The sequence below is a fragment of the Cervus canadensis genome, chromosome 24, assembly GCF_019320065.1.
Source record: "Cervus canadensis isolate Bull #8, Minnesota chromosome 24, ASM1932006v1, whole genome shotgun sequence".
Taxonomy (NCBI): Eukaryota; Metazoa; Chordata; class Mammalia; order Artiodactyla; family Cervidae; genus Cervus; species Cervus canadensis.
In genome coordinates, this window is record NC_057409.1 from 8,055,744 (window position 1) to 8,344,101 (window position 288,358).

Consider the following 288,358-nt stretch of genomic DNA (forward strand, 5'->3'; position numbering starts at 1 on the left):
GCCCTATGGGGGGTTCTCTGCGCAGTCCAGCTCATACCAGCTCGGACCTCGAAAGGTCTGAAACATCCAAGAGCCATTCAAGATTGTGTCCTTGAAGGATATTTAAGGATTTGGAAAAGGCTTCCAAAGATTCCTGAGTGATAAGCACAGAGTAGGAAGTTATATAGGTGGCAGGATGCCAGTATTGTCATAGGTAGAAAGAATGATACCAACCAGAGTTCTTGACCTTCTCCAATCAATAGAAATTGACTAGAGACCAGACAAGAAATTAAGGCAAGACTTTATTGGGGCTTCTGGGCCAGCTGCAGGAAGGAGCGAAAACAAGAAACTTGTTTCTTTGCTGGCTCTCAGGGCAGTGGGGCGTGGGGGTGAGAGTGGGGTTTGCTGGTTCCTCATATGGGTTGAGGATAGGGGTATGTCCAGGGACGAGAGGAGTGGCTTAGGTGGTTTGCCCACCCCTTTGCAGTGGGGACATGTTCAGTACCCTGCTTTGCTCCCAATACCCCAGTTTCTTTGCTCCTAGCTCTTCAGAAATGGCAGTTGGGTGTTTTTTTGTCTTTGTATCTTTTGGTCCAGAATTTGCTTCAACTGTGCATGCAAACAGTTAATTTTAGTCCCATATAGTTTCTTTGTATTTTGTAGCTCCAGTAGAGGTATGTCCAGGTGCAAGTTTTGCAGGCCGGCTGCAAAGGGTTCCAGGACCCAGCCTGCCTCAAAAAGACTAATGCCATCCACCAAAACATTATTAGCACCAGCTTTCCTGGAGTATGGGATGATGGGGGTGGGGAGAGGTTGGGGGGACTGCAGGAGAAGGTCTTTTCATCATTACATTTCTAATATTTAGGAAATTTCTACCATGAACATTCAAAACCCATAGAAATACTATTTATATGCTATTTTAAATATTTTTACATTATATACATTATAGAGAAGTTCTTCTTGTTGTTCAGTCTCCCAGTCATGTCTGACTCTTTGCGACCCAATGGACTTTAGCATGCCACGCCACCCTGTCCCTCACCATCTCCCGGAGTTTGCCCAAGTTCATGTCCGTGTGATGCCATCCAGTCATCTCTGATGCCCTCTTCTACTTCTGCCCTCAGTCTTTCCCAGCATCAAGGACTTGTCCAATGACTCGTCTGTTCACATCAGATGACCAAAATACAGGAGCTTCAGCTTCAGCTTCAATCCTTCCAGTGAGTATTCAGGGTTGATCTCCCTTAAGATTGACTGGTTTGATCTTGCTATCCAAGGGACTTTCAGGAATCTTCTCCAGCATCACAGCTCAAAGGCATCAATTCTTTGGCGTTCTGCCTTCTTTACAGTCCAGCTCACAACCATATGTGACCACTGGGAAGACCATAGCCTTAACTATATGGACCCTTGTCGGCAGAGAAATGTCTCTGCTTTTCAATACACTGTCTAGGTTTGTCATCACTTTCTTGCTAAGAAGCAATCATCTGATTTCATGGCTGCAGTCACCATATGCAGTGATTTTGGAGCCCAAGAAGAGGAAATCTGACACTACTTCCACATTTTCCCCTTCTATTTGCCATGCAGTAATGGGGCAGGATGCCATGATCTTAGTTTTTTTAATGTTTAGTGTTAAGTGGCTCTTTCACTCTCCTCCTTCACCCTCATCAAGAGGCTCTTTAGTTCCTCTTCGCTTTCTGCCATTAAAGTAGTATCATTTGCATATCTGAGGTTGTTGATATTTCTCCTACCTATCTTAATTCCAGCTTATAATTCATCCAGGCTGGCATTTCGCATGATGTGCTCAGCATATAGGTTAAACAAACAGGGTGACAGCAGACAGCCCTGTCGTACTCCTTTCTCTTGAACCAATCAGTTGTTGCATACAGGGTTCTAACAGTTGCTTTTTGACCCACATACAGTTTCTCAGGAGACAGGTAAGATGGACTGGTATTCCTACTCTCTAAGAGCTTTCCACAGTTTGTCATGATCCACACAGTCAAAGGCCTTAGCATAAGTGGTAAAACAGAGATGGATGCTTTTGCTGAAATTCCCTTGCTTTCTCTCTAATCCAGCGAATGTTGGCAATTTGATCTTTAGCTCCTCTTCCATTTCTAAACCCAGCTTGGACATCTGGAAGTTCTTGGTTTGCATAACGCTGAAGCCTAGCATGTGAGATTTTAAGCATGACCTTACTAGCATGGGAGATGAGTGCAATTGTCCAATGGTTAGCACATTCCTTGGTACTACCCTTCTTTGGAATTGGGATGAGGCTTGACCTTTTCCAACCCTGTGGTCACTGCTGGATCTTCCAAATTTGCTGACATAATGAATGCAGCACCCTGATGGCATCATCCTTTAGGGATTTGAATAGTTCTGCTAGAATTTCATCACATCCACTAGCTTTATTAATAGCAGTGCTTCTTAAGGTCCACTTGACTTTGCCCTCCAGAATTTCTGGCTCTGGGTAACTAACCACTCCATCATAGTAATCCTGTTCATTAAGATCTTTCTTATATAGTTCTTCCGTGTATTCTTTCCATCTCATTTTGATCTCTTCAGCCTCTACTAGGTCTTTATCATTTTTATCCTTTATTGTGCCCATCTTTGGGCGAAATGTTCCCTTGATGTTTCCAATTTTCCTGAAGAGATCTCTAGTCTTTCCCCTTTTGTTGTTTTCTTCTATTATTCTGCACTGTTCATTGAAGAAGGCCTTCTTGTCTCCTCTAGCTATTCTTTGGAACTCTGCTTTTAATTGGATGCATCTTTCCCTCTCTCCCTTGCTTTTAGCTTACTTTTAAAAACTTTTCAACAGGATTATTGAGGGCAGAGGAGTTTATTTCCTTTTATTTGTGCATTCAGCTAGTATTACTCTGGTTACTACAGGAGGTACAGGGGTGCGAATTACCCAGGCTGGACCCTCAGGAAGGTTGACAGTCTAAGCAAGGAAACACAAGTGTTCACATCCAGGGAACCAGCTAGCCTCACATCAAGGACAGATTTGGCTTCCAACACGGTTGCTATGCAGGGTGCATTTTCCAGAAGTAAGTGACAACAACAGCTCCACAACCTCAAGATACCTCTCTGGATGCTACTAATTCCTTCTTCCTGGTTGCTTTCCACATCCAACAACAGATTTGTGTGATACAAATGACTATGGAGGTCCCGGAAAAGAGGTTTCATCTGCTCAGTCCTTCCTGTATCTCAGAAATCTAAGCTCTCATCATGAGTTAACCTAAACTATCACACATATTCTTCCTAAGAAAACTAACAATGGCTTCTACTTACATATCCCTCCACACGTGTGAGAAAGTGCCCTCTCTCCAACAGTGCCCTCTCTGGGCATAACAAAGAGCATAATGTTTAAAGACAAAGGCTTTGTAGCCAGATAGACCTAACCCCTTCTTACTAGCTGTCTGACTTTGTAACTTATGTAATTATGTAATTACAAATTATAAACTTATGTAATTTTTCTGTACCTCATGTAATTATGTAACTTATGTAATTTTTCTGTGCCTTCTTTTCCTAATCTATAAAACAATTGTTTACAACCCACAGGGTTGTGATGAGGATTAAATTAAATAATGTATATAAGGACTTCCCCAGTGGTCCAGTGGCTAGGACTCCACACTCCCAATATAGGGCACCCGAGTTCTCTCCATGGTCAGAGAACTAGATCGTGGAAGACTTGACTAAGACCTTGAATGCTGTACCTAAGAGTTCACATACCACAACTAAGAAGACCATGTACAGTCAAATAAACAAATAAATAATTTAAAAAACAAAGTGCTTAGCACAGTACTGTAAGTTCAAGTTACTGAACTGTGAGCCTCATGAGAGTAGGCAGGGGTGGAGTCTGCCCTCTCCACCTGAATCCCCAGGACCTAATGAAAAGCCTGTCCTTTAATAGAGGCTTGTAAAAATGATGAGTGAATGAATGAATAAACATACTAGCCCACATTAAAGATTCAATAAAGTGATTACTACATCTGACCGTGTCTTCTGCTTGTGTGTCCAAAAACAATATCATATTAGAAGAAAAAACCACCCAGAAGCTAATTTCACAGGTTTTCACTAAAAAATTGCTAACAGGGGAAATGAGGGTCTTGTGTTTCCAGCAGGATGCTGCACTAAAACACTCTTTAGACTCTCCAACCAAAACTAACCAAACTTGCCAGCTAGGAAAAAAAAATAACTGCATCAACTAAAGTCTCCAGAAGTTGATGCCTATCAGAACCAAAAACTAAGTGAACAGTGGAACTCAGAGAGGGTAATGTTATTCCAAAGCTACATGGGGTACAGATGGGAGACAAAACTCAGAGCCCACCCAAAGTGAGAACTCTAAGGAAAAAAAAAACCCTCAGCATAAAGCCCAAAAAGTTTATACATTGGTGTCAAGGTGGCCTAGTCCAAAACCACCCTGCCCTCTACTCTCTGGGGATTACAGGCAAATTGCTTATACTGAACACTGGCAATGAGTGGCAGAAGGGGGGAAAAAGTCTGTCTCAGAATTTGTAACTACAAGCCAACCCTAATAAGAGGCTTTGCCATCTAAATTCACTCTACTTGGGTGGTCCAAAAATACCAAGCCAAGAGCTTAGTTTAAAGTGGTCTCAAGCCGGTAATAACCACAGGCTCCTGGCAGAAGTTAATGCACATCCCTTGTAGAAATCGACCTCCAACACTGTCTCAAAAATTACCCAAAGGTAAAGTTCTGATATATGAGCTCATGGTCACTATCACAAAACACGCAAGGAAACCAGGCATCCAGAGCAAGAGTCAGCAGAAACAACAGGTAGTAGACTCAGACCCACAAAGACCTCAAACACTAGGATTATCAGACATGCCATTTAAAATAATGTTAACATATTAATGATATTTTAAAGGAGCATTTGAAAATATAAGTAACGAGTGAGCGTCTATAAAAATGACTTAATGGATTTAAAAAAGGAACTTTTAAAAATGAAAAACATGAAGACTGAACTTTAAAACTCAGTAAATGACTTTAACAGTGAATTAGAACCAACTGAAGAAGAATAAAACAGAAATCATAGAAGTAGAAAATATCAGAGAGATTAAGATACATGGAGCATAGTATGAAAAGTTGTAACATATATCTAATCATGGTTACAGAAGGTGGGAGGAGAAAGAATATGGCAGAGATAATATTTGAAGAGATAATGACTGTTGAATCAACTCTCATCTTTGAGAAATATCTGTAAATAATGAAGGTAAATAGCCATAGATTTAAGAATCTAAAAAAGACTAAGCAGGGTAAATAAAGAAATGAACACCCAATAATGTTACCAGGTTGAGCAAATAAAACTACAAGATTCCTAGTTAAGTATGAATTTCAGATAAAGAATGACTTTTTTCTAGTAAAAGCATGTTCCATGCAATATTTGGAACATATTATACTAAAAATATAATTGGTTATCTAAAATTTTAATTTAACTGGGCATCCTGTATTTTTTTTTTTTTTTTGGCAACTCTAACACCTAAACATGTTATAAAGAAACTGCAAAACACCAAAGAGAAGAGAAGGTCCAAAAAGCAGCCGGAGAAATAAGATAAGACAGACTGCCTCCAAGTCAATGACAATTAGACTGACAGCTGACTTCTCAACAGCAACAAGAGATGCCAAAACTCAGTGGAGTAATGTCTTCAATTCCCTGGTAGCTCATCTGGTAAAGAATCTGCCTGCAATGCAGGAGACCCCAGTTCGATTCCTGGGTGGGGAAGATCTGCTGAAGAAGGGATAAACTACCCATTCCAGTATCCTTGGGCTTTCCTGGTGACTCAGCTGGTGAAGAATCCACCTGCAATGCAGGAGACCTGAGTTCAGTCCCTGGGTTGGGAAGATCCCCTGGAGAAGGGAATGCTACCCACTCCAGTATTCTGACCTGGAGAATTCCACAGACTGTATAGTCCATGGGGTCACAAAGAGTTGGTCACGACTGAACAACTTTCACTTTCAATGTCTTCAATGTATTGAAACAAATGTAATTAGAATTTTATATCTAGAGAAAGTACCTTTAAAAATGAGACCAAAATAAAGACAGTTTTAAACAAATGAAAACCAAACAAGTTTACTATAAACAGATCCTTACATATTTGTAATGATAAAGGATTTCTTCAGTCAGGAGAAAATTAATACTAGATGGAAGCTTAGAAACCCAAGGAATGGAAAGCAAGGAAGATGGTGAATATGTGAGTATTTCTAAGCAATATAGATTGACCAAACCATTAATACCATGCAAGATTTAAAAACCAAAGTAAAATTAAAATATTGTGATAACAATAGAATTGAAGTGTGGTAATGGAGTTCTGGCTTACATTTGGGTGAAAAGAATAATGGTAATTAATTTTAGTATTTGCTTATGTAAATGGTATGTTAACATTTCCAGAATACTGAAAGCAAGTTGCAGAAGAATACAAGGTTCCATTTTTTATAAGGCTTAAAAACGTGAAAAGTAGACAATATTCATTCTTCAAAACACATTCATCTTGTTAAAACTACTGAGGAGTGAGGTGAGGGGTTAAGGTTGAGAGTGTGGCACACAAAGGACTTTAAAAACAATGGTAAAGTCGTTTTTCTTAAACTGGGTAGTAGGTGACAGGGAGGAGTTCATTGAGTGGGGTGGTCCCCATGGAAAGGAGGGGAGAGGGATCACATGGTCCCTTCCCTAAGTGTGTTGGGAGGCAGAGATGAGGAAAAGTGGGAAAGATACTGAAAGGAAGTAAGAGAGATAGGAGAGTCTGGGAGCAATGAAAAGTATGGAAGTCATGTTGTAGGCAGGGGGACTGGAAAGGTCAGTGTTAACTTACCCATTAGAGTCATTAACAAGTATCAGTTCAGCTCTTAATGATACCACGAGAGAAGTATTATACCCATTTTACAGATAAGGCAAATGATGTACTCAGGCTACTTTGCTGACTCCTATCCCGACTCTTAAATACCCTCCAAGGCTCCTCTCTTAGATCTCTTCTCTACCTATGCTGAAAATGCAGATCTATTTATAATTGCCAAAACCTGGAAGCAAAGGAAATGTCCTTCAGTAGGATAAATAGACTGTGGTATATTCAGACAATGGAATATTATTTGGCACTGAAAAGAGGTGAACCATCAAGTCATGAAAAGACTTGGAGGCACTTTAAATGCACATCACGATGTAAAAGAAGTCAATCTGAGAAGGCCACATACTATGCAATTCCAACTATAGGACATCATGGAAAAGGTAAAAGAATGAAGACAGAAAAAAAATCAATGTTTTTTTTCTTCCTCAGGAGGTGATGGGAAGCAGATGAATAGACAGAGTATGAGTATTTTAAGGCAGTGAAAATATTTTGTATGCTATTATAGTATCGGATATATACCATTATACCTTTGTCCAAGCCCACAGAATAGACAACACCAAGAGTGAATCCTAAAGCAAACTTTGAACCATGGGTAATTATTATGTCAATTAGGTTTATCTTTGGCTAAAAAAATGTGCCATTATAGTGAGTGATGTTGATATTGAGAGAAGCCATACATGTGTGGGGGCAGGGTGTATATAGGAGATCTCTGTACCTTCCTTTTAATTTTATTGTAAATGTGAAACTATCCTAAAAATGTGTCTTAAACAAAAAACTCCTGGAACTAATAAGCAATTATTTTAAAAATGCAGGATATAAGGTTAATATACTAAATTCAATCACTTTCTCATCTACCAGCAACAAATAAGTGAAATTTGAAATGAAAAGCGATATAAAGGTCTTACCTGGTAATCCAGTGGTTAAGACTCCAAACTTTCACTATAGGTTTCACAGGTTCGATCTCTGATTGAGGAACTAAGATCCACAGGCTGCACAGCACGGCCAAGAAAATAGAAAAATAAATGAATAAAAGCAATATACCATTAATATTAGCATCATTCCCCAAAATGAAATAGGTTAAATATACCAAAATATAAGCAGTATCTATGTAAAGAAAACTACAAAGCTCTGATGAAAGGCATCAAAGAACTAAATAGAGAGATATTATTTGTTCATAGGTAGTAAGACTCAATATTGTCAAGATACCAATTTTTCCCAACTTGATCTATAGAGTCAATGTAATCCCAAGATCCTAGCAAGTTATTTTGAAGATATTGACAAAGTGACCCTAAAGTTTATATGGAAATGTGAAAGACTCAAAACAGCCAACATAATATTGAAGGAGAACAAAGTTGGAGGACTGACACTCCCAGACCTCAAGACTTGCTGTAAAGCTACATTAATCAAGACGCAGTGTGATACTGGCAAACGAATAGACAAATAGATCCATGGAACAGAATGTAGAGCCCAGAGATAATCCCGCATAAGCATAGTCATGGGGGCTTCCCAGGTGGCGCTAGTGGTAAAGAATCCACCTGCCAATGCAGAAGACATGGGTTTGATCCCTGGGTTGGGAAGATCCACTGGAGAAGAAAATGGCAATCCACTCCAATACTCTTGCCTGAGAAAGTACGTGGATATAGGAGCCTGGCGGGCTACATTCCATAGGACTACAAAGAGTCAGACACGACTAAAGTGACTTAGCAGCATGCAAACATAGTCAAGTTGACAAAGGGGCAAAGGCAATTTGATGGAACAAAGTCTTTTCAACAAACAGGGCTGGAACAACTGAACATCCACCTGCAAAAAAATTAATCTAGACATAAACCTTACACTTGTTATAAAAAATTAACTCAAAATGCATCATGGACTTAAATGTAAAATGCAAAACTATAAAATTCCTAGAAGATAACATAGAAGAAAATATAATCGACCTTGGCATGGCATGATCCGTGAAAGAAATAATTGACAAACTGAAACTCATTAAAATTAAAAACTTCTGCTCTGGAAAAGACTATCAAGAGAATAAGACTAGCCACATATTGAGAGAAAGTATTTGCAAAAGACACATCTCATAAAGGACTGTTACTCAAAATATACAAAGAATTACTGAAACCCAATAATAAGAAAACAATTTTAAAATGGACAGATGACCTAAAGAAATTACTTTAGCAAAGAAGTTTTATCTACAGCAAATAAGCACATGGAAAACTGCTCAACGTCATATACCATTAGAGAAACGCAAATTAAAACAACAAGTTACCACTACACACCTATTCAAATGGTCAAAACCTAAAATACTAATACGACCAAATACCGGCAAGAATGTGGAGCTGTAGGAACCCTCATTCATTACTGGTAGGAATACAAAATGGTGCGGCCACTTAGGAAGACAGTTCGGCAATTTCTTACAAAACTAAACATACTCTTACCATACAATTCAGCAATCACACTCCTTTGTATTTACTCAAATGAACTGAACACTTATATTCACACAAAAACCTGAACAGAGATGTTTATAGCAGCTTTATGCATAGTTGTGCAAACTTGGAAGCAACCAAGAAGTTCTTCAGTAAGAGAAAGGCTCGACAAACTGTGGTACAGCCAGACAAGGGACTATTACACAGCACCAACAAAAATGATCAACCCATGAAAAGACATAGAGAAAACTTATGTTAGTATTACTACCTGAAAGAAGCCAATCTGAGAAGGCTTCACACTGTATGATACCAAATATAGGACATTATGGAAAAGGCAAAACTTTATAGAGAGTCAAAGGATCGGTGGTTTCCAAGGCTTAGCAGGGAGAGGGGGATAAATAGGTTTAATACAGAAAATTTTTAGGATAGTGATAGTCTGTCTATATGATACTACAGTAGTTGGTATATTCTACATTTGTTGAAACCGTAGACTGCACAACACCAATAATGAATCTCAACGTAAACTATGGACTTTGAGTAATAATAATGTTGGTATAGATTCATCTACTGTAACAAATGCACCACTGTGGTGCAAGATGTTAACAGTTGGAAAGGCTGTATATGGGAACAGGAAGCACATGGGAAATCTCTCTACTTGCCACTCAGTTTTGCCATGAACTTAAAAGTGCTCTAAAAATGCGTGCCTGCTCAGTCACTCAGTCCTGTCTGACTCTGCGACCCCATGGGCTGTATAGCCTGCCAGGCTCCTCTGTCTTTGGGATTTCCCAGGCAAGAATACCAGAGTGGGTTGCCATTCCCTTCTCCAGGGGTTCTTCCCAACCCAAGAATCAAACCTTCATCTCCTGTATCTCCTGCATTGCTATTAAAGTCTATTAAAAAATAAAAACAGATTATGACCCAGCAAATAAAATAGGAAATAGTAATATATATTAATAAGTGAATAAATTGAGTTTGATAAGAATCAGGATATTTAAAGTTTCCTCCCTCATAAAATTCATATTAATTACACAGAGAAAAAGAGTAACTTGACAGTGGATAAGTGGCAGACACTGCCTGAATCAAGGTCTCAAAGAGAACTTCGACGGTGATGGGGAAAAAACAAAATCACACCACCTGAGAGGATACACGAAGAACAACCCCAGGGTCCCTTCTGTGATATTCCTGTTGAAGATGCAAAACCTGAGTCTGATCTTGAAGAAACACCAGACAAAGTCAAACTGAGCTGCGGCCTACAAAGTAACTGACCTGCAGTCTTCAAAAGTGCCAAGATCACTGAAAATTAGGGAAAGACTGAGAAATTGTTCCAGACTGAAGGGAAAAAAAAAAGCAGGATAACTAAATGATTCTGAATTGCATCCTTTACTATAAAAGATATTGTTGGGACAACTGGGCAAACTTCAGGGGAGTCTGAAGATTAGACAGTACTAATGAATGAATATGGAGATGGAAATGGCAACCCACTCCAGTACTCTTGCCTGGAAAATCCCATGGATGGAGGAGCCTGGTAGGCTGCAGTCCATGGGGTCGCTAAGAGTCTGACACGACTGAGCGACTTCACTTTCACTTTTCACTTTCATGCATTGGAGAAGGAAATGGCAACCCACTCCAGTGTTCTTGCCTGGAGAATCCCGGGGACGGAGGAGCCTGGTAGGCTGCCGTCTACGGGGTTGCACAGAGTCAGACATGACTGAAGCGACTTAGCAGCAGCAGCAGCAGCAATGAATGAATAAGTTTTGGAGACCTGATGTAAACATTGTGACTCTAGTTTATAACACTGTGCTGTGTCATTGAAATTTGCTCAGACAGTAGGTATTAACCATTTTCACCAAAAATAAACAAATAAGGTGGATGGATTAATTACCTAGATGGGAAGAAATTCCTTCACAATTTATACGTGTATCAAATCACTATGATGTACATTTCTAATACCTCACAATTATACATGTCAGTTATACCTCAATGAAGCTGAAATAAGTGAATAAATAAAGGTCTATTTTAACCTTCTCACATTTCCCTGGGGGAAAAAAGATGAAGAAGATATACAAAAGGCCAATAAGCACACGACAAGACGCTCAACATCACAAATCATTAGGGAAATGCAACCCCAAACCACACTGAGATACCACTTCATACCCACTAGGATGGCTCTGTGTTTTTTTTAATGAAAATAACAAGTGAAGGCAAGGATGTGGAGAAATTGGAAACCTCATGCAACGCTGGTGGGAATGTATCAATAAAATGGCACAGCCATTTTGGGAAACAGTTTGGCAGCTCCTCAAAATGACCCATTGATTCCATCCAAAAGAACTGCAAGCAAATACACATATATGCATGTTTATAGCAGTGTTATTCACAAGAGCCAAAGGACATATGGAAAACAACCTGATGTCCAGCAAAGAATGAATGGGTAAACAAATTGTGGTACATACAAACAAAGGCATATTATCCCATTGTAAAAGGCAATGAAGCACATTGTAGCGTGGGGGGCCACAAAAACATTATACTAAGTGAAAAGACATAAAAGGCCACATTCTCTACACTTTCATTTATGTGAAAAATCCATAGAGACAGAAGACAAGCTGGTGGTTTCCAGGGCATAGAAGGAAGGGGAATGAAGAGTGCCTGTTTAATAGGCATGAGATTTCCTTGGGGGGATGATGAAAATGCTGTGGAACTAGGCAGAAGTGATGCTTGCATAACATTGTAAATGTACTAAATGCCACCAAATTGTTCACTCTTAAATTATTAGTTTTATAATACGTGAATTTTGCCTTCATTTAAAAGAAAAAAATTACTAACTTCCTTCCCTGAATCTCATCTTCTTCTGATCCTATAAGAATAAGAGTTCCTATAAATTTTTTATTATAACTTATAGTATAAAATTAATATCCATGTGTCCATGCTGATACTAATAAGTGATTGGATTGAAAATTAATAAATGGGAGAAGAGATGCATCTCCCACGTACAAAAATGCCAAAGAATTCATGTAGATGCTCACTCATCCCAAAGAGGTGGAGCTCAACTCCCCTGCCCTCAAGTGTGAGCTACACATCACAAATTCCTTCCAAAGAATAGAATGTTGAAAGGGGTCAGAGGGAGCAACTTTACAGTGGAGACATTTGGAAACATGGCCTTAACCTAAGGGTCAAGAGAATGTCATGGTGAGAAGTCATGTTGATAACATGTGACCCCCCCCCACCCCCGCTCAGTGTGAAGTAACAAGAAAGCAACTTCATCTAACCAATGAATACTCCTCAAGACTGTCAAGGTCATCAGAAACAAGGAGTCTGAGAAACTGTCACCGACTCGAGGAGGCCAAAGAGACAAGATAACCGCACACAGTGGGGTGTCTGGGATGGCAGGTGAGAACAGGAAATGGACCTTAGGGGGAAACTAGTGACCTTAGAATCAACCATGGAGTTTAGTTTGTAGAAGTGTATCAGGGCTGGTTCCTCTCTAATGAAACATGGACCATATTAATGCAAGCTGTTAACACTGGGGGAAACTGGATGGAAGGTATACAGGAGCTTTTTGCACTATCTTTGCAAGCTTTCTATAAAGCTAAAACTACTCTAAAATACAAGCTTTATTTCAAAAAAGGCAACGAACACATGTACACCCATAGCTGATTCATGTGAATGTATGGCAAAAACCACTACAATATTGTAAAGTAATTAGCCTCCAATTAAAATTTAAAAAAATAAATAAATAACAACAAAAAAATAAAGGCAACAGACAGAACAGTAAATATTAGTGCTTTCATATACACATATATGTGCTCAGTCACTCAGTCGTATCCAACTCATTGCAACCTTGTGGTCCGTCCGTAGCCCAGCAGGCTCTTCTGTCCATGGGATTTTCCAGGCAAGAATACTGGAGCGGGTTGCTATTTCCTCCTCCAGGGGATCTTCCCGATCCAGGGATCAAACCCGTGTCTTCTGTGTTTCCTCCATTGGCAGTCAGATTTTTTACCACTGTACCACCTGGGAAGCCCCACGCATTCCTATGCATGTGTAGTAGACAGATGTACACATGCCCTGAATATCTCAGAAAGCATATTCTAGAAACTGACAACACCAGAGGCCTCTGTGAGGAACAAGGTGCTTGAAGGACAGGGAAAGGAGGATAGGGTATAAGTTTTCATAGCTTTTGAATTTTGAATACAAATTATTAGAAACTTCCCTCGTGGTCTAGTGGTTAAGAATCTGTCTGCCAACACAGGGGACGTGGGTTCGATCCCTGGTCTGGGAAGATCTCACAGGCCATGGAGCGGCTAAGCCCTCGAGCTGCATTGCTGAAGCCTGCATGTCTGTGTCACCCCACAACAAGAGAAGTCACTGCAATGGGGAGCCTGCACCCCACAGCTAGAGAGTAGACCCCCTCGCTGCAACTAGAGGAAACCTGTGCACAGCAACGAAGACTCAGGGCAACTGAAAATAAATACATAAATAAAAGCAAAACAAGTGTCCTGGGAATTCCTTGGCAGTCCAGTGGTTGGGACTCAGCGCTTTCACTGCCGTGGGCCCAGGTCCAATCCTTGGTCAGAGAACTAAGATCCCAAAAGTCATGCGGCAGGGCCACGCCCCACACACACACACACACAAAGTGCAAAAACGAAAAACAAAACAAAACGAGTGCTTCGTGCTGGCTACAGCACAGACTAAAATTAGAATGATATAGAGAAGATGGACTTGGCCCCCCATGCAAGGACAATACACAAGCTGGAGAACTGTCCCATATTCTTCACGGTTTTTTTCTTTTTGGGTACACCATGCAGCATGCATGATCTTCCCTGACCAAGGAGTGAACCTATGCCCCCTGCATTGGGAGCATAGAGTCTTAACCCCTGGACTGGCAGGTAAATCCTTCTTCAGTGTTTAGTGGCTACAGTGTTTCAATTTTATAAGTTGAAAAAGTTCTAGCGATCGATTGTTCAGTAATGTAAATATACTACTGAACTGTACCATTCAAAATGGTTAAGAAGGCAAAAGTAATGTTATGTGGGTTTATTACAGTAAATAAAAGAGAGAGAGTTCTGAAGCAAAAGTGTCAAAATGTTAATATCAATTCAGAGATGGGTATCCAGTTTATCTGCTTAATCATGTTCTGTAATTTTCTGCATATTTGAAATTTTCAAATCTCAGGGCAGAGATGTGCATGTGCAAAGGCCCTGAGGCCAGATGGAGCATAGCCACTGTGGGCCAGAGAGCAGGGAGCAAAGAACAGGGTGGCACAGGATGAAAGAAGTAGGTGGGGACTCGATCACACAGCCAACGGAGACAACGCCCTTCCCTCACATTCCAGAGCCTCGCATCCCTGCCAGCATTGAAGACAGTTCCGTTCCCAAGCACTGACAGGGCTCCTGAGTCTGCTTCCCAAATCACATAGCGCTGTCCCCAACCTGACTGTGCTCTTAACAAGACAAGCTCATTGTTCCCCTTCCCCTCGAGGCTGCTTCTCCCCGCAAGAGGCGGCTCTGAGTCAACAGGTTTCTGTGGGCGGATGCCCCACGGGCAGGGTTCACAAAGACGTGACTGTCTCAGGCACCATCCTGGCCCCACGGAGCAGGATCCTCGCCTGATCCTCCAGCCTCCACATCAAAGACCACACATCAAAACCCCCACCAGGTGCCCACAATCCTCAGCCCAGCCTTGGTCCCGGGGTGGCTCTCTTGGGGCACATTTCACCCTGTGGAGACGACAAGAGAGGTGGAAGTAGGACAGGAGCTGGTTGGCACTGCTGTGCCTGGGAAGAGAGTCAAGTCACGGGGTGGCAGCATCTTCCACGCGCATCGCACTTTACCATGCTCAGAGCTCCAAGGAGGCAGGGTGGGTGCTGCTCTCGACAGGTAAGGAAAAGGAATCTGAGAGTGCCCAAGCCACAGCTAGCCAGAGGGCGCAGACCCTCCGACTCCCAGCAGCATGGGCGGTCTCCAGTCCAGGAGAGGACCCAGGGCGAGGCCTCCCAAAGGCGCCACTTAGCAGCTGGGATCTTGGGCTGACCTCCTGCTCATGACCTTCCTGGGGTGCCAAGTGCAGTGTCTGGTACATGGTAAATATTCAACAGCAGGTGGCTCTTCTAACCATGATGCCCTAGAAATAACCCACTAGAGAGCTGTCACTAACAGCCCACTCACCTACTCCAGAGGTCATCACATGGGCTGAAATAGGAGGAGGGCTGAGGGCAGGAAGGGGGCAGAGCACACACCAGACAGACTCCCCCACCCTGCCCCCAGGCTCCCCAGCTCTGCCCTGATTAAACGCAGTCGGGGCCACAGAAGAGGCAGTGGGAGCCGGGACACCTGGGGATACCATCCCCACACTGACCCCAATGTGCTATGTTACTCTTGGGGAGTCACTTCTTCCCTGAGTTTCCTGACTTTTTCATCGGTAAAATGAAGAGTCTGGACATCACAAAATGCCCTTCAAAGCTAAGGTCCTATGAATGTATGTTATTCCCAATTTTTTTCTAAACTGAATAGATAGGTAGAGAGATAGAGATAGAAGGATGGGTGGGTAGATGGGGGGATAGAAGAATGATAGATAAAAACTGGTTGGTTATCTTCTTTTTTAGAAAATTTAAGTAAAGTTGATATACAATATCATACAAGTGACAGGTATATAATATAGTGATTTGCAATTTTTAAATTTATAGTTTATAGTTACAAAAAATTTATAGTTATTATAAAATATCTGCTATATTCCCCGTGTTGCACAGTATATCCTTGTAGCTTACTTTGTACCTAACAGTTTGTACATCTTACTCCCTACCCCTCACCCCCTGGTAACCACTAGCTTGTTCTCTGTATCTAGGAGTCTACTTCCTCTTTGTCATATTCACTAGCTTGTTGTATTGGTTGTTATCTTCATTTAAGGTTGAGGGAAAAAGAGAAAGTGGTGACGGAAACTAGCTACTGCCCCCTGGGCACTCCCACGTGCCATGATTTGCTCAAAGTACTTGCATAGGTCTCTCCTGCCCCTTCAAGATGGCAGCAAGTGAAGAAGACTGTTCAGAAATGATGAAGAGAAAAGGTCCAAAAATTACTGCCAGAAACCATCTGTATCCATTGAGGTTCTCCAGAGAAACAGAACCAATAGGATGGATGGGTGGATGGATAGGTAGGTTGATGGATGAGTGGATGGGTAAGTGGATGGATGGATGGATGAATAGGTAGGTGGATGGATGGTTGGATAGGTGGATGGGTGAGTGAATGGATGAATGGATTTATCTTAAGGTATTGGCTAACACAGTTGTGAAGACCAGCATGTCCAGAATCTTATAAGGCAGCAGGTTGGAATCTTCCAGTGACTGAAAAGTCAGGCATGAGGTGATACAACCGTCTTGCAGCAGAATTTCTTCTCTAGGAAATAATCTCTGGTTTTGCTCCTAAGACCTTCAGTTGATTGATGATATTACACTATCAAAGGTAACATCCTTCACTTGAAAGGCAACCAATTGTACATCTACAGAATTCCTTCTGTAGGGATTCGCCAGCAATACCTAGATCCGTGTGTAATTAAATAACTGGATATTATAGACTGGCCAAGCATAGACACACAGAACTGGCCCCCAACCTAGCTGATCCAGCCTCACTTGTGCTTCCCTTAACCTCTCTCCCATTTCCCCAACCCAGCCAAACCCACTCCCCACCCTTATCTCAAAGAATTAACCTCCAGACAGGGGCATTTCCATAGTCAAGATCTCCAGGAACCTCACCCAGTGGGGTTCTGAATGGGGATGCGAGCCAAACAGAACCAGAAAGATATTTCTATTAGGAACTTGGAACAAGAGACCTGGACTTGGCCAAATCGGCCACAAAAACCTGAACAAGAAAAGAAAAACCAGGTTCGCAGTTTGTTTCTGCTTCATGGATTCCTGGGTATTCGCTGTCTCTCATAAACTTATTTCTGTGATATATACTGTAAATCTGCTTCATTTGAAATTCACAGTTAATGACCTATTCCCTCGGATTCAGGAAACAGAGTAAGGTTCCGGCTTTTAAAGGCCAGGAGTTTACTAGCCAGAATATGACAAGTATTACAAAGTATAGGCCTGCTCTAAAAGCACTTAAGAAACAGTCTCCATCAGAAATTTCAAGAATATCTTCAAATAACATCATTTATCTGCCAAAGGCCAAGGAGAATGGGGAGGGGTGGTGGGTGGGGAGTAAATGAGTATTTGATCACATCTGTACTTTCAACTCCCTGAGGAGTGGGGATAAATATTTACTAATCCTTCTTACTCCAGAGAGGTTTGTGTGTGCACTCATGTGGGCAGGGGGATCTGCATGCGGGCTGACAGGTCCACACGTGGTACCAAAGGCCCTTCCTTCCACCAGCCCTCGCGGCTGATGCAACAAACACCACCATCATCTGAACTCCATGACAAAGAGGTAATTTAATAAAACGAGCGTCCCCGTTTTCGGGCCGGCCCACTTAACTGAAATCCAAAGCCAGCTCTGGAGTAAATTGGGCTGCGGACGCATTGATCGGGCCCATCCGCACTTTCTCATTTTCAATAGAGTCGGGGCTAACCAGGTTAGTTTTTGTTAAACACATTACCCAGGTACTCTCCTCTTACCAGCCCAATGATTTTGTGTCGGGCCTGAAGGATTGTAATTGCAATCCAGGGAGACGCGGACTCAACAAAGTCATTTACCAAGGGCCGTGGAGCCCGGGCCGGCCTCCTACCTGCTGGCCGCTGGGTGGAAACTTTCTTCCCTGAAATCTCGTCATGATTTACGGCCGAGGGCCCCGCAATGAGGCATCACATGCGAGGCTATCCCTGCGGAGAACAAGATGTTCCTTATTTTGGACACTGTGCTTCTCTCTAAGCCTGGGGCGGGGAAGGGGGAAGGCACATGGGGTTAAGGCAGGAGGACTGGAGGGCCTCTTTGTTCCAGGGGACAGGAACTGGGGAGGGGCTGGGCCTCCGGAACCAGCCGTTCCCTGGGGGCATGTGATACAGGGAAAGTTCCCAGCCTTACCTTCCAATCTCTCTGAACCTGTCAGCGAGACAGGCCTGGTCCTCCCACCACGGACCCCAGCGGCTACTCCCAGCATCTCGCTGTGCTGTCTTTGGGCCCGACTCCCACGTCCACCCATCCTGCTAGGAGATCACTTCACCCGTGGCCTGAGCAGCTCAATCTGGGCTGGGACGAGGACACCCGCACAGAGGGTCATGGGGACAAAGCCTGGGGAGTTGGAGCCTGCCCCATGCACATGGTGAGCCTTCCATCAAGCTCAAGCGCAGTCATTTCCTTTAAGAAGAGAAGCTGGAAAAAGGATGGACAAGAACCAGCGCTGGTGAGGAAGTGGGGAAATCGGAGCCCTCTCTTTGCTGATGGGAATGTGAAGCGGTCCAGCCCCTGTGGAAGCAGATGGCAGTCTCTTCTAAAGTTAAATGTGCTCCTATCATGCGACCCCACCATGTTCATGCCTAGGTATTGACCCGAGAGAAATGAACACAGGTGTCCACACCAAGACTTGTGCACAAAGGATCACAGCAGCTTCATCCTTAATACTGCAAAACTGGGAATGACCCAGATGCCCACCAGCAGATGAATGGATCAACAGAGTGCGGTCTGTCCACACAGCAAAGTGTTATTCAGCCATAAAAAGGAATGAAGAACTGATAACCTGCTACGGCATGGATAATCCACAAAATCGTCATACCAAGTGAAAGAAAGTAGACGTAAAAGACCACAGAATGTATGATTCCACACTTAACGAAATGTCCCAAAAAGGCAAATCTATAGAGACAGAAATTAGGTTAGTGGTTGCCTGGAGCTCAGAAATAGAGCAAGGATTAACTATAAATGGGCACTAGGGATCTTATTGAGGTGGCAAAAATGTCTAGAGCTTGATTGTGGTGATGGATGCCTGACTCGATAATTTTACTAGAAAGCATTGAACTGTACACTTAAAATGGGCAGATTTTATGGAATGTAAATTATGCCAAAGTCATTTAAAAAGAGAGGATGAGGGAGGTTGAAATCTGCCACTTGTAACGAAAGCTGCTATCTTAGTTGAATTTGGGTTGGTTTGTTCTTTTTGTTTTGCTGAAGGAAGTTACCATGCTTCTGTTGGAGCTGAAAAAGCTCATGAATATGTCGTTATATGAGATAATGGTGTAAATTTCCTAGTGCAAAGCCCAGCACAATGTTGGAAATGAAAGCAGGCTTCTTTTATAATGTTAGTTCTCTTTAGTTGGTTAGGTCTCCTGGAAGAGGAAAGATTTAAGAGGGATATGATTGACCTTTAATAGTCACTACCTGCCCTCTGGATGTTCAGCACATGAGATGCCTACAAAAGTCCACTGTCCATGGGAACCAATTAGAAATTCAGCCCTGCATTGGGCTTTCCCTGGTGGACCAGTGGTTAAGAGTCTGCCTTACAATGCAGAGGATGCTGGTTCAATCTTTGGCCCAGGAAGATCCCACATGCGTCAGGGCAACTAAACCTGTGTGTCACAACTGCTGAAGCCCAGACGCCTAAAGCCTGTGCTCTGTGACAACAGAAGCCACCGCAATGAGAAGCCCACACACCACAACTAGAGAGTGGCCCCTGCTCCCCGCAGCTAGAGAAAACCTGTGAGCAGCAGCAAAGACCCAGGGCAGGCAAAAATAAAAGAAAGTCAGCCATGCATACACTGCTTATTGGGAATCCTCCACGTGCACAAGTTACTGAATCTGAGCCTCGGTTTTTTCATCTATAAAATGGGACAAAAGGTTTGATGTAATAGGTTGGCTTGAGTTAATACAAGGAAAGCACTTGGGCACACAGCAAGTGTCAGCTATGACGGTTACTTTGTAAACCAGGACCTTCTCCCAGGCTTAGCTTCAAGATCAGCCTGGCTAATCGTGGCTGCTGCTTCTTACTGCCATACTGTGCACCTCACCCCTCTGGGAGCAGAGAACAAGGTGGGACCTCTCTCAGCTGTCCCCACACCTGTCCTTTGCCACAGCGCTGGCCGCATCTGTGACGTCACTGCCCTTGTAGCATTATCTAAGCAACGGCTCCCCCCGTCACTGCAATGTAAGCTTCATCGGGGCAGGGATCAAGCCAGTTTCTGCTTATTGTTATGTCCCCATCTGCCTGATATAGGAGCTAACAAGCTCATAACAATTATTTATGGAAGGAATTATAAAGGAAGGTGAAGAGGGGAAGGAGGAAGGAGTCACTAGCATTTTCCAGAACAGTCCTCACAAGATAAATGTTATTGTCGCCAAGTGAACCTTCAGTCCTAGCCCGGAGTCTTCCAGTCCAGTGCCTGGAAGCATAGGAGGGTAGGAACTTCCATTATAATGGGGGAACGGTCCATACATGGGTGCCATATCGCTCTGTCTGTCGGCTTTCTGGAGTCCAGTAGCACTATGGTGTTAAAAGCACAGAAAGTATCATCCCTGTTATGCATTCCTCTGAAAACTGCCAGGTCTTACTCTGAGAATGGATGCTTGTTATTTAATCCTCTCAACAACCCTCTGCAGCAGGTACTACTACTATCCCATTTAACATATGAGAAGACTGAGGTGCAAAGAGTTTTAGTAACTAGCCTAAAGCCACACAGCTAAGTGGCAGAGCCAGTTTTGGACTCATAAAACTTGACTCTGGAAACTGCCCTGAACTCCTCCTACATGATGCTCCCAGAAGAGGGAGAGGTGTTTAAGGAATTAATGAGCAGCATTTCTTTTCTGACACTATGGAACTTGGGACTCACCATGAAAAAAGGGCCATCCTCAAAGATTAATGCTGCCAGATCCCTCACAGACCCCCACTCACTCAGTAAGTGTTTACTGAGCATCTTAGCCTCTGTTTCCTCATCTGTAAAGTGGGAATAATAGTAATAGACTGTGTCTTGTGGGATAGACACTCAGAACACAGCTTCATACATAGGGGCTCAATCAGTTCAGTTCAGTTCACTTGCTCAGTAGTGCCAGACTCTTTGCGACCCCATGGACTGCAGCACGCCAGGCTTCCCTGTCCTTCAGTATCTCCTGGAGTTTGCTCAAATTCATGTCCATTGAGTCAGTGATGCCAGCCAACCATCTCATCCTCTGTCGTGCCCTTCTCCTCCTACCCTCAATCTTTCCCACCATCAGGGTCTTTCCAATGAGTTGGCTCTTCAGATCTGGTGGCCAAGGTATTAGAGTCTCAGCTTCAGCATCAGTCCTTCCAATGAATATTCAGGATTGATTTCCTTTAGGATTGACTGGTTTAATCTTCTCGGTGTCCAAGGGACTCTCAAGAGTCTTCTCCAGCACTGTAGTTCAAAAGCATCAATTCTTTGGCACTCAGCCTTCTCTGTGGTCCAACTCTCATATCTGTACATGACTACTGGAAAAACCACAGCTTTGACTAAAGGGATCTTTGTCTGCAAAGTGATAGGTGCTCAGTAAGTGTTTGTCACATTGTTACCTACTTGAGGCATGCCCTCACTGAGCTATGGGAACATAAAGATGCAGAGGACACAGGCTTTCCCCAAAAGAACCTGTTGACTATTCGGAGAAACACACCAATAAACCATCACAACCCAGTCATTCTTTAGAAAATGGAAGGGCACCTCCTTGACCAATAAAATCTTGACATTATTTATAATATAAAATTCTAATCAAGTTAAATACAAACAACACAAATGAGTGCGTGTAATACTAGTGACATCTGAATAAGGTCGATGAATTGTATTAGTATTAATTTTCAATGGATTGTATCAGTGTTAATTTCCTACTTATGATATTGTACTATAGTTATGCAGGCTTCCCTGGTGACTCAGCTGGTAAAAAGAAAAATCTGCCTGCAATGTGGGAGACATGGGATCAATTCCTGAGCTGGTAAGATGCCCTGGAGAAGAGAAACGTTACCCACTCCAGTATTCTGGCCTGGAGAATTCCAAGGACTGCATAGTCCATGGGGTCACAAAGAGTCAGACACGACTGAGTGACTTTCACTTTGACTTTCACTGTAGTTATGCAAGGTGTTACACTTGGAGCGAACTGGGTGAGGAGGCTATGAGATCTTTCTGTATTATTTCCTGCAATTGCATGTGAATCTATAATTATCACATAATAGAAATCTTTTTAAATAAGCCTTTTGGTCTTTCAAAAGAAATTGATCTGTCATGTAATCCCGTATAGAACTTTCAAGTCCATTAATATATACATATACATGCTATTATGAGTGTTTATATGAAGTGATACATGTTAACTAAATTTATCATGGTCATTATTTCACATTATATGTAAGTCAAGTCATTCAAGTCATTATGTTGTACACTTTAAATGTGTACAGTGTTGTATGTTAATTACCCCTCAATCAAGCTGAAAAGGGGGAAAAAATGCTGTTATGAACTTCTGGTTTGCCTGGAAAAAAAAATATTGATAGTACCATTATTAGGTGCCAAGTGGACGTTGTCTCCAGTCTTCACAATAGCAAGATGCTATTTTTCATCTCTAAATTCTATTGAGCATTGAAAATTGTCCAGAATGTGGGGAAACTGTGGCCTGGCTTTGCATCTGCTCAGAGGTTGTCCAGTGAGCGTTGCAGCTAAGAACCAGGAGCGTGATGAACCACTTTCTCCATCTGGAACCCACCCTTCAAAAAGTATAAAGAAGGCAAGATGGAAAGATGGCTTGTGGTGGACAGGGAAGATGAAAGGGCTGGTAGGGCTGGAGATGTCCAGAGAATAGCAGCTTTCTGAAAGTCAGGAAAATCAAAAGTTTGCAAGAGGAAAAAAACAAAAGATTCTCATGAAGGTGACCAAACACCCAAGAAAAGCAGGTTTTCCTTTGGTTCAGGGATCCGACTGGCCAAAAAGCAGCAGCGTTACTTGTCACTTGCTGTATAAAAGCAACTAATAGGGTAAATCACTGGTGTAATATAAGATCTAGCCGGATGTACGTGGTCCTCTCCTTTCAAATCAGGATTCAGTTGAACACTTCAACATCAAGAAGAGAGTCAGTCCTGTTCATCCTAGGAAAGCCTTTCTGAGCCTGGAATATTTAGAAACATTAGAAATAAAATTTAGAAATATTTAGAAACTATAGTTTTCTAAATTATATTTACAATATAATACCTAATCATTTGGGGGCCCCACTTGGCCATAAAAGTCATTTGAGCAAAGAAAGCCATCATGACATCATTCCTGTTCTTTGGTAACTGTGCAGGAAAAAGGCGGGTGACGGATGACTAATACATGCAGGGACCCGGAGCTCTCCGAAGCAGATACAGACTTGGTCCCAGGCAGGAGCTGTGTTTCTGGTGACTGAGTCATCTGCAGGGACTCGAATGCTCTATAGCTTGCATCTGGACCCACCGCAGCGTTCCGCTGGGGCAGCTTCCTTCCTGGTCTCGGGAAGTTCTAGAACAGATTTGTTTTTCCCAGTCTGCAGCATAAGAGCGTGAACCACAGGGGAGTGTCTATTGAAGATGCGCCATGCATAGAAAGGTATGGGTGGGAGCAGTATATTTTTTTAAGCACGGCTGAGATCAACCCACCATCTCATGGTGTAAAATATGGCTGGCTGCCCACCCTTCCTTCTGCAAGCCGAGCTCACTGGCAAAGGAGACAGGACTCAGGCCCCCATTGAGTTTCCAGGACATGGTAGACTGTGCCATCTCATGAAAATGGGATATGGGAAAGATAGGTAAACCGTGACAGAAGCCAAAGAGCCAATTCCAGCTGATTCTCCATCTCCTGCCTTCCTTTAAAAAAAAAAAAAAACAGGAGTCTTTTTCCTCCCTCTCCACTTCCCAGGGAGACAGAAGCACAGTGGCTAAGCACAGTGCTCATGAGCGCAGGCTCCCTGGGCAAGCTTCCTGTGCCTCCGTTTCCTCATGTGTAAAACGCAGATGACGGTAATCGTATGCATCGTCCCGGGCTGTTGTGAGAACTCAAAGAGATTACCCAGGTTGGGGCTTCTTGGTGGGGGTTCTTGGCGGGGGTTCTTGGCTCATGGCAAAGGGTCCATACACAGGACTTATTTGTAGTGAATTCACCCATTCCAAGGTACCGCAGAAGCCTTGGCCTTCACTCTTTGATTAAACCATCATGACACCAAAGGAAGTAGGGATTTTATTTTCCCATTTTATAGAATAGGAAACTGAGGCCCAGTCAGGCAAGATGGCTCTGGCCACAGTCACAAGCCTCAAAGCCTGGTGGGCCCCTAAGGGTCACAAAAGCAGCTCTATTGGTGGCAACTTCCAGGCTAGGGTCCCCCCCCACCACCACAAGGGGTCTTCGTGTGAGCAGGGCTCCCCCAGCCAGAGCCACTGCTCGGCCTCCTGCTCTAGCCCAGGCTGGGCTCTGCGTCTCTGCCCGTGGATGGAGGCTCTGCTGAACCTCTTCTCTCCTGTAACCCAGCTACTAATTACCGCCCCTGCCAACCTGCTGCCAGCATTTCAGAACGAACCAGCAAATAAAAGGCTTTTCACTTTTGATCAGCCTCTTAGGACTTCTCAGCCACGTTCCCTCACCTGTCAGGTTCATTTACGGAGGCAGACCCCAGAATGGAACCACTCACCTCCGCTGACGACGCTGTTAGAATTGTGTTTCATGGAGACCAGGAAGAAGGGAAATGAGTGTGTGTGTATGGGAGTGTGTGTGTGTAGGTGTGAGTATGTGAGTGTGTGTGAGTACATGGGATTGTGTGTGTGTAGGTGTGTGTGAGCGTGTGTAAGCATGTGAGTGTGTGTGAGTACATGAGAGTGTGTGTGTGTGGGTGTGAGTATGTGAGCATGTGTAAGCATGTGAGTGTGTATGAGTACATGGGAGTGTGTGTGTGTAGGTGTGAGTATGTGAGCGTGTGTAAGCATGTGAGTTTGTGTGAGTACATGGGAGTGTGTGTGTATAGGTGTGAGTATGTGAGCGTGTGTAAGTACATGGGAGTGTGTGTAGGTGTGAGTATGTGAGTGTGGGTAAGCATGTGAGTGTGTGTGAGTGCATGGGAGTGTGTGTGTGTAGGTGTGAGTATGTGAGTGTGGGTAAGCATGTGAGTGTGTGTGAGTGCATGGGAGTGTGTGTGTGTAGGTGTGAGTATGTGAGTGTGGGTAAGCATGTGAGTGTGTGTGAGTGCATGGGAGTGTGTGTGTGTAGGTGTGAGTATGTGAGTGTGGGTAAGCATGTGAGTGTGTGTGAGTGCATGGGAGTGTGTGGGGGGAGTGTAGGGAACGGGTGTGTGTGCGTGTGTTTTCCAAGGCCTCCTGGTGCTGTGTGTGCCCAGATGAATTGAGCTGAGGGATACTGTGGGGATGGGCAGGGGCCCCTGCCACGACTTACTGCTTCTGGAAGGGTCCAGGGTCGCCTGAGAGACCCCAAAGCTGAAAGCCTCTGCCCTCCCACCTGAGCAGACAGCGGAGCGGGGTGGACTGCTGTCTTCACTGAGCAAATGGAGAAACTGCGGGAAGGTGTGTGGACGGACATCCTGGCCTCTCTCCCACGCCCAGCGCTCTGGAGGCCCCCCACGCCATCCCCCACTTCTGGGTGCCGTGGACTGACTGCCTGTCCCAGCCCGGGGGCGGCCGTGCTCCGCGCCCTGGAGCAAAGCGCTCAGCCTCCCCATCCTCAGTGACAAGTAACAACTGCCTGGGCACCAGGCATGTTATCCTTCTGGCGGCCCTCTGCGGGGGGAGACTGAGAACCGAGCATCCCCCCGGTACAGATCAAGGAACTGAGGCCCCAAGAGAGCAACTGAACTTTTACACGCATCTATGACTGCCTCCTTAGACACAGTCTTGGAAGATGTGGAAAGGCTGGGCTGAAGGGCAGACAAAACGAAGGCTTCTAAGGCATCTTGCCGATGACCCTCCAGAAATCTGGTACCAATGCATACTCCCACCATCCAATTTCCTTCTTTGAATATCTCATTTCTATCATTCTGGGGGCCCCATCTGCTTGCACTTCCAAAGTCAATCTCTTCATCAATTCTGCCAGAGGTCTCAGGAGTCCCAAGAGACACCCTATGATCAGCCAAGGTGTCCCAAGCTCCCCAGGTGGTAGACAGGTCACCCCTTCCCCCACACATACACGCACCCACACACATACACACGGAAGGTGCACCTCAGTGTGTAGACACCGGCACATGTGTAATCAATGAGTTCTGTCAAGTCTGCTCAACAGGTTAGGGAGGCAGGCTCCTCACAGAACATTTCCAACTCGGTTAAGAAAGTCGAACTGAAACACCAATAAACAGGCTCTGACATAGACACCAAACATCCTGGAGATGGGGTTGCAGGGGTGCCCTCTGAGGGATAGACCGGTCAGGGTTTGGATCAAGCAAGAGGAGGTTCTCCAGGTAGGAGGGAGCTGAGCGCTCCATCAGATCTACGTTGCAAAATATTTCCTCAAATTGCAAAGCTAAGCACGATGCCACTAGTCCCTGGAGAGCCTTCTGAGCTGAAACAGCTCTGTGAAAACATTTTCCAAACTCATTAGCCCTGCAGAAGTCCAGCTTTGCTTTTGAACTTTCTCCTGGCCCTATCCACACTCTGAACAACTGCTCCCCTTTTCATTCCATCCCCTAGGATCTCTCCAACCTCTTCCCACGTCACCTGGCAAGAGGAAGTCTAAAATATTTGCTGCACACAGCAAAGAACTTGAACTTGGGTTTGGACATGGTGTGAGAGGTAACAAGCAGGGAACAACCTTGCTTGTTAGCAGATGTCCTTGCCCCCAGCCCTCCACTGTCCCCCGCCTGACCTTCATTGGCCAGCTTCTGTTCTCTCTTAGACCCATACCTGGGACGGTTTTCACGTCTACAGCCAGGAAGTGCTCTGCCTGGCCCTGTATTCCACCTACATCCCAGCCCCCAGAGCAAACACAGAGCCGACAGCTGCCCAAAGCAGCTGCCTTGATTTACTGTCAAGCATAAGCCCTGCAAACTTCTATTTCCCCAGAAACACATGAAAAATTTGGCTCTTTCATTTGCTGACACAAATCTTTTTTTTCCCCCATTATTCCTTCCTCCCTAGCACTCTCCCTCACCTCCCACCTCTGCCGCAGTTTCCAGCACATAAATGAGAAACTGCAGTTGCAGAGGCAGGGAGATTGGACAAACTGATGCATCTTGAACATCAGCTTCCTTCTGAATCTGCAAGTCCTCTAGAATCCGCATCTGTTATCCCACGTCAAGGGGAGGAGGGGGCGTTCATGGGCCGTGGCTTGTTTGCTAGGCACCCATAGGCACCCAGAGGGGCCGCGCACAGCACGGGTTCAGCCAAGCTGGAGAATCTTTAGCCCCTACTCCAGCCCCGGGGGCGCTGGAACTGTGCGGGGGGAGTTCCTTCAACCAGCCTGCCCACAGAATCCTCCCCATCTCCCCATCCTGTCCCAACCCATTCTCCTGAAACCTCACCACGTCAGTCCCAGTCAGATGTATTTGTGCGTGCTAAGTCGCTTCAGTCATGTCTGACTTTTTGCAGCTCCATGGACTGTAGCCCACCCGGCTCCTCTGTCCATAGTATTTTCCAGGCAAGAATACTGGGGTGGGTTGCCATTTCCCTCTCCAGAGGATCTTCCTGACCCAGGGATCAAACCCATGTCTCTTAAGTTTCCCGCATTGGCCGGTGGGTTCTTTACCACTAGCGCCACCCAGGAAGCCCATTTGGTCACACCAAATAATAAAGTCCCCTTGACAGTCCCACTCCCACAACACACACACACACACACACAACCTTACCATCACACACAGCATGGAAGTGTCAGTCCTACAAGGTCTCAGATCAAAGCCACAAACCTGCATCATCCTTCCAGGCCCTCTGCAAGTGTCCCTGCTAACCAAGTCATCTGGATATTAAGAGTTTGTTAGGCTGGGTGGGGGTAAGCTTCATCATTTAATGTTGCCTTTGATCAGAGGACAAGGTTCCCCAGCTGACTTGTGGGCTATAGATCTGATTAGGGCACTTCACACATCATAGGAGGATCCCAGCACCTTGACCAAAGACTTCTCAGTGGGCAGCTCACAGGCCTGTCATCTGTGACAGCGTCGGAACTGCCCAGAGGCTAGGGAAAGGGTTGAGCAGTGTCGAATTTAGTAGGAACCTAATGTGTCCCCCATCCCAACCCAGCATCCCCTTCAGGTCCACAGGGGAGAGGAGCAATCTAATTAAAGAGCTCTGAGAGTTTGATGATGGTGGAAATAATAAGACTCTGGCTGTCTCAGGCTCACTTTTCTTCCCAAGAGTCCTAAGCATTTTCATCAAGACAGTTTTGTCTGTCCTAAAGATTTGTGTGAAGGTAGAAATGAACAGGAACTACATCATCGAGGTCCATGGCAAAGTTGAAGCCCAGAGAGGTTAAGTCACCTGCCCAAGGTCACACAGCGTGATAAACAGACTGAAACTGGCAGTTTCTTAAAAGTTAAGCAGGACTTCCCTGGTGGTCCAGTGGTTAAGAATCTGCCTGCCAATGCAGGGGACATGGGTTTGACCCCTGGTTCAGGAAGATTCCACATGCCACTGGGCAGCTAAGCCCCACAACAACTGAGCCCGCACACCTAGGGCCTATGCCCTGCAACAAGAGAAGCCACTGCAATGAGAAGCCCGAGCGCCATCACTAGGGAACAGCCCCCGCTCACTGCAACTAGAGAAAGCCCGCATGCGGCAATGAAAACCCAGTGCAGCCAAAAATAAACAAATAAAATTAAAATAGATGATTAAAAAAAGAAAGTTGGTAAAAAAAATTTTTTTTAAGTTCAGCAGAGATTTAACATACAACCCTACCATTCTACTTCTAGATATTTACCCAAGAAAAATGAAAGCATACGGACATGAAAAGATTTTTAAACAAATATTTATAGTAGCTTTATTCATAATAGTTCCAAAGTGGAAACAACTCAAATGTCTGTCAGCAGGTAAATGGGTAAACCAAGAGGGGTATATCCCTACAATGGAGTATTACTCAGCAATAAAGAGCAACAAACTACTGGTACATGAGCAATGTAGATAAATCTCAAAAACATTATTCTAAGTGAAAGAAGTCAGACTCGGAGGGAAGAAAAGTACGTGTTATAGCTTCCATTTATTCAAAATTCTGAAACAATCAGCAGTAATTGAAAACAAGTCAGGGGTAATCTGGAGAATGGGAGGGACGGATTCCCAAGGGCATGAGGGAAATTTCAGAGGTGAATATGATCAGTATCTTGATTGTGGTGATGCTTTAATAGATGCATTCATATGTTAAAACTCAAATTGCACACGTCAAATATGTGTGTCTTACTCTATGTCAATTATACTGCAACAAAATTGTAAAAAAAAAAATGTACATATATAGGATTTCCCTGATGGTCCAGAGGCTAAAACTCAGTTCTCTCAATGCAGAGGGCCCGGGTATGATCCTGGTCAGGGAACTAGATCCCAGATGCCACAACTAAGAGTTTACATGCCACAACGAAAGACCGTGTGCCAAAAATAAGACCCAGTGCAGCCAGATAGTTATATACATACATATTTCTTCAATTTACATGTAAAACAGGAGAAGGGGAGACATTGCAAAAATGAAATACAAGTAGGAAAATACAAAATGCTAGAACTGAAATCAGTGTGCAGAATATAAGGCATGCTGCCTTCTACAGGACCAACTCAAATTTATTTCTAAGTTTTCCAATAATGAAAGAAAAGAGGGGGAAATTATTTTATTACAATAAAACAGTGTCCAGGAAGCTAGAAATGAAAATGTCTGGCTAAAGCCCAACAGGTTCTGAATACTGAGCCCTTCTCTGGAGCCTAGTCATCCACCCCCACTGTCGATAAGATTCGGAAAGCCTAAATTTCTGTTTGTACAGGCAGAAGCGGGCTTCCCTTGAGACTCAGGGGTAAAGAATGCACTTGCCAATGCAGGAGACGTGGGCTCCAGCCCTGGGTCAGGAAGATCCCCTAAAGAAGGAAATGGCAACCCACTCCAGTATTCTTGCCTGGGAAATCCCATGGACTTAGGAGCCTGCCGGGCTACAGTCCATGGGGTCACAAAGAGTCGGACATGACTTAGGGACTAAACAACAATAGCAATAGGCAGAAACAGTAGTGTGCTGCCAAGTAATTAACAACTGGCTCCTGGGGTGGGGTCTTCCTGACTGCAGCATTCCCCGATTTCTGGGATGTAAGTACTCTCACCACAGTCAACGTCAAACTACTATTGTGAAGTCTTTGTAGCATTATATATTGCTTCCACTACAGATACAATGGCTGTAAATAACCCCCAAGACCATAGATAAAAGTGAAATATAGGGAAATAATTAGGAAGTGGTGGGTTTTGAAGACTTCTTGCCCTTGTTTTTAATATAATTTAATTGTAAGCTTATAAATGTAATTTATAATGATGACTGGCTCATAAAAATTCCTGATGGTTTAAGGCGTGGATCTCAATCTAGTATCCACCAGCTCTAGCACACCATTAGGCAGAAGTGGAGCCCCTGAAGACAAAGTCCCCATGTGACCCAAGGCCCCGTGGTTGGATGTGGGACCAGAGGCCCCCACCAGAGGGTGAATGGAGCCATCTATCAGTCACCGATACAGGTGGCCAGGCAGGTGGTGCTAAGGCAGGGATCCCTAACAAGGAACTTGTCTGCTACGCCCTGGAGGCTTTGGAGGGACTGATCAGCACCTCTGAATATTAAGTAAAAGGGGCTTCCGGCTGAGCACACACTTCAAAAACGCCCTCATGCCCTGAGGGTCTGGCCACAGACCCATAGAATCCAGGGCTGGAAGCCCAGTGGGTCCCTAGTGTGTGTGTGGCGTCTTTGGGAGCTCTTTCCTTGAAGACTTCTGTCATCAGGAAACTCATACTTCCCATCACTCATTCATCAAAGACCGACCGAGCACAGCTCTGTGCGGGACCCTTGGAAGGTGCTGACCACACAGACCTGAACAGGACGGCCATGATCCTTGATAAGATAACGCTTAAAGTCTGCTCTACCGACTCATTGCAAAATGACGTGGGAGGCTTTGGAGTCAGACTAACCTGGGCCTCCCTCAGCTCTGCATCATCCTAGCTTTGTGACCTTGGGAAGTTGTTCGCCCTCTGAGACTCGGATTCCTCTCCCAGGGACTGAGAGCCCCCTGCAAGATAAGGTACAGAATTGTCTGATATAGAACCTGGCTCACAGCATGTATGCATGTGGACTTTGTCTCCCAGAGCCACACAGGGAATGTCTGGATCCTTCTGCTCATGGGATGACTCTGGAAAAGTATGGAAGGAGCCCCCAAAAGAATAATAATAATAACTAGGACTTCCCTGGTGGCTCAGTGGTAAAGAATCTGCCTGCCAACGCAGAGGAAGCAGGTTCAAGCCCTGGTCCGGGAAGATTCCACATGCCACCGGGAAACTAAGCCCGTGTTCCACAACTACTGTGCCCCGGAGCCCTGGAGCCTATGTTCTGCAACAAGAGAAGCCACTGCAATGAGAAGCCCAAGCACCGCAACTAGATAGTAGCCCCTGCTGGCCACAGCTAGAGAAGGCCCACACGCAGCACTGAAGACCCAGCGCTGCCAAAAAGAAAATTAATGAATCCTTTTTAAAAACATAATAAATAACACCAATTGAATTCTGTGCCTCAGGGACTATTCTGAGGCTCTCTGTGTATTAATTCATCGAATCCTTTCAACAACCACGGAAGATGGGTACTGTTGTTAAGCACATGAAAAAAAAAAATGGAGGCCCAGAGAGGTTGAGTTAGTTCTCAAAGCCACACAGCAAGTAAGTCCTGGCACCAACGCTTGAGCGGGGGTGGTTCAACACACGCACAAGCTGGACACCCCTGCCCCCCGAGGTGGTTTCAGATATCACACCCTCTGGTTCCTCCACCCGCTACTTCCCACAGCCGCAGACCTGGACTCCCTGCTACACACAGGTCCCGGCTCCCACCGTGGAAGCCGCAGGGCTGGTGGTCTCTCCACGTTGCTATGCACACCCACCCGTGGTTTCAACCCCTGGGCCCCAGAGCACTGCCGCCGCCCACTCTCTGCTCTCCTGCCCTTTTACTGGTCCAAGTTTAACCATGTTCTAGGAAAGTCACTAACTGTCCTTTCTTGGAAAATACTGTTCTTTAACCTGAGACGTGTCACTTCCCTTTTTTCAAATGTCCTTCCTTTTATGATATGATAGCGATGGTCTACTTTTGGCCACAGTTTTAACACCTTCAACTGGCAAAAAAAAGAGAAGTTTGTCACCCCTAGTGGTCCCAAGACCGAGAGAGAGGTGGACTTTACTAATTCTCAGGACCCAAAGACTAGGGGGCTCGGCTGCCCCCTTGCAGCCAGACAGCCCTTGCAAGACCCCTGTGTCCTGCTGTCCTGAGGCTCCGCCTGCACGGCCCGGTGGGACGGCCTCACGGAAGATGCCTGTCTCTCCCGTGTCTACTTGGAGGTGGCCCCCAATGCATTCCAGAGAGAAGCCCCCACCCTCAGCCTGACCCACTTGCCAAACAATCTGGTGGCCTCACGCACTCACTAGCAGACTCAGAGCAGAGGTGAGAGTTGGCTGTAAGGAGCCCCTGTGGGGGGCACGGGGAGGAACAGCTGTAACCCTTCATCCCTAGAGGGGGCAGAAGGGACGGTCCTGAGAGCTGGCGTGAAAACCCAGGTCGGGAGGAGGGGACGAAGGGAGCACCACTGCCTGGAGAGGAGGCGACTCTGGGGACCTGCAGGAAACCAGGGGTGAAACCCGAGAGAGGGCCTCTCTGGGCCCAGCTCCCAACTGAGGGCTCTGACCAATCTCCCCTCCTCCCTCTCACACCCTCACACATGCACGCTCACACACACTCACATACTTTATCACACACCTCACGTGCACAAACCCAGTGAGTGAGTGTCGCTCAGTCGTGTCCGACTCTTTGCGACCCCATGGACTATAAAGTCCATGGAATTCTCCAGGCCAGAACACTGGAGTGGACAGCCTTTCCCTTCTCTAGGGGATCTTTTCAACGCAGGGATCGAACCCAGGTCTCCAGCATTGCGGGCAGATTCTTTACCAGCTGAGCCACCAGGGAAGCCCAAGAATACTGGAATGGGCAGCCTATCCCTTCTCCAGCGGATCTTCCCGACCCAGGAATTGAACCGGGGTCTCCTTTATTGCAGGCGGATCCTTGACCAACGCACAAACATAGAGCCATACCCTTATACACGCACACCAACGCATTCACTAAAGGACACTCACATACTCCCTAAAGCATATTCACAGCTTCTCACACACTCACACACACGCACACCCTCTCACACACACTCATACAAACACCCTCACACACACGCACCCTCTCACACGGCCCCACGCCTGAGGGTGGTCCCAGGGTCCGTCTTTGAGCACCCCCAGGCACAGCGCCTGCACCAGCCCCGATCTAATCTGGATTGGGGAACCAGCCTTCAGTTCCGCAGGTGCAAACCCTGCTAGGAGGATTTGTCTGTGTAATCATTCCCAGCGTCTGGCCTTGAGGTGGGGAGTGGGGGTGAACAAAGGGCAGTGCCCAGGGAACAGAGCAGCGGCTGCCAGGCCCCGACCGTCCAATCCTGTGTGGCCCTCGAGCTGCAGGGCCCATGAGCACCACGGTTCAAGGCAGCTCCTCCCACAGGTGACAGACGAAAGGCCACTGGGGGAAGCGTCAAGGCCTCTGTTTCTTTGGGGTCTTCAGGCCATAGCATCTCAGAACAAATGCCGGCCTCCATGGGAGAATTTAAACTTGTGGCTAGAGCTCTCAAGAAACACCGCCGTCCTGGCCTCCATTCTATCTGCTCTCCTGGGGGGCTGGGGGCTCATTCCTTCCTGGCTGCAGCCCAGCATCTCACTTAGGAACCGAGTGAAGAATTAAGTCACCACAGAGTTAGCTACGTCATCCCACTGGCTGCAGCCCCAAGGATACCCATTTTGCAGATGAGCAAATTGAGTCTCTGTGACATCCGATTACTTGTCCAGTGATCAGCCTGTGAGTGGTAGAAACCCAAAGAGGAACCCGGGCCAGCTGCCTCCAAGCCTGAGCTTCTGAACACCATGCCATGAATGAAATAGTAGACACCTCTGGTGTGATAATTTTTTTAAAGTTCCCTGGGAAATCCTGATGAACAAGTGAGTTTGGAAGCATCCATCTCAGATACAAATGCTCCCACCCAAACTCCTGGGGAATTCTGGACTTTTCCCCAAATTGTGTCCCTTTCATGCTTCCTGATAAAATAGGATTATGCATGGAGAGCTTGGGCTTCCCAGGTGGCACTGGTGGTAAAGAATCCGCCTACCGATGCAGGAGATGTGGGTTCAATCCCCAGGTCAGGAAGGTATCCTCGAGTGGGGAATGGCAACCCGCTTCAGTATGCTCGCCTGGGAAATTCCAGGACAGAGGAGCCTGGCTGGTTACAGTCCATGGAGTTGCAAAGAGTCGGACATAACTGAGCGTGCACACACACACACACACACACAGCTTATTCTCCGCCAGGCACATTTCCAGGGACTTGACATGAATGGACTCATTGAATGAATGCCCCCTTCCAGTCCTGTGATGTCGGAATTGTTATCCCCATTAGACAGATGAGGAAACAGGCACGAAGCCATCAGGAGGCAAAGATTTAGAGCCAGGCAGGGCAGCTCCGCCTCCGCCCTGGGCGGCGACCCCGAGCACTGCCCCTGGCACACGGCTGGGCTGCCAGGGGGGCTGGAGTGGTGGCATTGTCAAGAACTGCGATTTTATCTTGACAAGTGGTCCTTTCACAATTGCTGTTTCCCCTCCGCAGCCCAAAGCGGAAATGAGAAAGGGGAAAAAAGAAACAGGACGACAGCCGGGCCTGATGGATGTGCCCGGCTGGATCACACCTTGAAACCAAAAATCCATTCCCTTTGTCTACACCAACAATGTGTGTAGAGAGGCGGCAGGAAGCCCAGGCGGCCCACCCACCCCTCTGGGGGAGCTTGGCACAGCTCCGGGCCATGCAGGCAAGCCCTGCCTGGGAGGAGGGGGACGCAGGAAGGGCAGGTGTACACAGGGTCTGATGGTGCAATCACGGAGGTGGGGAGCCGGCAGCGTGACAACCCGGGAGACCAGCTCCAGCGGGCCCCAGAGCACCCAGAACAGTCTGGAGAGAAGCCTTTCAGGTCGCCGTGCCCTCCCCCTATAAATGGCCCTGGAAACATTATCAGGACAGAGGTTTCCTAGGTGGCCTCAAGTCCCCCGAGAAGCCGGTATCAACACACTTCCCAAGCTACGAGACTCGGGGACTCAGCCCCGCCTGGGTCAGTCTGTGATGGAGGGTTGTCTGCAGTTCCTCCGATACCCAGGGATGGGGGGACCTGCCTAGGATTACAGAGGTGTGATCCAGACTGCGAGGGGCTTCCAGGAATGAGACAAACACACTCGAAGTGCCATGAGGCAGGTGGTCTGTCTGTCTCACCACTGGACCCGGCAGGTGTGTGTTGGATGAGTTTGTGATGAGATTATCAGTAAAAACTAACATTTATCCACCATCATGGAGAAGGAAATGGCAATCCACTCCAGTATTTGTGCCTGGAGAATCACATGGACAAAGAAACCTGGTGGGCTACAGTCCATGGGTTCACACAGAGTCATACACGACTGAAACGACTTAGCATGCATGCATGCATCAGCCATCAACTGAGGGTCAAGCATATGCAGGGATTAGCTTTTTTTTTAAAGATTATTCAATGTGGACTATTTTTGAAGACTTTATTGAATTTGTTACAACAATTCTTCTGTTTTATGGTTTGTTTGTTTGTTTTTGACCCGGCGGAGGTATGGAATCTTAGCTCCTCAAACGGGGATCGAACCCACACTCCCCACATTGGAAGGCAAAGTCATAACCATTGGGCCACCAGGGAAGTCCTGAGATTATTTGTTATCCTCCCAACAACCCTACAGTGAAAGCTCTGTGAATTCAGAGGACTGGAGATGGGGACCAGTCAGCGGGCACCGGGAATGTTTGTACAGAGCAGGAGGGCCCTGGGTGGGTGGAGAGGAGGCAATGCCCTGCCCTCGCCCGTGACCTGCCTGTCAGCAACCCTAAGCATCCATATCTGTGTTGATACAACCAGCCCCGGTGGCTCTAAACGGACAAAGCCAGCCCAAGTTGGAGCGAAGGCAGTCCAGAAGGTAAAGCGGGACAGGACCCTTGTGAGTGGTGAGGATCCACCCGCCTTGCTGGGGAGAAGCAGGCCTGGGGTCAGGCTGAGGCAGAATCCTGGCTCGGCCTCCAGCCTGGAAGGGCCGAGGGCAGGAAAACAAGAGTGCCTCCATAACCGTCAGCGTCCACTGGGCCCATTAATGAATCACGCCAACAAAGCGTCTCTCTATTGGAGCCACCAGCGTTGGGCACGTTTTTCTGCTGCCTTGGGCGGGTGAGTCAGCATCCTCCGACGTCTCCATTGGTCACCTGTGGCTCCCGGTAACTCAGCCATAAATCCTCACCCCCACACCGCTTAGATGTCAGCCGGCCCCTGGGAAACCCTGCTGGATTTACGAGCTCGCAAGTCCAGATTCACTGGCTAGGGAAAACGGGATCGTGTTGCCCACGGGGGACCTGGTGCTCAGAAGCCATAAACCATGCTGGTGACAGCGGGCCTGACGGGTTGAGGGCCCTCCCGGGTCATTTGCGCTCGGCTTAATGGCCACGATGATGAGGCAGGCGCTGTTTGGGAACTCCTGGAGGGCCACTACTGAAGCTTTAAATCTGTCACAGGGGGTTGAGGGAGGGGCTGCCCCTTTTCATCTTCTTGGGGCGCCTGATCACAGCCCTTTGGCTTTTTTCCCCCCTGTTCCTCCTCGTCTGTCCTACCTTGCCCCCACAAGATGGCCCCGACGTTTCGAACACACACGTCGAATTCTGACTTGGGAGCACTGGAGAGTGACAGCCACTGCATTTCCCAATCATTTTTTATTGTCTTTGGAACAATAGTCCACTGTGTTCCAGAGCACACAGGCTCATCTTGCGTGGGGCAGCAGGAGGAATGGGGGGTTGCTGTGGGGGCCAGGGGGGCGGGGCGTCCAAGGCAGCAGCGGCAGAGAGCGGGCCATGGGGCAACGAGGGTCTGGAGGCCACCCTCGGCCCTGCCAGCCCCAGCCTGGTCTGAGCCACCTCCCCTGGACGCCTCTTCTCTCCCTGGACTCAGCCGCAAGCCCATTAAGGAGCCACTGCAAGAAGCTGGTTCCAGGTCTCTTGCCTTGTGCTGGGGCAAAAAGTATTCAGGTCTTATCCAGTGAGTGACCTCAAATTATCAAAAACCAATGCGTTTATTTGATCTAAGACTCCGTGTGTGTGTGTGAGAGAGAGAGAGAGAAAGAAGAGGAAAAGATTAAAGGCAAAAGAGGGTATTATATGAACTTCTCCTTTGGCAGAAGGAAAGAAAGACATAGCATCTCTGGCTGGCTGTGAATGCTCTTTAATTAAGTAATAAATTTGGAAACAGGGAAATGAGCCCCAGTAAAGACACACTCTATTTAATTACCCATTCATCTGCTTGGCTCTGCCAGGGCACTTCTGCCAAGACACGCCGGCACATGGGCACTCAGGACAGAGGCTGCCCAAGCCCACATTCCAATTTGGTTGCAGCTGATGCCGTGTTGAGAGGGCAAGAGACACAGAGGCCCAGAGGCCGGGAGAGACAGAGATGGGGAGCCAGCGACGGCGCAGAGTAACAGCTCTGATTCCATCAAAGGGCTCTGGTGACACTGTAAACCACCAGACACATTCAGAGTGGTTTGTCACCAGAGCCCCAGTGGAATTGACTCAGAAGGCATTGTTGCAGATTTTTTCAACACAAAGCCAAAATAAAGAGGCCGTGTGTGTGTGTGTGTGTGTGTGTGTGTGTGTGTGTGTGTGTGAAATACTGTTCCCCGTTGTCTCCAGTCCCACCCTGCTGCAGAGGAGCAATCCCAGGGTTTGGATCCCAAGTTCAACTCCAAGCGATTGCCCTGAGCAGAGTGGCCGGATGACACCTGGCTTGCTCTTTTCACCGAGGACTGAGCCAGGAGGAAAGCGAGGCTGGATCCCGGGGGACAGCTGGACCCCGAGAATCAAAGGCTTTGGGATTCTATTTCTGTGTCTTTGCAGGGCCTGGAGCTCTGGGCCTAATTCCAGAGCTCAGACTCCTGGGTCAGCTCCACCAAAACCAATCACAGGACCCCTACCCCCACCCCCACCAAAGGCCGGGGGCCAGGATACTGGGAAGAACTGGGGAAGGAGGGATGGATGGGGGAAGAGGCTGATCAGGGTGAAACCAAGGCCCAGCTGCTCATTGTGTGGCACACCTCTGGGAGTCTGTGGTTTGGGTACTGGAGCATTTCTAGAATCCAAGAGCAAAGTAAGGAGGATTTAGGGCAGCAGAAAGTGTCCTTCGGGTCACTATGGTGCCCCAAGGGTGTCTGAAGAGGCCCCTCCCACCTCCATCAGGGATCCCAAACCTGTCACTTGTTTCCAGAATCTTCTCTCCATGTGGAAGAATATTTATGAATTGCTGGAGGAATATGTATTATTATGGACCAAATCTTTCCTGCTTTGGCCACTGATCCCTAAAATCTGCTCCTATAAACAGCCCTCGCTCACCAGACAGCCTCGTGATGTGTCAAGAGTAAGTAAACCTGAAACTGCAGAGGAGATGGCCTTCAAAAGACTCCCAACTTTCAAGGCGAAGAAAGCATTTGGCATAGGACATTTCAGGACTGGCCAGATTCAGGGCTTTGCAAAAATATCTTGGGACATTTCACTAACGCCAGAGTGAAGCGGCCAGGGCCTGGCTCTGGTCATTATAGGTTATTTGCAGCTTGTTTCTTTCCAAAGCAATTTTCTCCTATCTGCGAGCTGAGGTCTTCTGACTCAGCCTGATTGCTGCAGCTGGTGCACACAACTCCCGCCTTCACCAGCTGACAGGCGTTTGGAGACAGCTCTGGAAAGCGGCAGGAATGTGAGGGCCCCCGCTCCAGTCCCGGCCCCCAGAAGACCCTGGCTGGCTCTCTGCATGCTCCAGAGGCATCCAGGGCACTGCCAAGGGGGCGGCAGGCACGTGGGACACAGCAAGTCAGAGTTCCCCTCCTCCCCGGGTGGGGCTCATCCAGGCGAAGTTGTGCCCATCAGAAGGTCGGTACCATGTGGCACCTGAGCTCTGATGGGCAGGAACTCAAGGAGAAGGGAGATGGAGCCTGGGACTCTGCGGGGAGCCTCAGCACACAAGTCAAACTGTCAAGATGTGTGGCTGGCGGTTGGGCCTTTAAGCACACCACCCACTTGGGGGGGCTTCACACGCACTAAGGGAGCTACTGTGTGGGATGTTTCCTTGATGTGGAATAGATCTTTAGGCCCCTTCTGATACCCTCCATCTTTTTTTAATATCGATTTATTTTATTTGTTTTCATGGCTGCACTGGGTCTTAGCTGCAGCACACAGGGTCCTGGACCTTCGCTGCGCGTGCAGATTCTTTTAACTGCAGCATGCAAACTCTTGATTGCGACTTACGGGATCTAGTTCGCCAACCAGGGATTGAACCCAGGCCCCCTGCATTGGGAATGCCGAGTCTAAGCCACTGGACCACCAGGGAAGTCCCTCTCCATTTTTTAAAAATTTCGTGATCTTCCTATCCTCCTCAGTCCATCCTCTGTTAAAGCTGTGTCCCTGTTGGCTGCTCTCTTGCAACACACTCGGTCCCCCTGGACCTGCCCAGCCAGCAGACAACCTCTGCAACCCCTCAGCCCCTCAAGGTCATCCGCTTTCATGTTCACCTCTCACCCCTACGGGTTGGAGGTCACCTGTTGAGGATAAGTCCTCTGGAGTCTTCCAAGAGATCAGTTTCACAGGTAAATAAATCTCCGGGGAATGTGTCCTCAAGGCTGACTCCCTCCAGGTGATGTGATTGTAAAGTCCATGTCTCCCACCTGTGTCCTGCAACAGTGTGGCCAGACTGGGAAGGAAGGGGAAGGTTTGAGGCCGTGAAAGCATCTAACTACCAATACCTTATGCCACATAAGCCAAGACCTTACTCCACCTTCAGCATCTCCTGCAAAAAGTAAGGGTGAAGGGGACTTCCTTGGCGGTTCAGTGGTTAAAACTCTGCCTTCCAATGCAGGAGACTCAGGTTTGATCCCTGGGCAAGGAACTAAGATCCCACATGCCAAGGGGCAAAGAAGCCCACACATTGCAACGAGAGAAGCCCACATGCCACAATAAGGCCTGATGCAGCCAAAAATAAATAAAAATGTAAAATAATAAGTTAATTTAAAAATAGTTAATTAATTATTTTATTTTTTAATTAATTAATTAATTTTTAAAAGTAAGGAGACCGAGACCTTCAGAGCAAGCATTTCTCCAAGGGCACCCACACTTGTTTCTGATCTGTATACCTGTCAACACTTCCCCAGACCACAAACAAAACACCAAGGAATAAAAGAGCAACGTGCACCCTGGCGTGTCTCTTAATATTTCCAGATGCCCTTATAGGATTTTCTGCTCACTAAGAGGGCCTCCACCAGCTACCCACGTCAGTCTGAGAATGGAGATCAGGGGCCCTTGCTAGGCTCAGGTAATTTGTTCTTCCACAGGCCAATACCTAGAACTGGGTCTAACGAATGATCCTGGCCCAAAGAGCTTGGTTTTGTCAGATCCCCTCTCTATACCCAATGGTGGCCAGTGGCTGGTGCCTCTGTTCTGAATATCAGCCTTTTGCCTTGATGCCTCTGGCCTGAGACTCTGAAATGTTTAATCAAAGCCATCCCTGAGACTGCCCCCTTCACACAAGGCTTCTAGCTCCTCTCTCTAAAGACCTCAGTTTAACTTAATGGACAAAACAGAGAATGATTTCTATATGATTAATTAATTAGAGTCTTCCTAGGAAGGGTAATAATATAATAACTTAAATAGGACTGCAAGGCCTAGCTGCCAGTTTATAAAAAGAACACCAAGAATAGCACAATTAGAAAGACCTTCCAGATGGAGGGAATGAGGAACAGTGCACCCAGTTCTGATTAAGAGCACACTTGGTTCCAGGGGTTTCAAGGCCAGGGTCTGCCTGTTCCATCTAAGAGTTACCTGCCTTCTCTGAGTGGTTTCTTTGCTTGATAAATGGAAGAATAGAGGTGTACTTTTCAGTGCTGTTGTAGAAATCCAATAGATGCTATGTCTGAAAACTTCTCAGGAAACAGGCTTAAAACACATGGAAAAATGCTCAAGAAATTCCAGCCTAATAGCTGATACTAAGAATGGAAATAAGTGGAAAGAAGCCTGACGAACGTGATCCATTCTGTTTTATCAGCAAAGATCTTATTTTTCTCTGCACTAGGAACCTGCATGCCCACTCTAAGTCCTTTGAAAGTAAGTGGATGAAAAGTCCCCGCAAGAAACATCTTAGTTGATTATAGATGACTAAACAGTTTTTATTTGCAGGTGAGTCAAGGTGATGCTAGTTCGTAGACTTGCTGGTTGGTATGTAGATTTGGAGCACTAGTAGCTTGCCAGGCTTTCCCTTGAGGCTCAGCTAGTAAAGAATCCGCCTGCACTGCGGGAGACCTGGGTTCGATCCCTGGGTTGGGAAGATCCCCTGGAGAAGAAAAAGGCTACCCACTCCAGGATTCTGGCCTGGAGAATCTAACTGGACTGTATGCAGTCCATGGGGTCACAAAGAGTCGGACACAACTGAGTGGCTTTCACTTCATGGTAGCATGTCAGTGTCCTGCCAGCCTTCACCCAGGCCCCTCATCTCCCCCATACGGTCTCTCCTCACTGCCACGCTGGTGCCCAAACGACTACTCCAGGTCTCCCACCTTGGGAGAATCTGAATAGTTCTTTGGTAATAGGGGATTAGAATGGTTAATACATTGATTCTAGAGGCTCACTTCCTTCTGGAGCTTTTTATACTTTAATCCTAAATCACGATCAATGGGGAACAATTTAGACACTGGGAAAAGTCAGGATAAAAGACACGTGTGGCTTCTCTGAATCAGCACCTGTGGCTAAAGCCCACCAGACTTCGTCGCCGGTAATTGCTGGCACTTTCAGATCACAGAAAGACCTAAACTGAATTAGAGCAGTGGCTCTTAAGTTTGAGAGTACGACAAAATCACCCAGAGGGCCTGTTAAAGCACAGATTACTGGGCCCCACTCCAAAACCTTCTGATTCAGAAGGTCTGAGGTGGAGCCAAGGGATTCACATTTCTAACAAATTCCCAGCCAATGCAGAGGCTGCTGTTCAGGGACCATGGCTTGAGAACCCTGGTGATACACATTAAAAACCTAAAGGCATACTACCACCTAGTGGAGAGTTCTTAGTAGTACCCAATGCCAACTATTCTTTGATTTTTAAAATGTACTGAAAATTACACATCTTTTGCCATGGAAAAGAATCAAATTCACAAAGCAAACTTGTCATTTGTATACTTGGGAATCCACAGCCATATTCAAAGCTTCTTTAAAGAGATGAGGTGTCACATTATTTATGATAACATGGCTGCAATTTTAAATCAACTTAAACCAAAAACAGATTATTTTCCACCAGGGGAAAAACACTTTAAATACCTAAATAGCATAAAAACCACTGCTGGCTCTGTTCTCTGGCCACTCTCCCATCACAAGATGCACATCTCTCTCCTGAAAGGAAAAATCCACACACCCCAGCTCTCCAACCCACTCTTGATAAACCACTTCAACCTGGTGTAACTGACAAACTTCAGCAGGAGACTGGCCAGAATGAGCCTGTTTCAGACCCTGAACTTTGTGACCTTTACACACACAGAACAGTAGCAGTGGTTAAGGATCCTGTGAACAGGTAATTGACATGCTGACAATGCAATTACCCACTCCCACCTACTCATCCCAGTCAGTCCTACCTAACTCCACCCGGCGCGAAATGAAGGGACACTGCAATTGCCGATAGCAGATGACTTGGGACTCCACGCTTGGAGGGCTGCTGGATCGTCGTCAGCATGGAGAAACACATTGAGGCCGTGCTACAAAAGATGGCGTGGTACCAGGAGAACGGAAATGACAGGGACCGGAACGGTTTTTTATGCCAACAGTTTATATTTGATCTCCAGATGCAATACAGCTGACAGCTAATTAGTTTGACTTAGATCTACACAGATCTTCGCTTTTTTTTTTTTCCACACATGCTGTGGGCATGCTAGTGTGAAAATGTGTCTGCCTGGGGTTGCTCTTTGATTGAGAATTCTCTGGAATGAACACACTTGGAATCCCCGAGAAGTCTGGAGCCCCAGCACGTGGACCATCTGGTGAAGACAGTCTTTCTCTCTCCAGCTTGGCCTGAGAGCAGGTAATGCAAGAGCTGTCTTTTTATTCAAGTGGCCAATTCCAGCCTAACAAAGCTGGAGTAGATCATTCAGTTTCATGTTTCTGAGTATGAGGCCACCATTAACTGCAAACCTCAGTGGTCAAGAGCTACTGGATGGGAATTCTGTGGCTACTAAGGAAAAAGAAACTGCAGAGCATTAGCTGGTGAGCTGTTTGGAAGGAATGAGAAAGACGTGCAGAGCTACAGTTTCGGGGACAGCTGGAGCAGCAAGATCCTCCCCTCCCCTGGCCCCAGAGGATCAGAGCTACATTTATACAGCCCTACTGTGTGCCGATAAGGGCTTCCTCCGTGGCTCAGTGGTAAAGAATCTACCTGCCAATGCACGAGATGTGGGTTCGATCTCTGGGTCGGTAAGATCCTCTGGAGGAGGAAATGGCAACACACTCCAGTATTCTTGCCTGGAAAATCCCCTGGACAGAGGAGCCTGGCGGGCTATAGGGGTTGCAAAAGAGTCAGACAAGACTTAGAGACTAAACAACACTGTGTGCTAAGCGTTTTTAGAAGCACTTGTGGTCTTCACAACAGGTGCTATTATTCCCCTCATTTTACAGACGAGGACTCTGAGTCATGAAACTGATTGCCTTAGGTCAGACAGCTGGTAGATAGAGAAGCTGGAATTGGATCCTCTATGTCCTTCTCCATGCTTCCCTGGTGGCTCAGACAATAAAGAATCTGCCTGCGATGCAGGAGACCCAGGTTGAACCCCTGGGTCGGGAAGATTCCCTAGAGGAGGGAATGGTTACCCAGTCCAGTATTCTTGCCTGGAGAATTCCACCGACAAAGGATAGACCATGCTCTTCACCACTACACCTTAAGACTTCATGAGTCGGGCTTGGTCTAAGCCATCCATGGCAATCCGGGCCCCGCTGACTGGCCTAGGAAAGGTAGGTGTGGCCTGCACGCCCCAGAAGCAGGAGTATACCTCACCCCTGCCGTGACCTCATATTGGACTGAGTGGCTCTCCCTGTCCCCTGACTTTGGGCTTAGCCGTGTGACTTGCTTCAGCCAAGGGGATGTCTCACCATGTGGTTCAGGCTGGGGCTTGAAATGAGCTTGTGCCATTGGTGTACCCCCTTGTCCTCATGGGTCCCAGAAGGAGATTCATGGTGCCAACCAGTTTGGCCGAAAACCCAGAGCCAGTCCCAACTGCACCCAGCCTTAATCAGCAAACCATGGCCACCTCACTGGCTGTGTACATCTTGCACTGATACAGCTCATGATCATGTTCCAGTCGATGATACTGGGAAAGGTTTCCAGAATACATCGAACCTCCAGAGGAGAAAAATTTTTGGACTTTACCCCTCTCTTCCTCCCTGGGCACTGGTAAGAGGACATGGTACCCAGTGCTGGGCACCATCTGGTGACCACAGGTAACAAACACAAAGACAAAAGGCCAATACACTGAGAAGCCAGAGTAGGAAAAAAAGGACTGATCCTAGGTTCTTGGTGATCTTTCAAGTCACTGATCAACTCCCCACCTCTACATTTTTTCAGAAAAACAATATCCTCTTTGTTCAAGCCAGCACTGTTGGGATTTCTATTATTTATAGCCAAAGCCATTCTTAACTGCTACTGACTCTCTTAAGTATGGGCTTAAAAAAAAAAAAAAAACTGTTTCAAAGGCTGTATCTTCACATCTCCTTTTTTCTTGAAGTGGGTCAAATCTCTCCAAAAAATAGCAGGAGGGAAGTCACAAATCCTTGCTATCAATCAATAATACCTGCTGCTACTTTTCCTGGAGTGATTTCCTGGAGTTTAGAAGTACCTTCTGCTTCCCAGGTGGCACTAATGGTAAAGAACCTGCCTACCAACACAGGAGACATAAGAGACACAGGTTCAATCCTTGGGTCAGAAAGATCCCCTGGAGAAGGAAATGGCAACCCACCCCAGCATTCTTGCCTGGACAATCTCATGGACAGAGGAAACTGGTGGGCTACAGTCCATAGGATCACACGGAGTCAGACATGACTGAAGTGACTTAGCACACACGAATGCTTATGAGAAGCAGCGTGACTAAAATCAGTCCTTAAATTTTATTTGTTGACATAGTCAAGTTTCTAGAACACTCCCTAACATATTGTAGGTGCTCAATATAGCTTTTTAAATGAAATTTCTAACTGAGTTGTTGATATTTCTCTGGATGGGCCTTCACATGTGTCTTTGGGAATCCAAGAGTCTGATTTGACTACTTTGTTTTCTTAAGAGGCCTCCTGGAAATCACACCAAAGCGAATGTTGTGAAGCCTGCACATGAAACAGACCTTCCAAATTCAATGGAAGTCTTGTCATGATGTGATTACAATCAGAAATGATACTAGCTTATTGGGATATAATTCTCATACCATAAAATTCACTTTTTAAAGGGCACAGTTTAGTGGGTTTTGGCATACTCACAGGACTGTGCAACCATCAACCATAATATAATTTTAGAACATTTTCATCATCCCAAAAGGAGACTCATAACCATCAGCAGTCATTCCCCAACACTCCCTCTCCCATCCACCCAGCCCCTGGCAAAACCACTAACCTACTTTCTGGCTTTATGGATTTGCCTGTTCTGGACATTTCATATAAATGGAGTCATATAACGTGTATGGTCTTTTGTGTCTGACTTGTGTCAGTTAGCAAATGTTTTCAAGATTCACCCATGTTGCAGCTGGTATCAGTATTTCATTACTTTTTAAAATTTTTGTTTATTAATAGTTATTATTTTTGACTGTGCTGGGTCTTCATAGCTGCACAGGCTACTCTTTCGTTGTGGTACACGGGCTTCTCATTGCAGTGGCTTCTCTTGTTGTGGAGCATGGGTTCTAGGGTACTCAGGCTTCAGTAGTTGTGGCACATGGGCTTGGTTGCTCTGTGGCATGTGGGATCTTCCCAGATCAGGGATCAAACCTGTGTCTCCTGCATTGACAGGTGAATTCTTTACCACTGAGCCACCAGGGAAGCCCTTCGTGCCTTTGTATTGCTGAATAATATTCCATTGTGTGGACACGCCACATTTTCTTTATACATTCATCATTTGATTGCTTCCACTTTGGGGCTAGTATAAAGAATGCAGCTACAAACATTTGCTTACAAGTTTTTGTGTGGCAAGATATCTTCATTTCTTTGGGGTACATACTCAGGGGTAAGAATTGTTGGGTCATATGGTAGCTCTCTGTTTAACCTTTTGAGGAACTTCCAGACTGTTTCCCAAAGCAGCTGCCCCATTTTATATTCCTGCCAGTATGTGATGTGTGGAGAGTTCCAATTTCTCCATGTCCTCACCAAAACTTGTCATTATCTGTCTTTCTGATTATAGCTAGTGACTGTGAAGTATATTTCATTGTAGTTTACTTCGCATTTCCCTGAGGGCTAATGGTGTTGAACATCTTTTCTGTGTGTTTATTGGCCATTGGTACAGCCCCTTTAGAAAAATGTACAGACATAAATTTGATCTTATTTATATAGGCTAATTTTGCTCAGGGTCTTCCCTGATAGCTCATTTGGTAAAGAATCCACCTGCAAGGCTAGAGACCCCGGTTCGATTCCTGGGTCAGGAAGATCCACTGGAGAAGGGATAGGCTACCAATTCCAGTATTCTTGGGCTTCCTTTGTGGCTCAATGGGTAAAAATTTTGCTGAAAATTTTTGTAGGCCTGGATTATGGAACCAAAATTCTTTTTTCCCTAATAATAAACAAAGTATTACAAAAAACTGATCAACTCACATGCCGTTGATATAGAATACCTGAATCTACAACAAAGGAAAAGATCATTGTTTTCTCAGCCACTAAAATCCCATCTCTTAGTATGTCTGGCAAAAACAAAAAGAGAGCGAGAAAATCAGTCTAGTAGAGCAAAATTACAATCAGAATTAGTGAAATGTTTAAATTCAAAATGGCTTTTAAAATTCCCTTTTCTTCTTTTAATTACATGTATTAACAGAAACTAGCTTACTGAGTACTTTAAAATTACAACTTTTCCCACTTTTTAATTTATCTACTAATAAGTTCATTCTACGAACAAAGCTAGTGGAGGTGATGGAATTCCAGTTGAGCTATTTCAAATCCTAAAAGATGATGCTGTGAAAGTGCTGCACTCAATATGCCAACAAATTTGGAAAACTCAGCAGTGGCCACAGGACTGGAAAAGGTCAGTTTTCATTCCAATCCCAAGAAAGGCAATGCCAAAGAATGCTCAAACTACTGCACAGTTGCATTCATTTCACACAGTAGTAAAATAATGCTCAAAATTCTCCAAGCCAGGCTTCAACAATACGTGAACCAAGAACTTCCAGATTTTCGAGCTGGTTTTAGAAAAGGCAGAGGAACCAGAGATCAAATTGCCAACATCCACTGGATCATCGAAAAAGTAAGAGAGTTCCAGAAAAACATCTATTTCTGCTTTATTGACTATGCCAAAGCCTTTGACTGTGTGGATCACAATAAACTGGAAAATTCTGAAGGAGATGGGAATACCAGACCACCTGACCTGCCTCTTAAGAAATCTGTAATAAAATGCAAAAAAAAAAAAAAGAAAGAAATCTGTATGCAGGTCAGGAAGCAACAGTTAGAACTGGACATGGAACAACAGACTGGTTCCAAATATGAAAAGGAGTACGTCAAGACTGTATATTGTCACCCGGCTTATTTAACTTATATGCAGAGTACATCAGGAGAAACGCTGGACTGGAGGAAGCACAAGCTGGAATCAAGATTGCCAGGAGAAATATCAATAACCTCAGATATACAGATGACACCACCCTTATGGCAGAAAGTGAAGAAGAACTAAAGAGTCTCTTGATGAAAGTGAAAGAGGAGAGTGAAAAAGTTAGCTTAAAGCTCAACATTCAGAAAACTAAGATCATGGCATCTGGTCCCATCACTTCATGGCAAATAGACAGGGAAACAGTGGAAACAGTGGCAGACTTTATTTGGGGGGGCTCCAAAATCACTGGAGATGGTGATTACAGTCATGAAATTAAAAGACGCTTGCTCCTTGGAAGGAAAGTTATGACCAACCTAGACAGCATATTAAAAAGCAGAGACATTACTTTGCCAACAAAGGTCCATCTAGTCAAGGCTATGGTTTTTCAGTAGTCACGTGTGGATGTGAGAGTTGGACTAAAGAAAGCTGAGCGCCAAAGAATTGATGCTTTTGAACTGTGGTGTTGGAGAAGACTCTTGAGAGTCTCTTGGACTGCAAGGATCAACCAGTCTATCCTAAAGGAGATCAGTCCTGAGTGATTTTGAAGCTGAAACTCCAATGCTTTGGCCACCTGATGCAAAGAGCTGACTCATTTGAAAAGACCCTGATGCTGGGAACAATTGAAGGTGGGAGAAGAAGGGGACGACAGAGGATGAGATGGTTGGATGGCATCACCAACTCAATGGACATGAGTTTGAGTAAACTCCGGGAGTTGGTGATGGACAGGGAGGCCTGGCGTGCTGCAATCCATTAGGTCGCAAAGAGTTGGACATGACTGAGTAGCTGTACTGAACTGAAGCTGCTGTATGTCAAGCATTACACTTGTTCATTTAAACTTCACCAGAACCCTATGAGGTAAGTAGCATGTATTAGATAGCTATTCAGTTCAGTTCACTTGCTCAGTCATGTTTGACTCTTTGTGACCCATGGACTGCAGCATGCCAGGCCTCCCTGTCCATCACCAACTCCCAGAGCTTCCTCAACTCATGTCCATCGAGTCGGTGATGCCATCCAACCATCTCATCCTCTGTCATCCCCTTCTCCTCCTGCCTTCAACATTTCCCAGCATCAGGGTTTTTTCTAATGAGTCAGTTCTTTGCATCAGGTGGCCAAAGTATTGGAGCTTCAGCTTCAGCATTAGTTAGCTATGCTGTGTAACAAATCATCCTAAAACTTAGTGGCTTAAAACACAGCCACAATTAATTATCTCTCACAGTTTCTGTGGATAAGACATGGGCAGGGTGGCTTGACTCTGCTATACAACATCTGGGCCTCAATGGGAAGACTCGAAGGCTGGGGATTGAAACAGCAAATATCACTCAAATGTCTGGCAATTGATGCTGGCTATAGATTAAGACCTTCACCAGGCCTATGCATGTTCTTCTAGACATGGTGGCTAGATTCCTGAGAGAGAACCAGGTGGAAGCCATATTGCCTCTGTGACTGAACCTCTGAAGTCACTCAGTTCCATCACAGTTACAAAGACCCACCCAAGTTCAAGGAGAAGAAACACAGTCCCTCCTGGTTATGGATTGCAGTATACACCGTGATGCTTTCTTTCATGTGTCGGTTGGACTGGTCCACTTTCTTTCTAAGTGTGTCTGTGAGGATGTTTCCAGATGAGATTCATGTTTGAATCAGTGGACTCAGTAAAGCAGATTGCCCTCCTCAGTGCGGGTAGGATCATGCAGCCTGCAATCTGCTGGAGGCCTGAATAGAACAGAAAGAGAAGGAAGGGAGGATCCGTCCTCTTCCATCCTGCCTGTTGAACTGGGACATCAGTCTCTTCTTGCTCTTAGACTAGAACTCACACCTTCGGCTCCCCTGGTTCCCAGGCCTTCAGACTCAGACTGAATTTTACCACTGACCTTCCTGGGTCTCCAGCTTGCAGATGGAAGATCGTGGGACTTCTCAGTCTCCAAATTCATGTGAGCCAGTTTCTCATAACACATCCGTCTATATGGAGAAATTTATATAGAGATTGTATACATGTGCATAAAACTACATATACAAGTTGGCTCTGTTTCTCTAATACATATACCCCAGCAAAATTCATGTGTGGAAGTCTTAATCCCCATGCCTCAGCCTATGACCTTATTTGGAAATGGGGTCTTTACAGAGCTAGTCAAATTGAAATGAAGTCATTAAGGTGGGCCCTTTTTCTTTTTTTTTTGTTTTGTTTTGTTTTGTTTTGTTTTTGTTTGTTTGTTTTTTTCAAAAATATGGAACGCTTCACGAATTTGCGTGTCATCCTTGCGCAGGGGCCATGCTAATCTTCTCCGTATCGTTCCAATTTTAGTATATGTGCTGCCGAAGCGAGCACTGGGTGGGCCCTTTTTCAAACAAGTGGTATCCTTATAAATTGGGGAAATTTGAAGACAGTTAACTCACACCAGGAGAACACCACATGAAGATGAAGAAATCAGAGTGATGTTGCTACATGCCAAGACATGCCAAAGAGTGCCAGAAAACCCCTCAGAGCTAGCAAAGAGACAGGGAGGAGATTCTCCTCCACAGACCTCAGATGGCAACAAGCCTGCCAACCCGTGGGTCTCAGACATCCAGCCTCCAGAACTGAGAGACCATAAGGGTCTGTGGTTCAAGTCACCCGGTTTGTGGTACTGTCAGCCCATATCCTCGGATGGAGAATGCACAGATATGGAGGGCCAAGTCTGGGACTTGAGAATATCCTCGAATTTTGGTATCATGGAGGCTCCTAAAATCAATCCCCTGCAGATACCCAAGGGCAACTGTACTTTATCAGAGCAGAGCTAGGAAACTAACCTCCGCCTGATGATGAAGGATCAACAACATCAAATTGTAGGAAGAGCACACAGAAGGGGTAGTTAGGGGTATGGCCATCTTTGGAAATTGCAACCTGCCACAGCCCATCCCCTCACCAACAAAAATTCACCTCCTTCCCACATGCAAAATGTACTGGTCCCCTCCTACAAACCACCAAACCTCATCCCATTACAGCACCAGCTTAAAGTCCAGGAACTGATCATCTAAATCAGATTCAGAAGGAACCGAGGCTTCTGGAGTATAGTCAAGGAGCACAGCTCTTTTGGATCTGAAGAGTCATCAATTAAAGAGACCAGTTATCTACCCGCCCCCAGGGGCCACATGCAGTGGGGGAACAGCTCACGGACATCTTCTCTTTTTAAAGTCATCCCCATTCTCCGAAGAGCCTGAAACCATCAGCTCTAAAACACCATCAGAGATCTCGCTTAAGGGACTTCCCTGGTGAGCCAATGGTTAAGAATCCTCCTCCCAATGCAGGGGATGTGGGTTAGATCCCTGATCGGGGAAACTGAGATCTCACATGCTGCGGAGCAACTAAGCTGGTGAGCCACAACTAGAGAGTCCGTGTGCAGCAACAGAAGGCCCGGAGTGGTGCATGGAAGATACCACATGCCGCAGCTAAGATCCGACACAGCCAATAAATCGATATTTTAAAAAGATTTCTCTCACACTGTTTTCTTCCCTTGTAGAATTAGATGATCTCAGAGTTGGAAGGGGATGTAAAGTTTAAGCCAGCCCTGCACGCAGCCTGGACAAATCTCATTCTAGGCACGATGTTGGCCTAAGAGAGTCAGACCCTGAAAACTAGATACTGTATGATTCCGTCTGTGGGAAGCTCAAAACTGGCAAACTAACCGGAGGAAATATAGGACAGAATAACGGTTAACTTTGGCGGATGGCTTGACAGTGAGAGATCATGAAGGATCCCTCTAGGCTTGATCTGTTTAGTGGTTACACAGGTTTTTAAGTGCGTAAAAATACATGATATAGCTCAGTTTTTTTTAAAAGATATTTAAGTTAGTTCTGTGGCTTCCATAATCAGGGATTTCATAAACTAATCAAATTCCATACTTCCCTCTGAGCCTTCCAATTGGAATAACGGGAGAATTTAATTTTCTAAATTACTATGGATTAATGTTCTATCTAGGGAAAGGCTGGATGTTTTTCTTGGGTTTAAAAAAAAATACGTAAATCCATGGCTGATTCATATCAATGTATGACAAAACCCACTGGAAAAAATAATAATAATAAAAAAAAAAAAATACGACTGATTTTGAAGCTATGTTCCTCAAATCCCACAAGAGGGCGCTAAACAGTGGCCTTTACCTCTCCAAAAGGCTGTTTAATGGTCCCTGCTTTCCTTCCCCACCACTTCCTGTCGTCTGACTCTGTCCCTTAAGGCCCCACACAAGCGCCTAAGCAACAGGTGAGAGCGAGACCGCTCCTTCTTTGAGGGCTTCTATTATATAAATAAGAATGAGAAATGCCGAAGCAGGATTTTGTAAAAATGGTGATATATTTTAGGTGTTTTACTTTTACATACATGTGGTGAGTGATATTTTAGAACACTCCACACATTGTAGAGCATTTCTGAGATTGTTAGTTATTTTCTGCATCTTTCCCAAAGGGTCACTTCCAGCCAAAGAAACGCACACCTGCCCCTCCCAGCACAAACCATGCACATACACACCAGGCACTAGCACGAACACATACAGGTTTCAGCCACCTGAGATGTTGTATCTCCCAGTTTTTCATGGTCCCTCCAGTCTGTTGAGCTCCCAACAGCCTGGAGATTTCTAAACGAAAATCCGACAACCTCATCCACAGAAACAGGACTGGATCCAAAGCTAAACTATTCATTCAAAACATGAACATTTTATAGATATGGAATTTTTTTTGTTTTTATTTTAATGATTTGATCTTAAGTGCTGGTTCCACTGGGGCTTCCCAGGTGGCGCTAGTGGTAAAGAACCTGCCTGCCAATGCAGGAGACATAAGATATGTAGGTTCGATCCCTGGGTTGAGGAGATCCCCTGGAGGAGGAGGGCATGGCAACCCACTCCAGTCTTCCTGCCTGGAGAATCCCATGGACAGAGGAGCTTGGTTGGCTACAGTCCACGGGGTCGCAAAGAGTCAGACATGACTTAAGCGACTTAGCATACGCTGGTTCTAACCACAGCAAAAATCCAGGTGAGACCTCATGGCAACCCACTCCAATCTTCCTGCCTGGAGAATCCCATGGACAGAGGAGCCTGGTGGGCTACAGTCCATGGGGTCGCAAAGAGTCGGACATGACTTAAGTGACTTAGCATACGCTGGTTCTAACCACAGCAAAAATCCAGGTGAGACCTCTTGTTCTCAGATTTCTGGGCTCTGCAAGTGGTTGTCATTTGTCAGAGACCAGACTTTGAGTCTAACTGCCTTGGATTGGAGAAGCAGCCCTGGGGAGCATGAGGTTAATCCCGGATAAGCAGTGAGCTCTGGAGAGAGCTTTGCTGAAGGAGGAAGGCCACTGCTGCAGCACCTCTCGGTGCTGGGGGGAAGGGGGACATCAAAGCTCCTGGGTTTCCCATCTCTTCAAAGCTTCAGATCAGCAGAAAGAGGAAGTCTCTGCTGGTCCTAAAAAAAAAAAAAAAATCTAGACTTTTGGGGGCAGGGAGCAAAATCACACAGAAATCCTACCTCCCTTAAAAATTTCTGAACGTTCAACTTGGCATTATTGGGACTTCCCTGATGGCCCAGTGGTTAACACTCTGTGCTTCCAATACAGGGGGTGCAGGTTCAAGCTCTGGTCTGGGAACTAAGATCCCACACGCCATGTAACATAGCCAAATCATAATAATAAATTGGCATTATCTTGATTTGGAAGAGTATAGGAAATCTGCATAGGGACAGTACTTATTCATTTTGTTATTATTATTATAACTCACATGGTATCTGCTATAAACCAGACGCGTCTAAGTGCATTACACTCATTAAATCCTCTCAACAGTCCTCAGAAGTAGGCATTATTAACACATTTTAGAGCTGGACAAACTGAAGCACAAAGTAGCTGACTTATATTATGGACTGAATCATGTCACCCCAAATTCATATGCTGAAACCCTAACCCCCCATATGACTAGATTTGGAGATGGGGCCTTTAAAGTGGTCATTAAGGTTAAATGAGGTCATAAGGGTGGGGCCCTAATCCAATAGAATCAGTGTCTCTATAAGAAGAGGAAGAGATACCAGGAATACACATGCACAAAGAAAAGGACATGTTAGCACAGCAAGAAGGCTAACACAGAGTAAGTAAGTAAGGTTAGCACAGTAGCCATTTGCAAGCCAAGGAGTGGGCCCTTGTCAGAAACCAACCCTGCTGGCACCTTGAGCCTGGACTTGTAGCCTCCAAAACTTTGAACAAGGAAATTTTTACAGTTTAAGCCACCTAGTCTATAGTATTCTGTTAGGGAAGCCCTAGTGAACAGTACAGGTGACTTGCCCAAGAATTTTTGCCTGATAAATGGAAGAACTGAGATTTGAATCTAGATTGTTTGACCCTGAGTCTGCTTTCTTTATTCCTGGCCACACCATGTGGCTTGCAGAATCTCAGTTCTGTGACCAGGGATTGAACCCGGGACACAGCAGTGAAGCACCAAATCCACACTGGACCACCAGGAAACTCCCCTGAATCTGTGCTTTTAATGGCTAATGCACAGGGTCTCTTGCCATGAAAAAGGAGAGAGGAGAGTCCTGTCTGGGAACATGAGGCTGACCACAGGAACTGCCAAGAGGCAGGAGCGTTTACTCTGCACACTTTATGTCAAGGAGAAGAGGGAAAAGTGGAAGCAGTAACAGATTTTGTTTTTTCGGGCTCCAAAATCCATGTGGATGGTACAGCCATGAAATTAAAAGACACCTGTTCCTTGGAAGAAAAGCTATGACAAATCTAGACCACATATTAAAAAGCAGAGACATCATCTTGCCAACAAAGGTCCATCTAGTCAAAGCTATGGTTTTTCCAGAAGTCATGTACAGATGTGAGAGCTGGACCATAAAGAAGGCTGAGCACCAAAGAACTGATGCTTTCAAATTGTGGTGCTGGAGAAAACTCTTCAGAGTCCCTTGGACTACAAGGAGATCAAACCAGTCAATCCTAAAGAAAATCAACTGTGAATATTCATTGGGAGGACTGATGCTGAAGCTGAAGCTCCAGTACTTTGGCCACCTGATGCAAAAACCTGACTCCTTGGAAAAGACCCTGATGCTGGGAAAGACTGAAGGCAAACAGAGAAAGGGGGCAGCAGAGGATGAGATGGTTAGATAGCATTACCAATTCAATAGACATGAATCTGAGCCAACTCCAGGACATAGTTTTAGACAGGGGAGCCTGGAGTGCTATAGTCCATGGGGTTGCAAAGAGTCAGACACGACTTCAGTCAGACACTGAACAACAACAACAGCAAAGCCCATGGCACTAAGAGCTTTGCATGGATTATCCTTTTAATACCAACAACCATCCTGTGAGGTTATTTGTAGTAGCCAACCCCCCCCGATTTCACCAAGGCCTTAAGAAGAAGCCAACAGGGGCAAACTCACCCCAGACCAGCTGGGAACACTGTGCTAAATACAACTAGTTGTAACTATGAGAGATCATTTTGTTGTGAGCAGCTTCACCACCTGGCCCAAAACTGTTCAACCAGCCTCCCAAATGGGAGAACAGTTGAATCAAGTGAGAATTAAGCCTCCACTTCTCTGGGAAGGCCTCTGAAATCAATGAGCCAGTGAGGAAGGTGTCCCCACTGAGATGTCACAGTGTTGAAGAAAAGGGTCAGTGGGGAGCAGCAGGAAGGAAGACTGTCAGAGGGACTTACCCAGACAAGACTGCTGTGAGTGGGTGGGGGAGTGCAAATTAAACAGGACCGCTGCCCCCTCCCTCTTAGAATAAGTCATGGCTAATGGGCTTCCCTGGTGGCTCAGTCGGTAAAGACCCTGCCTACAATGCAGGAGACCCAGGTTTGATCCCTGGGTTTGGAAGATCCCCTGGAGAAGGAAATGGCAACCCATTCTAGTATTCTTGCCTGGGAAATCCCATAGACAGAGCAGCCTGGTGGGCTATAGGCCATGGGGTCTCATGACTAGACCACCAATGGGGCCTCAGCAGAGGTCAGGTTGATGTCAAAGGGGGCTTGCTAACATTGCCTCCGTTTCCAGCCGCATCCTCTATGTCCCCCCAAATAGACCTCACTTCCTTTTCTAGGCACTCAGTTTCATCAGACCCATGGACGTGTTCGGAAAGACTGACATAAATCATCTCCATGCTCCCTGCACAGCATTTTCCGGACAAGATGTGTTTCGAAGGTAAGCACACCTTTGTGGCTAAAGTCAAGGAAGAGACCTCAGCTTGGTGCTAATATGTCTTTCATGACATTTCTCATATTTTCTTGTCTTTCGACAAAGAAAGACTAGACTTCAGATTCAGAGCCTTTTATGGGCAGCAGTGTCTTCCCTCCTACCTCCTGGAAATTCCAAATTACACATACAGGGTCCCCTAATTCACTGATATCCTGCTTATTATTTAATTCTTTTACTTTCTATCTTGCCTTTTGAAGGGTTTCTGTTGCTATGTCTTCAAGTCCACTACTTTCTGCTGTGATGTCTAATCTACAGTTAAGCCCATTCAGTGTATTTTTCATCTTAGACATGTAATTTTCATGTCAAGAAGTTCAATGTAGGCCTTTTCATGTCTCTTCTTAACTTTTTGAACATGTGAAGTACAGTTATAGTAACTGACTTATCTCTTATTTCAAACATCTGTGTCACTTCTTGGTAAGTTCAGGTTGATTTACTTTTCTTCTCATTATGAGTCCTATTTTCCTGTTTCTCTGAAGATGCTAGACACTGTGAACTTGATTTTTTAGGTACTGAATAATTCTGTGTTTATTATAATGATTCTTAATCGTTGTCCTGGGATATAGTTAAATTATTTGAAAGCAGTTTGATTCTTTCTTTAGATTTTTTAAATTAATTTATTTTTCATTGGGGGATAATTGCTTTACAATATTGTGTTGGTTTCTGCCATATGTTAAGGTGAATCAGCCATAGATATGCACGTGTCCCCTCCCTCTTTACCTCCCTCCCACCTCCCACCCTATCCCCCCCTCTATGTTGTCAGGAGCACCAGTCTGAGCTTCCAGAGTCATAAAGCAGACTCCCACTAGCTAGCTATTTGACATGTGGTGAGACATATGTTTCCATGCTATTCGCTTCATTCATGCCTCCCTCCCTTTCCCCCACTGTGTCCACAAGCCTGCTCTGCAAGTCTGAGGGAAACCATTTGATTCTTTTAGGTCTGAACTTCTAAGATTTTTAGGCAAGACCCAAGCAGTGTTTAGTCTCGGGCTAATTAATCTCCACCACTGAGGCAAAACCTCAGCCATGAATTACGAAGTTTTCCAGCTCAGCTGGTGGGACCCACTCTTCCTGGCCGTGCGTGGGTGCCAGGCGCTGTTCTCCCATCAGCCTCCGGTCATGTCCTCACACACATATCCTGCCTTATGCTTGCTGAGACCTCTGCGGACTTTCCCAGTTCTGCCTGCAGCTCCCTTCTCCCCAGCACTCTGTACTGCGAGCTTTGCCACGGAGGTGTCCCCAGACTTTCGGCTCTGTCTCTTCAACCAAGGACACCTCCGGGCTCTGCCTGGCTTCTCCCACCATGCGCCATAGCCTGGACATTCTTTAAACACAATGAGCTCATTGATCGTAGGGCTACCCTTGTTTCCTCTCTTAGGAACCACCGGCCCTCCTGGTTTTATTTCCAGGATCTTGAAAACCGCTGGGACTTCCCCAGTGATCCGGTGGTTAAGAATCCGCCTTGTAATGCAGGGGATGTGTGTTAGATCCCTAGTCCAGGAACTAAGATCCCACGTGCTGCAGGGCAACTGTGCCCACAGCTACTGAGCCAGAGTGCCACAAGAAGAGAGTCCAGCCTCTGAGACCAAAGATACACGTGACGCAGTGCAGATTCCGCGTGCCGCAGCTAAGACTCAACGCAGTGAAAGAAAGAGAGAAAACTGCTGTTTCACATAAGCTTTTTTTGTTTGTTTTTGCTTCAAGTGGCAAGGCAAATCCATCTCCCATCCCTCCATCTTGACTGAAAGTTGAAGTCTCATGTTAACTCTTTCAGTTAGATTTTAGAATTTTCTTCACATAGGTCCTGTGCCTTCTCACTTAACCCAGGCGGCTCAGTGTCTGAAGAATCCTCCTGCAAGTGCAGGAGACACGGGTTTGATTCCTGGGTCGGGAAGATCCACTGGAGAAGGAAATGGCAACCCACTCCAGTATTCTTGCCTGGGAAATCCCACGGACAGAAGAGCTGGCAGGCTACAGTCCATGGGGTCACAAAGAGTCAGATACAACTTAGCAACTAAACAACAACACATTTTTTTTTCAGTTAATTAATTTGTTTTGATTGGAGCATAATTACTTTACAATACTGTGATGGCTTTTGCCACACGTCAACATGAATCAGCCACAGGTATACATGTGTCCGCCCATCCTGAACCCCCCTCCCACCTCCTTCCCCACCCCATCCCTCTGGGTTGTCCCAGAGCACCCTCTTTGGGTGTCCTGCTTCATGCATCGAACTTGCACTGGTCATCTATTTTACATATGGTAATATACATGTTTCAATGCTATTCTCTCAAATCCTCCCACCCTTGCCTTCTCCCACTGAGTCCAAAAGTCTGTTCTTAACATCTGTGTCTCTTTTGCTACCCTGCATGTAGGATCATTGGTATCATCTTTCTAAATTCCATACATACATATATATATATATATATATATATATATATGTGTGTGTGTGTGTTAATATACAGTATTTGTCTTTTTCTTTCTGACTTACTTCACTCTGTGTAATAGGCTTCAGGTTCATCCACCTCATTAGAACTGACTCAAATACATTCCTTTTTATATCTGAGTAATATTCCATTGTGTATATGTACCACACTTCCGTATCCATGCATCTGCTGACGGACATCTATACCTACACTGAGGCCAAACTCCACCCAAGAGCCAGCAAGCTCCAGTGCGAGAGACTCCATGCTAATCCTCCAGCAAAACAGGAACACAACCCTGAACATTAGAAGACAGGCTGCCCGAAGCCATACCAAACCCACATGCGTGCTTTTCTACACGTCGCTTCAATCATGTCCGACTCTGTGCAATTCTATGGACCATAGCCCACTAGGCTCTTCTGTCCATGGGATTCTCCAAGCGAGATTACTGGAGTGAGTTCCATTCCCCTCTCCAGGGGATCCTCTCAACCCAGGGATTGCACCTGCATCTCTTGTGTCTCCTGCATTGGCAGGTGGGTTCTTTACCACTAGTGTCACCTGGAAAGCCCATGGACACCCAGAACTCACTACTAGACACTGAATTGCCCTCCAGAGAGGATCCAGCTCCATCCGCCAGAACACAGACACAAGTTCCCCCAACCAGGAAACCCTCACAAGCCACTGGTCCAACCCCACCCACAGGGAGCAGACTCCACAACAAATATATTCTAGAGACTTCCCTGGTAGTCCGATGGTTAAGACTCTTTGTCCCCGATTCAGGGGGCATGGATTCACTCCTGGTCGGGGAACTTATATCCCACATGCCACAGGCTTGGCCAATATATATAAATATATATGCATATGTATATACATATACTAATTTTTATTGTATTGTAACTATTTCCTCTCATCTCCATTTCTAGGTATTTATTTCTAGAGTGGAGAAAAACTACTGATCTTTGTATATTTCACATTTGTCCTGAAATCGAACCATGAATTGTTCATACATTTATTCAGCAGCAGGTAACAGGAAGATGAGAGGCAGGCATCTAGGGCTGGTGCAGCTGCTCAGTGCTGCCAACAGGAATGCAAGCTCCACTCTCCTCAGCACATTAAGTTTGTCCTTGTGCTTGTTAACTCATGGCACAAAAAGGCTGCTAATAGAACTCCAGCCCCCTCATGTATGATCCAAGCAGGAAGAAGAAAGGGGGAAGCAGGAAGTGGCTCCCTTTGGAGGAAAGCAAAAGATTTCTCAGATTAGATTGTGTCATCTTAGCCAGAACTGTAACATTTGGCAACTGGAATAGCAGGTCAGTCTGGGGAAACAAACGTTTAGCTGGAAATTTTACCACAAATTCGCCCCAAAAATCAGGGTTTGGTTGGTTATGAAGAGAATTGATGTTGGACAGACAATTAACAGGCCTTCAAGCTACTCTTGCATTCTTAGAATAAACCCTGCTGGCTCATATATTCTTGTAAATACCTTGCCAGATTCTATTTGACAATGTGTTTTGATGTGTTTTTTGTTTAAGGCTATTGCAATACTCAGGATTAAAGACCTGAACTAAGGTAGTGGAAATGGAAGATGAAATATATTTATTTTCGGGAGCTTCCTGTTCAAGATAGTGGTGTAAAAGGATGTGCACTCATCTCCTGCGAGAGCACCAAAATTGCAACTAACTGTTGAACAACCATCAATAGGAGGATGCTGGGACCCACCAAAAAAGATACCCCACATCCAAAGACAAAGAAGAAGCAATATGGTAGAAGGGGCATAATCACCATAAAATCAAATCCCATACCTGTTTGTGGGTAGGTGACCCACAAACTGGAGAACAGTAATACCAGAGAAGTTCTCCACTGTTGTGAAGGTTCTGGACCACACCTCAGGCTTCCCAGCCTGGGGATCTGACAAAGGGACTGGGAATCCCCAGGGAATCTGGCCTTGAAGGTCAGCGGGATTTGATTACAGGACTTCCACAGGACTGGGGGAAACAGAGACTCCAGACTTGGAAGGCATGAACAAAACCTTGCACACACTAAGACCCAGAGGAAAGGAGCAGTGACCCAACAGAAGGCTGAACCAAAACTACCTGCTAGTGTTGAAGGGTCTCCTGTGGAGGCGTGGGTGGGCAGGGGCTCACCACAGGGGCGGGGGTACTGGCAGCATCAGGCTGGGAAGGTCCACCTTGGCCTAAACCCTCTTGGAGTTTGCCATTAACCCCACCGTAGAGCCTGTAGTCCCCAGGGCTGGGTCACCTCAGGACAAAAAGCTACCAGGAAGTTCAACCCCACCTATCAGCAGATAATTGGATTAAAGTGTTACTGAGCAAGGCCCTGCCCACCACAGCAAGACCCAGTTTTTCCCATCACCAGCTCCTCCCATCAGGAAGCTTACTCAAGCCTCTTAGCCTCCTCCAGCAGAGGGCAGACAGAAGCCAAGAACCACAGTCCCACAGCGGCTAAAGCAAAATCATCATCCATGATGATGAAAAAGCAGAAAGTTATGGCCCAGAGTCCCAGATGAAGGGACAGCATGTTGTTGCTCAGTCACCCAGTAGTGTCCGACACTTTGTGACCCTATGGACTGCAGCATGCCAGGCCTTTCTGTCCCTCAACCATCTCCTGAAGTTTGCCCAAGTTCATATTCATGGCATCAGTGATGCCATCCAGCCATCTCATCCTCTGACGCCCTCTTCTCCTTCTGCCCTCAATCTTTCCCAGCATTAGGGACTTTTCCAATGGGTCAGCTGTTCACATCAAATGAACAAGATATTAGAGTTTCAGCATCAGTCCTTCCAATGAGTATTCAGGGTTGATTTCTCTAAAGATTGACTGGTTTGATCTCCTTGCTGTCCAAGGGACCTTCAGGTGTCTTCTCCAACACCACAGTTCAAAGGCATCAATTCTTTGGCACTCTGCCTTCTTTACAGTCCAGCTCTCACAACCATATTATGACCACTGGGAAAACCATAGCCTTGACTATACAGACCTTTGTTGGCAGAGTAATGTCTCTGCTTTTCAACACACTGTCTAGGTTTGTCATTGCTTTCCTGCCAAGAAGCAATTGTCTTCTGATTTCATGGCTGCAGTCATCATCCACAGTGATTTTAGAGCCAAGAAGAGGAAATCTGTCACTACTCTGAACTTTTCCCCTTCTATTTGCCATGAAGTAATGGGGCCAGATGCCATGATCTTAGTTTTTTAATGTTGAGCTTTAAGCCTGCTCTTTCACTCTCCTGCTTCACCCTCATCAAGAGGCTCTTTACTTCCTCTTCACTTTCTGCCATTAGAATGGTATCATCCACATATTTTGAGATTGTTGATGTTTCTCCCCCATCTTGATTCCAGCCCGGCATTTCTCATGATGTGCTCAGCATATAGGTTAAACAAACAGGGTGACAGCAGACAGCCCTGTCATGCTCATTTCTCTATCTTGAACCAATCAGTTGTTTCATACAGAGTTGTAAATGTTGCTTCTTGACCCACATACAGGTTTCTCAGGAGACAGGTAAGATGGTCTGGTACTCCCATCTCTTCAAGAGCTTTCCACAGTTTGTCATGATCCACACAGTCAAAGGCTTTAGTGTAGTTGATGAAACAGAGGTAGATGTTTTTCTGGAATTCCCTTGCTTTCTCTGTGGTGTTGGAGAAGACTCTTGAGAGTCTCTTGGACTGCAAGGATATCCAACCAGTCCATCCTAAAGGGAATCAGTCCTGAATATTCATTGGAAGGACTGATGCTGAAGCTGAAACTCCAATACTTTGACCACCTGATGCAAAGAATTGACTCATTTGATAAGACCCTGATGCTGGGAAAGATTGAAGGTGGGAGGAGAAGGGGACGACAGCAGATGAGATAGTTGGATGGCATCACCAACTCAATGGACATGAGTTTGAGTAAACTCCGGGAGTTTGTGATGGACAGGGAGGCCTGGCGTGCTGCAGTCCATGGGGTTGCAAAGAGTCGAATACGACTGAGTGACTGAACTGAGGACTGACTGAGCAACTGAACTGAACCTGTGACCCAGTGAATGTTGGCAATTTGATCTCTGGTTCCTCCACCTTTTCTAAATCCAGCTTGGACATCTGGAAGTTCTTGGTGTGCATAAGGCTGAAGCCTAGCATGCAAGATTTTAAACATGGCCTTACTAGCATGGGAAAGACGTGAAGTCGCTCTGTCGTGTCCGACTCTTTGCAACCCCATGGGCTGTAGCCCACCAGGCTCCTCTGTCCATGGGATTTTCCAGGAAAGAGTACTGGAGTGGGTTGCTATTTCCTTCTCCGGGAGATCTTCCCAACCCAGGGATTGAACCCAGGTCTCCCTCATTGCAGGCAGACACTACCATCTGAGCCACCAGGGAAGCCCTAGCATGGGAGATGAGTGCAACACAAAACCTCAGAAAAACACTAAATGAAGTGGAGATAGGCAACCTTACAGAAAAAAAAAAAAAATCAGAATAATGATAGTGAAGATAATCCAGGATCTTGGGAAAACAATGGAGAAGATACAAGACATGTTTACCAAAGACCTAGAAGAACTAAAGAACAAACAGAGGTGAATACACTAGAAGGAATCAATAGCAGAATAACTGAGGAAGAAGAACAGATAAATAACCTGGAGGACAGAATGGTGAAAACCACTGCCGTGGAACAGAATATAGAAAAAAAAAGGAAAAAAAAGGAAGACAGCCTAAGAGACCTCTGCACCAACATTAAATGCACCAACATTCACATTATAGGGGGTCCCAGAAGGAGAAAAGAGAAAGGACTTGAGAAAATATTTGAAGAGGTAATAACTAAAAACTTCCCTACATGGGAAAGAAAATAGTCAACCAAGTCCAGGAAGCACAGAGAATCCCAGGCAGGATAAACCCAAGAAGGAACACACCAAGACACACAGTAATCAGACTGACAAAAATTAAAGACAAAGATAAAAAATTAAAAACAAGGGAAAAACAAATAACATACAAGGGAACTCCCATCAGGCTATTAGCTGATTTCTCAACATAAACTCCACAAGCCAGGAGGGAATGGCATGATATATTTAAAGTGATGAAAGGGAAGAACCTACAACCAAGAATACTCTACCCAACAAGGCTCTCATCCAGATTTGAAGAAATCAAAAAGTTTTCCAGACAAGAAAAAGTTAAGAGAATTCAGCACCACCAAACCAGCTTTACATCAAATGCTAAAGGAACTTCTATAGACAGGAAACCCAAGAGAAGAAAAGACCTACAAAAAATAAACTCAAAACAATTAAGAAAACAGTAATAGGATTATACATATCGATAATTGCCTTAAGAGTAAATAGATTTAAGTGCACCAACCATGAAGACTGGCTGGGCAAATGAAAATAGGTACACATATGCACTTTCACTTATCACTCTGCTTGACCCTCCAAATTGTATGTAATTATTTTATATTGTTAATTGTGTTCTCATTATGGCTTGCAATTTTAATTCGTGTGGCTATTGATTGTGTAAACTGATAAATATTCTTCACTAATGTGATTATGTAGCTATTAACTGTTTTAACACCATTGTATCATGATTGGTCAACAGAAAAATAGAACTCTGTATCACCTTCTATGATTTAATAGGAAAACCTGTAATCACTTTTTAAAATCCAGATGCATATCAGAATTATCTTGAAATTTGTTTTTGAAAAATACAAATAGCCAGGTATTGCTTTTTTTTTCCTCCAGAGCGCCAGATGTTTCTAATGAGCAGTCATGTTTAAAAACAACTGGACTATATGATGATCTTTTAGTTTGTTTCACCTATTTCATATTCAGTACTACCTTTTCATTTAGTTTTCCAATTTCTCCATCTTTTTTTTTTTTATATTTTTTTCTCAAGCCTTTCTTAAGCATAGTAGAAAAGCTTTTGTATACGTATCAATAATATATGTATTTAAAAAATAGATATGCAACACGCAACAAAGGTTTACTGTCTAGCGCAAGAATTATAGTATCTTGTAATAACCTATAATGGAAAATAATTTCAAAAATGTGTATAACTCAATCATCTTGCTGTGTATCTGAAACATTGTAAGTCAACTATACTTCAATAAAAAATATACATATTAAGAAAAATATATGTATTTATTTTCAGAGGTAGCATCCAGGCTGTGGTCAGACCTAACTGCACATAGATTAAATGCTAGAAGATAAAATAAGAGCAGAAATACAAAGTACTACATAAATTTTAAAAGGGGATAATCATCGGTGGTTACTAATTATAAATATTAAAGCTGAAGTTTTTATGAAATTTTCTTGAGTTTCAGGTTTTTCTTAATTTGGAATGTCCTATTTAGGTACTTAGCATTTTTATCAACACACAGAAAAAATTATACCAATCTTTCACGCTTTAGTTTTATTAAAATAGGACTATTACTGTGATAATAGCATTGTAGTCTTTTTTTTATCTTTAATACATAGTGAAATATTTATAGATGAAATTATACATTTAGTATTTGCTTCAAAATAACATGAGAGTTATAGAAAGTGGATAGAAATGAAACAAAGATTGACATAAGTTAGTAATTATTAAAGACAGGCACTGAATTATTATAGGACTCATTGTATTATTTTGATCGTGTTTGCAATGGAAGCACGTGTGTGTATATCTGCATTAATATAAATGAATACAAATATTCATTTTATTTATTGACTGTGCTTAAGTCTTTGCTGAGGCATGTGGGTTTCTCTGGTTGCAGGGCATGGGCTTAGTTGCCCCATGGCATATGGGATTTTGGAGAAGGAAATGGCAACCCACTCCAGTGTTCTCGCCTGGAAAATCCCATGGACATGGGAGACTCACAGGCTACAGTCTATATAGAGTCTCAAAGAGTCGGACGACTGAAGTGACTGAGAATATGGGATCTTAGTTCCCCAACCAGGGATTAAACCCAGGAAGGCAGGCTCTTAACCACTGGATCACCAGGGAAGTCCCCAAATACTTATTTTAAATGATAAAATGTTTAGTAGGGATTCTCTTCCACAAGATATCTCCTTTTGAAAAGGGGACTGTACCTGGTCACTGTTTACGGGAGCACAATTCTACTTCGTGAACTTGGTCCTCAGCAGCCCTGCATGGAGACAGCCCGCTCCTGCCCTCCTGTAGCCACTGGCATCTTCCTCATCCCCATCCTCAGCTATGGAGTCTACCGCCCCACATGGTTCCCGAGTCCAGCTGTAGATTTCATCAAAGTCACTGAAATACTCAAAGTAACAACGACGGCATTTACATATGCTACCAGCATTCCTTAAACCCAAAATGCTTCAAAGATTCAAGTCATACACATTTAAAATACATAGAAAAATAATAGAATTTATACAAAGTAGATTTTTACAAAACAAGTACAAGAAATATATCTTATATCCAAGCACAAAAAATGTGGAAATATACATGAAGTATACATTTAAGAAAAAACATTTATTTTTAAATGCTGGGTGGGAGGGCACAAACGGAGTTCTGGTTTACAATATAACTCTGAAGAGAACTTCAATTTGCTAGCAGAAATTTTCACTCTAGTCTCAAGCTTCTAAACAGTTCCTGATGGGATTAGACAGCTGTTCCTCTTTCCAAATTCTGCTTAATTTCAGCTGTGTACTTCCCATAGAATCTTTCTGCCTTCTTGTTGAATTTAGCATTCCTTTCATTAATGTAGTCAATATCTGCATCATCATTATAAGGACGTCTCCGGCTGTATTTGTCTCGTTTTTCAATTCTGGGAGAAGAAAATAAATTTCAAAACTGCCTTCCTTTTTGGTATTAATAAAACATGGCAAAAAATGAAATTAGTACACTTAAACTAGCACACTTTGGGGTGGGGGAGCCCAGTTTTCATCAAGATGAAGTTGAAACTGCCAATTAACAGCACATCCCTGGGTATGAACCATGAAATTCAGTAAATACAAACAAATCTTCAGAATGCTTCTAAAAGAACAATGATACACTGCCAGAACTGGATACATGAAGTAAAGGAAATGATTTATAACAGTAATTATATTAATAATAATTATAATTAATAATTATATTAATAACCACAGCTAATATGAACAAAGTACACAGTATGTACTAGACACTAATCTTAATACTGAAGTGTATGCCCGCCTATAAATTAAATTCATTTTGCTCTGCCTGATCAATATCAGGAAAAACAACCCTATCAGTATTAAGAAACACAAATATATACTTAGGTAAATTTACTAGAACATTTATCTTTCTTTAAATCACAGAGTGCCATGGTTGTTAAAGTAGAAGTAAGAACAATTTCTTTAAAGAGAATAATTATATTTTCAATTATAATAACTCAATTCCATCAATATTTTACATCTTCATTCCAAATCAAATGGACTTAATTCATACTTGCTCTCTGTCCCCAATACCACTAGAGATGCAAGGTCAGAAATGAGCATGTAGAATCTCTATCTTAATTCATTCTAAGCACCTATGTCCATTTTGTCATGAAACATTTAGTGAACTGGCTGCTGCATGGAGTACTCACTGTTTTTCCAGGTCTATGACCATCCTGTCAATTTCCTCCGTGGAAGGCACATGTGTCCCATGAAGAAGACTGTTGGATGTTGGGAAAAACTCTTCTCCACTGAAAAGACAGCAATATGGACTTGAAGTAACACTGCAAGTGTGCCACATTTTCAAACTAAACTACCATTCATGAAGAGAGATAAAATACATAAATATCTTTACTGTGGGATCCTATCTCATCTTTTCTTAAAAAACAAGAGAAAAGAGGATACAGAATTGTAAAGGATGAAAGTTAAGAAATCACCTAGTCCAACACCTTCATTCTACAGATGAAAGAGCCAAGGGTCAGAGGTTAAAGGACTTGCTTCCAGCCTCAGGTTCTCTTTCCACTATAGCAGGCCAGCAAATTCCAGCCTCTTGCTTATGGAAACAGTCTTACTGGGACACAGCCCACCCATTTGTCTGTGACTACTCTATGGCTGCTTTCACACCACAAGGGCAGAGTGAGTAGTTGTGACAGAGCCCAGACAGCCTATAAACCTAAAATATTTACTCTCTGGTCCTTTACAGCAGTTCACCTATCCTGGCACTAAAGCATTCTATGTCCCAAAATATGAGTAACTATGATAATCTCTCAACACCCAGTTGCAGAATGCCCAGGTAGAAAGATAATCATGTGGTTAGCCTAACTGCTGTGGACGAGCAGTAAACAGTGTCATCAAGACCTGAAACTATCCTTACACAGGTGTTGAGGATTTCTCTGGTGGTCCAGTGGTTAAAAATCTACCTGCCAATGCAGGGGACACAGGTTTGATCCCTGGTCCAGGAAGATTCCACATGCCACAGAGCAACTAACTGCATGCCCCGAAACTACTGAAGCCCACATGCTCTAGGGCCTGTGTGCGGCAACTACTAAGCCTGAGTGTTGCAATGAATGAAGCCTGTGCACCTAGAGCCTGTGATCCACAAGAAAAGCCCACGCACCTCAATGGAAAGTAGCTTCAATGGAGAGCAGCTCCCACTTGCTCTAACTAGAGAAAACCCATGTGCAACAAAGACCCGGCACAGCCAAAAAACAGCAACAACAAAAAAAACTGCTACTGATAATCCATACCTAAGCACTACAGTGTGTTTGTACTTATGTATATATGTTTATGTACACACAGAAGTTTTAATACATCAGTATCACTTCAGGATGAAAACAGGACTTGCATTAATCCTGTCAGCTTACTGCTTTTCTCTCAGTCTCTCGTATGTTTCCATGTCTGGTTTGATCTGTTTGGTCAGTCGATGATACTGGCGAAGCTGGGCAGCAGCATAATCTAAAAATAAAACAAGAATTGGAAATGATATACTACCTTATTTGGTCATTACTATTCACAGAAAAATCAAAATTATTAGCATAGCCTCTATCCTGAAGATCCTGCCCAAAGAGGCTTTAATTTTAGCATACTGAATAAAGGTATCCTGCTGATTCAAGTAGAGCCTTTTTCACTTCTACCATATGTGATATATTTGTATTTTTCTTAGGAGTAAGTCTCTTAGGGAATATTCCACGAAGGGGCATATCCTTTCTTAAAGCCAGAAACACTGAAGGCATGCTTATCTCAGAGGCCTGTAAAGGTCAGTCTTACCTGAAAATCCCAGGTCAGGGTTTTTCCTCCTCTTTTTTCTCTCCCATCTTTCTGCATCTTCTGCACTGATTTCTAGCAACTTCACTTTCTCATAGTCTTCCCCTCTTGCTGCACATTCCTAAAAAGAAAGGGAAAAAAGCTAATGCTTGCCCTTATGATACAATTATTTGATCTATTTTAAGTGAATATGAAGCAATATATTTAAAATAACCATTACTATGTAAAGGAGAAATTTGGTTATCTGCTATTGTATATAAGAAGTGAATACATCAATCTAAAAAATAATAATTATTCAACATTTATCCAGTGTCAGACCTGCTTTTAAATGTTCCAAATGCACTGACTCATTTAATTCATAATTAACTCAACTAATTATTACAGATCCCATTTTACAGATGAGAAAACACAATCACAGGGAGATTAAATTAATTGCCCAAAGTGTTGCAGCTGATAAACAGCTTTTTTTACTGTCTCAATACAATAGAATAGACCACTTATGAAGACAACAAAGCAGTTCCTAACCTTTTTCTTTTCTTCTTCCTGTAGTTCCCATTCCAAACGAGCTTTTTTGGCTTCCCAATTTGCAGGTAACTTAAGTCTTTTATCTTCTTCAACAACTTCCTGGTGATTTAATTTACGAGCTTCATTCTAAAACCATAAACACAAAAAGGTTGTTGGCTGAAACATAAAAATAAATCCAAACAAATTTCTTTCACTTTAAAGAAGGCTAAGTAGACACATTAACAAGGGACTCCATTTATCCTAAAAGCAAGAGAACCATCAAAGGATTTTAAGCAAGGTCTTACATTTGTATACAGTCAAGAAATGTGTTGAGCTGTACTGGTGTGCTATTCCAGATGCCTGGGGGTTAATGTCTCACATTATGAAAAAAATATTCTACTTTCAATTCCCTTTTAATCCTGACTAATTCAAGGAAGAAGCCTCAATTTGAGGCTGGCGCTTTAATACCTATCATAGTATCTCTAACCTTTCCAAAGTACTCCTACTCTTTACATATTTTAGCAGTTTACATTATGGTAAATGAAAGGCACTCCCCATTTAAATTACTGAATGAAGAGTAGTCTGTTTTAAAATAAACTTAACTACATAAACCAAAACAAGCACACTATCTCAGGGACAACTTAAGTTAGATGTTTGTTGGGTCACAGGCTGGAGGCAGTTAGTCCAGGAAGATGTGTCTCTTAATATCCAACCCCATGTTCTTTATACAGGCCCTCCAAGTAAATATGTGTGTTTAATTCTGTATCAAATTTTTCTGGGTAAAGAAACAGACTTCTCTCAACGTGTCATTCCTGCCATCCAGACACCAAGAACACACATGTGGTCAAAGCTAAATCTGCTACACTGAAGGAAACAGCAAACCATGGGGAACTGGAGAAACTTTCAGTGAAAAGGTGTTAGGAGGAGCTACTTATAGAATTTGAGTCTGTATCAGGTGACTGGAGGGAGAGGTTCAAGGATGCTCTGGCTTAGGCAGGGTCAGAAAGTCAAGCATACTATGACTGTTTTTATGAACATACTTCAGTTCTTATACAGGAGACAGGAGTAAGGGAGTGAGGCTAGTGCTGCATTTATCACTGGTGTTAGCAGAAGACGGTGCTGTGTGGTCATTTCTGTGGTTTGTACAGCTTTGCTTTTGTCACACTGTGGTAGTCTGAGTGTGGGTGAGGATTTTGTGAAACCACGGCCAAGCTATCAGTCAGGACGCTTTGAGTTGAAACAGTCAAGAGCTGCTTTTTTGTTTCTTGGCTCCAACTGCAGCCAGCTGTTTGCTGGACTCTTATCCCTGATATGAATTCCTTTCCTTTGTATGTGTTCCCTCTGTTTGGAAGAGTTCACTGGAGTCATACTGCAAAGAGGCTGTTGGTGAGAGACCACCACCCCCACCCCCCCACCCCACCCCCGGCAAACTCGAAAAAAGGTTTGGAGAAAGCATGTCCGTTTCCAAATGTGACTCCAATGTGCTGCCAGGTTGAGAACAACCGGGACAGAACTTTCATCCAGCTCTGCCGATCTGTCACACGCACAGGTGCGCCTTCTTCTTCCCTCCACAAACTTGCACGGGCCTGGCCAGGTGACAAGTGTCAGGTGGCCTCCGGGACAACTCACCCGCTTCAGGTGCAGCTCCCGGAATTTGCGCAGTCTCTGTTCGCGCTTCTGGGCGGCCAGCTCCTCGGCTCCTGCGGGAGGCTGGGGCTCCTCTGCTCCACCCACCGGAACCTATATGGCGGAGGAGAGGCTGAAGTAAGGGCCGGTTCGGCTTCTCCCCGGTCAGCCCAGGTGAGCCCCCGCGCGCTGGGCCAGGCGCTCATTGCCGATCCGGGCCCCACATTATCTGCGCCTTCCTGACGCGGCACACAAGCACTTCCTCCACTTTTCGTCCCTGCTGCCCTCAGAACCTTCCCCAACTAAGAACCCTGGGTAGAACCCAACACGTACCTTCTCGGCAAGAGTCGCAGCCGCCATCTCAAGCTTTCCTTGCTCACTTCCGGAAACAACACCCAGCACTTCCGCCGACCTTTGGACTGCCGGGTAATATATAATAATAGCCTACCATAAACCCCGCCTCTTCCGGCAGCCTCAGGAATTTAGGACCAATCCCTGCCCTTTTTGGCAGTGAGACATTTTCAATTGGTCAGAGTATTGCGCAGCCGCAAAAGGCCTAGAGGCGGGAGGCGGGGCTGGAGGGACGCGGCGGGGACGGGCCAGGAGGGTTTCGGTATCCGGTGGGTCGGGGAGCTTGGCCAAGGTAGGGGAACCTTGTGGAAAGTTACCTCAACTGTGTACCTCACCCTTAAGCGGAAAGTGTTTTCCCTGCCGCGCTTAGACTGTGTCACCTCCTCCAAGGCAGGTCTTCCCCTGACTACCTTGTCTCGCGTACACCCTTATACTGTTGTATGGCACCGTTTTCATTCTCTTCAATGTATGTAAGAGATTTTTCAAGTCCGTTTAATTTTTCTTTTCCCCCCAACGGTGTTGTAAATCGATGGGAGGCAGGTCAGGTGGTTTGGTATTCCCATCTTTTTAAGAGTTTTCCAGTTTGTTGTGGTCCACACAATCAAAGGCTTTGGTGTTAGCCAATAAAGCAGAAGTAGGTCTTTTGCTGGAACTCTCTTGCTTTTTTGATGATCCAGCGGATGTTGGCAATTTGATCTCTGGTTCTTCCTCTTGGAGGAGTTTACTATTAACCCCACCAGAGAGCCACCAGAACTTACACAGGACTGGAAAACAGACTCTTGGAGGGCACAAACAAAACCTTGTGTGCACCAGGACCCAGGAGAAAGGAGCAGTGACCCTACGAGAGACTGACCCAGACTTGCCCTTGAGTGTCCAGGGGTCTCTGGCAGAGGCGTGGGTTGGTGATGGCCTGCTGCAGGGTTGGGGGCACTGAGTGCAGCAGTGCCTGCATGGGGCCTTTTGAAGGAGGTCGCCATTATCTTCCTTACTTCCACCATAGTTTGGCCACAGGTCAAAAAACAGGGAGGGAGCACAGCCCCGCCCATCAACAGAAAATTGGATTAAAGATGTACTGAGCATGGCCCTGCCTATCAGAACAAGACCCAGTTTCCCCCTCAGTCAGTCTCTCCCATCAGGAAGCTTCCATAAGCCTCTTATCCTTCTCCATCAGAGGGCAGACAGACTGAAAACCATAATCACAGAAAACTAACCAGTCTGATCACATGGGCCACAGCCTTGTCTAATTCAATGAAACTCTGAGCCATGCCATGTAGGGCCACCCAAGAGGGACGGGTCATGGTGGAGAGTTCTGACAAAATGTGGTCCACTGGAGAAGGGACTGGCAAACCACTTCAGTATTCTTGCCTTGAGAACCCCATGAACAGTATGAAAGGGAGTAGTCAAATCAGTATATTTCTCAGACTTTCTTATTCCCAAATTACTGCTCTTTCCATCTTTACCATGTGGTTCCTTGAAGGCAGTAAAACAATACTTCACAGTATAGGTATGGGTGTTTACCTGATCTCTTCTCCTTACATGAAATCTCCCCATTACACACACACACACACACACACACAATTCTTCTAGGGTGCACACATACACAATTCTCCTGGGGCGCCCCTCCTTTTGGGAAAGAGATGGGAATACCAGACCACCTGACCTGCCTCTTGAGAAACCTATATGCAGGTCAGGAAGCAACAGTTAGAACCGGACATGGAACAACAGACTGGTCCCAAATAGAAAAAGGAGTATGTCAAGGCTGTATATTGTCACCCTGCTTATTTAACTTATATGCAGAGTACATCATGAGAAACGCTAGGCTGGAAGAAGCACTAGCTGGAATCAAGATTGCCAGGAGAAATATCAATAACCTCAGATATGCAGATGACACCACCCTTAAGGCAGAAAGTGAAGAGGAAATAAAAAGCCTCTTGATGAAAGTGAAAGAAGAGAGTGAAAAAGTTGGCTTAAAGCTCAACATTCAGAAAACTAAGATCATGGCATCTGGTTCCATCACTTCATGGGAAATAGGTGGGGAAGCAGTGGAAACAGTGTCAGACTTTATTTTGGGGAGCTCCAAAATCACTGCAGATGGTGATTGCAGCCATGAAATTAAAAGACGCTTACTCCTTGGAAGGAAAGTTATGACCAACCTAGACAGCATAATAAAAAGCAGAGACATTACTTTGCCAACAAAGGTCCATCTGGTCAAGGCCATGGTTTTTCCAGTGGTCATGTATGGATGTGAGAGTTGAAGTGTGAAGAAAGCTGAGCGCCAAAAAATTGATGCTTTTGAACTGTGGTGTTGGAGGAGACTCTTGAGAGTCCCTTGGACTGCAAGGAGATCCAACCAGTCCATCCTAAAGGAGATCAGTCCTGGGTGTTCATTGGAAGGACTGATGCTGAAGCTGAAACTCCAGTACTTTGGCCACCTCATGCGAAAAGTTGACTCATTGGAAAAGATCCTGATGCTGGGAGGGATTGGGGGCAGGAGGAGAAGGGGACGACAGAGGATGAGATGGCTGGATGGCATCACCAACTCGATGGACATGAGTTTGAGTAAACTCCGGGAGTTTGTGATGGACAGGGAGGACTGGCGTGCTGTGATTCATGGGGTCGCAAAGAGTCGGACATGACTGAGTGACTGAACTGAACTGAACCATACAAAAGAGAGGTAACATCTATTTGGATTTGTTTCCATACCTCTGCTGAAAATTTTGTGTCCTGTAGTAGAATGAAGCTTGAAAATTAAATCACCAGGAAGTTGTGGAGGACATAAAAGACTTAAATAACCTGCAAACTGGGAAGTTAAAAAAGTTTGTTTGGAATGGCAGTTGCAGAAAGAAGAAAAGGAAAAACTAAGCGCACTTCTGCCATCTACATTAGCTGCGGATTCAAATATTAGTGCTATGTTGCAGCAGTGTAGAGAATGGTATCATAGTTAAGCATTAAGTATTCCAGCTCTGGTTTCCTCACCTCTACCTCAGAGTTGTTAGAATAAAATATGTAAAACATTTACAACACTGCTGGCACATAGTTAGAGCCACATAATGGATATTGGCAAAAGGTTAAGCTACAGTAACAAAAGCTCCAATGATAAGAAAAGATAAAGCTCAGACTTCCCTGGTGGCTCAGCAGTAAAGAATCCGCCTGCCATTGCAGGAGACTCGGGTTCAACCCCTGGGTTGGGCAGATCCCCTCAAGAAGGAAATGACAACCCACTCCAGTATTCTTGCCTGGAAAGCCCATGGACAGAAGAGACTGGCAGACCACAGTCCACAGGGTCACAAAAGAGTTGGACACGACTTAACAACTAAACAACAACAAAGACAAAGCCCATGAGGCTTTCAGGTATCAGTTCCCAGTTGAGCAGCCTAAGTCACATGGCCTGATCCAGCTGCAAGGGACGTTGAGAACTGGGAGGCCATGAGGTCAGAAAGGAGGAGAAAAAGGATTTTGATGGACACTTAATGTTCCCCCCATAGTTATTTTTGGTGTCAGTGTTATATTACTTCTTTCAGATCATCGCACAGCAAAGTCCACAATTTTTGTAAATTGGCCATTTTACTGGCTTGATAGCAGTCTTCAGGTTTTTCATATGAATCAAGGAAATATAATAGGCAATAAAGTTAATGTTTTTCCCCCTCATTTTAGGAATGTGCAGCAAGAGGGGAAGATTATGAGGAAGTAAAGTTGCTAGAGATCAGTGCAGAAGATGTAGAAAGATGGAAGAGGAAAAAGAGGAGGAAAATCCTGATCTCGGATTTTCAGATAAAAATGACTTTAACTTTACTGATTGGGCCTATTAACAGCCCATTTAAGAAGTCTAATAATATCCAACATCTAAAATAGTCTGCATCCCATTTTCTTCAGATTATGCTGCTGCCCAGTTACACCAGTATCATAGGTTGACTAAACAGATCAGACCTGACATAGAAACATATGAGAGACTTGAGAGAAAAGCAGTAAGTCAATGTGTCTTAAAAGCGTACGTTTTGTATGTTACTGGAAGGCCTTGAATTTAAGAGTACTGATCCTGGAGCTTTGCTTCCTGGCCTTGAGTCGTGTCTCCACCACTTACTAGCTGTGTCACAAGATTTTTCTCTTTCCTCATCTGTATACAGGGAATTACAACAGTGCTCTCTCACTTCATAGGCTGAGCAAAGAGAGATTAAATAAATTATAAAAAATAAATTCATACAACACATTAGATCAGTGCTTGGCATACAGAAGGCACTGTATATGTACTGGCTATTATTTATTATCATGATTATTACTGTTGCTCTTACACATTCCAAAGGCAAGGGACACAGTAATACTTTCTATTATGTGCAGTAAGCAATGCTAAACTGCACTCCTTAATTATGTAAGGCAGGTACTTCTGAGGTGGGTCTAGTGATAAAGAACCTGCCTGCCAAAGCAGGAAATGTAAGAGATGTGAGTTCAATCCCTGGGTTGGAAGATCCCCTGGAGGAAGGCATGGCAACCCACTACAGTATTCTTGCCTGGAGAATCCCACAGAGGCTTCTGGTGGGCTACAGCCCATAGGGTTGCAGAGTTGGACACGACTGAAGCAGCTTAGCACGCATGCACGTGCTGAAGATCAAACCTGTTTTAATAGAGATAGTGCAGTAGAGTGGAGAGGGCTGTAAATTGCGCTAAGCAGAGCATCTTACTCAAGATCTCTCACCATATGAACTTGGTTAAGTCCATTAACCCGTGGTCCTCAGCTAACTCATTTGGGCTCTGGAATAGGAATTTCTTAAGTCTGAATTCTATTTCTTTGAAATCAAATATAATCCCTAAGCTTTCCACTTTTGACCACTGACAACTGTCCAGTTCAAAAGGTATAGGATCTTTTTTAACTTTATTTTGTATTTGAATATAGACAATTAACAAATACGTTGTGATAATTTCAGGTGAACAACGAAAGGATTTTACCATAAATATACATGTAACCATTCTCCCCTAAACTCCTCTCCCATCCAGGCTGCCACATAACATTAAAAAGAGTTCCATGTGCTATGGTACAGAATCTTTTTTCATGTTACTCAGCAATTCACTTTTTCAGTGGAGAGGCATTCCACCCAACTTCTAGTAGGCTTCTTCATAGAACATATGTGCCTTCCACAGAAGAAATTGATAGGATGGTCATAGACTTGGAAAAGCAGCAAGTACTACAAATGTAGCCTGAAGTTTTAGTACTGATTTCATGCCTAATAAAATTAATTGGCTAGAAATCAAAGAACATTTGAATTAAGAAATAACATTTGAATTATTAGTTTGAAGAATTGTCCCATCCTCTACCACATTTATGTGTTTTGAATGGTGTAATTATTAGGCAGAATCTATAGCATATGCATAAAAATTCTAAAATAATGTATCACTGCTCCCATATTTCAACCTGAACCTGGGTTCCCAAATTTCAGATCAGGTCATTTGATGGTTCAGTTCAGTTCACTCGCTCAGTCGTGTCCAACTCTTTGCGACCCCATGAATCACAGCACACCAGGCCTCTCTGTCCATCACCAACTCCTGGAGTTTACTCAAATTCATGTCCATTGAGTCAGTGATGCCATCCAACCATCTCATCCTTTGTCATCCCCTTCTCCTCCTGCCTTCAATCTTTCCCAGCATCAGGGTCTTTTCAAATGAGTCAGCTCTTCACAAGAGGTGGCCAAAGTATTGGAGCTTCAGCTTCAATATCAGTCCTTCCAATGAACACCCAGGACTGATTCCCTTTAGGATGGACTGGTTGGATCTCCTTGCAGTCCAAGGGACTCTCAGGAGTCTTCTCTAACACCACAATTCAAAAGCATCAATTCTTCCATGCTCAGCTTTCTTTATAGTCCAGTTCTCACATTCATACATGACTACTGGAAAAACCATAGCCTTGACTAGATGGGCATTTGTTGGCAAAGTAATGTCTTTGCTTTTTAATATGCTGTCTAGGTTGGTCATAACTTTTCTCCCAAAGAGTAAGTAACTTTTAATTTCATGGCTGCAATTACCATCTGCAATGATTTTGGAGCCCAAAAAATTAAAGTCTGCCAGTGTTTCCACTGTTTCTCCATCTCTTTACCATGAAGTGATGGGACCAGATGTCATGATCTTTGTTTTCTGAATGTTGAGCTTTAAGCCAACTTTTTCACTCTCCTCTTTCACATTTGATGGTACTGTTAACTTAAAGTAAACTGCAAGAACAATGCTCACTGGACCTATATCCTTGCCAGGGTACTTTTCTAAATATATTGCTTTCAGTCTTAACTCAGAACAAAAAAGCAAGCAGCTTTGGATTCTGTATATGTTTCTACAGAACTGAAAAATGAAACAAATATAGCTGGTGAGACATCATTGTACATTAATGAAAGGAATGCTAAATTCAACAAGGCAGAAAGATTCTATGGGAAATACATAGCTGAAATTAACTTAGAAAGAGGGAACAGCTGTCTAATCTCCTTCAGGAACTGTTTTGACTGCCAAATTGTACCAGAAAATCAGAACACTTCCCTTTTATAACTTGTAATAATGTGTTCTACAAATGACTATTCACTTGTTTCAGAAAAATCTGTCTTGCATTTCTGTGTTTTAGGTGTGTACTTAATGTGTGTACTCTGCTAGGCTTAAAATTCTTAGATACAAACCCAAGTCATCATCATGATGAAATTTGTCTTGTTTGACTTGACCTAAAGTTCAACTTAGGAGCTTCAGATGCTAAATTGGCACTAATTCTTCTTGTAAGCTATAGTAGGTAGTGAAAGAAAGGCAATGGAAATTCCTACTGGAAATTCACCTTAACTTTCCCCATCCCCTCATCTGCCCAGAGCAGTCAGTTAACAAGCTCTTGCCTGTCTCATATTCTACCCCATGGCCCAGGTGCATGTATGGGGCAAGCATAGAGGGTAGGAGACTGATTCTCCAATGGCATTTTGTAAATAAACCATCCTTCAAAAAACAAATATTCCTTGGAAGAATGTAAGTTAAAATACTTGGTCAAAGAATTATTAAAATATATATAATACAATCCATTTTTTTAAAGGTTAACTGGAATTCTAACCTTATTTCAACTGGTTTTAGGATATTTGATTTTAGTAGTAATTATACATACACACACATGGGAAACAGAGGACAGAAGACTTAAGTCAGGAGTATCCCATGAAAGTGAAGATTATTTATTCCATGTCATGTGAATAAAAACATTAACTAGGATTGAGATCAGTAAATTGGGCAATGCTTATGGATAAACGAGTAGGAAAATATGATTTAGCTAATGATGGACTTATATAGATGGCTATATAAGTGCTATTAATAAAGGTATATTCAATGTACTGTGAATAGGGAAATTGTAACACTATGGTACATTCATACAATTAAAGAATGAGATAAAAAAAGAATGAGATAGATCTACATTGAAGAGATGCTCTTATCTATATAAAAAGGGGTTTGTCCAGGCATAAAAAAAAATCCAGGATGTACATCATACTATTTACAGTGATTGCCTCTGGAGAATGGGAACAGAAGTCATAATTTTACTTAGACTTATTTTTTAACTTAATTTGACACAAATGCACACCCATGCAGCCCAATCTTATCAAGAGTAATGAAATGACAGTTTTTTGTTCTCCAGTATTTTCAAAGAAACATTTAATACATTTCAATTAAGGGAAAAGGAGGTGAGGAAAAAATTAATAGGTTTCATAGACATGATACTGACCTGGGTTTAAAAGACAAATAGGATTTCTACAGAGGGAAAAAGCACTCCCAATAGCCAACCAAAAATCAGATGTTAGTATGATCTGAAGACTTCTCTTTGAAGGTGACTGGGTGCATGATGAAAGCCACTAATTCAAACAGGCAACACTGTAATAAGCTCAGTATAGGAAAGGTTCGTTTTAAATATATTGGGATAAAAAATGAATTGACCTCTTTAATCTTTTTCATTGAGGCTCTCCTTTATATTGGACAGCACTGAATCTAGTCTCTTAGTACAATTTCTCACTGTCAGCACCTGCTTGCTATTTGTCCACAGGTTATAATGACATGGTTTATCACACCTAGGCAACTGCATACCACTTATGCAATGACAGTCTGGGAATATGCAGTTATCTTTTGTTATAAAACTTAGACTGAACACAGTAGTCATGGCCACACCCAGACAAGGTCAAGTTAAAGACTGACAATTTCATGGGATGATTATGAAAAAATGGAGAAAGTATATTATTTTCAGCATTAGGAGTTAGGAGTATTAGTCACTCAGTAGTGTCTAACTCTTTGTGACCCCATGGACTGTAGCCCACCAGGCTTTTCTGTCCACAGAATTCTCCAAGCAAGAATACTGGAGTGGATAGCCATATCCTTCTCTATGAGATCTTCCCTACCCAGGGATCCAACCCAGGTCTCCTGAATTACAGGAGAATTACCATCTGAGCCACCAGGAAAGCCCTCTTTTCAGCATACTGGATAATAAAAAGAAAATAAACCAAGATATTTGGGTCATGGTGGAGAGTTCTGACAAAATGTGGTCCACTGGAGAAGAGAATGGCAATCCACTTAAGTATTCTTGCCTTGAGAACCCCACAAACAGTATGAAAAGGCAAAAAGATAGCACACTGAAAGATGAACTCCCCAGGTCCAAAAGTGCCCAAGATGCTACTGGAGAAGAGCAGAGAAATAGCTCCAGAAGGAATGAAGAGGCTGAGCCAAAGTGAAAACAATGCCCAGTTGTGGATGGCTCTGGTGGTGGAAGTCAAGTCCGATGTTGTAAAGAACAACATTGCATAGGAACCTGGAATGTTAGGTCCATGAATCAAGGCACATTGGAAGTGGTCAAAAGGAAATGGCAAGAGCGAAGACCAACATTTTAGCCATCAGTGAACTAAAATGGACTGGAATGGGCAAATTTAATTCAGATGATCACTGTATCTATTACTGTGGGCAAGAATCCCTTAAAAGAAATGGAGTAGCCCTCAAAGCAAACAGAAGTCTGAAATGCAGTACTTGGGTACAATCTCAAAAATGACAGAATGATCTCTGTTCATTTCCAAAGCAAACCATTCAATATCACAGTAACCCAAATCTATGGCCCAACCATTAATGCCAAAGAAGCTGAACAGTTCTATGAAGATCTACAAGAACTTCTAGAGCTTCTACAAGACCTTCTAGAACTAGCACCAAACAAACATGTCCTTTTCATCATAGGGAACTAGAATGCAAAAGCAGGAAGTCAAGAAATACCTGGAGTAACAGGCAAGTTTGGCCTCGGAGTACAGAATGAAGCAGGGCAAAGGCTAACAGAGTTTTGCCGAGAGAACACACTGGTCATAGCAAACACACTCTTCCAACAACACAAGAGATGACTCTATACATGGACATCACCAGATAGTCAATACTGAAATCAGATTGATTATATTCTTTGCAGTCGAACATGGAGAAGCTCTGTACAATCAGCAAAAACAAGACCGGGAGCTGACGTAGCTCAGATCATGAACTCTTTATTGCAAAATTCAGACTTAAATTGAAGAAAGTAGGGAAAACCACTAGACCATTCAGGTATGACCTAAATCAAATCCCTCAGATTATATAGTGGAAGTGACAGATAGATTAGATCTGATAGAGTGCCTGAAGAACTATGGACGGAGGTTCATAACATTGTACAGATGGTGGTGATCAAAACCATCCCCAAGAAAAAGAAATGAAAAAAGGCACGATGGTTGTCTGAGGAGGCCTTAAAAATAGTTAAGAAGAGAAGCTAAAGGCAAAGGAGAAAAGGAAAGATATACCCATTTGGATGCAGAGTTCCAAAGAATACCAAGGAGAGACAAGAAAGCCTTCCTAAGTGAACAATACACAGAATACACAGAACTATACAAAAAAGATCTTCATGACCCAGATAACTACGATGGTGTGATCATTCACCTAGAGCCAGACATCCTGGAGTGTAAAGTCAAGTAGGCCTGAAGAAGCGTCATGATGAACAAAGCTAATGGAGCTGATGGAATTCCAGCTGAGCTATTTCGGGTCCTAAAAGATGATGCTGTTAAAGTGCTGTACTCAATATGCCAGCAAATTTGGAAAACTCAGCAGTGGCCACAGGACTGGAAAAGGTCAGTTTTCATTCTAAACCCAAAGAAAGGCAATGCCAAAGATTATTCAAACTACCACACAATTGCACTCATTTCACATGCTAGCAAAGTAACACTTAGAATTCTCCATGCTAAGTACATGAGCCGAGAACTTCCAGGTGTTCAAGCTGGATTTAGAAAAGGCAGAGGAACCAGAGATCAAATGGCCAACATCCAATGGATCATAGAAGCAGCAAAAGAATTCCAAAGATCTATATCTGTTTCATTGGCTAAGCCAAAAAGACTTTGACTGTGTGGATCACAACAAACTGTGGAAAATTCTTAAAAGAGATGGGAATACCATTCTCTGGTATTCCCACCTTACCTGCCTCCTGAGAAATCTGTAGGCAGGTCAAGAAGCATCAAATAGAATCAGACATGGAACAACAGACTGATTGAAAATTGGCAAAGTACTACATCAAGGCTGTATATTGTCACCCTATTTAACTTATATGCAGAGTACATCATGTGAAATGCCAGGGTGGATGAAGCACAAGTTGGAATCAAGATTGCCAGGAGAAATATCAATAACCTCAGATGTGCAAATGACACCATCCTTAAGACAGTGATGAAGAACTAAAGAGCCTCTTGATGAAGGTGAAAGAGTGAAAAAGCTGGCTTAAAATTCAACATTCAAAAACCTAAGATCATGGGTTGGGAAGATCCCCTGAAGGAGGGCATGGCAAGCCACTCCAGTACTCTTGCCTGGATAATCCCATGGACAGAGGGGCCTGGTGGGCGATGGTCCATAGGTCGCAAAGAGTAGGACATGACTGAAGCAGCTGAGCACAGCCCAGGACCATGGCATCCCGTCCCATCACTTCGTGGCAAGCAGGTGGGTGAACAAAGGAAATAGTGACAGACTTTTTCTTGGGCTCCAAAATCACTGCAGATGGTGACTGCAGCCATGAAATTAAGACACTTGCTCCTTGGAAGAAAAGTTGTGACCAACCTAGACAGCATATTAAAAAGCCGAGACATTCCTTTGCCAACAAAGGTCCGTCTAGTCAAAGCTATGGCTTTTCCAGTGGTCATGTATGGATGTGAGGGTTGGGCTATAAAGGCTCAGCACCGAAGAATTGATGCTTTTGAACTGCGGTGTTGGAGAGGACTCTTGAGAGTCCCTTGGACTGCAAGGAGATCCACCCAGTCCATCCTAAAGGAAATCAATTCTGAATATTCATTGGAAGCACTGATGCTGAAGCTGAATCTCCAATAGTGGCCACCTGATGTGAACAACTGACCGGAAAAGACCCTGATGCTGGGAAAGATTGAAGGTAGAAGGGGACAACAGAGGACGAGATAGTTGGATAATATCACCGACTCAATGAACATGAGTTTGAGCAAGTTCTGGGAGATGGTGAAGGACAGGGAAGCCTGGCATGCTGCAGCCCATGGGGTTGCAAAAAGTCGGACATGAATAAGCGACTGAACGAGGCTGAAAGGCAAGATCACTGCAGAAGGGAAACTCAGAAGTGGCACATGTCCATATCAACAGATTTGGCTAATCTGTTATATAGGAGGATTGGTTAAAGAGGTTACATGACTTGTATACTTAGCTATTAAAGGCTGTATTTGAACACAAATCACAAAGCAGGTGCTTTTCTGTCACCAGCTAAGTGAAGGTGAAAATTATCTTAGCATTTTGTCATCAGTTCATTGCCAAAGTCTCCCTTACAAAGAATACCTTGAAGAGTTCTGTAACCTTGCTAAGGATATACCAACAAATTATACTAACAGGATGTTCAAGTTATCCACATTTTCAAAAAATTACAAACCCTAAAACCAATCCTGTTTTCTTGCACTCTGACGTAACTAGGCCAGTCTATCGATATTCTCAGGTCTCCTTAGAATAAAAATGAACCTACTATTTAAACTCTCATGGATTAGAAGCAAACTACCCTCCCAATAACCACTGTTAAACTAAGTGGGAAAAAAATATTTTATTTTATCCAAAAAAACCCTTTCTCCCAGGAAATTCCTTGTTCATATCAAGTGCTGCTAGCTTAAAGGATGAGAATGTGACCATGGTAAAGATAGTAACAAATTTGATGTCCAGGGACATATATACTCAAGTCTTTGCACATTTACATTTTTAATAGGGTCAAATTTAAGAGCAACTCTTATCCAATACAATATTCTGCACAGATGTATTTATTATCTGCACTTTCCAGCAAATGGTTACTTAAAATTCAGTTCTAGGCTTCCGGCTCAAGATGGCAGACTAGGATGTACGCGCATCTCCTTCTGCAAGAACATCAAAATCACAACTAGTTGTTGACCAACCACTGACAGGAGGATGCTGGAACCCACCAAAAAGATACCCCACATCAAAAACAAAGGAGCCACAGCAAGACGGTAGGAGGGGCGCAATCACGATAGAATTCCATACCTGCCAGGTGGTGACCCACAAACTGGAGAACAGTAATACTGAATTAGTTCTCATGGACCACACCTCAGACTTTCCAGGCTGGGGGTCCGACAAACGGACTGAGAATCCCCAGGAAATCTGGCCTTGAAGGCCAGCGGGATTTGATTATAGGATTTCCACAGGACTGGGGGAAACAGACTGCAATCTTGGAGGACACAAACAAAACGTTGCATGCACCAAGACCCAGAGAAAAGGAGCAGTGACCCAAAAGGAGAGCTGAACCAAAACTACCTTTCAAGTGTTGGGAGGGTGTCCTGGGGAGATGCGAGTCAGCAGGGGCTCACCACACAACAGGGGCACTGGCGGCAGCAGTCCAGAAGTTACCCCTCGGCATAAGGCCTCTTGGAGGTCGCCATTCATCCAAAGAGCCCTAACAGGGAGCAAGCCCAACCCCACCCATCAGCCAATAACTGTATTAAAGCTTTCCTGAGCAAGAAGGCCCTGCCCACCACAATAAGACCATTTTTCCCACGCCAGTCCCTCTCATCAGGAAGCTTGTTCAAGCTTCTTCGCCTCCTCCAGCGGGCAGACAGAAGCAAGAACCACAGTTTCACAAGAACCAGAACAAAGCCACATTATTGAAAGCTAGTCAGCATGAAAAAGCACAAAGTTATATCCCAGAGGAAGGGACAAGATAAAACCCTAGAAAAACCACTAAAGTGGACAGGCAACCTTCCAAAAAAAAAAAAAGATTAAGAATAATGATACTGAAGATGACCCAGGATCTCAAGAAAACAATGGAGAAGATGCAAAAATCATTTACCAAGGACCAAAAAGAATTAAAGAACAAACAGATGAATAATATGCTAAAAGGAATCAATAGCAGAATAACTGAGGCAGAAGAACGGATAAATGACCTGGAGGACAGAATGGTGAAAATCACTGACACACAACAGAATATAGAAAAAAAGAATGAAAAAGAATGAAGACAGCCTAAGAGACCTCTGGCAACTTAAATGCACCAACATTTGCATTACAGGGGTTCCAGAAGGAGAGAAAGTACCTGAGAAAATATAACTGAAAACTTCCCAAACAAGGGAAAGGGAATAGTCAACCAAGTCCAGGAAGCACAGAGTCCCAGATAGGATAAACCCGAGGAGGAGCACACCAACACCAAGACATAGTAATCAAATGGACAAAACTTAATGACAGAGATAAAATATTAAAAACAAGGGAAAACAAATAACATACAACGGAACTCCCATCAGGTTATCAGCTGATTTCTCAACAGACACTCTACAAGCCAAAAGGGAATGGCAAGATATATTTATCAAGTAATGAAAGGGTAGAACCTACAACCAAGAATACTTCTACCTGGCAAGACTCTCATTCAGATTTGACGGAGCTTTCCAGGCAAGCAAAAGTTAAGAGAATTCAGAACCACCAAACCATCTTTATAACAAATGCTAAAGGAACTTCTCTAGGCAGCAAACAAAACAAAACAAAAAAAGACTTACAGAAAATAAACCCAAAACAATTAAGAAATTGGTAATTGGATCATATATATCAATAATTACCTTAAATGTAAACAGACTAAACACATGAACCAACACAACTGGCTGGCTCTGGCTGGCTGGATGAAAACACATGTATGCGCTTTCATTTATCTCATCACTTTGACTCCCTCAAACTGTATGTAATTATTTTATATTGTTAATCACGTTACCATTATGGCTTACAATTGTAATTATCTTTTACTTTTTGTCTGGCTATTGATTGTGAAACTGATAAACCTTTTATTATGGTGATTATGTAACTATTATTCTCTAATACATTGTATCACCAAAACTCCATTTAATAGAAAAACCTGTAATCCCTTTTTAAAATCCAGGTGCATATCAGAATTATCCTGGAATTTGAGGCTCACTGTATAGCACAGGAAACTATAGTCAATATAACAACCTATAATGGAAAATAACTCCAAAAATAATATATGTGTATATGTACAACTGAATCAACTTGCTGTGCACCTGAAACATTAACTCAATTGTATTTCAATAAAATATACTTCAAGGAAAAAAATTCAGTTCCTCAGTCATTCTAGCCAACTTCAAAAGCAGTCAAAAGCACACACGGGGCTAGTGGCTCTCTTAGTGGGATGTGCATGTAAAATACTGGATAGCACAGCTTTAGTTAATACAGTATTACATCCCACTTGAGGATCTTCACTATCTTTTTAAGCTGACATCTTACATTTATATTCAAACATTTTATGCAATTAGTCAAATGCTTGGAGAGACCATCTAAAAATGACTTAAATCTTTCTAGTTCTGGTATCCACTACTATATTAACAGGCAAAATTACAAAAGTCTGTGCTGCTAAGTCGCTTCAGTCGTGTCCGACTCTTAGCGACCCCATGGACTGCAGCCTACCAGGCTCCTCCATCCATAGGATTTTCCAGGCAAGAGTACTGGAGAGGGGTGCCATTGCCTTCTCCACAAGTCTGTAGCTAATGTTTAAATCAACTGTCCAGATCTTTAGTGTAACACTCATTTTAAATTTTTTACATGCTTAGTTAAGCCTCTGATTTTCTAGCTCATTGAGCCATTCCACTTCACTCTCTTGAGTTTCCTGCCCTGATGGCTCAGTTCAGGACAACACTATGCTAATACTAAGTCTTCAAGGCCAAACTTCTCAGATTTTAATGAGTATCTTCATCAATGGGGAACACGGTTGTGATTCAGTTTCTAATTCAGATTTGGGGTAGAGACTTGAGGTTCATCATTTCTCATAAACTCCCAGGTAAGGTCACTGAGCCCTATGGTATCAATCCATGGATTTGGATCTGGAAGCAGGAAGGTTTTAAAGGAGATATTGCCCCATTCTTCTTCATTAAATAAAAACACATTATGTAAAATATACACAATCAAGAGAGACTAAAATAATTTTTTTTTTAAATTTATTAAGAAAATATTTACAACATGAACAGTTCAATTACTGTTTGCTTTTAAAAAGTTCACTTCTACATAACAGATCCATATTATATAAAACATTTACCAAGTGTAAATATACAAGAATCCCACCTGTGTGTAACCTGTGGTCCATCTGTGCTATCTCCCATCTGTAAGAGAAATCTAAAACATTATTTAAATTAAGTATTTACATATTTTTGTGTTGTCATTTGTTATTGCACCACCACCACTAAATGGTTCACAAGAATGGAATAATGCTAGAAACACAAACTTGCAAAAAAAAGTGCATTTCAGGCAACCTTAGCTATTGGCTTTTTTTAGACAGGTATCCACAGTCCATATGGACTTTTCTTCTTATCTATTTTTGGGGATCCTGAAGAATTCTCTTCAGCAGTAGCTTTAACTGATTTCTGAAGCATAGGCTTTGCTACAGAATTCTGAAAAAGAACAAATTCTTAAGTCAGCTTCCCAAACACATACATTATAAAAGAATACATTAAATAAAAGACACCAACCAAGTACAAAGCCATGGACCTCACTTGCAACTTGATTCCATCAAACTGTAAAGCCAAGACACTAGTGGGGGAAATTAGATACGTGCAAGGCATACTGCAATACGGAGATATTAAGATAGTTTTGAAATTTTATTAAGCCTTTAGCTGATTATTCTAATCACAGGATACTCTGAGATTTTATTTTAAAATATTGCAACAATCAAAAAGGACAAAGGGAACAGTTAAAAGGGGAAAACACTGAAACTGAGAATGTGCATATTAGAGTAGGAACCTATTGGTCACTTGTGAGGACCACACAAAAAAAGTATTAAAAATTCTATTTAGTGGCTTAGTAGGCCTCATATCATCACAAGTAAGCTAACAAAAATAAAGCCCCCTAACAGAAATACATTCCAAGTCTAGCTTTTGAGTGATCAGTGCTTAGATATACTTACGTTAGAGCTAAAAGCGATGCTTTTTTGCTGATAAGACTTTTCACTGGCATTTTTTATTCCATCTTCTGTTAACTTGTCCAATAGCTAGACAGATAAAAGAAAGTAAATTTTAGAAGTCATACCCTTGTAGGTATAAAAAGTGGTCTAATTGTATTACAAATTTACTTGTAGAGACACAAATCAAGTTTGATCTAACCAGTCAAACTAAAATAACATAGTACTTTTGTTAAGTTTTTCCCATAACAAAATTGATTCAATGATTTAAGACACTATTCTCCATAAAGCAGTATTGTATATATTCCTCTGATATAAATTCAAGTAACTGTGAAAAATCATACCAAAAAATACCTAGCTTCAAAAGAACTAAGACATTTGCCCATCCAGTTGGGTACCTAATCACCTGAAAAATCAACTCTTCTTTGTTCACCACTAATGCTTAGGCAAACCCACATCTGGGTCTGCATGATAGGAGATAACCCATCGTTCCTATGTTAACTGAATGTATCAATCCCTAATTATCTTAAACCTTTAAAGCTATGCATTTTATGCTGCACATTTCTGGAGAATTATAATAAACTTATCTGCAAATGAAGCAGGCCTCTTCTTCTGTAATCTCTCAAAATATCTGGAATATATTGCATATATTATGAAAGGGACATCTGTATCAGACGCCCCACCATTACAAAGTACACTTTCATTTAAAAATTGTCTTTAGTATCTTATCCAAATAGTGCTTGTCCCAAATTCTAGCATGCATCGGAATCTACCAACAAAAAACTAAGCTTTCGGTGTGTCCACATAGACTTCAAATTAGTTTAACCTCTGATGCTTTTGCGCATGTATCAATTACCAACAGACTTTCTTCATCAATGTCTGGAGACCACATTCATGATTTCTATAAGACAGAAATAAAGCAGATAAACTATACTGTATGTTGAGTACAGAATCTGTGGGAACATAACCCTGCAAAGGAAAATTACAGATACTCTGTAAAAAACTAGCTAGAAAAACTTGGTAACTACACAGAAATCACCAAAGTACCAGCTACAATTATGGAAGTAATCACGATTATGTCAACTGAAAATAAAGGTCATTAGTCTCCCACTTTTATGGGAAAGACCCTATCTAATATTGTCAGGTCTGTTATTTTAAATTATATCTAGCTAGCCAGTCCAAGAAACAGTCTAGGGTAAATGAAATAAAAATGGATAATCAGCTCTTTCTGGTAAGTAGTTTTCTGAAGATCTTATTTATTTTAATACTAAGTTTAAAGATGAAGTTTGAAGATTACTATTTTTAAAATAAACTTAAAATACTTACCTCAGACTTTTCACCATTATTCAGTACAGCTGTTTCCTGGTTTCTTTCTTTAGACACAGGAACACTTCTGAGACTAGCTGGCAAGTCAAAGTTGGCTGTTCCTAATGCTTTTGCTGCATTGGCTTTGGCTATTTCTAACAACTCCATTCGATCTACAAAAGGAAACACAAAATGTTCATTTATCCGATAGCATTTCTCCAAAAAAAACTCAAAATCACAAAGTGTTTTTACACTAGTAATATAAAGATATTTAAACAGTATCTCCACGTATAAAATATACTTCTATTTATGGAAAGAGAATTCTACCTCTTTTGTTTAGCAAAGTAAGCATCTCTCAATAATCAAAGCTTGGTCAATAAATCAGTAGCATTTTGAGAGCTGGTCCACCCAGAACTGCCCTCCACCGACCCATTTAACACGCACGGTGTTAAGCCCTAGGGGGGAAAAAAAGTTGTCCATTTTAAAACTGGGCGCCAAAAAAAAAAATAAAACTGGGCGCCAACCATATCGGAGTTTTAACTATTAACCCGCTGGGGTCCTTCCTCTTTCCCCGAAGGCCTCTCCAACGACTCACCTTTCTCGCTCAAACGAAAGGGGGTTGGGCTCCGCGACCTGCTCCGGGATAGCCCCCTCCAGCTTCTGCGCTCCTCGGGGTAGACGGTGCGGCCGAAGCCGTAGTAGCGCCGGCCACGCGCGATGGCGTAGGCCCTCCGGTAATACAAGCGGCCGCGGGAGCGGCTGCGAGACCGGTAGGACCTCCGGGTGGAGCCTGAGTGCCTCTCCCGGTACCGGCGGCTGCGGGAACGCGAGTGGCTCCGCGAGTAGGAGCGCGAGTAGCGCCGGTACCTCCTCTGATGGCGCCTTCGGGAGCGAGACCTGGAGCGGCTCCTCCGCCCGGGCGGGCTGCGGCTCCGGGACCACGACCGGCTCGAGACGCTGGAACGGGACGGAGAGCGGCTCCCGGAGGCCGACGATGGTCGGCTGCACGGGCCCGACCGCAAGGACGAGGGCGAGGCCTTGGGCGGCGAACTCGGCCACAGGTCGTTCACGTAGCTGGACATCTCGGCCGGCAGCTAACCTTTCTAGGAATACCCCTTCCCAGAAACTCAGTTCCTAAAAACAAACGAGAAAAAAAAAACAAAAGTTAAGTTCCGGAAGTGAGTCCCGAAGGCGGCCCCGGGTCGAGGAGAAAACTAGCATCCTGGCTTCCAGGCAGCGGCGCCGCCTGCGGCCGGCCTTCCCGCCCTGCCACCTTCCTTCCCCCACCCGCGGGGCTCACAGAGGCCCGGGTATACACACGTCTTGAGGTACTCGCGGGGGCAACCCGTCACCAGAAGACCCACCACAAGCGGTCGACGACTCACTCAATGAGAGAAAGGCCCAACGCACGCCTTCCTGCAGAAGCTAAGGACGAAGAGGTTTTCACTATTCTTCCCCAAACGAAGACTCACAATCTCCACGTCGGACGTGCTGACACGATTTGAACAGAGCGACAGCAGACGCGTCTAAAACACCATGAGCTGGCGGTCGGCGCCTGCGCAGAGACGTTGCGTGGTGGGCGTGGCTCTTCTCGTCCAACTGCCGCTCTTCTCTCTGCCCCTCCAGCCCCACCCTCCGCCTCGCCCATTGGCCTCTGGGATGGGCATGCGCGCCCAAGCAAGGAAGGCGGGCGCGGACACGCATTCGCTCCATCCGGTTATCAGCCTCTGGCTGTTTGCGTTTTCGGCTGTAAGTGGGGGAAAATGAGGCAGCAACGCGCGGGTTACACTAGTTGCTGGGGCTTTATGCCCGGCCACTGTTGACTGGGACGTGGTCTCCTCTTCTGGGAAGCTGCAGGCTCGGGGTGTGCCTCCCGGGACCCTTATTGGCCACTTCCTCCTGACCGGTGTCCGGAAGGTGGGCCGCCCTCTTGAGACGTCACAGAAAGCGTGTCGTTGCGTGCTTTATATTAGAAAATGTGTCTTGGCTAGGAAAAGTAAGAAAGGTAAAGACAGAATGCAGAGACATTCATCAGTTTAGTTCAGTTCAGTCGCTCAGTCGTGCCCGACTCTGCGGATCGCATAGCTGACCTTTAATTTACTGAAGGTTCAGAATGACGTCTGAGATAATTCAAATTATTATTTTGGTGCTACGGATTAAACACTGATGACTCTTATTTCCAAGGATGTATAAGTAGGATACATGTTAGGCATCAGTTTAGTTCAGTCGCTCAGTCGTATCCGACTTGCAACCCCTTGGATTGCAGCACACCAGGCGTCCCTGTCCATCACTAACTCCTGAAGTCCACTCAAAGTCATTTCCATTCAGTCGGGGATGCCATCCATCCATCTCATCTTCTGTCGTCCCCTTCTCCACCCACCTTCAATCTTTCCCAGTATCAGGGTCTTTTCCAATGAGTCAACTCTTTGCATCAGGTGGCCAAAGTACTGGAGCTTCAGCTTCAGCATTATTGAGGACTGATCTCCTTTAGGGTGGACTGGTTGGGTCTCCTCGCAGTCCAAGGGACTCTCAAGAGTCTCCTCCAACACCGCAGTTCAAAAGCATCAATTCTTTGGCTCTCTGCTTTCTTTATAGTCCAACTCTCGCATACATACATGACTACTAGAAAAACCATAGCTTTGATGAGACGGACCTTTGTTGGCAAAGTAATGTCTCTGCTTTTTACTATGCTGTATAGGTTAGTCATAGCTTTCCTTTCAAGGAGTAAGCATCTTCATTTCATGGCTGCAGTCACCATCTGTGGTGATTTTGGAGCCCCAGAAAATAAAAGTCAGCCACTGTTTCCCCATCTATTTGCCATGAAGTGATGGGACCAGATGCCATGATCTTAGTTTTCTGAATGTTGAGCTTTAAGCCAACTTCTTCACTCTCCTCTTTCACTTTCATCAAGAGGCTCTTTAGTTCTTCTTCACTTTCTGCCATAAGGGTGGTGTCATCTGCATATCTGAGGTTATTGATATTTCTCCTGGCAATCTTGATTCCAGCTTGAGCTTCATCCAGTCCAGCATTTCTCATGATGTACTCTGCATATAAGTTAATTAAGTAGGGTGACAATATACAGCCTTGACATACTCCTTTCCCGATTTGGAACCAGTCTGTTGTTCCATGTCCAGTTCTAACTGTTGCTTCCTGACCTGCATACAGATTTCTCAAGAGGCAGGTTAGGTGGTCTGGTATTCCCATCTGTTTAAGAATTTTCCACAGTTTATTGTGATCCATAGTCAAAGGCTTTAGCATAGTCAATAAAGCAGAAATAGATGTTTTTCTGGAACTCTTGCTTTTTCGATGATCCAACTTATATTGGCAATTTGATCTCTGGTTCCTCTGCCTTTTTGAAAACCGGCTTGAACATCTGGAAGTTCATGGTTCATGTATTGTTGAAACCTGGCTTGGAGAATTTTGAGCATTACTTTACTAGCGCGTGAGATGAGTGCAGTTGTGTGGTAGTTTGAGCATTCTTTGGCATTGGCTTTCTTTGGGATGGAATGAAAACTGACCTTTTCCAGTCCTGTGGCCACTGCTGAGTTTTCCAAATTTGTTGGCATATTGAGTGCAACAGACTGACCCAGACTTGCCTGTGAGTGTCCAGGATTCTACAGTGGAGGCGTGGGTCGGCGATGGCCTCCTGCAGGGTTGGGGGGCACTGAGTGTAGAAGTACATACTCGGGATGTTTTGAAGGAGGTCACCATTATCTTCATTACCTCCACCATAGTTTGACCCCAGGTAAATAGGGAGGGAACACAGCTCTACTCATCAGTGGAAAATTGGATTAAAGTTTTACTGAGCACAGCCCCGCCCATCAGAACAAGACCCAGTTTCCCCCTCAGTCAGTCTCTCCCATCAGGAAGCTTCCATAAGCCTCTTATCCTTCTCCATCAGAGGCCAGACAGACCGAAAACCACAATCACAGAAAACTAACCAGTCTGATCACATGGACCACAGCCTTGTCTAGCTCAATGAAACTATGAGCCATGCCGTGTAGGGCCACCCAAGACGGACAGGTCATGGTAGAGAGTTCTGACAAAATGTGGTCCACTGGAGAAGGGAATGGCAAATCACTTCAGCATTCTTGCCTTGAGAACCCCATGAACAGTATGAAAAGGCAAAAAGATAGGACACTGAAACATGAACTCCCCAGGTTGGTAGGTGCCCAATACGCTACTGGAGATCAGTGGAGAAATAACTCCAGAAAGAATGAAGAGACAGAGCCAAAGCAAAAACGACACCCATTTGTGGATATGACTGGTGATGGAAGCAAGGTCTGATGCTGAAAAGAGCAATATTTCATAGGAACCTGGAATGTTGGGTCCATGAATCAAGGTAAATTGGAAGTGATGAAACAGGAGATAGCAAGAGTGAACGTCGACATTTTAGGAATCAGCGAACTAAAATGAACTGGAATGGGTGAATTTAACTCAGATGACCATTTAAGGCTTACTAATTGTTATTAATAAGGACTTCCCTGTAGCTCAAGTGGTAAAGAAGCTGCCTGCAATGCAGGAGACCAGGGTTCAGTCCCTGGGTCAGGGAGATCCTCTGGAGAAGGGAGTGGCAATCCATTCCAGTATTCTTGCCTGGAGAATTCCATGGACAGGGAAGCCTGGTGGTCTACAGTTCATTGAGTCACAGAGTCAGATACGACTGAGTCACACACACACACGCACGCATGCACGCACGCACGCACGCACACACACACACACGCACCCCAGTATGGGGTCTTAACCACTGGACTGCCAGGAAGTACCAGGAACATTTTATTTTTTTTATTTTTTTGGGTGTCTTAACCACTGGACTGCCAGGAAGTACCAGGAACATTTTATTTTTTTTATTTTTTTACCAGGAACATTTTAGACATGAACAAAGTTCTTAGCAAAATGTTGGAAACAGAATTGCCCATTTTGTAATCTGGGGACAGAAAATAAACCAGCATGTCTAGAGCAGAGAGTTTGTGGTGGGGAATTCCAGAAGATAAAGCTGGAGATATAGATTTAGGGTACATTATGGGGAATCATGAATGTGAAAATTGTCAAGCAACAGGGGCCTAGTTTGTCAGAAACAGGTAGATTGAGGAGGGTCAGAAGATATTAAAGATTTGAAGAGGAAGAAAAAGGTCCAATGCAATCTTTTACGTTGAAATGACTAGATAGAGTAGGACAGCTAGGTATTACTTGAAATTAGTGAACATGAATTCAAAAGGAGACCAGTTAGTATTTATTACTTTTTTTCTCCAACATCTGATCTCTTACCATAGAGGTTTTCAGTATTTAAATGAATGAAAAATAAAGTGAGTTAGTATTGAATTTATGTCGCGTGCCCAAAGAGAAATGCTTTATGCCAGAATTTTTTGGGGGGGCGGAGGGCCGTACCTAGGGGCATGTGGGATCTTAGTTCCCTGACCAGGAATTGAACCCGGCCTCAGCAATGAATGTGACAACTCCTAAACACTGGATGGCCAAGGAATTCCCAAGGCAGATATACTTTTATTTGAACCATTTATTTTAGAGAACTAGGTCCTATGGAGCACTGCATAAAATTAGCATGGATAAAAAAATTAGCATGGATAATGAGAGAATATTATGAAATTTATAAAATAAAAAGCTCAAACATTAATAAGTTTAATAAACTATATAAAGTCTTTCCGGCAGAACTTCTACTTTTTCTTTTTTAACAGTAAATATGTTCTCATAAAGACTGCTTGTCACATCCACAGTTATGTGCTTCATGAAATTTTAGCTAGGATACACTACTAGTCTCAAGACTTTTATACTTCCCTTTTTGAAGTCTATTTGGCGTTTCGGCAGAATTATCAACCCTATAAGCCTGGCAGTGCTTGTGGTCGGACTTTGAGACCGAGGGCAGAACCCTGTAGTCGCTTGATTGCAGGACACAGGTATGGATACTGGGTGGCAGAGTTTAAATGCTCCTCTGTAAGCTAATGCCCCAGCTCTGTGCATTGGCTGCAAATGCACCCCAGCGTTACATTTTTCTTTTCTATTGCTCTGTTTGTCTCATTTTGTTTAGAAAGATGGTCAAAATGAACTCCATTCCTTAATAAAAGCATAAAAAATTTAGTCACTGAATATGGCTGTATATAGGTTATTACTGCAGGGAAACTTGGTTTGGCCAAAGTATTGCTTTTGTGAAAAACTCTGACAGACCAAGGTCTTTAATGTTTCCATAACACTTAAAAAAAATTCAAAACAAATGAGCTACCCAGTTACCAAGATTTCACTTATATTAATGTAGTTGCACATATGAAATTTGAGTGTAAATTTATTTTTCCAAGATTTTTAAATGATGAACATTATTTGAATGAAAGAGAACCAATCTATTGATTATTTACAACTGATAATATAATTTTATTTTATGGATTTTTTTCAGTACATAAAACAATATGAAGCCACCCACAAAACATGGTGGGGGTGTCTTCCTCACTACCCTTCACTTTCTAAGATGATACCACTCATAGTGATTGAAATCAGACTGGGTGGCTTAAACCACAGAAATGTATTTGTTCACAGTTCTGGAGGGTGGGCGTCCAAGATCATGGTGCTAGCTGGATTGGTTTTGTGAGACATCTCTTCCTAGCTTGCAGATTGTTGCCTTCTCACTGTGTATTCACATGGCTTTTTCTCTGTGCACATCTGTCTCTTCCTCTTTTTAATAATGACATCAGTCCTATTAGAGTCCCACTGTTATGACCTCACTTAAACTTAATAATTTCCCTAGAGGCTCTGTTTCCAAATATAGTCATAATGGGGGTTAGGGCTACACAGGGGGTGGGCATAGAGACACAATTCAGTCCATAACAATAGTTATTAACAAACATTATAAAATTTTAATGGATTAGATATCAGTGGACTTCCCCTGATTACAGTGGTTAAGAGTCCACCTGCGAATGCAGGGGACATGAGTTCAACTCCTGGTCCAGGAAGATTCCACATGCCCATGGGGCAACTAAGCATGTGAGCCACAGGTACTGAGCCAGAGTGCTCTAGAACCTGCACACAGCAATGGAGAGTAGCCTCTGCTTGCCACAACTAGAGAAAGCCCTTGCAGAGAAATGAAGATGCAGTGCAGCCAAAAATAAATAAATAAAATCGTATATATTAAAAGATATCTAGGAGTTCAGGAGTCCCAGAATGTGAACCCATCTTACCTAACCTTAACTAACCCACCTTACCTAACATTTAACTTCCTTGTAAAAAAAAAAAGTATTTTATTCAGTAATTAATTTAACCAATGTTTATTGAGTGCTAACTTTGAGCCTTAGATACAGCAATAAACAAACTGTACTATGTGCTTGACCTCATGAAGTTTGTTTTCTAATTGTAGAGACAGACAATAAACATACTAAGATGTAGTTCTAATGAGACGGATGAAACTGGAGCCCATTATACAGAGTGAAGTAAGCCAGAAAGATAAAGACCAATACAGCATACTAACGCATATATATGGGATTTAAAAAGATGGTAACGATAACCCTATATGCAAAACAGAAAAAGAGACACAGATGTACAGGACAGACTTTGGGACTCAGTGGGAGAAGGCAAGGGTGGGATGCTCTGAGAGAATAGCATTGAAACAAGTATACCATCAAGGGTGAAATAGATCACCAGCCCAGGTTGGATGCATGAGACAAGTGCTCAGTGCTGGTGCACTGGGATGACCCAGAGGGATGGGATGAGGAGGGAGGCAGGAGGGGGGATCGGGATGGGGAACACATGTAAATCCATGGCTGATTCATGTCAATGTATGGCAAAAACCACTACAATATTGTAAAGTAACTAGCCTCCAACGAAGAAAAATAAATGGGAAAAAAAAGATGTAGAATATAATGTCAGGTAGTGATACATATTTTGAATTTTAAAAAAAAAAGCAAAGGAAGAAGCAGACAACTTGTGTGTGTAGGGAGGGCTGCTATACAAGACAGGGTAGCGGTAAGGCCTCTCTTAAGGGGAATCATCTGAGCAGAGACTAGAAAGGAGTGAAGGAGTGAGCCTGTGGCTGTGCAGAGGAGGGACATTCTAGGTAAAAGACAGGTCCAAAGGTTCTAGGGCAGTAGGGCAGTGTGTTTCAGGGTGCGCGAGGAAGCCAGTGTAACGGAGTAGAACGAGCTGGGAGCGAGTGATAAGTGATAAGAGCATGAAGGATCTCATAGCATTCTAGTCTACAAGAGAAGAAGCCACTGAAGCCTATGGAGAACAGAAGAAATAGAAACTGATTTATATTTTAAAGCCTCTCTGGCTGCTGTATGGAGAAAAATGAGGGAGTGGAGACCCAATATGGAGCAGAAAGACAACTGGCCCAATGCCCGGCTGGATGAATCACAAGCTGGAATCAAGATCGCTGGGAGAAATATCAACCACCTCAGACATACAGGTTGTGAGGCTGTCATGGCTAACGCCATGGCAGGCAGCCTAGATTAGGAGTAGGCCTGGTTTCCCGGGGTAACATAATAATCAGGCCTCCTGGAGCCAGCCAATCAACATATGCCTAGCCAGAAAAAAGGGAACCTATCAGGGGAAAGCTGAAAGCCCCACGTTGGGCCAACAAAAATTACCTTGCAACTGTGTAACCAATCAGCTTGTGCCAACTACCCACTGTGTAACCAATCCGATTGCGCCAACTACCTGCTGCTTATTTTGACCTAATAAATACCCGAGAGAACTGGGGCTCGGGGCCTTTCATCCTCACACACCTGGTGAGGGCGGGAGGCCCTGGCTTGAGTTAGTAATAAATTCCCCTATTGCGAGTTGCATTGTTTCGAGGTGTCTTCTTTCCCGACTGGGGACTCGGACTACGGGCAGAACACAGATGATACCACTCTAATGGCAGAAAGCGAAGAGAAACTAAAGAGCCTCTTGATGAGAGTGAAGTGAAAGTCATCTCAGTCACGTCCAACTCTTAGTGACTCCATGGACTACACAGTCCACAGATTTCTCCAGGCTAGAATACTGGAGTGGATAGCTGTTTGCTTCTCCAGGGGATCTTCCCAACCCAGGGATCGAACCCAGGTCTCCCACATTGCAGGCAGATTCTTTACCAGCTGAGCCACCAGGGAAGTCCAGAGAGAGTGAAAGAGGAGAACAAAAAAGCTGGCTTGAAACTCAACATCAAAAAAACAAAGATCATGGCAACCAGTCCCATCCCAGAAGAGTGGAAAGTGGAAGCAGTGACACATTTTCTTTCGGGGGGAGCTTCTTTTCTTTTCTTGGGCTTGCGGACAATAACTTAAGCCATGAGGTTAAAAGATGTTTGTTCCTTGGAAGGAAAGACATGACAAACCTAGACAGCATATTAAAAAGTAGAGACACCACTTTGCCGACAGAGATCCGAATAGTCAAAGCTATAGTTTTTCCAGTAGTCATATATGGATGTAAGAGTTGGACCATAAAGAAGGCTGAGTGCCGAAGAATTGATGCTTTTCAATTGTGGTGCTGGAGAAAACACTTGAAAGTCTCTTGGACTGCAAGGAGTACAAGCCAGTCAATCTTAAATCAACCCTGAATATTTATTGGAAAGACTGGTGCTGAAGCTCCAGTACTTTGACTAGCTGATGCAAAAGAGCTGACTCCTTGGAAAAGACCCTGATGCTGGGAAAGATTGAAGGCAAAAAGAGAAGGGGACAGCAGAGGATGAGATGGTTAGATAGCATCACTGATCTAATGGGCATGAATTTTGAGCAAACCCTGGGAGAGAGCAGAGGACAGAGGAGCCTGGAGTGCTGCAGTCCGTGGGGTTGCAGAGAGTCAGACGTGACTGAGTGACTGAGAATACAGGCATGCTGCTGTACATATTTTACTGCAATTAAAAAAAAAAGATGTTTGCCACTTTTGCTTCAATTTTTTTTACTGCTCACAAAGTTTAGAACTAGATGATATGCTCATAGTATTATAGGTTACAGAGCTGATATCTGAGCCTAGATCTGACTGCCTCCAAAGCCCATACCTTAACCACCCTGCTTTACTATCCCTCCATTAGAGTCCCTAGGACCCCCCCGCCCCTTGCATTTCACATATTCCAAGGTCTTATCTTCCTCAGAGAGCTCTTGAGATTACTAGCTCACATTCACTCATTCAACAAATAACCACTGAGCTTTTCCTAGGTACCAGGAACTATGAAAATACCTTTTCCATACTCATGTAAGTCTCATCACAGCCCACAGTGAAAGGGGTAGTGCTTAGACCTGAGAAAACTGCAGCTTGGAGAGGTTACATCATATGTTCAGTAGTACAGGCCTAGTTGGTAACCAAGGCAGGCACTAAATTCAGGTACGCCTAGCTCTGGAGACAAAGCTTTTCATGACCTCTTTTGTTCATTGGAGACAAGAGTATTGTTCTTCTTACTTCTGGCATTGTGTTTACCATGAGGGCAAGGTCACATCCACACTGTTGGTAGCTTGAGTCACCCTTATTCCCTGTCTACACCTGACAGATTACTCTGGTTAAGGTTTCTCCTGTTTATGTCTTTTCTCCCCCAGAAGATCTGAGCTCCATATTCGGGGAATTTCTTTTTTACCTCTGCACCCCAGCATCTGAAGCTAGGAAACTGAATGTTCTTTCCCAAGCCTCTGTCCTCTCAGGAGTTATTTCTCAAATATGAGATCACCCAGCTACTCAGGGGAGCCAGGACTAGAACCCTGTTTATATCGGGGAGGCACGTGATGCTACAGGTCCTCAGTTTAAACGTAGAGGAAAGTTAAGGGAATCGATGGTGTGTGAAAAGGTCCATACGATACCTTTAAATCTCTTCCATTAATCTTTTAATAGAACCATTCGCTCTTTTTTTTGGGGGGGGGGGGGCTGAGTGATACACAAACTCTCATTGTGGCATGACATGTGGGATCTAGTTCCCCGACCAGGGATCAAACCTGGGATCTAACTCTGCATTGGGACTGCAGAGGCTTAGCCAAGTCCCAAGAGGGAGCTCTTTTTAGTCGAAAGATATGAACCCACGATTCAACACTCTAATTTGACTACCATCTGAGAGATTAAAAGAACCTGATGGGGCTCTTCCCATTAAGGTTCAAGTACAGTTTTTGGTTGCTGTCTTTTCTTGAATACTGTCACTGGGTTCCAATGTGTGGGGCAGATTCATCAGGTGGAGGGTCTCTAAAGGTCTCTTTGACCTGCTGGAAATAAGCTTCTAATACTGCACTGGAGTCTTACAGTACGGGGTCATATCAGAGTTCACAAGAGCTGGTTGAGCACGTGTCGTTCTATCATTAAGGGCATGGGTTGCCTGGTAATGATTTCATCAGACATCAACTTCTATTTCCCAAAAGGTGCTGATCTTATTGTCCTGAGTTAAAACGTGACACTTTAGGCCAAGGTAATCCCGTGGTTTCAGTTAGTTTTGCCAATTTTTATTTTAGAATGCCATCAGTACCTTCAACCATTCCTGAAGATTGAGGATGATGGTAGTAGTGCCATTACCCTTTAATAACTCTGTCTAGTTGTTTCATAATTTGTCCAGTAAAGTGAATCCCTCTATCACCTGAAATTAAGTTTGGGATTCCCTGAAGGGGAAAAACATTTTCTAGTCATTTCTTTACTACAGTGGTAGCATCAGCTTTCCAACATAGAAAAGCTTCTACTCATCCAGAAAATAGACATACTGTTATTAAGTACATATTGATGGCCCACAGAAGGAGGCAAAGGAATGAAATCTAAATGCAAATGTTCAAGTGGTCCAGATGGTGAGGCAGAAGTTCTGGAACCCCTTTCCTGAACTCATCCAGGTGCTGGGATTGGCTAGTTAAACATTGTGTTTCACACCATCTTAGAACAGTTACCCCAGCAATATTTTTTCCTAATTTGATTCATTTGGTCAATCCCACAGTGAACAGTTGGAGTGCTTATAATAATAGCAATCTGAGGGATTCAGGAAGCACCAGTTGACCATCCAGGGGCTTCCCAAATCTTCTTTTTATATTAAATTTGCATCTATTCTTGGTGCCACTCTTGTTTCCTAAAACAGATACATTTGCTTGTCTGTTAAATAAGTTATCATGAGCGATTTGGTTTGGATCACCTTTGTGGAGTTCATTCGTTACAGAGTTTTGGTATATTAGGAATCTCATGAGTCACAGCCTTAGTATCAGAATCGTCTATAACATTTCCTTGATATTCACAGTCTGATTTGTATGAGCTTCAACTTTTATGATAGCAACTTACAAAGGCAGTAATAATACAGACAGGCGCTCAGCAATCTGTGGTCCATTTTTTATAGGCATGCCATTGATGTTAGGAATTCCTTCTGTTTCTGTAGTATACCAAAAGCATGGATTACTCCAAAATCATACCTGATTGGTATACTTATTTACAGTTTATCTTTGGTTAACTCACAGGCTTGAGTCAGGGTAACCAATTCTGAAACTTGGGCTGCATTAAGTTGGGAGAGAACTTTCCTTTTTAATTTTGGGTATTATAATTCACTTTGGGCATTAAAAGCATAAGAGTCTGATATTTTCTTGCAGAATTTTTGGCATAGGAACCATCAACATAGAGTATTAATTCTGGATTGGCTGATGGGTTTCCTGTAAACCTAATCTAGGAGTCAAATTTTGAGGAACTAATTTGACACAGTTATATATCTCTCTTTTGTTGGGTAAATGTAGGAGAGTAGTAGGGTTTAAAGAGTTACAGCAAAGAATGCACAGGCTTGACAGAGAGAAGGAACAGAATCTCACAAAATGTTAGTCTCCTGATTGAGAAATTCAGTGAATGCTTGGTTTGTAGTAAGCTTTCCACAGCATGAGGAACCTGTAGATATGAATCATTTCCCTGAAAAAGTTCCGAGGACTCTACAGTTTTAGTGACTGCAGCTGCGAATTTTTTTTCTTAAGACTTCTTTTTTTTTTTTGGATGTGGACCATTTTTATCTTCCCAACACAGCTCAGTTGGTAAAGAATCTGCCTGCAAAGCAGGAGACCTGGGTTCTACTCCTGGGTCAGGAAGATCCCCTGGAGAAGGGAATGGCAATCCACTCCAGTATTCTTGCCTGGAAAATTCCATGGACAGAGGAGCCTGGCAGGCTAGTCCATGGGGTTGCAAGAGTCAGACAGGACTTAGTGGCTAAACCACATTGAATTTGTTACAATATTGCTTGTGTTTTATATTTTGGTTTTGTGGCCACCAGGCATGTGGGATCCCAGCTCCTGGACTAGGGATTAAACTCACACCCTCTGTATTGGAAGGTGAAGTCCCAACCACTGAACCTCCAGGGAAGTCCCTGCAACTACTGCTTTCAAACAGTTTGGGTCTGGCCTGGTTAATGGGCAGGCTATAATAGACTATAGGTCTATTTTTTTCCTTCATGTTCTTGAGGACTCCTAAACCCAATCGTTCCATTCATGGATGAACAATACAAAAGGTCCAGATTATTCAGGGAGCAATAATGTGGGAGGATTTTACAAAGCCCATTTGAATTCAGGAAAGGTTTCTTCAGGCTTTATTTCCCAAGGAAGAGACTTCCAAGTGCTATTTTAGTTCGCAGAGTGGGGAAGCCAATCAAGACATATGAGACTCAGGACCTACAATATCCTGCAAGACAAAGGAATCCTTCCAGGTCTAGGATAATTTTGAATGGTATTTATACTTTCTAAAGACAGAAAGATTCCTTTTGCAGAGAATTCATGACCTAGATAATGAACTACCTCTTTTGAGAACTGAGGCTTATCTTGAGGTCTTACAGCTTTTTATAGGAGCCCCTGGTGGCTCAGCTGGTAAAGAGTCTGCCTGCAGTGCGGGAGACCTGGGTTCTAGCCCTGTGTCAGGAAGATCCCCTGGAGTAGGAAATGGCAACCCACTCCAGTACTCTTGCCTGGAATATTCCGTAGATGGAGGAGCCTGGTAGGCTACAGTCCATGGGGTCGCAAAGAGTCGGACACAACTGAGCGACTTCACTACAGCTTTTATAAGGAATCATTGTAACAGATATGTTGAATTGATTCCTGAGTTCTCCAGGGAAGAGGAACAAAGAAGCACATCATTTACACATCAAATCAAGGCAGAGTCTCTGAGAACTTCCGGAAGAGTATTTAAATCCCGATGTTAAATTTGTGAAAAGTATGAGGGAGCCTCAGTAAACCCCTGATGCACTGCGTCCAGTAAAAGCAAACATTGACTTACTTTGTCCACAAGGATGCTGAGGAAAGCAGAGCATAGGTCTACAACTACTAAAGCATTTGGACTCGGCTAGTACATTTGCCAACAAAGTTATTAGATTTGGTACCCCTAGAAACTTCAGTATCACAATGGCTTTTGCTTATGGCTCTAAGGTCTTATACAAATCTCCATCCAAAACAAAACAAAACAAAATCTCCATCCCAGTCTACAGGGTTTCTTTAAAGGCAAGATAAGAACAGTGCAAGAACTGATACAGGGGATAATAAGCCTCTGACTTAGTACATCTTCTGATATAGAGGTGAACCTGCTTCAGGCTTCAAGGAGTACTGAGGTGAATTAGGAAGTGGTTTAGAAGGATCATTCTGAATTTTAATGAGTTTGGGACTTTTTATTGTTTCCACATCCGTGGAAGAGGCCCATAGAGTATCAGGGATTTCAGAGAGATCTATCAGTTCAGTTCAGTTCAGCCTTTCAGTCCTGTCCAACTCTTTGCAACCCCATGGACTGCAGCATGCCAGGTTTCCCTGTCCATCACCAACTACCAGTGCTTGCTCAAACTCGTGACAATCGAGTCGGTGATGCCTTTCAACCACCTCATCCTCTGTTGTCCCCTTCTTCTCCTGCCTTCAATCTTTCCCAGCATTAGGGTTTTTTCCAACGTGTCAGTTCTTCTCATCAGGTGGCCAAATAGCATCCTTACTTTATGGAATTTAATAGTCTCCCCAGGACAATCAGTTTGGGCTTGGAGAATACATAATGCCTCAGTGTCAGATGAGTCTGGAAATTCTAAGATTATTTCTACCGATGAAAATTTTACTAGGTTTTATAATGCAGAAAGCCGGTCTTCCCTCCACCCAAAACAAACTTTTCATTGAAGTAAAGTTCATTTACAATGTTGTGTTAGTCTCAGGTATACAGCAAAGTGATTCCCTTATAGATTCATACTTTTTCAGATTATTTTCCATTATAGGTTATTGAGTGAAGAGTGAAGTCGCTCAGTTGTGTCTGACTCTTTGCGACCCCATGGACTGTAGCCTACCATGCTCCTTCATCCATGGGATTTTCCAGGCAAGAGTACTGGAGTGGGTTGCCATTTCCTTCTCCAGAGGATCTTCCAGACCTAGGGATCAAACCCGGGTCTCCCTCATTGTAGGCAGACGCTTTACCATCTGAGCCACCAGGGAAGCCCTTTATAGGTTATTACAAGACATTGAATGTAGTTCCCTGTGTCATAGTAGGTCCTATTGTTTATCTATTTGCGTATAGTACTATGTATCACTTAATACCAAATTCCTAAATGATTTCTTCTCTCTTCCTTTCCCCTTCGCTAACCTTAAATTTGTTTTCTGTCTGTGAATCTATTTCTGTTTTGTGAAAGTGAAAATGAAAGTAAAAGTAACTCAGTCATGTCTGACTCTTTGCAACCCCAAGGACTGTCCATGGAATTCTCCAGGCCAGAATACTGGAGTGGGTAGCCTCTCGCTTCTCCAGGGGATCTTCCCAACCCAGGTCTTCCATATTGCAGGCAGATTGTTTATCAGCTGAGCCACAAGAGAAGCCCAAGAACAGTGGAGTAGGTAGCCTATCCTTTCTCCAGGGGATCTTCCTGACCCAGGAATCGAACCGGGGTCTCCTACATTTCAGGTGGATTCTTTACCAACTGACCTATCAGGGAAGCCCATGTCTGTTTTGTAAATAAGTTCATTTGTATCAGTTTTTAAGGTTCCATATATAAGTGATATCATATGATATTTGTCTTTGTCTGACTTACTTCACTGAGTATGATAATCTCTAGGTCCATCCATGTTGCTGCAAATGGCATAATTCCATTCTTCTTTACAGATGAGTAATATTCCATTGGGGTGGGTGCGTTTATGTGCTGTGTGTACACATACCACATCTTTATCCATTCAACTGTTGATGGACATTTAGGTTGCTCCCACATCTTGACTACTGTAAATAGTAAGTAGCTGTATAAATAAATAAATAGTGAATAGCTATATCTAGGAAATTCAGAGGGGTAGTATCATATAATAGCAAAATATCACTTTCAGAGAAAGAGCCAACAGTTATGGGTTCCAATAAAGGAATTATTTGAACTTGACATTACTCCGAGGTAGTTCTTCATGTATCATGTGGCTTTATTTCTTTTTATTTTAATATTTAAAATTTTTTTATTTATGTATTAGCTGTGCTGGGTCTTCACTGCTGCATGGGCTTATCTCTAGTTGTGGCAAGTGGGGGCTACTCTGAGGTTGCAGTTTGTGGGCCTCTCATGGCGGTACAGGCTTCAGTAGTTATGGTTCCCAGGCTCCAGAGCTCAGGCTTAATAGTTGTGGCACATGGGCTTAGCTGCTCTGCAGCATGTGGGATCTTCCTCCCAGACCAGAGATCTAACCCATGTCTTCTGCACTGGCAGGTAGATTCTTTACTGCTGAACCACCAGGGAAGCCCCCATGACAGTTTTAAAGTAAATAGAGTTGGGGCGGGGGGGTGGCGGGAAGGCGCTCCCTGGGGGCCTGGTGGTTAGGATTCCGGGCTTTCACTGCCATGGCCTGGGTTCAGCCCCTCATGGGGAACTGAGATCCCACCAGTCATGTGGAACAGCCAAAAAAATAAAAAGAAAGAAAAGAAATAAGTAAATAGAGCTGCTCTGGTATCTACCAATATGGTAGAAATTCTCTATTTGAGTTTACTTTAATTTTCATTCTTGAGTTAAAGGAATCATTGAAAGTAGCTTACTGGGCAACTTCTTGGAGGCTTATCATTGTTGACAGTCATCACAAGAATCTGGGAGTTGTGGGCTCTCTTACAGGGCAACTGGATTGTTAAAAGTGGGCTAATCTACCACTATCCCTTTTGATTACAAGTATCTCTACCAATAGGGTCAAAATATGAAGTAGGAATGTACCTCTTGAAGTTGGGTCAGGATTGTTACCTTGAATTTATTTGCCTGATAGCCTTTTTCTGTTCTACTGTTCTTTCAAAATGTTCAGCAAAATGTTGAAGCTCTGGGAGGGAAGTGACTTCCAATTCTTATTTATCGGAATAAATAAGAGCTCCATAACAAACCATGGAGCTCTGGGTGAAGCCTATTAACAAAATGGGCACACAAGGGAAAACTAGTCCCCAGATCTTTGAGACCAGAGTATTGTCTCTGTGTGCTAGGTCACTATAGTCGTTTCTGACTCTTTGTAACCCTCTGGATATAGCTCCCCAGGCTCCTCTGTCCAAGGGATTCTCCAGGCAAGAATACTGGGGTGGGTTGCCCTGCCCTCCTCCAGGGGATCTTCCCAACCCAGGGATTGAACTGAAATAGACAATCTTGCTTAGACTTCAAAGACAAAGCAGAGCAGGCCTCTGACCTTGTTTGTTAACCTTCCTGGACTGCCTGAGGTGGGGGCAAGCCTTGTAGCATCATAGATAAAACGGGATGAATCTTGAGATTGTTGAGCCCTCAGAGCGAGTCTGGTAAACCAAGCCCCAGGCTTAACAACATTCCAAGTTTTACATGACAAAACAAACAGCATTAACAAGAAACCACTGCTGCAATTTGCTTACAAATTGATGATAATATCAATTTCTGCCCTGGGATTATAAGTGAGAACTCCAAAATGCAGTTTTTCAAGTCTCACCCCAAGGAGTGCTGCCTAGTACCTTTTCCCAACTGGGACTCCAGATGTGCTGTGTCATGGGACTTCCCAGCACTGTTTAAGTCTGTATGTTGGTCAAAACCTTATTTGGTGATGTATCCTCTATTAGTTCTCTTCTCTTTTAATGTTAGTATACTGAAAGTAAGCTAGGTAATTCTCTAATTAGTATTATCTATTTGTATAGAAAGAGGGGCTTATTTTGTTAACAAATCCTTTGAACTTGAGAGGAAAGTGAAAACTTTCTGCAAAGCAGGGTCTTTTCAATATATTTCTTAAAGCCAATTTTGAGCATTTCCTGGATTCAGTATCATGTTAACAAACTAGCTCAGCAGGTAAAGAATCCACCTGTAATGCAGGAGACCCTGGTTCAATTCCTTGGTCGGGAAGATCCACTGGAGAAGGGATAGGCTACCCACTTCAGTATTCTTGGGCTTCCTTGGTGGCTCAGCTGGTCAAGAATCCACTTGCACTGTGGGAGACCTGGACTCAATCCCTGGATTGGGGAGATCTCCTGGAGAAGGGAACGGCTACCAAAAACGAAGATCATGGGATCCGGTCCCATCACTTCATGGCAAATAGATGTGGAAACAATGGAAACAGTGAAAGACTTTATTTCCTTGGGTTCAAAAATCACTGCAGAAGGTGACCGCAGCCATGAAATTAAAAAATGCTTGCTCCTTGGAAGACAAACCTAGACAGCATGTTAAAAAGCAAAGACATTACTTTGCCGGCAAATGTCTGTATAGCCGAAGCTATGGTTTTTCCAGTAGCCATTTTGGATGTGAGAGTTGAACCATAAAGAAGGCTGGAATCATTCCAAGAATTGATGATTTCCAACTGTGGTGTTGGAGAAGACTCTTGAGAGTCCCTTGGACTGCAAGGAGATCAATCCGGTCAATCGTAAAGGAAGTCAGTCCTGAATATTCATTGGAAGGACTGATGCTGAAGCTCCAATACTTTGGCCACCTGATGCGAAGAAATGACTCACTGGAAAAGACCCTGATGCTGGGAAAGATTGAGGGCAGGAGGAGAAGGGGACGACAGAGAATGAGATGGTTGGATGGCATCACCGACTCGATGGACATGAGTTTGAGTAAGCTCCGGGAGTTGGTGATGGACAGGGAGGCCTGGCGTGCTGCAGTCCATGCGGTCGCAAAGAGTCGGAGACGACTGAGCGACTGAACTGACCTGAACTTACGTGAACAGCTAGCCCGCCCCGGGCGGGCGTGAGCAGACTCGCCGCGCGGTGGGCGTGGCTCTCTCCGGCCCTCCTCCAGCCGGTCCTCCTCTTCTCCCCACGCCCCGCTCTCTCTGTCCGGTCTCCGCATGCGCGACCGAGCCCTGGGGGCGGGGCTGCTCCATCCGGGTATCCAGCGGCCTGTGGGTGTTTTGTTTTCTTGGCTGGAACTTGAGCGGTAGGTAGGAGGCCCGGCCCCGGCGCGACACCGGGATCCGGACATACTGCACCGGCCAGGCTGGACTTAAAACTGTAAGTACCAGGCGGGAGTAGGGGAAGGGGAGGGGCCGTCCGCTGCCGGCCGATTGAGGCTGGAACCGTCTGCCCGGCTGATGCTGCCTGGGTCTTTGCGTCCATCCTCTTGGGGAAGCTGCAGGCTCAAGCCAGCGCCTTGCTGGACCCTTCTTTCCTGCCCACTTACTGCTGACCTTTGTTCGGCCGGGGGCGGGAGAGGGCGACCACCTCCGCGCTCCGGACAGTGCCCTCCCCTGGACGTCGCAGGATCCCTGAAAATCGAAAATCACCATGCTCCTCCCACCCCGCCCCCGCTACTTTAGATCTGGGGAAGCAGGCACCCGGGAAGGAGTTTAAGCCGGCTGGTCCCCTCGGCGAGGGACATGGCCGAGCTAGAAGAGCTAGATCTAGTTCCCACGTCTTCCCAGTCGCTGGCCACCCTCTACACCTCACATCCCCGGAGTCTGGAGGGGCGGAGTTTGGGGTTGAGTGTGCGGGTCGTAAACCAAAGAAAAACGGAGGATTCGGGTTGGCGTCATCGGGGTAGATCGAAAGCAAAAGATACTGGATTGCTATTCCGCCCAGGGAAGAATTTTTTTTTTAAGTTAATTTTCAAAATTGTCCTCAAGGCCTATTAGCACAGCTTTTAATTTAATTTTTAAAAGTGAGTTTCCAACTGGATTCGTTACTTTTGTAACAACCCTGGTTGTCAACTACAGAGGAGCTTCATAGGGTTAAGATTCACTGTAGGAATTTGGATGTTTGCTTATTAACAATTTACACTTAAGGGAGGCTTTTTCATCTTCTGAGACAGAGATAATATGGATGTGTCTTACACTGGGTCTGTATAGCCCAGCTCAAAGGAATGTTTTGTGTAATTGTCTATGGTAATTTATCCGTGGTAATTTAGCAATGGATTCCTTTTTCTTTCTTTCGTTTCTTCCTTCCTTCCGTGTGTGTGTGTGTGCGCGCGCGCGTGCTTAGTCGCTCAGTCGTGTCTGACTCTGCGACCTTTTGGACTGTGTCCCACCAGGCTCCTCTGTCCATGGGATTCTCCAGGCAAGAATCCCGGAGTGGGTTGCAGTGCCCTCCTCCTCCAGGGGATCTTCCCGACCCAGGGCTCCAAGCCGCGTCGCCTGTGGTCTCCCGCATTGCAGGCTGATTCTTTACCCTGCATCGTGAAAGCCCTCCTTCCTGTTCTTTCTTTGTTCCCCTTTTCCTTTTTTAATGGTCTGAATTAATACTGACTTCAATTTTGTGCTTTCTTTTGGCTGGAAAACATGTTAGAATCAGAGGTAGAGATTATTAAAATGAAATGGCTGTTCTTTACATAGAGGGCTTCCCTTATGGTTCAGCTGGTAAAGATTCTGCCTGCAATGCGGGGAGACTTGGGTTTGATCCCTGGGTTGGGAAGATCCCCTGGCGAAGGGAAAGACTACCTACTTGAGTATTCTGGCCTGGAGAATTCCATGGACTGTATAGTCCATGGGGTTTCGAAGAGTCGGAGACGACTGAGCGATTTTCACTTTCGCTTTTACACAGAAATGAAGCCACAAGACAGGCTTGGAAAAAAAATAATGAAGTGAAAGGACTTGATGTGAAGAAACATGTTATAGATAAAATGTGTAAATTGTTAAGAGAAATATTTTTCATCTGAGTCCATACTTTAACTCAGCCAAAATTTTATCGTTTGTCTCTTCACTGTGCTAGTGCTCCTGGACTCTAAATATCTAAAGAACATAGTAACTTCGTTTGGAATTAAAGTTAATAATCATTATAAATTTTTTTTAGTATTTGGACACCCACTTTTGCTTAAAATCATCTTTTAAATTAAAAAAAAAAACAACAACAACTAAATGAGTCCACACTTTGTTTTCCAGAGTTTTGTGGAAATTCATCAAAAGCTGAATCTCAAATGTTCTGAAGTATATGTAGCAAATAAAGTATATATAACTTCATTTTTATTAAATTATTCCTAAACTGATATTTTCTAGAAACGTAAGTCAGATTTGAAGAAATTCACTAGAAGTACTGTATTAAGTTGGTTTTGTTTGTTTGTTTAAGTGACCTGAAAAAATGTCTGGATTTCTGGAAGGCTTGAGGTGCTCAGAGTGCATTGATTGGGGGGAAAAGCGCAATACTATTGCTTCCATTGCTGCCGGTGTTCTAGTAAGTGTCCTTGATCATTTGGGCCTTCCTTAATTTGATGTGTTTGTTTTTATGTATTTTGAATTCTGTGTGATTTCTTTAAGTATGTACTATTTATTTTATCTTTGACCACTGAATTTTTAAAAATAAATGTTGATATTTTTGTTTATGAGAGGATTTATGTATTCCATTTAAAGAGTTGACATTATGGCTTAAAATTTGATATCATTTTTCTTTTACTGCATAAAACATAGTATAGTGAGACAGTATATTTTATATATTTATTTACAACATGGATTATGCCTCCTCTTAGTGAGTACGTGAAGTTACCAAGAACAATGAGGTCAAAACCATTCAAAAGATACGACTGCATTTCTCCATAACTTAACTTTTCAGTGTCATTAGATAAATAAAGAGCTCATTAAAATATATTGTTTAGAAGTAATTTATAGAATAAAATTCTTATTTATATTACAAATCCTCAAGGCATGTGATATTTTTTTGTGCTCTAATGTTGACATATACTCTAAAGAATGAATTTTAAGTAAACAAGCAAAAATCTAAGTTTAAATATGTCTCTTTGCCTAGCCTCTTGACAGTTATAATCTATGAAAAATAATTGTCCTAAATTTTTCCAGAGTAATGTCGAAATATAAAACTACTATAGAAATTCTGCTCTTATATTTAAAAAAAAGCTTTGAATTTTAGTCTCTGAGGAAAATATCTTGAGTATGTTGGGTTCAAAGTGTTTGAAAAAAAAAAAGGCAAAAGAATACTTGTGCTACCCAGTAAAAATGTCATTAATAGAGTATAAATCTGTCTATAACCTGATAAAAATAATTTGATTAACCTAAAATAGTTATTTATAAATAAATAGAGCTAACTAGGTCAAGGTTGGAAGTGGGGATAGAGAAGGGGGTTACTTTCCAAATCTGCTAAACTACATGTCAGAATTTGGTTAATATCATCTTTTGTAAGTGTCTGCTCAAGTGATAAAAAATATTTATGCAGTTTTAATGTCTTTTTTCATTTTATGTTTGTCCTTGATAATGTCCAAAGCCAAATTCAATTAAGATAAATTATAATTTTGTGTTTTAATTGAATGTAGCATCACCCCTGAAACCATCTGTAGACTGCACTGTAGTTCATCAAAAGAGAAAGCAGTACTGCACAGCACATTGTTTATTTCACAGCACCAAGAGACTAGCTAAAGTTCTATCAACAATAATTATTCCCCATATTATTTTGAGTACTGTTTTTTTCATTTTCAATAATATCTTTCTGGAGGCTTTTATCATCAGCAACAGGCCACTCCTCTTGTCAGTTCAAGTCTAAATGACTCTTTTCCTTTCTCCTGCCATGAAATATAATTTATTTCTAGTTCACAAAAATTAGATCACAGACTTTTTAAATGACAGTATAAAAGAATGATTGTAATCATCTTAGAAAAGAAGTTTGTGTTAATAAATAATAGCTGTGGGATTTCAGGGGATCGAATCTTTCATCAGATACTAAGCAAAGTGCTAATTGTATGCAAGAAACTGCTGGAAGATTTAAGAAAATTGTGGACTTTATTAGAAGGGATCTCTTCACTTAGATTCTTTGCTTTTTAGCCAGTAAGACAAGAAATGACCGTCATTTCTCCTCCCGTGGTTTGTTGTAGTTTTTTACAGGCTGGTGGATCATCATAGATGCAGCTGTCATTTACCCCCGCATGGACGAATTCAACCACTCCTACCACGCGTGCGGTGTGATAGCGACCATAGCCTTCTTAATGTAAGTGTCATCGCGAGTGAGGCGACTTGCACAGATTGTCCCAAGAGAAATATGTTTTACGTACAGTTGAGTAGAGTTAAGGTTTTTAAATGTTACCAAATTAACATATGGGTTGTGATTTAAAAGTCAAATCATAGAGAAGGACTTAGGAAGAAAAACAGTGATCCTCTTTTCTGTTCTTCTTATTTTAATATTTATTTATTTGGCTGAGCTGGGTCTTTAGTTGCAGTAAGGGAACTCTAGTTGCAGCATGTGGGATCTAGTTCCCTGACCAGGGATTGAACCCAGCCCCCCCCCCCCGCCCAACACACACACACACACACTGAGAGTGTGGGGCTTAGCCACTGAACCAGCAGGGAAGTCCCCAGGGCAAACTTCTAAAGAAAGCAAGGCTGTCTCAATTTAGAGTGGTATTCTGTGAAGCTCAGTGAAAGACGTTTTCTGTTTGGAACGTGTGTCAAGGATGGACAGAGTCAGATTTTACCGCTTGCATCTCTTCGTGCTGCGTATGTCTGATGGGTACAAAAAGAAAACTAGATAGGACCAAGCTAAAGATCACTCCAATCTTGGCAAGATATAACTCTAAGAATTTCACTCTCAAATTTTAACAAGAATCAGAATCATCTAAAGGATTTGTTCAAATTCAGATTGCTGAGCCATACACCCAGAATTTCTGCTTCAATAAACTTGGGGTAGAACCAGGGAATTCTCATTTTAAAGCATGTCCAGGTGGTATTGATTCTGCTGGTCTGGGGACTATATCCAGTGCTTCACGGGATACTGATTGAGGGGCCTTGCCTATTGTTGTATGAACCCATTACTCAAGACTCCTGAAGACTTAAATTTGCGGAACTCTTATGGTTAGATAGCATCACCAACTCAATGGACGTGAATTTGAGCAAACTCCAGGAGATAGTGAAGGACAGGGAAGCCTGGCATGCTGCAGTCCATTGGGGTGGCAAAGAGTTGGACCTGACTTAGCGACTGAACAATAACAACAACAGCTTGTTGTACCTGGCAGTTTGATGTCATGGATAATTTCCTCGTAGAGTCAGAGACCCTGATCTCTTGGTTTTATTTTGTTCACACAGGATTAATGCAGTATCAAATGGACAAGTCCGAGGTGATAGTTACAGTGAAGGTTGCCTGGGTCAAACAGGTAAATAGATGCAAACAACATCTTACTGTACACTCTTAAAATAAGAATTATACATGTAAGAGCCACTTGTCTGACTTCTTCAGATCGGGAATAGGATGGAGATGTATCTAAGGAGAGGTTGTAGAAAAGTTGCATTTGGTCAATGGTTGCCAAATAGTTCAGAATACAAAGTTTTGAGTATATAACCCTGTCCAATAATAGTCCTATATAGATATAAATGTATACAGTGTATAGTAGAAAACACTATATAATAAAGAATACATTATGCAAAGTGCAAAATAGACTTTCTAGTACTTGAAACTTTACTATATAAATTATTTTCTTCCCTTTTTTCCCAACCTTACTTGATTGAATTAGCATTTTGATACAGCTTAGATTCATAGTTTTTGGGATGTTTCAAAATACACAACATAAAATTTACTATCTTAACTATTCTTAAGTGTACAGTTCAGTAGTAGGTACATTCATTTTTATTGTGCAGCCAGTCTCTAGAACTCTTTTAATCTTGCAAAACTGAATAGGCAATAGAGTTGTAGTGCTATTAGATTCACCCAGGTTAGATTCACCCAGGCCTGCCTCCCACCAAGGAACTCACATCCCCTGGACCCATGGCCATGTGCCCAAGGTAGGCAGGGCACAGGATGTGTGTAGCACAACTTCCTGTAGGGTCCAATTTAGTCAAAGATTTGAGGAGACAGATACTTATTGAGCATTTTAAATGGTAAACTAATATCCATACAAAAATAAACCTGAATATAGGCAAGTTTTAGGTGACTTTTCTCCCCCCGCCCTAATGAAATAAAAAGAACTGCAGTGGTCAATTCTGGTCTGTGTTTTCAGACTCCCTCTGGTTCACTCTCTGTTATCAATAGATGAACTTAAATAGACGCAATACAGATATACTGATATACTGTGACCTTGTAAAATCTAAATGAAGAGATAAATGTTAGCACAGCTCTGGGGGTCCAGAGCTGGTTGTATTTGTGTATCATATCACATCTATAAGTAAGAGCTTATTATTTCAGAACTATTGTTTTATATCTTGGGTATGAAATCAGAAATTTACATATAACATTATTTGCTGTGCTTTATTGAGGAAGGCAGGGTTTTTATTAAAATGCATTTGTGCTAATTAAATAAACTCATCTCAGAATTCACTTTAGGCAAGCTAATGACTGTTTCAATCAGTCAGTTCAGTTGTTCAGTCGTGTCTAACTCTTTGCGACCACATGGACTGCAGCACCCCAGGCTTCCCTGTCCATTACCAACTCCCAGAGCTTACTCAAACTCATGTCCATCGAGTCGGTGATGCCATCCAAGCATCTCATCCTCTGTCATCCCCTCCCCCCCGCCTTCAATCTTTCCCAGAATCGGGATCTTTTCCAGCGACTCAGTTCTTCGGATCAGGTGGCCAAAGTATTGGAGTTTCAGCTTCAATATCAGTCCTTCCAATGAATATTTAGGACTGATTTCCTTTAGGATTGACCGGTTTGAGCTCCTTGCAGTCCAAGGAACTCTTATAAGTCTTCTCCAACACCACAGTTCAAAAGCATCAATTCTTCTGCACTCAGCTTTCTTTATAGTCCAACTCTCACATCCATACATGACTACTGGAAAAACCATAGCTTTGACTAGACGGACCTTTGTGGGTAAAACAACATCTCTGCTTTTTAATATGCTGTCTAGATTGGTCATAGCTTTTCTTCCAGGGAGCAAGCATCTTTTAATTTCATGGGCTGCAGTCACCATCTGCAGAGATTTTGGAGCTCAGGACATAAGGTCTGTCACTGTTTCCATTGTTTCCCCATCTATTTGCCATGAAGTGATGGGACCAGATGCCATGACTCTGTTAGTAAATCTTCATAAATATTATATAAACGTGATTTGTAAGTTGATTATCTTTCCCTGTTAACGTAATTTTAATGCTGTCTAGGCACTTAGAATGTAAAGACAAAAGTCGACAGGGAAACGGCCAGCGTCCATACCAACAATCCTTAGCACAGTTCCCACTATTCTTGCTTTAGACTCTGATGGCAACTGCACATGTTTTTCTCTCTGGGTTTTTGTCTTTTTTTGAAAGGCTAATTGAACTGAGTGCTGCCATATAAGAAACAATTCTCGTAAAATATTATTTCTCTTAAGGTGCTCGCATTTGGCTGTTCATTGGTTTCATGTTGGCCTTTGGCTCTCTGATTGCATCGATGTGGATTCTTTTTGGAGGATATGTTGCTAAAGGTAAGAGAAAACACAGTTTACCTTTTACTTCAATGGAATTTTGAAATTTTGCATTAAAGTTGTTTTTTTTAGAATAAAGTTTTCTTTGTATAGTTCAGCCAACTACTAGCAATGCATTTGTGCCCAGGAACCCCCCTCCCTAATCTGTATTTGTATTTGTTCTGTTTGCTATGTTTTTAGTATTCCTTTCTCCTGTATTTTTTCTTCTCATCTAGAGCCTGGAAGGGATGGGACACAGCTCCATACCTTGTTTCTCTTTAGCTTCCAAAAACCTCAGAAGCAGAACACATATCTTGTCCAGCTATTTGGCAAGTCTTGACTTGCTGAATAACATGCAGGCAAAGATTTAACATCCTAGAATTGAAATTTATTGAGCTCAGCCTCCTTGATAATATATCATCGTCTTCTTTTAGATAAAAAAGCAAATGAACACTTAATGCATATCTGCTATATAAGGCCAGTTTGAGGCAAGCTAGGAAAAGACCTACTCTCAGGTCCCTGGTTGAATCTTTTCCTTGAGGGACCCCAGAAAAATATGAAATTCATTCAGTGTTCTAGGTAAAATTGACTATGCTTATCATAGTAAAAAATAAGATATTAATGATTTGCCAAACTGGACCAGCAGAAATCTAATCTAGCTCATATTTTAACACTTCACTTTGATAGATAAGATGTAATTCTTGGATTAAAATAATTGGTTTCCTGATTTTTTTATTCAAATTGTTTAAATCTTGCAGATAGGAATGATAGGCAGTTTTAAATATTTATAGTTCTTCTTTTATTTATGTAATTTTTTATAAAACCATGTTGCTAAAAATATAGAAAAGAAAGAGAAGAAAAACTAATAATCTTACTGCTCTTAAATATTTTGGTATATTTTCTTTGGTTTCTTTTGTTTCTTAAATAGTTGTAATCATAGTATAAATATAATTTTGAACCTAGCCTCTTGCCTATCATACGAAATTCTCTTGCTGCTACAAAATTTATCACCATCATAATTTAAAAACAAAAATGTTACTTTTTTATCATGTGAATTGCTTATTCATTGTAGAAAACTGAGAATATAAAAGAGCTCAAAGAGGAAAGTAAAATTACTGATAATTCTTCTTTCCTAGATAACAACTATTAAAACAGAGCCCCTTTTTGTAGGAATGTGTTCATCTCATAGACTTTGAAGTTATTTTCCTAAAGGCTTCTGAAGCCAAGTTATGCTTCGAGAATTATTAGCAGCAAATCTGTAATTTTATGAAGTGCCTTTATATAGAATTTTTATGAGTCATTCTAGTGGTAATGGTTATTTAATGTGGCCTTCTAGTACAGAGGGCCTATACAAACCAGCTATTATGGTAGTCAGATTAACTTAAAACTCTTAGGCGGAAAAGTTGCTATTCATCACGCCTCGGTTTGTCAGTGAGTGATCATTGACAGCTCCAATAGTAAACACTTCGAGAATTTCAGCTTCAGTCCAGGACAAAATCGAGACAAGATGGTCCTTTGGCAGTCTTTCCTATCTTAGTGGCTACTTTCTCCATCCAGGTGTTTAGGCCCAAAACATGGATGGTTAAGGCCTGTCAAAGATGACACCTCTTTCTCTTACATCCCACAGCCTAATCCATCCCCAGATTCTGTTGATTCTGCTATTAAAATATATCCTGAATATGACCACTTTTTATCTCCTCTGTTGCTCCCACCCTGGTTCCATCCATGATAGTCTCTGGCCTGATTTCCTAAAATAGCTTGTTTGTGTCCCCTCCCCACCCTCACCCCCCTTTAGTCTACTGTCAGCTCCGGAGCCAGAAGATCCTATTGAAGTGTGTCAGCTCGAGTCACTTTTCTGCTCAAAACCTTCCAGTGATTTTTTCCCTCTCACCCGGATTGAAAATCAGAGTCCTCACCACTACTGTGAGGCTGTGAAGGATCTGCCCTGCACCCCTACCTGCCGCTCGTCCTTCTTTGATCTGTCTCCTGCTTTCCTCTCTTTGGCCCTTGAGACTATTCCTCCACTGTACTAGCATGCTACCACCCCAGGGCTTTTGCACTTGTTCTGCTGCTTCTGCATGGCTTCTGCCCTCACTTTCTTTGTGTCCTTATACTTTTCCTTGCATCACCTTCCCATGAGGTCCTTCTGGCCATCTGTATAGTATGTCATCATTCAGTACACTTCCCATACCTTTCCTGCTTTACTTTTTCTTCTTACTTATTCTCAACAGTGTTTAGCTCCACAAAGGCGAACATTTCCCCTGTTTTGTTTACTGTGTTATCCTCAGCACATTCAACAGTGCTGGTACGCAGTATGTGCTCGGTATTTAGTAAATAAATGAAGGAAGCTACCGTTTACTAAACCAGAACTACACTCTGATATGTACTGTGTCATTTAATACCCACACCAATCATAGTTGCCAGAAAAATCAATTATGTTAGGCAGGAAAACTGACATTCACCAGTTTATCAGAAACTGAATGTTTTGAGATCATGCACCTCTAACTGTTACAATTACTTTTATAGAAAAAGCCGTAGTATACCCTGGGATTGCTGTATTTTTCCAAAATGCCTTCATCTTTTTTGGGTAAGTTTGTTTTGCATTCTTCATCCTATCTTTTTTTTCTTTTTTTAAAGTGATACTTTATTTTATGTCATTGACTATATTTAGTTGCTTAATTTCCTCCTGTCTAATGCCTCTCCCCCATGTTATTGTCATAAAATAAGAATGAGACTGAGACAGATACTTTTAATACATGGGTTGGTTTACTGCCAACCTTGGAAACATACATTGATTTTTTTTAAATGCCACCACCTCTCCTTTAATGAAGAATTGTGATTCATGTAGATTTAGTTATCTGGCACTGGCACTGTTCATTTAAAATTTATGTCTCTAACAGTTGCTTTTAGTGGAAGCCTGCTTAAAACCATTTCTTCTTAAAATTTTGTTTCTGGATGCGTTTTATGGTTCTTTTCTGTCCTTGGTGTCACTAGAATTTATGTGTGATATTTGAGGTGTAAAGCCTTGACCTTTTTTTTATCCTTCTGATGCAATGACAAAAGATTACTTAGACCCTAAACACCTTAATACTTTTATCACTAATCTTTTCTAATGTTCACTCTTTCCTGGACATACAGGGCATGCCCTATCCCCTTTCCCTAGCCTCCCTCTTCACCCCACCTCCCAAAAAAACAACAGAAACTTCTCTTTATCCTATGTATCAGGAGTTCTTAATTCCCATTGCATGGGTAGGCTTCTAAAGACTGGGAACCACCAGACATGTCTGCATGCAAGACACTGGTTTTTCTGTTTATTTCTGGGAAGAGAGCCTATGGCTTTCATCAAATTTTCAAAGATGTCCTCAATCCAGAAAAGGTTTTTTTAAAAAAACAAAACAAAACTGCTGTATATTCTAGGACAGTCTATTCTAGGACTTTCCCTTCCCTTCCTTGTCCTTTCCCACCCACCTCTTGAAACGAAGTAGATAACTCCTGTCTACTTGAACCACTCATGGAATGCTAATAGTTGCCCTTTAACAATAGCCAGCAGTTGGTATTCATACTTTTTCCATTCCACCACAAAGCATTTTTGCAATTTTATAAAATCAGTTTAGAAATAAGAAAAATGTGAATTTACATGTGGCAAGATATACAGCCTCTTTGGGTCATACCTTGCATCTTGAAACTAGTGGGGAAAATCCAAGAGTTTTTTTGTTTTTTCTAATGTTAAGCCATTGATTTGTGTGCAGAAAATAATGCCCGAAGTTTCTTGAGCACTTTTTATGTGCAAGGCACCATTCTTAGTGTGTTACATGTGTGCTCCCAGTTGATTCCTACAACTCTAAAGGTGGCTCCAGTGTTACCATCATTTTATATGTGAGCAATAGGCACAGAGATCATGTTCCAGATTGTGTGGCTAAAATTCAGGCTATCTGACTCTGAAGTTGAGGTTCCAGGAGGATGGAATTTGGAATGAGTTTAATTAGCATTTTCTCCTTTGTTGAGTCTTCAACCAGTTGCTTAATATTAGTTCTGTTTCCTTCCTGCCCGCCCCCCCTCCTTTTTTTAAAGAATGTAACACTGTACTTGATAAAATAGGAAGTGAACCAACCTCACTCCCCAAGTTTTGTAAATTTGGTAAATATGGGTAGATTTGTTATTTTGTAGGGTGGTGTATTATAGCATGTGTTTATTAGAGGGACAGTGTTGATGTTTAGACTTTCTTTTCCTTTCAAGCTATAATGCTGAGGCTTGAACATCTTTAAAGAAGGACCAGGCATCTGAGCTCAGTACTCCAGAATCTCCACAGGGTTAGAGGTGCTCGTGGGAAGTCAGTGTCCCACAACTTCAGCCAATGGAAGGTAGCGTAACAGGATCAGAGGCAAGGGTCAGAAAAGCTTCAGGATGGAGTGGTGGGGAGGGGATTTACCAAGAACCAGCCAGGGAAGGCTAAACAGCAGCCTTCTGGGTTCTAATCATTGTTTACTCTAGCAGAGGTGGAGGATAAAGTAAGTTCCACCTTCAGATGCTGTTTCTGGCAGAGAAGTTCCTCTGTCAGAGCAGGGAGGAGGAGCCAGAGGATTGAGAGATTTGTGGGAAAATTTTATCTTTTTTCAATGAGGGAAGAAACACGTGTGTTCATACAGTAGTTACCACATTTTCACAGAACCTTAAAAACCCATTGCTGACTTGTCTCAAGTTAGTTATAATATGTTATTTTTCCATGCAACAAGTTTGGTTAATTTCTCATGTATTGCTGTTGTACTCATTAAATCCAAAAACTGATTTGGTTTTGTGAAAATACTGTAGGCAAATAGCAGTTAAATCCAACTAATAGACACCATTGTCAGGATAGTTGTAGCAGATTGCCTACCGTTTTTGAATTTATAACAGAACAGTTCTCAGCAGCAAACTTAGAAACTGTTGTTTCAGACATCAAAAACAGAAATCAGTACCAAAGGTAACCATCTGACAATACAAGAGGGACTGGCTTTTGTCTGAGAAACTCTTGAGGTTGCAGTTTGCATCTGGTGATTAGGGTGTAAAGTTAAGCCATGCCTCTTTTAAGCTATCTGTGGAGTAGAGGCTCTGGTTTTTCTTTTTTTGTAGCAGTAGTTTTGAAATTACCTGAAAGAGCACAGATCAATCGCTTTTTGGAGGTTTATGAAATCCTTTATAAAGGAAAATTCCATGAGAGGGTATAGACGACTTCCTGGTTGCATTTTTTTTTTTTTTTTTTCATTAAAAAACACTCAAGTGCTTACCTTTATAAAGGCCCGTGAAACCTATTTTGTTTTGGCTGTGCTGAGCAGCTCACAGGATATTAGTTCCCCAACCAGGGAGCAAACCCAGGCCCCCTGCACTGGAAGTACAGAGTCCTACCCACTGGACCACTAGGAAATTTCCTATGAAACCTTTTAAAATTGACCATTTTGATTGAGGGTATATCTTTGAGTGTACACTGGAAATTAGAAAATAGATGAGAAAACAAATGAAAACCAGCAGATGCCATTGTAGTGTTTACTTTTCACTTCTCCCTTGCCTTAGCCCCCCGACATCCAAGCCCTGATGAGTTTGCTTCTCAGTTGTCTTAACCCTCTTCTCTTTGTGTTCATTTCCTTCGTTAGGTTCGGTCATTCTCATCCCTTCCTGAGCACTTCACACTCTTGACTGATGTCTCTCTTGGGTCCAGTTTTCCTGTATCAGTGTTCCTTCTAAAACACTAGAAAATGGCAGCCCACTCCAGTATTCTTGCCTGGGAAATTCCATGGTCAGAGGAGCCCGGTGGGCTGCAGTCTACTGGGTCACAAAAAGTCTGACGCCGCTGAGTGACTAACACTTTCACAGAAGAGATTGCCACTAGGGGCCATCCAGCAAAATTCAGGACAGTATTGTTTTGTTTTATTGAGCTGACATTTAAAAATGAGGGTATTTTACCTAAAAATCTGAATTCTTGAAAATGTAGAGGATCCGCCAACCCTGGGCCCTGGCTCAGCAACAGTCATCTAGAGCTGAAGTTGTTTCTTTTACTCGGAGATGCATCTCTGCGTAGTCCCAGCTTCTGCGTTGTCTGGGCCCAAGCTGCCTTTAGTAGATCACAGGCTGGTGCCCGCCCGCTTGACTCATCTGAGGCTTCCGAAGGCCCCTGTGGGCAATTTGCCACTCTGGTCAATTGGCTTGCCAAATCCTGACCACTGCCATTTCTCATCCTCCTTGTCTCTTAAACTGTACTCTAGCCATATTGGACTCTCCCCTGCTCTACTACACCACAGGTATTTATATCGAGGTATATATCAATTAGCCAAAAACTTTGTTCAGGTTTTTCCATAAGATCTTACAGGAAAACCCTAACGAACGTGTGTGTGTGTGATCTTATGCATCTGCCCTCTTAAATTGAAGCCTTAAAAGCTGTAGACACTTCCCAAAATAAAACCTAGAGGATAGGCTCTGTGAGGGCATTTCCTGACATGTCCGTCTCTGGGGCTTTGCCTGAGGACCCGTGGTCTTTTTTATTGACCTGTGATCTTTTATTCCTCTTTGCCTTTTTTATTTTTCTCCTCTTTGCCTTTTGATCTGCCATTTCCTCCCCTGAAACATCTTCACCATCGCACCAGCTCCCGCTTCTCCCACCCTGCCATTCAAACTCCTGCTTATCCTTCCACGTTCTTCTAATATCACCACCTCTGTAAGTCCTTTCCTGACACATTCAGGCAAAATAAATCCCCATATGGGACTTCCTAGTGGTCCAGTGGCTAAGACTCTGTGCTTGCAATGCAGAGTTCGACCTGGATTCGATCCCTGGTCTGAGAACTAGATCCCAGATCCCACATCACAGCTAAGACCTGGCACAACCAAATAAATAAATATTAAAAAGAAAAAAAAAAAAATCCCCGTATGTTCTCTGCTCCCTTAACATGTGGTGTATATGCCTCTCCCCACCCCCGGCCCTCTGTCCTTACCACGCGTGTCATCAAGCGCATGAGCAACTTGAAGGTCGGGGCTGTCTCTTTACCTTCATAACCCTAGCTTCTCGCACTGCATCTTTGTCTCTTTACCTTCATAACCCTAGCTTCTCGCACTGCATCTTTGTCTCTTTACCTTCATAACCCTAGCTTCTCGCACTGCATCTTTGTCTCTTTACCTTCATAACCCTAGCTTCTCGCACTGCATCTTTGTCTCTTTACCTTCATAACCCTAGCTTCTCGCACTGCATCTTTGTCTCTTTACCTTCATAACCCTAGCTTCTCGCACTGCATCTTTGTCTCTTTACCTTCATAACCCTAGCTTCTCGCACTGCATCTTTGTCTCTTTACCTTCATAACCCTAGCTTCTCGCACTGCATCTTGACTCAGAAAAGGCATGTTAAGGGAATCAGATAATGTCAGACATATAATGGTTACACACTAAACACTGGTTAACTTCTTAAGAGGGACATACATCTCCAAACTCAGAAGTTCGGGTTGCAGGCTAGCTTGTGGTAAAAAGCAGAGTCGCAGACATTGGCCGAGCTTACTACCCTGGAATGATCAGTTTCTGTTCTGATCCATCCCCTGGGTTTTTTCCATACAGCTCATCAGTTATTCTTTGTCGCTAGTTTCCCACAATTCTAAATCTCTCGTCTTTTTTCCCCAAACTCAGCCAGTCATGTGATATTTCTTGTTCTTTTCACAGAGGACTCGTTTTTAAGTTCGGCCGCACTGAAGACTTATGGCAGTGAAAGCTTCTGGTTCGTTACTGCCCAGCAGCCCTGCATGGGGTTTCTTTTTGTTTGGTTGGTTTTTTTTTTTACTACTCACTCCCAGTCTTTTGTAATGCCATTTTCTAAACTCCTTTCTGAGTATAGTCTCAAATTTGTATAATACTAAAATCATGAGAACTCTCTCTTTAATCAACAACCACAGCAAAATCTATTGTGATATACATTTGATTACATTTGATTAACTTGTAAAATGTTGAAGAAAAGTATTTCACGTGAGAAATTTTTATTACATTTTATCATGTTTATAAAAATAAATCACAAAAGAAGTCATGGAAGCATCTTATATGAGTATTTGTCATATCCAAGGTCCAAAGCTGCAATGAAAATGCTCTGAAGATTTAATGTGTTTATTTAAATGTGGCCTGTTCTGTGTCAAATACTAGATGAAATATAAACACGTTCTTGTTTTTAAAAACTATTCAGTGGTCAGAATTCTTTCTCACTATCCTTTGTGTTTGCTTTATTAATGTATGGTTTTGCCAAAAATTCTGTAAATATTTCAGTGTAAGTAGTTATTGAGGGTCTCCCAAGGGGTGAGTGAATATGTTGAAAGAGAGAAGCCCCGTAATCTAGCCACCAGTTTCCTCAGAAGTGTCCCTTCAGAGCCACTGATGGCGGGAAGGGCAGTGGTGATGACTCGGCTGTGACCCTGGGCCTGGTGGGACGCTGACAGTCACCCCAAGCCACCGTGGAGGGAAAGAGGAAGCGGAGAGGGACTTGGTCTTTACTCCGGTGACTGACTCTCTTGTTGGTTTGATAATAAATTGAATTCCATTTTGTTGTATCTCTACTGAACCACTAAGCTCAAAATAGACCAAGTGAGGTCAGTTATAATGACAAGTGTTCAGCTACTGGGAACTCTTAGTCTATTCCTTTTTGGAATTCTTTTATCCTCCAGGCTCCCCACTTTGACATAATGGGAATTTTTTTACTTTGATGAGCTAGCTAACAATGTGGGTACATGTTCTTCAGAACTAAAGCTTGAAATATTGTCATATTAATAAAGCTTGCAACAATTAGCTATTCGTTAACCACCAAATACCTCTCAGATGATTTAGATTGTGGTACCCTTTCTATGTCAGCCACAGTTTTCTCCCAGTGTGTATGTTTTATTTTGTTTGTTTTTAAATTTTAGTTTTTGGTTACACTGTGTGGCATGTGGGATCTTAGTTCCCTGAACGGGGATCAAACCTGCACCCCCCTGCATTGGAAGCACCGAGTCTTAACCACTGGACCGCCAGGGAAGTCCCTACTGTGTATGTTTTGAATGTTGCCTGGTCATCGGCTACTCAGGGAAATGACTGTATCACTGTCATTTCACCATCAAATCACTGTTTTTTAGATCCACAGGTATGAGAATTGGAGGAGATCTTGGGGATTGAAGTTTACCTTCTCTTTTTACAGATAAGGGAACCCAGACCATGGTGATTTAAATATCCTCAGGGTCATAGGACTAGTTTTTAAATCTTGAGGCAGTCTGTCTCCACGTTGGATCACAGATGTTTTCCCTACAGTTAAATTCAGGATGTGCTCAGGGAATAAGAACTCCTTGTAAAACCACTGGAATAAAAAGCATAATGTCAGCAAGGATTAAATCTGAGTCTTCAGTTTTCCCCTGTTTTATATCAGCTGCTCTGCTGATATAGGTGAGTTAGTGGTGTAGCTTAATACTTTATTAAGCACAAGAAAGAATCTAGGAGTTGTCAATAAAATTGAACCAAAACCTTAATGTCTTCCCTCATAGTTTAATCAGTAAAGAATCTGCCTGCAATGTAGGAGAACTGGGTTCGATTCCTGGGTCGGGAAGATCCTCTGGAGAAAGAAGTGGCAACTCACTCCCGTGTTGTCGCCTGGAGAATCCCATGGATAGATGAGCCTGACAGGCTACAGTCCGTGGGATCGCAGGAGTCGGACATGACTTAGCAACTAAACCACCACCACCATGTGTCTGTACCCAAGACAGTATTGAGAGCATCATCTTTCATGAAACTAAACATAATTATTTAAAATCTTTATAAGATTATTAAGTTTTTAGTCTTTTATTTTTAGTATCAAATCTATCTGACCTGTCTCATTGTACATAAGGAGACTTTGCCTATAACAAGTGGTTGTTGCACACACACACACACACACAAATGGGCAATGGTGAAAAGTTGTCTTGTTTTCAAACAGGCCTTGTTTCTCTTGGATGCTTTCCCTTAATATCCAACAGCCAAACGTGGAAACTGTAAAAGGAAAGCAAACTTTTTTTACTATAGATGAACCCTTACACACTCAATATTGCACACATATTGATTCTGATTTGATCTTTTGAAACTTATGTTGCCCAAAATGTTACTTAGTCACAAAGGCCTTATCACAAATAAAGAACCTTTATCACAAAGTTCTTTCAAAAAATCTGAATTGGAAGACCTCTTAGGTAAATCTCATTTCATACAGCTCTTTACATGGATCATTCATGGTCACCTGGCTTTTGTTTGTATAACTCCAGTGAATGACTCATTACCATTTGAAGTAGTTCTTTCCATAACATCTTATGGAAAAACCTGAATGAACTTAATTGGCCAACCCAATAGTGTCATCTGTCATCCAGGGATGAGATGGGTATCCTTGGGGTTGGTGAGTGTCCCACCCTAGGAAGTGCTGAGCATGGTCTGCGCAATCAGTGATGGAATGTCTAGTAACCTCTAGTAGTCTGCTTCTATGACATACAATAAGGGCATTTCATAATGTTTACGATGTCCTTTTGGATGGTTTTACAAAAAAAAAATCATTCCTGGATTTATCAGCTTGGGAAGTTTATATTCTTGCATTTCAAATGCAAGCTGTAAAGCATTACCCTGCTGAAAAAATGGTTCTACTCAGCTGTAAAAAAAAAAACGAAAAAAAAAAAAGATTTGGGGGAAAATAGCCATTCTCTAGTAGCTGACCATAACACATACACACATACACATATGTGTCTCTGAAGCCAGACAGACAGCGATTCAGCTTCCTCCTGTACCATTTACTAGCTCTGTCATTTTGGATGAGTGACTCTTCTTTAGATGGGGAGACTTATTCTTATGCAGGGTTTTTGTGAGGATAAAGTCAGCTTGAGTAAACTCCGGGAGTTGGTTATGGACAGGGAGGCCTGGCGTGCTGCAATTCATGGGTTCGCAAAGAGTTGGACACGACTGAGCGACTGAACTGAACTTAAAGTCGGATATTGTTGAAAAGCATCCAGCACGGACTCAGAAACAGTAGGCTTGCAATAAGCGATAGCTGTGAGACTTAACACATTCCACTGTGGTTGTGGCAGGAGGGCTCAGTAGTTGCAGCACATGGGCTTAGTTGCCCCGGGACATGTGGGATCTTAGTTCCCTGACCAATGAGTGAACCAGCACGCGCTGCATTGAAAGGTAGATTCTTAACAACTGAATCACCAGGGGAGTACCGATACATATGTTCTACCTTGATGTGGTCATGGTTTCAGGGGTATATAAATATGTTTAAAGATACCAAATTATATACTTAATAATGTGTGCATTTATTTGTCAAGTATACCTCCAGAAAGCTGTTTCAAGAGGAAGAGGAGCACAGAGATAAAGGAAAAGGAGAGGAGGTGGTAGGTTCTCTCCGTTTTGCCCCTACAGACCTGAATACCAAGGTCCGTAATAAGGCTGGTTCTGTGTCCCCCTGGTGGTCAGTGTCTGGGCCTGCTAGGTGGAGAAAGGATTGGCCTGGGACTCAGAAGGCCCACTTTCATTCACAAAGGCATCAGTTGTGCATTAATCTGCCCTCTGTTGGCCCCTGCTTCCCATTTATAACTTGGCCATATGGGTCCCTGCTTGCCTAGCCAACCTCAGCATCAGTTGGAAGATTACCTAACACACACCAGAGTACTTTGTGAACTGCGAGTGCAGGTCAAAGGGAGGAAGGCAGTGGGGTCTCAGGGAATGAGCCCCGACCTTCTCCCTAGCCCAGTCATGACAACAAACCCTACAATGTCACCTAGACTGTCAGTGGCCGCTGAGTTATTTGAGTTTTATATCTCTTGACTCACTGACCCCAGGTCCCTATACTGCACGTTTTCTCGTGTCCGCTAGCTGTAATTTATCCCGCTCTTCCTCTCAGAACTTAGACAGTCATGACTCCACTCAGAAGTCTAGCAAATGCGGGGACGGGACTTGCTGGCCCCTGTTGGCCTTTTGGCTTTTGCACTGCAGGATTCTATCACCTTCATGTTGAACTATTAGCCCACTTCAGTGACTCCAGATGGGGAGGAGACGGGGCCAGTGTCAGTTCTCACATCCCTGACCCTCAGTGATTTTGAAGCATCAGGGAAATGGGAACATCTACTACCTCCCCACCCCCGACCAACACACACACACACACACACACACACACACACATCATGGATTTGCTTTTCCTCCAGTGCTCCTTACTTCATTTTTACTTTACTCTCCATAAACACCAAGTTAACATACATACCCCAGGTATCTTTTTAAGTCCATTCACTCCAAACCTATGACATTAATAGGTTAAAAATCTTACCTTCCAGAAAGATTGGTCGTCAAAATAGTGACTCTTGTGAGTTGATTTCCATATGTTGAGGTTTAAGAGCAAGCCTGTTTAAGTTCATAAATAAATGTTACACATTTACAGGATTGCATTTATCTCAAAGTTAATCAGACTATCATATCTCACCAATGATAACTCAACAGAAATCCTTTTATCTTGCACAACCGGGAGATAGACACACAGAAGCACTGTCCTTCCCAGACCTGTTTAATTAATTCTACAGAGATCTTTTAAAAGGAACTGGTAAGAACAATTATATCCAAAGGATTAGATTACACTGAGAGGTATATGATAGTCATGGATCTAACACGCTTCCCAAGACAGAAGAAGGAGCCTGTTGGACAAAGCCCCACTTAAAGGCTGATTCATTTAAACACAAGAGCTACCATGGAGAGCGACTCAAACAGCCACCCTTGCAGGTTCATCCTCCCCAGTTCTAATAAAGTCCCAGTGACCTCAGCTCCAGATTCCACTGGTTAGGAAAGCAGGTAATAACATGTGCTTCTGTGCTTGTTCTTGTCAGCCATCCCACCTCTGCCCAGAGAGCTAGGGCCCTATGCATTGCCCCAGTTGCTCAAAGTGGAATTTCCAATTAAAAAATCGTGCTTACCTTTCATGTGAAGCACGGAAATGCCACTGATAGACTTATCTGTGTGTTTTTGATGATGATCCATCCCAATGTATTAAATAGTAAGATTAACAAGAGTAGGCGTGTGCTCATTCACACTTGGCTCTCACAGTATGTGCCTTTAACTGATATTGGCATGGCGAGTGTAATCGACACACCTCATTTAGCTAGAATTACTCATAAATGAACCTCTGTTGCCTACATATATTTTTCAGATAGTTGAGGCTTACTCATCACTGATGAAAATCCATCTAAAATATATTTTCTTGCCTTGTGAGACAACACTGAACACATTTAGACTTTAAAAAAAAATTAGAGCTGTTGATAGGAATATCCATTTATCAAAGGTGCTGTATAACGTGGAGAAGGGCCACAGCTGCTGAAAGTTACTGGCCTGTTCTCTGGCAGCCCAAGCTTCTCATGTTCTTGTGTCTGGTTTTAAGAATTTATTTTCTCCTGTTAGGCTCTTTGCTTTCACTGCTGACTTCTACCAGTGTGTCTTACCTCTGGAAATCTACCTCTAATCTGCTATTTTTAATCTGCCTGAACTGGGAAAACCCTTAACCATGCTTGATAAAATTGTTTCTTTTTATTTTCTCTCTCTCTCTCTCTTTTGGTTGTACCACACAGCATGTGAGATCCTACTTCCCTGACCAGGGATGGAACCTGTGCCCCCCTGGAGTGGGGGCACAGAGTCTTAACCGTTGGACCACCAGGGAAGTCACCAAGATTGTTTCTTACCTAAGTGCCTATAGGAGGGCTTCACAGAAAGGGGTCTCTTCATGGGTAAAAATGCTTGATTTTAGGGGGTCAATTTGGTGTCATCTTTGGCTTCCTGGAGGCCTCTTTCCCCTTACATTGTCCAAGTAAATTTTTTTTTTAATTTGGGAAGATATTAGGGAAGGTCTCTGTGGTGCACAGCACATGGAAGGCTGTGTTTCTTTTTCTGTTTTTGGCCAAGTGGCAAGCAGGATCTTAATTCCCCGACCAGGGACTGAACCTGTGATGCTGAAGTGGAAGTGTGGAGTCCTAACCACTGGACCACCAGGGAAATCCCGTCCAAGTACTTTTTAATCACCAGTTTCCTCAAGTAGAAAGCAACACGTAAAGATGAAAGCTCATTGTTCTTAACTCTTAAAGGGATAAAAGGAGTGTCTCTATGCTCTTTCTTGATCTCAGTGAGGCATGGGAAGCCTTCCCAGCTGCTTTACAAGACAGCACAACTCAGTGTCATTTTGTCTACACTGGCGACAGTGGTAAATGGCATGAGAGCCCAGGTGTAAGGCTGCCAAATACAATGCAGGATGCTCAGTTAATTCCGAATTCTGAGTTGGGTGCCTTGTGTTTTCACTTGTTAAATCTGGCAACTCTCTTTAGGGTTGGACTGCGGTCCAACCACCAATAGAATGTAAACTTACGGCAGGAGGCCTTGTTCTCATCTGCATTTAATCAGTCATCTCAGACTCTGTTGAAAGCTGAGGCCCACTGGTACATTAAAGCAATTCTAGCCAATCTCATTCTCGAAAACTCCAGAAAGTACTTTCGGGACTTTCCTGGTAGTCCAATGGTTAAGACTCTGTGCTTCCAACGCACGGGATGTGGCTTCAATCCCTGGTCAGGGAACTAAGCTTCCCCATGCCATTGTTGTTCAGTCACTAAGTTGTGTCTGACTGTTTGTGACCCCACGGACTGCAGTATGCCAGGCTTTCCTCTCCTTCACTATTTCCCGAAGTTTGCCCAAACTCATGTCCATTGAGTCGGTGATGCCATCCAACCATGTCATGCGGCCCAAAAAAGTACTATCACACATGTTTTAGAGCTGAAAGGATGCCAAGTGATTAGTTACTATAATCCATCCTCTTTACAGAAAGCCAGCCAATGCCCAGAAAGAGTGAAGTGACATGGTCATACCATTCACCCAAGGTCACACCATTCTTTAGTGTCTGCTTTGGCCATTTTGTCTCTGATTTGGCATTCACTCCCTGCTTAGAGACACAATATGTGAGAGTCTAACCAATAAAAGGTATTTACCTGTAGAGTAACAGTGAACAATTCTGGGCAGAATGCATGTTTTCCTCTTATGTATAAGTAAGACAGGCAAATTGATGTCTCCCTAAGATTCTTTTGGGAGTTCCCTGGTGGTCCAGTGGCTAAGACTCTGCACTTCCAGTTTGATCCCTGGTCAGGGAACTAGATCCCACATGCCACCGGTGTTTTGGGGGCTTCCCTGGTGGCTCAGATGATAAAGAACCTGCCTGGAATGTGGGAGACCCGGGTTCAATCCCTAGGTCAGGAAGATCCCCTGGAGAAGGGAATGGCAACCCACTCCAGTGTTCTTGCCTGGAGAATTCCATGGACAGAGGAGCCTGGTGGGCTATAGTCCACGGGGTTGCAAAGATTTGGACATGACTGAGCGACTTTCCCACTCACACTCACAAGATTCTCTGCTCTTCTGTCACATTGCAGAAGTAAAAACATACTTCAGTCCTCTGCCTACAGATCTCTAATGGCCTCCCATCTTCAGAATGATCTGGCTCCTTGCTACCACTCTGTCTCCAACCCCTTCCCCTCTCCCATCTCTCCAGCCACATCAGCTACACTGACATCCTTGCTATTCCCCGAACAGGCAAAGGATGCTCCTGCCTCAGTGCCTCTGGCCTTGCTGTTCCTTTTCATGGAAAGTTCTTCTCCCAAATAAATACACGGTATGTCTCCCTCCTTCTTTGCAGTCAAGTCCTTGCTTAAAGGTCAACTTCTTAGTTAGGCCTTCCTTAGCACCCTTCCTAAAGAGCACCCCACCCTCACCGTGACTCTGCATTTCCCTACCCTGATTTATTTATCTTCATAGTGCTTATCACCATCTGATGTACCATATATTTTTCTGTTTATGGTGAAAGCTCCCTCCCCACCTAGAATATCAACTCAGTGTGACCAGGGAATTTAGTTTGTTCACTGCTGTGTCCCTAGTACCTGGTTTATTTGCTGAACAAAATAGCAGTGTAGGTGTGATCAGGGAATAAAAGGTAAGTACTGTAAGCATCAGGGTTTCCTTAGTCTTTGGTACAAAATTCAGTGAAATCACCAGTCCTGGGCTCAAGAGGCTACAGTGTCCAGGTCACCTCTGAGGGCCTTCCCAATTCTGAAATTTTGTGATTCTGTGTTCATTTGTTTTTTTAAATCAAGATCTGAGCCCTTCACCCCATTTGGCTGGAGCTGAGCGGGGTGGGTTCATGGGGAAGGAGATGGGCACATAATGTCCAACCACGGGGCAGGTGCAATCTCGGCCCAGACCCTGTGCCCTGGACAATGGTGGAAGAAGGGTGGTCTCACACTGACCTGTCAAGAGACCAGAGATCACACTCATGACGATGGTGAAGCCCAGCGCCCCGAGGTTGATGAGTCCCTGGTAGTCGAGCCTAGAAATGACAAAGCAGAGGTGGTCACATTTGGGCATCAGGCTACAGAGGTCACTGGGGACCAAAAGGACTACGTGCATCAGTAGTGACGCTGTCAGGAAGGGCCACCAGGAGAACAAACGTCCCCTCCCCAGGCAGCACCTTCCCATCATTCTCCTGCAAAGCTGCTCAGACACGTAGAAGGGGAAGAAGGGATTTCAAGATCCTCTTGGGCTCTAGTTTATGGATAATGAACTAGACCAGAAGTCAGAAAACCCAAGTTCAAGTCCCAGCTCTGTCACTAGCTGTGTGACCTTAGGCACTTAACCTTGGAGTCCTGAGTTTCCTCATTAGGCAATTAAAGATAAAGGTTTTATGTCTATCAGGGCAAGAAAAAGAAAGGTTTTATGTCTATAAGGGCAAGATAGGGTACAACTTGGCCAGCAGACCCATCTCCCCTGCCCACCCACCTTGAACATACTTCCCTGTCTTCTCTCCTCCAAAGCAACCCTGAGGCGTCACTTTAAACTATTAAGCGGTGGGGTGGGGAGGGAGATAGGAGGTGGGTTCGGGATGGTGGGATACATGTACACCCATGGCTGATTCATGTCGATGTATGGCAAAAACCACTGCAGTACTGTAAGGTAATTAGCCTCCAATTAAAATAAATTAATTAATAATAAATAAATAAACTATTAAGCAGCCCTTGGAGGACATCTATGTGACCCTGTAGTAGGCAAAAATTTCTTAAACAGGACACATAAGAACTCAACATAGAGGGAACAATGATACATTGAATAAATACATTGATAATACATTGATAAATAAATACATTGATACATAAAATAAAGAACGTCTGCTCATCAAAAGACGTCATTAAGAAAGTGAAAAATAACCCACAAAATTGGAGAAGTACATATATCTTACAGTACATATATCTGACAAAAGACCTATATCCAGAATATTTAAAGAATTCCTAGAAATTAATAAGAAAAAGTCAGAACATACGACAGAAAAATAGGCAAAAGAAAGTGAACAGACATTTCAAAAGAGGAGGCATTCAAATGTCCAAAAAAGTCCTACGCTTGAGTAGTCATCAAGGAAATGAAAATTAAACAGTACGTTTGACGTCTAAATTATATATTAGGAAAAAATAAATGAATAAATAAATTATATATTAGGTAAAGGAAGCTCTCCACTTCCACTGTATAAACCACAATAGAAAACTGGAAGTATCCACTGAAGCAGATTGTATGAAAACTGTATCATCCAACAGCTCAACTTCTAGGCATATACTCAACAGAAGTGCATTTGTAGGTTCAAAAAAAAGTGCTAGAACATTCATAACAACAATTCTAGCTCCAAACTAGAAACTACCCAAATGCTCATCGATAATGGATAAATTGTGCTGTGTTCATATAATGGAACTCAGTTCTACGTTTTCTTAAATTTTGTATTTGCCACTCATTTATTGCAGGGCCAAACTAAGTGTCCACATTGTTTACCTCCATCTCTCATAGTCAACTTTCATCACAAGCCCCCAGCTGCAAGTTCTAACATTTGTGTTTTCACTTTCAGCCTATAGGGGACATCCCTATGTCCCTCCCCTGCCGCTCTAGTCCTAAAGACATAGTCTCTGCTCCTTCTCTCTCTACTGCCTGGCCCCTGCACGTGTAAGCTTTCACGTGTCCCATGGTGGTATGTCTCATTTCCAGGGCGATCGGAACATTGACGTTTCCGTTCAATGATGTTGAAACTCTCCCTGTCATCGTTCAGTTGCCTTTGTCAATTAAGCCCAAGCACAAATCAATGCTATATTCCAATGAAAATGAACAATCTACAGAGGTGCTCAGCGACATGGATGAACCTCACAACTTCAAAGTTGAGTAGCCAAGAAGCCAAGAAGAACACAAGAGCAGACCTCCTGTATGATTTGTCCTTTAAATGGACAAAAACAGGCAAGACTGCTTGCTGCTCTTAGAAGTCAGGTTAATGGTTGCCCTGAGACAGGACACAGAGTTCTGTGTGCTGGTTATCGGGCGTGTCAGAAGTCATCGAGTGGTACTCCTATGACATATTTTTTTTTTCCTATGACATATTTTTAAAAATTTTTGTTTATTTATTTTGGCTGTGCTGGGGCTTTGGTGCTACGTGGGCTTTTCTCTAGTTGTAGCGAGTGGAGGCTACTCTTCGGTTGCCGTATGAAACCGTGGGCTTCTCATAGCAGTGGCTTCTCTTTTTGTGGAGCACAGGCTTCAGAGCACTGGCTTAATAGCCGTGGAGAACAGGCTTAGTCGTTCTGTGCCATGTGGGATCTTCCCGGACCAGGGATGGAGCCTGTGTTTCCTGCATTGGCAGGTGGATTCTTTACCACTGGACCATCAGGGAAGCCAACCCTTATGATACTTGACTATTCTGGAAGTAGATTTTGTATTACAAGAAAAAAGTTTCTTAAAAAAGTAGTAAGTGGTAGAATAAAAGTGAAACGCGAAAGTCACTCAGTCGTGTCGACTCTTTGCGACCCCATGGAGTAGTCCATGGAATTCTTCAGGCCAGAATACTGGAGTGAGTAGCCATTCCTTTCTCTGGGTGATCTTCCTGACCCAGGAATCGAACCAGGGTCTCCTGCACTGCACCTAGAATAAAGGCTAAACCCAAATCTGCTATTTTCAACCCAAATTCCCTCTCTGCCATCTGAGAGTAGAAATGGATGAGGTAGAAACGGCTGTGTTAACATTCCCCACACGGGGTGGGCTCCTTGTTCCAGGGCTTCAGCCTCTACGGTTTACCTTCTGATTTTAGGTGATCCTCAGAGCAGGCCTGTGAGAAAGTTCCTCTTTCACAAACGGGAGGTGCAGGTTAGGAAAGAGAACCAAGGGTCCCATTGCCGTGTGACTTGGAATGGGTGTTTCTAGGGATTCAAACCAGGCAGTTCTGTCTACCCACAAAAGTGGCCAAATTTCAGTATTGGTGGGCTCCCTTCTCAGATTTGGCCAGATCTGCATTCCAGGGATACTATTATTTATTTGTTTATTTATTTATGGCTGCACTGGGTCTTCATTGCTGAGTGTGGGCTTTATCTAGTTGTGACCAACGGGGGCTACTCTCTAGTTGCAGTATTCAGGCTTCTCATTGCAGTGGCTTCTCTTGTGGCCGAGCACAGGCTCTAGAATGCAAGGCTTCAGCAGTTGTAGCTCCTGGGCTCTAGAGCACAGACTCAGTAGTTTGGCGCTCCGGCTTAGTGACCACCCAGCATGTGGATTTTATCTCCTGCCTTGGAAGGCTGATTCTTTACCCCTGGACTACCAGGGAAGTCCCAGGGATACTATTTTGTTTTTAATATTTTTCTTTAAAGTGAAGTCGTTCAGTCGTGTCCGACTGTTTGCAACCCCATGGACTATAGCCTACCAGGCTCCTCTGTCCATAGGATTTTCCAGGCAAGCGTACTGGAGTGGGTTGCCACTTCCTTCTCCAGGGGATCTTCCCGACCCAGGGATCGAACTTAGGTCTTCCGCGTTGCAGGCAGACGCTTTACCATCTGAGCCACCAGGGAAGCCCATATATTTTTCTTTAAGTAAACTTAAAAAAAAAATTTAAATAAATCTAATTAAAAGGAACTTTGTGTCACTAGCTTAAATGGAAGAGAAATAGGAGGTAACCAAGAGAGAGTGGAAAAAAAAAATATTGCTTTAATCTGCTCTAGATGCAGCAGCCGGGGCAAATCTCAGACTGAGGTTTCCTCTGCTGTTGTTCAAGTTGGAGGTCAGCGAGGGTGGGAAGAGTGTGGAGACACTCAGACCTAAGGGGAGCCTTTTCCCTGATGTAATCAACAGATTTCACGAGAACTGCAAAACGGCACCTGCACTGTGTGATCCGGTGCTCTTTACGTGTATCTTCACGCCACTTAAAATCCCACAGTTTGTGAAAAACGCTCCATCCAGGCTCCAAGCACAGCATCTGACTCATTTACATTCACTCACCCGAACAGGGAAATGGGCAAATACTGTTTGTGGAATAAATGAAAAGTCATTCTTTGGAATGACATGTCTGATGACACAGAGCTACTAAAGCAGTTGATCCACACTTCCTGGGAAGGGCTCTGACAACCAGTTCAGTCCTCTCGCCATCTTTCCAATAAGTCCAGATGCCCTTCTTATGGAGGCAGCAGCATCAGTAACTATCCTAAAGAAAGTGGCCGTGTGTTGAGTGTTTACTACATGCCAAGCACTGTCCTGAGCCCTTTCTTGTAAGAAAGTGAAAGTGTCAGTTGCTCAGTGGTGTCCAACTCTTTGTGACCCCATGGACTGTAGCCCACCAGGCTCCTCTGTCCACGGAACTCTCCAGACAAGAATACTGGAGTGAGTTGCCATTTCCTCCTGGCAATTCACTGGGATTGAACCCAAGTCTTCTACATTGTAGGCAGATTTTTTACTGTCTGAGCCACTAGGGAAGCCTTGAGCCCTTTCTCGTATGTTGCTGAATCTTCACAGCAGCCCTGGGACGTGCATCTTATCACCCTATTTTACAGATAGAAAGCTGAGACTTTAGAAAGAGTTTGAATACCATGCCCAAAGTCACACAACTGTTAAGTGTGACCTTGCTCTATTTGTCCCCGAAGCCTGTGCCTTTACCTCCAGCAGACCAGAAGCCACCCGAGAGAGGTCATTGCTGTCACTGTGCCCTTCTTTTGCTAAGTTCCTGCAGAGGAGGGAAGACTATACTTGGTCCTCAGCTGTCTCATCCTGATGAGACCTGACTCACAGAGGGCGCTGGAGTCAGGCTCACGCGGATGCACAGGACGACAGCTCTCATTTCCTCGCAACTCCATGTGTGGGACTGTCACTTTGGTGGCTTGAAATCGGCCACGGTGAGAGTACTGGCACCAGAGAAATCAGCAAATGCTCTAAGTCAGGGCTTTGTTTCACCAGACAGACAGTGGTTAATCCTTTAGCAGCGGATTGGTGGCTTGTTTCGCTTTGTTTCTATTTTTTGCTACAGGCCAATAGTGCTCAAACTTCAACTTGCAGGAGAAGCACCTATAGGACTTGAGAAAACAGACTGCTGGGTCCCGCTGCCAGGTTTCTAATTATGTGGCTCTGGGGTAGGGGAGGATTTGCATTTTTAACAAGACCCAGGAGATACTGTTGCTGTTGAGAACTACTGTTCTGGGAGAGCCAGAGAATCACAGAATTCGGGGAAGGGGAGGGCAAGTAATCCAGAAGTTCCAGGTCAGCTGCCCACGAGCAGAATTTGGCCTACACATTGTTTCTAATGGGGGCATTTCCCTGTAGCTCAGATGGTAAAGAATCTGCTTGCAATGCAGGAGACCCAGGTTGGATTCCTGGGTCAGGAAGATCCCCTGGAGAAGGAAATGGCAACCCACTCCAGTATCCTTGCCTGGAGAATTTCATGGACAGAGGAGCCTGGCAGGCTATATAGTCCATGGGGTCGCAAAGAGTTGGACACAACTGAAGTGACTTAGCACTCACGTGTTTCTAATGATTTTGAATCTTTTGCCAATCCTTGGGGGAGTAGGTGCATAACTCTGGATTTCTGTCTTCTTTTAAAAAGTCATTAGATCTGGCAATACTGATCCCGAGTCTCTGGATGGTTTAAGTTGCCTGGCACTGAAGAACAAATGCCCATGGTTTCCTCCCCCTGCTGGTCTCATTTTTAACCTTACCTGTCTGGCCCCAGTAGGCATCTGAATGTAGGGCCCTGCTAGATCAACCTGTCATTTTACAGAGGGGGACTCAGGGCCCTGGAGAGAGGAAAGAGATTGCCGACAGTCACACAGTTATTAAAACAGCGGCAGGAACATCTTTGGAGTCCGTTACTGAGATGCCTTGCTTCACATATACCATCCTCTCCTCATCTCCAAATGGGATCCTCCTCATCCCTAAGTAGCTCAAGGATGTGGGTCTCATTTGCTCATAGATGATTCCTATAATTTGGGGCTATGGTTGTCTCTGTTGTTGGAATTTTAAGGGACCTAGCTCTCTATGATTTCTGAGATGCTTCCAAACACAATTTCTCATCACCCACCACTGGTGCTCACCACCTCTACAGCCAGCTTCCAGCCACGTGACTTCAGACAGCTAACTGCCCCAAAGTATCATTTCTTAGGGACAGCTAATGACACCTCACCAGGTAGTTGTGAGGATTAAATAAGATGATGCACCTAATGATTTTAGCTTAATGTCTAGTACTTAGAAAGCAGTCAATAAGTAGTACTGATTGTCATCAGTAATTTTACTGTTGTTATCACTATATGAGTTCATCTGGAAAAATCTATTCCTGTATCATGCCCAAGTCACTCTTTCATTATGTGTGAGCCACATTCAGAAGACAAACAACTTCCAAAAAAAACAAACAAAACAAAACCAGAAAGCGAGAACAAGAAGATAAACAACTTTCAGAAAGCTATGGTCAGAGTTCTGATCATTGCTGTCTATTGCCTGGGGGGCATGGGACCTGAATCTGGTCCAGGGACTCACATTCCCACCTCACAATTGAGACATTAACCACACCCTCTCCCTCTCTGGGTCTCAGGGATGAGCAGTATTCAGCATTTTCCTACATGAACATATCACATATCAAATCCTCTTAACCACGCAGTGCCTAGCTTCCAACACCCCTATGCGGGGAAGTACTGTCATTATCTTCATTTGTCGTGGGGCGACAGAGGCTCAGAGAGGTTAGGTAGCAGGCCCAGGTCAAGAGCTCATGGTTATTTCACCAACGCTTAAACCACCAGGGGCCGAAAAATGGACTCGGTTTGGGCCTGACTGCCTCCTCTGTCTACATTTGGGGAGGCCCCAGGACTACTAGCTTTTCCTCTCACTTAAGCTAACTGCTTTAGAAAGAAGTGACCTGGGCAAGTGATAAGTCCATACAAGGTGGAGGCTGGGCAGAATTTTGGAATAAATTGGCCAACAGATATTCCCTGAGGCCTTCTGACTCCCTGGCCCTGAATGTATGCCCCTCACCCCCAGCCAAGGACTCTGGGCACACTCCTTCCTGAGGTGGATGGGGTGATGGGGGCTGAGCCAAGTGACTCACGTGGGCTTAGTGGTTTCCTCGAGAAGCTCCATCAACACAATGTTGACGATCCCTCCGAGCAGACCCGGCAAGCCGAAGGTGTAGTGCACGCCGTAGGTGTCATGGAGTTGCACCGTTCGCTGAAGACACGCCTGGGGATAAACACCATCAGCAGCAGAGCTACATGTGGGACTGCTACACCTTCCCCACCTTTTCCCAGACCCTTGGCATCCAGGGCATCCAGGGCATCCAGGGGGGTGGGCACTAGGGCTCAACTAAATAAGTGCTTCTCAGATTTGCATGTGTACTCACAGTATCTGGGCAGCTCATCCAAATGCAGGGTTGGATTTAGTAGGTCTGGGGCCTGTGATTCTACATTTCTAACAAAGTCCCGGGTGATACCAGTGCAGCTGGCCATGGTCCACACTGCTCACATTTGGGGCTGTGTTGGGGGAGCTCAGTTGGTAAAGAATCTGCCTGCAATGAAGGAGACCCTGGCTCGATTCCTGGGTCAGGAAGAACCCCTGGAGAAGGCGTAGGCTACCCACTCCAGTATTCTTGGGCTTCCCTTGTGGCTCAGCTGGTAAAGAATCACCTCCAACGCCGGAGACCTAGGTTCGATCCCTGGGTTGGAAAGATCCCCTGGAGAAGGGAATGGCTACCCACTCCAGTGTTCTGGACTGGAGAATTCCGTGGACTGTATAGTCCATGGGGTCGCAAAGAGTCGGTCACGACTGAGCAACTTTCACTTTCACTTTCTTTCACTGGGGGGCCCTCCTGTGCATTATAGGAGGTTTAGCAACATCCCTGGCCTATACCCTCTAGATGCCAGAAGCAGCCCTCTCCCAGGTATATCCACCAAAACTGTCTCCAGACATTGTCCATGTCCCCAGGGGTTGATTGAAACCTACTGGTCCAGCCCAAACTTAACTCCATCCGAGAGACTACATGGCTGATTGAAAGGTAAGAAGCTGACCACTCCACTAGAGTCCCAGTCAGCATTCCTTCCATTTCATCACTTGGCCTCCCAGATGGCCGTGAGCCAACAGATGTGGATGCCAATGCAAATTAAAATATATATGTGTTTATTTGGCTGCGTTGGGTTTTAGTTCCAGCACACAGGATTTTCCATTGTGGCACATGGACATCAGTGGTGTGCAGGTTCAGTAGTGACACACACAGGCTTAGTTGCCCTGCAGCATATGGGATCTTAGTTCTTGAACTCATGACCCGTGCATTGTAAGGTGGAATCTTAACCACTGGACCACCAGGAAAGTCCTCCAATGTAAATTTTATCAGGCTAGTTCCCTCCTCAGAATCCTCATTGTATTCAGATTAACAATTCAGACTCTTCAGCTCCCCCAGGAGGTGTTCCTAAGCATCAGCCATCTCTCAAGGCTCTGGTGAGAGACACACTCCATGATGAACTTCATGCTTCAGCCAAAAGAACATCTTTCTGTTACTTGGTTGGGCCACATGCTCTTCTCACCACTGAGCCTTTGAACACACTGTTTCTTCTGCCTGGAGGACATTTCCCACTTCTTTCCCAGGTGAATATTAGTTCTCTGTCAATGCTTAGCTGGGATATCCTCTGCCCTAGGAAGCATTTCCTGACCCATCTCAGGCCAGCTTAGATGTGCTCTAGTAGCAGTTCTTACACTGTGCTGTGTTTATTTATCCATTTTCTTCACTACACTATAGCTTGGGCCACAGAATGACTGTTAAATGTGTTGAGCAAATGAATGAAAAAAAATCAGTGAATCACCTTTGAATCCTTCCCCTGGTGATAGAATCAAGCTACCTGAGACACAGAGAAAATGACAGACACTGAGCCTGATGATAACTCGTGATACACGATTTTTGGCCACAGCTTATAGCTTGTGGGATCTTAGCTCCCCAACCAGGGATTGAACCAGGCCCTCGGCAGTGAAAGTTCAGAATCTGAACCACTGGACTTCTAGGAAATTCCTGTGATACATGTTTGGCTGTGTACGTCTTACTTTCATCAGAGGGCCTCAAAGTCAGAGGAGATAAAAGATGTGTGTTTCCACTTCAAAGATGAAAAACAGACTGCCCCATCTGTGGTCAGATTGAGTTGTTGGTAAATTCTTCCCTACTTGGGATTGAAACTGTCTCCCTGAATGTCCATGGTTCATTCAAATTCAGCTTCTTGTGTCAACCAAGAATCTATTCCTTCTTCCTCCATCAAGTCTTCAAACCTATGAAGATTTGTTGCTCTTAAATATTTCTCTTAGAAGTGTGTTGTAACAAATGGGCTATGATGGAGCCTTGTGATCTTATCTGTTGAATATTGAAGGAGGATAAATCCATCTGCTTAGAAGAAGAACTAAACAATCAGAAGTGAAGATGACCTGGATAATCAACCCAGCATCCCTCTTTTGGGTGCTGCCTTTCCCACCCCCCTTCACATGGTTCATGGACAAAAGCCATAAATGTATCATGTGCCCTATCTCCCACCCCTGCCAAAGATGGGCACATTATCCAAGTTAGACCAACGAATCCCTTCTCCAAAGAACTTGCAATTTGTACCAAGAAATTTCACCTGGTTGCCTTCTTGAAGAGAAAGATGACATTCCACCATGTGGAGTAGAAGAGGAAGGAAGAGTGAAAAGAAAACAGGTGTTCAGGAAAAGCAAAAAAGGAAGAGCAGGAACTTCTTGGGCTCCCCACAACACTACCATCCCTGGTGCCAGTCATTCCTGGGCTCCCAGCAGCATTCCTGGACTTGGGCTCAGTGGTGTCCCAGTAGCCTTATAACAAATCCCCCTTATTCCTGAGCAAGCTTGAATAAGTTCTGTTACTTGCTCCTCAGATCTTAGCTAAAGCACCATCCAACTTGGACGGGTCCCTCACCCAAGCTCTGAAGCTAAATTGAGAAGCTGCCAACCAGTGCCTAATGCAGCCCATGGCAATACGTGATGACCCACCATGGTCTAGGGACCTGGACCTTGGCATAAGGCCAAAGCAGTAGGTATTAGTTGCCCAGCTCCTTACCTGCACGTATTTGACTCCCCCGATGGAGATCACCCCAGCCACAAATCCCAGCACCATGGCAAGCCAAGGAGAATGGATCAGGTGAGAAGGGGCGCCCACAACCACACCTCCTGCCAGCACTGCATTGTGGATGTGAGTCTGCAAAGGAATAGCTTGTGGGTGAATGAAGTAAGCTAGAGGACAGCATCTCTCTAAGTTACTTGGTAAGGTGATAGCAAGACAACACTATAACATCCTCCCTGCATCTCTGATCCTGAAACCAGCCCCTCCCCTCTGCTGAGAGTTCATCAATGGTCTTATCTCACCCTACATCTCAGGCTCTGGGAGCAGTTACCCTGATCGGGAGTCATTTAGCTTGAAAGCACAGTTACTCAATATCCTAACCATGCTCACACTTAGTTGTGATGTATCCTTGGGTGCTTAGACATTCAGGGCTTTAACTTTGTCACCAGAAGAAGGGGGCTTTGATTGTAACTGTTGTTGTTTAGTTGCTGAGTCATGTCTGACTTTTTTGTGACCCTGTCGACTGTAGCCCACCAGGCTGCTCTGTCCATGTGATTTTCCAGGCAAGAAATACTGGAGTGGGTTGCCATTTCCTTCTCCAAGGGATCTTCCCGACTCAGGGATTGAACCCACATCTCCGGCATTGGCGGACAGATTCTTTACCACTGAGCCACCAGGGAAGCCCTTTGATTGTCCCTACTATTCCTGCTTATTTAACTTATATGCAGAGTACATCATGAGAAACGCTGGGCTGGAAGAAGCACAAGCTGCAATCAAGGTTGCCGGGAGAAATATCAATAACCTCAGATATGCAGATGACACCACACTTAAGGCAAAAAGTGAAGAGAAACTAAAAAGCCTCTTGATGAAAGTGAAAGAGGAGAGTGAAAAAGTTTGCTTAAAGTTCAACATTCAGAAAACTAAGATCATGGCATCTGGTCCCATCACCTCATGGGAAATAGATGGGGAAACAGTGGAAACAGTGTCAGACTTTATTTTTTGGGGCTCCAAAATCACTGCAGATGGTGATTGCAGCCATGAAATTAAAAGACGCTTACTCCTTGGAAGGAAAGTTATGACCAACCTAGATAGCATATTAAAAAGCAGAGACATTACTTTGCCAACAAAGGTCTGTCTGGTCAAGGCTATGGTTTTTCCAGTGGTCATGTATGGATGTGAGTTGGACTGTGAAGAAAGCTGAGTACCAAAAAATTGATGCTTTTGAATTGTGGTGTTGGAGAAGACTCTTGAGAGTCCCTTGAACTGCAAGGAGATCCAACCGTCCATCCTAAAGGAGATCAGTCCTGGGTGTTCATTGGAAGGACTGATGCTGAAGCTGAAACTCCGGTACTTTGGCCATCTCATGTGAAGAGTTGACTTACTGGAAAAGACCCTGATGCTTGGAGGAATTGGGGGCAGGAGGAGAAAGGGACAACAGAGGATGAGATGGCTGGATGGCATCACCGACTTGATGGTCATGAGTTTGAGTAAACTCCGGGAGCTGGTGATGGACAGGGAGGCCTGGCGTGTGTGATTCATGGGGTTGCAAAGAGTCAGACACAACTGAGCAACTGAACTGAACTGTTCGGCTATTGTAAGAATTAAGTGAATTACCATATGTAAAACTCTGAGCCCAATGAACATGAGTAAATGCCCCCCAAAATAGAAGCCAATGAATGACTATGTGTGTCAGGCCTAGAAGACCCAAGTGTTGCCCAAGGGACAGCCCCTCTCCTCACCATATTGATCTTCCCTTGAGGGTGAGCCAAGGATGACATTAAGATGGCGGTCACCATGCTAACTGCCAGGGCGTAGTAGGTGTTTAACACGGCCTTCTTTCTTTCGTCTGCATCTTCCAGCAGAGCAGAATTGAAACTCGGCCAGAATATCCACAAGAAGAGGGTGCCTGTGGACCAGAAAGGGTCAGTGGCCAGAACCAGTATTCCTGCTCCAAAGCCTTAGTCTCCGGAGACTTCAGACAGGAGGCTCCCAGACCTGGCCAGTCTCATCTCTGTCACTTTCTTGCTCACCGACTTTGGGCAAATCAGGTCTCCTCTCTGAATTCTTAAGCTGGGAGGGCCCAGCTAACATACTTTATGGGCAAGAAAAAGTAAGGCCCAGAGAGTTGAAATCACCAAAACCCAAGCTTTCTGTCCCTAGCCTATGATGGCCACATGCCTATTATTTTTTTTTTTTTAATTAATGGAACTCTTCCACTTGGCCCCATGACCTGGTATTCAATTGCCTGCTGGTAGTCTCACTGCCTGATTTCTTCCCTCTAAGCCTCTCTCAACCTTTAAGTTCATCACTTTTACTGAAACTCTTCCAATTAGACATTATTACTTCTCTCTTCCCACTCCCATTCTTTCCTCCACTCCCAAGCCTGGCTTTCTTCATCCATCCAATTCCCTTCTTTAAGTTAAGGACAAAAGGATTGAATAATCTAATCTTATTTATTTATTTTTAAATTTATTTTTGGCTGCATCAGGTCTTAGTTAGGGCATGTGGGATCTTAGTTCCCCAACAAGCAATTGAACCTTCACCCCCCTGCATTGTGAGGCGGATTCTTAACTGCTGGACCACCAAGGAAGTTCCCGGATAACCTCATTTAAACTGAGATGTAACAAGTCTCTCCTCTCCTTTGGGTATCAATGAAGAGAGGTTCCCTGGAGGGGAACGCTTCCTTCAAAGATGTGAATTCATCAAACACTGTTTGAGGAAATGGGTCATCACAAAGGGGCTTCAGACACCCGGGGAAAGTTGGAAAAGCAGAGAGATTTTTCTGCAGAGCCCTTTTGGAGCCTCCTGCTCACCCCAGATCGGAGCCCACCCACATCACCTTGTCCTCACCCAGCATGGTGAACAAACTGGGGCTCGTTGCTGTCTGATCTTTGTCCTCTGATGCACTGGGCAGAGGCTTCTGGAGGCAGCAGACCACAGTCAGCCCAAAATAGGCCGCAAACATGTGGATGTACATCATGCTTACATGTTCCTCCATCTGCAACAAAACCCAGTGGGAGCAGTGAGCGTCAGCAGCCTCTGCTCCCAGGGAAATCCCTGTGTTCCATTTAGGAAGTTCTGCCTTCATGCAAGAGACATGACTTGAAATCAGGAGACTGACCCCACCCCGAAGTCCCCCTTTCAGAGGAGCCCCATGAGTTGCTGTGTATTTATTTATTCCTGGCAGTTTTCTGGTTGGCTTTATTTATTTAACTGGCTGTACCTCTCGGCTTGTGGGATCTTAGTTTCCTGACCAGGGACTGAACCCAGGCCACAGTAGTGAAAGCACTGAGTCATAACCACTGGACCGCCAGGGAACTTCCCTCTGGTTGGCTTTGAATACTTTGGGCCGAAGTCCACTTACCTGGGGAAAAAGCCACATGGACATGTACCCCACTGCTTCTTGCATTTTGGCAGAATTTCAACTCTTTGCATGGAGTATGAGTGCCATAAACTTTGCAACATGAAGCTGCCAGAGATTTTATAATACCAAGCTAAAGTCTTCAGAAAATTCAAGCTATGTGCTAATTTTGCTTTACAAATGTTAGGTAGATATAATAGGAAAAAGGAGTCCAGAATGGTGGTGGCTAAAGACAAAGGGAAAAGCCCCGAAAATAGAACAGAGGAGTGAGGACCTCAGGTAAAACAAACAGCCCTCCTGGCTAGCCCAATTTACATAGGGCAGGCTCAGAGGGAGGAGAAAAAAAACATAAAAAGAGGAGGGAAGGGGCTTCTCTTCTTCTCTTGTCTTTTGGGTTGACCCGCCCTCAAGGATGTATTTTCCTTTGTTTTCTAAATAAAACTGCGCTATAACATGGAGCTGTAACACTGGTCTGTCTGTCGCTTCCAGTTTTTGCTGTGGCAAGACCAAACTGAGGAAATTACATACTCCCCCAGACACAAATATCAAATTTAGTAATCCTTCATAACTCAGTGGGCTACGGTTAAGTCCTGTCCACCGTGCCTTCAAAAAGATATCCAGATTTGGCAGAATTTTTACCACCATGCCCCAACGACCCCCACTTGGTTTAAACCATCTTCAATACTTGCTCAATACTTGTTGTGATAACCTTCTAACTGGTCTCCCTATTTCTACCCTTGTCCCCCAGCTGACTCTTCTCCACATAGCAGCCAGAGCAATACTGTTAAAATCTAAGTCAGCTCATGGCACATTTCTGCTCTGAATCCCCCAGTGGCACCTGTCTCCCCCAGTGTCAAAGTCGGCATTCTTACTATGACCAACAGGACCCTGCGTGACCTGCTCTCCCACAAACCCTCTGACTCCACCTCCTGCTCATTCCCTTGCTCTTCCTTAAACCCACAGCCATGCTCACATGTCAGTACCACTTTGAACCGCCTGTTCTACTGCCTGGAGTACAGAGCAGAGGGAGAGGTCCATTCTGGGCACAGGCAATAAGGGGATGCATTGTCTGTTGAGAATTTAAAACAATAATAAAAGCAACCGAAAGTCCATCTCCTTTTTATTACCATGGAAAGTGAAAGTGTTAGTTGCTCAGTCATGTCTGACTCTTTGTGACCCCATGGACAGTAGCCCACCAGGCTCCTCTGTCCCTGGAATTCTCCAGGCAAGAATACTGGAGTGGGTTGACATTCCCTTCTCCAGGGGAACTTCCTGACCCAGAGATGGAATCTGGGTATCCTGCATTGCAGGCTTATTATCATTAGTTAGTTAGTTCAGTCGCTCAGTCGTGTCTGACTCTGCGACCCCATGAATTGCAGCACGCCAGGCCTCCCTGTCCATCACCAACTCCTGGAGTTTACTCAAACTCATGTCCATCGAGTCGGTGTATATACCATCAATTCTAAACAGTGTATCAGTGGACTTCTCTGATGGTTCAGTGGTTAAGACTCCATGCTTTCACTGTAGGGAACACAGGTTATATTCCCAGTCCCCCTTGCTAGTTCCACATGCCATGATGCAGCCAGAAAAGAATAGTAATAAAATAAAAAATTAAAATGAATAGTGTCACTAATAAGATCCTACTCTTGAAAGATGAAGACCACTCCAACAGCTCTGCCCTTGATCTGCCCCTGTCTTCAGATATCCATGTGACTTGCACACCTGCTGCCTTCAGCTCTTTACTCAAAAATTATTTGCCTGGTGAAGCCTTCCCTGGCCACTCTTCCTAACACCTTATCCCCTCTCCCAACTATTCATATCTTCTACCTTCATTGTATTTTTTCCTCCATAGTACTTATCACTATCTAACATGCTATAGAGCCCTGCTATAGAGCAGACGGCAAAGAATCTGCCTGCAATACAGGAGACATAAGAGATGTGGGTTCAGTCCTTGGGTTGGGAAGTTCCCCTGACCCAGGGAACTTGCAACCCACTCCATTATTCTTGCCTGAAGAATTCCATGGACAGAGAGCCTGGTGGGCTACAGTCTATGGGGTCAAAAGAACTGGACATGACAGCGACTAATACTTTCACTTTCAACATGGTATCTCTTTTGCCTATTTTATTGATTACTGGTAGTCTTTCCCTCTGCCAATAAACAAGGAAGTTCCATGACAGTTACATTTTCCCATTGCCTAGAAGAGTGCCTGGTACAGAACAGGCTCAGAACAAATATTTGTGAAATGAATGAATGAAAAGTAAGGAACACTTAGTCATACGTAAAAATGCAACTCTGTGGAATTCTCTTGTAAGAATGGAAGAGATCTTCCATTTTTAATCTCTTTGAGGTCCCCCAGAAATCTAAAAACCACATTTGGCAACTGTCAACTTGGAATCCTCATTTCTTGAGTTACGTCTACTGAAACAGCTCTGATTTCTGGCTCTGGTTTCCCCTGAGCCCTTCCATGAAAGAAGCCCAGGCTGAAATGAAGTTTTTAAGGAGAAGACGTGAACTCTCAAAATCAATGCTAAACACTTCCCTGGACCACCTAAACTAACACATTGCAGAGAAGAGAAGAGATGGCTTTTATTTAATGCAACTTTCTAAAACAACCACTACGAGAACCATAACAAAGCAGGAGAAGGCTTATAATGTGCTGCCTATGGTGAGGAACTGACCTCTTTCCTTGACAGCAGTGTTTTTATTGTGGGAACACCCTTCCATAGCATTTGAATGTTCAGCAGACACCACACTTTTGCGACCCCATTTTGGCCTGTCTCTAATTTTTTTTTCATCACAGAAGCTTTATCAAATAGAGATGGAGCCCTCCCCTTCCACCTGCTCCTCCCTTATCCCAGACGTCCCTCCTCACATCACCAGGACTCACACTGAGGTAATTCATGCCGACCAGCCTCGTGGCACTGAAGGCTGTCACCTCTATCAGCGTCATAAATACCAGCTGCAGCAGGTTGACCTTCCCCAGGACGACACCCGCGGAGATCAGCACAGATGTAGCGCTCATGGTGGCTTTCTGAATACTGGGGACAGTGGGCAAGACAGGGATGATAGAAAAGTAACGATGTCTCGCATTCATTCATTCATTCAACAAACACTTATTGAGGACCTACTCTCTGCCTGATACTTTTCAAAAAACTGGGGACAGAACAGGAGAGCAAATACACAACATTTCTGCTCTCATGGGGATGTATGCTGCCCAGTCTGGAATCCCCTCCATTCCGTTCCCCCATCAGGGTGGCAGCCATACGCTGAGAGATCGATCTGGACACACTCATCCCAACTAAGGATGCGCTGAGGTTCTCATAGGAACATCTGACTGCTAGGATCCTGTCCTGGGCTTCTCTTCTGCCGTCATCACACACAGATGCTCAATAGAGGGCGCTCTTCACCTGCCATCTCTCCAGTGATGCAGGCACCGGCTCCGGACACGGAAGCCTGACGGTGCTGCAGTCCATGGGGTCCCAGAGAGTTGGACACGACTGAGTGACTGAACTGAATCCTCATCTCTCCCTCTGCTTGTAGTGGAAAAAAGACTGGGTTTGGAAGCAGGACAAGTCTGGCTTCCAGTTCCAGCTTTTCCACTTGAGCAGCTATTTAATCTCACTGAGTGTGCTTCATCTGTAAAATAAGAATGATGGTAATACTTATCTCATGAAAGCGGGGTGAGGGATTAGAAGGAATGGTCGTGCCCGTGTGTGGATCACACCAGGACTGGCACGAAGAACTCAGTGCTATTACTGACTCTTTCCTTCGCTTGACAAGTGAGCAAGCTTAGTGTGGGGATTTGGAAGGAGAGAACAGCTTTTGTTTTCAAGGCACTTACGACTGGCCTGGGGAGACAAAGCAGACATCATGACCCTGTCAATTAAGATGATCTGTGACATCATGCAGCTTCCCAAGTGGCTCAGTGGGTAAAGAATATGCCTGCAATGCAGGAGCTGCAGGAGACTCTCAGGTTCCATCCCAGGGTCGGGAAGATCCCCTGTAGAAGGGCATGGCAACCCACTTCCAGTATTCTTGCCTGGAGAATCCCATGGACAGAGGAGCTTGGCAGGCTACAGTCCATGGGGTCGCAACGAGTCAGACATGGCACGTGATACCACGAGGCAAGAGGGGTTCATTGGAGGAAGAGAGCACTGTGAACTGGACTCATCAGGGAGGGCTTCCTGGGGGAGGTGGCACCGAACTGGACAATTCTTGGTGGTTAAGCCAACCCACCCTCTTCTGGGCACCTTGCTGAGACCACCCTTCCCCCTAGGAGTTGATGATGATGCTACCACCACTGCTGCCATCATCATTATCATCATCTGTTGGATAACAAGACTGTTGGATAACAGTCTTGCAAGTCCATCATCTTATTTAAATTTAAATCCTCCAGGTAATCCTCTGTAAAGCGATGGCGCTAGGTACTATCCAGTACATCCATTTTACAGGACAGCACATTGAGACTAGACGAGGTAACTTTTTTGGTAATGGCCACATAGCTAGTTAATGACAAACACAAGGTTCAAACTGGCCCAGCTGGCCTGGATCCAAAGCCTGGACTCTGAAGTTTGGACACAGCCTTCCCACTGTTTGCTGCCAAAGTAGTATCCTGCTGAAGGCTCAAGGATTTTGGAAGAAGGCCAGAGGAGGGCCAAGGGTATGGGGAAAAAGTCTCAGAGGGACCAGGAATTATTGGAAATAATGGGTCGGTCACTGAGTGTTTCACTGTGGCTGGCCATGTTATCTTTGGGGTGAGCACTCATTTCATTCAGTTCAGTTCAGTCACTCAGTTGTGTCCGACTCTTTGCGATCCCAGGGACTACAGCACGTTAGGCTTCCCGGTCCATCACCAACTCCCAGAGCTCGCTCAAACTCATGTCCATCGAGTCGGTGCTTCCCTTGGCAAAGGGCTAATTCAAGAAGATTCTGTGCCAGTGGCAGGATTTCAGACCCCAGGGGTGGGGGAGGTGTTGAGACAGTGAAGTGCAGTGCTTAGGACAATCTCTCTCCAGGCTGCCAAGGCTGGAGTCCTGACTCAGCCACTTCCTGGCTGTGTGGCCTTGGGAAAATGACTTAACCACACTATGTTTCCATTTCCTCATCTGTAAATGTAGAGGCAAGGCCTTTGGAGCTGTTGGGAGGGCAAAGTGAGTCAAACACAGTCAGGAGGATAGTTATTGCTATGATAGGCCCTCAATGTACAGCATTAAAAATATCACATATTTAGGGTTCTTTTTTATTTTCAGCTTTGTTCCAATAACCAATTACTAAGTCCTTACTATGTGAGGAAAACAAAGGAGGGGAAGACAGGCCCCTGCCCTGAAGGGACTGGTCATCGATGACTCAAGGCAGAACCCATTTAGAGCCAAGTCAGTCTGCACCGGTGGGTGAGGCCCCAGGACCGGGAGAGGGAGAGGGCTGGGCTGGGAGGCAGGCCTGGGCACCGCCCACCACCCCAGTCAGAGCAGGAAAGGTCAGAAAGGAGCCCATTGTTCAACTCTAGGAAGCCGGTCCAGTTGGGGGTCACAGCCAGGAGGACCCAAGTGGTCAGGGTGGGGCAGGGGCGTTCACTCAGGCGGTAAACGGCCTCTTCTTGTCTTTCCAGATTGAATCAAGGGCAAACAGATTCCTGCAGGCAGGACGTCAGAAGAAGGGGGCAGCCTGGAGACGCCTGGAGACTCAGGTGCAGGAGGCCAAAGGCTCGTGTGACTTAAGCCAAGGCTGCAGAAACCCCAGACCAGGACCACCCTGTCAGGGTTCCCCCAGAATGCCCTTTGTCACTTCCCAGGTGGTTACTGGGGTGGGGGTCGGGTTAAAGAATCCCCCTGGATCAGCTCTAAAATGGTTTAAAAGAAAAAATGTGGAGGGGACTTCCCTGGCAGTCCAGGGGTTAAGACTCCGCACTTCCAATGAAGGCAGTGAGGGCTCCATCCCTGGCTGGGGAACTAGGATCCTGCAGGCTGCACATCATGGCCAAAAAATGAAAAATGAAAAAAAAAATTTTTTTAAATAAAAGAAGCCCAAATTAAAAAAGAAAAAAGGTGGAGAGTTCTTTTCAGGGCCAATGGGGAGCTGGCTAGACTGTGTTTCTTATCATGGCCACTTTGCAGTGTGTGAGAAAGGCTACAGAATGAAAATTGAAGCCACTTCTACCACTTAGCTCTGTGACCCTAGGCAAGTGTCTCGTGAGCTCTGAGCATCTCATTCCTTGACGGTACACCCCGTCAGACCCCTCCATGAGAGAGTTAAACAAATAATGTTTGTGAAGTGCCCAGCACAGAGCCTGGCTCATAGAGAGGTGTTTAACAGTAGTGCCCAGAGTTTTAGCAGGGTATCAGAGGGGAGGGTAGAGTGGCCTTGATAGGTGATGGGGTCCCCAGATACTTGAGATAGGATTTACCATCATATGGGCAAGAAAAAGTTTCAGAACTGGATAAAACCAAAAAACAATTAAAAACATTTTTTTACCTTGTTCCTCCTATTGAGTGTGAATGACTTGTTTCTGCAGGCATGTACAACTATATGGATGTGTATATGTGTATATATGGGCTTCCCAGGTGGCTCAGTGGTAGAGAACCCACCTGCCAATGCAGGAGACACACAAGATGTGGGTCCAGTTCCTGGGTCGGGGAAGATCCCCTGGAGGAGGAAATGGCACACCATTCCAGTATCCTTGCCTGGAAAATTCCATGGACAGAGGAGCCTGGCTGGCTATAGCCTATGGGGTCACAAAGAGTCATGACTGAGCATGTACCACCATATGTAGATGCACATGTATACTCTTGTGTAACCATCACCCAGAATACATAGAGAATGTTTTTGTTATTTAGTCACTAAGTCATGTCTGACTCCTTTGTGACCCCATAGACTATAGCCAGCCAGGCTCCTCTGTCCATGGGATTTTCCAGGCAAGAATGCTGGAGTGGGTTGCCATGTCCTTCTCCAGGGGATCTTTCTGACCCAGGGATTGAAACTGCCTCTCCTGCACTGGCAGGCGATTCTTTACCACTGAGCCACCAGGAAAGCCCAAGAGGATGTTTTTTGCATCCCATAAGCTTCTTTGGAGCCTTTTCCTAATCAATAAACACCTCTGCTGCTAAGTCACTTCAGTCGTGTCCGACTCTGTGGGACCCCATGGACTGCAGCCTACCAGGCTCCTCCGTCCATGGGATTTTCCAGGCAAGAGCACTGGAGTGGGGTGCCATCGCCTTCTCCTAATAAACACCTCAGGTAACCATTATTCTGACATCTAGCAACACAGGTTAATTTTGCTAGTTCTTCTAAAGGCATCTATATAGACCAAAGTTAATTTAAAGAAACTAAAGGCATGGCTATTTCTTGTCCACCAGCATTTGAAGACTGAAGGTACTTCCTTCTTTTCAAGAGACTATCTTTCTGAGTGCAAGATTTCTTTCTTTTTGTCTAATCTCTATTATTTTTTTCTTTGAACTAATATTCACTGTATAAGTTTTTAAAATCAATTAAAAAAAAAAAGAAAGGACACAGGGAGGGCTGTAGATCTGGGTCTCGTGATGCCACAAAGGAGGGTTGTCAGATTAAATAGAGGATGCCAGTTAAACATGAATTTTAGACAATGTATAACTTAGTTTAAATAAGTCCTGAATATTGCATAGCATTGGTGCTAGAAAGAGACATCCCAGAACTTCTAGAATCTGCTCTCTTGGACCCCAGAACCCCAAGAACCCAAAAGTGATCCAGCAGCCATCTAGTTACCTGGACATATTGATGGTCATCTTTCTAAGGGAGAGTTGGATCAGTAAGCCATCCAGCAGGACTGCTAGCTGCACCCCAAGGGCCAGCAGGAAGAGATTGAAGGCTACGCTGCTCCAGCAATGTCTCCGCAAAGAAGTATTGAGGAAGCCGAAGCCAAGGGTGGCCATGATGAACACATCCTGGAAGGCTGCTCAGGGGAAAGAGGCCAAGAAGGAGGACGAGAAGCAGACAAAGTGGAAGGTTGTGTTAAGAGTTTTACCAAACGGCAGCTGGAAGGGGCATTAGGGATCACCGAAGAGAGCTTGGTCAAGTTACCTCCCCTCTTTAAGCCTCAGTCTTCTTATCTGAATAATGGGGATAACACTTACAGGGTGGGGGAAGGAATGACTGAGCTAACACAGAGCCTGGCCCACGGTGAGTGTTCAACAAAGGTAGCAATTATTGTTATTATTAAACACAATAATATGAACGTGCGTAAGGAGTCAGGACCCGTCCTTGGCACGTAGCTGACACTCAGAAAAGGTACTGACCTCTTGCTTTTTGAGAATCAAGTTTAACCTCCTGATCATGTGTGAGAGAAAAATAAGGCCACATAGTTTGGTGACTTAGCTCAGGTCATTCAGAAAAGGGAGCAGTAACGGGTCTAGAGGTTCACAGACAAGAACTAAATTATCTTTGCAGAAAACAGCTGTCTCCTTTGGCTCCTGCTGAGGGGGACTTGGGGGGACATTGGAAAGCATCAGGGCCACCTGGGTGACCCTCCCTTTCCCAGCCTCAGACTTTGTGTGGTGGCTGTCATGGTAGATGGGGGAGAGGGACTTAGCTGATGTTCCGGAGGGGACCAGGAAGAGGAAAGGGCGGATGCTTTGAACCGGCTCCAACTTTGCAAAATGGGTAACGGTTTGGGCTCTGGAACTAGATAAGCTTGGGGTTCTATCAGGGCTCTGGCACTGTCCAGCTGTGTGGTTTAATCTCGCTCTTTAACGTCTCTGAGCTTTAATAACCGCCTACATTTATTAAATGTTTGCCAAATGCCAACGCTGTTTAAACCAGTTTACGTAAACTATCTCGTTTAGTTCTCACAAGCATCCTTCATTGTGAGTGCTGTTGTTATCACCATTTTGCAGACGAGAAAACTGAGGCATAGAGGAGTTATCATTTGCTCCAGCCGATAGAGTTGGGATTTCAGCCTACAGGGTCTGCTATAGAGCCTGTGCCTTGAGTTACCACACTATCTGCCCTCTTGGTTTTCTCTTCTATTAAGTGGGAAAAATAATTATACCTCCCTCATCAGGTTGCCAGAATCAAATGGTATAATACACATAATTGCTCCAGAATAGTAAAGACTATTTTATCAACAAACATCAACTAGGTTCACATGTGTGCAAATGCCTGGAGAGAAGTCTTAAAGGAATTCCGCCCCCTCCCTCCCCGCCCCCACGGAGATTATCTCTGGGTTTAGGAGAGTTCCATTTTTAAAAAAAATTTTAGTGTTAAAATTTTCTACAACTGTTATGAAGAGAGTAAGTCATTTTTTCTTAAAGAAAAAAAGCCTGTGCTTTGAGGCTCTATCATTCTCTATTAGGTTAAATCATATTAAATTGCCAATATCTGACCATTTGACCTATAAGAATGGCAATTTGTATGTTTCAGCTTCTTAGCTGCATGACCTTTGGGTTGCTTACTCTCCTCATCAGCTAAATAAGGGCTATTATCCCTGCTCAGAGTGTACTGGGAAATTGTTCAAGAGCTTGGCTCTGTCCCGGGCACATGGACAAAGCTCAATAAATAGAGGCTATTCGCCACCAGCACCATCATCACCTTCACAGCAGTAAGAAGTCACCTGGTCTCCAGGCTTGGGTCTGATAGCAACAAGGAAATTCTTCTTTCCAGAGCTCTCCAAAGCCTCTTCGACTTACATTGAAATTTACTTTCGTTGAAAAATACAGGTAGCTAGGGTCTTGCACACAGGACTTGGGTGGTTAATAATCCCAGGTCAACCGGATTACAGGGGACCCAGGCATCTCCATGGGATCTGGGGACTTTGTGGAGTGGGCGAGAAATGGACCATCAGGAGGATTCAACTTCTTGCACCTTCTTCTCTGACAAAAGGGCGGGGGAGGGGAGGCAATGTTTCAGTCTCCCGCTTGGAATGGGGGTGGAATGGGCACATTTTGTATAGGGGCTCCTCTTGGAACTGTTCGAATCCCTCCAGGGGCTGAGCAGGGAACTATGTAATGAAGGTTACAGCGTATACGGGGGAGTGGTGAGGCCTGTGGCCAATTGGAGACTTCACACCCCACTTTAGATGTGCAAATTCTTTTTTTAAATTAATTAATTTATTTTAGTTGGAGGCTATTACTTTACAATATCACGGTGGTTTTTGCCATACACTGGCATGAATCAGCCACGGGTGTACATGTGTCCCCCATCCTGAACCCCCTCCCACCTCCCTCCCCATCCCATCCCATCCCTCTGGGTTGTCCCAGTGCACCAGCTTTGAGTGCCTTGTTTTTATATATGCAAATTCAATCTTTCCTTTAAAACTGCTGTTAAAAAATAAAAACAAAACAGTTCCCCATTTTGCAGCAATGCTATATGTAAAGGGTCCAGACTTACTGAAGTTTCCATGAATAAGGGAACCCTTCCATTTTCCTCTCATTCTACAGAAGGGATCCAGAGACAGCCTGTGACTTCCTCAAGAGCACCCAGCATGTCTGCAGCAGAGCCAAGCTCTGGACTCCTGGGGCAGTGCCCTCCCCTCAGGGCTAGGCTGTCTCTTGCTCTTGTTTGTCCACACCTCACTAAGGGCCCTAAGGCAAGTCCCTTGCATTCTTTGAGCCTCAGTTTCCCTATCTGTAGCTCATGGGAGTTGGACTTAATACTCTCTAAGGACCTCACTGCTCTGGTGTATTCAGAGGAGGGGGCAGCGTGTGGGAAGGGCAGGGAACCAGGATTAGGCCAGAGGTGGGGCTCTGAAGAGAGCTTCCCTGGGGGTTCAGATGGTAAAGCACCTGTGTGCAATGCAGGAGACCCGGGTTCGATCCCTGGGTTGGGAAGATCCCCTGGAGAAGGAAACGGCAGCCCACTCCAGTACGCTTGCCTGGAAAATCCCATGGATGGAGGAGCCTGGTAGGCTACAGTCCATGGGGCTCTGAAGATAAAAAGTCAGAGACTCTAGGTTGGGGCTTTATCAGGCACAGCTGCCACGCCTGCTGCAGGTACAGGGCTCAGAACCTGCCTCCTACAACCCCACACTGTCCCTGGGGGTTGGGGTGGGATTGGGCTTGTGCTCCAGCCAGGGGGATAAAATTAGGGTGGCAGTGTCTTGGAGCTGTTGACAAAGCTCACTCACCCCAAACTGGTCAGTAAATCACGTCTGAGCTCAGGGCCCCTGTACTCTCACCCCCCCGCATCCTCCCACTTCCTCTCCCAGCCTCGCGGGGCTCTGGCCCACGCCCACTCCTCCCATGTCTCACAGCTGGATCCCAGCTTCAACGCTGGGTCCCCGCTCAGGGCATCATCCCCGCTGGTATCAGCCTCCGCCTCTCAGAGCCTGTGCTATGCCCTGCATCAGCTGCTGGTCTGATAAGATAATGGACCTAAGGTGTCCAGGGCTGATAAGGAGAGGATCGCTCCAGGGGCCCCATACCAGCGCCTCAGAGGGGAGTTTTACACACGATCTAAGGTGGGCCTTCCGGAGAAGTTTATGCAAGTCCCGTGACTTGGACTAAGTCTAACCTGGGAGTCATGTAGGGCAATAATCAACATCATTGTAACAGCAGGCACATATATGGTGCCCTCCACAAACTAGGGACTCTTCCAAGTGCCTGCCATTCTTAGACTATGACAAGCCCACGCAGGAGGTATCTTTGATTATCTCCATTTTACAGATGGGGAAAGGGAGGCACAGAGAGGTGCTGGAATTAGCTCAGGTCACACAGCTAGCAAATGGTGGTGGCAGACCTGAATCCTGGCTCTGGGTTTAATCGCTATACCATCCTGCCTCCCCCTCCATCCTTCACTCTCCATAGTGTCAAATATGAGTGTGGGCCTCTGAGTCTGGCTATCTGAGTTCAGAGCCTGGTTCAACCTCCATGTCCCCGCTTCCTAGTCTGTAAAGTGGTCTGAAATAATGGCACCTGCTCAGTGGTTTGCTGTTAGTAGTGAGTTCCTTGGCTCCTGTGAATTGCTTAGCCTAGCACTGGTGCATGGTAAATGTTAGGACTATAAATTATCTCAGGCCTGCCACTTGTTAGCTGTGCCTTTGGACAAGACTGTTCCCCACTCCTTCAGCCTGACTGCCCCTGGGAGTTTCCACCGTTCCCCACACACCCTTCCACCTCCCTCCGACCTGCAGACACTTCATCAGCTCCAAAGCCAGGCCCGGCTTCTGTCCCTCGGGCCCTGGGCTGGACCTCCACACTCTTCTCCCCACCACTGACTTTGCACGGTACCTCTGCAGCCTTGGTCTGGAACCATCCATGGAGCCTCATGCTGCCTTCCCCTCCATCACAACCTCCAACCCCACCCTCACCCCATAGCAGTCTGGGGAAAAAAAAGAGGTTTCCCAATCAACAGGGCTGGGAAGGATAAGACGTGGGCTTCCCAGGTGGCACAGTGGTAAAGAATCCGCCTGCCAGTGCAGGAGACACAAGAGATGCACGTTCCATCCCTGGGTCAGGAAGACCCCCTGGAAGAGGAAATGGAAACCCATTCCAGGATTCTTGCCTGAAAAAATCCCACGGACAGAGGAACTTGGCAGGCTACAGTTCATGGGGTCGCAAAGAGTCAGACACGACTGAAGCGTGTACGGTGTACAATGAGTGCCAATGACGTCAGTACACGTGATTGGCAAAGCCCTTCTTGTCTTTTAATAGCTCTCCTTCCTGCTTCTAAGGAGTATGGGAGTAATTGGGTGGTAGCCACAGGGCAGGGCCCAGGATGGTCCCCCAATCTGGCATCGTTCAAGCAGGCTCTGTGTGACAAATGGTCACAGTAATGGCCCCCAAGGAACCATGCCTTCCAGTATAGAACCCTCCCGCCTGAGCTGAGCGCTGTGATTGGCTTTGGCTAACGGGACATCAGCAAACACAATGCAAGCAGAGGCTTGAAAAGCACCTCTGCACTGGGGCTTGCCCTCTTACTGCCGTAACCCCTCTGCTGCCATGTGAAAATCTGGCGAGTCTGCTGGAGTCACATGGGCTAAGTGTCCAGCCAGCATCAACTGACAGACACGTGAATGAGGCTATCAGAGACTGTTCAGCCCCAGTCAAAGCTTCAGGCTGGAGACGTATGGGACATGCATGTATGCTTAGCTGCTCAGTCGTGTCTTACTCTATGTGACCCCATGGGCCTCCTAGGCTCCTCTGTCCATGGAATTCTCCAGGCAAGAATACTGGAGTGGGTTGCCATTCCCTTCTCTAGGGGGTCTTCCCGACCCAAGGATCGAACCCCAGTCTCCCGCGTTGCAGGTGAAGTCTTTTACTGGCTGAGCTACCAGGGAAGCCCCAGAGATGCACAGTGACCCTAGGTGAAATTGACAGAAGAGCTGCGTGGCCACAGTACAGCTGAAACTGCTGAACCACAGGATCATGGTCAGGAGCAAATTAGATGATTGCTATTTTGAGCCACTAAGGTTGGGGGTGGTTTGTTATGCAGCAATAGATAATGGATACAACTGCTTTCCCCAAGCATCTCACTGGCACCTCAATCCCAAGCCCAGAATGAACATATCATTGTTCATTTATCCCCCAATCTTCCCTTCCCCTTGTGCCTCTCATCTCAGAAATGGGCACCTCCATCTGCCAAATCACACATCTGAAGCCACCCTTGACTCCTTTCTTGTTTTTTCGAAGAACAGCCAATTTTATCTCCTAAATAACTCTTGAATCTGACTCTTTGCTTCTCCTTTTTTGCCCCTGCCCATTTGACCTCATCACAGGTCATCCAGGCCAGTGGTCATCAGAGTAGGGTTCACACCCCTCAGAAGATACTCCAGACAATCCATAGGGGTTGCCAGAAAAGAGATATTAGCACTGCTATTCCTACTCATTTTTTCTAAAACATTTAAGAAATTAAAGTCTATTCATAATAAAGAGCTAATTTTTTTTTTTTGCAATGCTTTATTGTGGCATGTGGGATCTTAGTTTCCTGACCAGCTATCCAACCCAAGCCCCCTGCATTGGAAACATGGAGTCTTAACCACTGGACTGCAAGGGAAAAAAAGAAAGAAAGTGAAGTCGTTCAGTCGTGTCAGACTCTTAGCGACCCCATGGACTGTAGCCTACCAGACTCCTCTGTCCATGGGATTTTCCAGGCAAGAGTACTGGAGTGGGTTGCCATTTCCTTCTCCAGGACTGCAAGGGAAGTTCAAAGCTAATACTCTTTATCAGTCTTCATATGTGTTCATTCTTTCAAGCGTTTTGACAACTCAGTAAGTACAATCATTATGTGACAGAGGTTAAAACAGAGGCAGAGAGAGGTTGAGTGATTTGCCCAGGTCTCACAGCTTAGAAGAGGCGGAGGAGAGATGTGAACCAGTCTTGCTCCAGTCGTCCTCAAACTTCCGTGTATTCGAGTCACTTAGAGGGCTTGGTAAAACACAGATTGCTGGGCCCCACCCTTGAGTTCTGGATCAGTAGGTATGGATGGGGGCCCAGGTATTTCTGACAAGTTCCTAGGGGATGCTGAGGTGGCTGGTCTGGGGACCACATTTGAGGACCACTGATCTAGGTTCTTCTACCCCTAAAGGCACTTGGTCAAGTTTGCAACTTTGCAAGCATTTGATGTTCAGATGAATCCAGGAGCTTCCTCTGACTTGCTTAGGATGTCAGCTTAGTCCCCCAGCTTTGGAAGGGAAAATGAGGGACTATTAGGCCCCTGAAGAGGGGGGGGGGTGACATGTATTTCTTCATATTCATCTTGTTGTAACTAATGACAGGGTTTTGTTTTGCTTAATTGACAGCTTCATTATGGAAAATTTTAAGCATACACAAAAACAGAGTGAGTAGCGTGGTGAACATCATGTACCCATTCCCAGCTTTGATGACTGTCACATGGGGTCAATCTTGTTTTTAATTATCCTTCTCCCCTCGTTTTCTTTCTTTCTTCTTCTTTTGTTGTGTTAGTTTGAGGTGTGCAGCAGAGTGATTCAGTTGCACATATACATATATCCCTTCTTTTTTCAGATGCTTTTCCCATAGAGATTAACACAGGCTATTGAGTAGAGTTCCCTGTGCTAAACCAGTAGGTCTTGTGGATTATCTATTTTCTATGTAGTTGTGTTTATGTTAATCCCATTCAATCTTGTTTTTATTATCCTTCTCCACCTGTTTCCTTCCTTAGCTTTTCTTTTTTCTTCCCCTCCTCTTTCTCCTTCTCCATCTCCTCCTCCCTCCTCCCCCCCTGCCTTCCCCCTCCTCCTTCCCTACCTCTTTCTCCTTTTTCTTCTTCTTTTTGGCATGAAACGGATCCCAGACATTGTTCTATCCCAGTATGCTTCTCTAACAAATAGGGCTCACTATTCGTTAAATTGCTAAACCTACTTCTAAATAGGTTTAATGGAGAAGGAAATGGCAACCCACTCCAGTACTCTTGCCTGGAATATCCCATGGACAGAGGAGCCTGGTGGGCTACAGTCCCTGGGGTCGTGGAGTCGTACATGACTGAAGCGACTTAGTAGCCACAGCAGCAGCAGGAAATAGGTTTAAAACCACCCACTATGCTATTATCACACCTAATGAAACTCATAATAATGCCTGTGTGTTACATAATACTCACGTTTTATTCAGATTTCCTGGTATTCTCAAAAATGTCTTTTTTTTTTTAGAATTGGCTGGTTTAAATGACTTATTACAGTTTACGTGGACTGGATTCGATTAAGTAGATTGACAGATTGCTACTTAGTTTTAACTCAACTAACCTTCACAAAATGGACTAACGGCTCAAACTGCCAAAAACCACAGATTGAAGGCAAAAGAATAATGTCAGGCAAGCGCAGAAACAAAGGGTAGAGGGATACCTCTTGTGCTCGCTCTCCGTCAGTCACCTTCAGAGTTAAAGAAAAAACCCAATCTAATCACATCTGACAAGAAGTCAAGCAAGATAATTTGAAACTATCTAGAAGACCCTGAGGAATGAATTGCCATTCACTGTCATTCACGGTAACAATGGACCGTGCCTGGAGTGACTGACACCATCACAATCAGTCATTTGAAAATATTTTATATTTCCTTTTGATTTCTTTCCAATTTTCTAATTTACATACATCTGTGATAACGTGCAAAATATATTACTGCAGCAAGATTTAAGTAGAACATAGAAATACGGGGCATGCTTCGAAAATTTGAAGCCCCCCCAGTCCATACAACACTACAGTCTCCACACTGGTTTCCACCTCAAGTCAGGCCCCTTCCCCACCCCCATGCCAGTCCTGGAATGACTTTCTCCATAACCAAACCCAAACTGATCACACTCCTGCTTTCTAATAGATCAAGAAAATGAAGGCCAGCCTGCTTACTCAAGGGAATGGGTCCACCCACTGCTTCCCTCTTTATGCTTCTACAGCACTGTAGGGTTAAACTCCAGCCTGGTCCAGTCTGATGAACACAACGATTCCTGCTGTGCTCACGACCCTCTATTTTCACATGGTTATACTCTACCTGAGCCTCTGAGGCCCGGCTGGGCAGTCACATCCCTCCAGAGGCCTTTCCTGACATCCCCATCTCCCTGCCTGGGTTGTGGGCCCTCCTCTGTGCTTCCATAGAGCGTGAGCATCTGAGGACACTTATGTCTATGTTAGCAGCACAGCCTAGGGGTAAAGAAAACTGAATCCCAACTACAAAGTTGAAATATGGGCTCCTGTGCCTACTGATTATATGACAAGAGACTCAACCTTACTGTAAAATGGGGCTGTGAAGCATCATGGTTAAGTGCGTGGAAATTCAAACTAGGCTGCTTAAGTTTCTTTTTTCCCCTTAATTTAGTTTTATTTAATCTATTTTATTTTTTATTATTTATTTTATACTGGAGAATACAACTATTAACACAACATATTAACAATGTTGTGTTCATTTCAGATGTACAGTAAAGCAATTCGATTATACATATACGTGGGTCCATTCTTTTTAAAATACTTTTCCCATTTAGGTTACCGTAGAAAACTGAGCAGAATTCCCCGTGTAGTCTTTGTTGGTTTTCTGTTTTAAGTATAAGGCTGTGCTGTGCTTAGTCGCTCAGTCGTGGCCGACTCTTTGCGACTCCATGGACTGTAAGCCCACCAGGCTCTTCTGTCCATGGGAATTCTCCAGGCAAGAATACTGGAGTGGGTTGCTATGCCTCTTATAGGGGAGATCCCCTATAAGATAAGATCCCAACCCAGGGATCGAACCCAGGTCTCCCACCTTGCAGTCGGAATCTTTTCCATCTGAGCACCACAGAAGCCCAAGTATGAGGCTACTTAACTTTAAACCAAGGACTTCCCTGATGGCTCAGTGGTAAAGAATCTGCTTGCCAATGCAGCAGACTCAAGTTCAATCCCTGGGTGGGGAAGATCCCTTGGAGAAGGAAATGGCAACCTAGTCAGTATTCTTGCCTGGGAAATCTCATGGACAGAGGAGCTTGGCAGGCTACAGTCCAAGGGGTTGCAAAAGAGTGAGACACGACTTAGCAACTAAAGAACAACAGCAAAATTTAAAACTGCTGTGCTATTGCTAGCCGAACAGTCTTGGGCAAATCACTCCAAGTGCCTAGTTTCTTTCTATGAAAAGTAGAGATCATCATAGTACCTGTCTCTAAGGAATCTGCCTGCCAACGCAGGAGACGTGGTTCGATTCCTGATCTGAGAAGATCCCACATGCCTTGGAACCCCTGTACCACAACTACTGAGCCTGTGCTCTAGAGCCTGGGAACCACAACTACTGAAGCCGGAGCACCCTAGAGTCCGCGCTCCACCAGAGAAGCCACTGCAATGAGAAACCCGAGCACCGAAACTAGAAAGTAGCCCCCACTTGCCTCACCTATAGAAAAGTCTTCGCAGCAGCAAAGACCCAGCACAGCCAAAAACAAATAAATAAAATTGTTATTTTTAAAAAATAGTACCTATCTCATAGGGTGACAGGGAGGATTCAGTGTAAAGCATTTAAAATAGTGTCTGGTGTGTGCATGGATGCTTAGTTGCTCAGTCCTGTCTGATTCTTTGCGACCCCATGGACTGTAACCCAGCAGGCTCCTCTGTCCATGGGATTCTCTAGGTGAGAATACTGGAGTGCCTGGTACATAGTAAGTAATCAATAAATATCAGCTCTGATTAGCACGTGTCTGGATCCCACATGGTTTGTAATAGATTGAGCAAATGAATGAATGAATGGATTGAATTACATTGTACCCGACTGAAAAGAATTACAGTAAGTTGAAATGAATGAAAATTGTGCCCAGGCCTTGCTTGTTCGGCACTGAGCACCCTCTCTGGGCTAGCCCATAAAGCAGTGTAAGGACTTCCCTCCCCAAGTCATCTCCTTGTTCTTCTTTCTACCTCTGAGGGCCCAGGGATGCCTTCCCTTTGCTTTTAGTTAACTAGCTAACATCACTTAGAAACACACAAGCACTCAGCCAGGCTTACATTTCTGTTTCATCTCACGGACCTCACTCAAGGAGGTCCTTCCATTATCACAAACAACATCTTGACTCTCCGAGGTACTTGAAAACTCCTCTCAACTTTTTTGAAAAAGCAGAAGCCACACCACTGTGGATGTCTATCTTGTTGAGAGTCATTCTCATCACGGTCTATGAGTATTTTTAGCTGCGTATATATAAAATAACAACCATCCTACATTCTCTTCAGCCAGAGCTTGTGCCTCAGGTTTTGCAGGCAGAAAGCAGACTTCCCAGCCCCTAAGTGAGAAGGAAGCTTCCAAAAGAAAGGTGGTACAGAAATGAGAAAAAGAGACCAAAAAAAAAAAAAAAGGAAACAAAATCCCTCAAACCCAACACCACCATGAAATTCCTTGCTGTTAAGGAAAGAGAAGAGGGGGTAGTGAAGGCAGAGAATTGTGAAGACCCTTTGGCAAAGGGAAATCTAGGAACAGAGAAAAGGAGGCCCCTCCCTCTGCCCTGACAAATCAAGGAAGGCTTCATGGAAGAGGTGATGGCCACACTGGTCCTAAAGAAGAGACGGCATGTTTGGTTGGGTCTTTGTGCAACAGATCGAAGAGGATGAGGGAACCCCTTTCCTCAGAGACTTTGTGGAAAGGAGGCCCTATGCCCCTGGAGGACCTCCTCTTCCCTGTACCTGCTGTTTGCCTCTGTGACCACCTCCCCTCTGGACACTCACCTCGGTAGGTCCTCAAGAGCTTCTTCGGTTCATCTACTGCAGCTGGATAGGAGGTGAAAAAGAAGAAGATGACAATGAAAATCACCTCCAATGTTAAGGCCAATGGGGGCAACCAGACCCGCACAGACTTTTGGTACTTAGAGCCCATCCTGTGTCTACCTCTGTGAGGCGTTTCCACCAGCACCGGGCATTACCCTTCGGCCCCACACCCTCTAAGGGGAGGGACAGGAGAGGCACCCGCGGAAGGCCTTATCTCAGGCTGCAAGGCTGGTCCTGCCGACCTATCTATGGAGTTAACACAGGAGCAGAGGGACAGTGACAGGGAGGAGGAAAATGCATTTATTCCAACATTAATTGATTCATTCCATCATTTATTGATTCAAAAAGTAGTTGCTACATTCCTACCACAGGGCAGGCACTGTGTCCAGTTGAAAAGAGGGCATTCATTCACTCGACCCTCAAACACAAGAATCTTCCTTCATCCCTTTTTTCACTTACCTTCACCACATCTTGCAAGAAAGGCAGAGTATAGATCAACACCCTTATTTCACAAATGGGGAAACGGATGCTTAGATGGAGCTTTGGATTGGCAAAATTTCTCTTTAAAATCTTACCACAGGTCAGAGAGGGCACCAAGTGGGCTCTTAAAAACGATATAGTGAATGAATGAATGAATGAAAGCAAAGAACACTATTAAGTCCTGGGGAGGTCCTAGGACCCACAGAGAACTAACTCCTCGGAGCCACACCGTTGAAATTAGTTTTATCTGAATCTGTATTTAAATACAGACTCTGACCTGTTTCTCAATCTTTCAAGGGCAGGTGTGACAAATGAAAGGAGGAGGCAATCCAGCTCTAGGAAAGCCCTGGTGGAAGTCCCGCTCTAGCCCGAGGCTAAAGTTGTCCCCCACTCTTGTCACCTGCTCATAGAGCAGTCCAGGACTTGCCTGGGGCATGAGCACTGCAGTGCATTTGATGATGGTCACCAGCCTCCGTATCCCCACCCCACAATGGACTGTCCCCTGGAACAGGATGTAAGGCACCTGCCATATAGTTCTGCCCCTGCAGCTAACTTTTCCTATGGCCACATCCATTTGCTTAGCAGAAGATCTGAGATATAGAGAAAGGGAGGGAAGGAGGAATCAACATTTTTTACCTTCTACACTGGCCCCAGTCACTGGCCACTGTGTGCAGACTGAATTTATGAGAGCCCAGAGACTAAAACCTGGCTAGGAGTAGCAAGGGGGCAGATTGTAGCCCAACATGAGTGAATATTTTATTGACCATTCATGGGGTAGTGAGCATCCTGTCGCTAGGGGAGCGCAAGCAGAAGCTGATGGTTAGTTGTCAGAGATGTCTTGTGAGTGATTCATATGTGGATTATGGGAGATGTTAATCACCTGGTAGAATCTTCTCTTTTTTGTTTTTAGATGAAACTAAACCCAGAAGGTCACACCCAAGGTCATACAGTCATTGACATTAGTCATTTCTTGCTCAGCACAGCTTTATTTACAAAAAAGAAAAAATTGAGAATAACCTAAATGTACAATAGTAGGAGACTGGTTAAGTAAACTACAAGACACATAATCTGCCACCAATATAATCATTCTGAACATGCAGAAAAATCCAGATGAAACTGCTTTTAAGGTTTATAAAAAGTGGCACAGGGGATATATTATTTGGTGGAGGAAGTTACAGAACAGTGTGCATGTTCCCACTTTTTGAAATAATAATAACAATGTATGTTAACACATGCATTGGGGGAAAAAATTGACTACAAACCACTCCTGGTTACTTTTGGTTTAGGTATCTTGGGGAGCTAAAATTTACTAAGTACTTTAGTACGCTAGGCATTGTTCTAGACACTTTACATGTATGAACTCAGTTAATGAGCCTGTGAGATGGGACTGTTAGCCTTTCTACAAGCTGAGGCACAGCAATATCAGGGGACTTGCCCAAGGTGGTGGGGTTAGTAAGTATTACAGCTAGGATTTCAACCTGGGCAGTCTATCTTGGGCACCTGGGTGTTTAACCACCTAACTTTAGCCCAGATAACTCCTAAGTCGTCTTCTATTTCTGAAAGACTAGCAATGTAGGATTCCAAGCCTTCTGCTATCTCATCAGTAAATAAGGCATAAGTACTGGTTTCTAGAGCTCAGCCCTCATGGTTAGCCTTGGTTTTGATTTCTGGCCTTTTTCAGGCCATCAGTCCTTTTTTTTTTAACTTTAAATTTTGTTTTGGGGTATAGCTGATTAATGATGTTGTGATAGTTTCAGGCAAACAGCAAGGGACTCAGTCATATATACACATGTATCCATCCTCCCCAAAACTTCCCTCCTATCCGGGCTGCCACATAACATTGAGCAGAGTTCCATGTGCTATACAGTGGGTCCTTGCTGGTTATCTATTTTAAACATAGCAGGGTGTACATGTCCATCCCAGACTCCCTAACTATCCCTTCCCCCGATCCTCCCCCCCACCCCAGCAACCACAAGATTGTTTCTAAGTCTGTGAGTCTCTTTCTGTTTTGTAAGTAAGTTCATTTGTATAATTTCTTCCTAGATTCCACATATAAGGGATGTCATACGATATTTCTCCCTCTTTGTCTGACTTACTTCACTCAGGATGACAATGTCTAGGTCCATCCATGTTGCTGGAAATGTCATTTCATTTTTAATGGCTGAGTAATATTCCATTGTGTATATGTACCATGTCTTCTTCATTCATTCCCCTGTCGACGGACATTCAGGTTGCCTCCACGTCTTTGGTCATGGAAGGTTCCTTAACAGGGGACTCCCCTGTGAGGGGAGAAGTGAATGTGATCCTTGTTGGCCTGGGTCCTGTACCAGCAGGCTGTGAAGCAGGCAGCTGTACCCACCTACCCAGGGGCACCAAATGTCAGGCAGATGAACACTAGAGATTTCCAGTCGCTGCCAGCCCCTGGGCTTGGGGCCCTTGACAGTTGTGTTTACATGCCGGCACACTCAGTGACGATCGCAGCTGCTTCCCACAGGGGCACCCGAAAGCCCTGTGTGTCCTGATCCTGCCCAGGGAGAGGCAGACCACCTGACAAGAGGGCCAAGCTCCTGCATGAACAGAAAGGCTTTCTTTAATAAAAGGGAGCTGACCCCACAGGTGGCCTCTCCCAGATGACTGATCAAAAGGGGAGTTTTCTCTCTTCCTCTCTGTCTCTTGCAAAAGACCCCTGTTTTCTGATGACAGTTCCAGATAGTCTGACTCCAAATCTTCAAGGCAGGGTCCCTGGGAAAGCACACGCGATCTAGAGCAGAAATGTCATAAATCAAATGTTAATTGTCAACTCTAGGTGGGAAGTGAATGGCTTTTCACTACCTTTGTCTCAACTTTTTAGGTTTATGTTTGAAGTTTTTCATAACAAAGTGTTTGGGGGGTATGTTCTGTGTGTACCTGCTGTTTCCCATACCAAAAGCACCCCTCCCCTCAGGTATCTACATGCTCCTGCCCTCACTGACTCATATCCAAATGACACGAGACCAGGAACTTCTGACTGTTGTATCCTCAGCACCTGATGCTTAGTCCATAGCGGGTGCTCAAGAAACACCTGTTGACTGAATAACAGCTGCCGACTCTGGAATGCCAAGCACTGGACCCAGCATTTCACAGACATTATTTCATTTACCCTTTCCCTCAAACCTGTGAGTATAGGCATCACCACTCCCATTTGACAGATGAGAAAACTGCTGCTCAGAGAAGTGATGCAAGCACCCAAAGTCACATAGCTAGTAAACAGCAGAGCTGGAACCCAACCCACATCCATCTGATGCCACGGCTTTTGCTCTTAACTGCTTTGCACTTCTGTCTTCCATTAACTAAACCACTTACAGTCTCAATTTCCTTATGAGTCAAATAAGATGAGCTGCTTTGCTTTCCTCACAGAGTTATTATAAATGTGGGACTACATAAGCATGCTTGGCAACCTGTGTTTTGGAAATGAAGGTGTGCAAGTGGTGCCCTGACTGTGGCCTCCTGGTCTGAGTGACTAGACTTCCTACAGGTATGATGAATCAAATCAGAGAGACTACGCTTGCTCCTTGGAAGGAAAACTATGACCAACCAAGATAGCATATTAAAAAGCGAAGACATTACTTTACCAAAAAAGGTCCATCTAGTCAAAGCTATGGTTTTTCCAGTAGTCATGTATGGATGTAAGAGTTGGACTATAAAAAAAGCTGAGCGCTGAAGAATTGATACTTTTGAACTGTGGTGTTGGAGAAGACTCTTGAGAGTCCCTTGGACTGCAAGGAGATCCAACCAGTCCATCATAAAGAAAATCAGTCCTGAGTGTTCACTGGAAGAACTGATGCTGAAGCTGAAACTCCAATCCTTTGGCCACCTGATGCAAAGAATTGACTCATTGGAAAAGACCCTGATGCTGGGAAAGATTGAAGGCAGGAGGAGAAGGGGATGACAGAGGATGAGATGGTTGGATGGCATCACCGACACGATGGACATGAGTTTGAGTAGGCTCCAGTTGGTGATGGACAGGGATGCCTGGCATGCTGTAGTCCATGGGGTCACAAACAGTCAGACACGACTGAGCGACTGAAATGAACTGTAGCTTTCACGTGTAATCATCCATTTTCTGTAGAAACAGGACTCTATGAGAACACTGCCATGCCCTCCTTATCTGAGTTAAATATTGGAAAACTCAGTCATGGGCAGTGACCAAGGAGGTAGGTAGGCCCCCCACATCTTCTCTCTGGAATCCTGTCCACACCAAAGGTGTGATTTTGATCTGGGCATGCTTAGTTAGAGCGTGGCTAAGTCAATCATTTATCTATTTAACAAACATGAGCTTTGGAGTCAGGCGACCTGGGTTCAAATCCTAGCTCTGCAAATTATTAGCTGTGTGACCTTGGGCAAGATGATCAATATCTCTGAGTCTGTTTCCTTCTCTGTAAAGTGGAGAAAAATCAGTATCCATCTCATAGGTTGGTTGTAAAAATTAAACGAGGTAGTACACATAAAGTGTCACATATGTAGAGAACTTACCATAAATGTTAGAAATGATTATTATTACATAAACTTGACATGTTTACATTAGAAAACCTCAAAAATGCAGAGGTGAGTAAAACTTACATAGAGCACCCACGATTTCATCATCTCTCCAAACCAGCTCTACTTCTTTTTGTATATAATCTTTCAGATTTTTTTCTATTCATGTGAATTCATGCCTTGTTTTTTTCCCCCTACAAAAAATGACATTATATAGCACATGTTTAGTAACTTGCTTTTTTTCATGAACAGTATATCATAAGCAGTTTCCAAACGAGGAAAAATCTTTCTATGACACTATTATGGTGGATAAAGGTCCAGGCTCAGACACTAGACTACCTGCATTTGAATCCTAGCTCTATCACTTACTGTGTAACCTTAGGCAAATGACTTAGCTTCTCTGTACCACAGTTTTCTCATCTGTAATACAGCACCAGTAGTAATCTCTTGGGCTCCCCAGGTGGTGCTAGTGGTAAAGAACTCGCTGGCCAATGCAGGAGACATGGGTTCAATTCCTGGGCTGAGAAGATCCCTGAAGGCGAGCATGGCAGCCCACTCCAGTATTCTTGCTTGGAAAATCCCATGGAATGAGGAACCTGGCAGGCTACAGTCCATAGGGTCGCAGAGAGTCAGACACAACTGAAGCGACTTAGCACGCATGCACAGTCATCTCTTCCTTATAGGGTTGCTGTGAGAATTAGATCAAAACGCATAGGATACTTAGAGGAGTATCCACACAAAATAAGTGTTATGTGTCATTATTCTCCAGGGCACACTGACTTCCATGGTAAGGCAATGTGATCATTTGTTTGACCAGCCCCCTCTGGGATATCTGGGTTATTTATAAAACTGTTTATGTTCTAAACACTACTATAAATATCTTTCATTAACAGGGTTCTCTGGGGACATGTATAAGAGGTGGCCATCCAAAGTCTGGACTTTCCTGTGACTCCCATGAGACAGGAACAAAGCTGAAGGCAGGTGAGCCAGCCTTGCCTGGTGGGCTTGAGGGGATAAAAGCTGCTGAAAAGGTGGGCATGCAATTTCCTTGGATGTGAAACAGCACGTGATGATCTCCTTCAGGCTATTCTGAGCTCAGTTGAAACCTATGTGCCAATCCCAACCCCTTGGCCATCTGAAAGTCCCAAGAGAAGAGGAGGAATGGCCCTGAATTCCTGTCTGGCACTTGGTCTTTGGAATGAGAGCAAATGATTTCTCTTTCTTGTCTTACTCATCTGTTAAATGGCCACTGCTGATCTCCCCTGCTTCCTGATTGGTGGAGGAAGGGTGGGGAGCTGGGGAGCTCTGTATTAGGCAGGAGGCCTGCCTCATCTCAGGCCAGTTTTGTGTGCCGAGGATCCTAAAAGGTCCTTTCAGTTTGAAAGGCTGGAACTTAGGTAAAGCCAAAGGGGTTTGGAGTAAGGTGGGCCAGGAAAATACAGAGTCCAGCTGGGGCAGTAGGAGTGAGAGGAAGGGAATGAAGAAGGGAAGACTTACAGTGGTATGTCCTTGGACTCTTGGCAAGGAGGCCTTTCCCATCATTCCACTCCAGGCAATCATTAGATCAACCATCCTTAACATCAAGAGTTATTTACAGGCACCAGAGGAGGTGCCTAGAGCATCAAGGCTCCATGCAGCTTAGCTTGTGACTCAAGCCAAATTCCTTTACCATAGCAACTGCATGACCTTATTTTCTCTGAGCCTCAGTTTTCTCACCTGCAAAATGGAGCTAATATATTCTGCTTCTAAACATAGGGCTTGAAGTGATTCTAAGAGGTAATCTTGGCACAGAGTGGACAGGTCACTCAACTCAGGACACCAGCAAGTTGACATCTCAAGTGGGACTGGAACCCAGACCTCCAGATTGCTTCTTCTTGGGCCATCATCCTGGGATTCTCTCTGCCCTTCCTCTGCTCCCATGAAGCCCAACAACTAACAGTAACTCCCAGTCACTTTATACTTCTCCACAGCCCTTGTCAGGAACCTGTTTGATGGGAGGCTAGCCAGAGAGCTTCAGAAAGCTGGTAAGTGTCCCCAGTGCCTCTCCCATCCTTTTTCTGGACTATTTACCCGTCCATTCCACAGTCTGCCATGGCACTGTCCTAGACAACAGGGACCCAGTGTGGAGTGGGAAAGACCAAAGATATGGCCTCTAACCTTGCAGAGTTGACTTAGTTGCTGGCCCAGGTAATCTGGAAACTTGCAGTCATGAAGAAGAGGGCTATTCCAGCTGGCAGACCCTGTGGAGTCTGAAGCCATGATCTCACCATGTACCTATGCCTTCAAGCCTTCAGTTATATTGATTTAGGTATCCTTCTCTGTGAACCAACCTGTATCCTTTTCCATGAATCAACCTGCCTTGGCAACCAACCGTGGCAACTTGGCAACAGAAGTCTTTTTCTGTTGCTTCAAGCAGAGTATTAGGTTCAGATGCTTTCACAATGATAGGTAGCCTTGGTGAAACTTTGAGCTCACAGAGTTTGTTATCCTTGGCTGCCCAGTGACACTTTATCAAAAGGCTGGAGTAGAGGTGAAGGATGAAAAACAGATATACTGTTAACAGAAATGACTTGCAGTAACCTATTGCATGTCTGTCCCTGAGAGTTCATCATCTGGTAATAGCCTTCAAACAAACCTGAGTGAAAACAGAGGCTCTGAGATATTCAGTAACTTGCCCAAGCTAGCAAGTGGCCAAGCTGGAATTTCAATCCAGGTCTGAAAAAGCAGATACTCTTGCAATTTTTCTAAATGCATCTCTACAGGGTATGAATCCAGTCCCCAAGAAGCTTTTCATCCAGGTGAATGGACAAGCCTCATCCAAGAAACCACAAATTAGGAACAGTACTGCTGGAGATGCTCTCTGTAGAAGCAAAGGCACGTAAGAGGAAAGATATAGTTGTCTTAGTGGATTTGAGGACAGTGAATAGATTAAGGCTTGCTGGCCTGGGGAGGCCTGGAAAAGAGGGGTGGGTGCCCCTGTGACCAGCTTTGGATGCCATAATAAACAGAATGGGTCTTCTTTTCCAGGCACTGGGTAATCTTTGTGAAGATTTGTGACAGTATAAAGTAACAGCAGTAGCTGAGGATGATGCATTTGGGATAAATTACAAGTTCCTTCTTGGGGTGGATTTTTATTTAAGGGAATGATCACAGGGCTGGGAGACGTCCACACATCCCAGGACAAAACAAGATGGCATCTGCTTTCCTGTAAGTTTTTTAAATGTGTTGTAAGACCATCTAACAGTCCCTCTGTTGGTGAATGGTTAAGTTGGTACAGTCACTTCATAGGAGATGTTGCAACCATCAGAAATATTTAGGAAGGATGAATTCATTATAACATGTTAAAATGCTTATGTCAAAGAACAGAACTACAAAACTGAAAGTCTAATACAATCATATTCTGCTTAATAATAATAAAAACAACAGTAATAGTAGTAATATATCATCCAGGGGGAGGAAACTGGAAAGACAGGGAAAAATACAGAATGCTAACAGCTCTGTTAAGGTGATGAGATCCATGGGTGTCTTTCCCATCCCCCGCCTTCAGCAACTTCTCTGTTTCCCCAGTTTTTCTTTACTGACATGCATTCCTCTTTTTGACATCTACTCTTTTCCTTTCTCTTAAAAAAAAAAAAAAAACTTTGTCTTTTCTAACTGCTATTTTGCCATACCTATGCTGCAGGGGAGCAATGAGGAGTAAAAGAACAAACAGATGCAGAGCACCCAGCACGGTGCTTCGCAGAGAATTGGGCGCTCTAGGAATGTTAGGTAAGAAGGGTCACTGACCCAGCTTCCCCGCGGCACCAGAACCCTGCCCGGAGGCAGAGACGCTTCCGACGTCGATGCTCGCCAGGTCCAGCAGGCGCGGTGCCCAAAGAAGCCGCCGCCGCCGCCAAAGTCAGCCCTGCGGACGTGGAGCCCGGGCCGCACCGCCCCACACACACCCACCGCGGCAACCTCGCGCGACGGCGCGCGCACCACGGCCCCGCCCCTGTGACGCGCCTCCAGGAGGCGGGACCACGGAGGCCCCGCCCCACGCCTCCTCCGATTGGCCGCCGCGCTGTCACCACCACGTCGCGGGAAGCTGGCAGGGTGTGTGAGTGTGTGTGTGTGTGTGTGCGGTTTGCTTTGTCATTCGTACACCCGTCGCTCGCAGACGCGGCCGGCTTGGCCGAGCACTCCAGGATCCTCAGGAAGGGCCCCCGGCGCTGTCCCTGGCGCTTCCCGGACGAGGAGGATGCGGCGAGCCCCTTACATAAGGATGCGGCGGACTGGAGTTTCAGTTCAGCACAGAAACGCACATGCCGCAAACCCAGGCCTCGCGATTTCATAGGGCACTAGGGATAGCTTAACAATGAAAAAAAGCACCTCATGCTCTAATGTGAATTCTCATACAGTGAAATGCAACCCAACAATAAAGAAATGCACCTTCGTAACAAGGCAGAATATTAGGATGTTATATTTATAGGGCCTATTTATAAGCCTCTATTTAAATCGTTTCTGATAGGCTCGGACGCAGGCCCAGACACCTTCATGATTGGTGCACTCTTCTGTCCTTCAAAGAGGTGGGTTCTAGAGTCCGTTTTGCCTCAGCGGGCCCCAGGATTGGCCGGTAGCAGCGTAGCGGCGCCTGCGATTGGTCCTAGAGGTCGTCCGTCGGAGCGGTGGAGGCGGGGCAGGCGGCTGGCTGGTGCTGGGGCGGGCGGGCCCCGGAATTGTCATTTCTTTGTTTCCGAAGGCGGAGGAAGCTCTGAGCGCCCCCCTCCCTCCTCCCTGTCCCACCCCCTCCCCCCCGGGTGCTGGCTCCATGTCTGTGTGACCGGCCCCAGGGGTAGAGTCCAGGCCCGACGCGGGGCGGGCCGGTGGCGGCGGCGGCGGCTGCGGCTGAGGTGAGAGACGGCTGCGGCGGCGGCGGCGCGGGCACCCGGCCCCCCAGCGGGAGGATGAAGCGGCGGAACGCCGACTGCAGTAAGCTCCGCCGCCCCCTAAAGCGAAACCGGATCACCGAGGGAATCTACGGCAGGTGAGCGGCGGAGACCCCTGCCTCCGCCGGCGCGGGCCCCGCGGCCCCCCCGGCCGGCTCCGGAGGGGACGGGCCCCGTTATGTAACCCCGACTAGGCCGCACGCCCGCGCCGGGGGCTCCTCGGAGGAGCGCTGCCCAGGAGGGAGGGGGCCCCGGGGGTCCGCCCCAGGGAGCGCGGGGCGTGGCGAGGGCCGCCGGCCCGGCTTCGAGGGCGCGGCGGGCGCGGGCTGAGGGAGCCGCCGCGCCGCCGTTGGGAGCGTCCGGGCCCCGCCGGGGGGGAGGGGCGGCGACCCCTTCCCCGCCCGCGCCCGCCGGGCCCTCGGGGCCGCTCCCGGGGCCCACGGGCCGCCTCTGTCCCCCCGGCCCTCAGTCCCCTCTGGCCCGGGAGTCGCCGGCCCGGGCTGGGAGGCGCGTGGACCATATGCCCCGGTGACGGGGAAGGCTGACAAAGTTGGGAGCAGACAGGGCCCCCCTCCCGCGGTCCCTCGGCGGACCGGGCAGGTGGTCACGTTGCCCCCTCTCGCCTTTTACTTCTCTTACGGGATCTCAAACTTGACACCGACTGCTGAAGCTCATACCCACCCCCCCAAATCCTGCGCTGTGGCCCCGCTCCAGTCTCAGGCGAGATGACCCTTTTCTCAGCCGCATTATTTTGCCAATTCTAAGCAGATAGTTTTCTTCGAACCCGTTAAAAGGGATTTTTCTCCAAACTCACGTGGTTTTTTTTGTTGTTGTTTGTTTGATTTGTTTTTAATCCTCCCCAAAGCAAAGCCGGGTCCCTTTCAATAGAAATTGAATTCAATACCGAGGGGTAGGACAACAGGTTCACGGGGCAACTGAGGGACCATCCCAGCTTCCCTCAGCAGCGTTTGTGTTCGACTGTTATTTTCTGATCTCACTGTGTTAATTCTAAATGGAACTTGCCTTCATAAAGAAATGATTTAAGAGGAGAAGTGGTTAGTTTACAGAGGAGAATTCTCAGGATGTGCATATAAGCTTAATTGAATCCTGGCGGTGTTTTACAATTTATCTATTCTAGCTGTGGAACTTAGGGAAATACGTGAGGTAACTGATGACACCCAGCTTGGCCTGAGCGTAACTGTACACCTTGCTCATGCCACTGTTTACACGTTTAGAAAGATTGCTTTTCACAAGCAGCTGACTGAAGTAAACATTGGCTGTTTTCTTTATTTCAAGCTTAAAAGCAGTTAAGAAGTCAGTTAAAGTAAGTTCTTGGATATATCCTTACGTAACGAGCCATAGATCATAGGAAGAGTTCATTCATTCAACAAATACCTGCACTATGTGCCAGGCCCTGTTCTAGCTAGTAAGAGTATGGCAGTAAGTAAAGCAGGCCAAAAATCCATGCTGAATCAATCAAACCTGACCAATTAAACAAAAGCTGTAAAAGCCAAAAACATTTTTCCTACAAATTTAATGGATGGGGGGAAGTTCTCTTCAAGTTACTTACACACACTCTAATTTTTGAATAAGGGAAGGGTTTTCCCCCTGCCTATTGAAAATGATTTGAACAATTTAATATTAATGGTGACACAATAGAAAAAGCTTGTTAAGCAGAGTTGGTAAACCAAGGACAACGGTGCTATTTGAATGGCTGCTATTTACAGTGATGATGTACCTGTTATAGTCAGAAGATTGAGAATCCCATATTGTTTCCATGTTTTCCGTTGTATTGCAACTTCTCTTGTATTTGAACATATATGCGCAGTTTAGTACATGCCTCATAGTTAACGCTTAGAGTGCATCAGTGTGAAGAAGTGAATGTATTGTCTAATGAAGTTCTATTAGTTTACTAATGAACTTTTGAAATTTGAATTTTCTTACCCTAAAGGTTAATAGTAAATACCCTATGCAATGGTTCCGAGTTTCATCTGTAAGATTGTGAAAAACCAGTAGTATTTCAGCTCTCAAATCTGTTTATGCTTCTCTTTGATGCTCTTTAAGTTAAATGTTAATAAAAGACCTACATATATTTGTATCTTTCTTTTCTCTTGGAGCACCATATATCAAGTGAGCGTTTCAATTTACTTATCTGTTTCTTGGTTTATATTATTTATATTTCTTAGTTTATATTATTATATTATGGAATATTATGATCTGAAGAACAAGATCATAGTGTTAGGGGTTTTTTGCAGTTTTGTTTTCAAAAAGAGATTTAGAAAATTTTCAGTTATTTCTAAAGCAGACAGAATGAGCTAGTTATGAATTGTGGTGTTTGAGGATTTGTGAGTATCAAATTTCTGTTCATCATCACATTTAAGTCTACACTAAATTGTTTGTAACACCATCTATTGCCCATTTTGTTTCTCAACGTCTGGCCAATTTTGGTCTCATTAAATAGAGAGCTTTGTTTTTTTCTGAGGCTCTGTTGACAGTTCTGATAACCACTATCTACTGTTTCACAGCATAACCTTTCATGGACTTAATATTTGCATGTTCTCAGTCTGCACAGCTCTGAGCTTGGGCTAACAAGGAGGGAGCTGTGGTGAAGAGAGCCCTGGACTGAGAGTGTCAGGAGACCTAGGCTCAGACTCAAGTGTCCCAGCTCTGCCGTGTGGGACAGACAGGGCAACCCCAGCTTTGAGTCCCAGTTCACTCATCTGTCAAGTGAGTTTTGAGGACTAAAAGGAAATAATGTCCAGTTTGTGAAACTCTGTATAAATTCTAGCATCTTAATACAAACATTATTTAGCATGTTGTTGTTATCACAGTTTACCATATTTGGTTTATTTTTTAAAGGAGTCAGGAAAGACCATAAAATTTGTTACAACTATCAACAAAAGTCGAGTAGACAAAACAAGGGATCAGTTGCAGGTTGGTCTTGCTGAGGGGAAAAAAAAAAAATCCCTGTTGCTGAAATGCTTTTAATCATGGGCTCCAATCCAGCAACTGTGACTGAGGTGATTGTCAAAAGATACCATTATTATCAGTATGGCTGTGGTAGAATTCTATTTCAGGGGCAAGGTAGATGGAAAATGAATTTTTAGCATTATATTAATGTTACCTGCATTTATGTATATACCCATCATTTGAAAACTGAAATGTATTAGAAATATGTTATTCCAGTCAAGTTAATAATCAGAAATAAGTGAAAGGAAATAGGAATGGTGGTCATTTTCTTTTACATTATTATGGGCTAAAACTTCAATGCCATTTTGAAAAAATCTGAGCCTGCACAGAACCTGACAGAGAATAGGAATTCAGTGCTCAATGTTGAGCAAGTGAATTAGTAAATAAATGAACATAAGCCAGTCCATTCTACTCATTTAAGAACCTGCGTTGTTTAGGTAATTATGTAGGATACAGGATAAGATATGATTCCTTGTCTTCAAGGAGTTTACAGTCTAGGAGACCATAATTCCCTCTTAAATTTGTATAGTAGTTTTGAGGTTCCAGAAAACTTTGAGTTCTATCCAAGTAAAAATATTTTAGTTGAATTAAATTTTCACTGGCTGGTTTACCTGATGCATTAACAGACTTACTTTGCCCTGTGCTATTTTATGATGAAGTAGGCAGTCACCACTAAGTGAGGAAATATATATACTCAGATGAAATTGATGTGAAAGTACTTTGGAAATTATGAAAAAAGTTTTTAATAAGAGAAAGTAAAATTAATAACTCTACTTAACTATAACATTTCAGAAGCCTTTGGCTTTTAGGGCAGTGACTCTCTCCCTGAGTCTGCCTTCACACATGCACCAGACACTCCCCAAAGTAATACCTAATGACTCCATGCAGTGATTGTCCAGGTGAGATGGGGTTGGAGTGCTGTGTAGTTTTTAAAAGCCTTAAGGGAATTCTCTGTGGTTCCACACCTTTCATCTTGCCAGGTTCCCCACCCCCTCTGAGAATTTACTGACTTTATAATAGGAAAACGAGAAGACAAGCTTTGGTGAGTAGGAGACGGAGGCAGAAACATTTATGTTTAAAGTCTCTGCAGTTAAAATCGTTGCTTACCCAAGTAAGTATAGTAAGAATTTTAAGTAAGGCATGCGTGTGTTTTAAGCTTCCGGAAATTATTTTATATTTCAAGCTGGTAGTTGAAGGAAGCACCCATTCCCGTGTGGATTTATGGATACCTCCTGCCATGGTGTGCTGAGGTCTGCTGGCAATGTGTTGCCTGAAGGTTAAGCAGTGTAATGCTGTACCTGACTTTGACATTGTAGGACTGGGGACTTCCCTGGTATGTACCATGACTTTTCCCATCTTTATTTCAGAGGAGAATTTTCTGGCCTTTGACTTTCTGTAAATGGTCAAAGTTTATATACTTCTCAGCTTCCTAATTTCCTTTTTCAGACCCTTGTCTGAATAATCTCACCTCCAGAGAGTTCACTTCACTGCTTTTCCTGCTATCTTAATGATATTTCCTAAGCCTAGTTTTAGACTTCTTTGGGCCGTGCTTATTAAAGCCACTTGAGGCTGGCCTGACCCTTGGCTGCCTTAATTGTACATGTGTTCTGCAACTGAAACCCCAGACTCCAGTGTTGCAACCTCACAGCCTAAAAGCATTTTGATCATCTTGTAGGCCTTAACTTCAGCGGTGCTGGACTTGACAGAAAAGTGATAAACGTAGTATTGTTTTAGAAGGATATTGGGGAAGGGGGTAAATACAGTGGAAAATTTAGAAATTGAAATGTTTTCACTAACCTTTCTAATGAGGTGTTTAGCTTAACTCTTGTATTTGTAGTTTCTGTGAAATACATTTAAACAAATCTTCCACACTGGAATTTTGTACTTCATTTTTGCTAGTAGTGTACTACCTTAAAAAAAAAAAGTACTTTCCTCCAGCTTGCATTGATGATTCTTCTTGTCTGAGTGTTCTTGACAGTTTAGTTTCATTAGATGTTTTGAAAATTACTTTAAGTTGCTGCTATCAGTTGAGGTGGGGAAGGGAGTGAACATGATCTATTTCACACTATTTGCTTAAAAGCATCCTGTTTTATTAATGATACTTTCCTTTTTCTTCATATTGGTTCCTCATGGCTTTTCTTGAACCTCACTAGATTTGGAGATTGATTTTAATAGTAGTCTGAATAGCTTATTATTTTCACTTTCTTGTTATATACCTATATATTGTGGACCCAATCCATGTTCTGTAAGCACTTTTATTTCCAGAGTCTATCTTTGGCCATTTCTCCCAGGTTTTCTAGATACTAGAAAAAACCCCTTTGGGGTTTTATGTGGCTATATGTGTGTTTTGTTTGTCATTTTCTAGGCTACCATCCAGATGATATACTTAAGGGGCTATAACAAGATAGAACATATATCTTGTGAAATCTGGAGGATCAGATAGAGATTTTATAAACTTAGTTGAAACCTGAAAGTGAAATACTATAATTTGGGTTACTTTTCTTGATGAAATTTAGTGTGCCCTTCAAATATAGCTATTACTTTATTCTCTAGGCTTCCCAGATTTGAGTGTAATTATTTTACTTGGATCATTTTCAAGAAATAGGTCCAGAAGAAAAATAAATTTCTTCTCAACAAGCTGCATAAGTAGAATGGTACATACCAACAGGAGAAACACATACCCTCTGCTGCCCCCCCCCTTTTTTTTCCCATCATGGATTTCTTCAAATACCTGAGGAGTGACTATTTCCTCAAGGTCTCTCACCTTCAGGCAGTGCATTCTGGTAATGGAAACTTTAAAAAAAATGTAATCAACTATTAGAGTATATACTTTGAGGCTTTCTGTCTTTACTTTGACATTTAGTTTAACTGACATCAAATTGGCCTCAGCTCATCAGCCTTCTTAAGATGCCTGTCATCCCCAGACTTTGAAGCCCCTTCATAGCATTGACTTTCCTTCCTTTGTATTTTTACCTCTGCTACCCTTAAGAGCCATGTGCTCACATTGACTCATAGGGTTATAACGTCAGAAGTCATTTATCCCTCACCCCATCTCCTCTGTTGCCATTTCTGTTTTGGAGGTTTTGCTTTTAGTGGCTTGAAATGGTGCAGCCAGTCCACTTTAGGTGTATCCATAGGAATCACCGATTCATTAAGGCTGTTTGGGATGTGCTTCCTACCCAGAGCTAGAAGGTGGCTACCCAGAGTTGGCTAGAAGTAATCACACTCTTGTTTAAAATTATATTACTACTTTGCTCATCTTCAAAACACTTTTAAAACCCAAATAAGCTGCTCTGTACTAAAGTCAGTGCTCTGGCTATCTTGTAGTGAGGTTACTTGAGCTCTGGAGAGAATGGGGACCGTTTTCTTGGTTAAACAAAAACCCCTGTCTCAGATGATAGAAATTCTAAGGTTGGAGTCTTCTTTCACAGATGTAGTATTATTTTCTTGTCTTCTTCTAGGCTTGACAAACTATACCTCATGGTTCATTGCGTTTCTGGCTTTTTTAAAAAACGAGTCGTCTTTTTATTTTTAAACTACGTCTTTCTCTATTACAGTGACCATTCTGTGAGTATGACTATTATTGGAGAGCAGTCTTGAATTGTCCCATCTTTTGTGCCATGGCTATTTCTGTAAAGAGCATTTGACTTTAGCATCTTTTTCTGCTTTTAAAGCTTCATAGTGTTTACAGATTAAGTTTATTGATTCATAGTTTGTGAATTAAGGTACTGAGGATTTATTCTTTTGTGAAGTGTTTTTGCTTGTTTTTTAAAAGCTTGGTTCTTCTGGTAAATTAAAGAATTGTGTAACTCGAATATATACACACAAAGGGATGTAAAGAAGGGCAATAATAATTATTGTGCATGTAACAAGTTGAGAAAGTCCAATGTGATAGTTAAGCATATGGCCTTTAACATCTTATGAACTTGGGTTCAAGTAATGCCCCCAACACTAGTTATGTGATCTTGAACAAGTCATTTACCTGCTTTAACCCTCACTTTTCTCATCTGTAACATGAGGATAGTAAATAATATTATCTACTAGGATTGTTATAAGGACAATTGACCTAAGTCACGTAAAATACTTAATATAGTATCTGACACAGGCATGGTTGCTTGAAAAGTTGATTTCTTTTATACTGTTGTTGCTATAATTTTATTTTCATTCTGTTATTTAGTTCCAGGAAAGATACTAGTTTCACAGATGAGAAAACTGAGATTTCAGGAGGTTTCACTACTTGATAGAGGCCTCTCTCTGTCTAACCCTGGAGTCTGTCCTCTCTTGTACTTATTGTGCTACTTCATCCTTTCTGAGTGGTGTTTACATGCAACAACATATAGTAGAGTTTGGTCCTCTCAAACTCTACTACATGTAGAACAAGTGTCCTTATCTTCATGTTTCAGGTGAAGCAGCAACTACCAGGAGTGTCCTGTGCAACAACATTAATCTTTTTTCCTTCTCAAAATGAGAATCTCTTTTCTATTAAATAATCCAGTATAGATGTGACAACAATGCAAAATGTGATCCTGGACTGAATCCTGGCCTGGATGCTGGACTTGATCAGTGCGTCTCTGTCTGTTGCTATAAAGGACATTAATGAGATAATTACTGAAATTAGAATAATGTCTATAGGTCAGGTAATAGTACTATATCAGTGTTGATTTCCTGATTTTGATAATTGTGCTGTGGTTTATAAGAAAATATTCTTGTTTTTAAAAAATTGAGTAAGGGGACATTATGTCTACAAATTATTTTCAGATGGTTCAGGGGAAAATGTACACATATATAGGGATAGAGTGATGACAGAAACTTGATAAAAGGTTTTATCATTTGTGAGTGGGTAGAAAGATATAAGGGAATTCTTTGTAGTATTTAGGCAACTTTTCTGTAAATCTAAAACTATTTCAAAATGAAGAGTTAAGAAAAGTAACACATGCTTGTTAGAAAAACTAAAGCAGTATGACAATGTGTAAGTTTAATGTAAAAAACCTTAGTCGTCCTGTTCTGGAATGAGCACTGTGATATAATTTATAAGTATGGTTTCTTCTTTGATCCATATAGATAAGTATTTCTTAACAGAAATAGAGTTCTATTTTATATACAAGTTTCTTGGTTTTTCTCCACAGTTAATCGTACCGATTTTTTTATACACAGAAATTGATTTATCTTTGAGTGGCAACACAACAATGCATGTATAATTCACTCTGTGTTCTCTGGTCTCCTAACTTCCATTCCTGTGCTCTTTCAACAGTGCCCTTCAGCCTATTCTGTGTTCCTCAGGTTTCTTTTCTATTGAATGGCAGTAACTGCCCTGCTTATGTGATAGTTCTAGGGATAAAAGTGAGATAATTTTAATATGAAAGCTTTTGGAAGAGTTACACAGTGAAAGTGAAAGTCGCGTCCATCTCTGAGACCCCATGGACTATACAGTCCATGGAATTCTCCAGGCCAGAACACTGGAGTGGGTAGCCTTTCCCTTCTCCAGGGCATCTTCCCAACCCAGGGATCGAACCCAGGTCTCCCGCACTGCAGGCGGGTTCTTTACCAGCTGAGCACAAGTGCAGAGTAAATGTGAAGTATGATTAGGTAGATGATCTTTACTGTCGAAGGTATGAAGCAAAATACTTGATTCACTTATGAAATAAATCTCTAATGTTTAGACAATGTTAGCACAGGTTTTAGGGCCTCTGGCTTGTCTTCTTTCTCCTAATGTCTTCACCCATTTTCATCCCAAACCCCTAGCGTCCACACTATTTAAAGTGTTTTTGAGATAGAAATTCTAAGACTTTAAACTTTCTGGTTGCATTAGGTTAGAGTACCTGTCATTAAAGAAGGGAGTAGCAGAGGATGAGATGGTTGGATAGCATCACCGACTCAATGGACATGATTTTGAGCAAACTCTAAGAGATAGTGGAGTATGGTGGAGCCTGGCATGTTACCAGGGGGTGGCAAGGAGTCGGACATAGCTTAGTGACTGAACTACAACAAACCTGTCTTTGATATCTTGAGTCATAAAGTACTTTAGAAAAATGCTATACAAACAATTCTTGAAAGCTTTTTTCAGTGATTTACATTCTAGAGTTTTTTGGATGTATTTCATCCTGTTAAGGTTTGTCGTTTCAGTGTGTGTGTGTGTGTGATTGACTTCAGCCTGGTTTTCTTTGCAGCCTGCAGGAGGCCCAGAATAGAAAAGAAAAATACAGAACAGCTTAGGTCTTCTCAGGCTGCTCTCCTTTTCTGGATTTAATGCAAGGATTGGTTGCAGAACATAGCAGTGGTTCTAGTCTTGAGGCTCATGCATGACTTTCTGTACACCACCATTCCTCAAATATTTTCTCTCAGGACTTCTTTACACTCTTAAAAATGATTGAGAGTCCAAAGAACTTTTGTTTGTATGGGTTATATCTAAAATTTTTGCTGGATTAGAAATTAAGACAAGAATTTTGAAATACTAGTCATATAAAAATAGCAGTAATAAATCCATGAGAAGAGTGGTATGCTTTTACATTTTTACAGATTTCTTTAATATTAGACTTAATAGAAGATAACTTTGAGGACCCTCACAGTAGTCAGAGCCAATGTCAGTTAGGCTAAATGGAGTAATGATCTGGCATCCAGAGCAAAGCTGATAAGATGCCTCTTTTACTTGCGGGAAAACTGGTGAGAACAGATTCAGAGCAGGTGCATGGTAATCCTTCAGGAAGAAGCTGTGTTTGTCATCTTCATTGTTGTTGCTTTGTTCAGACCCCCTTCCTAGTCATCTGTGCATCATCTCTCCCTCTCCCTTTATTGTAAGTGTGTGCTTTGATAAAAGCTCTACTGTTGGTCCTAAACACTCTTATGCGTGGCAGGTCATTCATTCAACAGATAGTTGTTAAGTTTCTCTGGTGTTCAAGGTTCTGTGCTGGGCATTGAGAATAAAGCAGGGAACAAAATGGGCAGCTCCTTTGTTCTCATGGACTTTGCATTTAAAGAGTCATACAAAATGTTATTTAACTATAATATGATTCTTATGGTACAGGATACTCTGAGCATATAATGGGGTACCAGTCTGTACTGTTGGGTCAAGGAGGCCTTTTTTGAATAAATGTTCATGCTGCATGCTGAAGGATAAGTAGTATTGGAAGTGTTTCATTTAGTTTTAAGTTGTATTTCTTTAAGGATCTTATCTGTGACTGAGAAAGAAATGTAGAAAAATTGACCCTGAACAGTTTGAATGTTCCCAGTTGAGGGATGGACAGCTAACAGTTCAGAGATAAGTACTGATTATCTGAGTAGATCGTTGTCTTCTTTCTGAGACATTGTGGAATTCAGTGGAAGTCTTTGACTATGAGACGTTTATACAGAAGATAGTACTCTTCTCAAATTTTAATGTATGCACAAAGAGTCTAGGGATCTGGTTAAAACATAAGATTAGACTGAATAAGGGGTGGGCCCAGAAGTACTGCTTTTCTGAAAAGCTCATACATGATGCTGATGCTGCTGGTCCACGGACCACACTTTGAGTAGCAAGACTACAATTACATATAATAAGACTTTTAACAGGATACCAGCTGAACAAGAGGCTGTGCAAATATTCTATAGGTGGTGTCCAATAGGAAGAAGTATTTGATAACAGTAGAAGACAAAGCAGTTTGGTTCAAGAAGTATCATGCTACATAGTGAAAGGCAAAAGGGATTCACAGTTGCTATTACAGAGAGGACAGGAAAGCTGGGCATTGCAATAGATGATTACTAGCACAGCCAGAGGGGCTTCCCTGGTGACTCACGGTAAAGAATCCGCCTGCAATGCAGGAGACCTGGGTTCGATCCCCGGGTTGGGAAGATCCACTGGAGAAGGGAACGGCTACCCACCCCTGTATTCTGGCCTGGAGAATTCCATGAACAGAGGAGCCTGGCAGGCTATAAAATCCATGGGGTCGCAGAGTTGGACACAACTGAGTGACTTTCACTTCACTTTTCACTTTAAGCACAGCCAGAGAAATATTTCACAGACTCATTTCTGTGGTGAGGACCAAGTGAACTAAATGGCCATTAGTCTGCCTAGGGAAAAGGTCAGGTACTGAGGATTTATGGCCACCCTGTGGTAATTAATTATGTGACTCCAGAAAATGATCTAAGTGACAAGCTGCAAGAGATACTAGAGACAAAGCACTTTCTGCACTTTTGGTTGGGGGTGGGGGAAAGAATGTTCAGTACTATCTCTCATTAATCATAAGTGATTAATCCATAGATGGCCATATTTCTAAATAGATTCAATTTTAAAAAATGGTTATAAGTGGCAAGGGTAGGAATAGAATGGGGAGAAAAACCAATCTTATGGTTAATATCCACTGTGAAAAGGTCACCAACAGTAAGCCTAATATTTGCATATCTCTTCTGTATTTCACTGGCACCCAGAGTAGAAGTTATCAGACTATCAAAATACATTGTTGCTCTTCCTTTATTTCGGGATATTATTATGGAAAGTATCTTTTTGTTGCAATTATGCTTTAAATTTTTGTTCAGGATAGTTTACAGTAATTAGTAAATTTGTTTGAATTGGAGACTTAAAGTAACAACAAGTTAGCCATAAGTCATATTATGAACTATTAAATCAAGAAAAAATATGATTAAGTATAGCATATTTTTTCATGATTTAATAGAACTATTTTGGAATGTTATAATAATGGTTTAAAGTGGAGTGAAAGTGAAAGTGAAGTTGTGTCTGACTCTGTGCAACCCCATGGACTGTAGCCTGCCAGGTTTCTCCAACCATGGGATTTTCCAGGCAAGAAGACTGGAGTGAGTTGCCATTTCCTTCTCCAGGGGATCTTTCCAACCCAGGGATCAGCGAAGCCTGGTCTCCTGCACTGCAGGCAGACTCTTTACAGTCTGAGCCACCGGGGAAGCCTAAACCCTGTCTAAAATTTTCTCCCCCTCTAGAATGTCATCTCTTTGGATTTGTCAAGATCTTATGACCTTCAGAGTATGGGAGGAAAGGAATTAGTCAGATTTTCTACACTGATGAGCAGTCATTTTAAATTTCTTTTAACTTTTGTACCTGTACCTATAGAAGGTTAATAGGCATAATTTACTGATACAGAAAGCTCAGTGAATACTGAATTAGGCAACTGTCTTAAACATTCTAAAACTCTATTAGATTGAATCTATAAAGTTTGAAACTACTCCTAGAGTAAAATCAACTGTTAAGATTGCCTCTTGATTTTAGAGGTAGGCCTACCTAGAAGGGGGAGCCTGAGGAAAGCTGAGGGTATAGCACATGTTTGTGAAAGATCAAGTTTCCTTCAATATGTGTACTTCTAAACGTGACTATAAGAACTGAGTATCAGGAAACATGGGAGTTATGAGAGCAGTGGTTTGAAAAGAAATGAAATAAACCAAAAGGAACCCCCTTGAGTTACAGAATTGAAAATGAGTAGTCACTATAACAAAGATAATCATTTTCATAATGCTTTATAGGTTTAAATGATTGAGCTATTAAAAAGTATTCAACAGGTTGCCATTCTTAAGATTTGTTGTTGTTTAGTTGCTAAGTCATGTCTGACTCTTTGTAACCCCATGGACTATATAGCCCGCCAGGTTCTTCTGCCCATGGAATTTTCCAGGCAAGAATACTGGAGTGGTAGCCATTTACTTCTCCATAACGCTGTCTAAACAGTGAAATGGAATGTTGCCAGCTAGACCTGGCTCCTGCCATGCTTGGGAGCATCTCGGGCAGAGAGCAGTTGGTAGAACTCTTACGTTCTCCACCTGGGAAATAGTGACAACTAGCCTAAGGAGGTGCCCACCATGTCTTATTCAGCTACAAGGAAAAAACCACTTAATTTTAAAGCCAAACTTGGAAATCTAGTTTCAGACTAGATCTGTGCTCCTGAATGCCCGCATGACTCAGATATTCCTTCTAACAAACTATGCCTTGCTCTTCACTGGATCAGCAGTGGGTTTAATGAGTGATAATGAGAGCTCTGTTCTTATCTGGCTAACGTGACTCCAGTGGAATGAATGTAAAAGTCGGACTTAAGATTTAAACCTGTGTTTTAGTCTGCCTTGGGTTCCTTGATTCTACAGCAAACCTCTTCATCAGAACTTACTGTCATGCCTAAAGAAGTTCTACCAAGAATCAGTATTAGAAATTGACTCTAGTTGCAAATTATGTATCCTCATGATACTATAACTCAGAGGTCAAACCCACATCTCCCAGATTGCAGACAGACTCTACTGTCTTAGCCACCAGGGAACCCCACTATATAACATTAAGGGTCATTTGTGTCTGTTTCTGACATTCTTTACCTGTGTGGCTCTTTAGGGCATCAAAAGAATCCTCTATGCTGGATCCTGCTTTATTAGTGTTACTCCCAATAATATAAGTCTTTTTGTACCTTATTTTAATATATTTTAAAATTATTTATTAGAAGTCTTGATTTATTGTTCATGGTGTATATTCAAACAACTGGTTTAATCACAGCAATATTGGAATGTTTCTGTTGCAGAACACCGTGCAAAGCTATAGCCCAAGTCAAAGTGAATTTAGGCATTTTCAACCTTAATATCTTGGAAAATCTTTTTTTGAAATACCTATATTTAACCTGCTGTAGAACTGATCAAACTAAAGACCTTAGACTTAAAGACCTTAGAGACTTTTATTAATAGGCAGAGTTTGAAAGCTCCATTATCTTTAATACAACTCATTAGTTGTATGAGACCCATTCAAAGAATGCGTTTTTAGATTATATGAAAACTGTGTGTTTTTTTTTAATCCAGGCCCTCACTCTGCTTTGAGATTGTACAGTGGTTAGAAATGCATTCTGACTGGCTTATCAAAGTGTGTTCCTACTTCACAAAAGTCCAAAGGGAAGTGGGAGGACACATTAGCATCTCAGCTAGGGCAATGCTGGGATCCTTTAAGGTTTTTCCTTTAATGTACATTTTGATACCCTCATAGCCCTTAGAAGTGATTGGCATCTGCTCCCTAAGTTAATGTCTGTCTATTTGGGGAAGTTATGTGGTTTTTGTTTGGTTAATGCAGATGAATACTTTAGAGAGAAGTAAGAGGAGAAAGAGGGGAGAAAAAGAATTCTTCAAGCATGTAGGGATGCGCATCAAGAATTTCAAAGACTTCAAACAGATGTAGAGGGGTGGGGAAACAGCAAATTTGAAGTTGCTCAACCATGACATTTCTTCTAATGATGAACAGCTTGAAAGCTGTAATTTTGAGAGTGTTGCAGTGTTTTGAAGTCAGACACTTAGCACATTTTAAAATAGTGGTGAAATTTAAATGGGCTTTTTCCATCTTAAATGGAATTAAGCATTTTGGGTCATCTTATTTTGATAGTTGTGGGTCTCAGAATGAACACCAGAGCTTTTAAAATTTACATGGGCCATGGCAGCATCTCTTTTTGTCTTTTATCTCCATTGTTTTCATAGTATAGAAAGATATTTTTCTCTTTTAAATAAAGTAGTGCATTTTCATTTTCTAGTTCTTCACCAATGACCTTGAATTCTTTATTTTCATATTTTGCAGTACATTTTTATACCTGAAGTTCCTGGTGGTGTGGGCACTTGTCCTCCTGGCAGATTTTGTCCTTGAATTCAGATTTGAGTACCTATGGCCATTTTGGCTTTTCATCAGAAGCGTCTATGATTCCTTCAGATACCAGGGACTGGTATGTTTATTAATACATGTTTTTAAAGTATAAAGGATTTAATTACCCCTCTCAGAAAGTCTTCAATAACTGCTAGTGAAACTGTTTAAAGTAGGTTTTATTAGCAATACTTAGGTGACTGTATTGAGCTAACAGAGTCTGTGGGCTGAAACTGCCCTTTCAGGCCACTTTGTCTAAATCCACTGATCAAATCATTAAACTCCCTCCTCCTCTCCCATTCCAGTGAAAAGAAGGGGAGGAAGGTAGGCGTTCAGGAGGGAGAGGCAGAGTAGCCGGGGAAGCAGTAATTACCTACCCAGCCCTGCTCTGAAGTACCTCTGGGGCCTCTGGCTTAGTGATCGGGTTAGAGTTAGAACAGTGGTTCTCAAACTTTGTGTGCTCGGGACCATTGACACTCTTAACAACTGTTGAGGACTCCAGAAGGCTTTTATTTGTGTGGGTTACATTTACCCATATTTACTATATTAGAAATGAAATCTAGAAAAAACTTTGATGCTTTTTTAATTTAAATAAAATTTTTAAATTTTATTTAAAATAAAATTCTAATTTAAAATAAAAATTTAATACTTCAGTCACTTAAAATAACAATAATAAACCCATTACATGTTAATACACATGTTAATACATGTTAATACACATTAAATTTTAAAATGAAAACTGTATATTCCAAAACAGAAAAGAAATGAAAAGATTTGACTACATTTTTGAAAACCTCTCTAATGTTTGGCTTAATAGAAGACAACTGATTTTCATATCTACTTCTAAACTCAGTTATTACCAATATCATGTGTCATGTAATCAATGATTTTAATCAGTGAATATCAATGTCATGTATTCTAGAAGACACCACCATACTCCTGAGTAAATGAGTGTGAAAGAGATAATGCCTTAGTATTATTATGAAATTATTTTACTTGGAAGACTTCTGAAAGGATCTCAGAAATCCCCAGGGATCCGCAGACCGTGTTTGGAGAACTGCTGGATTAGAGCAAGGGCACAGGCCCTTGACTTGCTCCCTTGATTGACCTGTAGTTCTGTTGTGTTCCAGAGTCACATCTTAAACCTGTAACTCTTCTCCCCAGGCCTGGTACTCTGGTCAGAGCAAATCCATGCCTTGAAAAGGTGGTTTCGGGCTCATGTCCTGTTAGCAATAGATAATGCTGTATCCAGAGGAAGCTGCATTGTTGGACATCTGCGCTATTCTTAACCACAGTTGTGTTTCATCTGTGTTCCAACAGCCTATCCTTTAAGAATGAGGCTATTTAGTAATGTTTTATGAGGAGAGAGGAGAATTTTCTGTGTTAAATTCTGTTTCTTTTAGGTAACCCACCTGTGTAATCCAAATAAACTCACTGTGAATCAACCTCCATTTGTTCTGGTCCAATTCTTCATGATTTGAGGCCATAAATAGGATTACTCTTCAATGCTAAATTAACCACATCTTTTTATATGGGTGATTTAAAATATTTAAAATTTCCTGTAATGTGCTCTGTAGTTATTGCGTAGCAGCTTCAGAGATTTTGTTCAACGTGCTTTTAATAATCTCTGTTTGAAATGAACACTTCTAATATGTGCTTTTTATTTTGTCTTTCCCTTTAGGCCTTCTCAGTATTTTTTGTTTGTGTAGCATTCACGTCAAATATAATATGTCTGCTATTTATCCCCATTCAATGGCTTTTTTTTGCTGCTAGTACATATGTGTGGGTTCAATACGTATGGCACACAGGTAAGTCTTAATGGTTTCTTAGATGGATCGAAATCTTAGATTCACACTTCTCAAATGTGATTTCCTTGAATAGATTATTTAGAATTGAGTTTAATGTGGACATTTTATAAAGATTCCTTTTCATACGAGATTATAGTGTACCTTTAAAGTATGTTTCTTTTTTGTTAAATCAAAAGTTTAAGCCTTTATGATTTGATATTTTGATTATAGTCATTTCAATTACCAACTCTCATTATGAAGTATCCATATTTTTTAAAAAATTAAAGCAATTATTATTTAGGTAGACTTGAAGACAGCCATGTGCCAAATAAGAAAAATGTTCCTGCAGCTTTAGCATTGAAAGGAATGTCAGAAGTCATTTAGTTGAACCTTTATTTAGTATAAGAATCCCCACAGCATTGCTGGCACATGGTGTTTTAATCTCTGATTGAAAATCTACAATGCAAGAAACTTACTAGTGTCGTTTTGGGGCAGTTGGAATAGAAAATTCTTCCTTGTACTGAGCCAGAATTTTCCTCCTTACACTTTTGACCCAGAATATCTTGACTGTCTTGGGGTGCACTGATCACTTCGAGTTGAGAAAGTGCTTTCTGCAGAAAAATAGATGGGAATATACAGAATATATATTTTTTTCAATTTCAGCAGGCTTACAGACCATCCCTCTAATCCAAACATTGGACCCCTGTGTTAGAGCCACACTGAATAGGTGTACTCTTCCGTCCATGTTAACATTTCTTTAGACTAAAACCCACTGTCATATCCTCTCATGTTCTTTTCTGTAGACAAAGCATCTCTGATTTCATCAGCTTTTCCTTGTATGTTATTTTAAGCACTTTCACCATTTTGGTCTCCCTAGTTCTTAGTGGCTCTCTAAACCACAGTGTACATTTCAGGTGTGTTCTGGCTTGAGTGAAACTACATAGTCACCTCCCTTCTTCTTAGAGCTATTCTTATGCTATTACAAACTAAGATGAGATGAGATGTTTTAATAATTCCAGTCCACTACGAAGCCTGCACATAGGACACATGGGGATGTGAGGACTGGCCCACAGACATGTGGGGATGTCGCACTTGTCTGCGAAAGCTGCATGAAACTTGATTCCGAGGCCCAGCTGTAACCTGTAGCATTTTGACCATTGAAAGAGCACCAACTAATAAAAGCTCTCTGGAGCAGCATTCATCCTCTTCTCTAAATGCTAGAAGGATGATGTTGTCCCATGTTAGGAGACACAATTCAGCTGTATTTTTGAAGTATCTGCTGTGAGCATGGTTTTCTCCATCTTTAGCACTCTCTCATATCTGACTGAATTTATAAGCTAGCATGCTTCTTCCTTAGTCTGCTTTCCTCTAGTTAAAGTGATTTTTCTATATACCAGGTTTTACTTGTATTTTCTTGTCCTGGGCCTCAGTTTCGAGTGAGTTGCTATTTACACTTATTCTCTCTAGGTCTCAGCTTTTTTTCTGTCATATGAGGGTGGAGTGATCTAGATAATAATTAAAGGAACCTTCCAGCTCAGATAATCTGTGACTCTGATGAACTATAATGATTTTCTAAGTTGCTTTAATAGTGTCTTATTAGTTGAGAAAAAGCTACTCATGTAACTATTAATAGAATTGGAATTCAGTGGGTGACCCACAAGGCAGCAATGAAGCTAATGTAATAAATGATATTGGTCTCTCTTTAGCTCTAGGCTCAGAAATGCATGTTGGAATACCTAAGTTATGAAATGCATTTTAATTCAGAGTGGTTAGTGAGCAAACAGAACAAACCCTGTGTTCTTATTAGGCCCAGTAAATATGAGTGCAATTTTTATAGGTTGGGATCAATTTCTCTTTCATTGTTAAAATTTAACATTTTTAAAAAGAATGTTAGGAATGGTTGATGAAACTATATATATTGCCACAAGAGCATGAAAATATTATGTCATTAGTTTTTCCTTATTGTTAAGAGGGAGAAAACAGGATATAAAACTGTATGTACAACATTAAACTATTGAACTATTAAACTAGTTCAAAAATATTTTCAGTGTGGTTTTATTTATTTAGATGTAGGAATATGAGTAATATGTCCAAATTTTTCTATTTTTCCTGTAATATGCTTATTTTGTTTATGATAACTTTAGAATTTAATATAGAAATTAGATATTTACAGAATGTAAATTTTTTGAAATGTATTTTGAAATGAATTTGAAAATGGATAATCCTAAGGATTGCCTTTTGTCTTTCTACCTTGCAAAAATACCCTTTTTTTGATTTATTAAATCTATAAGAATGGTTGAAGCCATTAGCTGTTTTCACAGGACTTTGTCTGTCTTATCTTATGGACTAGGTCTTTGGGGACTTGAATTCTCCTTAGAAGCAGATTCAGTATTGTTTCTGTGAATTTGGACACAATTTATATAAACTCTGGGCCTCACTTTGCTCTTCCATAAAATGAGGAAGTTGGACTAAGTGGGACTAATCTTTGGGACTAGTTTTTCTAGTCCCAAGATTCTGTAATTTTTCTTCTGTTTCATCCGTTCCAAAGAGTCTTAGAAAAAAGCCTTCTAGTCCTTCAGGTCACTGAGTTTTCCCTCCATTTGTCTGTTCTGTAACTGGCTTGCTTTATACACTCTCAAAGGGGATCTTTCCAGAGTTATAGCTCTCATGTCTTTGTGTTCCATCTTCATAAAATACTCCCTTATTAGTCATGTCCTCACATGGATGGACCTAGCCTACAAACTTTGACTCTAAAATCCAGTGAAAATTATCTGATTATTTGAGTCTTGTTTATTCTATTGCAAATTGCTTTTTCATCTGTTGAAAATTGTTTTTAATTACAAAAGGAATATGAGCTTGTAGTTAAGAAAGAAAACTTTTTTGAATAATACTTGAATGTCAGAAACATTTCTTAGTGCTGTAATTCATTCTTTAAAAATTGTTTTTTTTTTTTACATATCATTCTATAGTAATACAGGTCTTCATCCTTTTGAAAAGTTGCATGATATTTCATTATATAGATTTATTATAATTCAGCAGTTCCTATTGATAGGCATTTAAGTTAATTCCAAATTCTAGTTTTTGCTATTGCAAATAATACATTGAAGATTCTTTTTTTTTTTTCATTTATTTTTATTAGTTGGAGGCTAATTACTTTATAATAATGTATGAACATTCTTATACATTTATTCCAGGGCTCTTTTATATGTCTATAGGATAGATTCCTGGAATTGGAATTTCTGGGTCAAAGGTATAAGTATTTTTAATTATACTGCCAAATTGCCTTATAACAAAGTTACCCCAATTTATATTCTTGCTAAGAATGAGAGGGAAGCCGTTCACACATCTTCCCTGTACTATTACCCATCTTCAAAATTTTGGCTTTATCTGATAGGTTAAAATAATCGAGTCTCATTTAAAAATTTTTATCTCCCTAAGCAGTAGGGAAGTTGACATCTTTTCACATGTTTTTAAACTGTCTATAACTGAGTCACTGAGCGCACACACACACACACACTTTTTTTCTTTTATAACTTCCAATTTTTTTTCTTCAGTTGCCTTTTTTATTGATTTGTAGGAGGTCTTTGCATGCTAGGGCTATGATTTCTTTGTTTTACATATGTTGTAAATATTTTCTGCCAGAATACTATTTTTTATTTTTGTCTGTGATTCCATAGCATGTTTTGTCATAGGAAAGCTTTCAATTTGGATCAAATTGCTTTTTAATTAGTTTCAAAGTCTTAAACTTACTGTTGTTGAACCAGTCTCCCAAACAATCCATCTGTTATATTAGCTAATGTTTCATTGATGCTTGTCTCTCTGCTGCTTTCCCACAGAAAGGGGAGTGTGTTTGCCCACAGTATCCCTCTGGATACTCTTTGTTTATATTGAAGCAGCAATTAGATTTAAAGATCTCAAAAATTTTCATGTAGACCTTTGTCGCCCATTTGCTGCTCACTGGTGAGTATTATGTATATTCTTAATCTGTAATCCTGTTCAGTGTTTTCAATGTAGAATGGTAAATTTAATTGTAAATTTTTTCTTAGAGATATTATACGAGTTCAGAAGACAACATAACATGGGGTGGTAAAGAACATGAGCCCTCTAGTCAGGGAGATGAGTGTTTGAATCCCAGCTCTGCCCCCTAACAGCTTTGTGCTTTGGACACGTCACCCTCTCTAAGCCTTAGTTCTCTTACCTATATATTGGGAAGCTGTCTCATGGAATGTCATGGGAAAGATGAAATGAAGTGATATATGTAAAGTGTTTAATTAGGTCCATGTACATAAGTGTCTGATACTTGTTATCTGTTTTTATTGTAATCAATGATGATTCCAAAAAGTCTTGATGAAATATATGACTATTTCATGGAGCTTAAATGATTTTAAAATTTCCTTTGCATGTTTACAAAAGCAAGATAATATTATTAATAATTTTTAAGGACTATTATTTTTAACCTTAAACCATGAAACATTTTTTTAAAATAAGCTTGATTTTTGTTTATATCTATTATAGAAATTACCACTTAACTGTATATTTCTTTCAAATATACCAATTTTTGCTAATATTTATGGTAGAAACCAAAACAAATAAGAACCAACAACCAAAAAATAGTTACCAATATATTTAAAATCTTCACAAACAAGTGAATTAAATAGACTTGGTCAATAAACTTGTCACTATAAATTTGTGGTGTGATCACATTTAGACTAATTATAATTGATAAATTATAAGTTTTAATGTTAATGAGACTTCCCTGGTGGCGGTAAAGAATCCTCTTGCAATGCAGGAGATGCAGGAGACGCAGGTTCGATCCCTGGGTTAGGAAGATCCTCTGGAGAAGAAAATGGCAACCCACTCCAGTATTCTTGCTTGGGAAATCCCATGGACAGAGGAGCCTGGCAGGCTATATAGTCTGTGGGGTTGCAAGAGAGTCGGACATGACTTAGCGACTAAACAACAGCATTAATGAAGCTTAAGAAAAGTTTTGACAGACAGTGTTTTCAGAGGCTTTGAAACAATATTAGACTGATGGCTTGAACGAAAATATTTCAGATTTTTGTCCCAGAGATTAGAGTTTTAAGTACAGCTGGTTTAACTTGTTGGTGCAAAACAAATGTTGGCTCTGATAATATCAGATACTTGGTTAAACGATTCTTAATTTATGTTTGATAGAGTGTTTGTGAACTAATTTTCCAGAAATAGCTGGTGACAGGCATTTCTCAGGCAGTAAGATGATGAGTCACCTGAATTTGACCCTGCCTTCTAGTATTGAAAACCAAATGATGTGTTTGATTTTAATGCTTGCAATGTTTCCTTATGACCACTCATAAAATCTCTACCTTTTTAGTTTTTAAAAACATGCAGATAGGGGTCGGCAAGATGAAAAAAAAGAAAAAAAAAAGGAAAAAAAAAAAAAACATGCAGATCCCTAAGTCCTAACCATGCATGAGGCAGGTTCCATGTTAATCAAAGACTTTAGCCACTGTATCCAACAGTCCCTGTGGTAACTCTTGAGTGTATTTGAAGATTGCCAGGGCCTAATGAGCAGCTTCTTATGGTCCAACGGTCCTGCTGTTCCATAGGAATTTGTTCTGCATGCTAGCTGCCTGATTTCCACACCAGCCATATTTATTTGTGTTTACTGAGTGCTCAGCTCTTATCATCATCTGTGGTGGTGAATCAGCCATAGGGTCCTCATGTGCTTGATGCATGTGTTGCTTGTTTTCTTAACTTACATTTACTAGCAGAACTGTTTTCTTTGTAGTATTGGATACCCTGTGGTGACTTTGGGCTTTGGCTTCAAAAGTTACGTAAGCTACAAAATGCGGTTGAGGAAGCAAAAAGAAGTGCAAAAAGAGAACGAATTTTACATGCAGCTTCTTCAACAAGCCCTCCCTCCGGAGCAACAGATGCTACAGAAGCAAGAAAAAGAGGCTGAGGAAGGTAGGTCTTTACTCTAAAGCTGTTGGCTCAATAGGTTAGTTATTAGTTTGTTTGTCAGTAGTATTTTTTCAGAAAAGTTGCTAGGGCTTTGGAAAATTACCATGGCTTTTTGTGTTTTCTGGTGTTCCTCTTTAGGACTGTTGCTTTACTTGGTCATGAAATACAGAATATGTATGATGTTTTCTGCCTAGTGTCTTAAGACCATGTGCTTTTAAATATGTTTATTTTTTAAATTTATTTCATTTCCTTTTATAGTTTATTTTCTATTTTAATATTTTGTTATGAAGATTTTAAAATATTTATTCTCAGTGACAGTAGTATATGTAAATATGTGCATTTGTAATTGAAGCAAGCCAAGTATAAGCCAGATAGAGATGTAAACACAAAATTGTTTTACAAATCAGAATTCTTCTAAATAGAGCAAACATGGCTAGGTTTTATTTTAAATGGTTTGTATAATGCAACATGGATCTTAGAATGACCTTTTTCTAATACAACCTCTCTCATGAATATGTAACCAATTCAATAAGTAAACAGACAGCAATACCAGTTTTCTTTGGTTTTTGTTTTTAGTTGATACATGACAAAATCTTGTTCTCTGGTGTGGTGCAAAATTCTCTCTTCAAATACACTTTGTCGAGTTGAATATGTAGACCTATACTGAAAATTCATTGTAAAGCGTCCTAGTAAATGATAACAGACTTATTACTTTAACAATAGAGGCAAGACAAAGGATAGGTGCTCTGTATGCTAACATCACACCTGTTTGTTTCATTTAATCTTTCTTTTCAGTAAAGTTATTAAATTTGCTTAATCCAAGCATCTTTTTAAATGTGGCCTTTTAAGATTATGATCTGCCTATGTCCTGTCACCCCAGTGAGAGACAAGTTTGATTTGACTGATAAGTGAGGTATAACTTAATTGTAAAATCCTCATATTCTTTTCAAGGTCAGAACTTTAATGACTTGGTGTTTAGAAATGATGGTGATTTTCTAAATGTGCAGCTTCTCAAATTTTTTTGGCCTTGCTTTCGAAGTTAGCATAATGTGGTATGGTTATTGCTTCTGAATGAGCTTGCAACTTAATGTAGTGTGTTTCTAAGTGTAGATGATGCAGTTTGTTGAATCAATCCATTTTGTTTTTTTACAACTAAATATTCCAGTGTGGGGTTTTTTTTTTTTTTTTTGCTTGTTGGTTTGTTTTTGGTATTGTAGCAGCCAAAGGATTACCTGATATGGATTCCTCAATCCTCATACACCACAATGGAGGTATCCCAGCCAACAAAAAACTCTCTACAACTTTGCCAGAGATAGAGTACCGAGAAAAAGGGAAAGAAAAAGACAAAGATGCCAAAAAACACAACCTTGGAATAAATAACAACAATATTCTACAACCTGTAGACTCTAAAATACAAGAAATTGAGTATATGGAAAACCATATCAATAGTAAAAGATTAAATAATGATCTTGTGGGAAGTACAGAAAATCTCTTGAAAGAGGACTCATGCACTGCTTCCTCAAAAAACTACAAAAACGCCAGTGGAGTTGTGAACTCCTCACCTCGAAGTCACAGCGCCACGAACGGGAGCATCCCTTCCTCATCTAGTAAAAATGAGAAGAAGCAGAAATGCGCCAGCAAGAGCCCGAGCGCTCACAAGGACCTAATGGAGAACTGCATCCCTAATAACCAGCTGAGCAAGCCGGACGCGCTGGTGAGGTAAGGGGCGCTGTGTCCTTACCACACTTCCCGTAGGCTGGACTTGGGTCTCGAGAAGCGTATTTCCGAGTAGGCCTGCAGGGATTGTTTGTGATCAGATACTGTGACAGTGAACTCTGTGGTGTTGAGACGTTTAGTGTTTCTTCCCCACGGGTCTGTTGGTCACCCGCGCCATTGTCCAGGAGCATTGACTCCAGCCCTTTCCAGTGTTCTCAGTGTGAGGTGATAGTGATTACTTCCCACACTTGACAGATTTACACATAACTTGATTCTTCTGGTGGTTTTGAGAGGCGTATCTTTAGTCTTTTTTCTATTTGCATATCCAAAGATCATGTGGCATAGTCACGAAAAGAAGAGTTTGTGGCCTGTTCATGCAAATCTTTGTCAGACAGGTACAAAAAATAATCTTTCTAAAAATTCCATAGGTAAATGCAGTTAATCCTTGAACAACACGGGTTTGAACTGCGTGGGACCACTTATATGTGTTTTTCAGTAGTAAATACGGCAGTACTACATAGCCCCTAGTTGGTTGAGTTTGCGGATGTGGAGGAACCATGGATATGGAGGGCCAACTATAAATTACACTGGGAGTAATCTGCATATTGTTCAAGGGTCAACTGTACAGTGTTAGATATAGATTTTAATTAGAAATGTTTCTTTTCCCATGTTTAAGTTAAACATTGTTGTATTACCTTGATTGGCTCAGACTTCATTTTTCTATCTTTTACGTATTTTATAAAATACACATACATTCCTTTTACTTCATCAGTCAGTCAGTTTAGTTGTTCAGTCATGTCTGACTCTTTGCGACCCCATGGACTGCAGCACGCTGGGCCTCCCTGTCCATCATCAACTCCTGGAGTTTGCTCAAACTCATGTCAGTCGAGTTGGTGATGCCACCAACCACTTCATCCTCTGTCGTCTCCTTCTCCTCCTGGCTTGAATCTTTCCCGGCATCAGGGTCTTTTCTAATGAGTCAGTTTTTTGCATCAGGTGGCCAGAGTATTGAAGCTTCAGCATCAGTCCTTCCAATGAATATTCAGGACTGATTGCTTGACTGGTTTGATCCCCTTGCAGTTCAAGGGACTCTCAAGAGTCTTTTACTTCATATCTTTCAATTTGGAAATTGAGATCTGAACTGGAGCTTTTTAATTTTTTTTCTCTTTATTATTTTTTAAAATTGGAGTGTAATTGATTTACAGTGTTGTGTTAGGTTCTGGTGTGCAGCAAAGTGATTTAGTTATACATATATCTCTACATTCTTTTTCATATTCTTTTCCATTATGGTTTATTATAGGATATTGAATATAGTCCTCTGTGCTATACAGTAAAATTTTGTTTATCTATTTTATATGTAGTAGTTGGTATCTGCTAATCCCAAACTCCTAATTTATCCCCCTACCCCCTTTCCTCTTTGATTACCATAAGTTTGTTTTCTATGTCTATGTGTCTCTTTCTGTTTTGCAAATACATTCATTTTGCCGTATTTTAGATTCCACATATAAATGAAATCATATGGTATTTGTCTTTCTCTGACTGACTTCTCTTAGTATAATAATCTCTATATCCATCTGTATTACTGTGTATGGCATTATTTCATGGAATTTTTAAAAAGTACATAGCTCAAGAGGGCCGCTGTGACTCCCTCTCTCCACTGAGTTATCTCATGTTCCTGTTTGGCTTGTTTCAGAGCAGACAATTTATGAGGGAAAGTTTCTAGTATTATAAACTATATGAATTAGATTAATAATTTGTTTTAGTTTTCTGATTGGCAGCTAGATAAAGGGAAACACAGGTGGATTCTACTCCTTGAGGCTCTAGAGGTTTTGTAGCCCTTGGCCACTATTGGAAACATACCGTGCTGCCGCTGCTGCCAGGCTGACATTCACGTGTGTTGTTTTTGACATTCTGCCCCATCATGCCCTGTGGAGAAAACACTTAGCAGACAGCTGTCTTTCATTTGCCCAGGGGAAAAAGACCAATCAGTTGACCTTCTATGTCAAAGGGAATATCTCACAAATTTACTATATGCTATAAATGAAACATCTGCCACCAGCTTTTTAACATGCTCTCTCCTGCACAATTTTAATAATAGCAGTCAAGTCAAAACAATTTTCCTCTGTTGGGTGTTAAGAGAGAGCAATCAAGGCTCAGTCCTGTGATACCATCTCACTTGGGCCCCACTTGTCATGTTGGTTAACTCTACTGCCTCATCTGCCTTTAGTAAAGAATTTCAAGGATGGCCTGTTTTCCAGTTGTGGGTCCAGTGCTCCTGTGCCCGCTCCTGAGGTGTATCCCTCTTCCTGTGGTCACTGATGTGTATTCTGCTGTGCCTTGATCTGAAGGGCTCCAGAGTATTACTCTGTTTTAGGGATACCTGCTGTCAAATACATAAATATAAAATATTAAATAGTTTCATAAGCTTCCATGGGATTATTTTCAACTTTTCATGTAATATTATAAAAAATAGATGATATAAATATCCAACAATGGGGAGAAACTTAAATACTTACAGTCCATCTATTTGATGGATTTTTAATACAGACATTAAAAATCATATTTTAAGACATAATATAGGATTGTGCTTATAATATTTCATGAAGAAAGTAGAGAGGAATCTTACTGAAAGCATTTTGTTTTTCTGATATACACAGAGAAAGAATTTGACGGGAAAGGAGCCAAAACGATAATAGTAGTTATTTCCCCTTGATAGTATTGGGGCTTTTAGTTTTTCTTTCATCTTTCATGCATTTTAAAGTTTTTCTGTGATAAAAATGAAAGTTTATGAAAGGAAAATATATCTTCCTTGACTTCATATATGTTTTGACATTAAGACTCTAACGGATCCAAACCTGACATGTTTGAGCTGTTAGCCAGAGAGTGGATTTGTTATCTTGAGATGGAAAAGGCTGGGCTCGAAGTCTCTTCGACAGTCTGTACATGAGTTCTTCGCTCTTGCAGGTACATCCAGGGCTGTGTACAGGTCCAGGCTGGCTAAAGGGATAAGACTGATTGTCCCTTTTATAAATTTTTTAAAAATCACTTGAAAACCAGTGTTATATTATTAGTAGTAAATGCAACACATTCCACATAGCTATGTGTGTCTCAATAACATGGTTGAAAACTGCTATATTTGCGGAACCAATTCATTGAATTTGCAGGGGGGAATTCATTAATATACCACTTTCAAAGAGAAGTCTTGAAGATTGGTATGGCTGTCAAAGTAAGGTCTGATGGTCGTTCCCTGTTAAGGAGGAAGCAGTCCTTTAGGTCTTTTCATTGTCTCTCCAAGCTCCAAGCATGTTCTCTAGTGTGCTGTATACCACAGACTGACAGATGACTGCACAAAGGCCAAAGCTGGCCCACTGACTGTTTTTGTAAAATAAGTTTTATTGAAACGTAGCCACACTCATCCATTTGTGTAGTGTCTGTGGCTGGCTTATGGTGGCAGAGTTGAGTAGTTGTGACAGAAACTCTTTTGCCTACAAAGCCAAAGATGTTCCTAGCCAGCAACTAAAATGTATGCTGGTAGATTGCTACGGTTGGGGAAGGTGAGGAACTTGGCAATAAGCATTGCCTGTAGGCCACTTTCCAGGAAAAGTTTGGCAACTTGCTAAAGCATCTTTTGGTTTGAGAAATAAGTATCTTACAAAATGACCCAATTTCTGCCAGCTTGATTTCTGAATTCTTTACCCAAGTTATTTAGAGACAGACTTAAAATATTGGTAGCCAAAAATATTTTTAATTTTGACATGGAAAAAATTCTGTATATAAACAAAAAAGGAATGAGGAAGATCAGTTATTTTAACTAAGTGCTGGGTTAGAAAGGAATCATGTAAATTAGAATGAGGTTTGCTCAATTTTTTTCTCCAAGTGGTCAGTTTTTAAATATTTTCAGTGTGCAAAAAATTATAGAAAATTTAGGTGGAAAAAAGGAGACATATGACACAAATCACTTAAATTTTTGTTGTATTTTCATCAACTGAATTTGTATAGATGTGGCCATAGCGTTTGTGTAGTTTTTTCGTCCTGATTTTTCACCTAAATTATATTGAAATCATTTTCCCAACTTAGCCTAACCCTGGTTTTCACTTGATGTGGAATATTCCATGGCAGTTCGGTATGATCATTCAGTGATCTGTCTGAGGTCCAGTAGGTCAGAGTGTAACACCTGAGCTGCTTTCCTGTAGCCTCAGGGCCTGCAAGCAGAAGAGCCAGCACTGCTGTGCTTGGCACAGTGCTCCCTCTCAAACACAGCCCAAGACTGCAGGGTTTCTTGTTTGGGACTTGTTACTTGTTTCAGTTTCCTGGTTAAGGGAGAGAATTTAAAACTGGGTGCAAAATGTAAAGTGATCCATATTCTGTAGAAATGTTGAAGTAGAAGTCTCTTTGTTTTATTTTCATCCCACTTTTTCTTTGTTTTTGTGTTGAAGACGGATTAATCTTTCTTGTTTCTCGTGCTTACTCTTAGTAAGATATCAACGCTTTAACGTATTTGAATAATGTTTGGTGTGAAGAGTCGTAAAGGAAAAGTATCCACACTTTACCTAGAAGAGATGCATTTAACGAAACTGAGTAGAATTTAGAATGTTGTGGAGATATTTAGACCAGCCTTTCCAGCCCTGTCATTTCATCAGTGAAGTAAATAAGCCCTGGAAGATTAAATGACTAGTCCTAGTAACCAGCTGGTGGGACAGTTACAAGGACCAGAACCAAAGTTTCTTGACTTCTGCCTTTGCTATTAATAGTGTGCTGCTTTAAAAAAAGTTATATCAACCTGCTTTTTTGTTCTGGTTTTTAAATTTTTTTACATATTCTTGTGTTTTTGTTTGTTTCAAATATATATACATCTAAAGTTGGCACGAGGATTGGCCCTGGAGCTGAATTTTCTGCTCTTCTGGCAAAAATCTGTAGAAGAAACTCTTAGAATTTCAGAATTTGTTTAATTTCCTTTCTTCTAGAGAGATACTGTTTTGTTGTTTTTTTTTTTTTGAGAGATACTGTTTTAAGAGTTTTAAAAATTCTTACTCTTGCCAAAGACACAGGGGTGTATTTATTTCTGAACAGAAGGTGGCCATCTGCTGGTACCCTTGAAAGTTTATAGAATCTCTAAGAATGCAACTCTCATTAGGATTCCATGGGAGTTAGTCTGCTTCAGACACGCTAGAGCCCCCTAGCAGGGAATTTGCTCTTTAGGAATAAACCTGGGATAGGCCTGTGTTGACACCAGCAGACCCGAGAGCCTCAAATTGGAGAACTTAAGATAGGGGATGTAAACATCAACTTACCCTGGGGAAAGGCCGCCGGTGCCTGCTTGAAGGTCTGAGGCGTGGGCATGGCCTTGGTGGTAAGTTCTGAGGGCAGAGGTGGGGGTAGCTTTTCTTCAGGGGACAGTGGAAATCTGGGGAATGCTGTAATTTATTGAATAGTCTTTTTTTTTTTTTCTTCTCTAAATTCATTTGGCTATTTCAGGCACACCAAAATGTTATTACTTAAAACTTAGTTTGTTCATACAGTTCTGCATAGTTGAAGACTTAAGAGCCTTGGGGGAAAAGTAGAAAATGTTTATTAGGATTTTTCCAGTAAGCACTAAGCAAGTATGGTAGCCCTGCCTCAGCAAAGGTGGTGGTGGGGCGGCGGGGGTAGGGGTTCGAAGGGGCAGAGAAGTTCTTTAAGAAATTCTAACTCATTCACTTACACAGAGAAGTGTTTAACTTACATTCATACCCAGTAACTAACTTATATTACCACTTCTGGGTCTTAGGGAAATATTTTAGGAGCGTATAGGTTGATGACAACATAGTTGGTAAATAGGCTTTATAATGTTCTGGTTCATCAGTGAATATATTGATTAGTATTGTGTTTTAGTAGGCTGTGATATGAGTATTTGTGACTCATCTCTTTCTAGTTTTAAGCTGATGGGTGAGCAGAATGTCACTGGCCTTCATTCCACTTTCTAGCCATTATAAATCCTGTGTTTATGTTTTATGATTTTATGTTTTTCTTATGAGGGACAAAGATAGCAAAAGCTAAGAACAGCCAACTTTCTTCTTTGATGGGACTTGGCTGGTGGCACAGATGGCCCAGGTGGTTTGACTAAGCAGTTCTCAGTCTTTGTACTTCTGAATTTAATCTTGTCTCCAGGTAACAGTGTTTTAAATTGTTGTATAGCCTCTGCCTTATAGAAGACTTCTTAGTATGGTCTTGCTGTTTGGGGACAAACAACAGACAATTTATACTACTTCCAATTTTTCATTTCCCCACATTTTAAGATGTGTGTGTACGCTCAGTCATGTCCGACTTTGCAAGTCCATGGAATGCAGCCCGCCAAGCAAGAATACTGGAGCAGGTTGCCGTTTCCTTCTCCAGGGGATCTTCTGACCCAGGGATGGAATCCATATCTTCTGAGTCTCCTGCATTGGCAGGCGATTCTTTACCACTAGACCACCTGGGAAGCCCCATTTTAAGACATCTACAGACAATTTAAAGTTAGATATCCACTGAAAAGAAAGGGCCGTGTTTTTAGATACTGATTTTTAATTATCAGTGGATTCAGTATGATTTTGGTGTGAATAGCTGTGAAGAAAGAGCATAATAAAGAGAGAATCCAAGAAGCCTCTGTTTTGTCATCTTAGAGATTGTAGGCACAAAGCGAGGATAGAATCCAAAGCTGAGACCTGACTCTGGGGAAGAAACAAGACAGTGCAGTCAATTCCAGAGGTAGAGCCTTTGTGCGTTCGCTGGGGTAAGTACCCGGGGAAGGTGGCCTTACATGGACTTTTCCAGCCTTCTCTCAAGTCCCTGAAGAGTCCTACGTTGGGGATCACGGTAGTTTAAGTGGGAAACGTTACAGAGGAAAAGTGGAAGTGGAAGTCGCTCAGTCGTGTCCAACTCTCTGCAACCCTATGGATTGTACAGTCCATGGAATTTATCAGGCCAGAACACTGGAGTGGATAGCCTTTCCCTTCTCCAGGGGATCTTCCCAACCCAGCGATCGAACCAGGTCTCCTGCATTGCAGGCGGATTCTTTACCAGCTGAGCCACAAGGGAAGCCCTGAAAGGTGGAAACATATCTTAAAAAAGAATGTAATGGAAAGACCTCAAGATGGATTGTTAAAAGGGAAGAAGTAGCAAAACTGATCAGATAGTATGACCACATTACAAAACATGGGTAAGTATTGTTCTTTACATACGCAGAAGATTATTTGAAGTAGTTTATACCAAATGGTCAATTATAGTTGATTATAGTAGATGTTTACTTTCTACATTGTCTGTTTCTACATACTTTGAATTTTTACACAGGCTTATTATGCCCATAATAGAATGTAAGCTCAATGAGATTAAAAGACCCTTACTCCTTGGAAGGAAACTTATGACCAACCTAGACAGCATATTAAAAAGCAGAGACATTACTTTGCCAACAAAGGTCCGTCTAGTCAAGGCTGTGGTTTTTCCAGTAGTCATGTATGGATGTGAGAGTTGGACTGTAAAGAAAGCTGAGCGCCGAGGAATTGATGCTATTGAACTGTGGTGTTGGAGAAGACTCTTGAGAGTCCCTTGGACTGCAAGGAGATCCAACCAGTCCATCCTAAAGGAGATCAGTCCTGACTGTTCATTGGAAGGACTGATGTTGAGGCTGAAACTCCAATACTTTGACCACCTGATGCAAAGAGCTGACTCATTTGAAAAGACCCTGATGCTGGGAAAGATTGAGGGTGGGAGAAGGGGACGACAGAGGATGAGATGGTTGGATGGCATCACTGACTCAATGGACGTGAATTTGGATAAACTCTGGGAGTTGGTGATGGACAGGGGGTCCTGGCGTGCTGCAGTTCATGGAGTCGCAAAGAGTCAGACACGACTGAGCGACTGAACTGAACTGAAGCTCAATGAGGCCAGGGACCACCTTTGCTCTTGTCTTCCCCTTTTTTCCTTTGCCATAGTATATGGTGATTGGCACATGGTAGATGCTCAGTAAATACTTACTGAACAAATGTCACCTTTGTCCAGGAAAAATAATAGGTGGCCAAGGGAGGAAAGATGGGCCTCAGTAATTGCAGTGCGGTGCCAGTGCCATGTAATTCAAAGGCTTTTGAAGTTGGGAAACCTCAGTGTTACATTAGACCAAGCCAAGGACCTGCTATCTAGTGTCAAACTGTTTATTGTTCTTGAGTAAGTTGTTACTGACTTTATTTCTAAAAAATAAAAGAGTTTCCACTTTTAAGCCCCCTTCCTTGCTGTGCAAGAGGTTCAGGAATTTCTGGAAGTTACAACGGCAAGGGGAGAAAACTCCAAGGGACAGCTGTCCAAAAAAGCCATTTTTTTCTGACAGTGGACTGGTTATGCTGCAGGGCCAGGGAATCTAGGCACAAGCCACATGTCAGCCAAGAACGCAGAGGAAATCTGTTTGCCTTGTCTTATTCCTCTTTCCTGGTGGCTCTTGCCTTCTCTCTTCCCGCTTAGTCCTAGCCGTTCTCTTTGTCTTTGTGGTAGCTAGAGAGAGAGAACTCAGATCCCACATTTCTGTTCCAGAACCTTCCCTCCAAGAAAATCCCCTTGGTTAGAAAATGTGTTGACTGCCCTGTATTATCATCTCAGGTGCCAGAGAGAAAGTGGTCTATTGGCTTGTTTTCTTCTGAATACATTGCATTTGAATACATTTTGCTCTGTGTCAGGAATAGCTTGTGAAAGAAAATCTGACCTTGGGAGACAGTGACTGGGGCTTTGGACTTGACCCTGGCTGCTTTCCGCCCGTGTGCTGCCTGTCGCCTGTGCTGACACCCTCTGCTGCACAGTGACATGCCTGGCACTGTCCCCGTGAGTGATGGCTGCCGAAGTAGGCCTTTCCACTTCTACAGGTGCATTTGATCATTTATTCATAACAGTATCATTTCCAGCCTAGAGGTAAAACTTAGTAAAATACATGACATTTCAGAAAGAAGATTTTAACTAGACACTTAGAGGTTCTAGTTAGATTAGATTAAATATCTTGTATGTAGCTATTACTTTAGTAGCTATTACTAAATTATTTGGAAATGATTAAGTGGAAAAAATAAGTAGTGGAGTGTATTTCTATTAATATTTAGTAAGTTTTGTGTCTCTGTGGAAACATGTTTCTGATTTATATTAGTCTAGCATTGTTTCTGAGCTGACGTGTTGTCAGACCTGATTGTTTTCATTTCCTGCCATGCTTATAGTGTTTAAGGCACCTGTAGGTTTTACTTGGTTAGCTTTGTTTATTATATTAATTCATAATATAGTTTGAATTTGTTTTAATCATTGCAGTGATTTAAAACTATAATATTCTGGGATATAAATGCAGTCACAGAAGCATGATAATTTTAGACTTAAGCAGGCCTGTTTCACAGCTTGGAAACCACTCAGCACTTGAGGAGCAAGGCCTTAATGCATCTAAGCCAGTGGTTTTTTTAGTGTCTGCATATCCGGGTGATCACAGGAAATAATTATCTGTGTTGCATAGATAAATTATGAAATTACACATAAACTATTTGATGGGGTGAGTCCACATTAGAAACACTTTTATGTTGAGTACTGAGATTTTATTCCAACAACAGGAATTTCTGATTAGACAATTAGAAAGTTTCCTCCCTAGAATTCAGAAGGAACTGCTATAAAATTTTGTGTTAAATTCTGAGTCAGTGTGCCCCATTGGCACATAATGAATTGAGATTACCAGCTAAGGATTAGGGGTGGATTCCCTGAAGGGGAGGAACTCCAACGAAAAGGAACTGTGGTCTTTAAATGTTACTCACGCTCTCATTTAGAAACTAGCTATTTGAATACTTTGACAGCCAGTGTGAGCATACTTCAGTCTGTGCAAATCTCTCGGGGATCTCTGAAACCTTTTTGCTAGCCAGCTGGGACTCTCAGAATTAAAACAAGGTTTAGTTTCTTTTTTGTGAGAAGAATGACAGCCCCTTACTCTCAGGTGCATTTCTCCTTTCTTGGTAGAGTGCTGAAGCAGATTCGAAATAGAAATACATGCAGCGAACTGAGAAGGGCCCTTGTCCTTCCTCTCCCCTGCCTCTAGAGAGGGTATAGCAGACTCAGACACGTATAGGAACGAGGCAGGCCCTAGGCATGAGCTGGGGGCCAGGGTTGGCATCATTCACAATCAGTACTATCCCTGGCATCCCGGAGTTTGAAAGCACATGCCCTTCCAGACAGGACAGCCAGTTGTTGCTCTGGGGAATTGTAGGCCCAATGTTGCTAAATCTTCTGATATTTAGAAGAGATGCCAAAAATAGATATCTTTATGTGAAATGTCACAGTTAAATATTTTTTTTTACTTCATGTAGAAGAAGTTCAAACGAGACATGTTTATGGGCCAGATTGGTTTACCGGTTTATAACCTGTGCACCTGACCCTTCCTGTTATTCTTGTATTTTGTTCCATCCCTCCACTGACCGCATCAGTCAAGACTGGACTTCATAGGAAGGACTTTTCATTAGGGACTGTCTGGCAATCCCATGAGCTGGTCTGCCGTGTGTTAGTGGGACTTTTTGCCTTCTCCTATCCTTGAGCTCCTTGTGCTCCTGGAAAACACGCACCTGTTGACAGCTCCCCTCCAGAGTGAGAAGACTGCTCCCTTTTTTCTTGGAACCCTCAACTCCTGACCATGAGGTTCTCGGACCACTTAGCAGGAGAGGGAGCAATCTTGTGATAAGAAGGGTAGTTGAGTCTCTGTGCATGTCGGTCAGTCATGTCTGACTCTTTGCGACCCCATGGACTATACAGTCCATGGAATTCTCTAGGCCAGAATCCTGGAATGGGTAGCCTTGTCCTTCTCCAGGGGATCTTCCCAACCCAGGGATCAAACCCAGGTCTCCTGCATTGCGGGCGGATTCTTTACCAGCTGAGCCACAAGAGAAGCCCAAGAATACTGAAGTGGGTAGCCTATACTTCTCCAGGGGATCTTCCTGACCCAGGAATCGAACCCAGGTCTCCTGCATTGCAGGCAGATTCTTTACCAACTGAGCTATCAGAGGTGTTCCTCAAATGATACAGTATAGAGGCCTCCTATGCCTAAGGATGGTGACTTCTTCCACATCAGGGTGTTTTTCTGCCATATTCTTGGAGCAGACACCAAAACAGGGGACATGAGACTGGTCATTCACAGATTTCACAGACCAGCTGGGTTTGAATCTGGACTTAGACAAACTGTTGCTTTGATAGGGACTGATGGATGGGAAGTAATAGTTGATGTAGATTTAGGAACTGAGGCATTTTCTACTTCAGAAAGTTAAGTTCCCCTTTTTTGGAGTGACCTAAAAAGTTTAAGAAGTAAAACAGTTGGGTTTTCCCTAAGGCTTTCAGATTATTCTGAAACTGGCCTGTGATGTGGGCAAATCTGAGAGTAACAGTGAATGTTGAAAAACCATGCAGAGCAAACAAACAGCTTCCTCTTTAAAAAAAAAAACCACACCAAAAATTTTCTCCCAATCAGAAAATAATAATTAAAATGTTAAAAATAAGTTACAGATGTTGATTACTTCCAACTTTGAAAATAGAGATGGCCACTATCTACATACACATCTTCTCAGTCTTTTTTCTTTTGCATACATACTTATTCTTTTCACAAATTGGAGCTCATATACTATGTATACTGTTTTATAATTATGTTTTCCCACTGATTCTGTCATGAGTATTCTCCCATGTCATTGAATATTCTTCATCAGTGGTTTTTTAATAGTTGCGTGTCAGTCAGACCCGTGAATGTACAATTTATTTGGCCAGTTTTCTGTTGAATATTTATTTAGCCAATTTATTTAGTCAATTTTCTGTTGAATACTGATTTTTTCTTAGTAGAAATACTATTGCAACAAATACACTTTTACACAAATCTTTGTATCTCCAGCCTGGGAATGGGATGCTGTATCAGCAGATACAAACATTTTGAAAACTTTTGATACAAATTGTCATATCTGACCACATCCTTTAAGGACCTTACTAAAAATACTAGTTCATGGCACCCCTAGCTTTATGCTTCAGGGGCTTCAAGAATTCAGTTTCCCATTTCCCTGAGTGGCCAGTGAAATCCTCTAGATTTCCTTTCCTGTCTCTTTTTGTTCCTTAACGAAAGGGACAGCTTAGGGAGCAGAGACCTAAGGTACTCTGTAATACGGTTTCACCTAGCAGTCAGGTCATCAGGTAATTACTTATTTTTGATACTTGTGCTTGGTAAGCAATTGTAGTAGTCACAGTGAAACCTGAGGCAGCTTCATTTCCTTATTTCCAAAGTTGTGGTTAATTGGATATATTGGAACAGCTTCACTTGTTCAGTGTAGGCCTCATTTACGTTGAGAAACATTCGTGTCTTTATGTGAATGACCCATGCTGCCTATCCTATCAGGGTGAATGACCTGGAAAGAGGGGAAGGAAAGGAGTTGGTGGAGAGGGCAAACAGTATTTCTTCTGGGGACAGAGCTTTGATTTATGAGCTCAGTTTCCTGCAGAGACAGCTGCGTGGTCCCTAAACAAGTCTTGTCTTGTATGATTAATGTATGCTGGGGATCTCCTGATGGAATTAGGTACTTCCCGAGATGAAGCAGTTGCTCTTCACTCGTTCTTTTCATGTGCACCTGCCTTCCTGATAAGCAGACGCTCCTTTACCCCTGTCTCCATCAGCCCCTGTTTAAACTAAAAATCTGGCAGCCTGCTCCAGATAGGTTGTTTCCAGAGCCTTGTATATCATAACACTGACCCTGTTCTATTCTAAGCACTGAGGAGATGGACACAGAGTGAGGGTTAGAGATGTGGTCTTGGAAAGATTGAAAGAAACTTTAGAAATACACTTCCAGCTTCTAATTTTAGACTACCGTCAGTCCCTGGCTTCAGAGAATTTATACACTTTTTAGAAATAAGAAAACATGCACAGGAAAAGATTAAAAACCAAAACAGATTTAAACACGGCACAGGGCAGGGGGTTAGTGCCAAGTGAGAAATACCAATAGTAAGGGTTTTCAGATTTCAGAAGGATGGAGAACATTGGGCCCTTAGAAGTCAGCACTTCATACTGGAGAGTTGGTTTGTTTTTTGTTTTTTTTAAATTAATTTATTTTTTTATTGAAGGATAACTGCTTTTCAGAATTTTGTTGTTTTCTGTCAAACCTCAGCATGAATCAGCCATAGGTATACATATATCCCCTTCCTTTAGAACCTCGCTCCCATTTCCAGCCCCACGATCCCACCCCTGGAGGTTCATACAGAGCCCCTGTTGGAGTTTCCTGAGCCATACAGCAAATTCCTGTTGGCTGTCTATTTCACATGTGGTCATGTAAGTTTCCACGTTACTCTTCCCATACATCTCACCCTCAACTCCCCTCTCCCCATGTCCATAAGTCTATTCTCTGTTTATCCATTGCTGCCCTGTAAATAAATTCTTCAGTACCGTTTTTCTAGATTCCATATATATGTATTAGAATATGATATTTATCTTTCTCTTTCTGACTTACTTCACTCTGTATGATAGGTTCTAGGTTCATCCACCTCATTACAACTGACTCAAATGTGTTCCTTTTTATGGCTGAGTAATATTCTATTGTGTATATGTACCACAACTTCTTTATCCATTCATCTTTCGATGGACATCTAAGTTGCTTCCACATTCTAGCTATTGTAAATAGTGCTGCAATGAACAATGGAACACATGTTTCTTTCAGTTTTGGTTTCCTCAGGTATATGCCTAGGAGTGGGATTGTTGGGTCATATGGTGGTTTTATTCCTGGTTTTTTAAGGAATCTCCATACCGTCTTCCGTAGTGGCTGTATCAATTTACATTCCTACACACAGTGCTTAAGTGTTCCCTTTTCTCCACACCCTCTCCAGCATTTACTGTTTGTAGACTTTTTGATGATGGCCATTCTGACTGGTGTGAGTTGATATCTCATTGTAGTTTTGATTTGCATTTCTCTAATAATGAGTAATATTGAGCATGTTTTCATGTGTTTGTTAGCCATCTGTATGTCTTCTTCGGAGAAATGTCTGTTTAGGTATTTTTCCCACTTTTTGATTGGGATGTTTGTTTTTCTGGTATTGAGTTGTATGAACTGCTTGTATATTTTGGAAGTTAATCTTCTGTCAGTTGTTTTATTTGCTATTCTCCCATTCTGAGGGCTGTCTTTTCACCTTGCTTACTTTTGGTTTTATTTCCATTACTCCTGGAGGTGGGTCATAGAGGATCTTGTTTTGACTTATGTCATCGAGTGTTCTGCCTATGTTTTCCTTTAGGAGTTTTATAGTTTATGGTCTTATATTTAGGTCCTTAATCCATTTTTAGTCTATCTTTGTGAATGGTGTTAGGAAGTGTTCTAATTTCATTCTTTGACATTTAGCTGCCCGGTTTTCCCAGCACCATTTTTTGAAGAGGCTGTCTTTGACCCATTGTATATTCTTGCCTCCTTTGTAAAAAATAAGGTACCCATCGGACACGACTGAGTGACTTCACTTTCACGCATCGGAGAAGGAAATGGCAACCCACTCCAGTGTTCTTGCCTGGAGAATCCCAGGGACGGCGGAGCCTGGTGGGCTGCCATCTGTGGGGTCGCACAGAGTTGGACCCGACTGAAGTGACTTAGCAGCAGTAGCAGCAGAGGTGCGCGGGTTTATTTCTGGGCTTTCTGTCTTGTTCCATTGATCTGTATTTCTGTTCTGGGGCAGGACCACACTGTCTTAATGCCTGTAGCTTTGTAGTGTAATCTGAAGTCAGGAAGGTTGATTCCTCCAGCTCCATTCTTCTTTCTCAAGACTGCTTTGGCTATTTGGGGTCTTTTGTGTTTCCATATGAACTGTGAAGTTTTTTGTTCTAGTTCTGTGAAAAATGCCATTGGTAATTTGATAGGGATCACATTGAATCTATAAATTGCATTTTGTATTTTCACAATATTGATTCTTCCTACCCAGGAACGTGGAATCTCTCTCCATCTGTTTATGTCATCTTTGATTTCTTTCATTAGTGTCTTACAATTTTCTGTGTACAGTTCTTTTGTCTCCTTCAGTTCAGTTCAGTTCAGTTTCTCAGTCATGTCCAACTCTTTGCGACCCCATGAACTGCAGCACGCCAGGCCTCCCTGTCCATCACCAGCTCCCGGAGTTTACCCAAACTCAGGTCCATTGAGTCAGTGATACCATCCAACCACTTCATCCTCTGTTGTCCCCTTATCCTCCCGCCTTCAATCTTGCCCAGCATCAGGGTCTTTTCAAATGAGTCAGCTCTTCGCATCAGATGGCCAAAGTATAGGACTTTCAGCTTCAATATCAGTCCTTCCAATGAACACCCAGGACTGATCTCCTTTAGGATGGACTGGTTGGATCTCCTTGCAGTCCAAGGGACTCTCAAGAGTTTTCCAGCACCACAGTTCAAAAGCATCAATTCTTTGGCACTCAGCTTTCTTTATAGTCCAACTCTCACACCCATACATGACTACTGGAAAAACCACAGCCTTTACTAGATGGACCTTCATTGGCATAGTAGTGTCTCTGCTTTTTAATATAGTCTAGGTTGGTCATAACTTTCCTTCCAAGGAGTAAGCGTCTTTTAATTTCATGGCTGCAATCACCATCTGCATTGATTTTGGAGCCCCCCAAAATAAAGTCAGCCACTGTTTCCACTGTTTGCCCATCTATTTGCCATGAAGTGATGGGACCAGATGCCATGATCTTAGTTTTCTGAATGTTGAGCTTTAAGCCAACTTTTTCACTCTCCTCTTTCACTTTCATCAAGAGGCTTTTTAGTGCTTCACTTTCTGCCATAAGGGTGGTGTCATTTGTCTCCTTGGGTAAGTTTATTCCTAGATATTTAATTCTTTTTGTTGCAATGGTGAATGGGATTGATTCCTTAATTTCTCTTTCTGATTTTTTATTGTTATGATATAGAAATGCAAATGATTTCTGTGTATTGATTTTGTATCCTGCAACTTTGCTAAATTCAGTGAGTAGCTCTAGTAATTTTCTGATACTGTCTTTAAGGTTTTCTGTGTACAGTATCATGTCATCTGCAAACAATGAGAGCTTTACTTCTTCTCTTCTGATCTGGATTCCTTTTATTTCTTTTTCTTCTCTGATTGCTGCAGCTAGGACTTCCAGGACTATGTTGAATAATAGTGGTGAAAGTGGACACCCTTGTCTTGTTCCTGATCTTAGGGGGAATGCTTTCAGTTTTTTAACCATTGAGAATAACATTTGCTGTGGGCTTATCATATACAGCCTTTACTATGTTGAGGTGGGTTCCTTCTATGCCCATGTTTTGAAGAGTTTTAATCATAAATGAGTACTGAATTTTGTCAGACTTTTTCTGCATCTGTTGAGATTATCATGGTTTTTATCTTTCAATTTGTTAATATGCTGTATTACATTGATTAATTTGCTTGTATTGAAGACTCCTTGCATCCCTGGAATAAACCCAACTTGATCATGGTTTTGAGTTTCTTGATGTGTTGCTGAATTCTGTTTGCTAAAATTTTTTTGAGGATTTTTCCATCTATATTCATCAGTGATATTGGCCTGTAGTTTTCTTTTTGGTGTTGTCTTTGATTTGGGCGTCAGAGTAATGGTGGACTCATATAGAGTGAGTTTGGAAGTGTTCCTTCCTCTGCAATCTTTTGAAAGAGTTTTAGAAGGATAGGCATTAACTCTTCTCCAAATGTTTGATAGAATTCTCCTGTGAAGCCATCTGGTCCTGGGCTTTTGTTTTTTGGGAGATTTTTTTTATCACAGCTTCAATTTCAGTGCTTAAATTGGGTTTTTCATAATTTCTATTTCTTCCTGGTTCAGTCATGGAAGATTGAATTTTTCTAAGAATCTGTCCATTTCTTCCAGGTTACCCATTTTATTGCTGTATATTTGTTAATGATAGTCTGTTATAATCCTTTGGATTTCTGCATTGTCTGTTGCAACCGCTCCTTTTTAATTTCTCATTTTGTTGATTTGATTCTTCTCTCTTGATGAATCTAGCTAATAAAGGTTTGTCAATATTGTTTATCTTCTCAAAAAACCAGCTTTTAGTTTTAATCTTTACTGTTGTTGTTTTCATTTATTTCTGCTCAGAACTTTATGATTTCTTTTCTTCTGCTAATTTTGGGGGTTTTTTGTTCTTTTTCCAGTTGTTTTAAGTGTAAAGTTAGGTTGTCTGTTTGATGTGTTTCTTGTTTCTTAAGGTAGGATTGTATTGCTATAAAATTCCCTCTTAGGACTGCTTTTGCTACATCCCATAGGTTTTGAGTTGTCATGTTTTCATTGTCATTTGTTTCTAGAAATTTCTTGATTTCCCTTCTGATTTTTTCAGTAACCTTTAGTTAGTTATTTACTACTAGTAATTACTAGTAGTAATATTATGCTACTATAAATATATATAAATATATTTATATTGATGTTATTCATAATTATATTTATATGTTAGTATGTTTATAATAATATAATTAATAATATAAACATTAATGATTATTATTGATATTAACAATAACTAATATTATTGGTTATTACTTACTTACATAATAACCTGTTAGTTTTTTAGAAATGTGTTGTTTAATCTCCATGTGTTTGCGTGTCTTACAGTTTTTTTCTTGTAATTGATATCTCATAGCGTTGTGTCTGGAGAAGACGCTTGGTTTTCTTATATTTACTGAGATTTGATTTGTGACCCAAGATGTGGCCTATACTAGAGAATGTTTCATGTGCACTTGAGAAGAAGGTATATTCCTCTGCATTGGATGAAATGTCCTGAAGATATCAATGAGATCCATCTCATCTAATGTATCATTTAAGACTTGTGTTTCCTTATTAATTTTCTGTTTTGATGATCTGTCCACTGGTGTGAGTGGGCTGTTAAAGCCTCCTACTCTTATTGTGTTACTGTCAGTGTCTCCTTTTATGTCTGTTAGTGTTTGTCTTATGTTTTGAGGTGCTCCTGTGTTGGGTGCATAGATACTTACAATTGTTATGTCTTCCTCTTGGATTGATCCCTTGATCATTATGTAGTGTCCTTCCTAGTTTCTTGTAATATTCTTTATTTTAAGGTCTATTTTGTCTGATATGAGGATTGCTACTCCAGCTTTCTTTTGCTTCCCATTTGCATGGAATATATTTTTCCATCCTCTCATTTTCAGTCTATATGTGTCTTGAGGTCTTCAGTGGGTTTCTTGTAGACAGCATATATATGGGCCTTGTTTTTATATCCATTCAGCCAGTCTGTGTCTTCTGGTTGGAGCATTTAATCCATTTACATTTAAAGTAATTATTGATATATATGTTTCTATTGCCGTTTTTATTTTTTAACTGGGCCTTGAATGAGTGATTTGCCATGAAGTGATGGGACCGGATGCCGTGATCTTAGTTTTCTGAATGTTGAGTTTTAAGCCAACTTTTTCACTCTTCTCTTTCACTTTCATCAAGAGGCTCTTTAGTTCTTCCTCACTTTCTGCCATAAGGGTGGTGTCATCTGCATATCTGAGGTTACTGATATTTCTCCCGGCAATCTTGATTCCAGCTTGTGCTTCCTCCAGCCCAGCGTTTCTCATGATGTACTCTGCATATAAGTTAAATAAGCAGGGTATTTAATACAGCCTTGACGTACTCCTTTTCCTATTTGGAACCAGTCTGTTGTTCCATGTCCAGTTCTAACTGTTGCTTCCTGACCTGCATACAGGTTTCTCAAGAGGCAGGTCAGGTGGTCTGGTATTCCCATCTCTTTCAGAATTTTCCATAGTTTATTGTGAGCCACACAGTCAAAGGCTTTGGCATTCAGAAAACTAAGATCATGGCATCCGGTCCCATCACTTCATGACAAATAGATGGGGAAACAGTGGCTGACTTTATTTTTCTGGGCTCCAAAATCACTGCAGATGGTGATTGCAGCCATGAAATTAAAAGACACTTACTCCTTGGAAGGAAAGTCATGACCAACCTAGACAGTATATTAAAAAGCAGAGACATTACTTTGTCAACAAAGATCCATCTAGTCAAGGCTATGGTTTTTCCAGTAGTCATGTATGGGTGTGAGAGTTGGACTATAAAGAAAGCTGAGTGCCAAAGAATTGATGCTTTTGAACTGTGGTGTTGGAGAAGACTCTTGAGAGTCCCTTGGACTGCAAGGAGATCCAACCCAGTCCATTCTAAAGGAGATCAGTCCTGGGTGTTCATTGGCAGAACTGATTTTGAAGCTGAAACTCCAATACGTTGGCCACCTGATGCAAAGAGCTGACTCATTTGAAAAGACCCTGATGCTGGGAAAGACTGAGGGCAGGAGGAGATGGGGACGACAGAGGAAGAGATGGTTGGATGGCATCACTGACTCGATGAACATAGGTTTGGGTGAACTCTGGGAGTTGGTGATGGACAGGGGGTCCTGGCGTGCTGCGGTTCATGGAGTTGTAAGGAGTCGGACACGACTGAGCAAATGAACTGAACTGAACTGAATGAGTGAGGTTTGAAAATTAGAGGCCTTTCCTCTAGGAGGGATGGTATAATTAAAGACAAGAGATGTCTGGAAACGAGTGGGTCGTTTTGGCTGGTATGATGGGTGTATGTAAAAAACTCATCTTTCAGTCACTTGGCTGTATAATTTGGAGGTAAGCTTTGAAGCCCCTTTTCTTACAGAGCAAGCAGCCATGTAGATTCTGTGTTTTCTTGCAGGGCCCACAGCATCTCTGTCAGAGCTTCTTAGAGTTCAGAGATAACCATCAGAACCAAGGCAGCTTATCTTCCTGATGGCCTCATGGGGTCATTCTGGCATACATACAGAAATACACACTCAGGTTGTTTTCTGGAGCGGGTATGGGGTGTCACTCAGAGTATTTGGGGAACCTAGTCCTCCCCAGGTGAAGTTCTGCCTAAGAAAAGATCTCCCTCTTCTTTGCAGGACTTGCTTCCCAGGTGGTGCTAGTGGTAAAGAATGTGCCTGCCAATGCAGGAGCCATGAGACTCAGGTTCGATCCCTGAGTCAGGAAGATCCCCTGGAGGAGGGCATGGCAACCCACTCCAGTATTCTTGCCTGGAGAATCCCATGGACAGAGGAGCCTGGTGGGCTACAGTTCACGGGGTTGCAAAGAGTCGGACACGAGTGAGGTGACAGCACACACGCACACTTTCTGGAGAAATTTTCTGCCCCAGAGTGTTGAAGTTCTTGTGTGTTGTCAGTCAGGCCTCATCGCACCTCAGGCTTTATTAAAGTGTGAAGGTACTGGCTGTCCACACTGGAGACTCTTATACACTCATGAAGTCAGTACTGTGGCTGTAATTCAAGGATTCACGAAACATAAGGATTACAGACATTTAGACATAAATATCTCCCTACCTTGTCAGATACTGACAAACAGTGCTTCTCTCAGCTGAAAGCTGACGCCTGAATACTGTCCTCTGTTGAACCAGCAGGTGTGCTTCAAGATACTCAGATACTTTTCCTACCTAGCTTGCCTTGAAAGACTCAGGTTTGAGCTTCATACTTATTGGTCAGCTAGGAAATTACCCCTTATTAAAATGTAAAACCTCCCCTTAAAATTAAATTATTGTCAACCGTTTACATTATAACTTGCCTCTGTTGAGTGGGCTGAGGGAGGAAAGGCGCAGAGCTGAGGTTTGGAGTGTCGGTTTTGCCCTTAGGTCCGCTGGGCCGGTAAGTGGAAGGGTTGCCCCAGGGCCCCACCTCTCGTGTGTGAGTTAGGTGGTGTGCTGAAGTTCAGAGGTAGCTTCAGTGAGTTTAGAAGTTGGGTTTAAATTTATGAATAAACTGGCTCAGCAAGGTACCTGGACCTCACAAGTAACATTTTGAGTTGGTTAGACCCCTGGTGTCCGATGCGGCACAAGTGGATGTGTTTATTGAACACGCAGACTCCAGCTTTGCCGTGTGCCCTGTCTCTATCCCAAGTGGCAGCCTTCTTGGGCAGCCTCTGTCAGGGTGACTAGTGCCACAGGAGTTGGGCAAGGAGGGAGTGCATTTATTCGCTACCTAAGCAACCCACTCCAGTACTCTTGCCTAGAAAATCCCATGGACGGAGGAGCCTGGTGCAGGCTACTGTCCATGGGGTCGCGAAGAGTCAGACACGACTGAGTGACTTCACTCACTCACTCACGCCTTTCCAAAGTGTGGTTAAGATCTGTGTGATCCTTTATTTCTCTTTTTTGGATGAGTTTGTAGCTCTGCTGGAGGAAAGTTCTCTTTTGTCCCCTTAATCTTCTGCTGTGTAGGGAGGAGAATAGGATTTAGCTCTGATAAATGGGTTTAAGCTTGGAGATGAATGTTTTTGCCTCCTTTTTTTTCAAACATTTATTTATTTTTGGCTGCGCTGGGTCTTCGTTGCTGCGCGCAGGCTTTCTCTAGTTGTGGCGAGTGGGGGCTGCTGTCTAGTTGGGGCGCACTCGCTGCGGTGGCTTCTCCTGCTGAGCTCAGGCTCTAGACTGTGCGCTTCCGCAGTTGTGGCTCATGGGCTGCAGAGCATGCATCCTCCTTTCTTTTGATTCCTATTTACTGAAATTAGTTTTAACGTTAGTAAACTATTACTTTTGTCTCATTTTCTTCCTGACCACTTGCTTCAGATTTAGTTGTTGCAGGTATTGACATTTTAATACAGTCCCATGAATACATTTGAAGATTTTGCATTAACCTTTTAACACCATTTTATTAGTACTTCTTGGTGCTTCACACCAATAAATTATATATCTGCATTTTGCCTACTAAGTACTGATCTTCAACACAAAAGGGTTAAATATACCATTACAACAGGTAGTTATCTTTCTAATAAATGCCCCTGGCATTTGACTGGCTCAATTCAGTTCAATTTACTAATGCACATAATTCTTTAAAAACTCATGTCTACATTTTTTACTGAGCATATGCAGGGATTGAGGTATATTTTTAAAAGTAGGATTGTACAGTACATCTGTGCAATGTAATAGTATGTAGCAATTGTTTGTGAAAAGTTTCTAATAGTGTGGAAAGGTGCTTAAGATAAATAAACTATATACGTAGTATTCTCTCAGCAATATAATATTTATGTGTGTTAAGAAAGAGAAAGAAAAGAGAGACATACAGAAATGAAGTAAACCAAATGCAAATAGTGGTTCTGTCTGGATGAAAGAATTATGAGTTATTCACATTTTTATTCTTTTCTGTTGTATGTAGTTTTTTATTTTGACTGGGTATCACTTTTCCAATAAAAGCATAAATCCAGTAAGGGATTATAAATCATTTTACCACCTACCTCAGTAAAGATTTAAAATATAGTAAATGTTCAACATTAAATTAATGCTTCCTGCAGAGAGACAATGAAAATTTTCCCCTCATAAATTAAAAAAATTACTGAGAATTTACTATTTAGCACATTAAGTTATCTTACATGTTGTTATAGTTTCCTATAGACCAGTATTTCTTAAACTGGGGAATGCTGGTGTTAAATAACAGATTTGGAAAACAGTCATTGATAGTTTTATAGAACTAATGTCAGCAGTTATGAAAGTCCTGAAACATTTTAATTCTATACCTTGTGAACTTAAGTTATTCAATTTTTAAAAATAAGTCTTTTATTGAAGTATAACACACATCCACAAAAATGCACAAATCTTAATTGTACAGCTTATGAATTTTCACGAAGTAAACACACCCTTGTAACCACGTCGCTTCATCTCTTGTGTTGTACTGCTATATGTCTGACAAAATTTTCATAGCTCTCCACACAGAAGATATTCTTTAGCGTTCTGTGATCTCCAGAAGTTACACTCTTGGTATTTCTTCATGTTTTGCTCTCATAACTTCACTAACTCACTTTTTTTTTTTTTACATTTTTCAAGGAACTCTGAAAGTTTCATTCAGAATGTTGTTATTCTTTGTTCATGGTAGGAAAGTTTGGCTTTTGTAGATTAAAAGCTGCAAAAAAGTAATCACTTCAAAATGATCAACATCTGACATTTATGTTGGGGGCTTCCCAGGTGGCACAGTGGCAAGGAATATGCCTGCCAGTGCAGGAGACACAAGAGACATGGGTTCGATCCCTGGGTCGGGAAGATCCTGTGCAGGAGAAAATGGCAACCTACTCCAGTGTTCTTGTCTGGAAAACTCCATGGATAGATGAGCCTGGCGGTCTACAGTCTGTGGGGTCGGGAAGAGTCAGACAGAACTGAGAGCGCACACGCACTCAGAGCCTTTGTGTATTCAGTCTTTCTCTCATTCCCAACCGCCTCACGTGCTTTGCCCCAGCGACAGGCTGTGTGGAACCTGATTCCTGGGCCCTACATAAGATCCAGCTTAGGTTGCTGATCTGAAGGAGCAGTGTGTCAGGCCTAGAAATCCTAGACCAAGTTGAGAGGAACTTTAGAGATCATTTTGCCTCAAATGGAGAAACTGAGTCCTAAAAGGTTGCATGCCTTGCTCAGGGTCACAGAGTTGGCACCATAGCTGAGTCTCGAATCCTGATCCTCTATCCCATTTCTAACCCATGCTAAGTCCCTAGTCTCTTCTTAAAGCTCATCCTTTTTTGACTAAAAATGTACTACTCCTCAGGCAGTGAAACTGACTTCTCAAAAACATGAATTACCTAACACGTTTTTCACCCAGACTTCTTAACGGGGGTAAGCTGATAGCATCGACCTATTTTGGAAAATATCCCTTGGGTTACTTTGGGTGAACGAGGGATGGTGTGGGATGGCATAAATGCCAGTTGGTGATTGCTTAGAGTCATTTCGGGAGTACATTCACCTGGAGTAACACTGGCAACAGGGAAAGTGTGGCGTGATGTCTGTTGGTGACCCTTCCCTGGGGACCGAGCTGTGTCAGGAGACCGGCAGTGCCTCTGGAAGACCAGGTCTCTAGTCTGTGCTCTCCCGGCTCCTGTGCCTGGAGATAACAATAGATGTTAGTGACTTTTTGATTTTGAGGTTTTGTTTCAGGTGGCTGAAGGGAGACAAGTAAATAAAGCTGCTGTTTGGTTCTCTAAGGAATACCCGGCAACAGATATATGTATTTAGTAGGTGTTGATCATAGTGATTGATGGGCCCTGGGGATTTAGGGTTTCATATATAAGGACCTAGCCTGTGGAGCTGACAGTTCTAAGGAGCAATCACCATTGCCCTCCCAAAATCTTGGTTCTGTTGCTATGTTGGATTAGTGAAATGCACGAGTCTTATCAGAGCAAACTGACATCTGCCTACCTGTAAGTTTGTAGGAACAGGTGTCTTCTGCGTCTCCCCTGGCAGTCATCCTTGGCCTGACCGTCAGTGCCAGTCTCCACAGTCCAGTCTCCAAACTCCTTCTGTCCTTTCTCCCTCTATTCCCAGAGTGTATCCCTTCCTCAGAGGCCAGACTGATTGCTCTGTCCCCAGATATCTGTGGCTATTGGTGCTTTTGAGCATGTTTCCCCTTATTTAGAACGCCTCGTCCTGCCCTTCTGCTTCTGCAGATCCTGCCCAACCTTCGAGGCCCAGCTCATTTCCCATCTTCTCTGCTTGGAACTCATGCGGTACTTCTCCCGACACCGTGCTATGCCTGATAGAGCCACAGTTTGGCCAGTGGGAGAAGAGAGTGGACTGTGGAGCTAGGTTGCCTATGTGACCTTAGGCTGAAGACTTCTCTGAATCTAGGTTTCTTCATCTTTAAAAATGTACTATTAATTGCCAAGGTTATTCAGCTTACCTCATAGTTGTACAGATTAAATGAATTCATGCCATTAAAATCTATAGGACAGCGCCTGACACATAAGTTCTCATTAAATATTATATTCCTTTTGGCATGTATTTAACCGTGGCCTCCCTGTATTATGGTTTAATCATTTCAGATGTCTATTTATTGGCCTCTAGTGAAAACATAAAGTCCTCTCATGAAGAAAGGGGCTTGACATTATACTTCTTGTTGACCCTTTTCAGTCCTGCATGTGCACATAATAGTTCCCCAATGCATATCACTTAAAATGAAACTATGACTGTTTCAAAGAAAATAGATGAAACAGGAGTGAGGAGTTGAAAAGATAAGCTTCATTTCACAGATGGAGTTTTCTTATGATTCGTAGATCATGTAATATGTTCCTTTTTTCATTGTTGTTGAGTCTAATGAGCTCTTCTGTCACAGTCACCACAAGTGTGAGCATCATTTAGCAAGAATGATGGCAGTTACAGGAGGTTGTCTCAGACACTTGCCTTTTTGGCCCAAGGTGAGAGGGAATCTCAGAGAGTAGATTCTGACCTGTCAGGATGTCTCAAAGCAGGTGGGTCCTGAGCTGGTTGTTAAGAGCATCTCTCTCGTGCTGAGGAGCATGGGGAATTCACCATTGGGGAGGGGACCTTCCCCTTCAGCCACCGTCCCTCTGCCTTCCCCTCTTCCTTTATTAGCAGCTCAGATACAAGTCACCATCGTCACCTGTCGGTGTTCACAAATGTTTGAGGAGAAGCAAAAGGTACCCTCTGGTGGGAAGGCGTGGGGACCCAGGCCGAAGCACTCATTCAAAGGCTGATTGTGGACGGGAGTTGCAGTGATGGCGGGGTGCTCCGCCGTCCAGCCAGCCCTCAAGGGCTTCAGCCAGGCTCCCCCACAGAGCCCCAGGGGTGCCCACTCAGTGATGAAGATGCTGCTCTTTTCCTTCTCCTAGGCTGGAACAAGACATTAAAAAGTTAAAGGCTGACCTGCAGGCCAGCAGGCAAGTGGAACAGGAGCTCCGCAGTCAGATCAGTTCTCTCTCAAGCACCGAGCGAGGGATCCGCTCAGAAATGGGCCAGCTCCGGCAGGAGAATGAGCTGCTGCAGAACAAGTACGTGCACCTGTGGGCCTTTGGCAGCGAGCCAAGCAGCCTCACACCACTTTTGTTCTCGGGGATTGGAGTGCAAGGTTCATGATGACAAAAGAATCTAGCAGAGGGATTTTTAAAAATAAAATGTTTAAAGTATTTAGTTTAGTATGAGATATTCAATGTGTTACAAAATCTATAAAAACATTTAATGTTAACAAAACAGTTTAATAATGCTATTTGTCTTCTCTCATTTAATAACTTCTGCTCTTAGTTTAAAATAGTCATTGAGCTTTTGTGACAATTTGAGTAAAATTGACCAGAAGTATTTCTGTCACAATTTGAAGCTCTTACTCCTTTGAGTGACAGTTTCCAGAGGATTAGACTCTCTGTACTTTGATTTCTGGAACTAAAAGTGGCATTGAACTTTGAGTTTATTTGAAGAGGCAGACCAAAAGCCTGCTCTTCTTTTATGCTTTCCATTAATTCATTCTGGAATTACTTCTTGACTCAATGTGGGTCTATCTTTTTTTTTTTTTTTTTAATATCTAGTCATTGGGTGTCTGGGGTAGTGATTGCTTACTGTAGGTGCTGAGCTGTCTGAGCTTTCCCTTGAAAGAGCATTCGTTCCTCATTTTCAGGGAATGTAGCTCAAAAGCTAGAGTATTATAGACAAATAGACTTTCCATTGTTTCTGACCCATGTATGTGTGCGATGGCTGTAGCATTGTTAATATATTGATACAGTGAGAAAAACTCACCTTGTATTGATATATAAAGCTAGGAGTAGTAGTAGCAAGGCAGAGACTGGCTGAAATTTCTGTCTGAAATTAAGCATCCTGTGATTCTAACTACGAGTTTCTATTTTGGGATACTCGGAGAAAACATCTCCCAGCTGGAAAGGAAAGGCTGCAGTAGGCTGTAGCATATTGTATTCAAGCAAATAAAGACCTTGCCCTCCCACCCTTTCCCTCCGTTTCAGTGGGGCTGGTTCCATCTGCTCTTCAGTCTCAGACTGAAGTTGTATGAGGCAGTAGAATGAGTTCTCCAGTTATCTTTTCCTCTCTTAGAAACTTGTTTTATCCTGTTTTTTGGATTACCTTCTGTAGATCACTTGCAGAAGTGAAGTGAAAGTCGCTCAGTCATGTCCAACTGGTTGCGACTCCATGGACTGTATCCATGGAATTCTCCAGGCCAGAATACTGAAGTGGGTAGCCGTTCCCTCCTCCAGGGGATCTTCCGAACCCAGGTCTCCTGCATTGCAGGCAAATTCTTTACTGTCTGAGCCACCAGGAAAGCCCAGTAAAGCAGAGGTTAGGTCCAATTCTGTATCTTGTAAAGTAGCTTGTTTATTTGCTCTTAGGAATCGTTAAATAATAATGACAGTGTATTTTCCCTGGGTCCTCTGGGAGTTGACATCTATGATGTGCTATTCAAATCTCCTGTTTGGCCTTAAAATGATAAAGAGAAGCCTTGTCTTTCCAGGGTTTATGGTGAACACTTCTAATTGTAAAACTGTATGACAATTATTTCCATATAGATTACATAATGCTGTGCAAATGAAGCAGAAAGATAAGCAGAATATCAGCCAGTTGGAGAAAAAGCTAAAAGCTGAGCAGGAAGCCCGAAGTTTTGTAGAAAAGCAGTTAATGGAGGAGAAAAAAAGGAAGAAGTTAGAAGAAGCTACTGCTGCCCGGGCGGTCGCATTTGCTGCTGCATCGAGGTAGGTCCACGCCAGCTGCGCGGAGTTCCTTGGACTGAAAATGGGGATCTGATGCCTGGGGCAGGTCTGGAGGTACACAATCGTGCAAGGATGGATGGCTTTTAAGTACTGTTACGTTAACTGGTTTAAACTCGTCTGTGCAAGCTCAAGCTCTCATGACCACTTCATCCCTCAGTGACCTCCTCTGTAAAGCAGGATGAGGGAATCACAAAATGCTGCTCAAAAAGGGGTTCCAGTCACTTTCTGTAAGACTGATAATTACTATATACTTTGAGAGAGCCTATCTGGAGTTTTGTTCCCTTGCAGGACTGTCATTACTCTCTAAGTTGTGGGTTTCTAGAGTTTTTATCTTAAAATGCAAGAAAGATAAAATCTCAGTTCCCCAGGCACTGTGTCCTGACTGCTTATGTCTTTGTTGGACATCATCAGCAAACTGTCAAATGACCTTAAAAAAGATGGAGAAAGAGTTAAGAGCCTTTTTTTCTCCTTCTCTGTCTCTCTTTAGCTTCTACTTCACTTTTTCACTTTTTCTTCATTTTTTTGACTGGTGAAGTTCTTCTGCATGGTGAGGGTCAGTTATAGGTTTACAGATGCAGCATGAGGGTCAATTATTATTTCATTTAAATTTCTATCCCCAAATTTGTGTCTATGTGATGTAGTTCTACTTTTTGCTCTTTTGTGTTTGACACGTTAATAGCCCTCTTTTCAGTGCTGGCCTTTGTAGAGTACTTGGTAAACCGTCATTTCATCTTTTAGGAAGTATCAGTGGGATGGAGAAGTCTTTCTCTTGTGTGATCCTGCCTTACCCCAGCAGACTCTGGACCGCAGCTGGCTGAGCTGACTTGGGCCATCAGCATCTTTACGAATTCACCAGACCCTTTACTAACTTGCCTAGGATGTGACGAGTTTTGTTTGTTGTGAGCGTTTCTGAAGCACCTGCATCGCAGGAGGTTTCCTGGACACTCGTCTGGTGTGCTTGTGCTCTCGTTAGTTCATCTGACAGTTACTCTTTAAAACAAGCAAACAAACAAACAAACAAAACCCCGAGGTGGATATGATGGTTTCTTAACCATATTGTTTAGTGTCTCTTATGCCTGAGAATCAGTACGTTGGTTTCAGTCTCTACCCTTAATCTCTTCTGCTTTCAGTTAAGCTTATTGCCTTTGCTCTCCTACCCTTGGATGGTTCTTGTTTGCCATCATTCATGTAGTGAAGTGAAAGTAGCTCAGTCGTGTCCGACCCTTTGCGACCCCATGGACTATACAGTCCATGGAATTCTCCAGGCCAGAATACTGGAGTGGGTAGCCTTTCCCTTCTCCAGGGGATCTTCCCAACCCAGGGGTTGAACCCAGGTCTCCCACATTGCAGGCAGATTCTTTACCGGCTGAGCCACCAGTAAAGCCCTCATTCATGTAGAGGCTGTTGTTTTTTTTTTTTTTAATAAATCTCAAACCTTAAGTCTCTCTCTGGACCTTCCTTTTTGTGGGCAAAGGATACCTACTTTCTCCACCAGGCTATTTCTGAAACCTAAACAGTTCATCAGCTTTGAACTTGCTGTTATCATCATCTTTTTACGTTTTTCCTTGTTATAGCCCTGAGAAGCAAGTCTAATGCTGCTCCCTTCTCTTTCTATTTGCTTCAGGCTTGTCAAAATATCATGCCTAAAGAAAGGTGATGTTTGCAGTGCATAGCCCCTCAAAAGTGAAAATGTTTTTAGCTCACTGCCCTCTGCTGGAGACAGAACACATCTGGTTCTGTCTTGCTCAGCTTGTGTACATTGTCTCAGGTCATGTTACCTGATGGGAAGCTTGGTGGATTGGCAAAGTGGAAAAACCTCAGTTCTTACCCCGTTCTGTGACCTACAAGTTGGGAACCTTGGGACTATATTCACTTTTTCAGTATTATATTATATCTGAATAGCTTCAGTTTTCTTCTCTGGAAAATGGAATAATAAACCCAACTCCAGTAAAGAAGGCAGTATGAGTAAAAAAAGTACTAGCTTGGAGCTTGGCTTATCCGAGACAACCAGTTAGTAATCATTTTAGATCATTTTTGAAATTATAAAAGTACAGAGAGAATGAGCAGACTGAGCCAAAAGCTGAAATCTGATTCTGTGAGTACAAGAAAAATATCGGTCCTAAAATATGATTAAACCTATACTTGTCTGAATTCTTTTTCCTTTCTCTTCTTTTTTAAAAGGGGAGAGTGCACCGAAACCTTACGGAATCGGATCAGAGAATTAGAAGCAGAGGGCAAGAAGCTCACAATGGACATGAAGGTTAAAGAAGACCAGATCAGAGAATTAGAGCTGAAAGTTCAGGTAAGGGAGGAACAGCCGACTTCATCTCACTTCTTGAGTTCCTCTTTTGTGTTAGATTTGTGCTCTGTGCTGCCACGAGGAGATGGTCCCTGCTAATACAAGCCAAACCCCATTGCATTTGAAAATCTCCATGTGACCAAAAGAAGCTCTCAGCTTGTGCAGCTCATTCAAGCTATATTTAATTTAACTGGATTCTAAGACAGGCCAGAAATATAAAACATGGTCCCTGACATGTTTTATACCAGAATTTGGTTTACCACAGATTCATTTCACTTTTTCAGGTTACAGGCCAAATTAGTGTGCTTTGGAACTGATATACCTCTTCTTAGCCCTAACTCTGTATCCATTGCCAGGGAATTGACCATTCTGGATGGCTCTGAGCCTCACAGATGGCCACTCGACGCATGGAGTGGAGGAAAACTGCATGTGCATGGAGTGGAAAACTGCTGGTTCTTTGGACAGTGCCAGTTTTGGGATTGTGTATACCTTGATGAAGTATTTGATGTTGGGTCTTTAAAGGAACATTTAAAACTAATGTCTTAAGTTGAAAGTTATAGTAATTTGAGTTATAGGAGATCCATAAAAAATCAGTGGCAGATAGAATAGATGACCCAGAGACAAAGCCTAAAGTGTGCAGTGAAGATGGCATCAGAAATGGATAAAACAGCAAGGGTTAATCAGTGAAAGGCTGTGGAACAGCTAGACAACAGGGAAAAAAGAAAATTAGACACTCATCTGATACCACAGAAAAAGAAATTCCAGAGAAAGAGTCAAAATTCCACAGGAAAAAAAATGCATTTTGTTTTAAATCACAAGGTGGAAAAAAAAAAAAGGAAAAAAAAAACAAAAAAAAACACCTGGAACGGATACAGATATTGCAACAAATATTATAAATAAGGGGTTAATATTCTCAATATGTAAATTGTTGATAAGTATTGCTAAGAAAAGCTCAAAAATCTCAAAATATACAGATGATAGGCAAAGGGTGAGAATAAATAGTTCACAGAAAAAATACAAATGACTGATAACAATGTAAGAATATGTCCTTATATATCACCAAAGATAGATTAAAATTAGGTATCATTTATATTCTGTGAAATTAGCAAACAATTTTTAAACAGTGATAACAGCCTGGGTAAGGGTGCGATGAAATAGGCCTCGTATGTTGCTGGTGGAAGGATAATGTTCTAGAAAGACCACGTATTTTCTAAAAATATTTTCCTCAGACTCCAGCCTAAGGTAAATATTTTAAAGTCTCATCGATGATTGATAAACAAAGATGTACATCACAATGGTATATATTAATAAATGCAAAAAAATTGAAAATAATCTTAACAGTGGAGATTTAATAAATTATGGTACATATACATTTAGGGCCATGCCATTTCTGTCCTTTATTGTGCCTATCTTTGCATGAAATATTCCCTTGGTATCTCTGATTTTCTTGAAGAGATCTCTAGTCTTTCCCATTCTGTTGTTTTCCTCTATTTCTTTGCACTGATCACTGAGGAAGGCTTTCTCATCTCTCCTTGCTGTTCTTTGGAAGTCTGCATTCAGATGGGAATAGCTTTTCTTTTCTCCTTTAGCTTCTCTTCTTTTCTCAGCTATTTGTAAGGCCTCCTCAGACAACCATTTTTCCTTTTTGCATTTCTTTTTCTTAGGGATGGTCTGCATCACTGCCTCCTGTACAACGTCATGAACCTCCATCCATAGTTCTTAAGGCACTCCCTCTGTCAAATGAATCTGTTTGTCACTTCCACTGTATAATCGTTCAGTCTGAATTTTGCAATAAGGAATTCATGATCTGAGCCACAGTCAGCTCCTGGTCTTATTTTTGCTGACTGTATAGAGCTTCTCCATCTTTGGCTGCAAAGAATATAATCAGTCTGATTTCGGTGTTGACCATCTGGTGATGTCCATGTGTAGAGTCTTCTCTTGTGTTGTTGGAAGAGGGTGTTTGCTATGACCAGTGCATTCTCTTGGCAAAACTCTGTTAGCCTTTGTCCTGCTTCATTCCGTACCCGCAAGGCCAAATTTGCCTGTTACTCCAGGTGTTTCTTGACTTCCTACTTTTGCATTCCAGTCCCATAAAATGAAAAGGACATCTTTTTTGGGTGTTAGCTCTAAAAGGTCTTGTAGGTCTTCATAGAACCGTTCAACTTCAGCTTCTTCAGCATTACTGGTTGGAGCATAGTCTTGGATTACCATGATATTGAATGGTTTGCCTTGGAAACGAACAGAGATCATTCTGTCGTTTTTGAGATTGCATCCAAGTACTGCATTTCGGACTCTTTTGTTGACCATGATGGCTACACCATTTCTTCTAAGGGATTCCTGCCCACAGTAGTAGATATAATGGTCATCTGAGTTAAATTCACCCATTCCAGTCCATCTTAGTTCTCTGATTCCTAGAATGTCGACATTCACTCCTGCCATGTCCTGTTTGACCACTTCCAGTTTGCCCTGATTCATGGACCTAACATTCCAGGTTCCTATGCAGTATTGCTCTTTACAGCATTGGACCTTGCTTGGTTCTATCACCAGTCTAGTCAAGGCTATGGTTTTTCCAGTGGTCATGTATGGATGTGAGAGTTGGACTGTGAAGAAAGCTGAGGGCTGAAGAATTGATGCTTTTGAACTGTGGTGTTGGAGAAGACTCTTGAGAGTCCCTTGGACTGCAAGGAGATCCAACCAGTCCATCCTAAAGGAGATCAGTCGTGGGTGTTCATTGGAAGGACTGATGCTGAAGCTGAAACTCCAATACTTTGGCCACCTCATGCGAAGAGTTGACTCATTGGAAAAGACCCTGATGCTGGGAGGGATTGGGGGCAGGAGGAGAAGGGGACGACAGAGATGGCTGGATGGCATCACCAGCTCGATGGACGTGGTTTTGGGTGGACTCCGGGAGTTGGTGATGGACAGGGAGGCCTGGCGTGCTGCGATTCATGGGGTCGCAAAGAGTCGGACACGACTGAGCAACTGAACTGAACTGAACTGATGGACCTAACATTCCAGGTTCCTATGCAATATTGCTCTTTACAGCATCAGGCTTTGCTTCTATCACCAGTCACATCCACAACTGGGTATTGTTTTTGCTTAGGCTCCATCCCTTCATTCTTTCTGGAGTTATTTCTCCACTGATGTCCAGTAGCATATTGGACACCTATCGACCTGGGGAGTTACTCTTTCAGTATCCTATCATTTTGCCTTTTCATACTGTTCATGGTGTTCTCAAGGCAAGAACGCTGAAGTGGTTTGCCGTTCCCTTCTCCAGTGGACCACATTCTGTCAGACGTCTCCACCATGACCCGTCCGTCTTGGGTGGCCCCACACGGCATGGCTCAGTCTCACTGAGTTAGACACGGCTGTGATCCTGTGATCACATTGGCTAGTTTTCTGTGATTATGGCTTCAGGTGTCTGCCCTCTGATGCCCTCTCGCAACACCTACCGTCTTACTTGGGTTTCTCTTACCTTGGACGTGGGGTATCTCTTCACGGCTGCTCCAGCAAAGGGCAGCCGCTGCTCCTTACCTTGGACGAGGGGTATCTCCTCAGGGCCGCCCCCTCCTGACCTTGAACGTGGAGTAGCTCCTCTTGGCCTTCCTGGGCCTGTGCAGCCGCCACTCCTTGGACGTGGGGTGGCTCCTCTCGGCCGCCGCCCCTGACCTCGGACATGGGCTGTGACAGACCGCGCACAAGCGCAGGGTCTGTGACGGGCCTCGCAGATGGTCAGGGGCGGCAACCGAGAGTGCCGGGCTGCGACGGCACAGGAGAGGCCGAGAGGAGCTACCCCCCGTCCGAGGTCAGGGGCGGCGGCCGAGACGAGCTACCCCCCGTCCGAGGTCAGGGGCGGCGGCCGAGACGAGCTACCCCCCGTCCGAGGTTGGGTCATGGCAGCCTCCTTCAAAAGGACTTGTGCAGGCACTGTTGTACTCAGTGCGCCTGACCCTGCAGCAGGCCACTGTCGGCCCACACCTCCGCCAGACTCCTGGACACTCAGCAGGCAGTACTCAGTTGTTTGTGGATCACAACAAACTGTGGAAAATTCTTAAAGAGATAGGAATACCAGATCACCTTACCTGTCTCCTGAGAAATCTGTATGCAGGTCAAGAAGCAACAGTTAAAACCAGACATTGAACAATGGACTGGTTTCAAATCGGGAAAGGAGTCCGTCAAGGCTGTGTATTGTCACCCTGCCTCTTTAACCTATATGCAGAGTACATCTTGCAAAATACCAGGCTGGATGAAGCATAAGCTGGAATCAAGATTTCTGGGAGAAATATCAATAACCTCAGATATGCAGATGACACCACCCTTATGGCAGAAAGCATAGAGGAGGTGAAGAGCCTTTTGATGAAAGTGAAAGAGGAGAGTAAAAAAGTTGGCTTAAAGCTCAACATTCAGAAAACTAAGATCATGACATCTGGTCCCATCACTTCATGGCACATAGATGGGAAAGCAATGGAAACAGTGACACTAATTTTCTTGGGCTCCAAAATCACTACAGGTGGTGATTACAGCCATGAAATTAAAAGATGCTTGCTCCTTGGAAGAACAGCTATGACCAACGTAGACAGCATATTAAAAAGTAGAGACATGACTTTGTTGATAAAGGTCCATCTAGCCAGAGCTATGGTTTTTCCAGTAATCATGTATGGATGTGAGAGTTGGACCATAAGAAACCTGAGCACCGAAGAACTGATGCTTGTGAACTGTGGTGTTGGAGAAGATTCTTGAGAGCCCCTTGGACTGCAAGGAGATCCAACCAGTCCATCCTAAAGGAAATCAGTCCTGAATATTCATTGGAAGGACTGATGCTGAAGCTGAAGCTCCAATACTTTGGCCACGTGATACGAAGAACTAACTCATTGGAAAAGACCATGATGCTGGGAAAGACTGAAGGCAGGAGAAGGGGATGACAGAGGATGAGATGGTTGGACAGCATCACTGACTCGATGGATATGAATTTGAGTACGCTCTGCGAGTTGGTGATGGACAGGGAGGCCTGGTGTGCTCCAGTCCATGGGGTTGCAAAGAGTCGGACACGACTGAGCAATTGAACTGAACTGATACATTTTGGAATATTATATAGTCAATAAAAATTGTATTTTCAAAGAACTGTAGATTATGTAAGTTTTTTAAAAATTATACGTTTAGTGTGATTTCAATTATGCTAGAAGATACATAGGCTTAAAAAAGACTAGAAGAAGATGTATCCAATTTTTTGCAGCATTGGGATTTTGGGTGATTTTTATTTTCTTCCTTGAACTTTTAAGTATTTTTTAATTCACTATAATTTTCAATTTTTCTTAAAGTGAAAATATTAAAATATCAGTGTGTATGTGTGTGTGTGTGCATCTGATGTTTTAAGTGGGTTTATTTTGGAGTATGCCCTGTCAAAATAATTTAAGATTTTTACAGTTTTTAGTTTAAGTTGAGAGTAGAGTTTTGGCTAATTTGACTACAGCATTATAGCACCATTTGCAACTGGCAGCAGGGTCTTTGTGGTTCTGAGTTAGGATCTTAAGAAAGTGTTTTATTTGGAGACAGAGTCCACTGTTACCTTGAAATAACCCAACACAGTCAGTGTTTTTGTATGTGCATGTCACTGTATAAATACATTTTGCACTCCCTCTAAGGGGTAAGGTGTATGAAGGAGCAGGATTCTGTGTTCTAGAGGCCAGGTCAATAATGGTGGGATTTTATTTGTGATTTCAGGCTAATTTGTAGACATCGATGCCAAAACTGTCTTGTAACATTGCTGCTTTGCTGATATTGATAGGAGCTTCGGAAGTATAAGGAAAATGAGAAGGACACTGAGGTGCTAATGTCAGCCCTCTCGGCCATGCAAGATAAAACGCAGCACCTGGAGAACAGCCTGAGTGCAGAGACGAGAGTCAAGCTCGACCTGTTTTCCGCACTGGGGGATGCAAAGCGACAGCTTGAGATCGCCCAAGGTAGGCGCGCAGCGGGCCCCGGTCAGGGCTGCCTGGGGACAGAGGGCAGAGCGTCCTCAGAGCGCTGACCAAAGGGGTTTGAGAAGTGCCCACCGTGAGCACCTGGGAATCATCACGTTCATTCATTCTGCAGACGCACTGTGAAGTGAGAACGTGTCCAGTGCAGGGCACCCCGGGGAGAGGGTGAGTTTCTGTGTCAGGGAGCTCAGCGTGTTGTGGAAGTGTGTAGAGGACTGCAGAGTCACCAGAAGGTGCCAGTGGAGCAGGACGCATGGGTTGCCTGGGAACATAGGCAGGCACTCGGCCGGCCTGGAGCGTTAGAGGGACGTCTCCCAGGGGAGCTGATGTCTGACCTGGGTCTTGGGTGATGAGAAGGGGTTAACCCAGTGAAGAAACGGTGTGTAGTGAGCGGGAGGGGAAGAGAGGCGTCTAAACAGAAGAAACAGCTTGAGTGAGGCGGCTGCAGGCTCTGTTTGAATGGAGCAAAGGTTGCAGATGAGGGAGTGGAGGGACAGGGAGGGTCTGGAGGGCAGGCTGTTCCTCAGCAGACATTACTGAGACTCACCATGCACCAAACACCGTGAGCATCCCCAAGGGGACCGACACTCACAGGCAAGGGTGTAACACATGGAGGGGCGCAGTGAAGGAAATGAAGCAGTGGCAAGAGAGCCTGTGCAGGGCGGGGAGGGGTGCTACCGGTTTGACCTGGAGGACGTGGAAGAGCCTTTGACTAGGTAGCGTTTGAGCAGAGAGTGAGGGAGCAGGTAAGTGTCTCGAGGGAACTTGCGTCGTGGCCAGTGGGGCTACAGCCTGAGTGATGGGGAGAGTTTTTAGGATCAAAAGTAGCAGGAGCCACATTCTGCCAAGCTTTGCCGCCTATGGAAAGAACTTTATTCTGAATGCTATGGGAAGCTTTGGAAGGCTTCGAAATAGAGACCGGATGTGACCTAATGAAGAGAAATTTAGATTTTGTTCAAGAAGTTGATAAGCCACAAATAGATGACTGAAGAAAAATTTTCTCAAGCAGTTGACTTAGTAGAAGGAAAAGAATATCTCAACAGGTACTTGCAGAGCATTCACACTTGGTCTACATAAACCGTTTTACTAGAAGGTGAAGAGGAGACAAGATAAACAAGACAGACTCTAGTTGAGGGTCCACTAAGGTAGTGGCACTCAGACTTTTTGGTCTTAGGGACTTCTTTACACCCTTGACACATTATTGACCAGGGGATTTTTGCAGGAACTAATGCCTATGGTGTTACTATGTCTCCGGTCAATAAAGTGTTAAAATTGAGTGACCCAGGGAGGTGTTTTTCAAATGTGTGTTTCTACATTCAGTCTGTTGTGCTTTCATTTGCCATGTTGCTTCTGGAAGACTTCACTTAGTTTCATGAGGGAATGCGAGTGAAGAAGGCAGATAATGTCTTAGTACTAGGGTGAGGATAGCATGGACGCTGTGAGAAGTGCCACACCAGGGAAGGCCACACATAAGGCCTGCCACCACACAATAGATAGAGGCCGGCGGCCTGAACGGCCAGAGGAGAGGTCAAGGTGGCTTCCTAAGGGAGGGGCCGTTGGATGGACTTTGAAGGGTGAATTCTTTTTTTTCTCATACTTCACATTTTTTCTCTTGTATGGAGTATAGCCAGTTAATAATGCTGTGGTAGTGTCAGGTGGACGGTGAAGGGACTCAGCCACACATACACATAGATCCATTCTCCCCCAAGCGCTCCTCCCATCCAAGCTCACACATAAAATTGAGGAGAGCTCCACGTGCTATACAATAGGTCCTCCTTGTTGTTTATCCATTTTGAATATAGCAGTGGGTACATGACCTCAAAGGGTGAATTCTGAAAGCAGAGAATGGCAGGGAAGACCATTCTTATCTGAGGGAACAGTGTAAGCGAAGGAAAGAAAGTGCTGAGAACGTCCAGGGGAGCAGTCCAGTGGCCTCTAGTTGGGGGATGTGGAAGAAGAGAGTGGGTTAGGAAGGAGGACAGTGAGTGAAACAATACTAGAGGATGTAACTCCTGGATTTTCAGGAGGGAAGAGGGTGACATGTTCCAGCAGGGCTGCTGAAACCTTGGAAGAAGAGCCGAACAGATTTAAGGAATGAGAAGAGAAAGTGAGTTTGCTTTGGGATGCTTTCATCTGGAGTTGCCTCCCAGACACCGAGCTGAAGGTCTGCAGCAGTCAGTGAGCATTCGGGGCCTACACCCAGAGAGAGGGCCGGAACCCTTGGGGTTGGGTGGGACACAGAAGTTGTGAAAGGTCAGTGAAGCCATAGGAGTGGCTTGGGATGGCAGCAACAGAGCAGGAAGTGAAGGGGGTTGAGAATCAGGTTTATGAATCTGCAGACTCAAGGAAAGACATTTAAAAAGAAGCTTCCTGGGAATCCTGCTTTAGAGCCAGACTTCTGAGCACACACTGTATTTTTCTGCCTGCCTGACTCAGCTCCCTGAAAAGTGGCCACCCTCTCTCTGCCTCCTCCCGTTTGGACTTGCAGACTCGAAAGAGGTTGCCTCCTGGAGGGAAGCAGCACCTGGTCTCGGAGTAGCCGAGGGGAGCTTGGCTTCTCAGTACGGATTATACTTCCTTGTTGGCCCAGAAATTGCTGTAAAGCCACAGAGAAGCAGAGAGAACTGTCTTTTCCAAAGCTCTGGGAATGTTTGTACGTTACTGATTAAAGAAACCAAACTTAAATCTGCATGGAAAAGAAGATACAGTGGCTCATATATCAGATGCCATTAGGTATTTTATTCATCTGAGGCTTTCTTTGTTCAAAGAGAAGGAGGGTATTTGATGCTCACTTGAAGCTGAGGGGACGTGAAGGAAGCCGTAGGGAGCAGTTCCTTTCTGCGACTCTTTGTCTCTGCCTTCCCCACTACTTCTCTCTTCTGTCATGCTTGGAATATTCTAATAGGAACCCAACTTTGTAATTTAAATCAAACCCCTTGTTGCCTTTCTCCTTCTGCTTTCCCTATCATTTGATTCATCCTGGTTCCAAAATGGCTTTCATCTCTACTATATCATTTTTTAAAATCTGCCACCACGCTCTCTTACATTTCAGATACATTACCATCTTCTGTAGGACTCAAAGTGAGTGCAACTCAAATGCAACCTCTTACTTTTTTCAGCATTTAAATTTCAAAAGGGCTCCTCCTAAGTGTTCTTCCCCTAGTGGACCAGGGAGCATCAAAGCATGATGGAGATTGCATGGGCTTTGGAACCAAGTGGTCCTGGGTTTAAATCCTGCTCAGCCATTGATAACTGAATGACTTTGGTAGGATATATGCCTTGCAGGGTCTCAGCTTTGCACTGAGCTGGGCACTAAGATTTTGGCAGAGATGAAAAAGCGGGGACAGTCTTGGCCCTCACAGAGCTCGTGGGCTAGGGGAGAGATATGGGGCACTGCTGCTGCTGCTGCTAAGTCGCTTCAGTCGTGTCCGACTCTGTGTGACCCCATAGACGGCAGCCCACCAGGCTCCCCTGTGCCTGGGATTCTCCAGGCAAGAACACTGGAGGGGGTTGCCATTTCCTTCTCCAATGCATGACAGTGAAAAGTGAAAGTGAAGTTGCTCAGTCGTGTCCGACTCTTAGCGACCCCATGGACCGCAATCTACCAGGCTCCTCCGTCCATGGGATTTTCCAAGCAAGAGTACTGGAGTGAGTTGCCATTGCCTTCTCCAATGGGGCACTAACCATCGCCCATTTCAACACTCATAAGAGACAGAATTGCAGAATCTGGAGCCAAACTGCATCATGTTCAATTCCAGCTCTGTCACGCCACCTCTCTGTGCTCCGGTTTCCTCATCTATAAAATGGATGATGATGATAATTCCCAGCTTAGAGGGTTGTTTTGATAAGTAAATGAATTCGTCTGTGTAAGCACTTAGAACAGTGCCTGGCACGTATGCGTTAGCTGTGTGATTATTAGAATTATTACACAGAAGAAAGTGACAGAAAGGGAAAATTAGGGTGTGTTGAGAATCGAGGAGTTGGGGGCTGGGGGTGAGGTCTGATTTAGATGGAAGGAGCAGGGACAGCTTTGTGAGGAAGTAGAAACACAAGCCTCCTGAGTTAACAACACAGAGCACAAGAGAAGCGCAGGTAGAGGAGCGGCCGTGCGGCCCTCGGGAGCTGGTTGCGTTGCCTGCCCTGACTCAGAGATGCTCCGTCCTCCCAGAGCAGTGTTTCCACTCCAGAGGCCGAGCTGCAAGTCGAGAGCAGCCCCCTCTTAGGCTGCCTTGCTGCTGCTGAGCCCAGCACATGGCTTCTGGTGCGCGAGCTCTTTGCTTCATCACACCTGCCTAAACACAGTTGCTTTCCCCTTGCACACCATGGCCCATGGGCCACATGGCCAGCTTTTCTTGTACCACTAGTGGACTGCGAATAGTTTTTACATTTTACTATGGTCTTAAAAAAAATGACAAGAACAGTATGTGGCTCACAGTATTTAAAATATTTACTGGCCTATTACAGGAAAAGTGTCCCCCCTTGCAAACCGTCAAAGCTGGAGTTGAACCCACTTGGGATTGACGGGCCCAAAAGGGCACTGTGTTGGGTGAACCCTTCCTTCTCACTAATGGCGGGTCTTTGATCTTCCAGGACAAATTCTTCAGAAAGACCAGGAAATCAAGGACCTAAAACAGAAGATAGCTGAAGTCATGGCCGTCATGCCCAGCATAACGTACAGTGCTGCCACCAGCCCCCTGAGCCCCGTTTCCCCCCACTACTCTTCCAAATTTGTGGAGACCAGCCCCTCTGGACTCGATCCCAATGCCTCTGTTTACCAGCCCCTGAAGAAATGAAGGCCAGCAGTGTGTTTCGTTCAGCCATCTGGTTATCAGAAGGCGTCACAAAGGAGCGTCTCTGGCAGTCAAGATTAAAAAAAAAAAAAGTTGATATTTTGTGGGACTGTATATGTTGTCGTTTTTAAAAAGGGGGGGAAAGATAACATCCAAGTCTGATTAGAACTGCCCATCAGTTTTTCTTGTAAATTTTTAGAAGACCTCACAGAACTTTGCAGTTTATTTTTCTCGGCCAATACATTAAAACCATTCTTGGATTTCAAGTAGCCAATTTTGCCTTTTATGTATTCTTACAGTTTCCTCTTGAAGAAAAAAAAAAAAAACGCAGAGTTTTTGCTTCTCAGCCCTTTATTTTTGTTTTGTTCTTAAATCAGCAAGCAAAACCTGCACATTGGGTTCACATGGGATGATAATGAAAAATTTTAGTTTTTAGTGTGAAAAGGTTCAATAACCTAACACAGCTTTGATCCCATAGCTGCATTGAAGATATTACAGAAAATAAAAATTGATGACCCCTCCAAGGACCAAACAAATTCAAGGAGTATCATTTCAGCCGAGGGGAGAGACTCAGGTGATGAGACCAGCTGTGAGGGTGTCACAGGGTTTGTGTCTCAAATGTGTATGTTCCCATCGGCGTGTTCAGTCCTGGAACATAGCTAGCAGCAGTCTTGTTCACAGTGCCTTGGGAAAAGACATTCAAGAGGAAACTCGATCTTAAACGATTTCCCCCTTTACCATCGTCTATCTTCTCTCTCTAACAAGCTCACTACGGATCCTGCTGTGAAACTGGTGGGTAGCTGGGCTGGTTGTTGCCTCCACAGCCACGCCTTCTGGCTCCTCTCATAGAAAGCACCACAGTGTTCTGAACTGGGCTCGAGGCGGCACCCTGGGAGGGGGAGCTGGGTGGTGGTTGCGTCCGAGAGACTGCAGTGCTGGCCAACAAAAGCTGCAGTTCTAGGTTTTGTTTCTGTTTTCATTTCCTCTAACTGTGCTTTCCAGTCTTCGTCATCTTGTGTTTGACGATTTAAAGGAAACTTGACAATTCCTCAGCTCTTGTGCCAAGGAGGGTTTTTTGTTTGTTTGTTTGTTTTTAAGAGTTTAAAACTCAAAATTCTGCACAAAGATTTCGGTTTCAAGTGTGTATTATACATTGGTAGAAAAGTGTTTGCACTGGCAACCTTCGGAAGTGTTTTAAGAATCCGGGTGGGGGTGGAGGGAGGGTCTGGGAGAGGGAGGGGCAAAGCGAAACTGTATTTGGAAACTAGGAAAATTCAGAAACCAAACAGATTGGCTTGGCTTCCTTGCCATGGATTCTGGAAGGACATAGTTCTACAATTTCCTGTTAATTGGCATGTACGTCTCATTTAAAGCAAATTTAAGTAGGACAAGCAAGTCGGCAAAATAGAAGCATTAAAAAGAATCACCCTTTCAGTCACAGACCTTGTTCTGGGATTAAAATCTTCTAGCTTTAGCCAGGCGTGCATGCCGCTGCCATCTTGCATTTTTGAATCATCTTGTGTAATTGTCACCATGAAAGTGTTACTTGGAATTGTCATAGGTTTTTTTTATCTTTGTGCAAAAACATGGAAAATTGTTACTGACTTTGTGTTGAGGTTTCCCCCATTTTGCTGCCTTTTGGGACACTACTTTGGTTAAATACTTGGTCTTGGCTGCATTCTTATTTTTTTTCCTGTGGGGTTCAAAAGAATAAACATTTTCTTACAGATAAAAACTAGTTTTCTGCCTTTTTAACTTCTCAGGAGGGCACACAAGCTAGGTTGTTCTGAGTGGGCCTTAGATTTTCACGCTCCTGTCCTCGATTCTGCGCCCCAACAGCGGCCAGCGTCCCGTGGAGTGGGGCTCAGGTGCAGGATTTGGGGCGAATCCATCCCAGCTCTCAGGTGGTTTTCCTTCTAGTCTTACTCAGGATGTATCCATTCTTAGCCCCTCACCCTCCCTCTTCCTTCCCTCCTTCTCCCTCCCCACCCTTTCCTTTCTCCACGGCATTAGAAACAAAGTTGACTTGTTTTCTGGTACAAAAAGCAAGTTAGGGGTGGAGTCGGAAGGTAGTTGGTGAGAAATTTTTAATTCCCTTTCCATTCTCCAGAGTCCTGTCGGGCCTCGTTGTGACCAGTACCCTATCGGGTTTCCTTTGTGCTGTGCATCTGAACTGGTCTCCAGGGTAACCAGGTCCGTAGTCCTGCCTTCTTTCTAGAGGCTTTGCCTGTTTTCAACCTCTGAGAAGCCAGCTGCCTGCCGCTCTGGGCCGCTCTTTTCCTCTCTTGGCCATTGTTACAATTGACCTTGGCTCCAGTTTTGGAAAATTCTGCTCTTGGCACCTCAGCCCTGTCCCTATGGCTGGACAGCCTTCCTGAGTCTCAGCCACTCAGGCTGCTGCAAACATACCACACTTAACTCCGCCAGCCGGGTTCCCCAGGGGAGACCCCTCCGCTTGACTTTTGCCTTCACCCGCCCTGAAGGAATGTGTCTGCCCAGAGCCTCTCAGTCATGTTCTTTTCCACCAAGGAGATCTCCAGTTGTTGTCTGTATTATTCTAGGGCCATCAGGAAATGGTTCCGTGTTAGTACAATATCATTTCTTCTAGGACACAAAATAATGTTTGCCATTCTGGATGATGATTTACAGAAAAAGCAGCCTGCATGCCTTTTGATTGGCTGAATAACCTCTCTTTACTGACGTCTCCCAACTTGACATAAGGAAATAGCTGTAGTGTGCCTATTCCCTCTCGGATCATCTTTCCAAGACACCCTACAAAATGAGAATGAACAGTTCCTCATGACTCCTAGCCTAAAAGGAAGGGGATGGTCCTTTCTCCTGCCATCCCAGTTGCCCAGATTCACCTGGCTGTTTCCACAGGGCTGTGGCAAGCCACCTGGAAAGCTGAACATTCCTAACAGCTGCTCTCAGATTGCTTCCTGCGAAATTCACATCTTCGCAGAGGAAGACAAAACAGGAAACTGGAAACCCACCCCAGAGCCAATTCAGTGAAGGCCAAAACTAGTCAACTGTGGCCCGCAGCAGCTAGACCTGTGTAGGTTAAAGGCCCTTGAGCCCCATAAACACCTGGTGTTCCGTGACTCGGTGGTGGTTCGCGCTGAGCTGGCTTCTTGGCAGGCCTGCAGCATCTCCCTCTCTGAAGGCCCTCGTCTGCTCTGGGCTGGGCAGAGCCCTCTACACGGAGAAGGCAGTCTGCCCTCAGCTTTGCCACCAGCACAACCTCTCTGGGGTGGGTGCTGTTCCCTCACCCTAAAGAAGGTCAATAAATAGCAGCAGCCGTGCTCCTGACTGCCCAGCCGCCCAGAAGAAGACGCTGTGGGAATCAGGAAGAAGAGCGCTCCGTGAACTAGCCAGGGCCTCCAACAAGGTCCGGAGCTGGAGCTGGAGCTGCTGCAGGGAGTGGCCCTGAGGCTGGCCTGGCTGGGAGTCGCCATCCTGGGCCGACTGGGCACGCGGGGGACTCTGTCCCCACAGCCTGACTTCCAAGGGAGCTCCTTAGCACGTGGTCTGCACCCAGGGCCTGCAGCGTTAGCACCCGGGAGCTCTTCTCCAGGCCTCGAGTTAAACCCGCATTTGAACAACGTCTCCGGGTGGTTCTGTTGCTTATGAATAGTTAAGAAGCCCTGCCTGAGCCAGCTTTCCCAACCCGAAGCCTCAACAAGGTCACTCTTTGAAAATTCAGAATGAAAACTTAATTGATGAGGGGCAAGCTGGAGAGGAAGAACCCAAAGCGTTATTACACATTTCGCTTATTTCGTGTATTATTACCTTTCCCGCTCTTCATTAGAATGCAAACTCTGCGAGGGCAGGGATTTTCATGTTTACCCCTGTAAACCCAGCACCTAGAACAATGAGTGCCACATAGTGGGTACTCAATGAATACTTAATGAATGAATCAAGCTAACTATTAGATGAGACATGTAACCTGAAATATGAAGTCTTAACTAAATCAGAACATCTCTGTAATAGTATTTACTGTTAGAATGACAATAAAAACAACTGTTTCTACGAGAGGGGACAATTTGAAGTGGCATATTTACCATGACTTCTTCCATCTGCCTGTCTCTGGTTTTTGCTAAAACCTTGTTTTTCTTGTCAGATTTTCTGTACAAACTCCTGCTTGAATTTGCCAGGTGCCAAGATTTCCTAAACTGCTGGATGCCCTGCAAACAGTCACTTCTCGGTCAGGAAAGCCTTGCTGCAGGGAACCTGCTGGGGGCCTCGGTGTTTTTACCCAGATCGAATTTCCCCAAGTGCTGGCTCAGCTGCATCTTGAGTCAATGTGGGGCTTTTTCATTTTGACAGTAATCTAATTATGAAGCGTTTCTTCCTGGAAGTTACCTGGTTAAAGACTGATCCACCTGCCCAAGGGGACCACACTTTTCTTGGTTTCCTCCTTCTTTGGACTTACCTTGTCTCTGCTTTATTCCTACCTCAATGTTTCTTTTCATTCCTCTGCCTGAAGTTTAAATCTTGCATCCCCTCAGAAAGGGTTCTTGCTAGGGTTCTGGAATCATCTTGCCCTTATACCTCTGATCTCTGTCCTAAGAATCCCAGGTTTAGCATCACACAACATGGTGTGGTCTTTCGAGCCATGTCCAAGAAGCCAGGATGGGTTTACTCCGGCAGTGGTCCATTCCGCCCGTTCCCCAGCTCTGCAGCCTCCAGACACCTGAGGGCTGAGAGGGCGGTGGGGCTGAGGAGGTGTGTTAACCCAGCACCAGCACCTTCGGCATGGTCATTGTCTTTTGTGCTCAGAGCCTGGGTTGTTTCGACACAGTATCTGGTACCAGGCCTGAACTTCTCTAGAAATTCTCAAACTTGGAAGTTTCATCAGAAGTGCCTAAATGGCTTGTTAAAACACAGATTGCTGTGCCCACCCTCCAGAGTTTCTATGCAGAAGAACTGAAGTTTAGGGCCTGAAAATTTGTGTTTCTAACAGGTTCCCGGCTGACCCTGGGTCCCGGGGCCCCACTTTGAGAACCAGACTTGAGAGTAGCGAGCGAGGGCAGGCCCTGGAGCCCAGCCCTATGACGCCATCCCTCCAGCTGCCACCAGGGGGCTCACGCGAGCCTAGCGAGAGGGCTGCTTCCCCCTCCAGAGCCGGCTCCACTGGACAGCAGAAGTTCTGCCCTAAAGATTTCTTTCTTTCTAAATGTAATTTTTGTTGTTATGTATCAAGAAGAAGAAATATTGATCTAAAGGGCAGGGTAGGTTCTCCAAGTCTGTCTCTGACAAGCATCAAAGGTCTGAGGGACCAGCCTATTGAATATGTTGAATGTCCAGGCTTTCAAGAAATGGAACTCCATTTCCACAGGAAAAGCCTTTTGGGGGCCTCCAACACACTGACATAGGGACTCTCTTTCAGAATGTTCTGAATCACTCCGTATTCAGAACCTAAGAGGCACTTAAGAGTGTAAGTGGAAAAAAAAAAAAAGAGTGTAAGTGAAAAAAAAAAAGTGTAAGTGACTTTCATTTTCGTTTTTATACGTGTGTGTTAAGTTGCTTCAGTCATGTCTGACTCTTTGCAACCCATAGCCACCAGGCTCCTCTGTCCATGGAATTTCCCAGGCAAGAAGACTGGAGTGGGTTGCCATTCTCTTCTCCAGGGGACTCTTCCTGACCCAGGGACCGAACCGGCGTCTCTTATGTCTCCTACATTGGCTGAGGGGGTGGGGGTGGGGGGGGGTGTGTGTCTTTACTGTGGTCCTGCCTGGGAAGCCTTTTCTTCTTTGTATCTCACTATATATATATTCCCAATTTTCCACAATAAACCTAATATTACTTTTATTAAAAAATGTTTTTAAAAACACATTTTCAATGGAATTAAAAGCCAAAACAACAACTCAACATTTGAGAATTGAGAGATTTCACACTATCCAGATTTTTGTTTGTTTCTTTCGAAAATCTGCAGATCTGGCGTCCCAGGGGGCTGGCGTTCCTCTCCAGGCACTGCAGGGTCAGGCTGCGGGGCGTGGGTGGGGGGTGGGAAGCAGGCCTCAGGAGTCTGTCCCTCACTTTAGAACCACTGGGGGAGCTCTTAAAAACGCTCATCCCCAGGGCCCACTCCCAAAGAGTCGGATTTCACCAGGCTGGGAGGAACCTGGGCTTTGTTTTGTTTTAACTCCACAGGGGTTTCTAATGTGCAACCAGCGCTGAGAACTAGAGGGTAATGATCCTCAATCCTGGCCTGGGCTTGGGGCCTTAGACAGGTCTTATGGGCATTTATGGGTCTGGGGTTGGGCCAGGACCAAAGGGGCTTTTAGCTGGCCGAACAGCTGTCCGGGGCTTCCCAGGTGGCTCAGTGGTAGAGACCGCTTGCCAATGCAAGAGATGAAGGAGACTCGGGTTCAATCCCTAGGTCGGGAAGATCCCCTGGAGGAGGGCATGGCAACGCACTCCAGTATTCTGGCCTGGAGAATCCCATGGACACAGGAGCCTGGCGGGGGCTACTGTCCGTGGGGCTGCACAGAGTCGAACACAACTGAAGCGACTTGGCACGGCACCAATATTGTATCAGTCCAGGAGGTAGCTGCTCAGAGAACTTCTGATCCACCACAGTGGCCAGTGGAGCTGAAAAGCCAGAGAATTCTACCTTTCAAGTCACCTGTGCAGCCTTTCTGAAACATCAAAAGTAGTTTTGAGAGCGCACAGCTTCCCAGCCTCTATAAAGCTGGGCCCCCCCGCCCGGGGGAACTGACAACTTAACGTGCTTATTGTCCCGAGAGCGTTGTCATTCCAGCAGCTGCACCGGAAGCCAGAAGTGTCCTGGGAACCAGCGGAATTCGCCCAGCAGGCGGCGCTCGTGGCAGGCGGTGCGGCAGTCAGGCTGTGCTGCGCTGGTTCTCTTGGCGACCCCCGTGAACTGAAGCAGATACCCTGGGCCTCTGTGGGGAGGCCCTGTCTGTCTGCCCACTGATCAGTCCTGACTCGGAATCAACTGAACCCCTTGGGGAGGCAGGGAGGGATAGGACCCCCACCTCCCATGATGGTTTTCACTGTCCGACAGAGTTTGCCCCAAGTCCCCTGAACTCTGTGCCTCACTTTCCTCATCTGTCAAATGGGGATGATGAAAATGGTCCCCAGGTCCCACTGGTGCTGTGAGAATTCAGCGAATCACCTCCTGGGCACTGGGCTTATTTGCACTTCACCTCACCCATCAGGTCACTAATCCTCTCGGCTGTTTTAGGAGGAACATACAAGAAGTGGGCTGGAGAGTTTGTTGCCAGGATGATATGAGCTAAAGCATGGAAGCCTCTAAACTCATTTATTTAATTTATTGTAAGTATTTTTAAAAAATTAAAAAAAATTTTTTTTTATTTGGCTGCACCAGGTCTGAGTCGCGGCATGTGGGATCTAGTCCCCTGACCAGGAATCTAACCTGTGCCCCCTGCATTGGGAGCACAGAATCTTAACCACTGGACCACTAGGGAAGTCCCTCTAAGCTCATGTTTTTTAAATTTATTTTTTTACTGAAGGATAATTGCTTTACATAAGCTCATTTAAACAGCCGTGCTCATAAATTGTGTGTGTGTGTGTGTGTGTGTGTGTGTGTGTCCACACCTCAGCATTCACCCTCCCTCCCCCGAGGGGATCTTGCCTCCCCAGCTTTGAGAGTTTGCAATTTTCTTTCTTCGCTGCTGACTCCCACGTTCATAGTTTTCAGTTTAGTTCTCGCTCCTCAACTCCAGACTTGTATTTCCAGATGCCACTTGACAAGTCCTCTGGGGTGTCTCACGGGCCCTCTGACTCAATCTGTTTAAACTAAGTACCTAATTTCCTCCCAAACCTGTCTTCCTCCATCCTTCCAGCGGCTCAGGCGGCCCCTGGATCCTCCCCTTCTCTTACACTGCACGTCTCATCCGTCCGCAGATCCAGCCAGCTCTACCCCTGGAAATACAACATATTTCCAGAACTTGACCCGTTCTCCCCTCCTCCACAGACCCTTCTGGTCTGACCGACCATCCTCTGTCACCCAGACATCTGCAGGAACCTCCTCACTGGCCTTCCTGCTTCAGTCCTTGCCCCACACGGTCCAGTTCCAACAAAGCAACCAGAGAGCTGCTGTTAGATCACAAATCAGGTGATGTCAGACTTCCAGTGAATCTACATACTCCTTGGAGCAAAGAAAAGAGTGCTTCTAACGTCCTGCCAGCCTGTACAAAATTCATCTTCCACCTATCTCTCTGATCGCCTCTCCTCCCAATCTCCATCAAGCAGTGCCTCCTTGCTAATCCTGTCAAGAGTGCTCTTGCCTCAGGGTCTTTGCACTTGCTGTCTCCCTCATTGTTGATAGCATTTTATTTTAGAACAGTTTTAGGTATAAATCAATTTTAGAAAAAAATGATAAGATAGGACAGGAATTCCTGTACTCATCACCCAACTTCCCCGTATTATTAGCATCTTACATTAACTTGGTACCTTTGATATAATTAATGAACCAATATTGATACACTGTTACTAGACTCCACAACTTCATTCAGATTTTCTCAGTTTTTCCCTAACGTCCCTTTTCTGTTTGAGGATCCCGTCAGGACATTGCATTACATTTAGTCATCATATCTCTTAGGCTCCTCTTGGCCATGACAGTTCTATTCCTTCTTTTTCAAATGTCTGATTCATTCTGACCGGCTAAAACCAAATAGTCTCTATCCTTCTTCTCTGCTTTCTTCTTCTCAGTATTAATTACTATCTATCACATTTAAAAGTTTTTATTTATCTTGTGGTTTGTCTGTCTCCCCTGATGGAAAATGTGGGTTCCACGAAGCCAGGGATTTTGGTCTGTTTGGCTCACCGCTGTATCCCTGGCCCTCAGTAGCATGCCTGGCGCATCGTAGAAGATGCTCCATAAATGTCTGCTGGATGAGAGGATGAGCATTGGAATCCAACTGTAAGCCCCTGGGTCCCCTTGCGATCCATATTCTGCACTCCCTTGCCCGCCCAGGAAACAAGAGAAAAATTTTTCTGAGCGTTCCGCTTCTATGGGCCCTGGGTCCACCTACCCTCCTGTATTCCAACAACCCCAGGGGGTTGGTTGGTGTCCTCACGGGTGAGGAAACTGAGGCTCAGAGGGGCAGCGTCACACAGGCGGGGAATGAAGCCTCTGGCCTCCTGTAGTGTGTTGGGTTGGCCAAAAGTTTCATCTGGTTAATGAATAAGGTGTTCAATAAAGTTCTTGGTGAAAAATGAAAAAAAAAAAAAAATGTGCCTTCTAGTTTTATTGGAAACCGGACGAACTTTTTGGCCTGCCCAAGACCAGCCTCCCCCTGAGATACATGTCTCCTGCAGCCCGGGACCCCTCTAGCAGTTAGAGGGAGGGCTCTTTTCTCCATGATGGCTTATCGCGGAATACTGAATATAGTTCCCTGTGCGGCACAGGAGGACCTTGCTGTTTATCCGTTCTATATATAACGGATAAGAAGATTGCATCTGCTAATCCCGAACTCCGGATCCATCTCTCCCCGCCCCCCTCCCCCTTGGCGACTGCAAGTCTGTTCTCTATGCCGGTGAGCCTCTTTCTGTTTGTAGATAAGTTCATTTGTGTCATATTTTAGATTCCACATGTACATTATATGGTATTTGTCTTTCTCTTCCTTACTTCTCTTAGCAATATAATCTCCAGGTCCACCATGTTGCTGCAAATGGCATTATTTCATTCTTTTTATGGCCGAGAAGTATTCCATTGTAGATGTGTTCACACCCTCTTTATCCATTCATCTATCCATGGGCATTTAGGTGGCTTCCATGCCTTGGCTATTGTCAGTAGTGCTTCTATGAACCTAGGGGTGCATGAATCATTTCAAATTACAGTGTTCTTGGGATATATGCCCAAGAGTGGGGTTGCTGAATCATGAAGAAGTGAAGTGAAGTCACTCAGTCGTGTCCGACTCTTTGCGACCCTGTGGACTGTAGCCCACCAGGCTCCTCCATCCATGGGATTCTCCAGGCAAGAATACTGGAGTGGATTGCCATTTCCTTCTCCAGAGACAACTCTATTTTTAGTTTTTTGAAGAACCTCCATAACGTTCTCCATGGTGGCTGGACCAACTTACATTTCCACCAACAGTATGCGAGGCTTTGAGGGAGGGGCTTTGTGGCTGGGGTTTGCAAAAAGAGAGAGACAGGAATTCAGCCCAGTCAGGACATCACAAAGAGTCAAAGAAGGTCTAGCGGGCAAGCACTTTTGTGGGCCCTGCCCAGGCCAGGACCAGGGCTCTGTGCGGGTGAGCAGACAGGCCAAGTCCAAGCTCGCAGTCAACCAGACCAAGGGTGGGCAAGGAGGCTGGCCTCCATGATTTGGGGGGGCGTGGTGGCTCGCAGCTCCTCCAGTGAGGTCAGGGTTTGTCTGTGCCCTCTCAGCTTCAGGCGACAGCAGCAAGTGTGGCCACTTTAGGGCACCTCACTTTTTCCACCCCAGCGCTACCTTTTTCTTTAGCAGGTCCAGTTCTCTCACCTTCCTAACTTGGACTTGGCTGGAATTGATGACACTATCTTTTGGAGGTGGAGTCAGACACTCTGATTGGCTCAAGAATGTAACCTCAACCCCATGAGGACCAATGAGATGCAAGGAGACCTCCCTTACCTTCCTCCAGAGGGCTTCCCTCCTCTCCCACCCAAACTGCCAGGCAGTAGGAGGATGTGGCCTCCAAGGTGGCCTGTTGTGGGTTGTCCATGAGGCCCTGGGTGAAGAGCCTCACTCCCAGGCTGATTTGGGTGAAGAAGGGAGACCAGGCAGCGCTTGCCCACAGACCATAGGGCCCACCATGCCCTAGGGATCCTCTTAGATACCAGGCAACTGGCAATAATAAACTTTTCCTGAATGAATGGACAGATGGATGGATGATGCCTGCCCTCAGCTCCCTATCCCGAAATGAACTGCTGAACTGGACTTTTATCTCTCCTTCAGTTGTTCTCCCATCCCAAATGTCTCTAGTCTCAGCTCCCTAATCTGTATAATGAGTGTAATAGTAGTATCTACTTCCTAGAATTATTGTGGGAACTAAATGAGTTTAATATGTATGGCACGTAGTAGATACATGCGGGTGTTCTCAGCTGCCCGGCCCTGTCTGACTCTTTGTGGCCCCATGCACTGTAGCCTACCAGACTCCTCTGTCCATGGGATTTTCCAGGCAAGAATACTGGAGTGGGTTGCCATTTCCTACTCCGGGGGAATTTTCCCAACCCAGGGATCGAACCCGTGTTTCTTACATCTCTTGTATTGGCAGGCAGATTCTTTATCATTAGCACCACCTGGGAAGCACTAGTAGGTACATTACAGATGTCAGTTATTTTTGTTAAGATTAGCATTATCATTTCCCTCTAGGAGCCTCAGTTTTCTTATCTGTGAAATGGGAATTCATCTGTTCCTGCAACAAACTACTGATCGTCATCCATGTGCCCGGCATTGTTGTTAAGATTTGGGGCAGTTACAGAGATGAATGGGCCAAGGTCTATGTCTGGAGGAATTAACCTTCTGGTGTGGCAGGCAGTCAGAGTTAAAACCGAGCGGGGGAAATGTCAGGGCATTTGGAAAGTCTACTGTACAGATGTGGGGTGACCTGGGGTAATGAGAAGCTACTTCCAGAACTGGACTAATTGAGGTGAGAGATGGGACTGAATCCGTATCCCCTGCTCTTTCCAGGATGCTGAGTTGGCTTAAAAACATTTGGGATAGGCTCCAGTCATGAATCAGACAGAAAATGAAGTTAGACTACCAGTTCAGTTCAATTCAATTCAGTCGCTCAGTTGTGTCCGACTCTTTGCAACCCCATGGACTGCAGCACGCCAGGTGTCCCTGTCCATCACCAACTCCCGGAGTTTACTCAAACTCATATCTATTGAGTCAGTGATGCCATCCAGCCATCTCATCCTCTGTCCTCCCCTTCTCCTACTGCCTTCAATCTTTTCCAGCATCAGACTACCAGAGAACCCAAAGTTTAGAGCTGGAAGATGGATACAATTAAGAGTCAGGGAAGGACTAGTCAACTTATGTCACAGGCATTTTTCTTCTAAAATACTCACTCAGTTTTTAAAAATTATGTGAAATAATGTATAAATCTAGTTCTTTAAACTTTTGTTTTGAAAAACGAGTGAAATTTTTTATTTTAATGGTTTCATATCTGATAGGAACAGCCCCATTACACCGCCCCCTGGTGGCAGCGGGTTTGTTGTATTTTGTTTGAGATGAACAAAAGACTGCAAGCTCAATTTTGGGGTGGTGATGGTGATGGTGGTTTAGTCGCTAAGTCATGTCTGACTCCTGTGACCCCATGGACTGTAGCCTGCCAGGCTCCTCTGTCCAAGGGATTCTCCAGGCAAGAATACTGGAGTGGACTGCTGTTTCAGGGGTATGACCGGAGATATCAAAGCCATTCTCCCAACTCCCCTTCTCCCCATCCCTTTACTAAAACCCAGCTTCTATAGTTGATGTTCCCAAGTTCCCAGCTTTTTACCTAGCTCTTACAGGCACTTAAGAAGGGGAGAAGTTTCAGACCTGAGCTTCCCTCAACCTTGGCAACCCCCAGAGCGCTGTCCTGAAGCCCAGGAAACCCGTCTTCTGGCCCACTGGTGGTGCTGCCTGAATCTTGCTGTGTGGCCCTGTATAAGTCATTACTCATTTGGGCCTCATATTCCCCATCAGTACAAGGGAGCTCTCCGATCTAGTTCCGCCCCAGCAACATGGCTGTTGGGGGTGCAAAAGTGGGGCAGGATGGAGGCATCCTCTTCCTTCCCCTGCCTCCTCGGGGAACCCCAGGACCCTGCTCAGAGGAGGGAGGAAGCCCTGCTTCTCCTGGGGAAGTTGGTCCCAGGGAACTCTGTGATCTTCCCCACGCTCACTGTGGGCGGGCAGCCAGCACTAAAAGCTGTATTAATTATTACCAACTCCCCCTTGGGAAGTGAATTCAAAATGAGGTCACCATGGTAACCCAAATGGTTACAGTGTGACCAAATTTTTAAAGTGTTCAACATGTTCCGGGCAAATCACCTCTTGGTGAAAAGAAAAGATTGGGGCCTCAGTGGCACAACCCAGTGGCCTGGGGAGCCTGGCAGTTCTCCTTTACCAAGAGACGGTGAGCAGGGGGCAGGGCAGAGCAGAAGAGAGGCCCGAGCGGGCAATGACATCCGGGTCCCACAGGAGGCCCAGCCCAGAGCCAGAGGCCCTGGGTTTAGTCCCGGCTCTAGCATCATCTTGTCTGCAGCTCCTGGCCGGTCCCTTGCCCGGCCTGGGCCTCCAGTCATGCTTCACTCAGCAGTATCTCTTCCAAGAGAAAACAGATGGGACTTCCTCGGTCCAGTGGTGGAGTCCACTAGCCACTGCAGGGGACACGGCTTCTACCCTGGTCCAGGAAGATCCCACATGCTGCGGGATGACTAAGCCCGTGCATCACGACTGAGACCTGTGTGCTTTAGAGCCCACGATCCAGAGCGAGAGAAGGCACCACAGTGGGAAGCCCGCGGCTGCAACTAGAGAGTAACCCCCACTCGCCGCAAGTAGCCCCCACTTTAAAGCCCATGCGCAGCAACAAAGCCCAAAAATAATAAATAAATAAATACTCTAAAATCCAGCTTTAAAAAAAAAGATCAAACAGATAGATGAGCCAGTGGGTTGTTAACCTCACGTGTGGGGTGGAGGGTGATGGGGAAGGCCAGGGAGTTTTTGGCTGATCAGGCCTCCAAGGCAGAGAGCACACCCGGATTCAGATCCCCGACTCCGCTGCCAACAGCTATGGTGACCTTGGGCCTAGGTCTTCACCCCTCTGAGCTTTGGCTTCCCTACCTATAAGAGAGGGGGCTACCAGTAGTCCCTTCCCCGCGGGGTGGTTGTGAAGTTTGAACAAGATAACACATGAAACGTGCTTAGCGTGGCACCTGCACATAAGAGGTCTGACATCCTCCGGCCACTGTGCCCTGTGGACCGGCCCTGAGTTGAGCAAGTTACATGTGATCTTGCAGTGGATCTTCACTATGTTCCTCCCATGGGATGGGTGCTATCGTTAAGCCCATTTTACAGATGCGGAAACTGAAGTTAGCAAGGTGAAACAACTCACTGAGGCACACAGAGCACCCTTGGCGGGGGCGGGGGGGGGTGTGAAGCCTGGATAACGAGTCAGGTCTCAGTCTTAAGTCTGAACTCGAGCTTCTAAAACCACTCCCTACACAGCCTGAGGATGGTGAAATGAAACATGGATTGAGTATCCAAGAGTTGGTGCTTATTAAATAGTGTGTGGCACATGATTGGTACTCATTAGATAGTGGGCAGTCATAGGCGCGTCCAGGCTTCATGTCATAGCCACTGTACCGCCCCTGACCCCTGTCTTCTGGAGCTTGGGTACCAGGTCTGGTGGGTTCAGGACGAACATGGCTCAGGCGGTGATGGGCGAATGGGCAGGCCCCTCTTTAGGTCACTGCATCACAATGGCCCTGCCTGTCCCCGGGGCCCTGGCTGTCCTCACACTGTGGGAACACAGACAGCCAGGAGCTGCCTCTGACCTCACCCTGCCCTTGTTACTCTTTGGACATCATGGCCCCCACTGCTGGGTCAGCCTCCCACCCCAGCCTCTCCTCCCGGCCACCCCCAGGCAAAGCCCAGCTTTCCCAGGACAGAATGGGGTCAGACCTGCTGGGTGATAGATGGATTTAATAACCAGCTATTCCTACCTCCAGCCCATTTGCCCTCCACTGTCCCAGGCCCACAAGAGGAGCCAGAGCCAGCCTCATCTGTCAGGGGAAAGAAGTCGGAGGGGTGGAGACCACCCTCCCAGCCTGCTGAGGGCTCTCCGGGAGCCCAGAGCAGCTCAAAGCTGAAAACCTGGGATTTGGACCCCCACAGTTTTAGCCCTTCTTCCTGTTGGTGGGATGACCTGGAGCAAATCATTGCTATTCTCAGACCCTCACTTTCTCCATCTACAAAATGCAGCGGATAATCGCTGGGGTTGCTGTGGGGCCTGAGCCAGTAGCAAATGTGTTCTTGCTTTGTGAATCTCCATGCACACATAAAATGTGATTCTGGTTATTGATCATCTTTGGCTGCTATCTGGGTTGGGTCCCCCTAGAAGCAGACCCTGAGTCAAGGATGAGAGAAGTTACCTTGGACCTTCTTGGGCAGTGATGCCATGGTGGGGAAGCAGGGAAGTGAGGTAGGGAAGGGAGAATCCAATTCAGGCTGTGCTAATCGGCAGGCTACAGGGGAACCAGCTACAGGGGATTAGCCCTTCTAGAGACTTCTGCAAGACAGGGCAGCATGGGCCTCAGATTTGTCCTAATTGAGAGGTGAGGAGCTGGGTTATCATCCAGCAGCTCTCATCCACCTTTGGTTGAGGATTGCTCCCTAAGACACTTCATTGCTTCCAAACACTTTCAGACCACCCTGTGAGGGGGCAGAGCAGGCCCTCTGGGCGAGAAAGAGTCCTGGGAGAGTTGCAGGTACTTATATCGGAGGCTGTCGTATGCCGAGGAGTGGTGATGCTGACAAGATGTAGACAGGGCTCCACATGCACCATCTCATTTATTTATCCCTCAACCATATAAGGGAGGTTCTATTATTAGCCCCATTTTGCAGATGAGGAATATGAGGCTCAGAGAGTTAACGTTCACTTGCCTAAGACCACACTGCTCAGAAGGAGTGAAGTAAGGATTAGAATGGGCTGCAGGGTCTTTGGTCTTTCTGTTGCCTCTCGAATTGGCAGGACTCTTTTGTATGTGGGCTGCAGTCAGCAGTGTGCTGCTAAATGTTTTAAACACGGGAGAAAAAAAGCCCTGGCTTATAGTGTTTACCGGTTGCCATGGTATAAATACACCCACCATGCCCAATTTCAGGCTACCAAAGTGATGTCTGTCACTGAATACAGAGTTGGGAAAAGATGCTAACAATTGGCTCTTAAAAGCTGGTATGAGCTAGCTCCAGCACATCACTGTTGAAATATGTTTGGTCTCGTCTCCAACCAGCATAGCTCTCAGTACTGAGCAAGCTGAATTTCTCTCGAGGGTACAAACACATCACACCTGTTCTAGCTGCCATCTCTCTGTTCCTACTATCCCTTCCCTCGGGAATGCCTCTTTCTTTCTCTCCCTGTTTCCAAATCTTCTTCATGTTTTAAGAGCCTGCTCTGGTCCCACTTCCTCTAGTTTGTATTAGTCAGGATCAGTACCATTAGCTGCTGTAACAAACAGCCCCGTAATCTTAGTATGTAATTTTAGTGTGTAAAATCACTAATTTTACACAATCTAAATGTGTTGCCCCTTTGTCCTATAGGCCAGGAGAGGTTCTTCTCAGCCTGGAACCCAGATTACTTCCATTTTAAAACACTACCATCATCAACACTTTGTGTCCAAATTCACCACAGAACAGGGAGAGAGCAGAAAGGATCCCACAAGAGTTTTATGGCCAGCCATGGAACTGGTGCTCCTCATTTCTACTCATTTTGTTGGCCAGAACTGTCCCTCTGGACTGCAAGAGGCCCAAGAAGCACAGCTTAAATGGAAATGTGATTTTCTTCCAAGGAGAACATGAAACCACAAAAACAAAATCCAGCCAGCTTCTGCTTCTCCTTCCCCAACTTCCACAGTCCAACCAACATCTTTCTTTTCTAGATTCTCCCAGAACATACTGTGCAGAAATTGTTTTCTTTTGTCTTTGACTCAGACTGGCAGGCATGGTTACTGGGTTGGTCTTCTCTGACTCCATAGACTCACGGAGGCCGAGCTGTGGAAGGTCCCTAGAAGCATGTTTCCCAATGCTTGCTTCAGGTATGAATCACCTGTAGATTCAGGGTTCCCAGGCCTGATATTATAAGTCTGGGGAAGAGCCCAGCAATCAGTATTTTCAACCAGACTGTTAGGTAGTCCAGAGGTGCAACTAACATTGATACCACTGATCTAATCCAAATGTCCCATTTCATGGATGTAGACACTGAGGCCCAGAAAGCGGGGGCGGGAATTTGCCCTAAGCTGTGGAGTAAGTTAGAGCTGGATCTGAAACTCAAACCCAGAGCTCCTGACTTTTAACCCTGGGCTGTCTACACACCATGCTGTTACTCATCAAGAAAGCCTGACCATAAACTCCAGCCCAAGACACTGGTTGATGCTGAATCTGTCATGGGTTATCAAGACAACCTTTGAGTTGAACGTGAACTCTAGAGGTAAGCAGACCTCAGTTCAAATTATACCTCTTCCACCTGCTTGTTTTGGGATCTTGGACAAGTCTTTCTACCTCTCTGAGCTTTGGTCTCCTCACCTGGAAAACGGGGATGATAAAAGTATTCACCCCATAGGTTAGGGGGAGAAAAATGTATGAAAAATGCTCGGCGCAGCAGCTGATAAATTCTCAATAAATACTTGTTGTTGGCTCTGGTTATCTGCTGAGGTGAGTGGCTGTTCTCGAGGAGCCTGAGGGGCATCTGGAAACAACGTCAAGGCTGAGGCTAATCCCAAAGAGAGCCTCCGCCAGCTTAAGGTTCAGTCACTGTGCAGCTCTTTCATGAAAATCAGCTCCCAAAGTGTACCTGCAGAGCCCTCGGGAACTCAAGCAGCACAACTTGATCTTGGCTTTTATCCAGTTGGGTGCATAGCTATTTGCTTCAAAAATATACCCAAGCTATGTGTGTGTGCCTCTGCAAGCCGGGGCTGTACTTCTGTGCTCTCAGGCCACGTGGTCTCAGGCCACGGGAGGACCGTGTCAGGAAGGGCAGTAACGAACACCCAGCAGCTTAGACCTACAGAGCCTGCTTTCGGTCCTTCTGCGTGTGCATCATGGCTCATCTGGGACTCTGCTCCTGGTAGGCACTCAGGCACGTGGCTGAAGGAGCAGCCGCCAACCCAACTGCTGCCGTTGCCTGTGCCCAGAAAACAGAGGACTCTGCAAAGTTTTATTCAGACAATAAAGTGCTCCTTACTGAGGCAAACCCATCAGCCTATCTCCTTCCCCGTTTGCATAAAGAGAGTAACAGTACTTAGACCATTGGTGAGAGGGGCTACCTGACATGATACTGAGAAATTGTTAGAATAGGCTGGAGACAGAACTTGGTATATGATGGGTTATAATAGCCAAATAGTGGAAACAGCCCACGTGGCCATCAACAGATGAATGGATAAGCAAACATTTACAATGGGATGCTGTTCAGTCATAAAAAGGAATGAGGTCCTGACACATGTTACAACACGGATGAACCTTAAAAACACTTAGGCTAAAAACAAAACAAAACAAAACAAAACACAGGCTACAGACTTCCCTGGCGGTCCAGGGAATGCTCCATGATCCCACTGCAAGGGGCACAGGTTTAGTCTCTGGTCAGGAACTAAGATCCCAAATGCTGTGTGGCATGCCCCCCCCCAAAAAAAAACCCCTAACAACAAACAAAAAACACTTAGGCTAAGTGAAAAAGACAGTCCTAAAAGGTCTTATAGTGTATGATTCTATTGATATGAAGTGTCCAGAATAGGCAGATTCATAGAGACCGAGAGTAGCCTAGCGGTTGCCAGGGGCTGGGGTGAGGAAGGAGTTAGGAGCATCTGCCAATGGGTACAAGGTTTCATTTTGGGCTGTTGGGAATGTTCTGGAATTAGACAGTGGGGGTGGTTGCACAACAATGTGACTGTACTGCAACCCACTGGAAAATGAAGTTCACGCCATGCGAATTATACATAAAAAATGAAATATAAGAACAACACTATAAAATGAAATAGTATGAAACATGAATAATAGAAACAATATTAAATAATGTAAAATATAAATAGTATAAAACATGAAAATAAGTAACTAATCATAGTAATTAATAAGAGAAGGATAAGAAGTACTCCCCTCCCCCTACAGAGTTGCGTTGTTCACCCCCGCCCCAAACTGTGAGCCCCACCCTTGTAATCCTTATCTTTACACTGTCATTTCTGTGGACTGGCTGGTCTCCCCCAGCCCAGGAATCCTTCAAAGCCATGGTGGAGCCTGGCTATTTTTGTTCCTCTCGGTGGCCCCTGCTCCAGGCAGCTAAGATCAGGTGTAGAAACTGTTTGCTCTCACTCACAACATGCTGTGTGTGTGCGCACACAGCTTGTGCACACATGTGTGCGTGTGTGTGTGTGTGTGTGCACATGTGCACACACAGCTTGGCCCTGGAGCTGTTCATACACCAGCTCCTGTGGCAGGGGCTGCGTCCCGTCTCCAGTCTACCCGGGCCCTTCTCCCGCTGCCCCCAGCATCCTGGAGGGGTGCCTGCCTGGGAGGGAAGAGCCGTCAGCCAGCCTTCCAGCCCCTTCTATTTGTCATAAGGAAGCTGGTCCATGGAAGGAAGCCTTGCCCAGTGTCGCAGGCTGACGTGGCCCCAGGGCTGGGCCAAGCCTCCAGGCACCCCGCCGCCGGCGACGGAGGCGGGTCAGGGGGCGGGCCGCGGGGCCGGGCAAGTGCTCGGAGATCCCGGGCCTTCTCGGAGCCCCTCCCACCGGACGAGCGACCAGCCTGTTGTACAAGGATATGGAGGGGCGGCGGGCTGGTGGGCTCAGGGAAGGCTGAGGTCAGGCGGAGAAGGGCCCGGTCGCTCAGTGCTTCCTGTTTTTATCATCGCTCTAGTCATGAAAGACAGTTGCCGCCGCAAAACCGCAGCACCAAACCCACTGGCTTCCCTTCGCCTGTGCCCCTCCGTCCCAAAGACCTCGCTCTGGGAAAATGTCTCCCTTCAGGCCCGCAGAAGTGGGCCACCGTGGCAGGATGAGACTGGACCCTGAGACGAACCAGCCCACAGGGATCCATTGCTGCAGGAGGGCCCACAGCTCTTTGAGGTTGGACCCATCCTGTCTTCCAAGGGCTCTGCATTTGTGCATTTATTGAGCACCTACTGTGTGCCATGCCAGCTCCTACACCACATGCTGAGGTTAAAGGGCATCAACACCAGCTTACCTAAGACTCACCTGAGACATCAATAGCCTGGCTGAGAGTAGGGGTGCAGCTCGGGGCCCAGCCCGTCTCCAGAACCGGGGACCTCAGCTCCCCTGACCCCAACCACGAGAGCTCACTCTTGCTGTCTTATGTTCAGGACCCCTGGGGACAGCTTATCACAAGGAGGGGACACATGCATGAGATGGGGTATGTGTGCTCACGGAGGGAGAAAATGATTCCATTCCTGAGGAGGAAGGAGAGTCTCGGGCGGGTGCTCTCCATCTTTAACACTTTTCTGACCTCCACTGACCTGCCTTTGAACACAGAGAGCGTGCATGCTCAATCGTGTCTGACTCTTTGTGACCCTGTGGACTATAGCCCACCAGGCTCCTCTGTCCGTGGAATTTTCCAAGCAAGAATACTGGAATGGGTTGCCATTTCCTACTCTAGGGGATCTTGCTGACCCAGGGATCAAACCCATGTCTCCTGCATTGGCAGGCGGATTCTCTACCACTGCGCCACCTGGGAAGCCCCTCCTTGAGCATAGAGACTGGCCTTCAAATCCAGAACCCTGGGGACACCAGGGAGCCCGTCAGGACACAGCTTGATTAACATCTTACTCATGCCATGGCTTAACTTCTATTTATGGCAAACAAGTTTTTCATTTATTAATACAGTTTCCTTGAAAATAAATTATTTAAGTAAAGATGAGTTGAGTTTTGAGAAGACACCAAAGAGCTGTCAGGACCAGCAGGAGGGAAAATGGATTTGAATGTTTGGGTGGTTTGGGAAACAGTCCAGGGTTTCACAGGTCTGGGAGGTAGGGTGGTTTAATTCTGGTTTCCTCCTGCCGGAAGGACCCTGCCCTGGACGTGTCATGACTGGACTCCCAGTGGCCGGAGTCCCTGTCTTTGGAGCAGCTGGGTGTCAGGCTCCCTGTCGGAGACAGGGCAACAGTGGGGAGGGCCTGGTGGCCCTCCTGGGTGGAGACCGCCCTCTCTCCTAGATGCATCAGCTCAGGCACCCTGGCCTGGGGCTGCTGTGTTACCCATGGCTCCGGAGCCAAACCATCATCCTCTCTCCTTACCCTCCCGCACACAGCTCTCCTGCAAAGCCCTCAGATGATGAGCAAGGGGTTTGACCACCCGGCCCTCCGCTTCCTTCCCTATCTCCCCAGGTGAATCTGAGGCTCCTGGCACAGAGCCTGTCCTGGCACCCATTCTCTGGACCATGGTCCTTCCACCCTGTGCCATCTTTACTTAAATAATTTATTTTCAAGGAAACTGTATTAACAAATGAAAAACTTCTTGATTGCCAAAAATAGTAGCTAAGCAATGGCATGAGTAAGATGTTAATCAAGCTGTGTCCTCCCCTTCCAGGTTCAGCCCCTCCATGACTCCTGGGTGTCACTCCCCACCGCTAAGAAGCTGTCCTCAGGGAGTCTGAGGTAGTCTCCAGGCACCTTCCTTTAAAACACCACCACTGATGTCTGCGGGAATCATGTGGGGCAGAGTCAGGACTAGGGGAGGCTGGCGAGGTAACTGGGGCACAGAGTTCGTGGAGGCAGGCATTCTCAGTGGTCTGAAAATGAGTGCCTCCCCCAAAGACCTCACTCCTCTCCATTAGTCCCAGCCAGGCTGCAGAACATGCGGGACAGAAAGCCCGCTGGTTGGAAGGCCGTTTGGGGGATTACTGGGGTTGAATCACTCTCACAGCAGTTGCCTTCTTGGGATCATAAAATACCCCAGGGAGGCCAATCGGCAAGGTAGCTGCCTAAACACAGTTGTGTGTGGTGTGCACTGCACAAGGGCGTGAGGCCAATTAAGGGGCAAGGGTGGCTGAGACGCAGCCTGTCCCCACTCTGTGTGTCTGAGCACGGGGGCTGCGGCAGCCCGGAGCACGGGGCACCCTTCTGTATTTTGCCTACTGGTGGGGGTGCCTTTCAGTACTTCCTGAGTGTTAGTCGCTCAGGTGTGTCCGACTCCTTGTGACCCCATGGACTCGCCATAGCCCGGTAGGTTCCTCTGTCCATGGGATTCTCCAAGCAGGAATACTGGAGTAGGTAGCCATTTCCTTCTGCAGGGGATCTTCCCAACCCCAGGGATCGATCCCATGTTTCTTAAGTCTCCTGCATTGCGGGCAGATTCTTTACGGTTGGAGCCACCAGGGAAGCCCTAGTACTTCCTCAGTTCAGTTCAGTTCAGTTGCTCAGTCATGTCTGACTCTTTGTGAACCCATGGACTGCAGCACGCCAGGCCTCCCTGTCCATCACCAACTCGCAGAGCGTACTCAAACTCATGTCCATTGAGTCGGTGATGCCATCCAGCCATCTCATCCTCTGTCATCCCCTTCTCCTGCCTTCAATCTTTCCCAGCATCAGGGTCTTTTCCAATGAGTCAATTTTTCGCATCAGGTGGCAACGTATTGGAGTTTCAGCTTCAACATCAGTCCTTCCGATGAATATTCAGGACTGATTTCCCTTAGGATGGACTGGTTGGATCTCCTTGCTGTCCAAGTGTCTCGCAAGAGTCTTCTCCAACACCACAGTTCAAAAGCATCAATTCTTCGGTGCTCAGCTTTCTTTATCGTCCAACTCTCACATCCACACATGACTACTGGAAAAAAGCAGAGCTTTGACTAGACGGACCTTTGTTGGCAAAGTAATGTCTCTGCTTTTTAATATGCTGTCTAAGTTGGTCATAACTTTTCTTTGAGGAGCAAGCATCATTTAATTTCATGGCTGAGGCACCATCTGCAGTGATTTTGGAGCCCCAAAAAATAGCCTCTCACTGTTTCCATTGTTTCCCCATCTATTTGCCATGAAGTGATGAAACCAGATGCTGTGATCTTAGTTTTCTGAATGTTGAGGGTTAGGCCAACTCTTTCACTCTCCTCTTTCACTTTCATCAAGAGGCTCTTCAGTTCTTCACTTTCTGCCATAAGGATGGTGTCATCTGCATATCTGAGGTTATTGATATCTCTCCCAGCAATCTTGATTACAGCTTGTGCTTCATCCACCTCAGCATTTCTCATGATGTACTCTGCATATAAGTTAAATAAGCACGGTGACAATATACAGCCTTGACATACTCCTTTTCCGATTTGGAACCAGTCTGTAGTTCCATGTCCGGTTCTATCTGTTGCTTCCTGACCTGCATACAGATTTCTCAGGAGGCAGGTCAGGTGGTCTGGTATTCCCATCTCTTTAAGAATTTTCCACAGTTTGTTGTGATCCACACAGTCGAAGGCTTTGGTGTAGTCAATAAAGCAGAAGTAGATGCTTTTCTGGAACTCTCTTGCTTTTTCGATGATCCAGCAGATGTTGGCAATTTGATCTCTGGTTCCTCTGCCTTTTCTAAATCCAGCTTGAACATCTGGAAGTTCATGGTTCATGTACCATTGAGGCCTGGCTTGGAGAATTTTGAGCATTACTTTACTAGCGTGTGAGATGAGTGCAATTGTGCGGTAGTTTGAGCATTCTTTGGCATTGCCTTTCTTTGGGATTGGAATGAAAACTGACCTTTTCCAGTCCTGTGGCCAGCTGAGTTTTCCAAATTTGCTGGCATACTGAGTGCAGCACTTTCACAGCATCTTTCACCCGTACTTCCTAGGAGGGTATGAAACGTGCTCCCGGTGGCCTTGTAGACAGTGGGAGAGAAGGCGATTACAGAGGGGCGGGGACTTGCTCTAGGCCCCTAGAGCAAGCAGGGCCAGGACCCAAGTTTCCCGATTCTTCACTTGATCTTCTTCCTTTTACCTTTTATGACTCTAGGATTGAATAAAAAAACGTTAGAGAGCTGAGTATTTCCCACAGGCAGAGGTAAACCTAGAATGTGAGGTCCCTGTTAAGCTCTTTCTTGTTTGATCCTCCCCCACCCTGCCAGGGCCAAGGTAATTCCCACCTTGACTTGTTTTCAGCAGCTTGGACTTGCCTCTAATCCTGCGTCTGTCTCCCCCATCGGCCTGTGAATGCCTGAAGGGCAGAGACCAGATCTCGTCAAAGCCTCAGTCTCAGCACCGGGTTTGGTAAATTGTAAGCGTGGCGAGCATGGTGACCCATGTATTCTGGGACCCCAGGAGGCCTCATCTTGGCTCTGGGCGGGCAGAGCACATCGTAAGACACAGACCATTAACCAAAAGTAATTTAAAAACACCTCCAACTGTGACTCATGTCTAATACTCTTAAAAGCTGTTTCCCTCCCTGTTTTCTTTCTCTCACATTCCCCTTCAGGCTCTCTCCTCGCATTTTCTGAGTTCTGTGACACAAAACTGAGAAAACAGTTTGTCCAAAACCCAGATTCTCTTTACAGAGAGAGGGTAGGTGCTGTAACTCAGCTGGTCGTCCTCCCAAACTGCCCTCCTCCTCCTCAGCACGTGGCCATGAAGCTGGACGACATTTCCCGGCCTCCCTTGCAGCACTGGCCGCAGGACCACGTCCTGGCTGTTGGAACGTGAATGGCAGTGACTGAGGCCACATTCAGGCCTTGGCCTTCAGTCACCAGGTGCCCTCTCTGTCCTCCCTGCTGGCCGAGACCAGAAGTGGTGACAGCAAATCTGACGAAAGTCATTACGTGGAAGGAACCTGCCCTCTGCATGCCAGTGTGGAGCAGACATGCCTTCCTGGCCTGGAACATTCACCAGGGAGGTTTAGTGAGAGAGAAAGACACTTCCATGCTCTTAAAAAAAAAAAAAATTATTTGGCTGCTCTGGGTCTTAGTTTCATCTAAGTTGCATCTTAGTTGCATCTGGTCTTAGTAGGATCTAGTTCCCTGTTGTTCAGCCACTCAGTCCTGTCCGACTCTTTGCAACCCCATGGACTGCAGCACACCAGGCTTCCCTGTCCTTCCCTATCTCCCAGAGTTTGCTCAAACTCATGTCCATTGAGTCGGTGATGCCATCCAACCATCTCATCCTCTGTCGCCCCTTTTTCCTCCTGCCCTCAGTCTTTCCCAGCATCAGGATCTTTCCACTGGGTCAGCTCTTCGAATCAGGTGGCCAAAGTATTGGAGCTTCAGCTTCAGCCTCAGTCCTTCCAACGAATATTCAGGGTTGGTTTCCTTTAGGATGGACTGGTTGGATCGCCTTGCAATCCAAGGGACTCTCAAGAGTCTTCTCCAACACCACAGTTCAAAAGCATCAGTTCTTTGGCGCTCAGCCTTCTTTATGGTCCAAATTCACATCCATACATGAGGGAATCAGTCCTGCATTGGGAGCATGAAGTCTTAGCTACTGGACCAAGGAAGTCCCCTCTGTGCTCTTTAAGCTTTTTTTGGGGTTTTTTTTGCCTCAGGAAAGAATGTTGAGTCTTATACCTCAACAACAGAATAGTGAAGGGGGAGAAATGGCTGAATATCAAAACCAGAGTTCTTTTTAGGAGAAGGGGAAATAGACCCTGGACTATACCCACATGATGAGCTTGTCCCCTCCCACGTGTGAGAAGGACTGAATGGTGAGGAGGTGGTGGCAACTGCAGTGGAAGATGGCTGTTTCTTGTGTAACTAAAGTGGAAGGAGAGAGAGTGGGGTCATGAAGCACTCAGTTGCAAGACTGATGCTGGCTCAAATGAGAGAGAAGTAACCTTCATTGTATCATCATTGTTCCTCCAGAGGACGCAGGCCTCTCATGCCCTTCCCTGGGAGGTGGGCAAACGCAGCCCCTCCCCCCTTATTTCACAAGGGTCTCCCCAGAAGTGAGTAGCTGGCTTGCCCAAAGTCACCCTGGCCGTCAGAGGCATAAGAGACCAAGGAAACCCCAAGAGAGGATTTGGAGCCAAAAAGGATTTGAACCTGGCAGCAGATGGGGAAACCAGCAAGGGAATCTTCCCGTGCTGGAAAGATCAACTCAAGAAGCTGCACCCAAAGACAATGGATGGAAGTGACCTAAGGAATTCCAGGAAGGAGAGAAGCCTGTGGTCCAGGGTCTGGGGAGCTCTTCCTGCAGCCTTCAGGGCGGCTGCCGTTCACACCAACAATGCTGCGGAGGGCAGGAGGCAGAAAGGCAGAAGCACTGAGGTCTGAAGAGGAAGTGCCGGAACCACAAAGGTTCTAATGTGAGTTGTCCGCGTGAAAATGGACGGGGGAGGGCCTGGAACCCAGATGGCCAGGAAGTGGAAAGACTGATGGGCCCCAGCCTTCACAGGTCCTACCCACACATTCAGCATTCCCTGAACATTTACTGAGCACTGACAGTGTACCCAGCATCTCTGTGCCTGGGACATACAGGTGTGATCTAAACAGACCAAAGCCCCATCTTCCGGGAGCCCACATTCTAGTGGGAGAAACAGACCATTAGTGATAATTGTAAGAAATAAGTCAATCTATAACATCAAGATGCCAGGAGATGGACTTCCCTGGTGGTCCAGTGTCCTTGCAATGCAGGGGTCTCAGGCTCAATCCCTTGTCAGGGGAGACTCCACATGCCTCGGAGCAACTAAGCCAGTGCACAACTGCTGAGCCCATGCCAGGGGCAGCAACTACTGAAGTCCTGGCGCCTGGATCCTGTTCTCCGTCACAAAAGGAGCCACCACAATGAGAAGCCCGCGCCCCGCAACTAGAGAGTAGCCCCCACTGCTGTTTCCCTCTTTGTTTTGACTCCTAAGAAGCTCAGAGCTTTTTTAAAATATGAACATTTTATTTCTGTATTTAAAATTTTTTATTTATTTGTTGCTGTGTGCCGGCTTTCTCTAGTTTCAGAGAGCAGGGGCTACTCTCTAGCTTCGGTGTATGGGCTTCTCATTGAAGGGGCTTCTCTTGTCGCAGAGCACAGGCTCTAAGGCACTCGGGCTTCAGTAATCGCGGCACGCAGGTTCAGTAGTTGTAGCGCACCAGCTTAGTTGCCCTGAAAAGTGAAACTGAAAGCATGGACTCTTCCTGGACCAGGGATTGAACATTCGTCCCCTGCATTGCAAGTTCAGTTCAGTTCAGTTCACTCGCTCAGTCGTGTCCAACTCTTTGCGACCCCATAGACTGCAGCATGCCAGGCCTCCCTGTCCATCACCAGCTCCCAGAGTCTACTCGAACTCATTTTCCATTGAGTTGGTGATGCCATCCCACCATCTCATCCTCTGTCATTCCCTTCTACTCCCACCTTCAGTCTTTCCCAGCATCAGGGTCTTTTCAAATTGCAAGGCAGATTCTTAATCACTGGATCACCAGGGAAGTCCCAGGAATTTGCATTTTAAAACAGCACCACAGGAGAAGCACAGCCGTAGGGAGAGGGAGCAAGGCAGGTGGGCAAGCAGCTGGCACAGGGGCTCCCAGGGAGATGTGCCACCCACCGCGCGTGTGGAGAGTGGCTTCCGCTGGCCTGGGAGGTATAACTCAATGACTTGGGCTGGGCGCTGAAGGGGGAGGGATGCCCCGAGGTGGAGAGCGGGAAGGGAAGGGGAGGGCGTGGCAAGAGGTGGGAGCTGCCTGGACAAAGACTGAAGGACAGAAGGGAAGGAGGTGAGAGGTTTGCCAAGCTTTCTCGGATCCTTCTGTGACCAAGGGGCACCGGGACCAGGGTGGGCTTCATCAGCCTGTAACAACTGGGGGGAGTCATGATGGATGGGTCAGCTGGGCTCACTACCCCCCAGCTTCTCTTCTTCCTCCTGAGGGAGGTTGCAGGCTTTTATCCCAGAGAACAAAGGGGCTGGAGGCTTGGAGAAGGGGGATGAGTGAGGAGGACCTCTGTGAGGGGCATGACCGACCTCACAGCCCCTCCCTGGGTGGCCCTCAAGGCACTGGCTGGGCGGTGGGCAGCCTGTCTCTCAAACTGGGGACCCAAGCCTGTTGATGGCTGTTCTTCTGCTCAGAGCAGTCATACCTGGAGGTGCCCTGGAGCTAAGTCTCACAGAGCAGACTGTTAAATATTCAAGAAATTGCCAAGCCGGTTGGTTGTTAAACTTTTGGTAACAAAGTCAGCCATGGTGGGCTGAGCTGACTGATCACCTCTCCACTGACAAGGGAGCCACAGCCACTGGCGCCACGGGGCAGGGAGCGGACAGAGACCCTGGCCAACACACAGCCTCTGTGCATGCCCTGCCCTGGGCCCAGGCAGCATCCAGGTAGACCAGATGCTTTCAGGAAACAAGCAGTCTAGTAGGGAGACAGACAACCTGGGGGGTCATAGACCAGAGGGCTAACGCTAACGACAGCTGCCATATCTTGAGTCTCTCCCAAGTGTTACGCTGCTGGGAACTTTTCACACATCATCTCTACTCCTCACAGTATGGGAAAAATGAAGCTCAGTAGTATTAAATCATCTGCCCAGGATCACACAGCTGGCAAAGTCAAGTCTAAAATCCTCTTGATTCTGTCGGTAGTCTTAACCACTGCAACGTCCTGCCTCAGCCTTTCAAGCTGCGCCATGGAGCACAGAGCAGGGAGCACCTAACCCTGCCTGGGACAGGTGCAGGGGTGGCATGGGAAAAGTCTTCCTAAAGTGGACATTTGGTCTGGGTATTGAAGGATGAATAGGAGTTTGCCAGTTTTAGTGCAACGTGGAAAAAGGCATTCCAGGTGGAAAGAAAAGCAGAGGAAAAGGCATGGAGTTATAAACAGGCATAGGAAATTTGAGGGACAAGAGAACAGGGTGGTTTGGTGAGGGTGTGTAGTGGGGAAGGAGGCAAGATGGGAAAAGAGATTGGGAGTTTAGTCATAAGGGCCTCGGAAGTCAGGAAAAGAGACTGGGTTTTTATCCTGTAAGCTTTGGGAGCCAAGGAGGTGACAGTTCCTAGAACCCTGGAAATACTATGGTGAGTTGCTATGGTGTCTGCTTTTACAAAGTCCCCTGAAGTAGTGCTTCTCAAACCACCTGCGGTGAAGGACTGTTTTTTACATTTTTCTCATCTGTCACAGACCAATACTTCCATTCAATACAAGGAAAATGAATTACTAGAAAAATAAAATTTAAAAAAATGTGAACCTATTTTTCTCATGATGAGATTCAAGACATAAAATAACTCTATCAAATTGCTCTACAAGTTCTCAACCTTTAATTTCTGAGCTCACTTTGAAAGAGATGAGCTTGTCCGGGGATCTTTGTTACAGGCACAGGTTGAAGACAATGCAGGTTCTAGTAAGAGGTAAGTGCACTTAAACAAATCCCATTTGGAGATGAGGAATCTGTTGCTCAGAGATGGCAAGTAGGCTGCCCTAGATCACACAGCTGGCGAGGGGCAGGGCTGGGATTCCTGCCTGGAGCTCTCTGCCTTGCTATGTGGTAAGGGGCCGTCCAGTCCCTTAGCCTTGTCTGCCGCTTAACACGAGGTCAAGAGCCCTGCAGATAGGGAAATGGAGCCAGTGTGAGGAGTGAACTTCCTTGCCCAGGGTCCCACTGCAAGAGGATAGCAGAGGTGGCTAGCCTCCAGGTCTCCTGACATCAGCCTGTGATCAGTTTCGCCACTCCACCTGCCTCCACGTCTGTGTGGTGACCTCCAGGCCAGACAGTGCCAAGGAGGGCAAGAGAGGAGAGGCAGGAAGAGGCAGGGAACTCATTGATTGCTGGCAATTACATGATGCCTTGTCATTCTTAATTAGCTCAGCAGCTCCATAGCCAGAGACAGCCTTATGGATGCCCAGGCTGAGGGTGAGACAGCCGCCGGTCCCACCTAGGAGGGTGGTCTGGGTCAGTAGGGGCCCCTCAGGAGCACCTCCCCCAGCCCCTTTAGGTGCTGCCACTTCTCCAGCTGCAGAAGGTCACCCCCTTGCTGGGCGCACTCTGAGAACCAGAGCACAGAACTGAAGTCCAGCTCTTGGGCGTGTATTGAGTGTCTCCCCTGGGCCAGGCACTGGTCAGTGGCTCTTGAGGACCCTGGGGTGAATGATGGTTTCCAGTCCCGTGCTTGGGGCATGCCCAGCTGCTGGGGAAGGCGAACAGGTTCACCAAAAATACATTAAAAAATGAATGCTAACCACTGTTACCATTTACTGAGCGCTTGTCACATGCCAGGCACGGGGCTAAGTATTTCCCTCATATTATCTCACAAAAGCCTGGCAAAGCCCTCTAAAGCAGGTAATACCCTCAGTGTGCAGGTGAAGAAACTGAGGCCCAGCTAGCTGAGGTTGTAGATATAATAGGTGGAGGCTCTGGTTTTAGAGCCCAGGTATAATCCACTCCAGTATTCTTACCAGGAGAATTCCATGGACAGAGGAGCCTGGAGGGCTATAGTCCATGGGGTCACGAAGAGTCAGACATGACTGAGTGACTAACACTTACAGTTTCACTTTCATAAAGAACTCCAAGGTCAAACGGTTGTCCAGGAGTGTGTGTGTGTGTGTGTGTGTGCGCGCGCGCACACGCGTTTGTGTGTGTGTGTGCGCGCGTTTGTGTGTGTGTGTGCTGGGAGGGAAGATAGGTGTGTGGGTAGCCGTGACTATGGATGCTGGGGAAGAGGCCGACCAGATGTTCTGGGCAAAGGTGAGGAGGCTGGGAAGGTTAAGGAGGCGATCTGGCTGGATGTTTCTTTTTCTTTTTTCTTATTTATTTGCTTGTTTATTTGACTGCACTGGGGTCTTATTTGACCGCGGGATCTTGGCTGGGTCAGAGGGATCTTTTCGTGGTGGTACGTGGACTCAGTTGTGGCATGTGGGATTTAGTTCCCTGACCAGGGATTGAACCTGGAGCCCTGCAGTGGGAGCCTGGAGTCTTAGCCACTAACCACCAGGGAAGTCACTGGCTGCACGTTTCTGCACACGGAAGCGGCATGGAAGGGTTCTGAGGAGGGGAACGTTCAGAGGTGACTGGCTGGGGACTGGGACGGTGGAACACCGCAGGCAGGACAGGCCTTGTGGGGTGGGTGAGAGGTTAGAGCCAAGTCAAAGCAGAAGTCCCTGGGCAGTAACCCAGGTGCCCTCAGATTCCGGGGATGAGGGCTGTGTCCGACCTGGGCCTGAGGGGAGTGGGGGACGGGCGGCTCCGGGGAGAGGACATACTACCCACAGCTCAGACTGGGCCAGGCTGGTTCCAGTCCCAAGAGAGCGCCCATCTCTGGGAGCCAGTCAAGAACTAGGATAATAATAACTACTCCATCTTCACTGTTCACGTTCACCTTCACGTGAGGAACGTGATTTGAGTTTTATTAAAATCATGTGACATAAATCGCACTTGTTATATGCAGGCATAATTCTAAAGATGGCCCAAACATTAATTCTTTTAACCCTCACAGCCACCCATTTTTTTGAAATTTGTTTATTTTCAATTGAAGGATACCAGCTTTACCATATTGTGTTGGTTTCTGCCGTACACCCACATGAATCAGCTGTAGGTGTACATATGTCCCCGTCCTCTTGGACCTCCCTCCCACCCCCACTCCTCTAGGTTGTCACAGAGCCCTGGTTTGAAATCCCTGAGTCAGATAGCACATTCCCACTGGCTATCTGTTTTACAGATGGTAGTGTATATGTTCCCAGGCTACTCTCTCCATTCATCCAACCTGCTCTTTCCTGCCCCTGTGTTCACAAGGCTCTTCTCTATGTCTGCGTCTCCACTGCCGCCCTGCAGATAGGTTTATCAGTACCATCTTTCTAGCTTCCACATATATGCATTAATATACGATATTTGTTTTTCTCTTTCTGATTTATTTCCCTCTGTATAATAGACAGCCACCCATTTTTACAGATAAGGAAACTGAGGCCTGTGGAATATAAATGAATATAAAGGCCACAGAGTAAAGAAGAGGGGGAGATGGAATCCCAGACTCCAGTGTGCCCATGGGTTTCACCACTGTGCTCTGCTAGTGGAGGGCAGAGGGCCAGAATACATACTCTACTGTAAAAACTCCCGTTTTACAGATGGAAAAACTGAGACCTGGTCGGGTGAAGAGACTGGTTCAGGAGGACAGATTATTTGAGGAAATCAGGGCTCCTGATCCCAGCCTAAGGTTTTGGTCTTGGTCCCACTGCAAGCCCAAGTGATAGCAGGAGAGAAGCTGAGAGCCCTACCAGCTCCCTGGCACCCACTGTCTCACTGGGATCCCATGAGGGCCCAGTAGGGGAGGGAACAGTAAGATTACAATTCTGATACCATTTTCTGAAAGACAAAAGCCACTTACTCCCATAGGTAGCTTTTGCCTCCCTTTTATTGCTCTTTTCCTTTCTGATTATTAAAGAATATACGATCATCATAAAAATTTTTACGAAGTTAGATCAGATAAGTAAAAAAGAAAAACCACCTTAAAACTCCTTCTTGAATACTGGTGTATTTTCAAGATTTCTTTGCTCCCTCTCTGTTTTCATTAGCATCCAAACTAGGAGGCAAGAGACTTGGCTTCTGGTCCTGCCTGGCTGTGTGACCTTGGGCGAGTCTCTGCCCTTTACTGGGCCTCAGGCTCCTCACTTGTGAAATGAGGGTTTGGACGTGGTGACCTTAGAGGAGACCCCTCGCAGCTCTGACCTTCTGTTTCTGCTTCTGCTTCTGGGGCTGGCAGAAGGGGCACAAGCAGGCTGCCCCTCTGCGGGGGATGCACGGCTGACTGCTCCCAGCAAGCCACCTCCGGGAGGATGCAATGGCCCTGGAAACAGCCTCAACGTGGCATAAAGTGCTCAGGCTTGCCTGCTTACCGGGCCCATATGGTGCCCCCTGCCAGCCGGACACCACCAGCTGCCCTTCACCAGCCAACCCTAGGTGATTACTTTTCCTTCAAGCTCCAGAATATTCTCTCTTCCCCAGGGCCTACCTGGCTCAGGGCTGCGACGCTCAGCCCTGGGGACCTACCTACCCATCACCAAAGCTCTTTGCAGGACAAGTCAGTCTGCTGTGGTGACAAGCTGGAGAGAGGGAGTAAGGAAAGGAAGAAGGAAAGAAACGCTGTGTTCCGACTCCATTTGGACCCCTTGCTAGGCATTTGGGCTTCAGAAATAAATCAGAAAAACCTACTGCCCTTGAAGGACACAAAGTCTGGTGGAGGCAAATAGAGTAGAAACGGGAAGCCGCGACACTGCCAAAAGCTCAGGCCTGTGGCATCCTCCAGAGAAAACCTAACTGATGGATGGCAGTCTGGAAAGCTTCCTGGAGGTGGCAACTTTATAGGTGAGTTCTTAAGGAGAGGATTCAGCTTTTCCAACTCAAAAATTATTTATTCCTTACAACAGCCCTGTGGAATAAATATTGTTGCCTCTTACACAGCTGAGGCTCAGAAAGGTAAATTCACAAACACTAAAAGAAGGAAATCTGGTTCCAGACCTCTGACAGCCTACTCTGGCCTAAGGGACTGGCTTTGAACTCCACCATCCTGGATTCTCTCCTAGGCCTCGGGCTCTTATCTGTAAAGTGGGTCTACTTCGGGCTGCAGTGTTGTTGGAGCAAAGGACAGAATGGCCAAAAAAGCACTTAGTTTATAAACTGAGAGAGGAATGTCAGCCTCCCTGTCCCACTGGGGACAGCATAGTTCTCTCTTTCCCCAACATGAAAACAGGACTCCTGCCTTCTGAGCCAGAAGAATCCCAGAAGCTGCAGTCACCTTGCTGAGGCGACACGCCCACCCCCCAGAAGAAACTGGGCGGTGGCCTGGATATGTGTGTTCTCCTTCTAACTCCCTTTGGTAAAGCTTGACAGGCAGGCACAGGATTCTAGAGAGAATTCTAGACTTAGAACCTCTGTGCTTGAGGAATTCTAGAATCCAGTACAGTGTTAGTCATTCAGTTGTGTCTGACTCTTGCGACCCCATGGACTGTAGCCTGCCAGGTAACTCTGTCCATGGGATTCTCCAGGCAAGAGTACTGGAGTGGGTTGCCATTTCCTTCTTCAGGGGATCTTCCTGACCCAGGGATCAAACCCTGGTCTCCTGCGTTGCAGGCAGATTCTTTACTGCCTGAGCCATCAGCAAAGCCCCAAGTCTAAAATCCAGACTCCCCTAGAAATGCCTCCTTGAAAGGATGGCAGGGTCTTGGTCAAGGTCTGACAGATTGGAAGTGTCACTAGACAGAATCTCATCTGACTTCTCAAGTAGAGACTAAGACCCAGACAGGGGGAGGAACTGCCTGAGGTCACACAGCAAGCCATTTTTAGAGCTGAGGCTCCCTTCCCCGTACCTCAGAGGAGCATAACATCAAGACCACACCATGTCTCAGGCTGCCTGGGGAGTAAGGTGGGCAGGGGGCAGCCCAGAGGGCGCAAGTGGAGCAAGGGAACAGGCTGAGTCTGTTGGTTGAGTCAAGTGTCCAACGAGTCTTGGTCAGGCCAATCTTATATTCCTGCCCTGTTCCCAGCAAAGTTCTACCACCAACAGCTCTCTTTCCAAGCTCCCCTCCACCGCCTCCCACTGCTGTGGTCACCACATTTCTCTTGGACAAGCTTCCTGTCTCCTGCCCTCAGTCTCCCCATCTGTAAATGATCTCCAAGTAACTTTCAGTGGTCTAGAAATTTTGGGCCCGCGCCTCCCACGCCTCCTTACTTTGCCAACAAAAGTCCCTCTAGTCAAGGTTATGGTTTTTCCAGTAGTCATGTATGGATGTGAGAGTTGGACTGTAAAGAAAGCTGAGCGTCAAAGAATGGATGCTTTTGAACTGTGGTGTTGGAGAGGACTCGAGAGTCCCTTGGACTGCAAGGAGATCCAACCAGTCCATCTTAAAGGAAATCAGTCCTGAATATTCTTTGGAAGAACTGATGCTGAAGCTGAAACTCCAATACTTTGGGCACCTGATGCGAAGAGCTGACTCATTTGAAAAGGCCCTGATGCTGGGAAAGATTGAAGGCAGGAGGAGAAGGGGATGACAGAGAATGAGATGGTTGGATGGCATCACCAACTCAATGGACATGAGTTTGAGTAATCTCCGGAAGTTGGTGATGGACAGGGAAGCCTGGCGTGCTGCAGTCCATGGGGTCGCAAAGAGTCAGACACCACTGAGTGACTGAACTGACTGACTGACTCCCGCGGCGGGGCGGCGGCTCTCGGACTCTCAGCCCCCTACCAGGTGGGAAATAAGGGGTTTGGGGAGAGAGACAGAGAGGAAACGACAGGGCGTCTACGGCTCGGCTCGCAGCCTCTGGGGCGCCCTTTGTCCAGACGGCCTTGGGGAGCTGGGCAGAGGCGGGGAGGGGAGGGGCGAGAGGAGCGGCGGGGCGGGGCGGGGGCGGGGCAACGGGCGGGGCCTGGCCGCTCTCGCCCCGCCCCGTCGGCGTCGGCGCGGAGCTCGCGCGGGGAGGGAGGAGCGCGGAGCCCGCGCGCCGCCTGGCCCCGGCGGAAAGTTTTCCCTGACGGAGTTTTTGGCTGCTGCGGAGGCGGCAGCGCGGCGGCCCGGAGAGGCCATGGACGCGCTCAAGTCCGCCGGGCGGGCGCTGATCCGGAGTCCCAGCCTCGCCAAGCAGAGCTGGGGGTGCGGCGGCGGCCGGCACCGGAGTGAGTGTGTGCGCGTCCGCCGGGGGCCCGGGCTGGGGGTCGCGGCGCACGAACCTCGCCTCCTGAGGGGCCCCGGAGTAGGGAGAGAGGCAGGGCCTGACCCCGCGCCCTGTGGCCCGGGAGCGACCTTCCCCGGCCCTGCGGGGTTGAGGGTCTCGGAAGGTCACGTCCCCACTCCGGCCCCCATTCTTTGCGACTGTGGAGGAGGGGCAGAAGCTGGGGGAAGAAACGGGAGCTCGGAGTCCCCAGGTGCGGGCTGCAGGTCGGAGGAGGCGCCTTGCGCGACCCGGGCACGTCCCCTCTTTGGACAGCCAGGGGAGGCAGGAGCTCGGCGTCTGTACCCGGGGTGGGGGTGGGGGGTGGGGAAGGGACGTGGGGCGGGTCGGGGGGTTTGGGAAGACACCCCCACCCCGCGCCCCTGCACTCTGGCCCGCGGTCAGCGGCCGGCGGGCGCCCACCTTGCCCGCTTCCCCCAGTCCAGCCCACGAGGTCATCTTTTAACTCCCTCGGGCGCCCGGAAGCCGACTCAGGTGCGAGCCCGGGCTTCGCAGGTACCTGCTGGAAGTTGGGGGCGGGGCTCAACCTGCGGTCTCAGGAGGTGCCACCCACCCGCCCCGTCTAGACCCCTTCTCTGGCAGGGTTCAGAAGGTGGCCCGGCCGGCCTCCTGGTTGTGTTGGAAACCTGTTTTTATTTCTCACACTTCGCCGCTTGAGCTTCCGAAGTCCCTGGGCGCCCGGGCGTAAGGCAGACTCTGCCGCCGCCTCTCCCAGGGGCGTCCCGGAGCCTGCGAGGAACCTCACCGGGCTCCCCCCTCCTCTTCCTGTCTCCAGTTACTCTCAGGGAACCAACCAGTCACCTGGCACCTTCCCCCTCGAGGCCTTAGAAACCCAGCCCAGGTCCCTCCTTTTTCAGGAGGAGTGGCTTGCCTGGGGTCACGCAGCTCCTTTACTGGGAGATACAGAGCCAAAGCCAGGACTCCTGAACCCTCCCGCCTCCCCGGCCAACAGCCTGGGACCCTGGCCTCTCCCGCATCAGGAAGCCCGCTGTCAGTACACTACACCCCCTTCTGTCTTGGCCTTCCAGGGCTCCACCAGGGGAGCCCGAGTTCCCTAGGCTCAGGAGAGGCCCCGGAGTGCCAGCGTGTCTGGGCCTAGGGAGTCTGCCCTGCCCCACCTCTTGCCCCATTCTGCGGTTCCAGCTGTGCCTGCCTCCTAAACCAAGAAAGACTAGCTTTGAGAACATGGGCTGGTGCCTGCTGGCGGGGCTGGGGTCAGGCCATTAGGACTGGAGGAGGCCAGGGATGCACCCATCTCCCACATTTATGGACTCCCAAAATAGCTCCTTTAAATATTTGTGGGATTTGATCAGAACTTCTGAGAATGATGGCCCGTTCCAATGGGGAAACCCTGTCGTTTTCTCTAGGGATAAGGGAGGAGCAAGGACAGGGAAGGAAACTTAGGAACACACCCTCCCCCTTCCCACACTCAGTATGGGGAAAGAGGAGAAGTAGCCACCTTGAGTGGCAGGAAAGTTTCTCCTGCCTGCTCTGATCTTGGACAAGTCACTTGTCCTTTCTGATCCTCAGTTTTCTCATCTGCAAAATCAGGATAAAAACTCTAACCTGGCAGGGATGTGGTTTGTTAGTTTGTTTTTATTTTTTAATTATTTTTATTTATTTGGCTGCCTTGGGCCTGCTGCCAGGGGATCTACTTTGTGGCATTTAAGATCTTTCCTTGCAGTGCAGCGGGCTTCTTTCTAGTTGTGGCTTGAGGGCTCCAGAGCGTGCCAGCTCAGTAGTTGTGGCACGTGGACTTAGTTTTCCCCCTCTTCTCCCCCCGCCCCCCGCATGTGGGAGTCTTTACCACCTGAGCCAGGAGGGAAGCCCTTGTTTTAAGCTTATTTTAAAAAATATATATATTTTTGGCTGCGCTGGGTCTTCATTGGTGCGAGTGGGCTTTCTCTAGTTGCTGCAAGTAGGGGCTACTCTTCCTTGTGGTGCCCGGGTTTCTCATTGCAGTGGCTTCTCTTGTTGCGGAGCACAGCCTTCACTAGTTGCAGCTCTTGGGCTCTGGAGCATGTGGGCTCAGTTGTAGTGCATGGGCTTAGTTGCTCTGCGGCATGTGGAATCTTCCCCAGACCAGGGGTCGAACCTGTGTCTCCTGCCTTGGCAGGTGGATTCCTATCCACTGCCCCACCAGGGAAGTCCAGAAGGTATAATAGATTCTTAACCACGGAACCACCAGGGAAGTCTCTCTGGCAGAGGTGTTGAGAAGGTTGTTGACAATAACACTTCCTTCTGGCACCTAATTGGTGGTTTCCTCCCCCACTCCCCTTTCCCTTACTTGTCTTGTGGGCCTTCAGCATGACTCTTAATGCGGTGGAACAAGTTTGGGGGGGCTCAGAGCCTGTCTACAACTGCGTAGGAAAGGAGAGGAGAGCCCCCTTCCTCTTAGGCAGACCCCAGTAAGCCAAGAGTGCCGTCCTGGAGCCTTCTGGACCCAGAATGAGCTGGGGTGAATCCCCACCTGTCCCTGGTTAAGTCAGTTTTTTGATGTGTAAATTGTCAATAATAGTAACCAGTTCAGTTTGTTGTTGTTGTTGTTTGATGCGGGTTAACTGAAATCATGTTTTGCCTGGCAGAGAGAAAGTTCAATGACTGGTGACTACCGCTTCTGTCACTCTACCTTCTACGTAGGGTTTTTGCTTCCATTATCGTGTTCACTCCTGTGAGGTGTCAGAGCAGGGATTCTTATCAGATTCATTTTTCAGATAAAGGAACCTGAGGCTCGGGGAAGTGGAGTCTGCGGCTCCAACATGGAGCTTCCAAGAGCTGGCTCCAAATCCCTAGCCCAGGGGTCTTAGCAGTGTGGCCTCATGGACTCTGACCCCAGGAGTGACTGAGGCAGGGCTGGCCGCCCCTGAGGACAGAGGTGGCCACAAGTAGAGGGGGAGGCAGGGGGTGGTGTCCGGGGTAGGAGTGCTGAGGCAGCCTAACGTGGGGTGGATCCAGCCCTCAAGGTCTGAGCCCTACGCTTGAGTTTGGGGACCGAACTGAAGCCAGTGGAGTTAAGGTTAGACCTGATAGCCACAATCGGCTGTGACTTGCTCCTCACCCTCAAGGTCCTCAGCTGGGATTAGTGCGATCATTGTTTTATCTGCACAGAAACTGAAGCCCGGAGTAGGGCTTGCCTGAGGTCACAGAGCAAAGCCAGCAGCAGACAGGCTTCTTTGTCCTGACCCTCACCGCCCCGTCTCCCGTTAGTGCCGACTTCCACGGGGGACTCTCTTCTTCTCCCACACATGGCTCCCCCGCCCGCCCCCATCTCTTTGGGAACCATAAATATTCTATTTCAGTTCCTGGCCAGGGGTTTTCCTTTCTTCCAGCTGCCTAGAAGGCTGACTCACCCCATCCCCTCAATACCCTTATTTCCACACGGAGTCCCTCTGACCCTCAGGTTCCTCCATGGGTTGTCAGAGAACTCTGAGAGAGAGAGACCAAGTAAAGAAATCTGAGGTGCAGGTTTCAGCTAAGCTGGTTCGTGGTAGTGGGGGGTGGAACGGAGGATCTAGTCCTACTTATTTATAATGTTAACGATGAAGGATATAAATAAACCCCAAACCACAATATACTGAGTGTGTTGGACACTGATAGAGGTGTCGGGGAGGCTGGTGAAAGAGTTCATCTCTGCCCTCTGGGGTAGGAAGCATGACTGGGGCACCAGTGAGTGGTGTGCTTGTGGGTAGTGGTGACGCTGAGAGGAAAGATAAAGCAGGTGAGGAAATGATAGGCGGTGTCTTTGTTTGGGTTCTTCTAGAAGCAGATGCTGAGACAGGGGTCTGAGTACAAGGCAGTTATTTGGGAAGAGATCCCAGGAAGTATTCTTAGGAGAAGCGAGAAGAGAAAGGCGTCCAAAGAGTGGACAACATGAAGCCAATTTTCATTGTAGGCAACTGAGAGGCCACCCCAGGGGGCGCTCCAGAGCAGTTATTCCTTCTGAGGGGCAGTCCTGTCGGTGGTTGCAGGGCTGCTGGAGACGGGAGCTCTTACTGTTCCCAGCCTGAGTGGGCATCCAAGTCTCCAGCAGCCAGAGAGAGTGGCATGTCAGGTGGCCTGGGTGGTAATGGTACTCACCTAGTGGCAAAGAACCAACCTCCCACTGCAGGAGACGAGGGTTCGATCCCTGGGTGGGGAAGATCCCCTGGAGAAGGAAAGGGCAACCCACTCCAGTATTCTTGCCTGGAGAATCCCATGGACAGAGGAGCCCGGCGGGCTACAGTCCATGGGGTCACAACAAGTAGGATGTGACTGAGCGACTTAGCATAGCACGAGGAGCTAAAGGTGGGGCGATGAGAGTGTCAGTGCAGGGAGTCAGGGAAGGCTTCTCAGAGAAGGTGACAGGGAACACAGGTACGAATACAAGGAGGGAGGAATCTGGGAACAGCGTCTCAGCCCGAGGGACCAGCTTGTGCAAGGGACACTTAACTGGCGCCTGAGACTTCTTCTCACAGCCCAGTGGCTGAGGGAGGGGTGTGTGGCTTGACGGGGCCCGGTCACCCACAGCCCACTGAAAGTGAGCCAGATGTTCTTTTCAGGTGGCGTGCAGGGCCGGTTACCGTTCTTTCCGGGTGATCCTGAGCCTGGCCCGGCTCACAGGAACGGCTTGACAGACTGCAGGAGAGAGTCACAGGCACAGCTGTGAAAGTCAGGGCTCAGCACTGTGGATTCCGAGTCATGCCTGGACGCCCCTGAGCATCTTCCGCTGCCCAAAGGGAGTCCTGATACATCCTTGACTCTTCTCTAAAGTACTGCACATGGCTGTGTACACCCTCGCATTTGACCCTTGGTAATGACCCAGCCAGTCCATCCTAAAGGAGGTCAGTCCTGGGTGTTCATGGGAAGGATTGATGTTGAAGCTGAGACTCCAGTACTTTGACCACCTGATGCGAAGAGCTGACTTACTGAAAAGACCCTGATGCTGGGAAAGATTGAGGGCAGGAGGAGAAGGGGATGACAGAGGATGAGATGGTTGGATGGACATAGGTTTGGGTGGACTCCGGGAGTTGGTGATGGACAGGGAGGCCTGGCGTGCTGCGGTTCATGGGGTCGCAAAGAGTCGGACGTGACTGAGCGACTGAACTGAGCTGAGTTGAATGACCCAGCACTGACACTTGTAATCTTCCAGGCATGGTTCTAAGCCCAGCTTGTGTGTGTACTGATTCCATCCTCGCCCACACAGTCCCGTGGGACTGATACTATTGTTGATACCATTTTTAAATGTGGAAGCCAAGGAGCAGGGCGGTAGATGACTATGAACCCCACTGCCCATCTGGTGTCTACTGCTGTTAGCATTTTTAGGGGGTTGGCAGCTTAACGGGATCTCAGTTCCCCAACAAGGGATTGAACCCAGGCCCCTGCAATGAAAGCACCGAGTCTTAACCACTCGATCACCCTTTTTTTAAAAAAATCATTATTACCTTCTTTTGATAATCTTAATAACTTCTGAAATTTGCTTAGCACGTTTCACACGCGGAACCTTTTTTCTGCTGACGCTCCTGCAGGACTGAGCCCATTTGTCAGATAAGGAGACTGTGGCCTGGAGACGCAGCCCCACTCCAGGCCACGGCAGAACTTGGGTCCTCTTCTTGAGATACCACTCTGTGGCTCCTGAGGCCATCTCCCCTGCAGGCTGGAAGGGACTGGAGGCCAGGAGCCCGGTTGGAGGTTCCTCCTAGCCCACGGATTTGGCCGTAGCCCTCATGTGCCAGCCATCAGCCAGGCTGGAAGGGGCATGGGGGCAGCCTGCCCAGCCCTGACTCCCAGGCAGGGACCGCTTAGTGAGGAAGGAGTACCATGTCTGCAGCTACAAGTCAGACTGGGCATACGGTCCATCCGTCCCTAGCTAATTCTGACAGCAGGTCATCTGTAAAAATCACAAGTTAAAATAGCACAGTTATTACACACTACAGGGCCAAAAATAACCAGGACCGGAACAGGGCTGTGGACTCAGGCCTGTATTTGCCTAGGGGCCTCTGGAAGCTCTTCCTGACTCCTTGGGTTCCTCCTCGAAAGGAACCCGCGGCCTCCAGCGTGCGGTGGCTGGGTGGTGAGCGCGGCGGCTGTGGTGGCGAGCCTTACCTCTGTCTTTGCTGAGTGCTACCAGGTGCTGGCTTCTTCCGGGAGGGCGTGGGGCCTGAGAGAGCTTACACCTCATCAAAGAGATGATTCATGCCCAGAAGTACAGGAGGGGAGGCAGGGTTTACTGGAGGGGAAGAAGGAGCTCCTTCCTGGGCCTGGGAGGCCAGGGTGATGGGGGCGGGCAGGGAGAAGCAGAGTGAGGCCCCACAGTGTCATCGAGCAGGGTGCACCTCCTCCCTGCTAGATCGTGGAGGAGGCAGACATGCTCGGAAGTCCTTCAAGAGGAGAACACACTAGCAGGCAGCCGCTTGGTGGTGGTGATACGGCTACGGGAGGAAGAGGAGGAAATCCATACCCCGAACAGGGTGGCCCCTGACAGGAGAGAAGAGGCCCCAGGAGGCAGAACCATGGGTGGGGCCCTGTGCTAATAAGCCCATTACACTTTATTATCTCACTGTCTCATTTTATTATCTCATCAAAGGCTCAGAACAGCCCTGTGAGCTGGAGACTTGCTTCTCCCATTGTATAGAGGGCTTCGCTATAGCTCAGTTGGTAAAGAATCTGCCTGCAATGCAGGAGACCCGGGTTCGTTTCCTGGGTTGGGAAGATCCCCTGGAGAAGAGAATGGCATCTCACTCCAGTATCCTTGCCTGGAGAATCCCAGGGGCAGAGGAGCCTGGTGGGCTCCAGTCCATGGGGTTGCAAGAGTCGGACACGACTTAGCGACTCAACCACCACCATTTTATAGAAGAGACAGCTGAGGCTCAGGGAAAGTTAATTAACCTACTTAAGTTCAGTGGATTCTAGGATTAAGGCCTTCGCTCTTAGCCACTAGGATACATCACCTCAAAGAAGGCTTTTTGGAGGAGACTGGATGGAAGAGTTTCAGTCTGGCAAAGGGAAGGGCATTTCTGGTAGAGGGAGCTACTTGTGAGCAAAGACAGAAGTGGGAAAATAAATATTACATCGTGGAGGAAGCTCTGCATGACTGGAATCTCTGTTGTGTGTGCATGCCTGTGTAGGAGGAGAGGAGGTTGGGCAGCCTGTAACTCCCAACAGCCCTTGTGGGCGTTACCTGTAGTGGATTGGGAGCTGGGGTCCCTCTTACTTGCTCTGTGACCTTGCACAAGTTTCATTGTTCTCTGGGCCACCATTTGGTCATCTGTCAAGTAAGGGGGTTGGGGTGAGGGTCTCTGAGGCTTGGTGAGTGGCCACCAGTCTACCAGGGCCCTCTTCCAGGAGCCCATCGAAGAGGGGAAGGGTCAGGCCAGGGTAGGAGGATTGCAGAAAAACGCCAAGCATTTCAGAGGTCAGGGGGGGTACTGGGGAATATCTTGACAACAAAGAGGTCGTCTGTGACCTTGGCAAGCTCTGGCCCTTTGGAATGGAGGGAGCGGAAGTGGCTTTGGAGAGGGGCCAGGAAAGGGCAGAGCCGGCGGCGGAAATGAGAGCGGGGAGACATGAAAATGCGAGGAGGAAGGATGTTTGCCCAGGGGCAGGGGTGGATAAAGAGACGAACAAGGCCACCCCTGAGGGATTGGTATTGCCTACCTGCAGCCTTGTATTGAGAAACAGTTCAGAGCCTTTAAATCAGAGGGAATAGAGATGCGGTGGATTAGCAATGTCTGCCGAGGACACAGGTGACCAGCCTGGCCGTACGTAGTTTGCCATCCTTGCTCAGAGGGATCTCAGGTTGAAAGTGGTAGTCTGGCAGATTCCTACAAAGAGGAAGCCTCAGGAATTAAGAACTGTGGAGGGAAATGCCTCTGGCTGTAGGAACTTCTCCCTGACATTTTGCTAAAAGGAGGGTAGTTTGCCTCTTGGGAAGATAGTATCATCTAATGGTTAGGAATTTGGGCTTTAAGCATGACTTAGACAACTGATTGGACCTATTCCTTGTCCTTTGAGCCTCAGTTTCCTCATCTGTGAGATGGGAATGAGAGAATGCTAGCTTGTAAGGTAGTCATGAGTGTTAGAGCTCTGTTTTGCCCTGGGGGTGGTAATATTCTTGGTTTCTTTGAGGGGAAGGCCCATTGTCTTAGTTCTTATCACCTAACCAGGACTGGAACACCTCCGGGACTTTCTGATTCTCTTTGGAGGATCAAATGAAATAGACTCCTGGTTGATGGACAGAGGATGGGATCCCTTTGGGAGTCTTCTCAGTGGGGCCTGGCCTTCTTTTGGGGTAGAGGCCTAAAGGCAGTGGGCCAGGGTCCAGAGCTGAGGATGGTGTTGGGGGCATCTCAGGCCTGAAAGATCCTTGGGGTTGTCTGGGTCATTCCTTCACTCAGGCATGCCAGCTTGCATGCATCAGGTTCCCGTTCACCTGGGTCTCACTCTGCATGGGGGGACTAGGAACTCCTATGAGTTCATGTATGACCCGCACCCCAGCGAAGACCACTCTTCTCCTCTTGTCCCTCTGCCTGCTCAGGGCCTCTCACGTGGATGGGGCCAAACAGGGGCCTCTTTCCAACTCTCCCTCCTGGTCTGTTTCACTGCCCAGTGAGCCAGGCTCCTCCCCTCTTTCCAACCTTCCTTCCTTCGGTCACGGTCAGAGCTTGCAGAGGGTCCTTCCCGTGTGTGCTGCTATGTGCCATTGCTGCAGCCCAGGCGTTACTAGTCTCAGAGGAGAGAGGCCTTCCCCAAGACCATGCAGGTGGAAGGAAGCGGAGCTGGGATCTGAACCCCGGTCTTCCGGAGTCAGGTGGCCTTCATGTCAAGTCTTTTGAGCAGTCACCTCCCTCTTTCCCCACTAAGCCTTACCTCACCCCTGCTCTCCTTGGACTGCTGTCTCTTTCCTGGTCTCCCTTCCTCCCTACCTCCTGGGGTCTGTGGCTATGCAGAGAGAGGCTGGGGCCATGGGAATCACCTAATCGTGAATTCTGACTCTAACCCTTTACTCATTGGCCTTTGTCTGCCAGCTTCATCTTTCTGAGCCTCAGTTTCCTAATCTGTAAAGTGGGAATAATATCTGTCTCACCAGATTGCACTGAAGATCCGATAAGAAAATGGCATGGCTTGCCCTCAGAAAGTATTAACACTGATGTTAAGAGTTTGGGCTTGAAAAGAAGAGTTTGATTCTGGGCTGTTGTACTTGCTGGCTCTGTGGTCTTGGTCATGGGATTTCGTCTCCCTGGGTCTCCATGTCTTTGTCTCTAAATGGGTATTCTAAACGGGGCTTCCCTCATAGCTCAGTTGTTAAAGAATCTGCCTGCAATGCAGGAGACGCGGGTTCATTTCCTGGGTTGGGAAGATCCCCTGGAGAAGAGAATGGCAACCCACTCCAGTATTCTTGCCTAGAGAATCCCATGGGCAGAGGAACCTGGCAGGTTACAGTCCACAGGGTCGCAAGAGTCAGACTCGACTTAACGACTGAACCACCACCACCAGGTCTCACTGTCTTTGTCTCTAAATGGGTATGATAAAAGTGTCTGCCTCCCAGGTTCTCATGAGGGTGGATGAGAAGATTTGACGTAAAGTTTCCTACCACGGTGCCTGGGATATGCTAGAAAATGTTAGCCCTTCATTAAAGAGAAAAATAATGATAGATGGGGGACCCCGGTGTCCCTTGCTGGGTCTTCCTAGGAGATGGGGGCTGCAGACGCTGGCCCTTCCCATCAGGGTCTGAGGGCCTGTCCTCCTCTGCCCAGAGCTGCCTGAAAACTGGACAGACACCCGGGAGACACTGCTCGAGGGTATGCTCTTCAGTCTCAAGTACCTGGGCATGACGCTGGTGGAGCAGCCCAAGGGTGAGGAGCTGTCAGCTGCTGCCGTCAAGAGGATCGTAGCCACGGTGAGCCCAGTCAGGGTGGGTTGTGGGAGCTCCAGGCGGGGGGGCTGGCTCCTGCGGGGGTGGGGGTTGGCGCTTATCACCCCCCCTCCATATATCACCGTGGCTGAATGTGTCAGAGCTGCCCTGCCACCCCACCCCCCCGCATCCAGCTTAGAGACTCTAAAGGGGAGCCACTGGGTGTCAGGGTCAAGGCCAGTGTCCTCCTGTCTAGCTTTATGGCCGTGACCTCTCTAAGCCTCCTGTCCCTCAGCTCAAGCCACCAGCCAAGGGAGAGACAGTCGGGTGGGGGCTGTTGCTGGCACCCGCCGCCTGCCCTGTGACCTGAGAGGCAGGGTATCCCTGTATTACTGGATGGATGCTCGCGAGTGAGCACGTGCCCTCGGAGGCCGCCTCTCCTGGTGGCCTAGGCCCCCCTCAGCTCAGACCCCAGCGGGTGGAGCGCAGAGTCCCCATCCTGCTGGACTCTTAGTAGCCCATTCAGTCCTCAGAGTCTGACACCCGCTCCTGGCTGTGTGTCCTTGGCCCAGTCCCTCAACCTCTCTGAGTCTGTTTCCCCCTCAGGCGAAATCCTGCCGCCTGTGAGGATGACTCGAGGTCCCGTGCTTGGCAGACAGAGGTACTCCGTGAACGACCCTTGTCCCTATTTTTATCAGAAGGGATTGTCGACCAAATTATCTTCCCCATCGTGTCTCTGCCAGTCACCCGAACTGAGGCCTCCCATGGGCCTCACATCAGGGGCCCAGAACAGCGGGGAGCAGCCCACAAGGGTGGGTCCCAAGTTCGGGCAGGTAAGGCTCCTCTGACTCAGATTTGCCCCAAGGCCAAGGCCAGTGGGAAGAAGCTGCAGAAGGTGACTCTCAAGGTGTCGCCCCGAGGGATCATCCTGACAGACAACATCACCAACCAGCTTATTGAGAACGTGTCCATTTACAGGTACTCTCAGCGGCTTCCCTCTGCCCCTCAGGGCGGTGGGTGGAGTGCTTTGTCTGAATCCAGGCTCTACCAATGCCTGTCTAGGCGACCTTGGGGTCTCAGTTTTCCTCAGCTGCATCTGTTGGGGTGGAAACAGATCCCACCCCAGGGGCTGTTGTGAAGCACCGAGGGCCCAGCGCCTGGCTCACAGCGAGCGCCTGGCTGAATGGCTGCTGCCACCGTCACTAGTTGCAGCCGCCCTGGGACACTGCCACCTCCCGCCTGTGCTGCTGAGTCAGGCTTGGAGCAGACAGCAGCGCCGTCACTGCCTTTTTTCGCTGGGATTACAGCAGCTCAGCTCTGGACATCTGGCCAGGCGTCCAGGGAGGCCTCAGGCACGTCTGAGGCCAGAGCGTAGAGGATCTCGATAGAGGGTGGGGGCTGGTCACAGGGCAACAGGCCCGGCCCTTGGAGCCTCAGGCCATCCCCACCTCTCTCTCAGCTGGTCAGTTGTAGGACTTCAGAGCTGGAAGAGACAGACAGCTCAGGTCCATTTTCCATCTGGGTAGCTGAAGCCCAGGGAGGGAATTAATTGCCCTCATGGTGAGGTCATGACTGAGTTGAGCCCAGGACACCGAGGGCAGAGTTGCGTCAGGCCTCACGTCCCTACACCCTCTTGCTTCATCTCCAGGCATGTGGCTCAGCCAGCAAGAGCACAGACCAGTCCTGGGGTTGGGGTTGGGGTGTGTGTGTCGGGGGGTGGATGTAAGCTGTGGGGTCATTGCAGAGTTTCTAGCTTGTGTCTTCCTCTTCCCTTCCTAATTCCGCCTGCCTCCTTCACCCAGCATTTACCTGCTCTGCTGAGGTCTGTGCCAGGTGAGAGGATCAGACCCAGCCCGCCTTCAGGGAGCTTCTATTCTAGGAGGAGATGGAGGGGAGGGTGTGAGACAGAAGTGTTTCCCAAGAGGGCAGAGAAGGAGAGGCCTGCCTGGGGTCAGCTGGGAAAGCCTCTCCTTGCTGAGGCGTGAAGAATAGCAGGATCTAATTGATGGATACCCAAAGACCCAGGGCATTTAGGACAGGGCCTTGATGCCAAAGACCCAGGGCATTAAGGAGACCAGCTCCCCAGGGTTGGAGAAGAGGTGGCTGGGAACCTGGCACCCCCTCACTCTGCCCACTCGGGGGTTTTAAATGGTCCTGATTGATCCCCTTGTCGACACCTGTGATTGAAACCGGGGCCACGTGAGTCAGGAAGTCTGCGGAGCTCCTGTCCCCCCTCTGGGCCCACAGCTCCTCTCCTGACTGGGATTCCTGGGATGACTGGAGGCCAGACGGAGGGGTCAAATGGGTGAGGGGGTGTTTCAAGCTGGGGGAGCTGCCTCCTAGGCCCCTACCCTGCTCCCAGCTCCTTTTTCCCTGGCCCGAGCTCCAGGAGGACCTGTTAGCAGTCTCAGTCATCCTGCGAGCGATGGGCCTGGACTCCTCTGACCTGTGATCAGGGGGAGGGCATTCGAGGGGCCTTGAGGTGAAGGGCATCCTTTTACCCCTTCCAGCCGGTCAGCAAAAACCTCCGTGAGGCAGCATGGCAGTGGCTGTGGCCCCCGGCCCACTCGCTTGGTGGTCTGTTAGCCTTAGTTTTCTCACCTGAAAAGTGGGGGGGTACTAGAACCCATCTCGGAGGGCAGTTCTGAGAACTCAGTGAGGTGCCATCTAGAAGGCTGCCCAGTGTGCACTCAGGGTTCAGCTGCTATTGTTCCCATCACTCCTTCCTGCCGAGCCTGGGTTCCCTCCCCTCCCCTGTCCCGCCACAACTGGCCCAGGACGCCAGGCCCAGAGTCCTGCCCTGGTGGAATGGCATGGCAGGCTGTCTGAACCTCAGGGGATACGCTCTAAGGGACGTCCCGGATGCAGTCAGGCCCCTGTCCTGGAGTCTGGTTATACTCCCCCCCGCCCCCCTTGCCTTTCAGAATCTCCTACTGCACGGCAGACAAGATGCACGACAAGGTGTTTGCGTACATCGCACAGAGCCAGCACAACGAGAATCTTGAGTGCCACGCCTTCCTCTGCACCAAGCGGAAGATGGTCAGTGGGGGGAGGCTGGGCTCGGGCAGCCAGGAGCCTCAGCTTGGGGGCCCTGACTGCGGGGGAGGCAGGACCCAAAGTGGGTATCAGTTAAAAGTCTGAAATCCCTGGGAACCTCAAGTGGCTCCTCAGCTGAGAGCCGAGGGCCCCCATGTAGGGCTGCAGGTCACCTGGCAGGGTGGACTGCCCTCAGCTGGCCTGTGGGCAGCAACAAGCCCACTTTCCCAGTGACTACCCTGGGGCCCCTTCTGCTCTATCATATGATTTGATGGATTTGAGATCTGGGAGAGGTCTCCTGTCTCTGGTATGGTCTGGGGATGCAAGGCCTTACAGAGATTAGTCTTTGGAGTCTGGTAATCAGAGCGGTCCAGGGTGAAAGGCAGAGGTGAGGGCCCCCAGAGGACCTCGCTGGCTGTGGCCAGAGCAGTGAGGGAAATGGCCCTATGTTGATACCTACTCTGCCTGTTTCAATGGTAATCTCTAAGGTATCATCTCATTTGCTCCTCAGAACAACTCTGCAAGATGGGTGCTGTAACTGTGTTCATTGGTTTTCTTTTTAATGGGGAAACAGCCTCACAGAGGTTGGCTCTCTTGCTCAAGATGACATAGCCAGCCAGGCAGAGGGAGGGTCTAAACCCACGTTTCTTCCCTCCCTGTGTGACTGAGGAGCCAGGAACCCCTTAACCCCATTTCCAGGCCACCCTGATCACATCTGGCTGGGATGGGTGGGACCTTGGTGGTCTCTGGGCTTTTGTCTTGAACTTCATGGCAAGCCGCTGGAGTGAGTCAGCCTTTGGCATTGACGTTTTTATTTCTGAGGCCCCCGAGGTCTGAGCATCCGCCCTGTAAGGAGGTTCCTGACGTTTATTGATTTAGTATTGTCCTCGGTTGATCTCTGTGTCTGAAGCCCGGAGCCCCAGTTCCTGTATCCTAGGGTCCTTAAAGCCAAGGAGACAGGATCTGTTCAACTCCCCCGTCATCAACGACGCACCCCACACATCGCAATCTTAAAGTGGCCCCCAGGCTTTCTGTCGCCCCTCAGGGCCAGCAGTGGAGCACCATCCAGTCTCCCTCTCTGCTTCTGTCGTCACTTTTGCCATTTCTGACTCTCGCCCTCCTGCCTCGCTCTCGTAAGGCCCTTTGTGATTGGGCCTGTTGGGTAATCCAGGATA

At 44.7% G+C, this 288,358-nt stretch overlaps 6 protein-coding genes, 1 long non-coding RNA gene, 1 other non-coding gene and 1 pseudogene across 14 annotated transcripts in view; 5 read left to right on the plus strand and 4 right to left on the minus strand.

Moving 5' to 3' along the window:
* Positions 1 to 50,441: 50,441 nt before the first annotated feature.
* Positions 50,442 to 50,548, minus strand: LOC122426967. The gene has a single exon (XR_006265312.1). It is a non-coding gene; the product is annotated as a U6 spliceosomal RNA (small nuclear RNA).
* Positions 50,549 to 66,267: 15,719 nt separating this feature from the next.
* Positions 66,268 to 71,522, minus strand: SYF2 (SYF2 pre-mRNA splicing factor). The gene is made up of 7 exons (XM_043445697.1): positions 71,437 to 71,522; positions 71,107 to 71,217; positions 69,499 to 69,624; positions 68,977 to 69,094; positions 68,574 to 68,664; positions 67,362 to 67,460; positions 66,268 to 66,581 (listed from the first exon to the last, which is right to left on the minus strand). The coding sequence occupies exons 1-7, from the start codon at positions 71,461 to 71,463 to the stop codon at positions 66,416 to 66,418; spliced, it is 738 nt and encodes a 245-aa protein (XP_043301632.1). The 5' UTR covers positions 71,464 to 71,522; the 3' UTR covers positions 66,268 to 66,415.
* Positions 71,523 to 73,658: 2,136 nt separating this feature from the next.
* On the plus strand, positions 73,659 to 77,973 carry LOC122426761 (annotated as a pseudogene).
* Positions 77,974 to 86,633: 8,660 nt separating this feature from the next.
* Positions 86,634 to 90,757, minus strand: RSRP1 (arginine and serine rich protein 1). Of its 5 annotated transcripts, none has more exons than XM_043445590.1 (5): positions 90,640 to 90,757; positions 89,763 to 90,301; positions 89,189 to 89,340; positions 87,869 to 87,952; positions 86,634 to 87,356 (listed from the first exon to the last, which is right to left on the minus strand). In XM_043445590.1, exons 2-5 carry the CDS (start codon positions 90,247 to 90,249, stop codon positions 87,237 to 87,239), a joined length of 843 nt encoding a protein of 280 aa, XP_043301525.1. In that variant the 5' UTR covers positions 90,250 to 90,301; positions 90,640 to 90,757; the 3' UTR covers positions 86,634 to 87,236. The 5 variants fall into 5 exon arrangements, 4 of the variants coding, with proteins under 4 accessions (XP_043301525.1, XP_043301524.1, XP_043301527.1 ...); XM_043445589.1 differs by having other exon boundaries at positions 90,532 to 90,729; XM_043445592.1 differs by lacking the exon at positions 86,634 to 87,356 and adding an exon at positions 88,719 to 88,763 and having other exon boundaries at positions 90,532 to 90,729.
* Positions 90,758 to 108,322: 17,565 nt separating this feature from the next.
* On the plus strand, positions 108,323 to 123,919 carry TMEM50A (transmembrane protein 50A). The gene is made up of 7 exons (XM_043445411.1): positions 108,323 to 108,463; positions 110,510 to 110,614; positions 112,257 to 112,369; positions 113,461 to 113,528; positions 115,671 to 115,763; positions 118,269 to 118,329; positions 123,414 to 123,919. Exons 2-7 carry the CDS (start codon positions 110,522 to 110,524, stop codon positions 123,457 to 123,459), a joined length of 474 nt encoding a protein of 157 aa, XP_043301346.1. The 5' UTR covers positions 108,323 to 108,463; positions 110,510 to 110,521; the 3' UTR covers positions 123,460 to 123,919.
* Positions 123,920 to 125,615: 1,696 nt separating this feature from the next.
* On the minus strand, positions 125,616 to 164,722 carry RHCE (Rh blood group CcEe antigens). The gene is made up of 10 exons (XM_043445410.1): positions 164,575 to 164,722; positions 153,243 to 153,429; positions 148,393 to 148,543; positions 144,994 to 145,141; positions 143,883 to 144,049; positions 142,141 to 142,278; positions 139,147 to 139,277; positions 132,026 to 132,105; positions 128,035 to 128,108; positions 125,616 to 125,726 (listed from the first exon to the last, which is right to left on the minus strand). Exons 1-10 carry the CDS (start codon positions 164,720 to 164,722, stop codon positions 125,700 to 125,702), a joined length of 1,251 nt encoding a protein of 416 aa, XP_043301345.1. The 3' UTR covers positions 125,616 to 125,699.
* Positions 164,723 to 170,553: 5,831 nt separating this feature from the next.
* On the plus strand, positions 170,554 to 172,482 carry LOC122426274. The gene is made up of 3 exons (XR_006265137.1): positions 170,554 to 170,589; positions 171,579 to 171,632; positions 172,371 to 172,482. It is a non-coding gene; the product is annotated as an uncharacterized LOC122426274 (long non-coding RNA).
* Positions 172,483 to 174,324: 1,842 nt separating this feature from the next.
* Positions 174,325 to 240,021, plus strand: MACO1 (macoilin 1). Its single transcript, XM_043444981.1, has 11 exons — positions 174,325 to 174,631; positions 189,028 to 189,169; positions 190,769 to 190,895; positions 194,711 to 194,834; positions 196,642 to 196,820; positions 198,035 to 198,536; positions 224,120 to 224,278; positions 225,794 to 225,976; positions 228,176 to 228,296; positions 234,079 to 234,253; positions 238,862 to 240,021. The coding sequence occupies exons 1-11, from the start codon at positions 174,552 to 174,554 to the stop codon at positions 239,062 to 239,064; spliced, it is 1,995 nt and encodes a 664-aa protein (XP_043300916.1). The 5' UTR covers positions 174,325 to 174,551; the 3' UTR covers positions 239,065 to 240,021.
* A 34,025-nt stretch (positions 240,022 to 274,046) lies between these two features.
* Positions 274,047 to 288,358, plus strand: part of LDLRAP1 (low density lipoprotein receptor adaptor protein 1) — a 24,941-nt gene continuing 10,629 nt past the window's right edge. Inside the window, exons 1-5 of one of the 3 annotated variants that reach the window (XM_043445003.1) lie at positions 274,156 to 274,262; positions 278,857 to 279,138; positions 284,050 to 284,192; positions 285,013 to 285,125; positions 287,072 to 287,186. In XM_043445003.1, the coding sequence (XP_043300938.1) occupies positions 279,111 to 279,138; positions 284,050 to 284,192; positions 285,013 to 285,125; positions 287,072 to 287,186 (399 nt within the window). In that variant the 5' untranslated portion in view covers positions 274,156 to 274,262; positions 278,857 to 279,110. Of the gene's footprint in view, positions 274,263 to 278,856; positions 279,139 to 284,049; positions 284,193 to 285,012; positions 285,126 to 287,071; positions 287,187 to 288,358 lie in introns of all 3 variants that reach the window. The other 2 variants (XM_043445002.1, XM_043445001.1) reach the window with 2 other exon arrangements.

Bases quoted from the DNA above. Each gene is read 5' to 3' on its own strand.
- RSRP1 (XM_043445590.1), bottom strand. From the start codon at position 90,249: ATGTCCAGCTACGTGAACGACCTGTGGCCGAGTTCGCCGCCCAAGGCC. The intron at 89,341-89,762 runs GTGAGTCGTTGG...TTCCTTTTGTAG, and splicing joins CTTTCGTTTGAGCGAGAAAG to ATCGAATGGAGTTGTTAGAA. The intron at 87,953-89,188 runs GTAAGTATTTTA...TTATCTGTCTAG, and splicing joins ATAATGGTGAAAAGTCTGAG to CTATTGGACAAGTTAACAGA.
- MACO1 (XM_043444981.1), top strand. From the start codon at position 174,552: ATGAAGCGGCGGAACGCCGACTGCAGTAAGCTCCGCCGCCCCCTAAAG. The intron at 194,835-196,641 runs GTGAGTATTATG...TTTTCTTTGTAG, and splicing joins CGCCCATTTGCTGCTCACTG to TATTGGATACCCTGTGGTGA. The intron at 196,821-198,034 runs GTAGGTCTTTAC...TTGGTATTGTAG, and splicing joins AGAAAAAGAGGCTGAGGAAG to CAGCCAAAGGATTACCTGAT.
- SYF2 (XM_043445697.1), bottom strand. From the start codon at position 71,463: ATGGCGGCTGCGACTCTTGCCGAGAAG. The intron at 69,095-69,498 runs GTTAGGAACTGC...CTTTCTTTTTAG, and splicing joins AGGAAGAAGAAAAGAAAAAG to GAATGTGCAGCAAGAGGGGA. The intron at 68,665-68,976 runs GTAAGACTGACC...TTTTATTTTTAG, and splicing joins CCCTGACCTGGGATTTTCAG to ATTATGCTGCTGCCCAGCTT.
- TMEM50A (XM_043445411.1), top strand. From the start codon at position 110,522: ATGTCTGGATTTCTGGAAGGCTTGAGGTGCTCAGAGTGCATTGATTGG. The intron at 112,370-113,460 runs GTAAGTGTCATC...TTGTTCACACAG, and splicing joins GCGACCATAGCCTTCTTAAT to GATTAATGCAGTATCAAATG. The intron at 115,764-118,268 runs GTAAGAGAAAAC...TTACTTTTATAG, and splicing joins TGGAGGATATGTTGCTAAAG to AAAAAGCCGTAGTATACCCT.
- RHCE (XM_043445410.1), bottom strand. From the start codon at position 164,722: ATGGGCTCTAAGTACCAAAAGTCTGTGCGGGTCTGGTTGCCCCCATTG. The intron at 153,430-164,574 runs GTGAGTGTCCAG...TCCCCTGAGCAG, and splicing joins GCTCTTGAGGACCTACCGAG to CCTTCCAGGATGTGTTCATC. The intron at 128,109-132,025 runs GTCAGTGTGAGA...GAACTTAAACAG, and splicing joins GATCTCTGGTCTCTTGACAG to GCTTGCTCTTAAACCTCAAC.